Raw genomic sequence first — 249052 nt, forward strand, 5'->3', positions numbered from 1 at the left:
CATTCAAAGAACACTCCCTGTACTCTATCAATCAGGGTTCAGTTAGAAGACTGAAACACACAAGTAATTTGAATAAAGACAATTTAACATAAAGAATTATCAACTAGACACAGAGGGTAAACCAGAAGAGATAAAGAGAACCTTAAAAATGTCATTCGGCTGACAGTACCCAATAAGGAACAATTTGGAAAAAGGGGCCCTCTCCCTAAAGCTAAAACTCAAACATCATTAGAGAGGGTGTAGCTGCAGCCCAGACGATGGCAGAGATGTTTGCTGTGTTATCCTGGGCGGGAGCTGGTCCATAGCTGGTGGGTTGAAGTTGGCAAACAGGTCACTTCCCACAAGAGTGCCAATAGACTGAGGCTGGCAAGTAGGAAACCGTGGGCCATGATTGCTGAACAGGAAACTGCCTGCCTGGGTGCCAGCAAAACTAGCTGGACAGTGAGCACCACTGCGTGTTCTGCATGCACGTCACTGGCAGCTGCTCCCTCCATAAGGAGAACAAGAGAGGACACACACCAGCTCCTGAAGGCTGTTTCCTGCAATGTCCCTCCAGTGCCCTCTACTGGCAAAGCTTGCTGTGTGCCAGCTGGCAAAGGAAGCATGTTTACAGGGTCCAACTCCAGTATCACAAAACAAGTCAGACACAATGTATTCCAAGCAGAACAGCAGTAAACTGATAGCTGTCACAGGCTCTATAAAAAGGCTGATTCCTGTTCTTGGACAAAATGAGTAAAATACGAGCCTGGGAAATCTCTTTAATAATAGAATGCAAGGAAGCATTCAAAAACAAAATGGTGTCATATCCAAGGGATGAAAGAGCAGACTTGAGGGGGACTTCCAAAATAGCCAAAACTGAAGTAATTTAAGAATACAAAGAATAATGGCAATAATGGATTATAACAAATTGAACTTTTTTCAATTTCATTAGTACTTAGTGATACTATAAGAGAAGAGAGAGCATAAAAGCAAGATCTTCTTTACAAATGAATGCCAGTTAACAATAAATGTAGAAGGAATGAAAAAATTAGAAAATCATTTTGGAACCCACAGTGTGATATTGATTCAGGAAATGATAACTGACGAATGTTAAAATCATTGCACAAAAGGTTATTGGGAATAAGACTATCATCTGTGTTCAGAACACCCCCCCACACACTCACACAAATTACTAATTCTGATGAAAGAAGACACTTTTAACTAGGGAGGTTTGGTAGTCACCATCTTCATCCAGTAATCAAACTTAGCTTCACTAAAGGGACTAGTAGATATGTTCCTCCTAATATGATGCAATAAGAAGGATGTAACATTGCCTATGAAATGTTTTTGTAAAAAAAAGTTAAACAGAATCAAAGAGAAAAACAAATCTAGAATTTGAGCTACTATATGAGACAACTGGCCTGAACTTCCCAAAAATTAGGGTTGCCAGATAAAATATAGGACACTCAGTTAAATTTGAATTTCAGATTAACAAGAAATCTTTTAGTATAGCATGGGCATATTATACTAAAAGATGATTCATTGTTTACCTGATATTCAAATTAACTAAGCATCCTTCCTGTATTTTTATTTTCTAAATCAGTCAATCCTACAAAAGAAGTAAGTGTAATGAAAGAAAATTTGTAATCTATTTTAGATTAAAAGCCTAAATAGGCATAACCGAGAGCAAAACATAAACTTTGATTGGCTGGCTCCTGGTTTGAAAAAAAAACAAATTACAGACAATTATGGTAATTTGAATATACATAGTATGTTAGATGATATTATGGAATTATTGTTAATTTTCTTATATTTGTATATTATACCACAATAAATCTAGAAGGGAAAAAACGCAACTGTAAATAGATACAGTTCCTCTATTCAGATTCATATAATGGTAAAAAAAATAATAATAAATTCTACAGCACCTTTTGTTTCTCTCTGTTTTATGCATTTCCCATACACAGAGATTTAAATTTTTAAAGAATTGCATTACTGTAAAAAAATGGGATTAGAAAGCAAATTGCGGGCCAGCCCGGTGGCTCAGGTGATCAAGTGGTTGGAGCACCGTGCCCCTAATGCAGAGGTCACTGGTTCGATTCCCATATGGGCCAGTGAGCTGCACCCTCTACAGCTAAGATTGTGAACAACAGCTCTCTCTGGAGCTGGGCTGCTGTGAGCAGCCAGAGGTTGGCTTAAGCTGCCATGGGCTTCCATGGGCTGCTGAGTGCTGCTGTGGGCTGCTGTGTGCTGCCACATGCTACCGTGTGCAGCGTGAGTGGCAGGCAGCCAGTGTGAGTAGCCAGCAGTCGGCGAGAGCTGCCATGAGCTGCTGTGAGCGGCTGACCAACAATTGGTAACTGACTGCCTCAGCCGGGGAAGGGGTCGGGGGGAGTGCAAGGCTCATAATACCACAAGCATGGGCCAGGGAGCTGTGTCCTACACAACTAGACTGAGAAACAAAGGCTTGAACGGGAGTTGGGCAGGGGGAGGCAGAGGCAGAAGAAAGGGAGGGAAAAAAGCCAATAGCATGCATTGAAACAAAGGGTTTATTCTATATTGTTAAAGTCCAATAAATATAACTATTATGAAACATTAAGCACCAAATAACAGAGCAATAAAATGTTACATAACAAAAACTGTTACAAACACAATAAATAATTGATGAAAAAATAATAGTAGGAAAACCTAGTTGACCTTGGGTATGCTGATGACTTTTTAGATATAACACCAAAGGTATGATCCATGAAAGAAAGAATTTATAAACTGGGCTTCATTAAAATGAAAAACTACTTTGCAAAAGACAATGTCAAGAGGATGAGAAGACAAGCTACAGACTAGCAGAAAACAATTTCAAGACACATCTGATAAAACATTGTTATACAAAATATACAAGGAACTCTTAAAATTAACCATAAGAAAATTAACAATTCAATTCAAAAGTGGGCCAAAGACTTTAACATACACCTTACCAAAGAATAGGTAGAGATGGCAAATAAGCATATGAAAGATACTCCATGTCATATGTCTTCAAGGAAATGCAAATTAAAACAACAATGAGACACCACTACACGCTTATTAGAATGGCCAAAATCTCGAACACTGACAACATCAAATGCTGGCAAGGATGTGGAGAAACAACTCTTGTTATTTATTGCTGGTGGGAATGCAAAATGGTACAGCCAATTAAGAAGACATTTGGCTGGTTTCTTACAAAACTAAACGTACTCTTACCATATGATTCAGCAATTACACTCCTTGGTTTTTACCTAAAGGAGTTGGAAACTTATGTCCACATAAAAACCTGCACATGGAAGTTTATAGCAGCTTTATTCATAATTGCCAAAACTCAGCAGTAACCAAGATGTCCTGCAGTAGGTAAATGGATAACTAAATTGTGGTATATGCAGATAATAGAACATTATTTAGTACAAAAAGAAATGAGCTACCAAGGCATGAGAAGACATGTTTAAAACTTAAATGCACATTTCTAAATGAAAGAAGCCAATCTGAAAAGGCTGCATACTGTATGATTCCAACTGTACGACATTCTAGAAAAGGCAAAACAATAAAGACGGTAGAAAGATCAGTGATCCTCAGGGGTTAGGGTGATGGGAGGATGAATAGGCAGAACACAGAGTACTGTTAGGAAAGAGAAACTACTCTGTATATACTGTACTAAAGCTTATATGTCATTACACGTTTGTCCAAACCCTTTGAATATACAACACCAAGAGTAAACTCTAATGTAAATGTAGAGTTTGAGTGATAATGCTGTGTCAATGTAACAGATGATCTGATAGAGATGTTAGTGATGGAGGAAGCTATGCATGTGTCAGGGCAGGGGTGACATGGGAACTCAGGGCAGGGTTTATATGGGAACTCTCTGTACCTTCTTCTCAATTTTTTGTTGTGAACCTAAAACTGCTCTAAAATATAAAGTCTTTCAATGGGGGAGCTGACATAATAGTAGTGATAATTTTTAACATATCACTTGGGTTCACTTAGGAAATAGATGGCATACTCAACAGGCTAATTTGAGTAGCAGTTATACAGAACAGACCAGCTTTTATACTAGGCTAATTTGGCCTCACTAGTGAGGCATTACTCTTCTGAGTATTCTACTCAATGCCCCACATATCATAAGGTTTTTAATTTGAAAGTTGAGAACTTGAAAAATTCCCGACACTGTGAGAGCATCAGGAATTTTCCCACCTGCTCCTGTCTGGTAATCCTTTCCTCCACCTCAGGCAAGCTCCTCAAATGTACACTCTGAAGACTTGAGGGCATCTCTCTGGAGAGCTCTTTTTCTGTGCAGCTCTCTCCTCTCTGGTACTCTGTGAATTCTGTCCTCCTTAGCCTCCCCAAATCCTCAGCTTACTTGGTCTTCTCAGCTGAGGAGGACTGCACTGCCACAAGAAAGCCATCTCCAAAGAATTCCTGGGAAAACCATAGCCCTCACCTCGTATGTTTATCTTCCTTCAATAATTACTGTTTGTTATTGCCTGTTGTCCAATGTTTAAAAGCCATTCTTCATAAATGTTGACTGTTTTTTGTATTTGTTTAAGGTGGGTGGCTAAATCTGTCCCTGTTGCTCCATCAGGGCCAGAAACAGAGCTCCTTTAAAAATAATTTTTAAATTGACACATGCAATATACAGATGATGTATTATAGAATTGTACACCTGAAACCTATATAATCTTAACCAATGTAACCCCAATAAATTTAATAAGATAAAAAATAAAATAAAAAATATAAACCTCACTAAATTTCAATTTATGACAATTACTAACTCATATGATAGTATCAACAGACTCAGTACTGCAGCAGTTTGATAAAAATCACCGTGATATCGTGAGCCAACAAAAGTTTACAAGTAAAATATTTTCTCATTAATAATCAAAACATTGAAAAAAGATCAAATAAGATATATGACCATGGAGAAATGAAAAGGAAGCTGGAAGAATTCACCGGAGGAATTAAGAATTTAAAATAAATAATTAGGGAAATAAAAAGCCACCTTTGAAACTACAAAAACATGAAAGATACAGTAATGTGGCGGGCAGGATTTATAAAACTCCTATTAAAAACAAAATATAGAAAATGACAAAAGGAAAAATCATTAGAAAGAAGGTAATACAAAAATCAAACACAGTAGCTCCAGCATATGCATCATTGGTATTCCTGAATTAAGAGAACAAAACAAATGAAACAGACTATTTCAAAACTACATTAAAAAAAAAACTTTCCAAAAATAAATGAAAAATTGAATTTGCTAATTAAACCTGTACAATATTTTCCAGAAAAATAATTATTCAGAATGATCAACACAAAGTTGTATCTTGGAGCAGTATAGTCAAAAACTCAGTAGGCAGGTAACTTTGGGGCAGAAAAATCAAGTCATCTGCTAGGGCTGAGAGAAAAAGGGTGGGTTTAATCTGACTACTTCTCCATAGCAACATTTAATGACAGAGGAAGGTGGAGGAATTTTTCCAGAATCCTGAAAGAAAAAAAAAAAGATTAAGCCAAAAAAAATTAAGCCAAATGCCCAGCCCATTTGTTTTATGTTTATGGCAACAGAAAGCCATTCTCAACTTTGTTTGGATTCTGGGAATCATGAGGCATTAATGAGTCCTTCTCTAAAATTAAATAAATAAATAAATAATACAGATTTTAATAAAAAATCTATCCCAAAAAGATAGGATCAAAAGAAAGAACTCAGAGAAGAGGAATGCATGTTTTAAAAGTACTGGTAACGAGTATTAAATGCATTTAAATATATAAAATGAAATATTATGTTTAATATTTTAGAAAAAAAATGAAAGTTTATAGTCATTAACAATGTAAAAGTTATTATTAATTTTAAAACGTGTTTGTAGGTAGAGAGTATATATTTGCTAATATTCTCATCTTTCAGAAGAGCAGCCAAAAGCTACTGAAAAAACTGACAAGTAACAAAAAAATGCTGGCTTCATTTAAAAAATTGAAAGTTGATATTAAAATTTACATTTGTAAATGATTTCAAAATATCATTCAGACAAAAACCCAACATAGCTCACTAATGAATGCTCTCTGACAAACTGATGAGTAGCCCTTAAAGGGTCAGACTAAAGTGAGGACTGTGACTAGAAGAGTCATTAAATAAAATTAAACCATTAAACTTGACAAATGTAAAATATCCTATGTCTCCAGAGAGCAAGAATGTGAGGGAAGCTACTATAACCAAAGCAGGATAATTTTAGTAAAAGGTTAAATGCATAAGTCAAAGGAACAAAACAGAGCGTCCAGAAATAAACTCACACACATATGGTCAAATGATTTTCAACAATGGTACAAAGATGATTTAACAGAGAAAGGATAGTCTTTTCAACTAATGATGCTGGAACAATTGAATATCCATATGTAAATTTAAATTTAAAAAAACCTCGATCTGTACCTCACACCATATACAAAATTATCTCAATTATATGACTAAATGTAGCACCTGAAATTACAAAACTCCTAGAAGAAGACATAGGAAAAAATGTTCACGGCCTTGTGTGAAGCAAAGATTTCTGAAATATGATATCAAAAGCACAATTCACAAAAGAAAAAATATATAAATTGGGCTGTATCAAAATTATAAACTTCTGCTATTGAAAAATACTCAAGAGAATAAAAAGATTTTTAAAAGGTCCTTTGGAACATTATTTACAGCAAAAATTTCAAAGTTATAATTTAATGATATTAAACAAGAAAAGTAGGGTTCAGCATCCCCCCAAAATCTCTAATTCCTTAACCCTTTCAGAGTGGGACGTCAAGCCAGCCACCCTATATACCCTATTTAGCCTACTTAGGTCACACCAGGTGGCCCAATCATATAGCATCTTATGTATATTACTAACACAACTCTTAACAGTCTGTATGATCCACATCTACTCAAATCTATTTCAGTTGCAAGGGACAGAAATCCTAACCTAACATAAATTAATCAAAAAGGAAATGCTTTGGCTAAGGAAGTCCAGGGATAGATCTAACTTCAATTAGTGCTGGCTCAGGGGCTCAAGTGACATCATGGTCTTTCCTATCTCCTAGGACCCACCTAAGACACAATGAGTTGGAATCCCTAGGAGTTAGACTCCGACTCTCAACAACAACAAATCCTTCCCAGATGAGTGCCATATAGCGCTTATTGGGTAATTGCTTTACGTGTGTACAGCTTGTCTTTGCAAGCTGATTACAAGCTTCTTACAGACCAAGGGCGACTTCTTTTGCACACTAATCATATCTAAGATGGTACTAGATGGATAGTAAACACGTATTCTGTAAAGCCTGGTAGATCTGGGGATATTGTAAGCTTCATTCGTGTTGGCATCAAAAGGCTTTTGAAAAAATTTTTTTATATCCTTTTGGAAAATCTGGGCTAGTGAAAGTACAGTTGTATTCAAAGTTTTTGAATAACTACACCCAAATAGCATTAGTGAATAGATTTGAGTTGGTGAAGAGAAAAAGCCTCACACAGTATTCCAAAGAGTTGTGTTCTTGTCCCTACATGGTTCAAAATTACTTTGAACTGGGATAAAGATATAGATGATAAATATCATATCTACATCTGACAAAATTAAGATATGACAAATGATAAAAATATATTTCACAATGTTCTTGAATACCTTGGCCATCCAAACAGTACCACTAGTTCAATTTCAGTATTCTTCCAGTCTTCGCATTATGTGTATATGTTGTATATGTATTGTTGGATCCATTTTTCCTGAGCATCAATGTTTTGGCTGCCAGCTTGTCTAGACTTACATCCTTACAACTCCAAATCTAGTGAGAAGAAATCTTTTCTTTTCCAACAACTCAGGGAAAAAGTTCTGTCCTGATTTCCATTGAACAAAATTGGATTCCATGTCTGTTCTTAAATACCATTCACTGGGGGCAACTGGACATAATGCCCTGGTTTGCCAACCCTGAGTTCCACGCTCAGCCACATGAGGCACACATGGACTCAGAATGGGGGACAGTAATACCCCCAAGAACATGGATTAGAAAGGGGAATGGCTATTGAGCTGCTAAACAACAAACCAAATAAGCCAGGGTCTCTGCTCTCTAGGAGCTTACATTCTACTCAGGAAGACAACTATGTTAACAGACATTTTCAACATGAGCTGGTAGATGTTTGTGATAAAAGTTTACAAATTAGAGGGACAAGTAAATTTAAGCGGGGGCGAGGATCATGACTAAGGAAGTCCCGGAAGAAGACAATGCCTCAGTCTAGAAAGATTCATAAGTCTTTATGATGTATAGAAGAGGACTTGGGAGTGAGGTAAGGATGTTTCCAAGCATCCTTGACTTATAGGACTTGATCCCCTTGAAGGTAGGAATCATGTCTTATACTTGCCTTCCCAGAATCCAACCTAGCGTCTGGCATCAAGAGGACACTCTAAAAATGTTTGAAGAATTTAGTAATATTCCCTAGTTATGTCTTCAACAAAAAATTCTGTGGGAATTTTTAAGGTCAATATTTAACCTCATTGTTCAGAGAAGGAAACTGAGATAGAGAGGTTAGGTCATCCAAATCACGGTGCCAGCCAACAATGGTGCCTCATAGAGGCAGGGACATATCCAAACCAACGCCAGACATGAAGAAAAATATCACAAATCCTGGCCTTGCATTATTAGAGCAGTAGAGTGAGAAATAAAGTAAAAGTTTTAGTATGGTTAGCAGTTCTTATAAAGCCCCAAACACCAAATTTTCTTCTAATGATTTCAGATGTCAAGTGGTAATAATTTATTTTACAATGTCCTTGAATAAATAAGGACTGGGGGAAAAATTGAGAGGGAAACATGTTTGTTTGGGTGGGTTACTAAGCAACCCCACACATGCCAGAGACTTCTTTTGAAGGTGGAATCTGCAGAACTAGCAGGTTCTTCAGTTTGTGTCTACTTCATTGGTTTACCCTGGACAATAAAAGCAAAACAGGAAACAAACAGGCAGTGCTAATAATACAGAAGAGAGATGTGTGGAGAATGCTGTCTTAAATTAGACTGGATTGTTTTTAAAGTTGCCTTTTAAAATGGCTTTTCTGAGTGTCTACCATGGCACTGAGACTAAGAGGTGAGGTTTATAGGGCATATCCCCAGAAGAACCGACCATACAGACGAAATAAAACCAAATAGCATCCAGGCTTTGTTATCTACCCGACGGTATTTCAAGCCCTATAGATCACTGAAATCTGTAATATGGCAATAGGACTGCAGCAACCAAAGGAAGAAAAATATGAGTCTGTACATCTCACTTATGTAATAAGGGAAAGCTTCACATGAGAAAGAGGGTTTTAAGATGGGCATTAAAGGAAGGAGGGGGTACAGAGAGAAATTTATGGCCTCAAGGCCTGTTTGACGAAAAGCGAAGAGCTCTGAATGGGGAAAATAGGTCAAGGTAAAAGCACGAAAGAGAACATGAGTAAGCCAGAAAGAATGAATAGGTGGAGGGTTTATGAAGACTAAGATTGAAATTAGTAGTGAAACTTTGAACATAAGATTTAGAACAAAATAGACCAAATACTATCCAAGTCATATTACACAAATCGCTGTGGATTTTTTAAATCGCATTTCTTGCAATGGTTTGTGATTAAAATTTTGGGTCGGCACACATCTAATTCTGAATTATGTATGTGTGGACACATTTTCAATCAATCTGAATTCTTTTCAGAATTCTTTTCACATGCCTGTGCTCCAGACCCACCAGCCCTGCCTTTGAGAAACTCACAATTAAATGAAAGATGGACATTTAAAATAGATAAACTGCAGGATCGGTGATAGGTGGCCATGGTTACCTACATACAAGCTACATGTTATGAGCACACAGGGAACCAACAAAGGATGCTGCACTCGGATGTACAGGAAGGGAAATTGTGTTAGAAAAGTAGATGGGAAGTTGTCATGGGCTAAATTGTATCTCCATCAAGAATTCGTATGTTGAAGTCCTAACCCCCAGTATCTCAGAATAAGACTACATTTGGAGATACGGTTTTTAAAAAGAAATTAAGTTAAAATGAAGTCATTAGGATAGGCCCTAAATCAATCTGACTGGTATCTTTATATGAAGAGGAGATTACAACACTGACACACAAAGGAAAGATCACGTGAAGACAATGGAGGATAATCACCATGTACAAGCCAAAGAGAGAGGCCGCAGAGGAAACCAACCCTGCCAACACCTTGCTCTCAGACTTCCCGCTTCGAGAATTGTGAGAAAATAAGTTTCTGTTGTGTAAGCCACCCAGTATGTGCTTTTGTTATGGTAACCCTAGCAAACAAATACGGGAGCTGATTACGAAAATTTACTAAGCCAAATTATGGAAATTACATTTTATCCTTTAAGGTGTCAGAAGCCCCCAGAGGTGTCTAAGTCTCAAGGTGCCATGAGCAGCTTTGGTCCTAGAATATAGTTTAGAAACAATGGAGCCCCTGAAGTCGTGAATGGAGGTGGATTTGACAGATGCATTGTTTCAATGTGGAAGAAAACAAGACATAAGGTAAGGGCTCTATACTAAACCGTTGACAACGAGAACAAGAAAACAAAGGTCATATCAGAGATACATTTGTAGGGCAGAAGAGGAGGATGAGAAGAGATGAGGATATCATGAAGTGTAGCTGGGAAGTGAGGACAGCGATGCCTCAAATCTCAGCTGGGGATACAGGAGGTGAAGCAGGTTTAACAGAGGAGGGGAAAAGGAACTTTAGTTGCTGATCGGTTAAGTTTGAGACAATTGCAGAGCATGGAGCTGGATGAGCTTGGTGGAGTAAGAACAAAGTTCTGGACCAGGGGGCTGATGTAAGATTCTGTTTCTCAAACGCCAGTGCTGGTCCCTGCAGAAGGGTAGTGGTGGTGGTGGTGGGGGGGGGGGGGGCTTGGGGATGAGCTCACGCTGAGAGCATCCGCGATCTGAGACCTTGGGGTCTCACAGTGTGTGGAGTGAGGAGTCAACCAAAGATTGAAGAAACCATCCAAAACGCAGAATCAGGGAGAGGAGAGCCACCAAAAGCCAAGGAAGTCAGCATTAGTAGTTTGTTGGCAGTTTTCAAAACAGGGAAGATAGATTTCTTTGCCCCTGCTGCAGACCAACTCAGGCTACATTTCTCTCTCTCTCTCTCTCTCTCTCTCTCTCTCTCTCTCTCTCTCTCTCTCTCTCTCTCTCTCTCTCTCTCTCTCTCTCTCTCTCTCTCTCGGCATATCGGTACATCGAGGCAGAAGTGGCTGGCGGTTAACGTGCACCCAGCAATACCTCAGGGTCGCGCAGGCAATGACAGCTGCAATAGCCCTTTCCCGCAGGCGGGCTGGCGGGCGAGCCGGCGGGTCAGCGACTGTGTCCCCGCCCGAGCCCTTTCACCCGAATGGAATGTGGGCGCGCGCCCTGGACTCCGGCTCCACTTGGAACGCGGGCCCGGACGCCGCTAGCCCAACGCGCGGGCCGCGGGGGCGGCTTCCTCTCGCCTCCCCCAGAAGCGCGCCGCGGCCGCTGGGCGAGGCGAGGCGAGGCGAGGCGAGGGGGAGGCGGGCCGAGGGGGCGGGCGAGGGACGCGGGGCTGCGGGGAGATCGGGGGCGGGGAGCAGCAGGCGGCGGGCTGGGAAGAAAAGAACATGGCTCCTGCGGCAGGCGGCGCCGAGCGCGGCGCGGGGCGAAGGCACACCGGCCGCCAGTGACCGCGATGGTCCACTCGAGCCGCGTGCAGCCGCAGCAGCTCGGGGACGCGAAGCAGCCGCCCGCGCCCCGAGCGGCGGGCCCGAGCCGGCTGATGGCGGGCGGCCTCCGCGAGCAGACGGGCCTGGAGATCGAGATGGAGCGCATCAGGCAGGCGGCCGCTCGGGACCCCCCGGCCGGAGCCTCGGCCTCCCCGTCTCCTCCGCACTCGTCGTGCTCGCGGCAGGCCTGGAGCCGCGACAACCCAGGCTTCGAGGCCGAGGAGGAAGAGGAGGACGAGGAGGTGGAAGGGGAAGAAGGGGGAATGGTGGTGGAGATGGACGTGGAGTGGCGCCCGGGCAGCCGGAGATCGGCCGCCTCCTCAGCAGTGAGCTCCGCGGGCGCGCGGGGCCGGGGGCTGGGGGGCTACCACGGCGCCGGTCATCCAAGCGGGAGGCGGCGCCGGCGAGAGGACCAGGGCCCGCCGAGCCCCAGCCCTGCGGGCGGCGGGGACCCGCTGCATCGCCACCTCCCTCTGGACGGGCAGCCGCCGCGAGTGGCCTGGGCCGAGAGGCTGGTTCGCGGGCTGCGAGGTAAGCGCGAGACCGGCACCGGCTGATGCTCAAACCAGAACTGCGGGCACCGGCCAGAGCCATCGCTCGCTGCGGGCGGCTTTCCGGGGCTCCACCTTGCATCCCCCTTGCGTCCCCGCCTCCCTTGGAAGCGCATTCCCCACCTCTGCTCATTCTGCTCTATTTCCGGTACCCAGCGCCCAATTTCACTGCGCCCTTGTTGGTGCAAATTTATTGGATACCTCCTTCTTCTAGAAGAAGAAAAGTCAGCATATTTTTACTTCTGGAAATAAGTGAAAGCCGTATTAAAGTGATAGGGTATATCTGGGGATTTTTTTTTATTGTAGGAGAAAAAAATAAATATTATGGTACAACTAATAGTGGTTACACTGTATATTTGCTAGTTTTACTAAACCAAAATGAAAATTCTGTATTAGGACCCGTGGTCTTCCACAGGTCTCGATCCCTCATTGCCCCTCATCCCGTTCTCTAAAGGGTAACAGTACCCTTTATCCAAGTTGTGGGAAGACTTGGGTTGTGGGTTGTCATTGATGTTGTTTTGGTGATGTGTGTGGTTGTTTCTGGGATGAGGTGCTGTTGAGAACCTCGAATAGAATAAAATCTTTGAAAACAGTTATTTGGCCATTTCTAATTCTAGGCATTTTCCTAAAACAGTTGCAAAGAAAGGTTACATTGTTTTAAAAACTTGAAAGTATGTTTTTAAATAACAAAATTAATGTTCTTTGAAATTCCAACAAAACAGTGAAGTCACCAGATACCAGCTGTGTGTAAATGTGTCAGAGTTCAGTGTACCCGACTCTCCAAAGGCAAGAAAGGAATTTTCAAATTTGCCAGTGTCTATGAAAAGGACACAAATTTTCCAAGAGCAGATGGGGATCCTGTTTCTGCAAAATTTTGTCAGAGGCATACTTGGAAAAGAGTTGCATTTGCCCTTACCATCCATATTATTTTAATCTCTACTTTTAAGTGTTTCCATTCTCAGTTCTTTTGAAAACTTCCCTTCCCTTCTCTTCCTGTCAGTTTTGAAAATCTTGCACAAAAAACGACCCAGGTGTTTTTATAATAACCACGTGATTAAGATCAAGTAAGGCCTACACCCAAGTCCCAGTTCTATCACATTGGCTCTGTGACCTTGAGCAAATTGCTTAACCTCCCTGATTCCCAATTTTTACATTTTTTTTAAGGGTTAATCATAATACTGAACTCTTGACTTTGGAGAATTAAATGAGATGAGATGTGTAAAATGTATATAACAACTCTCTCCTATGTTGTTGGTACTTCATAAATATAAATTAAATCATAAAGTCTAAAAGTATACATTTTGGTACTTCTTTTACATAAGTGCTTATGCTAGTTAATTTGATTCAGAGCATGGTGGGGAAACAAAAGATCCTTTTTGAATAACCTGTGTGAGTAGATTAGATATATACTTTTTAAGGTTCAAAACTGTATTCAAACAAATTATATACAGTTGACTCTTGAATAACCTGGAGTTTAGGGGCACTGACTTTGCCATATAATTCCAGTTGGCCATCCACATATGCAGGTTCCCAACTGCAGAGTTGACCCTTGAACAACGGCTTTGAACTGCCACAGGTCAGTTGAAAAAATTAACCATATAAATGCACCTGTGCAGTTCAAACCCATATTGTTCAATGGTCGACTGTATTATTTTACATTGTTTTAAATGTGCTTTATGAAATGTTCTCTAAAGTAAGAGAAGTTTCTAAATTAATAAGTCATAGTAAGTCATGATCCTTTTAACTTAATTTAACTATTTGATAACACATTTAACCTTTGAATAAACTCAATAATGGAATATATGAAACAAAATAACATTTTTAAAAGAGTATATATACCAGTTTATTTCTTTTAAATAAAGATTTCAGGAAATTTACAATGAATATTAAAACTTAAAGTCATACTTTATCAATGGTCTGATTAGGAGAGCAGACTCAGGAAAATATTAATTATAGAAAATTTTGCAATAACTTCCATTGTATTACTTTCTTTTATGAAGAAATATAATTGACATCATTGTCACTTGTTAAATAAGTGACAGTTGTTAAACACTTAGCACCTACTGTGAAAATAGCACTGTGCTAGGTGCTACAAAAAGAAATAAACTGAAATAGCACAACACCATTTTCCTATAGACAGACTCCCAGAAAAGTGAAATAAACAACCATGAATGAGTTGTGATTTTTTTTTTCCCTCTTGGGATACCAATGACAGAAATCTTACATGCATTGTATACCGTGTTTCCCCGAAAATAAGACCGGGTCTTACATTAATTTTTCCTCCAAAAGATGCATTAGGGCTTATGTTCAGGGGATGTCATCCTGAAAAATCATGCTAGGGCTTATTTTCAGGTTAGGTCTTATTTTCGGGGAAATATGGTAAGTAGTGCCCTTGGATCAGATCAGAAATTAGCTTGCAATTTCTAAAGTTAGGGGAGATTACTCAAATTTGGAGTGGTCAGGAGCTTCCCTGGAGGTCTCCTGCCTTTGTGACTTTATACAACTCACTCAAACTTCCTGGACCTCAGATTCTCATTTATAAAATGGAAGAGTTGAACCACCCAGGTCCCTTCTAGCTTCAACATACTCTTGTGTTACTGTTACATGAACCCAAGATGAATAGCAAATGGTCATTTTTGCTCCTTGAAGAGTAGATCTATCTTCTTAGCAGAAGTAAGGTAGTAAAGAAGAAATGTTTTGAGGCCTAGTTGTGGGAAGCATTGGGTCTAACCAACGAGTTAAGAATTTATTCCTCACTATTAGGAAGCGGTTGAAAGTTTTTGAGCAGGAGCAGAACATGCTGAGAGGCGATATGATGAGTCAGGCAGTGTGCTGTGCCGGAGAACTTGCAGAGGGAGACAGGGAGGTAGGAGGCATCCAGGGAAGAGGTAATGAAGGCCTGGACCAAAGGAAATGAAGAAGCGCTGAAAGGCTTTCCCAAACTTAAAGATATCCCCAATAATCTTGTTTAATTTTTTTTCTTACCAAACTCTTTTTAGAGCAAAGAGAAAATCTGATACTCTACATGAGTTATCAAATTTTCGGAATTTCCATAGTTGAGTGTGTCTTGTGGATCTAGCAACTTGTTAAAGTCATTTCCTGTTATTTTAGACATATATGCTTGTTTTGTTTTCGTGGGTTTTTTCCCTGTAGAAATCATAAAGTACTAGCTGTACTGGTCTGGGTGGGCGAAGCTGCTATAACAAATAGATACTTCATCACGGTCCATTTCCAGAACTTTTTCATCATCCCAAACAGAAACTCTACCCATTAAATAATAACTCCCTATTCCTGCTCCTCCCAACCCCTGATTCCCTCTATTCTGTTATCTGTCTCTATGAATTTCCCTATTCTAGGTACCTCGCTGTTAGTAAAATCATAACAGTATTTGTCCTTCTGTGTCTGGCTTATTTCACTTAGCATAATGCTTTCAAGGTTTATCCATGTTGTAACATGTATCCAAACTTCATTCCTTTTGATAACTGAATGATATTCTATTATATGTATATACCACATTTTGTTTATCCATTCATCAGTTGATGAATACTTCAGTTGTTTTTACCTTTTGGCTATTGCAACATTCCTTTTATTTTAACCCAAACCTTGCTCCATCACTTCGTTCTTTTCCCTTTTTGTTTAAACTGTAATTTTGGACAAATGACATTTTGTATTTTCATTGCTATGGGGATTTTTTTTTGAGGGAGAGTTGCTACTCTGGGGTTTGTGATAAGGTTATACAAGTAACAGAATTTGTGCAGTCAACAAACATTTATGGAGAGTCTCCTTTGTGGTAGGTAGTAGGTATAAAGAGATAAATAATGCAAGTTCCCAACTCTCAAGGAGCTCAGTTTAGTAGGGGAAACAGGTGTTAGTAAAAAAATTGCAAAGCCTGGTCCCAGGTATGGGAGAAACCCAAAGAGGAGAGGACCATTTCTTCCTGGGGGAGGCCAGACGTAGTGAAACTTGAGTTATGTTTCAAGAAGAAGGGTGAGGATTGGAGGAGGGAAAAGGAGCAGAAGTTAAGACCAAGTCTGTAGCTCATTGATACTTTTTCCTATAGACAGAGCCAGTGGAGGCTTCACGCAAGGGGCTGATAGGATCACATGTCAATCTGAAGATAATCCTGGCAAGAATGTAGAGAATGGGGTGAGGTGGGTATCACTGGCTGCTGAGAGAGAGGTCAGGAGAGATCTGCCCGAGAAAGAGGGGTGATAAAGGGTGCCACAAGGGCACATGACGTGGGATGGAGGGAAACTAGGTTAAAAATACAGAAACTATCACAATTGTGGACCAACTCCCTGTGAGGGTTAAGAAAAGTGCTTATTCTAGGATGAAACCAATGTTTCTGGCTTGATATCAGTAACTCAATCAGGGCAAATAGGTTTCTAGAGAAAGAAAATGAAAAATCCGTTTCAGGTATGTGAGTGTGAGCTGTCTGTGGAATATGCAGGTGGAACTGGCAGTTAGCTGTGGCATATACTGATCTGCACCTCAGGAGAGGGCTGAGAACTTGAGATTCGGGAGTCAAATCATATAAGGTAGCAAATGTCTACGCTTTAGAAAATGGACCAACAGTCGTAAAAAGTCACTTGCCTTTCTAAAGGTGTCCTTGCAATTCAAATGGATGTCAGGAAGAATTGTTACTTGTCTTTCTAAACAAGCCCCACACGTGTCTGAGCACAAAAACAGGATTCTTTTATGTATGCAATGAGCATTTGGTCAGGTTATTCACAGCAAACTCAAAGTCCATATGGATTTGGGTCTCTATGCCCTTCTGACATCTACGCTTTAGATTTGGACCTGTTTCTGAAGCTACAGACTGGCCTTTTCCAACCCCTTTATGTGCTTTATACATAATATTTCTAATTCCCAGAGCAACCCCACAAAGAGGTACTCTTCTCCCATTTTCAGATGAGGAAATGTAGGCTCATGATGGTGGGGAAGGTCTCATCCCATAAGGGGCTGAGCTCTCACTTGAACACAACTCTGACGCCAAGTCCCTGCATTATACTTTGTCACAATCGGTAAGTCACGGGGGTTTAGTGTATTTTAGATGGGGCAGGGTACATATGAGGCAAAAGATCCACACTGAATCTTTTTACCATGGAACTGAAATATTTACAGATGAAATGATACGATAGCTGGGATCCATTTCAAAATGATTGGGAGGGATGGGTGAGGATTTAGATGAATCAGGGTTGGTGTTGAGTTGATAATTGTTGAAGATGAGCGAGAGATAAATAGGAATTCATTATATCATTCTCTTTCTGTGATTTTTTAAAAATATATATTGCACAATAAAAAGGTTTTAGAAGCATTTGGATAAAATAGTTACAAAGATGGCATTTTTTTCAAAGTCAGTTATTTATATTTGGGACATCTTTTGTGTTTGGGATTATTCATCTCCGAGATCCCCTATGTTCATATTAATAAGTAACACCGCACGGGGGAATAGACACTGTTTAGATGATATGCTCCAACTTTGGGTGCTGGCATTTACTAAGCTTTCTTAAACGCGAAGGAAGCTGGATATTGTCCAGTATCCCCCTCATATCATGTTCTCCCTAACAGCTGGAGACACCTTATATACTGAACGTCCGTGCCTGGAATGTTGGGAAGGTACTCCCTCCACATGTGGGACAACTGTGGGAAAAGACAACAGTTGATCTTGAAGAAGGCTGCCATTTTGGACGTGAACTCTATCCGTAACCATTCTTGTTCTATCAGTTCTGCTAAACATGGAAAGTAGGTAGCTACAGGACATCTGTTTTTTCCATTTGTGGATGCAGCCATTTCTCACCCATCAGAATGTAAAGAGGTCCCTGTACCCTGAGACAGACCCAACATACAGACCCAGTTGGGAAATCGGATGAAATTTTTAAAGCACTAAATGTTTGAGGAGGTAGATAAAGTAATTTATAGCAAGTAAAATAAGGGGACTTGTTTCTTTTCATTTGAAATGTCTTATTCAAAAGCTAGAATTAAATTGCCATAGACCATTGCAAGTTTAGCTTGAATAAAATTTTGAAAAGAACTTGGTTTTTCTATTTATAGGTCAAGTGGTACCATTTGTAAATATTAAGAACCATGACTGTTCCTTAGTGCATAATTGTTTATAAACCACGGGAAAGAGTGAAGTCACTGACTGAGGCAAGGCAACAATCTTTCCTGATGGGAAAGAGACTAGCAATCTCTACTGATGTGTATATTTTAGGCCTGGCCTCTGAAAGAAATATATTCAAAGAAATGGTGTGTTTGTGTGCAGAGCTACTGAGCCTAATATTTGGCTGCCGCTGTGTTATTCTGAGTTGTAATTTTCCATGTCATCTAAATTTGTAATAATTCTTTAATATGATGGAGTTTCAGTGAACAAACATTCTGCTTGCTGCATTTCTTCGGAGTGAGTAATTCCCTGACAACTACCAGATCTTGGCAGAAGCAAACCTGGTCATAAGTTATGCTCCACTTTCAGTGTGGTGAAACCTATGATGCGTAACACAGTCTCTTTGAACTCAGATACTGATTTTCCTAAAGGAAATTTGGGAGAAAAAAGAAAAGGAAATGAAATAGCCAAACTTAGGAGTCGAACTAATGTATTATTATAAGACTTAAGAATACATAAACACTAGTGATGAAGTCATTTCTTCATCGTGAAAAGCCATATACCATTTTTCCCTGGTCTCTGTGTGGCTTACGTGGTTCTGTGAGTTTCACTGATTGAAGGGGTTAAAGTCTGTGGAGTAAGTGAGGCAACATGCAGGGACCAGGTTGACTGCCATTAATAGCAGACCTAATCTAACTAAAAGGGTTGAGAAGTTTGTCTTTTTTGGAACACATTAAGGCTCTTCTTCCAAGTAACCAGCAATGTAACTTGACCACACTGTTCATTAATGGGGGTTTGGACGGCCACCACGTCTGTCTACGAGTCCAAAACTGTGGTAACTCTCTCCAGCAAGCTCGTGGAGGGTTATGTCATCTTTGCTCAACTGGACCAACACTTTTTCCATCTGCGAAAATATAGAACATGATTGCTGATTTTACCCTTTCTCCAAAGAGAGCAGTCGGATGAGTTGTTGCATTTAATTTAAAGATGAGATGTTAACTGGCACTGTAAAAATCTGCTAAGCTGTGTGTGTTTAGTGTAGTCAGTCAGCACTGAGTGTCGTAAAGGACAAAGATGGGCACAGAGCAGAGCTTTTACACCACTGTGTGAGAAGCTTGATAGATGTTCCCACAGGGAAATGATGTTCCCACCGGGACTTCTTTTCATCAGGGGCGCCCTAAAAGGTATTTGCAATGTATTTTCAGCATGTACTAAGTTTAGTTAATAGGATAATTACCAGGTTGCATCCTCCCCCATATAGGAAGAGCTGTTGTGTATACACAGTTATTTAATTTTCTCTTTCAGACTGCCGTCATTTCCTGTTCTCTTTCTAAGTGTTTACTAAGGTACTCCTTCTAAAACAATTTCCCGATTACATTCAGAGCATGCTAGAAAAAATATAGGAATCTCCCTTAAGGGCTATACTATTTATTTTATATGTTTTCCCTTTGCCATTCACAAGATTTTTAAAAATAAAATGACGTCTTTTTTATTATTATTTTAAAGGTCTCTGGGGAACAAGACTCATGGAGGAAAGCAACACTAACCGAGAGAAATACCTTAAAAGTGTCTTACGGGAACTGGCCACATACCTCCTTTTTCTCATAGTCTTGTGCATCTGTAAGTAAAACATTTCCTTCTATTAAAGGAAAAGTTTTGAAATTATTTGACTTGTCAAAATCATAACTAAAAGGAATTGTTTATGCACCAGAAGGGTTAATTCAGAAGTTCTCTTCTCTGTTTTCAGTTCCAATTTAGAATTTGGCAAAGCTCTCTTCTCTTGTACACATTAATTAAAATTCACCATTATCTGATTAGCCAGTTCATTGTCATTTGTGATCATGTTCATTCTGAGATGCATGTGGCAACCTGCCATATACCAAGAAACTAAGTAAAAGAATATATGTATTAGATTTCTTAACAATAATTACTCCTACTGTGCCACTATTGTTACATCATGTAATGTAAAGTCCATATAAGAATTATTTTCAGCAGAATGACTTTCCAAGTTTAACTTTCAGGAAATACAAATAATGTCAGCTAATATTGCACGCACGCGCGCGCACGCACACACACACACACACACACACAAAGTGTGCTAAAAAATGTATATATATTTTAAGAAAGGAAAAAACTGTATTAAAATTACGCTGATGGTAACCACTTTGAGCACTCTTATAATTGCAAAAATCAAATATGACTTGTATTCATTTTTGGTTATCAGTATATATTGAGTATTACAATTTTAATACAGTTTTTTCCTTTCTTAAAATGTGTATATATGTATTTTGGGCACCCTCTCTGTATGTGTGTGTATATATATATATATATTATATGTACTTAAAAGTTTCCTTCTTTTGGATTTGGATGTGTTATGTGGATGCCTTCGTTCTTCAATAATCACCAGATTTTTGCTCTCTAGGAAACTTATTGTAGACTCATCTCTTTCTTTTTCTTCCTTTCTTTCAATAAGGCCGTGCATCCTTTGGACAGGGAAGCCTTAGCTAGAAACAAGTCTTAGAAGCCATTTGCCTCAAAGTCCAGAAAACCCCAGGCAATGGATTTAACCTCTGAATCAAAGGGTGTTGGATGATGCCATTCTGTCGTGTCCCCTCTAAAGCCCTTTATAAGAATATACAAGGAAGCAGGTTTGAGACCACCAGGACCTCTTACCACACTGCTTTGGGAAAGGAATTCATTCTTATGTTGTACACGTAGACATGCTTAAAGATTCACACCAACCTTGGAAAGCATCCCCTTCTTTGTATATGAAGAGAAACAAAATTTAACCAATACTTTAATAATGCCATTTTTATTACATTAAAATTGACCACCTTGAATTTAATTGACTAAGTGCTAACAGCTTCCTAAAAAACAATTTTTATTTACTAGATTTATTTTTTAAAAAATTAAGAGATTTGAACATAAGAGTGTAAAGAAACATTTAAGTGTCAATATTTGTAATATTAAGAAATTGGCTCTTGATTTATTTAATATCCCTGCACTGGTTTTTACTAATACTAGTAAGCTCTTAGCGAGCTTTAGCAGGGCATGACTTCTTTTCACATTTTCTGAGAATTTGCCTATCCCATTGAGAACTTAAGGAAAAAAAAGTTATTTAAGCCAGAAAGTATATCTGTATGAATAACATCCACATTCCTGGTTTTTTTCACTAATTTTCTGAAATTCTTTATCTGTTTAGAAAGGAATGTCTCATTACATTTTAAAACATCTAAGACAGAAATGCTGAGAAGCTAGAAGTGATCTGTTCGTTACATTCAAAGTTATTAAGCAAGAGATACGATATTTTTAACTTTTATATTCTAAGCTGTTAGACCTTAGAATACTGAAGTTGAGTTTGCTTCCTGCATAGAAATGGTACTTAAATATTTAACTACAGTGGCCTTGAATTAACAAGTTGATTAGAAGTATTATTAAATTTTTTCGAGCATGACACATACATACATACATGTTTCTTATGCAAATATAAGTCCTCCTATAAGTAAGTCTAGAATTTTAGTCCCCAAAACTGCCTGAGCATGAGAATCACCAAGAGAACTTTTTAAAAAAATTACAGTTTGCCCAGATATACTAAATCAGAGCCTTCCATATGTGACCCAGGGAAGTAGGTTTTCAGACACACTGACGAGTTTTGGAACCAGGCCAGATCAATAAACTGAAAAGCTAGAGTTTTGGGGAAACATACCTTAAGTCATATAACTAATTGGTATTTTCTTGTTTATTTTAGAATTTTTATGCTTTTTGTTCTTTTTCACACTAATCACATTTTTTTCTTATATCAGTAGCTACATATTTCACATAGCAAAGTTTTGTTTTATAGAATATTGTAGAATCTCTGGTTAAGAAGGGATCGTAGTAGTCGTGATCAAACCTCCACTGAATGCTACAATTCCCCCTACAACGTCCTTGTCAAATGGTCAGTCATCCTGCCTCCGATTGAGCAAGAGTTCCAGGGTAAGGGACTTACTTTTTTGAAATAGTTCATTACCTTTTTCCATGGCTATGTTGGACAGTTCTTCCTTATATGAAGCCAAAGTCTATTCCCATTTAACTTCCTCTCTTAGTACCACTCTCCAAGTCTACTTATACCAAGTATCTTTTTCACATCTCTTCAATTTAACCCATCAGAAGTTTGGAGATAGACATCAAATCTCCCCTAAGTCTCTTCTAGGTTAAACCTTTCCAGTTCCTTTAACTGCTGGTCATGTGATTGGAGACAGACTTTTGAGTAACCCACATTATAGAAACTCCCTCCGGCACATGTTCTGTTGATCAGAGTCCCTTTGAAAGCACTACAGGAGCCTCACCATGAAAGAGTGGGGCTATGAGTATCTTCATCCTGATACTCTACTGTGGTTCATACATCCTGCCATCACTTGATTCTTTGTATAATTCATATGATTCCTTAGTCTCTTGACCGAAAACAATAAAGCACTGTGTCCTGCAGCTTGAGCACCTTCTCCTGCAACAAAGTGGAAGGCTTCTCTGTCAGCTGTGTTAAATTTTATCACGTTAGGATCTGCTCATCACTCCAATCTGCTGAAATTGTCTTAAATCTAGATTCATTCATCTCATGTATCAGCTTCACAGGATGAGCAGTGTTGATATCTCCCTGTTTTTATCCTGGTAAATTAACAAATCAGAGGAGATTGGTCCGAGAACATCAGTCCATTAGTCAAAGCTCTGTGGGTAGAGTTCACGAATTATTATCATCTAGCTCAGACTGTTCATGAAGTAGTATAATAAGAAAGACTTTTTCAAATGCCTGTCTGAATAAATGCACCATGTCTGTCAGCTATTGACCAAGTTAAAAAGGAAGTGAGGATAAGCAGGCCTGATTTACTCCTAGCAAAGCCTTACTGGCTCCTAGTGCTTGAATCCTTTCCCTATTGCTCAAAAATCATCTTTTTAATTACTAGCTTTAAAATCTTGCCAGCAATATCAATATCAAATGACCAGTAATATCATACCCATTACTCTGTGAGTAAATGAGGTTCTTGATATGGTTCTGGAAAGCAGCTTGACATGGTAAGAAAAATACAGATTTTTTTTTTTTTTTTATCACAGAGATCTGGGTTCAAATCCCAACTCTACTACTTACACACTAGGTGAGCTTGAACAAGTTATTTAACCTTTTTAAGCCTTTGTTTTTTGGTCTGTAGAATACTTATTTTGTGAAGATTACGAATAATACATGAAAAGATCCTAGGATGCTATCTGTCGTACAATAGTAGTAAGAGCAAAAATCTTCCCAAGATTGTTAATAATGGCTGAATTATCTCATCAGGGGGTTCTAAGAACTATAGGTACTAATTAGGCATTCATTTGGAGCAACTAAGTGCCCCTCAAGAGCTTATTTTCTGTCTTACCAGTGTTACTTCTAGCTCCTATGTCTTTAAAATCAGTCTACTTAAGCAAGAAGACAGAAAAACATGGGACCTAAGTAATCCCACTTTCTCTGTAATTTAGGATTTATTTTTACTTGAATTTTAAGGTGGCTGTGAATTCACCATCAAAGTACTTACTTATATTATGGGTTGCTGTTGTAAATAGTAATGGTATTTCTATGTGTGAGTTAGATGCTGAAGTTAAAGAAAGGAATAAATAGTATAATAGATCTTTGAAAAAGGCAAAGGAAGGTCTTTGGGGAAGTAACTGTTAAAGACTGACTATGGCTGGAAAGGTCTTTGTCCTTTTCAATAAACTGAACAACAACAAAAAAAAAACTACAATGACAAGAATATATATTCAAGTACAAATATTACTTTTCTCCACATGCATAGCTTTTTCTCCTTTATGTAGTCTTAATAACATATATATATATATTACATATCCTTCTCTTTTGTTTTAAAAGAAAAAGTGTACTAGCTCAATACAGGCATTTGCAAAAGCACTTGTGTCAACAACTTCTGTCCATTAAAGATTTCATTCACAACTTGTTAATTACAGTTTTCTTTGAATTTTAACCAAAACTGGATTAAAATACCAGGGGTGCCAAAAAAATGTATACACGTGGAAATTTTGGTCAACGTTGCTCAAGCAGTAGTTAGCCGTAATCAGAAGTGTCTGGACGCTGATGGTAGCCACTTTGAGCACCTCTTATAATTGCAGAAGTCAAATGTGACTTGTATTCATCTTTTGTTATTGGTATATATTGAGTATTACAATTTTTATATAGTTTTCCTTACTTGAAGTGTGTGTACATTTTTGGGTACCCTCTGTATTTGGGGGTTTTAATAACTTTAATTCACCTCTCTTGCTTATTCTGCAGTCTCACTTCTGCCTCCTGGAAGGCCCTCACCAAGGTCACCATGGACTTCTTAATTGCCAAATTTCATGGTCTCTCCTCAGCCTTTTCTCTGGTATTGGGTCCCATGGCATTTAGCCTTCTAGAAACTTCCTTCTGCGAGTCCTTCTCTTCCTGTGTTCCTTCTTGTTCTGTTCACTTTTTTAGCTTTCTTCTTTTTGGAGTATGTTTAGACAGTGATCTTTTCCACAGCTTCCACTGGTCCTTGTATGCTGGTGACTCCCAAGTCCCTCTAGACCTCTCATGAACTACACACCTTTTGCCAACTTTTACTGGACATCTCCAGTGGTGTATCTCACAGACATTTCATCCTTAACATTCCTCAAGCTGAACGCATCCTTCTGCCCATCCAAACTAGCTTCACTCGTGTTCTCTACCTGGATTAACGTTAACGTCACCCACTTGAATGCTTCACCCAAAACCTGGGCATCATCCCTCACTCTTCTTAGCTGATCATTCCACCTAATTCTTCTTCTTATGAAAGAAGAAGAATATCTGTCTTCTTTCGTATATTGCCATTGTCCCTATTTTAACCTTTATCATCCCTATCCTGCATTGTTGTTCATTTATTCATTCGTCAATTCAGTAAATTAATTAAAAACAGATATAGGCCCTGTCCTTAAATGTGGTAAGTGATATGAAAGAAGACAATTGGGGAAGAGGATTCCCCTAAGGGAGCGCCTTTTTGAAGGCTGAAGCAAGATGGGGAGCCAGTCTGATGAAGAGAGAACTGCATGAATGAAGGTTCTGACACAGGAAAGTACTCAAAACATTCTGGAAGCTGAGTAAAGGCAGTTATTGGAGAGAGTGCCATGAGATGAGGATGGGAAGGTGGTCAGGAGCCCGACCCTGCAGATCTGGAATGCTTTGGTAAGGGGGAAGCTAGGATTTTAAGTGGAGGAGTGACAAGATTTATTTAAATTTAAAAAAAAATTTTAATAGTTCTCTTTTTTTTAATCATTTAATTTTTTTGACATACAATATTATTTTATATTAATTTCAGGTGTACAGCATAATAGTTAGACATTTATATAATTTAAAAAGTGATCCCCCTCCTTAGTCTTGTACCCACCTGGCACTATACACAGTTATTACCATATTATTGACTATATTCCCTATGCTTTAATTTACATCCCCGTGACTATTTTGTAACTACCAAGTTGTACTTTTTTTTGTGATGGATATATGAAAGAAAGTTTGGGGAATATAATCAATAATGTTGTAAAGATTTTTGTAGGGTGTGAGATGGGCGCTTGTCTTATTAGGGAGACCACTTCATGGGCGGTGTAGATGCTTGACCACTGACTCCGCTGTATACCTGAAGCCGAAGTTGAATATTGCAAGTCAACTGTAATTAAATACATATACAGTCACGGGATATGGAGTACAGCATAGGGAATAGAGTCAAGAGAATTGTAACAGCTGTATGTGATGTCAGAGGGGTAGTATATTGGGGAATGAGGATTATCACTTTGTGAGGAGTGTAAATGTCTAACTATTACATTGTTTTATACACCTGAAACTAATAAAAAAAAAGGTTTATTTAAATTTTAAGGAGATGAGTCAGAATGCCATTGGACCACAGATTGGATGAGATCCAATATCTGGACTTTTAGGACTCCCAGACACTACTTCCAGACTGCTGTCTCTGAAGCCAGACTAAACCAGGTCACACTTCCATTTAATATGCTATTATGACCTCACTTCAAGATAAAGTTTTAAATCTTTACATAACAGAGTAGCATTTCACTACACGGTCTCTGCTTACTTCTTCAGACCTACCATTCCCTGTGAACATCTGGTACTTCAACCATGGCAAACCACCTGTGAGTCCCAAAAAGCCTTCGGCCCTATGCTTCGGCCCTCTCCCTGTTGGTCTGTTTAATTCTTCCTCATCCTTCAAGACCCGCTCAAAAGCCAGATCCACGGAGAAGCCTTTATCAACTAGCCCTTCCTCCAGGCTGTGCTGCTGTTCTGGGTCCACCTCTGTCAGGGCACACCTCACAGCGGATTATCAGACTAGTTCATGCATCTGTTTCCCTCAGCGCGGGGACGGAGAAAGAGATGCTGTCAGACACATCTCAGAAATGGCACATAGATGTTCTCTCTAAATGTTGAGGTGGCCCATTTCCCTTCTCTGTTGTACACTAGCACGTCTCACTCACTACCACACAACTTTCCCTAATACAACAACTAAAATAGTTGAAGCCTAATCATTCCTCGATTTCTGTGTAGCACTTTGCATTTACATACAACACTTTTAGTTGGTAGAGTTCCTTCAAATACCTGTTCCTATTTTATCTACACTGTGTATAACACAGAGCTAGCAAAGAAGTGGGGTTTCCTGTTGAAGATGATGGCTCCACACTGTGGTAGATGGCCTGGAATCCTGCGACCAAGGCCCCTTGGTTCTACTGGCTTTATCATTGGTACATTTACATTTGTGTGATAGTTTTGATTTCGTCTTTGGCCCAAGAGTTAGTAAGAGAAAAGAATTTTTAATTTCTAAATGGCTGGGTTTTATCTGGATATTTGTATTTTCTTGTTAGATTAATTTTCTGCATTTATGGTTTAAAAACTATTGCCTGGTTGGTATCTGGGGTTTTGTGAGGGGTTTTTTGTTTGTTGGGGGAATTTTTGTTTGGGTTTTTTTGCTTACAGCAAGAGATATTTATTGTCTCAAAGTTCTACAGGTTAGAAATCCAAACTCAAGGTGCCTGCAGGGCCCTGCTCTCTCTGAGACCTGTAGGAGAATCCTTCTGTGCTTCTTCGTAGCGTGTGGTAGTTTGCTGGCAATCTTTGGCATCCTTGATATATAGCTGCATCTCTCTAATCCTCCGTCTTCACGGCCATTCTCCCTGTGTCTCTTTCTTCACATGGCCATCTCCTTATAAGGACATCTACTTGTTCATTTTTAACTTTAGAGATTTACTGGTGTCCCCTTTGTGGCCTCATATATTACTAATTTTCATAAATTTTCCATGGATATTTGAAAAAGAATGTGAGTGATCTCTTTTGGTACAGCATAAAATTTGATGTATATATGAGCCGTGATCAAAAAATACAGTGAATGTTTAAATTTTTAAAAACATTATTACAGTAAAAGACATATTGCCTCAAAACACTCTCTGTGACTTCGAACACTTATCCTATCATTCTTGCCACTTTCTGAAGCAGTTCTGGAAGTCTTCTTTCTTATCTTTCGTTGTGCTGTCATGGCTGCCTTGATGTCCTGAATCGATTCAAAACATTTACCTTTCATGGTCATTTTGACTTTGGAGAAGAGCCAGAAGTCAAATGGTGCCAGATCCGGTGAATAAGGTGGATGAGGACACGCTGTAATGTTTTTATTTGACAGAAATTGCCATATCAGAAGTGATGTGTGACACAGAACCTTTCTGTTGTGATCACAAAATACGGTGAATGCTGCTGCCGAGTGCCATCCAACTGAAAGGCAGGGATCTTCAACAATACGGGAAGTACATATTGAACCTTAGTAACAGTGAGTGACAAATTTCAATTTGTTCGGTGCAGTCAGTCAGGTGTGAGCTACAGTTGAGAGAAGGTGTGTTTTAAAGTGTGCCGTAAATCATCTTCCATCATGACAACGTTCCATGTCATACATCGCTTCTGGTCCGGCAATTTCTGTCAAACAAAAATACTACAGTGTGTCCTCATCTACCTTATTCACTGGATCTGGCACTCTGTGACTTCTCGCTCTTCTCCAACATCAAAATGATTCAGGACACTGAGGCAGCCGTGATAGTGCAACTGAAGACACTCACAAAAGAAGATGTCCAGAACTGCTTCAGAAAGTGGCAAGAACGATAGGATAAGTGTGTTCAAAGCAAGGGAGAGTATTTTGAGGGGGATTAACGGAATGTGTCTTTTACTGTAATAATTTTTTTTTTATTGTTCGATCACACCTTGTACATTAAGTCGCATATTCAATTAAAATCCATAGTATCCCTAGAAAATTTTTATCTACTTTGTCAAAGATTGAGAGAATATAAATTTAAGTTTCCAACTACAATTGTGGTTCTGGTAATTCTCCTTACATCACTAGGATATTGCTTTATACATCTTGATGTTGTTATTCAATGCATAAGAGTTCATTGTAGTTAAGTCATTGTATATGGCGTTATCAATTAAAATAACCTTTTTGTTTAACTCATACTCACTTTATAATCTCCTTTGTCAGATGATTAACATATTTTTCAAAATATTTTAACCCTAACATATATAGCATATATTTCTCATTCTTTTATTTTTAGCTTCATTTTGAGTGGGTCTCATAAAAATTTTAGAGTGCAGTTTTAATTAATTAATTTATTTTTATTATTTTTTATATTATTCAAGCTGAAATTTATTTTAGTGTACTTATCCACATTTTTAACCAATATTTAAGACTTTATCATCTAGTAAGTTTAACCTCTTCACATTTCATGCTTTTGTCAGATTTGTCACCTTTTTGTTTCCTCTCTTATGCTTTTCTGTTATTTTCCATTATTTTTATTTTGTTACATTGGAAAATTTTTCTTTGTTTTTTATTCTAACAATTTGGAGTTCATTCAGTACAATTTCCTTTATTTATTTTTAGTATTTGAACTTATATTTTTCATGACATTAAGAATAATGTAGTGTCCGTTGCCTATTTTGAAATTAAGACACAACTTTGGTTATTTTATATGCTGATTAGTTGATGATGCTGTGGTAATATTTTTATTCTGGCTTATTTTATGGAAAATGGAAATTGGGAGTTAAGACAAAGATTAAATAGCATTTAAAGAGTGAATGCTACCTTCCAAGTGGCCTGTTTCCATCAGGGACTGAAAGGAGAAATGACATCACAGTCTTATATATTTCTATTGTATTTAACATTATGCAATAGGTTTTCACACACTTTTCTCCAGTTGAACTACACAAAAGCCCTAGATGTTATTATTCCCATTTTCTAGATAATGAAACTGAAGCCCAGGAAAGTTAAGTAGTTGTCTGAGATCCCAATAGGCTGAGACCCCTAGCACAGAGGCACACTTTCAAGATGAAGCAAAGTGGAAACTCAAACCCAAATCATTCTGAGTCTAAATCCAGGGGTCTTTTAGCTACAGCTTAGATAGACTCAAGGTGCAATTGACTTCTTGAATGTGTGGAGATACCACTCAAAAATATCCCACAGATCAGCCCAAGGCCTGGCACAAGGGAGGACTGAGTTAATGTTTGCTGATAAAATGAAGGTGTTAGTATAATCAATCATCCTTCAAAGCTAGATGGCTTTGTTTCTCTGGATGTCCAGCAGGTGGCACTACATAATCAAGGGGATCTGTCACTTCCCTTTTAGGGAAGCCATTAAATTCCATACAGGTCCTGAGAATTTCAAAAGCAAAACCAAAATTGAAAATATAGGAAAATAAAGGAAGATATATTTTTTAATCGTTGGCTAAAATTTACATACATACATAACGACCATATTTATATATCAAAAAATTTAAATAATTTGTCAAAATTCCTTCTTAGCAACAACAAAAAACCCCACAGGTGAAAATTCCAGAATGATCTATACTAATCAAGCCAACATAAATTCTAATGTCAAGTTAATGAAAAAACTAAACTTCGTCATTTAGTCAACCTTGGGGAGCATCGTATGGGTTTTGTTCCCTTGACTGACTCTGATCCATAAGAAGGCCTTTGTAGAGTACACTTGTCCCTCCATCTGTGGGGCTGGATAGGTGGTGCTCTCCCTGGGCACTCTGTGAGCTCCTCTTCTTGAGGGCAGAGATTACATCCTGCTCATCTTCACGTCCAACACCTTGTTTCATAAATGTGAGTGGACTAAAAGTCTAAACCCTTAGCTGCTCCGGTAGTTTTCAGAGATGGCAGGTGATGTAACACTTGAAGAAGAGTGTTCTTGTCTAAATTAGCGGGTCGTAGGATGACAGGTAAGGAAGCCTAACTGAGGCAACTAGAAACTATTCTTCTCCCTCGAGATACAGCATTACACACCCTGTGTGGATTATGTGTTTTTATTGCTCCATTGACTGCTCGAGAGAGACTCTTAGACACACTTGTGTTTAGATCACTATTATCCTTTCTTTTAATAAGCTTAATTTTCTATGATGTTCAGGTGGAGAAGGGGAACTATATGACGGAGAGACTTTACTAAATAGCATTTAATCCCCCCAAATCATTTAATACAAGGTTTTAAAATGCATTTTATGATGCCTGAGATTACTATAGAATCAGCTACGTATTAGTCACCTGCTAGGTTTTTGAGAACTGTGGTCAAAAGAAGTATAAAAGGTGCTTCCCCTAGAAGCTTTTTGTCAGCTAATTATAGGAATGCTAGCGCATTACATTGTAGTCAATGGAGTCCAGCATACGATTGTACTCATTAAAGTGCACTTTTAATAGGTATGTTATAGCAATCTGATTAAGGAGGAAGAACCACCATTACTGGACATTTAAGTGTCAGCCACTGTATTATACAATTTTTGTTATTTTTATTTAAGCAGAAAAAATATCCTATGGGATAGCTTATTATCTCCATCTTATAGATGAATAAACTAGAACTTAGAAAGTTTAAGCAACTTGCATAGGTCACATTGCAAGTAGGAGGCATGACCAAGATTCAAACCCTGATCTCCTGTGACCTACTATTATAAATTCTCTTCCCACTCCCTCCAGGACTATTTAGAATGGACTGGTATAATCAGCAAGTCTTCATGGCAGAGATGGAGCTTGAGTTTAGAGGAGTTCATGAAAGATTTGATAGGTGGGAGACAGATGTGTCTGCATCTGTCAGCATCCTGGAGGGAAAGAGATGGAAAACTCAAAGTGCTAATTAAAGAAAATTTAATGAAGGGACTATTTACAGAGGATGTCAGGGTTATGGACACCAACAAAGAGAAGTGCAGCACTCAGGAAAGGTGATCACCTCCAGGCTGTAGGGGCAAAGGGAGAGAATAGCAAGGCATGAACCCAGTGTGGCTGGAGGAGAAAAGATTCCCCCAGCAGCTGTGGTCAAGGTTAGAGATTTCCCTGCCGACCTGCATCCAGGCAGTGAAGGAATGGAGTGTAGCGTGGAGGGAATAAACCCAACCCCTCTCTCCTGGTGCCCCTACCTCTCCTGTTCAGCTGCCTGTTGGCGAGGGACCCCATGTGATACAATCTATAGAGATCAACCTCAGGGCCCAGATCAGGGCAAGAAGAATGGAGAATTGATCTGGGAACAAACGGAGAATGGCCTGCCCATGTCATTGTAGAGACAATAAGCAGCACGTGCACAGTTGTAGGCTGAGGAGCTCGGCATGGCCTTTGTTGGCGCCTGCGCAGACCGGCCTCGCCAGTGCAGAGGGTCTGATCTGAAGGCAGTGGATGAAGTTGAAGAGGCATGCTAGAAGTCCTAAATGTCAAGTGAAGGTGCCTGATTCTAATCCGATACTCAGTAGTAAGCTAATTTTGTTTTAAGCCTATGTTATTTCTTTTATTAAGCCAGAGAGCTAGGGAGATACCCTAGAAGCATGAGAAAGGGAAGGAAGGTGAGGGTGAGAGCAGACTGAATGTGGATGTCTGCCCGTCTGCTGGAATGTGGGAGTGAGTGTGCAGGTTCCCTCACAGAGTTCCTTTGGCTCTCTCTGTTCCAGTGACCTATGGGATGATGAGCTCCAGTGTGTACTGCTACACTCGCATAATGTCACAACTCTTCCTAGACACCCCGGTGTCCAAAACGGAGAAAACTAACTTTAAAACTCTTTCTTCAATGGAAGACTTCTGGAAGGTATTTGCACATGACTTTGAAAGTACCTCTTTATCACGGAAAATTGTTCATTTGGCTTCATATGCTCAATTTGATAGTATCTGCAGGGCCTGCTATGCGCTTAACACTGTGTAAGACGTGAAAGCTATGGCGAGTTGTTAGAAGTATGTATGTGCTTTGCACCATGCTGAGTGTTTCATACCCTACTTTATTTAATCCCCATAGCAACCATACAAGATAAGTATAATACTAATATTCCCCATGTTGTAAATGAAGAAACCGAGATTCAGAGTGCCAGGGAGTAAGAAAAAATGACTTTATTCTAGTCTGCAAACACTTCTTCACCTAGATTATAATTCATGCAGTCATTCAACTCAATAAATATCTATTGAGTATCTCCTAGGATGTAAGGCCCATAGACAAAATTTGGTTATTTTGTCTTGCTTTGCTTTTTGCTTTTTGTCTTTATTGATTGTGGCAGGTATCCTAGAACAATGCTTAATACAAGACAAATACATTCTTTCAAAGATCTCTATCTAAAATCAACCCAGCCCCTTTCCAAATTGCCACAAATTCCAACATGGTAGCGGAAAGTAAGCAGTGAATGATACAATAGGAAAAATATTAAACTGCTCTGGATGACATGATGCTCAGAATCTATGAAAATTGGGAGGGAACTTGGAAAGGAAATGATTATTTCTTCCTTAGGAAATACTTTCTTAAATTCTTATAAAACCCTGGCAGTCAGTGCTGTTGATTTTAAAGATAGAGGAAACCAATCACAGGAACCTGTTCATTCTAATGAGTAAAAATATTTGACATCCAAAACCACACTTGCATAATATGAATATTTCCCTCCCTCAATGGGGCAAATCAGTCCATCGGTATTGATCATCTGATAAGACACTGAGAATGGCTAAATCTGTCTTCCCTATAGGCAAACTAACAAGAGACTTCTCACATACACACAATTCCATGATAATAAGTGCCAAGCTCTAAAAGCAGGGATGGGTGGGGTTGGTGAGTTCACCATATGGCAGAATAGTCCAAACAATTAAAAGATTCATCAGATAGCAGACTGGTAATCAAAACTATAGTCTTTTCCTTTCCAAATAAGTTTAGAATCATGATTATTAATTATTAACTATTTTAATAAGGGAAAATGAAGTTGATCATGGCTATGGGTTTATGCAAACAACCCTCCCCACCCCCTCCTTCAGTCCTAGAGCATAAATCAGAGTTTCCATTTAATAAGCATCCACTCTGTGCCTATTGTTCTGTGGAACCATACAGAGAAGATTAGCATGGCCCCTACACAAGGATGAAACGAAATTCATGAAGCATTCTACCTTTTTTAAAAGAAATACCCTGTTTATTCATTTGAAATATCACATGCAACTTTTAAAAATTAAAATTATTTCAGCATTTCAATAGCATCTTATCAGTTTGGTGGCAAACGAAACACTGCCAAAGACAAATGTTTTGAAAAGCATTTACAAAAATAAATTGCACAAAGTCCTATCTTGAATCTTTAAAAGTAAATTAATATTCAAAATATTTGTATACCAACTCCCAAATTTAGTTTTACATAGAAAATTTTGATTTACATATTTATTCTGTAACATATAAGACATCTGTATATATTTTATCCAACGTAACTGCATAGGCATTAGTTCCAAATCTAAGAAGATTGAAAAAAATACTACTTTATGTAGTTTTTATGTATTTGAGGACTGTTGTGCAGTATACATAAAACTTCAGAAAACTGGTCAGCACCATTGTTTTATCTTTTTCTGAAAATACAACATACACGGTACACAAAAAAAGTCTTAACCCAATAAAACTTAAATAATTTTTAAGTTAAACCATTTGTAACACTTAAGTGCCTTGCAGATATCTCCTTTATAAAGTCTGCTCAGTAAAACAGTCTAAATGTTAAATATTAACTATAACCAAAATGGGTCTCACAGGAATCAAGTGAGAATGGCTAGCAGTCATAATAAAAGGCAGATCCCAACTAAAGCCAGTAGAAAATGCTGCTGTAAGGAAAATTATAATCATAAAATGGAATGGTTTCATGAGTTTGCCACCCTGGATAATCTCCTTTCATAATCATCAGTGGAATAAAAACATAAGCTTCTAAAAGATTTAGAGCATGTTAGTGTTCACTTTTCAGCAAAACTCAAAACAAAACCTGAGAACATCAAAAGATTGGATTTCTTGATTTCCGTTGATACTGTGAAGTGAAAACTGCAGAATGATCCCAGTGGGTTGAGCCTAGTTGAGATGTGAGACCTCTATGTGATTGTTTAGATCCACTCCATCCCTTTACAAATTGATGTAGTAACCATGCAAAAGATGGACCTTACAGGTGCGGGAACCCAGGCTCAAAGGAGGATCCTGCTCCAGGCTTTGCAACTAGCCAATGATGGTGTACGATCCAACTTAAATCTCTCTGACAGCAAAAGCCACCCTTGTTACTCTACTGTGTTCAGAGTGCTACCCTGTTGGCCATGCAAACATTCCAGTCAAGAGCAAGGCAGCCACTGAGTTTGGAGCTTTTCAGAAATGTTTCCTTTGCTTTTAGTTCACAGAAGGCGCCTTATTGGATGGGCTGTACTGGAAGACACAGCCCAACAACAGAACTGAGACTGACAACCGAAGCTTCATCTACTATGAGAACCTCCTGTTAGGAGTACCACGGATACGGCAACTCAAAGTCAGAAATGGATCCTGTTCCATCCCCCAGGACTTACGAGATGAGATTAAAGAGTGCTATGATGTCTACTCTGTCAGTAGTGAAGACAGAGCTCCATTTGGTCCGAGAAATGGAACCGCGTAAGTGTCTGTGGCTCATAGCCACGTGTCCTGGTCTCTCACTGACATTCATTCATTCATTCTCTGACTCCTTCACCAAGGACAAGTAGCCTTAAGTGAGTCTTCAATACTTATATTTAAGGCCATGGCCAAACTGACCTTTGGTTTCTCAAATTTTCCCTACCTTTTACCCCCTTTTAGATTCTGTTATACATACGTATTTTTCAAAAGGCTAAATCATTGACCATATGGTCCACAAGAAAGAAGCTACATGGTCCTTCAGATGTTTCTTTTAAGATGCCTGGATACTATTTTTGTAGATCTAGTAATATCATTCACTAGGTTATTACTGGGAAGTTTTCTGGGAAATTATTTTATTATTAGCTCTTACAAATTTTTGAAGAGTGCAAATTTTTGTTCAGAGTGCAATAATTTAAAGTGTCTAATAAGCTTGTGAGGCAGTTTTTCTGTCTGGTTTAAAGCCCATCCTTCTTAAATGTGTGTTTATGATTTTGAGTATGTATTTAGAATGTGCACATTTACAGGGTTTTTGTGTGTGTGTGTTCTTTGGTAACCATACTTAAAACATCTCATGTATTAAGGGAGTACAGTCAGCCTTTTTAGAATTAGTGTAGTTATTATGAAGAAATGAGAAGAACTCTCAGGCTATCCCAAGGTGGACCTTTTGGGGTCACTGCCCCAGGTGAGTCGCTGTGGTGAAAATTGTCTTCTAAGCTTTACTGAGTTAATTCTGTCAGTTCATCTAGATCCTGGAGACTGAGACCTCCAGCATCTAGATTTGTTCGTATACAGGGGGATAAACACCTTTTCCTTGATCAGATTCTTTGTCTGTCATCTAGTATACACCTTATTTAGTTCCAGGGTCCATAGAAATTTAGTAAGAAAAACAGAAAATTTAGAGTAAAGGGACTAAATAATCTCAAAAGACTTTTTTTTCAGGTTATCGTAGTGATTTTCCTTTTTGATGATCGTTTTCTAATTCCTGCCAAGCATAAGCATGCCCTTAAACTGTGGCACCTTGTCCAATATCTTACTTTATCTCATATCATAAATATGAGAAATTTATGCAGCCACTACTCCATGCCAGACACTACTTAAGAAGTGATTTCATGCATTATCTCATCTACTCATCACAAAACAACTCTGAAATAGGTATCATCTCCACTTTATAGTTGAAAAACAGAGACTCACTTACCCAAAGCGCCAAAGAGTTCCTGACTCTATCCTAAATGGAACTAAGCTGGGATTTAGCCAGCCTGACTCCCAAACCGTGTTTTCTTCTTCCATATTAATTGTGTTATTAAGATTAATCCATATTAATCTTGCTATCCTGAGCTCCCCATCAGTATTCCAGCATGAGAGGAGGGACACTATTTTGTTCACTGCTGTATTCTCAAAGCCTTGAACAGTGCCTGGTCTGTAAAGATGCTCAGTAAATACCTGTTGGATGAATGGATGAATAAGTGATTTCCACTACAGGATGGACTACTGAAGCAGTTCTTTCTTGTGTGTCTCTAAGCCAACCTTGAATCCTACCATATTCTCAAGTTACTCCCATTTCTCCTTCCCTTCAACTCCAGACTTCTTGAAAGAATAGTCTTCACTTGACACCTACATTTCCTTACCATTCGTTCACCCCTTAACACTTAAGCCCTTACTTTGACATCTGTCTTGGAAGCTCCCAGTGACCTCTGGTTAGCAAACCCACTGAACAATTCTCAATCTTCACCCTATTCAATCTCTTTGAAGAATGTGGTAGTGTTGATACTCATTATTTTGACTTCTGTGAGTGACACTGAACTTGGGTTCTGAATTCTGTAACCTCTTTCTTTTCTCACCTCTCCTCTCTTACTCCCGGGTTCCATATTCGGATCTTTGTCTTTTCTTTCTTTATACTCTTTACCTTGACATGCAGATAAGCTTCCACTCTCATCTCTATTTAATGATTCGTCATCTCTTCAACAAATATACTGAGTATGTACATGTGCCAGGTATGTTCCAAATGAGGTCTGTCTTTTCTTGCAAATACCCTTGGTGCTAGCTGAGGTAACACAGCAGCAGGAAACAAAGCAGAATCAAATCCCCTATCTTCACAAAGCTTACATTCTAGTGACAGACGACAAATATTCTGCCTGTATGGCCCACCAGCTCTTATAATTCAGTATGCCACAAATTGAACTCATCACTTTCTTATTAGATTTGCTCTTCCTCCTATTTGATGGCACCACCCTATTCACATTACCCCAAACGAGTCATTTTTGGGATGTCCCTTCTCCCTTGCCACCAACTTCCAAATCAGTTGCCAAGTTCTGTTGACAATCACTGCAGTGGCTGCACTCTCAGTCCTTCCTTCTCCTTCCCACCATCTCTGCTACAGTTCAGTCCTCATCAGCTCTTGGTTATTGCAGGGACTGCTCACTGAGCTGTGTCAGGGTTCCCAAGACCACTCCCAGGTTCAAATTCACTAGAAGGATTCACAGCACTCAGCATATACTCGTATTTGTGGCTAAGGTTTATTGCAGTGAAAGGATATAAAACAAAAGCATGAAAGGTGCAGGCACATGGGTCAAAGGCCAGAAAAACACAGCGCAGGCTTCCAAAAACTCCCAGTGACCTCACACAGGATGTGCTTAATTCTTCCAGTGACAATTTGTAACAACATGTGTGAAATGTCTCTCAGAGAAGCTCATTAGAGACTAGTGCCCAAGGTGTTTCCTGGGTGCTGGTCACGTAGGCACCCTCTGCCTGGCACGTACAAAATCCCAGACTCCCAGAAGGAAAGCATGTATTCAGCGTAAGCCACAGCTTAGGCACAGGGAAGCACTCTTGCCAGTCAGGAATGGTTTATATCAGTGTAGGTCACTGATTAGCCATCAAGTTCCAGATGGCAGCCAAGGTCCAACTTTGCAAGCGTGCCTACCTAAGGAAAGGTCATCTCAGACCTGTTGTGTTATCTCTTTTCTGCTTGTGAGCCCTCTGTTCCTTACCACTACAGTCTTTCCCACTCCCTCCAGAGTAACCCTGCTCTGTGCCTCTCAGAAACCTTCCCTTCTGAGACTCCATGCTACCCTTCATAGGCTGACCACAGTCTACATTTCGACCTTCTGTTTTTCATCATATGGAAGCCAAACTGAACTACTAGCTGAGAGCTTTTTACTTCTCTGGCCCTGCTGGCTCAAGCTTGGCAATGCCTTGCCCACCCCCCTGTGCAAGTCCAAACGCTACTTACCTTTCACAGCCCAGGTCTGCTACAGCTTCTTCCCAAAGCCTTGTCTGATCCACCTTTTCTATCTCTGGACCTCTAAGCAAGTATAGCTTTCTTCTGATCTGCTTGAGCAATTTCTCTATACTTCTCTTTTGATTCTCATCATCTACTACCTTGTATTTTAATTGTTTCATTACAACTTTTCTCTCACTACTTATTACAAATTTGGTTGGTTGGGAAAGGATCCTGGTTCATCTTTATATCTCCATTAATGCCAAAGAAGCATCTGGTTCTTAAGTGAGCCTATGTAAATATTTGTGGATTAAATTCCCAAATGCTGTGTGGAACCATATTTAGTTCAGTTGCCAAAAGTGTCACTCAAAGAACTTGTCCTTCATTTGGCTGCAGTTTTCTTTGGGGGCCTAGAGTCATCTAGGCCTTGAGTACAGTTACCCAAGGAAGGCAGCCATATAGACTAAGGGCGAATACAGGGCTCTGGAGACAGTTCTGATCTAGGTTCCTGACTCAAAAGCTTTGAGACTAAATTGACCTCAGTAAGCCTCAGGGCCCTCACTCCTAAAGTGGGGATAACAACTTTATGAGAATTAAATGAGGAAACACTTACGAAGCACCATGCACATGATCCAGCTTGATAAGACTTCCATTTATTACCGGTTCTCACCAAGAACTGTTTTTGTAGTTGCCACGAGTCTTGCACTGATTTTCACCTGTTTGTTTTGTTTTCATTTTGTGTTTTAATCAGTTGGATCTACACAAGCGAGAAGGACTTGAATGGAAGTAGTCACTGGGGAATGATTGCCACTTATAGCGGAGCTGGCTATTACCTGGATTTGTCAAGAAGAAGAGAGGAAACGGCCTCTCAGATTGCTAGCCTCAAGAAGAATGTCTGGCTGGACCGAGGAACCAGGGCCATTTTTATTGACTTCTCAGTGTACAACGCCAACATTAACCTTTTCTGTGTGATCAGGTGTGTACCGAGGGCACGGAGCCCTCCTATTCTGTGTATTTGTGTGTACATCCTAGTCTGTTGATAGACCAGAAAACTTGTCTGCAGTTGGCTAACTGAGAGTGCCAAGGATCAGGGCTGATAGCAAGGAGGGGCAAAAACTGGAGGGTTATTGGCGTACGGGCATTTGGGAAAGGGAGTTAGGATCCTTGAATATTACGAGTTGGGAAGAAGAACCTAAAGCCGACCAGGTTCATCCCTAAAGCACTGTTTGGCTAACAATGGTCCTCACCCATTCTAAGGATGGTCAGTGCTACATGCTCCATTGCCAAGGCCCCCACCCATCAAATTTTGACTCATTTCCCTGAGTTTACCAGTCTCAGATGTTGCCCTTGCTACTAGAAAACAAGCACAGCAGTCAGGGGCTATTTCTGTGTTCAGTAGGAAACTTAGGTACCGCTTGTGCTCAAGATTCACCAAAGACATATCAAGTTCCTTCTATAGATCCTGTCACATTGCACTCATGACCATTCAGCTGACAGTGAGGAAACAGGCAAAGATCCGACTAGTTTGTCTGGCACCTCTTGTTCACTCATTCATTCATTCATCAAACATTTATTAGACACTTAAAATATGTCAGGCACTGTTCTAGGTTCTTGACCCATTAGTGAACATAATAAAGATCCTTACCCTTGCAGAGCTTGCATTCAATCAGGACAAGATAGATAATAAAAAAATAAACAAAAGAAACAAATTAATTAAATATTATAATATGTTAGAAGGTAATACATGCTATAAAAAAAGAAAAAGTAAAACAAAGCAAGGAGGGTCCGAATTTCACCCACTTTAATCCTCCTGGTGAACATGTCCCCAACACCCAAACATCGCCAGCATGAATTACTTGCATGTATGTTTACCCACCAAATAAGAAGGATAAATTCTCATAATATCCTTATTTTGTGATCATATTTGAAGCTAAACTCAACTCTGTTTTGCATGGCCAGTTTGGATTTTCCTGGTCCTTATATTTAACAACTTTTGCAGAAAATATTAATAATATCACATTAAAACAATAGTTATTACTAGAAATGAATGGAAATCTACTGCAGTTATTATTGAACTTTTCCTGATGATTCCAGCGAGGAGAAAAAGGATAGAAACAGGCAGGCAAGCTTGACTGACTGAAGGAAATATCTATTTATAGAAGGTTTTGAGTATGTCTCCCACTTCCTCCTACTTTAAGAGTGACTATTATCAAGGCAATTACTTCATTTCTCTGCAGTGTTGTCTAAATTTCTGCAAGGGGTTGACAGATGCAGGGTCAGAATGCGCTGCAGAGAGATGACTTGGCACAGAGGCTGCTTCCTGCCCTCGTGAGTTTGTAGTGAGGTTGTCACAAGGCTTTGTTTCAATATTGCCCTCCTTAGATTTTGGTTTCTACCCATTCTCTCCAGTACATAAAAATAGGAAAGAAAAAACAGGAGACTGACAGTGAAGAGGAAGCAAAAATTGTCACATTTCTTTGACCAATTCTAATTTTCCATAGTCCATGCCTGTATTTGATGATTGCTCATGCATGAGTCCTAAATACTCAAGGTCTTGTGTGGCTAGTGATCCTGTAATGGGAGAGTTGGTTATGCCTAGTAGCTGACTAACGGTCTTCAAATTAAGAAGCTGAAGGTTCTAGTTCAATAGGGAGTCTGTAGCATTAAGTGAATCATTTAACTTTCTCAGTATGTCACCTACAAAATGGCAATTTGGCCAAAAAATGTTCTCACCTCAATTATTGTAAAGTACTAAAGATCAGTGCCATCAGTATGAATGCAAAAAATATATATATATGATTTATTTAGGGCCTATTAAGTCTGAGGCACTGGGAAGGGTAGCAAAAAGTACCAACCCCCCAGGGCAAGCTATCTGATGCTAATTTTGTGTTACCAAATGAATGAATGAGAAACTCAGCCCCTATCCTTACTACAAAATATACAATTCTCAAACAGATCGTTCATGTTTTGAATGCATGACTTATATTTTTTATGTTCTTCATTGCCTAGTAGAATGACTGCATTTAATAGAAGTCCTAGAAAGGCTTGCTTATTGATTACCTGCTACACTACAAAATAAACAAACAAACAAAATTTAAATACCAGGGAAGTAAAGGAGAAAGTGAACAGGAATAATCTGTTTGGTCCAGGAGACCTTGGGAAGTCTTGTTCCTTTTGTGACACAAAATTCTGTAAGAATAGAGTCACTAGCTTTGATAAAAGTATTTTGCCATTAGTTTGAGGTGACATGTGGTTGCAGTTTTATTACCTTGTAATGTAGAGACAGAATAGATGGATGTCCTTTCCTGGATGCATCCATGTGTTGTTGTTGTTGTTGATGTCATTGTTGTTACTGTTTTAATTGTTCTCATTCTAATGCAGGTTATTGGTTGAATTCCCAGCAACAGGCGGTGTGATTCCATCTTGGCAATTTCAGCCTGTAAAGCTGATCCGATATGTCACAACTTTTGATTTCTTCCTGGCTGCCTGTGAGATTATCTTTTGTTTCTTTATCCTTTACTATGTGGTGGAAGAGATACTGGAAATTCGCATTCACAAGCTACACTATTTCAGGAGTTTCTGGAATTGTCTGGATGTTGTGATCATTGTGGTAGGTTCAAGAACACCACCAAACTACCTACTTTGTTATAAAAACACGTTAGAGTCTGTCTCCTCAGCATTTTGAGCCTTGATATGCCTGAAGGAGAATCTAAAACTTCTCCTCCATTACATCAACTTCAGTTACTATGTTTTCTCATTTTGCACAAGTAACTGTTCTGAATATGGAAGTGGAGAGGCATTTAGAGTAAACTCTCAGCCAAAAATAACAGTAATTCATATTTGCCCTTGGCATGCCATACGAGATGTGGGGAGAAAACAGTGTTGTTTTGTTTATTCTGTTTTTTGATTATTTTATATTGCGGTAGGGCTTATTTTATATTACGAGTACCCTGAAAAATCATGCTAGGGCTTATTTTCCGTTAGGTCGTATTTTCAGGGAAACATCATAGCAATAATAGTGGCTAACACTTTAGCAGCATGTCTGTGCTAGGCACAGTTCCAAGTGCTTTTCATATACAGAAGTTTGTGTAATCCTCACAATAACCCTCTTAACCACTCTGTCACTGCCTCACGAGTCATGTACACGTGTACTTCAGAAAGAGCTTTCACTTAAAGTAAAAATTCCCACGGAACACAGTGTGGAACCTGTCTGACCCTGTTGCAGTTAGAAGTGCATCCCTTCTTTCACGATGGTCGTGTAACATCACGCAGTTCCTGTAGGTAAAGTCTTGAACCCCAAATTCTCAATGTATTAATAACGAACAGAGTTACAGAAGAATTTTAGTAACTAAGGAGGCTGGATAGGTGAAGATACTGAAAAGTTTTCAAAATATTTGTGTGCTGTGTGATGGCAGAGTGCAGTCCATATACACTGAAAATTATTCTAGAAAACAATTATTATTTGTAACTCTAAGGATGCAAAACCTGCTGTTTTGATTTATATGGATATATTTATATTTGGATCAATGAGGATAATGGTAAAAAGGTAAGTGCAATACGCGGATTAGTAACAGTCTTCTTTTTAACTAAATTACTTCAATATCAACAAAAAGCTAGTCAATGGTATTCAGCTTTTTAAATTAAGAACACCTGTCAGTGAAAACTTTGACAACACACCCTAATGTGTTGTATTTATTTACAAAGTGTGTGTGTTTGTTTGTATACTGGTATAACAGGTACATTTGAAAAAATATACACAACATAGAATTTTAAAGATGGGGATAAAAATAAGTAGAAATAGAATTCCAATGCTCTCTTATCACCTGCCTAGAAGTTTTAATATTTTCTTCCCAGACCCCAGTGTATTGCTTTGTACCCACTTTGGAGGCCACTGGGAAAAAAACAGTTGATATGGAAATTAAGGATAGTTTCTTTGACTCAGGAACCACAGAATTTTGCAAGTATTTATTTGAAAACTTGCTTCGCTGTGCTAGTGTTCTTATTTTTCTTAATGCTTAGTACTGCCAAGACAACAATTCAAACAGTGTGCTTTTAAAAAGAACAAGGAAGAGTCTACTGAAATCTCACTTCTCCTTCTAAACCTTTCCTGACCTAACTGACATCAGAGAAAGCTTTCTGCTCATCCCCAAAAGGTGCCCTATGCTCTACTAGACATTAAAACCTTTGAAAAAAGCCAAAAGTTTTTTGTTTTATCTGGCCCAAATTTTCTCAAGTCCTCCTGAAACTTGAAAAGAAATGGTGTCCTGACTATAAATATAACATATTGGAAACACTTTGAAATTATTTCCTCTATTTTCCTTTTTTAAAAAAACACTCTGAAGTCTACAGGTTTACTTCAATCAACCATTTGTCCTAAGAATAGTCTTTTAAATGCTAGCAGAATTACTGAAAGAAGGAGACTATTAAGGGTCTAAATTCAAATAATTTTGTTGAATCATAGGTTTCACAGGGTGAAAATGATTAATTCATTTATCGAACAGATATTTTCTGAGCACTTACAATGTGTCTGGTACTGTTCTAGGCATTAGGGCTATAAGAATGAACAAAGCATCCAAACCCCTACCCTTGTGAGGCTTATGTTATAGTAAGGAAAGAATGTTCTTTTATAGACAGGGGAGAGAATCCCTAAGAAAACCCAGGCGTGACATAACAACCTAAATGCTCTCAAAATCTCTTTATGTCTTTTCTCTCTATCCCTTTTTGAAAGGGAAAGTTTTGAGGAAATTTAATGTATTAATATGATATTGTATAAGTGACCATATATTCCATATTTTTATAAACATTGGTCCTGTGCAGAGTGAAAAAAACTGGAATGGAGAATAAATTGTACCTAGTGCGCATTGGGTAGGATTATTGTTGGATTCAATCAGTCAGCACTTCCCTCAGCTTCTTCTTCACCCCTGTCAACTAAGTCCATAGAGAAAAGCATTTTCAGTGTATTCCAGAGAGTTCAAAGACAATATTCCTCCAACCAGCACAGAAAAACAATATTGGCTCTAGACATCTTTTATAGAGAAGGAAAAGGAAAATGGTGTGAGGTTGGCTTTTTTAGCTGTGATTGGCAGCCAGGTGGGTCTTTGATATGATAATCACCTGGGGCCATGATCTGAATGGCTTCTCAAGAAGGGCTAATGAAGTGCCTTTTACTATCATCCATGAGAAGAGAGAAAGAATGGGCAACAATGGTCACAGCACTTGTCACAGCCCACCTGACATGGATTCAGATCGCATGTGAGAGCAAGGTTGTAATGGTTAACCCCTAGCACTTTCCACATACAGATGTTAATCCAGTGGTGGCAAATGCAAGTATAGGGCCAAGTGTCCCATCAGATATGCTTTTAGATCCCAGAACCAAAGCAGATGTGAAAAGTTATATGGTCATAGTACAAGGGATATAGTCAATAATATTGTAATAACTACGTATGGTGTCAGATGGGTGCTAGATTTATCGGGGTGATAGATGGGAGGGGAGTTGGCGGACAGGGTGAAAAAGGTGAAGGGATTAAGAAGTACAAATTGGTAGTTACAAAATAGTCATGGGGATGTAAAGTAAAGCGCAGGGAATATAGTCGATAATATGGTAGGTAATAGCTATGTATAGCGCCAGGTGGGTACTAGATAAGTCAGGGGGATCACTTCTTAAATTATACAAATGTCTAACCAGTATGCTGTACACCTGAAATTAATATAAAATAATACTGAATGTTAACTGTAATTGAAATTTTTTTAAAGGGGAGGGGAACGGAAAGGGGAATAAGAGGTTCAAATCACCAGGTATGAAACAAGTCTGGAGATACAATGTACAGCGTGGGGAATATAGTCAATAATATTGTGATAACATAGTACAGTGTCAGATGGTTGCTTAATCATAGTGGACTTAATCATGGTGATCACTTCTTTAGGTATATAAGTGTTGAACAACTATGGTGTACCCCTGAACTCATATACAATAGTACCTCAGCTTTCAAACATCTCCGTTGACGAACATTTCGATTTATGAACGCTGTAAATTTTATAGATCTATGGTAAAATTCATGCTAAATTTGCAGCTTTGGGGGTTTATTTTAAAGGTCTGGAATGGATTAATCCATTTTGCATTACTTTCTATGGGGAAACCGAGCCTCGGTTTCCGAACGTTTCAGAACTCGAACAGTCTTCCGGAACAGATTACGTTTGAAAACTGAAATGCCACTGTAATATTGTAATGTTAGCTATATTTTTAATAAAAATCTTTTAAAAAGGAAGGAAGGAAAGAAGAAGGAAGGAAGGAAGGAAGGAAGGAAGGAAGGAAGGAAGGAAGGAAGGAAGGAAGGAAGAAAGGAAGAAAAGTTATGTGGTCATGAGTTAAGGGACAGAAACAAGCAAGAGGGAAACCATTGGCCCCTGTGTTTTTACTACAAGACTTCTCAAGCCCTCTCTGCCCATCATTCCCTCCATCTTTAAGACCACGCTCGTTCCTTCCTCTTAAGAGCACTTCTTTTAATATGTTTTGTTTCACCCTTCACCTTAAGTTACTTAGGAGCTAGTTACTTACTAGGTTTTTTGTATTATTTATCTTTATGAGTTTATCTGATCTTGAACCAGAGTATTCGTTTCCTGAGGACAGAGTTTGTGCATTTTACTTTGTTGGTTCCTCTTGGCCTCTAGCACAGTGCTATGTACACAAACATGCACTGTGTAGTTGCTATGTACACAAACATGCACTGTGTAGTTGTTGAATGACGAAAGAATGGATGGCAGGAAATTGAAAAAAAATAGATAAATGAAAAGAGAAAGCAAGATGAGGTAGAGAAAGTAGTAGGGTGAGAAGTGATTTAAAGGGTGGGAGAAAAAACAGAACGCATTCCTGTTTGAGTTTGATTTTGAAACATAGTGACATCTCTTGTGTGTGCATGTGTGTGTCCATGCACACGCGTGCACACATACACTCATTGGATTTCTCTTCCTAACTAAGGAAGTGCAAGCAATATATGTTTTACTTGTTTTTCAGCAGTGCTCAACACTTTCCATTTGTATGAGTAACTTTTATGAATGCCATTGGGTAAATAGAATGTTGAGTCCTAGTATTAAAACAATGGTGAAGAAAAACTAGTCATTTTAGGTTAAGTTATATATCTCTAAAACACTGTAATAATATATAAATCTTGTTTTCCAGCTATCAGTGGTAGCTATAGGAATTAACATACACAGAACATCAAATGTGGATGTGCTACTACATTTCCTGGAAGATCAAAATACTTTCCCCAACTTTGAGCATCTGGCATATTGGCAAATACAGTTCAACAATATAGCTGCTGTCATAGTATTTTTTGTCTGGATTAAGGTAATTTATAAATTTCATATTCTGGATTTTTAACAGTACGTTTCCCTTCTTTTTATTAACACAAATCGTACAAAATGTTGGAAGAATTTGATTTTATGGCCAAATTCAAGTAGCCAGCCAAATCTGCTCCATATTTCACAAGTAAACTAGCTCCCTGCTGCTTGCACTCCTGCAAGACCTATGCCTATCTTTAGTTTAACAAATTCAGTACAGTAAGAAGCCTCTTATGTCAGCTGGGCCTGGAATCCCAGGCTGCTCTAACACAGGGAAAGGTCTGAGTATCACCTGATTGGGGTGGCCAGGGGGAGGAAAAGAAACTAAGTGAAATAGGAGGAAAGGCCGGGGAGAAGGAACATTGGAAATGTTCTCTAGAAGGATTGCCTCTTTTCCAAGTAGAGGTCATAGGGAAGATCTACCTAGAAGTGAGGTTGGGACAGGCACCTCTTCCAAGTAGTTCCTTAACCACTCATTTCCTTTTTTTCCCAAGACATAATGTGCATTTCCATATATGTGAAAAGTTAGGTCATTTCATATACAATGAGCCTTCATTCTGGAGAGGCAGGAAATTTCAGTAATTTGGAGGCAGCTGCCAGCCTGTCGTTAGTCAAGTTCTATGATTATACCATCCAGACAGTAGCTACTAGCCACAAGTGTCTATTTAAATATAAATTTAATTAAAATTATATACAAGTAAACATTCAGTTTCTCAGTCACTCTAGCCCCATTTTAAGTGCACAATGTCTGTGTGTGGCCAGTAGCTACTATATTGGACAGTGGAAATATAGAGCACTCCCATTATCACACAAGGGTCTATTGAACAGCACTGTTCTAAAAGATACTTACCAACAGTTATTTATTTTCCTGAATTGGTATTCACATCTGGAAGGCCTAAGATTTATCAGACCTCATCCTGTATCTCTCATGCTATTTATTCAGTCACATGCTTGTTCAGGAGAAACCATTACTAGTGTACCAAACCTTCATCCTAAAATAGTAATCAAAATCTCATAATAGGAATTGTATTAAGTAATGTGATTACAACAACCCTGAAAAAATTTTGGTGTGGCCAGAAACAGTTTATAAGAAGGCTTTCAGTAAAATTCTACAGGTTTCCTTTCAATGTGTGCCTCAGGCTGGGTGGTTTATTTAGTGTTTCAACTTGTGAATATTTTGCCCCCAAAACTTAAAGAACCTTTACGTTCGTTAAGGCAGGGTCATGACTTGACTTCTTCGTATCTCCCAGTGTTCTCCCACCAAGGCTTCTAGCTAGAAATGTGCAGGTTGTCGTGCCCTGTGGGCTGTGAACTGCCCAACCTGGGTGGCCATCTTCAGTGCCCTGTCTACAAAAATGCTCACTCAGCATGGCTTTGCAGTCAGTCAGACAGAGTTGGGGTCAAATCCTCACTCCGAGCCCCAGCTGACTCCTGAAACCGAATACCAATATTCTGGTCACTGCAAAGGCTCGAGGCAGTCTACGTAAGGCTTCTCCCACAGCGCCTGGCACATAATTGATGCACAATAAATGAAAGTTAATAATATGCAATAAGTATTTCCTGGAGTTTCTTTTTTTTAACTAGTTTTCGTTTGTGGGGGGGGGTTTCTCTTTTAATCTTTCTTAAGGGAAATATATCACTAGTCATTTTAATTATAATTAAATGTGTTTTCACTGTATTTTATCCATCATGTAAATGTAAGCAGCATGAGGACAGGAGCTTTGTTTTGTTCACTGCTATGTTCCCAACTCCAAAAATGTGTCTAACTCATGGCAGGCACTCAACACATGTTTTTTGAATGTGAAAATAAAAGTTTCTAGATTTGAAAAAAAGTAAGTCATTTTTCTCCTCTTTTTAAAATTTTTGTAAAATATACATAACATAAAATATATCATTTTAACCATTTTTAAGTACAATTCAGTGGCATTAAGTACATTCACAATGTCATGCAAGTATGCATTTCCAGAACTTTCTCATCATCCCAGCTGAAACGCTGTGTCTATTAAACACCAGCTCTCCACTTCCCCTTCCCCCAGCCCCTGGTAACTGCTATTCTACTTTCGGTCTCTATGAAGTTCCCTATTTTAGGTAACTTATACGTGTAAGTGGAAATATTTGTTGTATTTCACTTAGTATAATATTTTCAGGGTTCATCCATGTTGTAGCATGTATCAAAACTTCATTCCTTTGTAAGGCTGAATAATATTCCACTGTATGTGTATACCACATTTTATGTACCCATTCATCTGTTGATATCTTCCCTGTTTTTTACAGCTCTTCAAATTCATCAATTTTAACAGGACCATGAGTCAGCTCTCCACAACCATGTCGCGGTGTGCCAAAGATCTGTTTGGCTTTGCAATTATGTTCTTCATTATTTTCTTGGCATATGCTCAATTGGCATACCTTGTCTTTGGCACTCAGGTTGATGATTTTAGTACTTTCCAAGAGTGTATGTAAGTATACATGAAATTAGAAGAAAAATTTAATCAGAAAGGTCATTGCCTTCTCAATGATAAAGAAATCTTCACGGTTGATAGTTAACCACCAAATGTTTAAAAGTAGTTATTTAAAATTGAGAATTAAGTCTTTCCCAGAATACTAACCCACCCATGCAAAGATGACCGCACATTCTGAAATGCTGATGCTTAAGACAACAACAGCCCTAAAGTAGTAAGACACCGTAGATCAGTCGTGGTAAAACAACACGCTTCCAAAGAGCACGGTCTTCTTCGCATCAAATGCAAATGGTAGCTTTTTAGAGATCATTTGCCTATATTTTTATTCCTATTCACTATTGTTGCAATGTTTTAAACTTCAAGTTATTTTCTAAGAAAAATATTCTAATATTCTCAGAGAAACTCAAACCAGTACAGGAATTTTCAGGAATTAAAGTACAGGAATTAAAGGTCTGGAATGCATTAATCCATTTTGCATTACTTTCTATGGGGAAACCGTGCCTCGGTTTTCACACTCAACACTTTTTTTGAAAAAGAGTCTTTTTTGAGAACTTTTTTTGAAAGTTCTCAACTATGGTATTAAAAACAGGAAACGTAGCCAGTATCAGATTTCCATGCCATTTGCCAAGGACTTAGGAAAAGAGGTGACCATGATAATGGAAGTTAATAGGGCTTTGTGCATGGGTATTCCTAATTAATGTTGCTGTTTGATAAAATCAGGAATGAAAATGATTTTGCTAATTAAGATCCAGCATGGGCAATACGCGGCAACTCTTGACTCTACTGTGAGTGCATGTGAGATCCTTGAAACACAATTTTGTCTGTCTTTCAAAAATCTTTTTTTTAAAGAGATTTTAAGTTCAGACCCATGATGACCATTGTGAAGGCTCAGAGCTACCATATTTTACACAGATTACATATTAAATTCTTTTAGCCTATCGTTTTATAAGTCATCCAATAATTATTATTATATTTTCTTCTCAACCAAATGGAAATAACATATTTAAGCATGAAAGCATATTATTTTTTCTTCTAGAAGGCTTCAATTGCTCATAGAAGTAGCAAGAGTTTTCCAAAGGGATTCACAATTTTCTATTATTCGGCAGCTATCTACACTGAAAAAAAAATCTGAAAGTGTGAAATCACCTTTTCAAAAAATGTTTCATCAATGCTGGACATTCTTTGTTTTTGTATTGTGGTGTTGTGTTGTGTTTTGTTTTGTTTTTATAGCTTCACTCAATTCCGTATCATTTTGGGTGATATCAACTTCGCAGAGATTGAGGAAGCTAATCGAGTTTTGGGACCAATTTATTTCACTACGTTTGTGTTCTTTATGTTCTTCATTCTTTTGGTATGTACTCTTTTATTTAGAGCGAGGTGATTTAAATTTCATAAATCACCAACTTTTCTTTTCTCTACATTCTGTTCCCTATCATTTTTTAAAAGACCCCGGAAGTAGAAAAATGTAGATATTAGAAATCATATTTTATTTTACTTCTCATTGATTTACATTTTTACAGTCTTCACCAAATATCTTTTCCATGGACTTTCATTTATCCATATATATGTAAATATATATGTCTATTTATTGCAAAACAAAAATAGATCAAGTGCAAACTTATAGTTGCCTAAAATAATGCTTTGCCTAAAAAGTAGAATATGCTTACATGCTTTTTTAATACACACATCAGCACTTCCATGGTCACTTTCCTAGCATGACTTTGCATTTCTTTCTTTCTTCTTCTCTGTTTAAAAAAGAGGAACTGACAAAGCAAGATAGATCCAGGGTATCAAGAGTAATACTTGAGTGAATTATTACTGTCAAGGTTAATATATTATGTTTTCACTTCCTCATATTTAGCACATCTAGAGACTGCCTGCAAATAATATTTATATTTTAAATCTAAAACTAAATCTAACAATGACTGGAAATTTCTTGAAAAATTATTTTCAAAAATATTTTTTTATTCTCTTGCTCTGGTACAAATTAATGTTTGTTTTTGTAATATTTGACCTTCAGTTATGATTTTTTACAGGCATTTTTTCTTCATCTTAACGTTTATACATTTGTCTACTCTACTAAAAAATAATTAAATTAAGTTAGCTTAACCTAAGCAGTGCCTATTGTTTCATTTAAATACTAACACTTAAGATTTCCTTACATCAACCATCATCTTAAGAAAACAAAACTGTTTCCATTTTCAATAAGTTTTATAAAGATTCTTTGTATAAGATTCAGTATTTTAGTATAATATCTCCAGAGTGGGTCCAGGTATTTAGTTGTGAAGTATATAGTATTTACTGAGTGAAAATTAGATGTACTTTAATAGGCCTAAAAGAGTCAGGAATATCTTGCAAGTCATTTGTATCTTGCTGTTCCCATGTATCATGATTACTTTTAAACTTAAGCCTCTTAAGTTTCTTCTTCCTATCATATATTAAGGACAAAAGAAAAATAGAGGAAGAAGTAAGCATTTGTTACTCTCTAACATTGGGAGTACTTTGGATTCTGTAGCGTCTGAATCCCTGAATCTCTACTAAGAAAACAAAACCAGAAATTGAGAGTTCTGAAACAACCCTTTAGTTGACTTCAGGCCACCAAAGTTTCATATGTATGTCAGTCAGCCGAGAGAGGGACATAATTGTGGCAATTGGAAATGCTAAAATGTGAACTTATTTGAATGGTGTCCTCTAGTAGGTAGCACCTTCTAAATTATTCAGTCATTATGTTAGATCAATCACTAGAACATGGAAAGAAGCTCTTAGTTTTTGTCTTTACACTAAAATAATTTTTTGTACTACCGCACAAAAAGGAATTGCTCTCCCTGAACCTCCCAGAGAGAAAGGGGAGGCTACTATCAGTTCAAACCTTTCTTTTACGGATATGACAAGCCAACTGTAGGGTTTGCCACCCTTCTGAGATGACTGCCAAGTGTTAATTTATTGCACCCACTTAATAAGAAGCCACAGTGGTGTGAGGTGGCCCAGCTGAGGCACAAAGCAAAAGGCCCATCATCAACAGGGAAAGACCACTGATGGCAGATGTTCATCCTACAATTAACGGAGAGAAGGAAAGTAAACTTCCTCTCCCCATACCTTCAAGAGCCTTTCTCAGCCACTTTTTGTTTTTTGAAATCTCTTCAGAGGATGCACACTTTAATACATTTCAACTAAGATATTTGCAGGCATTAGGTAACAGGTGTTTGGAAACAAAAATAAAACAGATGCCTGGGTTGGAAAGGAGAAGGTGGGAGATGTTACTCTGACTGTAGCTGTCTGCCCTTGGAAATGAGCATTAAGCCAGGAACTGTGTATTCTATATTCTATTCTCATATCTGCTGCAGAATCTTAAATATTTCTCCTTAATTCATAGCAATTCAATAGCCCAGCAAGATAATAGATCTATCATTTGTTCATTCATCAATCATTCAATAGATACTTATTGAGCCACTGTATTCCAGGCAATGTGCTAGATACAGGGAATGCAGAGTAAGGAAAATAGAGACCAATTCTGCCCTTATGAAGATTCTATGAACTTGCAGGGAAAACAGATATAATCAGATACACAGCTTTATATTTACAAATCATAGTGCTAAAAAGGAAAGCCAAAGGAAGAGCATGTTAAAGAAGGACCTGATCAACTGGGTACAGTGTTTCCAGAAAATCTTTTAGAAACAGGTGTTGGAAATATAAACCATTGTATTGGGGAAGGAAAAAGTCAGGAAAATGAACTGACCACTACTGAATAATATTGGCTATAAATTATGTAGCATTTACCACACATTAGACCTGTCTTCAAGCACTTTAGATAGATTATGTCAGTCATTCTTACAACAAATCTGTGTGTGGGGCGGGGGGAAGATACTATTATTTCTTACATTTTATAAATGCAAAAACAAATAAATACATTTTTAAATGAAGATTAGAAAATTTAAACAATTTAGTCATGGCAGTGCCAAGACTGAAACCCAAGTTTGCTTGACTCCAAAGTGTATGTCTGGTCGACTAAGCTTTTCTTGACTATCTTCCTGCTCAGCCTACCATATTCCTATTTGCAAAGATCATTTTAACTCTTAAAAATTTGTTCTGTAAACCTCACATATTATATAAAGTATTTGGAATAAGCATAGAATTCCATTTGTCTGTTGAAATTTGAAGAGTTGTTTAGAGTTCTACACTCCAAATAATTTATGTCAAATGAAAAGTGCAGAGAACGTAGATAAGCAAAAATAATAAATAATCCATTCATAGTTAAATGCATTAATATTTTGTTGTATTTCATTATTGTCTCTTTTTGCAAAATATATTACAATATGTGGTTTTGTAAGTAAGAAAATATGTTGCATTTTCCTTTGGTATAACTTCATTGAAAAAATAATTTTCCCAAACAATATGGTAGCAAAACTATTGATTTATGACTTCTTAAGATATCAAATTGTAAAAAAAGAAAAAAGGAACAAAAAAGGCGTGTGTCAAAGATTAGACTGATGTTTACAAAATATATTTAGGTTTCTTCTTTAACCTCAACTTTCCTTTGATTTACAAACAGAATATGTTTTTGGCCATCATCAATGATACTTACTCTGAAGTTAAATCTGACTTGGCCCAGCAGAAAGCTGAAATGGAACTCTCAGATCTTATCAGAAAGGTATGACAAGCCCTAATTCTCAGAATTGTTTTGAACATAAAATGAGCATTGTTTCAGACAGATTTCCAAATCAACATTAATTGATTGTCATTGTTTAAAATAAAGAGTAGGTTGCTATATTGTAGGAATAATCTAAGTCTTTTTAGAGAGATGGATCTACAGCTAGCTGAACTCCTTTAATGCCCTGGATTAAATTCTCAATAAACTCTTTGGATTCTTGGAGCTGAGCTGCTAGTTTCTGAGCTGCTGGTTTCATCCCCTTTATTTATTTTGGCACCTTTTCTAGCTGGCTCTCATTTGCACATCTAAAGTTCAGAATAAACTAGAAGGGAAAAATATAAAGACATTTCCACCTTTTCTATTTCAATTACAGTTTAAAAAAAAAAAGGAAAAGAAAAGAAAAAGTTTCTGCAACAAATACTTTGTAGTTCACCCTTTATCCTTAACTTTCCAGGGAAGTTTTAACATAGTCAAAGGCAAACGTCCATGGAGTAAGGACACAGCCTAAGGGACTGAGAACTTTCACTTATGCACCTTCTCAGGATATGTTTATGTTTAATGTTAAATGGAAGGGCAAGACTGGGAAGTTGGGCAGCTTTGCTCTTCTCAATGTGACTTTATTTGGTTTAAAATACAAAACTTAAGCAACAACAAATATCTACATCTAAAGCACACAGCTTGTTTTCTAACGTCATTTTCTAAGATATAGTGGCTCCTTTTCTGTTAGTTCAAACCAAAGGACTATGTTGTCGGTGAATACTGTTGTAATAGAGAACTTGCACTTCTTAAAACAAAGTCCTTTGAATGGGACCTAAGATTTACATTATCCTGAATTTTGCATAACAGTTGATTACATTGCAGCAAATCTTCAGGGTGTACGCAAGCGGTCCTCACTTTGCACTTTTGTTCTGATAGGCACACATTTCAGTTAAATCATACCAGCCTCTCAATACAGTTCGAACTTCAATTATCACAGTGCGTTGACTGTGAATAACAGTATAAAGTACAAACTTCACTTTCAGTTACCACAGTTTATTAACTGAGTGATAAAGTTCAAACTTCCTTACAAATCGTGACCAAAGTAACAGATGTGCGTCATAATCGGTGACCTATAATGTCACTTCTTGCAAAGTCTCAGATTGTCACTGAGGATCTGCTATTCAGTTCACGCACAAAACATGTAGTTGTGCTACTTCCTTGTATCCCAGTGATAAACCAAGTGACATTTTACAAAAAGGAATTGGAAGGGAGAATGGACGAGCAACGATGAAAGTATAGCAAAGAAAAAAGAATCACAACACTGGAAGTGAAAATCAAAACAAACATATTGGATTTATAGAAGAAAGAAGTAGCTGGCCACGGGAACATCCCTGCCAACCATTCGAGAGATCTAGATATACAGCTAACACAACAATAAGGCAAATTTATCAGTATGAATGAGACGATTGTGACAGAATGGATGAAGATGTCTCAGAGGAAATGACACTGGCAAAAAATTTCACGTGAAATAGGAATTCTTGGCAATATTTCACAACACTAAAAGTACAAAGAATAACATTTTGGGAGCTGGCCCATATTAAGAAAGGATTATGATTATGGTAACTCACCAAGACATAGGAAAGATGCTCACTCCCTACCATAAGTTACACAAGACTAAGGCAAGCAGTGTTCAAAGTACTCTGGATAAGTTTTCTTGTTTTGGATTTGTTTGTTTTTACCCCTTAGGGAAAAGAGCGGTACTACTTATCTTGCCAAGGAGATAATGAATGGATCCAGTAATTTCTGAGTTTACCTCAGGAAGGCTTAACTATCCATTAACCACATTCTTGAATTCAGGCTAGAACATCACATATTTCAGATTTTATGCTAAATCATGGGCTTGGTCCCAGTGCAAATTTAAGCAGTGAGTGGGTTGAGACGAGCTTCATATGCTACTGTCTTGGCCCCAAGCTCACAAATCATTAGACAAACTGGGATCCTCTTCACTAGAGAAAATCACTATCATTTGCTAATAACAATAATAATAGCTAATACTTTTGCATCCTTATAATGAAAACTGTGGGGTAAGAACAGACTTTCCTCAAGGTTCTTCTGGCTAGCCTAACAATCAAATAGACATGAGACAGGTTAGCAAGAGAAAATAACCAAATTTATTACATACATATGTATGAGAACCTCACATACATAAGAGAGTCAGAGACTCCACATGCACGAGAGGTTCAGAGACAGAGAACTTGTTATATAAGGCATCCTGAACTAGGGATGAGGTAAGGTGCCTTGGAGGCTTCAAAAGGTCATTGCAGGACGATAAGAAGAGCAGACCTTTAGTAAATAGAAGTTTGCCTTGCCTGGTGAAAACTAAGAAGTAAGCAATTGTGAACTGTCTGTTACACCAGTATTTTATTTAGAGTGATATATTTATGAACACATATTAATTTCTAGGTATATATGTTATTTCCTCACAGCACAAAATTTTTTAATGTGGCATAAGACATGTTTACTAATAGACCCAAACATCTTTAGTTCCTCTATTATAAAAAGCAAAAAGTTGATATACATATGTTCAGTAATTAATGTTTCATTATTTTGTCTTATTTGGACATTCTGTGACTATCCATCGTTTAATTTAACTCGCAAAACATTGAAATTTCAAGTTACCGAAGAGATTTAGGAAACCCTTTTTAACAATATAATTGTTGCTAAAGTGTTCACCTAAAAAGAAACCTTTGATCCTACTTACATTTATTTAATTTACTTGCTCCTAAAAATAAAGTTTATAGATTACTTATGAAAATATCATCATACCAAGTTACTTTTCTTGCTGACAAATTTTGCAACAGAGAACTCGTTTGACTAATAAACCCAGGTAGAGTAAAAGTATTATTTAATGCTGAGTATTCTAAAGATATGCCTATTTAACCAAACCAAACTCAAACCAGCTTTAATGTCAAATATTTTTCCAGATTATGTGATTCTAAAAAGTTTGGGGATTAGTTTCTGTTATATTTTTGAGAATTCTCATATAAGTGCTTATTCGTTTAAGCCAACTTAACAGAGCTTCTTTTTTTAATAAATTAACAATACCATCCAGAGGTAGAAAATACTAGACTTCTTGGGGGGATCACTGCATAAATTATATAAATGCCTAACCTCTGTGCTGTACACCTGAAACTAATGTAAAACAATATTGAATGTCAATTATAATGAAATATAAATTGGGATGTAAAGTACAGCATGGGGAATATAGACAGTGGTCTTGTAATAGCTATGTATGGTGTCAGATGGGTAGTAGACTTGTTGTGGTTATCACTCTGAGGGGTGTAAATGTCTAATCATTAATCATTATGTTGCTTTGTACACCTGAAATTAATAATAAATAAAAAAAACAGCACACATAAACATACAAACATACATGAACAGAAATCTCCTAGCCTTCATTTTAAAATTACTGCCATAGGATGGATAAGATAATATAAAAGAACAGTTGGATCCAAACTCTGTTTCTGGCAGAAAAAATTAAGGTTACCTGTATAGATGGCTAAAGCTTTTTCTTACTAATTATTTGTGGAAAAAGCACTTAAGATTTGTATTTGTCCTTTGCAAGGGAGTCTTGGAGCCATAGAGGCAGTTTGTGCTTTCCAAAACACCTCAGTGTCCCTTTTTTTCTTTCAGTCTTAAGAATTGTGGATGATAAAGATAGCTGGGCTTTTAACTGCTTCTAGAGCTACATTTTTGGTTTCATAAAAATTTGTAAGATGAGAACAGCTGCTCTAAAAATCTGGGCTGTAACTTGTGGCATCATAAATTGACCTACCTGTCTAACTACATAATCTCTAATTTGCCTCCTTCCCCTTGGGTATAAAGTTTTATTTTATCTGAGGGAGAGAGTTCAAAAGAAAAAAAAAAAAATTCCTGTCAGGCTCTGTCATTAGTTTCAATTTGGCCAAATTTCTCATCAAAAAGTTATTAAATCCTTTGAAATATCTTGTCAGGTTTCCGCTGGGACAAACAGTAAATATTTCCGGCATTATTAAATAATTCCATAGACCCAAGAGGGTGCAAAAAGGTTACTACCTTCTAGAGTCTTTTCCTCTGACAGCCAAAAGAAAGAACTGACAGCCCTCAGGTACCAGCTCCCCAGTGAGACACAATGTCTCTCCCATAATACACTGAGGTAAAAGAGATGCAATCAATTAAAGCTGACATAACTTTTTTAAACATAAAGGCTGTTCAAACATTCCAATTTTCATAATCTTACCAACCTTTACATTTCTATGTTCTTTTAATCTAATTGTAGCTTGAGTCAGGGCTTCACCAACGGATTTTGGTACCACAGTTCATGGAGTGGTGGAAATTTCTTTTTTCTATCTCCTGACCATTTTATCCACTCTTGAGTAAAAAGGCTTTGGGTTCCCAGCAAGAGGTTATTCCAGGGCACCTGTTATCAATCTTTAACTTGATTTAACCAGCTTGACTGTTGCCCCAAGTGACTGATTGCTGGTCAGATTTTTCATTGTATTTGTTTCCCTACAGTCTTTTAAGTGTCTCCACACAGGGGTAAATAGAGCAGACTTATTTGTGGGGAGTAACAGAAGGTCAATTTGGCCCATTCAGCCTTTGGTGGTGCTGTACTAAAACCTTTGTTTTAACCCCTTGAATATCTGTTTTATTTATTCCACTTTTTTTCTTTCTAATTAGCACATTCCTTATAATAGCCATTGGAATTTTAGATTATAATTTCGTTAAGGGATGACAGCAATGTGGTAGGACTCTATCCATAAATGGAGTTGAGCCCACGTTTCTGTCTGGCCACATTTTGGAGCTTCCAACCTGACAGTTATCAAGCTGAGTTCTTAAGACATAAAATTTTAGGTTGTCTTTTAGTAAGATTTTGCCACTCTTTTTCTTCCATTTTTCTTTTTTAGGTACAGAACTATTGTACTTCCGATATATATATATATATATATTTTTTTTTACAGTATCTGTAAATGTCTGAAGATAAATAGGAAGGGGTCTGTCTGAGTAGACTTCGATTTTTGTTTTAATTCCTGTCCTTCCATCATATTAAGGGAATCTTAATGACTAGCTTTTATAACAATATGAGAGCTAAGAAAAAAATTTCTTTCTTTTCGATTTTGAAGTTTTTCCAATTAAAAGGATCCATTTTCTGGCCTTGACATTAGGATCTATAGTGACTCAAACCAATACTACGGATGTAGGAGGCATCCTCAGAGGAGACTGCAAAAGATGCAAGAATGTTTATTCCCAGAGTTAGCCTAAGAAATGTGGGGTGGGTTCTGTCTTTAAACAGCTGTTCCAGAACACAGGGAATCGCATGCTTTCCCCATTTGAACAGAGTAAGGTTTAAGATTCCCTAAGCTCGGATCCACAGCCTATTTGGCTGCCCACCATTTACTACATAAGCATCCTCCACCTGGTGGAGATAATAGACCATCTCTAGGAGGAACCAGGTAGACACAGAAAATTCCGTAGAGAACTAGTCATGGCCGGATAGACAGCAAGATGGACCTTAGCAAGTGCAGGCCAGAGAGAAAATATTCTCACTGGTCATAAGGCCCAGCTCTCAGGACATACAACATGAAGAAAGGAGAAAAACCAGACAGAGACAGAGACAAACAAAACCTATGAGTACTCATATCAAGGAAATGAGTCGCTAGCCCAAGAAACTAGTTTCACAAACATTTTCTCCTGCCAATCTAAATTTAGAAGAGAGGAAAAGACTCTCACTACCTTCGCTTCCACCGGACCCTGCAGACAGAGATCTGGGGGTGTGCTGCCTTGGTAAGCACCTTACCTTCTGCCAGCATGTGTCAAATGCCCCAGGATATCCTCATCTGCAGCAGCCTCGTGGGGAAGCACGGGGTTCCAGCAGTGAGTTTACCCTACTCCTTGCATCAGCTGTGGGCAAGGAACAGACTTTCCTCTACCTTCAAAGTCCTTCTGGCTGCTCTAATCATCATAGACATGAGACAGAATAGCAAGAGAAAAATAACCAAATTTAATACATACACATATATGTATGGGAACCCCACATACATGAGCAAGTCAGAGATGACACATGCACGAGAGGTTTGGAGATAGAAAGGGAACGTGCGGATATAAGACATCCTGAGCTAAGGATGAGGTAAGGTGCCTTAAGGGCTTGAAAGGGTCATTGCAACATGATAAGAACAGATGCTTAGTAAATGAAAGTTTGTCCTGCCCTATAGATAGGTCAAAAGAGGTTATCTCTTATAATCTCTTATTATGGCAAGGCCCCTAATTCAACTTATTCTAGGTAATTTAGGGAAGGGCAAAGTTTCTCTTGAACCTGAGGCTAAAGGTGTCTTCAGATCAAAACAATCTGCATACCACGGAGGCATATCTTGGAGTGACTCATTACGAATCCCCATACCACAATGCTAAATACGTTACGTGTATATTATCTCATTTCTTTCTGATGACAGCCATGTGAATTGATTGCTGTTATGCACACTCTAAGTATGATGTAACTGAGGCATGAAGGTAAGCATGTCCAAGGTCACATACGGTGCCCACTGGGCTGATCCATAGCACATGGCTGGGCCAGGACTTGGACCCAGGTCTATCTGGCTACAAGTTCATGCCTTTAGCACATTCAAAAGACTTTACATATGGCAAAAGGAACTTGTTTTATTTGGATAGGAAAGTAGGAAGGCAATTCTAGTGCCTTCTCCTTTCAATAACTTAATATGAACTGCTCAAAGTGAGTAATTGAGATGCCGCTAAGCATAGGTGATTCAGTATTTTGGATCCCAGAGTGCTGTTATAGAAATAAGTCTCAGTGTAAATCATACTTTTCTTCTAAGATATATAATGTGAAATATTCAGGGTGGTTGGCTCTTTTCTTTGCTGTTTGGAAAGCGTAAAATTTCCATTTGTGTTATTTATAACATCTCTGACTTTGAAGTGCTCACCTCTTATCTTGATAGCCACTGGCCTGGCTGCCAAAATATTTGGTAAAAGTGGTTTGGGGGAATACCCACTCACCATGTTTGGTTTGGGGGAATATTCACCATCATAGTCTATTGAGCTGCCACGTAGCCCCAAAGTCTCATAAAAATTGCACCGTATCATCTCAAAAGAATCTTGCAGTCAGAAAGGTGGCCCCTTTGGGAGGTGTCATTGAAATCCCAACATTTAGGTCCAATTGGTAGAGGGGGTTGCATGATGTTGTGATTTAGAAGGTCTTAGGATAAGTTTACGATAAAACTTAGGAAAAGTTTTTACAAAGAAATAAAATACTTTAATTTTCAATGTTTCTAATGTTTTAAATTTGAATGTTCTAAATATTCATTTTACTATTTTTTTTAAAGTTTCCCTATGACTTTATAACCAACACAAAGGGAGTTTTTAATGTTTGACAAACAGTTTTAAAGGTCATGGAGCAATCATAATTTTTCCTGTTGATTATTAACATCACTTTGTACAGTTTGAGCCTGCACTTTTATAGTCCTACACTAAAATGCAAAGCAAGGTCAGCCTGTAGTTTATTAATGAAAAATCCACATTCACAATTTACTTAATTTTTTTACATGCTTAACATATATAAAGAAATTACTATGAGATAATATAAAAAATAAACAACCTATGACTCAGATTTCTCAGTATTAAGAACTGTTGCACATTCGAACATATTCTGAGGCAGACAGATATGAAACATATAGTGATTTTCATTTCTATAACCTAAACTTGAGTTCATATATGAGCAAAAGGCCCTTAGTTCTTGACTTACTGAAAGTCTTTGACTCTTTTCCTATAACTCTTCCACAAGAGTTTTGTGGAAAAATCAGGATGCTTTCGTTATTCATGCATTCAACACGTACTTGATGAGTGGCCAACTTATGTCAAGCACTCTTCTGGTTACTGGGTTTACAGTAGTTACTACTGTAAATGGAAGGTAAAGCAAATGCAAAAGGAAACTACACTAAACCAAGTATTTTCTTTTCAACAGGGCTACCATAAAGCTTTGGTCAAGCTAAAACTAAAAAAAAATACTGTGGATGACATTTCTGAGAGTCTGCGGCAAGGGGGAGGCAAGTTAAACTTTGATGAACTTCGCCAAGATCTCAAAGGGTGAGAATTACGTTTTCTGAGGACCTGGGATGTTGCTTATGCAAAGATAAATTGTTGGAAATAAGGATAATTCTGGCCCAAGTACTCATTGAGACACTTTTTATTTTTAGAGGTGGGTGCCTTTCTGGAACATATTGTAAGAGGAAGACTGTCCCTGATTCAGCAATTTCTCCTTTCCTCTTGCATTTTGTTGTCTCTGGGTTGGACCACGTACGTGAATGAGTTCATGTATAACCTCTCAATAATTTCAGGAAGGGCCATACTGATGCAGAAATTGAGGCAATATTCACAAAGTATGACCAAGATGGAGACCAAGAACTGACTGAACATGAACATCAGCAGATGAGAGATGACTTGGAAAAAGAGAGGGTAGGTCTAGTTTAAGAGAATATGATTTGATTCAAATCATTCAGAATATGATTTGAAATAGAAAGATATTTCAAACTCCATGCTAAGTAGTGGGTGAGCCTCTCTCTTCTCTCTGTCTCTCCCCACCCCCCACCTCATCTCTCTTTCTCTCTCTCTATCAATTTATGTATTAGTACCCTGCTTATTCTAACAAGGATATGTAACACAATAATATATAAAAATGCAGTTGGTTAGCATAAATGTAAAAAAACAAAATAAAGAATGAAGCAAAACAAAGCAAAAGTGAAATGTAAAACTAGACTGAATGAAGTGGAAAATGCATTCCATAAAAACACACATGCTCATTGAAATTGGGCTACAAATTTGGCCCTAAGCTTTCTAGTAACCAACTTGAAAAGAGAAACCTGAGTAGTTACATACTTCATAATATCCATGAGAGTGAGAAAAAAAGATTTCTCAAGAGATATAAAATTAGTTGATCTTTATATTAACATTTAAAATAAAACAGCTGTCTTCCATTTGAATAATTATTATGAAACTTAAAAGTAAACTTACATGGGCTTTTATAGTCAGAAAAAAATAATAAAAAGCTTAATTCATTACCTTACTGGTAATTAAAATCACTTTTGAAAATTTGCCAGTCCATGAAATTGAAAAGTATGGGAATCACAGTCAGGTGTTAACCACAAAGAAACCTGAAGTAAAGGGCACTCACCCATTTTTCATTGGCCCAAGCCCTCAGTGAAACGTCTGTGGGGTCCAGGTGGTCCTGCTCAATGACCCCATTTTCTTCAGGAGGACCTGGACTTGGATCACAGCTCTTTACCTCGTCCCATGAGCAGCCGAAGTTTCCCACGAAGCCTGGATGACTCTGAGGAAGAGGATGATGAAGACAGTGGGCATAGCTCCAGAAGGAGGGGAAGCATCTCCAGTGGAGTTTCTTATGAAGAGTTTCAAGTGTAAGTATAAAGGAATTGCAATACACAACTTTGCTCTTACCCACTTCCTTTGTCCTGTTATTGTCAAATGTATTATGATATTTCAGTATGTTATAGGCCTAACAATACCTTTATGTACATATTGTGTTGTAAAAGTTCCTCTTTAAATCAGTTAAGAGAATAAAGGAAAAGAAATATGCATCAATGCTGCCTTTCATAGTTACGTAATTCCCTGTACCAGCGCTCTTTGTTTTTCCGTGTGCTTTTAATTACAGTACTGTCTGGGATCAGTTGCTTTCAGACTGAAGAACTTCCTTTAGCATCTCTTCTAAAGCAGGCCTGCTTGCATGAATTCTCTCCGTTTTCCTTGATCTAGGGATATTTTTATTTTACTTTCATTTCCTTCTGGCTTCCATTGTTTCTGATGAGAAGCCAGCTGTTAATTTTACTGAGTTTCCCTTGTATGTGACAAGTCATTTTTCTCTTGCTGCTTTCAAGATGTTTTCTTTGTCTTTAACCTTTCAGTATCTTTACTATGATATGTCTGAGTGTGGATCTCTTTGCAGTTATCCTACTTGATGTTCACTAAGCTTCTTGGATGTGTGATATTTTCATCAAATTTAGTAAGTTTTCAATCATACGTCTTCAAATATTTTTCTGTTCCTTCCTTTCTTTCCTTTCCTTCTGGGACTCCCAGTATGTGTATGTCGGGGTACATAGTGTTATCCCATATTTCTCTTAGGCTCTGTTCATTTTTCTTCATTCTTTTTTGACTCTGTTCTTCAAATTGCATAGTTTCTATCGATCCATCTCAAGTTCACCAATTTATTCTTCTGCCTGCTCAAATCTATTGTTGAGACTCTCTAGTGAATTTTTCATTTCACGTATTGTACTTTTCAACTCCAGAATTTCTATTTGGTCCTTTTTAATAATTTCTGTCTCTGTATTGATATTCTTTATTTGATGAGACAATGACATCATACCATCCTTTATTTATTTAAGCATGATTTCCTTTACTTTTTTGACTATATTTATATCAGCTACTTTGAACTTTTCATCTACAAGTCTGTCTGAGCCCTCTCAAAGATAGTTTCTGTTAACTGCTTTTTACCACTTGTATATAGATTACATATTCCTCTTTCTTTTTCATAATTTTTTATTGAAAACTGAAGGTGTTAAATAACATATTACAGCAATTCTAAATAGTAATTTCCCTTCCCCCCAGGGTGTGTTTTTGTTGTTGTTTGTGTGTTTGTTCCTTAGTGAAGTCTGTTTCCTCCACATGCTGAAGCCTCTGATGTGTCCCTTGTCAGAGGGCACAGCCACGACCATGCATACAGTCATCCTGGGAAGACAGTGGCTTTAGCCAACTCTCGTTGTCTTCCCTGATCTCCATTATCTTCGGTTCCACTAATTGTTGGCTGATTGGTCTTTTGTTTTCAGTAATGCGTTGGGATATAAATTGCTCTACAGTCCCATCCAATTAAATGCAGGCCCCTTTGAGGGGTAGTTTTTGAGACCAGTCTTTAGGTCTCTTCTTAGCTGTCTCCTGGTTCTCTCTGGTAAACTAGCTGGTAAGCAAGTTAACCTGTTGATCTTATGAAGACTGGTCTACTGTTAATGGCCCATCACCATTGTTTTCAAGAGCACTCTTAGGCTTGAATTTCCCCAGGCTTTGTTCCAAATAAAACCAATACACTTGGGGGAAGCTTTGAAGCTCTCTGTTTTATAACCTGACTCTACAGAGGCAAAACCTCTATGCCACTGCTCCAGAGCTAGGGGCAAGGAGAGCAGCCCATCTCTCTCAAAGTAACAGCCTGCTTCCAAAATAAGGCATTGGGCTGGAATGGTAGCCTGTGGTCTTCTCAGCCTGTCTCTCCTGGCATGGAAACTCCACCCTACTGTTGGAAGTTGAATAGGGGAAGACAGCCTCATCTTCAGCCACTCTTGCCCAGATTAGAGCCTCTGCCACATGGATTTGAGCTAGAGACGTAGGGATGAGAAATGCTGGCAGCCTGGCCCTCCCTGGGAGATACTGTAGCCCTCCATTGGAGCTGAGGGGCCGGGGAGCCCTGTGTCCTTTGCCCCACACACCAGAGTGGTACTTTGGTCGTACTGAGCTGGGGGCAGGAGAGAGGGAGCAGATTGTGGCTCAAATGTCACAGACTCTCACTCGTCTTACTAAAATTTAGTGGATTTTATTAAATAAATGCTTCTTTATTTGCTCTATGCCCTTAAGAAAATTTCCAGAAACTAAAACAATTTTAAAAAAATAATATTGAACAGTTACGGTTCTTTCACTGGGAGAGGGCCTACAAAGCCCGTTCCAGAAGTTATCTTCTATTATATTTTTAAAGTATTTATATAACATTTTGCTTATTCAAAATAATGGGATCATAAGTGAACATACTGATTTCTAACTGCTTTATTTGCTTACTATATTGTCAACGTCACTCTACTTCATTAAGTATTCTGTTGCAATATAATTTCTGGTGTTGGCTCAGAATTCCATTGTATACATGAACAACAACATATTTAAACAGTCTTGTATTAATTATTTAATGTGGTCATTTTTCATTGTCATATTCTTAATAAGTAAAACTCTCTTGACTATCCTGGTAGCCAAAAATCACACATATGCTTAATTATTTACTTTAGAAATTTTTCAGAAAAAAAGACTATCTGAATAGAAGGTAGGCATACATTTTAAAGACGTCTGATACCATGTTGACTTGCAGAGGCTTTCTTTCAGTTAGCACTCCCACCAACAATGTATAAGAGTTTATCTCTAAAGTTTGAGACTACAAGGAAAATGTTTCAGATGATCATATTGTTTAAGAAAAAATCTTAGTTCCATTTGAAAAGCCAACTGGACTGAAAAGACAACAATGCAAGGTGGCTTTGTCCCTCCCCACTGTGGTTTCCTACAGCCTCGTGAGAAGAGTGGACCGAATGGAGCACTCCATCGGCAGCATTGTGTCCAAGATAGATGCTGTCATAGTGAAGCTGGAGATCATGGAGCGGGCCAAACTGAAGAGAAGGGAGGTGCTGGGAAGGCTGCTGGACGGGGTAGCCGAGGTAAGTGGTCGTCTGCAACACAAATACTCCGATTCTATCAAATATCAAGGTTGTCATATTTTGTAAGCCTTAATCTGAGAGGTTTCTCTGTCTCCATAGCTGTAGATCAAGTCATAGTCTAAAGATGTTACTTTCTTCATACTCTACACGCCTACCTTCACTGGATGGTAGAATTAAGCAAAAACATTTCCTCTAGTAATTGGGAATTGCTGTTATGTGCTGTAAATCTCCAGCCTTACCTAATTACAAGCTGATTATTTGGCCCCTAAATTGCCTCAATTTCTAAGTTCAAGAATATGCATCAATCTACCCTTAACATTCTGATTTCTTTTTTGTTTATTAGGATGAAAGGCTAGGTCATGACAGTGAAATCCACCGGGAACAGATGGAACGGCTAGTGCGGGAAGAGTTGGAGCGCTGGGAATGCGATGATGCAGCTTCCCAAATAAGTCATGGTTTAGGCACACCCGTGGGACTAAATGGTCAGCCTCGCCCCAGAAGCTCCCGCCCTTCTTCCTCTCAATCCACGGAAGGAATAGAAGGCGGAGGTGGAACCGGCAGTTCCAATATCCACGTGTAGGATGTTTGCTAGTATAATAAATGTGTTCCTAATAGATGAGAAGGCGGCTGTCCTGAGTTTCCATAGCAAGGACACGACAGTAAGTCCTCACTTAACATTGCTGATAGGTTCTTGGAACTGTGGTGAACCGCGTATAACGAAACCAATGTTACCATAGGCTAATTGACATAAGTAAGAGTTTAGTTCCTACAGCATCAAAGCTATCACTAAACGATGTTATTCCAAGCCCTGCTTATTTATATGCCCTCACCACCATATAATGCTGGTCTTTGTGACTAATTGTTAATTCTTCTGCACTTTAATTTATTTTAGATAAATTTTTCCCATGGATCAAAGAAGATTTTTTACTTTTTCTCATACAAGAAATTAGTTGTAAATATTGAGTACAGAAGCAAAATCTTTGTAAAGTATTCAGAGTGGTATACCCACTTGCTACCATGACTGAGTCTTCTCAGTTTACAATGAAGTTGCCTTTTAAAGCTAGAAGAGAACTGTCAAAAGGCTTCTGAGTTTTATTTTCAATCACAAAAATCAGTATTGTCATTTTTGCCCAGTGTGTGAAGGGAAAGTAGGGGCATTCCTTCCCACTCAGGCTGAGGTCATGGGCTTACTACATAGCTTTCTTTTTTAAAAGGAGCCTTTTATTTCAACTACCTTCCTGGGGTAAACTTTTCTAAAAGATGAGCTAGAAAAGAACTCCAAACAGTAGAATGGGTACGTAGTCATTATGCTAAATTTCGTATGAATGGTTAAGGTAAATGTTGAATACCATGCTTTTTTGTTATTTTATCGTATCTAACATCTGTTGGAATAACTGTTTCACTTAATTTTTACACTATTTTTGCTCTCATTTGAAATGAGCTGCATGAAATCACCAAAGACCAGTTATGGGTTAAAATGTTCTATCTAATCATAACAGGAGAATTGGAAGGAGCCGTATCACTAAGTTGGAATTTTTCTCATAATTGGTTTAGTATAAAGATTTATTCATATATTCTCTTTCCCATATGACTCAACTTATTTGCAAGTAACTGTAATGTTGTAACTAATCTAGGATGGACAACTTAACTAAAACTTTTTAGTATGCACTGAAAGTTTTCGCTCAGCAAATTTGTTCATTTTAAATAAAATGTTAAATGTGTTCCAAATTCATATAAAAATATTGTAAAACTAAAATTTGAGTTTTGTACTGTTTAAAGAATACACATCTCAAATACTCTTAGTTCTGCATTTCAAAACTAGAATTTCTATTCTAAATGAGCTCAATTTAATGAAAAGGAGTTTTTGATATTGAAAGTTCATCCATTATCAGAAACTACCGTGTTTCCCCAAAAATAAGACCTAACCGGAAAATAAGCTCTAGCGTGATTTTTCAGGATGACATACCCTGAACATAAGCTCTAATAAGTTTTTTGGAGCAAACCTTAATATAAGACCCGGTCTTATTTGGGGGGAAACACAGTATCAGCCAAATTTTGAGTTTGTAGCAATTTTTGTTGTTGTTGTCATTAGGAGAGGGTCTCAGCAAATTTATGGGGAAAAAATCCGTTTCTCAGTAAAAAATAAAAGTCTTATTTTTCGAAAGTTTTGAATAAGATGACCTGAGAGCTAATGGGACAAGCAAGAGAGCTTGCAGTGCTGGTGAATAACTCATTTGGAAAACAATAGAAGAGGAGCCTGTTTTTAAATGCTATGTTTTAATGCACATGTGCTTCATTTAATTGGTAGAACATGTCAATCAATTCTTCAATGAAAACATGAGCAAACAAACCTTTCTAAGTTGGCTTCTACAGAAATGATAAACACTGGGTTTCTTTAACAGTTATTTCCCATGGCTTCATCTCCATCTTTATTTGCAGTATGCTGCAAAAGTCCTTTATTACTAGGTACTAACATTTGCATTCCAGGGATAGTGAGTGTATGTATTTATGTATGTGTACCATGTTGTTACATGTAAACAAACTTCAATTTGAAGTGCAGCCATTATGTGGTATCCATGTGTGTTGACCACGTGCCATATATCAATTATGGTCACTAGAAAGTCTTTTATGATACTTATTGTTATACTTTTTTTTATTTCACCTGTAAAATTTTGCAAAATTCTTTCTTTTTACCCATAAGTTGCCTATTTTTGTTTTCGTTAGTCATGGAAAATTCCCTCCTTATCCTTCCCCTGTCATCTTCCCCTCTATATTAATATTATTAAGATGTTACATATGCAGGTTTCTCTCAACAATTGAGAATTTCATTAATGTGTAATACTGAGCACTTTACTTCTTAATAAAGACTTGACATAAAAGTGGATGTAAGAGTTGTCTGTTTCCTAAGTAGAAGCAATTAGATAATTTGCCTTGTATCATGAGTCTAATAGTAAAGGCTGAAACTTTCAATAGTCATCTTCTCTTTTTATGTCCCAAAACAGCATGATTGACACGTTACTTCTTCTGCAGTATGTATCTCTAGTAAGTTATTCTGATGATTGTGTAGTATTTCCTAGAGTGAAACCATCACATTTTACTTATGTATTCCTATAGTGAGTGGTTGGCTTGAATTGTTCTGCTATTCCAAATTTTTGTAAGTAATTCCCTTGTTGACTTTTCATGAGTTCCTCCGTGAGTACATAACAGGAGTCAGAGTGCTGAGTCCCAGGTACACGCGTATACATATTTAATTTTACCCAGAGCTGTCAGGTTGCCCTCCAGAATGACTGCACCAATCTACAGTCCCACTACGTGCATGAGAGTACCACTTTTATCCAACCCTCACCAGCACTGGTACCATCCAGTTACCTAATCTCTGTTAATGGAATGGTTTTAAAGTGAGGTCTCATTTTATTTTGCATTTCTCTGATTCCTAATAAGGTGAATCATCCCCTCATACAGTTGATCAACATTTGGGTTTCCATTTTTGTAAATTGTCTATTAAACCCCTGAAAATCTTATACACTGATCAATGGGAATCCAGTATGTTTTTCTTCATTGCTTATTTTTCCACTGGGTCAAGGTCTTTTTTGTTGATTTGCAAAATTTCCTGAGTTTAAGTACCAATTCCTTATCAGTTGCGGACTCTGTTAATATCTCTTATCTAACTGATAACTTTGTCAAGGTTTCCTTAGTTTTTTTTTAATATAGTAAAATCAATCAATTTCTTCTTTTTCCTATGTTATGTTTGGGGGTGTTACAGAGTCCTTTGTAAGGTCACAAACTTTTATTTATTAAACTTAACAGTTTTAATATATCTTAAGAGTAACTTCAGAATTTCAAATGTATAAAAGAAGCTACATAATTGTCATTCTCAGGAGCATTTGAGATCTTGCTTTCCAGCAATTGTCAATTTAGGCACAAACAGGCCCTTATAAAAATTAAAAAAAAAAAAGAAGTAGCTTCACATAAGGTCCATAGGTATTTTTCTCTATATAATGAGCCAGTTTTATCAATATGCTATTAAATAAATTTTTCCCTTACTAGTTCATGGAGTCACTAATATATTTCAGGTTTATGTATATATGTGTCTGTTTTTGAACTCTTTGGCCTTTTACACCAATTTGTGAGTGTTCCTATAGTATAATAATTTTTATTATTATGACTTTGTAGTATGTCTTCCTATGTGGTAAGTTCTTTATATGTGCTCTCCTCTTTGCCCTTTCTCTTTTTTTTGTAAAATTTACTAAGCTATTTTTGTGAACCTTTATTTTTCCATATAAATGTGTTAAAATAAGTTTGATGGGTTCCTAGGGAGGGGTGGAGAAAAATTCCCCCTGAAATTTAATTGGAATTGTATTGAATTTATTGATTAGTTTGGGTAAAACTGACATCTTCACAATATTAGAAACATAACTCTCCATTTATCCAGAACTTCCTTAATGTCCTTTAAGTGTTCCTTAAAATTGCTTAAAGATCTTATATATTTTTTAATATGGTTTTATTGCTATGAACGAAATTTTGTCTTCCATTATATTTTCCAGTTGATTATTGCTGATATAAAGGACCATTACTAATTTCTTATAAATTAATCACATATCACACTTGAACTCCCTTGCTAGCTCTAATAGATTCTGTATTGATTCTTTGGGTTTTCCATGTAGAAGACCAGCTCACTTGTAAAAGGAGGGATAGTGTTAGAGAGTAGCAGTGATAGTAGACATGCTTTCCTTGTTTGGTCTTAATGAAGTGTGTTTTAGTTTATGTTCCTCTAAAAGAAAAGCCAAAGGCTTGAGTTCAGGTAGTTTATTTGGGAGGTGATGCTAGGAAACTGGGGTAGAAAACAGAGAGTGAGCCGGGAAGGGAGAGAAGGCCAATATACAGGGCTGTGATTGAAGTTGCCCCTGTAGACAGCAGGAGCTCAGTTCCATCTGAGTACACTACGGAATACCTCCCATAATTCCCTGTCTGAAGAACATGAAGCTGGAGCAGCTGGCCACCGGCCCCAATCCCTACTTGTTGAGGGGAACCTAGGGGTGTTAACACCTGCCCTTTCTGGCTGTGCTTGCCCTTAGGTTGAGCAGGTTCAGCTTTGGAGAAGGACTCACAGCAGAAAAGTGAACAGATTTTGTTGCAGGCTTGGGGTAGGGTGCTGTCAACATGATCTGAGATCACATGGAACTGTTCACATAGCTGCAATGGAAATCAGAGGTGCAGAGGCTATGTGACTCAGAGCACCGACAGCACCTACCTCCGCCACCCCTTCACCACTCAGATCCACTCATGCCCACATTAAGTCCACTCCGGACTTTTTGAGGGAGGCCAGATATGATCTCTAAAAAATACAATACAGGAGGGTTAGTGGAACAAGCTAGTCCCCATTGCTGTTGCTTGTCACAAGGCCACAATTTTTTCTTGTCTCTCTCCTCTCTCCCAGCTTTTCTAGAGTTCCCTCATTGTTGGCCAGGTGTGCATTGATCCACACTTTTGCTGAGGGCTCAAAGTCCTCGCTTCCCTTATCCTTTTTCAGGCTGTGGTTGTTGGGATTGCCTATTTACTGTAAACATTGAGCATGGAAACCCAGTTAGCTCTGTTCATTTGTTATGTAACAGTAAAGCTAGCCTTTCCTAACAAAGATAACCAATGTGACAATTGCTTTCTTTGCCTGCTGTTCAACCAGTGTGGGGATCTCAAAGTGAAAAAGTGGCAGACAGTTTCAGGTTGAGTAGAACCCTACTGTATTCCCAGGTGAAAGTATTCCTCCACTCTTGAGTATTCAAGAGTTCTAATCCAGCCAGAGCCTAAAGCTGCAGAAACAGGAAGCACAGATTCTGCAAATGGATTAGTAGGAATGATACTGAGAGGTCAGTATCACTTGTTGGGAACAGGCACTCTTTGTTTAATGCAGGCGTCTACACTTTACACAAAGGGCCAGATAGTAAATATTTTAGGCTTTATGAACCATACCGGCCTCTGTCACAACTACTTTACCATCATAGTGCAAAAATAGCCATAGACAATACAAATATAAATGAGTATTGCTGGGTCCCAATAAAATTTTGGTTACAAAAACAGGCAGTGAGCAGGATTTGACCTGCAGGTCAAATAGTTTACCAACCCCTGATTTAATGCATATTACACATCCTAGAGGATGGCATTCCAGTCACTCTGTGTCATCCATGAATTAGCACTAGCATGATGTTAATAACCAGTGGGATGTCCTGTAGGATGTAAGAGGAATAGCCAAAATTTACTAAGTGTATCCTATAAGCCAGGTACGTCTAGGCACTTTACGTGCATTACATTATTTAATCTTACACCTCTCCAGAGGTAAATACTACTAGAATCCCTATTTTATGGATAAGAAAGATACAGACTAAGCTAAGTAAGTTAATCAAGTTCACAAACCTGATGAATGGAAGATGATGAAGAGGGTAATGGGGGGAATTTGCCTGAGTAACTATAGCGATAAAAAGGCCCTGTATTCTTCACAGCTCCTGGAATGCTTCTTTTCAGTACAACTCCCTAGTTTCTAGTGATGCCCACTGTTCCCATCCTGGCTCCTGCACATTTGCAAAAGTGACCCATTGGAGGTGATTTGTCAAGTTACCCTGGTAATTCTGCAGTACATCCCACATCTTATCAAGGAAATAATCTGTGACCTTGGGCTGGTCAGTCTCTGAAATTCAAGGTACCTCATCTGCAAAATGAAAAAGCTAGAAGAGCTTGAGGTTTCTCAAACAGTATACTGCCAAGCCCTTAATTACTGAGATGATGCCTCAGGTTTTGCTCCTTTGCAAAGAAAGGAAGCCAGGGAGGCCGGATGGCTCAGTTGATTAGAGCGCGAGCTCTGAACAACAAGGTTTCCAGATTCCCACATGGGCCAGTGAGCTGCGCCCTCCACTACTAGACTGAAGACAACAAGCTGCCGCTGAGCTTCCAGAGGGACAGCTGGATGGCTCAGTTGGTTAGAGTGCGAGCTCTCAACAAGATTGCCACATGGGATGGTGGGCTGTGCCCCCTGCAACTAAAGATTGAAAACGGCGACTGGACTTGGAGCTGAGCTGAGCTGTGCCCTCCACAACTAGACTGAAGGCCAACAACTTGGAGCTGATGGGCCCTAGAAAACACACTGTCCCCCAATATTCCCCAATAAAATTTATACAAAAGAAAGAAAGGAGGCCAAACTGAGGGGCCATATCCTCACTTGGATCAGAGCAGCACAACTTTCAACTGTCATTTATCAGAGACCCAGATAACACTGTTCTATGGTTTACCAAGTGAAAGAAGGATTCTGCAGGTTTAAAAAAAAATAAATAAAAAACGGTTTGAGAGAGATCCAAGATGTCTGAGTAAATAACCACTGTGCCTGCATTGTTCCATGAACATCATTAAAATTACAACTAAATTACAGAACAATCAACCTGGAGAACCATCTGAAATCTAGCCTAACAGAACTCTTCCGACCAAAAATTTAAAGAAGCCACGGCGAGACTGGTAGGAGGGGTGGAGACGCGGAATGGGCCCTAAACATCCCTGTGGCAGTTGAGAATCAAGAGGGATATCTCAGCCGCAGAGGTTCCCCACCCCCCCCGCCCCGAGGAGGGAGCGACCTCAGCCCCCTACACCAGGCTCCCCAGCCTGGAGTACTGATGCCAGGAAAAAGAGCCCCCGCAACATGTGGCTGTGAAAAACAGTGTGGATTTGGCCATCTGGGTGATATGGAAGGCTGCGGGAAACCCAGCCATCTTCTTAAACAGCCCGCGCACAGACTCACTGGCTTGCAGGCACTCACCTTGGGCTCCAGCGGAGGGAGGGTGACTTGGGAGGTGTCGGAGAAATGTGGCATGGCAGACTGAGTTATGTGGCTTTTGTGGGAGGACTGGAGGACAGTTGGCATTTTCCCGACTGTGTGAGATCCCCCTCCTTTGCAGCAGACAGGTCGATGACGTCTTTCCTGTGCTGAGCCCATCCCCACCACGGCCAAATCTGAATCTGATTGGACGGTGAGTTCTGCTGCTGATTCTGGGACCCCACCCCACCCAACTCCCTCAATGCCAGAGGCACTTTCTCAGAGAGCGGCCAATCACATTGCACTCTTTCTTGGAAAACTATCGGAGTGCATGTGCCCCAGGTGAGTGGTGACAGGCCTCAGTGTGCTCTGAGACTTTTGCTGAGTCACTCCAGGCCCAGCACTGTCACCAAATCAGAATCTACATTAACTTGGTGACCACAACTCTTCCCACTCTAGTGACTCCCTGAGACCCTGCCTCACCCAATTCGTGTACCACCCGAGGCTTTATCAGCAGCTGAACCTTACAGGAGCTGGAAGGTGGCAGCAGGCCTTGGAGTATCCTGGCTTTTTGTGGAGTTACCCAGACCTGGTACTTGTGGCAGCCATCCTCAGTTTGTAGCATAACCTCTCCCATGCACCTCCAGGTTTATAACCACAGATTGCTTTGTAACTCCTACCAAATTGTTCCCAGCCAGTCACAACCAGTGGGTGTCCTGTGCCTCCATTGGAGCCCCTCCCAAGAGGCTTCAAAACCAACATTCTTGGAACTTGGCTTCAGAGCACAGCAGAGCACCACCCAGTTAGCCCCAGAGGCAGCAAACCAAAAAGGCGGTCTCAACAGGCACCAAAGCCCACTAAGGTGAATCTGACTCAGTGGGCTAAGCCTCCATCACAACAGCCCATAAGCTGTAGATGTGGCCAAACACCACAGACAGACTGAGGATCAATCCCATCAACTGACATGCCCATAGTAATCAAGGCTCAACTATAACAAAAGGGCACACACAACCCACATAAGGGATACCCCTGGACACCCAGAGCAAGTGACCAGGGAGACTATGCGAGGACCGCACACCACAACTACTACATAAGGCCACCCGGCCAAGACTGGGAGACATAGCAAATCTACTTAATACATAGAAACAAACCCAGAGAGGCAGCCAAAATGAGGAAACAAAGAAATACATCCCAACTCAAAGGAGAAAACTCCAGAAAAAGAAATAAACGAAATGGAAGCCAGCAACCTACAAGATACAGAGTTCAAAATAATGGTTATAAGGATGCACAAGGAACTTAGTGACAAATTCAACAAAGAGATAGCAAGCATAAAAAAGGACATAGAAACTATAAGAAAGAACAAGTCAGAGGAGAAGTGTACAGTAACTGAAATGAAGAATACATTAGAAGGAATCACCAACAGACTGGATGAAGCAGAGGACCAAAACAGAGATTTGAAAGACAAGGTAGCAGAAAACACCCAATCAGAACTGCAAAAAGGAAAAAGAATCCAAAATAAGAGGCCTCTGGGACAATATCAAACGCAACACCATTTGCATCATAGTGGTTGCAGAAGGAAAAGAGAGCAAGGGATTGAGAACCTATTTGAAGAAGTAATAACTGAAAACTTTCCTAACCTGGGGAAGGAAATAGACAATACAAGTCAAGGAAGCTCAGAGTCCTAACCAAGATAAACCCAAACAGGCCCACTCCCAAGACACATTATAATTAAAATGGCAAAGATTAAAGACAAAGAGAGAATTCTAAAAGCAGCAAGAGAAAGGCAACTATTAACATATAAGGGAGCTCCCGTAAGATTATCAGCTAGCTGATTTCTCAGAAACTTTGCAGGCCAGGAGGGAGTGGCACAAAATATTCAATGTGATAAAAATCAAGGACCTACAACCAAGATTATTCTACTCAGCAAGGCGATCATTTAAAATCAAAGGACGGATAAAGAGATTCCCAAACAACAAAAAGCTAAAGGAGTTCATCACCACCAAACCAGTTATTACAAGGAATGTTAGAGGGATCCTTTAAGGTGGACACACACACACAAAAGATCATAATTAATTTATGAATAATAAAATGGCAATAGCTGAATATCAACAATTACTTTCAATGTAAATGGATTGAATGCTCTAATCAAAAGACATAGGAGAGCTGAATGGATAACAAAACAAAACCCTTAAATCTATGCTGCCTACAGGAAAATCACTTCAGATTGAATGACACACACAGACAAAAAAGGGAAATGAAAGAAAGAAAAAGCTGGGGTAGCAAAACTTTTACCAGACAAAATAGACTTTGAAACAAAGGCTATAAGAGATGAAGAAAGACCTAATAATCCCACTTCTGGGTTTTTAATCTGAAGAAATCAAAACGCTACTTCGAGGGGATGTGTGCCTCCATATATTCATTGCAGCATTGTTTACAATGGCCAAGATGTGGAGGCAGCCTGGGTGCCCGTGGATAAATGAATGGATAAAGAGAAGGTGGTACATATATGCAATGGAATATTGCTCGGCCATGGAAGGGAATGGGTTCTTGCCATCTGTGGGGGCATGGATGGACCTGGAGGGTATTGTGCTGAGTGAAGTATGTCAGACAGAGAAAGACGGATGTAATGTGATTTCGCTTATATGTGGAATCTAAAAAACAAAATAAACAACAAAACAAACTCATAGATACAAAAAACATTTTGATGGTTGCAAAATGGGAGGGGGGTAGGAGGGTGGGTGAAAAAAGAGGAAGGAATTAAGAAGTACAAAGTGGTTGTTACAAAGTAGTTATGGGAATGTAGGGTTTAGCATAAGAATTACAGTCAATAATATTTTAATAGCTATCTATGGTGTCAGATGGGTACTAGATTTGTTGGAGTGATAGATGGCAGGGGGTTGGGGGCAGGGTAAAAAAGGTGAAGGGAGTAAGAAGTACAAATTAGTAGTTACAAAACAGTCATAGGGATATAAAGTAAAGCATAGGAAATATAGTCAATAATATGGCAATAACTATGTATAGTGCCAGGTGGGAACTAGACTAGTCAGGGGGATCATTTCTGAAATTATATAAATATCTACTATGCTGTACACCTGAAATTAATATAATATTGAATGTCGACTGTAATTGAAAAATTAAAAAGGGGGAGGGGAATTGAAGGGGAATAAGAGGTCCAAATTTCCAGGTATAAATCAAATAAGTTATGGGGATATATAGCATAGAGAATATAGTCAATAATATTGTGATAGTGTGATACAGTGTCAGATGGATGCTGGACTTATCATGGTGATCACTTCTTTAGGTATATAAATATTGAATAACTATGGTGTATACCTGAGACTAATTTAATACTGTATGTCAGCTATATTTTAATGAAAATCATATTAAATAAGTAAAATACTCGTCAATCAAAAAAAGCAATATTAGCAGCATAACTATATAATTAATTTATCAAAAAGGACACTAAAAATAAGTAAAAGACATATAAGAAATGGGTTGTAATATCAATATGCAATATGAATATGTTTTTTACCATGAGTATCAGTCAAAAATATTCACCCTACTGCTCTCAAGCCAATGACCTGCTATAATCCTACTGCTACATTGAAAAGAAAACTTCCTTTGACAGAGTGTACCAAGAGATATGATAAAACACTACAGTTCTGCAACAGGGCCTGCAAAATAAAACAGAAAGCACAGAATTTCTATAAAGTTAGTGCCACCAGTAGGACCCATAGCCCAAGACAGTGATTCTCACAGACTTCAGGGACAATCATAGTTATTGCATGTTTTCAGCTTGTCACCAAAGGCCTGGCTGTTCTCCTAAAGGACAGGGCCATATGGAGAGCTTAGCATCAGCTCCTGCCGCTGACAACTCAGGCATCAGTAATTGCTACCAGAAGATCAGCAGCGGTGAGAGCCCACCATGAGCACCCTCCGTCCCTGCTACCTTGACTAGTCTGTTCTGGGGCCCACTGAGCAAGCACTGGAGTGTTCTAAAGATGTCTTATAAATATAAATAATGCTATGTTTCAAATATATGTAAATGGTATTGAAGTTAATAAAATTCAAAGCTAAAGACCATGAAGAATGGCTTCAAAGATGAGGAAACAGATGAACAAGTCAGCTCCCTTTTTGACAACTCTCTCAACCTATCCACTTTTCCTTCCTTTTCTTATTATGTCATTCAGTGTGCCAAGGAGCCTTCCATACCAAGTTTTCTTGCATTCTTCTTTGAAAGTCCGACGACAACTACTGCAGGAGTAAAAATAATAGCTAACATTTGTGTATCCTGATGTTTCTTTTATTTTAAACCAAAGTAATTAATTTATCCTCTCCAATATAGATTAGTTCTTCTGACATACAAGAAAAACAAAATTCAAAAGAATATAGACATATTCTGAAGTGAATTTCTATAATATTATTCTTTCTATTTTATAGGACTTACGCTTTTACGAATACTTATTGTTTTTAAAATGGTTAACATAAAAACATTTAAGATGGTAAATTTTATGTGTGTGTTTCTTACCATAGTAATTAAAACAGAATTATATAAAAAAGGTAACTGTAATACAAAGGGAGGATAAGTATAATAAGATATATTTAATTCTTATTAGTTTTAAAATGGGTAGTGTTAATATTTTTGGCTTTTTTATTTCTTAAGTATATATATTTTTATGAGTTTGTTTCTGTTTTGTTTTCTTATTTTGTTCTTATTTTATTTCTAAAGTAAATTTAGTGTATGAAGTATAGATATATGTTTATCTCTGTGTATATCTACATATGTATATATACAGAATTCTCTGTTAATATGTTTGTTTCCTGTGTGAGGAATAGCATATACAGAGAACTGTGAGTAAGACAGGGTTATGTTGAAAGAAGGAACTATACCAACAACAGGAAAAACTGATTAACCCTGATGGTTATATAATAAACAGGTAAAAAGAAAATGTGATACTGTGTTACAAGATGATGTATTAATTACATGTCATCAAAAACTAAAGAAAAATGTTCCTTAAAATTCAAAGAGAAAATGGAACGCTATGTTCCTAGAATGATGTAGCAACAATATGGCAGGGCACCTGCTGATGCTAAATGATATTCCAACATGACCAGTCACGGGGTCTACATGCTGGTGATCCTCAGTTAACTTAATTCATGTAATACTGAAAAATATTAACTTTTAAAAATGGGATTAAATGCAATGTGATCACCTGAACTGGATCCTAGCAGAGTAAAAGAGTATTAGTGGAAAAGTGGTGACATATGAATAAAGAACAGTTTAATTAACAGTAATGTTAATTTCTTAGTTCAATGTTAACTTTTTAGTTTTCACATGTAACATCATATATAAACTGTTAACATTAAGAGAAGCTGGGCAAAGGCTACATGGGAACATTCTGCACTATCTTTGTAACTTTTCTGTAAATCAAAAATTATTCCAAAATTAACAGTTTATGAAAAGGGGGAGGGGGAATATCATTAAGGTTGTACCTACCCACACAGGAACACAACACTGAGCTGCAGTGATGTTCTGATGACAGCACAGAGGGGAGTATACACGCTTCATTTCAAAATAACCCAGAGAGACATGGGGAAGTAATGACTAGGACAGGGGCACGAGAGAGGCTTCCACACGCTGGTAATTCCTTTCTCATCACCTGCATGGATGTGATCCTTTTATGATAAAGGGACTGTACTTTTTATTACATTAATGCTCAATAAAAAAGAAGTTGAAAAATACTTATTTATTAGTATAAAAGTTAGAATAATGCCAAAATAAATGAGATGTACATGTGGGGAAGAAAAGAACTTATACAGGGCCAGTCAGAGCAGTCATTATAAGTAAAATACTCAGAGCTGGGAAAGAACTTGGAAATTACCAACTCCTGGCATAAAGTTCTTTATGTTGGTGACCTGGAGATACGGATGCAGCTGGGCTCGCAGGCCCAGACATCTGCATTTGAGCCAAGTTCCCAGGTGATCTGATGCATACCCAGATCCTACCACTGAACTACCCCAGGAAGGGTAAGTCGCCAGGTTGCTGTCTCTCTACACCTGCAGTCCAAAGGCCCAGCCAGGACCCCTGGGATATTCTAATTCCACAACAGATAAATCTCAGTAAGACCTACTCACCTTACACGGCTGATCAAAGCCTTTTCTATCATAATGGCTTTTCTACATTATAAGTAACACTGAGATTTTCCAACATAGTTTTGATTTCATACTTTTACTACAGCATCGATACATTTGTTATTTTCTTATTAAAGAATGGCACTTTATACTTCATACAATATTAAAGCTAGAGGGCACCTAACCCACCTAATTCATTTTAAAGATGAGGAAATTCATATCAGAATATTAGTAACTTGTCACGAGATTCTAGATTCAGTTCTTCTTTAAGTCAATAAAGTAAACTACACTTCGCCTTTGTGGTTACTGTCTGACTAGATGAACTTATCAGCAGTACAGAATATCACACAGGTTTATGACTTAGGTAATTTAAGATGTAATTCAGTTCATGTGATTTCTATGAAAGTTTCTGTTGAAAATAATTCTGGCTGCAGAACAGTATGATGGTAAGTGAAAGAAAAAAAATACTCCATTAAATTCTTAAATCAAGGTGCTCCATTTTAATATGTAGATAAGTTATGTAAATTAGACAGAATTTAAGAAAATTTTTTAAGAAATAACAACTTTAGGTAGGCAATTGTAAGGAAGATTACAATCATGCACGCCAAGGCCACGTGATTCTTCCACAGGCCCCAAGGTGAGAGGTCGATGCCCTGGATTATCAAGTATTCTTCGCCGGTACAGCTGAAATGCAACAGAAACAGAACATGACTTCATTCTCACCATCTGTCCGATTTCACTCAATATATTCATTGTTCCTTCGTTAAAGAAGCCTATAGGTTATCAAGCCTTAAATAACGATCCCTTCATATAAAATAGGTAACAACGGATGCTTACAATTCTCCTAGGTATTATGCTAAGCAACCTGCACATAACGCTTCAGTTAATTCCTAAAACAACTCAATGGGGTAAATATTATACACATTCAAGACATAAAGAGACTAAGGTTTAAGGAACTTAGTCAGACTCACAGACTCACACTTTGAAGTAGGTTGCCTCTCCTGATTCATTTGTTTCCAAATCTATGATGCTGCTCTCTTCAAAGGGCAGAAACATTTACCAAGTAATTTTTCACTTACTCCTGATGGGGAAAACCTCAGCTTTAACACGTCTGGAGGGACATCTAGGGCCCTCACAAAAATGATCAATGCCCTGTAGGGAACTCATTACCCACAAACCACCCGTACAAAAGAAGGCAGGCTAAGAATTCCAAACTAGGAGGAGAGACGAGGAAGGGCTTCCTGCCACAGTTGTACTTGCTCAGCTCTTGCACCAAGAGTGGAATGAGCATCTCAGAGGCTCAGCGACAAGACCTCACCAGCAGGCCCCGTAATCAGGTGTAGGCCTTGTAGCCGGAGGAGAGCAGGATGCAGTACCCTGCCACAGGTGAGACAAGCACCTGGTACTAAAAATACAGACACAGTTATTACCTGGTACCATTTTTGTATGACTCTTGGCATTTACTAGTTCCAAAACAAATGTCATACGCAAATAAAAAGAGCACGACTGGGCAGACTACTTCTCTTTATAGAGGTTTTTTGGCAATACACTGACCCTAGAACAACGTCGGGGGAGTTAGGGGCACTCACACACCCCACAGATGAAAATCCACTTATCACTCTTGTCTCTCCCTTAAATTTAACTACTAATACCCTACTTTTGATTAGAAGCCTGACCCATAACATAAACAGTCGATTGACAGATATTTTGTTGGTTATCTATATTATGTATTGTAGGAATACTGCAATAAAGTAAGGTAGAGAAAATGTTATTAAGAAAATCATAAGGAAGAGAAAATATATTTACAGTATTTATTGAAAAATATCTGCATATAAGTGAGCCCCTGCAGTTCTAACGCATGTTGTTTAAGGATCAACTACTTCGAAACAGCATTTGTGCTATTATTCAAAATTATTTCTGTTCTATTGGAATGATCATGAGATTTAGAATACCAGCATTCTCTTTTCTCTCATTAATTAATGTATCAGAATCGAACCATTAACAATTACTGAAAAGGAAAGTGTTATTTAATTTTTAAAACAACATTCTCTAATTTTATTAAACATCCATTTGTTTTGACATTTCTGTTTTATTAACATTACACGGAAAAATGAGACTTCCTTCTCAGCTTACTGAAATATGTGTTTCTTTCTCTAGAGGAGACATCCTTTGACAGGTAGTATTCCAAGTCAGTTTAAAAATAAAAAATAAAAAACACTGCAGAGTTTGATTTCATTATGTCTCATAAACGGAGGAGGAAGGGGCACGTGCCACGACTGTGGCAGGAAAACGTTCACTCCTTTCCGCTTCTGCTGCCCTTTTAGCTCTTACTACTGACCATGGGTTGGGCTCCCAGGAAGCCATTAGTTTGTGGATCCACACACTTCACATAAGCCATACAGTGCAGATACTGCAAGGCCTTGCTAAAACACCAACGCAGCTCATTTCAAACTCAAATGTTCTGAAAATCAAAACTCACACCCACAATCAAAACAGCAAAAGGAACATTTAAATACAAACAACACATAAGAACCATTTCTCCAACATAAATACAATCTGACTGTAGTAGAATACCTACAAATTGTACAGCACTTTCACATGCATTAATAAACAACTGGCTTTACAGATAAGAAAACTTAGGCTCACAGCAGTCACAGACCTGAAGGGACTCACACTAGCTCTGAGCCCCGTGGCCTTTCTACATCACACCACACAGTAAGCAAACCCATTATGGCACTGAGTGTAAACTTACATGGCAAAGCTACAGGTATTGTTTGCTGTTACATTGAGTCCCGGGCAGAAGTTCTGTCCCAAAAATTCATTATGCCGCAAAGCCTATAACACAACGGGGAGTGGGGCAAGGTAAATAGTTTTAAAAGACTTTGCAAAAAATTATCACAATCCCATCCTGCTACTTTCACCTTTATTGTTATTTCTTAAAACAAACCAAACTTCATATGCACAGTCTTCGTCACACCAAAGCAACTAAAATGAGTTATCCTGGCAAACAAGAGGCCTTGGGGTGGATTTTGGCTTCTAACACAAAGGAAATAAAGTATGTGGCCAAGAGGGTAAACCTCTGGCTGTAATCCTTGAACTTCTTCGTTTTTCTCTCCCCAATGTTATAACACCATGAACACTACAATTAAGATGATATAATGATACTCAGTAACTATTCTTAATTTATGGTAACACATTTTATATCGCTAGTCTCTGTTTTAATCAAAACCACTTATAATTCTTTGGAGCTGATTACCTTTCGAAAGCAAATAGTGGCTGTATATATTATATGGTCTTGGTTTTTCTTCTAAATTCCCTTTCAATATACGCGTAAAATATGAATAGTAGTCTCCCATTGTCTCAACTATTTCCAATTGCACTTAAAAGCAAACCCATCTTTTTTTACATCAAGTGGTCAGTCTTTCTCCTTCACTACGAGTTATCTCGCCACCCTTCACCTCAAACAGCAGGGTGACTGGGGAAAACTCGGGTTATCATTAAGGTGACCTAAGGCTTAATAGAAGACTCTCCTTCATTGGTCCCCAAATGGATTTCCTGGGAGACCTCCAAGTCCTTGTCTAGGGACATGAGATGGTCAGGCTTTATTTTGGTTGTTCCTTGCTTGGGAACAATGAACCAGCCATGGTAATAGAAGAGGAAAACTTACCGTATAGCCGTATCGAGGAATGCTGAAGTACTGAAGCCATGACAGCCAAGGCACTATGGTTGTGAGATTGACCAACAGCCCGGAAAAGATCTACAAAGAGCAAATATGAAGAATCAGGACTGGTGGAGTGATTTCATGAAGAATTCTAGAGAATACCCTCTTTAGGTCCCATACAACCTTGTAAACATTACTGCTGGGGCCAAGTCTTTCTGGAAATTCTGTCCACTCATCTAAAGACTCAGCATATGCTCTTTGCATGGGTATTTCTCTCTATAGCTGAGGCTGTTTATGGTTTTAAAGGAATGACAATATATCTGTGTTTCCTTTAATTACAAGATCCTTGTGACGGCTTTACTTTCTCTGTGACTGCACACAATGGAAGGTCCATAAGTACTGCCTGTTCTAATGATACGACCACTGTATGTTCCCACCAACAGACATAATGAACATATCCTGAGCTCCTCATGTCCCTCTCTACCTCATAACACAGCAAGTTTTGTTATTTACAGGGTTTGCATTCTATCTCCCGATGACTTTAGGGATAATTTGGGGTTCAGAATGCATGCCTGAAGTAACCCATATCCTAGACAGGTACACAGTATAATGTGGTGAAGTATAGCATAAAATATGGTAACTACCTTCATTTAAAGCAAAAAAAGCAGTATTGCAATGGAGACCCCAGGAAGGACCACGCCAACAACAGACGGGTACATAAGAAGAGGTTCATATAAAACTTTTCCTCACTGGCACTGCCATGGGGGATGGGCATAACAATGACAATGTTGCTGGTGTCACTACATACGTTTTAACTTCTAACCAAGTGTTTAACATCTTGCAATAAAATATGGTTTTAAAAGTTTTATACATAAAGCATTAAAGTCATAGTCAAAGGCTCTAACATATCAAACGAAACATTTTTATATTATCGAAGGACATATTCTTTATTGGATGCCATTTTAGGAAATATGTACAAGGATTATCATGTTCTCAATAATATTTATATTGGTAGTTTTCAATAGCAATTGTTTGTGCTAATTACAAACTTTTAAAGATATCTACTCCTACTCTAGCAGAAAGGACTTGGGTAGTAAGTAAATAGGCTAATCATTCCTGTTTACTCCATGTAGGAGGGGAAATGTGACAACTGGTTCCTTTCACCTGTTCATTCATCTATGTTTCTGCAAAATTTAGGAGCATGTAAGCTTAGGATTAAGTAATTATTAAAGAAAATACCCAGATATATTGATATAAGAGAATGTCAAGAACCCAGAAAGGAGGGGACTTAGTACTATGTGGACTTTGGAATTTTCAGTATTTTTCAAACACTCCTTTTCAAAATATAGGAGGGTACTCAAGATAGACGACCCATACTACATACTGTTTCATTTCTCATGGAGCTTAGCTTTTCCCTTGGAAAGTATTTGATCCACCCAAACCATTTCAGTTGTTCGTTAAATAAGACAACAGTTCACTAACACCACCATAAAATTTAGGCAATTAACCTGTTGTTTTTATAAGGGAATCTTCCAATAAAAATTTTCTGGGTTTTGCAGTTCCCATTTATCAAGGTTTCACTATATGTCACCAAGAAGCATGATTTAAAATCTCATTTGTAACAACATGTTAACTAAAGTTATAGTAACTATATTGGAACAGAGCAAAAACGGCTGGGTAAGAGTCGAGAAAAAGCTGGTACATTCCCTAATATGAGCTATGCTTTAATATATGGCTTCCTTAAAGCTAAGGGTCCCATTTACAGAATACTCCAAGCAGGTTTTCCATGAAGGGCAAATTACCGGGAAGGAACAAGAGGCAATAAAATAATTACTTCTCAGAGAAGCACAGTTTCTACTCACCATCATAAACACAAAAGTGATGGTCATGAGCAGTGTTGCTACGGATACCACACTCTGACCTGCTGCTATGGCCAGTGCCATAGAACTGGCCGTAAATGCCACCATCATGAGAGTAAACATCATGATGAAGAAGGACTCCACCACTGGTTTCAATCCTTAGGAAGACAGAAGGGGTTAATCCAACTGCTTAGGTCACTGTGTACCTCGTTTTTTTTTTGTTGTGCAAATAATACTCTATTTTGAGAAACTGAGCAGAATGAAAAAATTCATCCTCTATCAAACCATCCTGGGTCACTAATTTCATTGATTTCCCCCCACTCTCATATAATTGCATAAAATGATCATGCAATTTTCTATTTTATACTTACTGCATTAGCACTTTGCCATGTAACACCTATGCTTCTTTATGTGGAACTATTAACAATTTCTGAGTGCCTGAGATGGAGATCTGGAGGCAGCACACCTGGCTAGAATTCTACCGGCTTCTCTTCAGAGAAGGAGAATTGTCAGGAGCACACGCTTTTCACCCAGACATCACCACATTATTCAGTGTTTGCTGTAACTGTGTTGGTGAAGAAACTGGGAAGGCGAGGATTACATGAGCTCCCAGTAGTTTCACTACCCGAGGGAGAACCTCAGAACCCAAGACGCTGAGACAAAGTACCACAGAGCTTGGGGTTGAGGGAGCCGTGAAATCGTTTCACAAAAATGCTTTATAAACTATAATGGGCTACAATTATGTGTCAGACAATCTGAAGAGTTTGGAACAGCCATAAGACCACCAGTCAGGAGTCTGAGGATCTAGATACTATGGCTAATTCTTTATGACACACCTCTCATTTGTAAAATGAAAGTTTAAACTATATCACTGAATCTTCTCTTATAGAACTTTGATACAAATACATGTATTTCTGTATTTGTATCAGTGTGTGAATCCGGAAATATATGGAAATTCTGAGGCGGTGAGTGTGGGGTGAAGTCTAAACACAATGCACAAATGAATCTGTCTACATTTATCAAACAACTACTTTATTGAACTACTATGCTCCAAAAGTTGCTACCTTTCACTACCTTTACACATATACACACACATACAGACATATATACATAAGGATATAGATAGGTAATAAATATCCCAGCTCCAGCTCCCCTCTCATAGTCTCAAATACTTTCATGAATTCTTTTCATGTCTGTAAATGACACGTACTGCCTCTCAGTAAAATACAGTTCTATCAATAGGTTTAAGAGTTAGGCTGGGAAAAGTCATGACAAAAATGTCCTCGAGACCAAATTTCAGAGTGTGCACAATAGATAGATGCCTCCTTATCTCATGACTTGGTTTATACTTTTGCGAACCAAAAACATGCTTGTGAAAAGAAATTAGCTTCCCCTCACATTGGAGACTAAACACACATACTTTCTTATTGCTTACCTAACAAGAAGTATGTGATACAAGTAAATATAATACTTGGTAACATCCTCATGGGCAGTAAATCAGATAATAGTTTTCCAAAGAAATAAGATGACACTCTGTAGTATCCACTGATATATTCATGTCTAAAACACAAAAATTCAGACCATACACCGCACATTAGTTTAAGAAGGCGCAGACCAGATGATGAAAACACTTGCTGTACAGATTTCTGTGGCCACCAGGGGTCTAACAGACACCTTCTCACATCCTGCAGGTTTACCCACCCCTGTCACCCAGTCAGCATCAGGCACCATCTCAGGTGCCCTCCCCTGGGACATCGTCCCACCAAGCTCTGTGCAACGACCCCTCTTCTCCCTCCTAATAGCATCCACTTTGCCCTTGGGGACCCCCACTCCAGGTAAACAGGTTCTGCATCTGCTCCCTCTTCCGACACTGGCTCACATGAGAAAGAACACGTCAGCCGCTGAGCCCAGTGGTCAGAGAGGGTTTTCTTTCTCCCCATTCTGATTGTGAAGCAGGTGGCACTGCTATTCTCCACACCCCCAAGTGCCGCTTCCGTTCACTAATCCCTGGTTACCCCTTCCATGTCATGAAGAAAAAGAAATGATCATGCTTGACAATCCTATGTCCCTGTCAGCTATCAAATCCTATTTTCTTCCCTCTGAAGTCCTAGATCCCCCTCTTCCCATGATTCCAAAGTCTTCCATCAATATCTTCACTCTTTCCTCAAGCATATAAATATGGGGAAGTGTCTTCCAAATTTGAAAAACACAACAAAGAAAATAGCCTGAACTTTATTTCAAGGCTTCCTTCTGGCTCTTTCCATTCTCCCTTCCATTGAGGGCTAAGCTTGCCCTATATTCTTTGTCACCTTTACCCACCCACCTTCAATTGTATGTTCGACACAATACTTTCTCTTTACCAAGGCCCCTCAAACTTTTCCTCTGAAGGTCATCATGACTTTGTATTTGCTAAAAACAAAAGATCCTCTGCAGCCTCTTTATTTCCTGCTTTCTCTGCATCATTTGCACTTGCTGGCTATGCCCTAATCTTGAACCTCCTTTTTCCTTTGGTCTCAGGCCCCACATGCTCCTGCTTTTCCTTCCAGTCTCTGGCTGCTTTTTCTCAATTAACACTAGTCATCCCCAGGAAGCAATCTTGGCTCTGAAATTGGATGTGACCAGTTTGACCAACAGTCCCGACACTGGACAGCCCCCTTTCAGAACAGAGACATACTCACGTAAAGAGCTTCTTCTCGACCACAAAGAGCTCCACAGCTGAAATACTGCTGAAACACTGGTTGGTTGTCAAGAAGAAGAGCACCCCAGCTCTGTGATGAGAGAAAGGGAATGAAAACACTGCATGAATTAAACATCCCTGCATCAATTTCCTACCTGCGATACTCTATCCTCAAATGATGTAACGTTAAACAACTATTCTGGTTAAAACAGAGAGGGAAGTGTGAGTCCTTTCAGGTCTCGCACCATCCCTGTGTCTCCTCACGGTGCCCTAGGGACTCTATATAGCATAGTTTGAAATTCAGGGTCCTGGGTTACCATGGATTAAACTGTGGTCTCCCAAAAACCCTATGTGGAAGCCCTAACCCTCAACGTGATGATACCATGTTTCCCCGAAAATAAGACCTAGCCAGACAATCAGCTCTAATGCGTCTTTTGGAACAAAAATTAATATAAAATCCAGTCTTAATTTACTATAATATAAGACCGGGTATAATATGATATAATATAATATATAATATAATACTAGAATAGAATAGAATAGAATACCGAGTCTTATATTAATTTTTGCTCCAAAAGACGCATTAGAGCTAATTGTCCGGCTAGGACTTATTTAACATGGTAGCTAGAGGTGGCATCTTTGGAAGGTGATGAAGTTTAGATGAAGTCATGAGGGTGGGGTCCTCATGAAGGGATTAGCACCCTTAGAAGGAAAGGGAGAGACCTCAGAGCTCTGTCTGCATCACTGAGGACACAGCAGGAGAAGCACCAAGCCAGCAGAGGGCAAATATCAGAACCCAACCATGCTGGCACCCAGATCTCCAGAAGGGTAAGAAGTGACTTCTGTTATTTAAGCTACCCTGCCTGGGGTTCTCGTTATGGCACCCAAGCTAAGGATTACATAGGTGTTAAAAGTACTATCACTTTGAGTTTTAACTAACAAAAACACTGACTACCAGTCCTAATGTATGAACAAAAAATAAGCCAAATAAAGCATGCAAAGGTTAAAAAGCTCTATTAACCACTTTTTCAAAGTTGAGTAAAGACACTAAGACATGAGAAGGCAAAATGAAAGACAGTGAAGGGAAACCCCCGTCAATACCTTACTACATGCTTTTACCACATAATCATCAGCAAAACCTTGACAACCCATCACCAACATTATTTCCAACATGCTCAAAAAGAAACCAAATCATGCTTATGAAGGGAAAATGAATTTGTACATGTGTAAGAAAAGAATGACTATTAATGCTTCTCTCTCGGTAAAATAATTAAGGTTTAAAAAGGAAAGCACAGTTTATTGACACTTTGATGGAAATATAAATTTTATGAAAGCATGACACAGCCCTGAAACAGTGTTTGGAATACCTTCATAACCAAACACTTTAACATTGAGGATGTGAGTTGAAACAAAGAAAGATGAAGTGAACATTATTTAAATGATACAAAATTAAGACAGTGTTCTAAAAAAATGTAAACTCAAGTGTACAACCCCCAAAACAAAGGGCCAAAAGACACTCAGTAATTGTTTTTAACACCAAAATTATAATAATGAATAACTTAGGTAACAAGCTATCTTAAAAATAAATATTTATACAATAATGGATAAGTGGAAAAGGCAGGCAGAGTGTACATGCAGCTATTCAAGTTTACAGAAACACCAAAAAGAGCCTAATTTCAAAGCAAAAGCTAATTTCAGAAACATAGGACATATCTACATTCAGTTCAATTTGTTAAGTCTTTCATCTAACACTACAATAATGTTCATAATGATTCTGAACTAGTAGATAGTGGAATTACTTCTAATTCATAAGGTAAGTTATTTTATAGAAAGTATAGTTTTTATTGTTAAAATCTTTAATGTATTCGATTTAAGGTGGTAATCCCTGTCCATAATATCTAATTATGGATCCAAATATATATTTTAAATAACTTTTCTCTCTTTTCTACTTTATTTATTTTGACATTCAATATTATTTTATATTAATTTCAGTTGTACAGCATAGTGGTTAGACATTTGTATACTTGAAGAAATAAGCCGCTGACTAGTCTAGTACCCACCTGGCACTATGCATAGTTATTACCATATTATCAACTATATTCTTTATGCTTTAGTTTACATCCCCATGACTATTTTGTAACTATCAGTTTGTATTTCTTAATCCCTTCAACCTTTTTACCCTGTCCCCCAAACCCCCTCCCATCTATCACCCCAATAAATCTAGTACCCATCTGACACCATACATAGTTATTACAATGTTATTGACTATATTTTTTCTGCTATAACTACTGTGTCACAACCAATATTTACTTTTTAATCCCTTACCATTTTATATTCACTCCCAACCCTCCCTCCCATCTGGCAACCATCAAAATGTTCTCTGTATCTATGAGTTTGTTTTGTTTTGTTCTTTAGATTCCAGATATAAGTGAAATCACATTGCATCTGTCTTTCTCTGTCTGACATACTCCACTCAGTACAGTACCTTCCAGATCCATCCATGCTGCCACAAATGGCAAGAACCCACTCGCATCCATGAATGAGCAATATTCCATTGTATATATGTACCACCTCCTCTTTATGCATTCATCCATCGATGGACCCCCAGGATACCTCCACACCTTAGCCATTGCAAACAATGCTGCAATGAACATATGGCTGCATTTGTCCCCTCAGTGTAGCATTTGGGGTTTCTTTGGATAAATACCCAGAAGTGGGATTACTGGGTTCTTCCTTGTCTCTTGTTATAGCCTTTGTTTTAAAGTTTGTTTTGTCTGGTATAAGTTGTCCTTTCCCGATTTTCATGAAATATCTTTTTCCCATCCCTTTACTTTCACTTTGTGTGTGCCTTTTTATCTGAAGTGATTCTCTAACAAGCAGCATGTGTATGGGTCTTGTTTTCTTATCTATTCAGCCACCCTATTTTATGATTGGAGCACTTAATCCATTTACACTGAAAGTCATTCTTGATAGATATGTACTTATTCCCATTTTATTATTCATATATATATATATATATATATATATATATATATATATATATATATATATATATTTGGTCTTAAAAAAGTCCCTCTAAGATTCCTTATAAAAGCGGTTTGGTGCTGATGAACTCCTTTAGCTTTTTCTTGTCTGGGAAGTTCTTTATCTGTTCTTCAATTCTAAATGATAGCTTTGCTGGGTAGAGTAATACTTATTGTAGGTTAAATACCTTTTCTCTTAATACACATTAAGTTGTTTAGCTATCACCACAACCCCGTGAAATAACCATTAGATCCAAGAAGCTTAGAGTCTACACATGATTAGAACCCAGCTTGTCAGTTGTACAGGTTAGAGAAAGAGCAGAATGAGCATCTCCCTGGGGATAATTCATTCCCAAAGAAGAGAAGAAAACCATTGTCCTCATGAGCAATTTCAAATTATGAAAAATTGGTAGCAACTTAAATCAAAATACAAATTAAAATACATCCAATGCCCTATTTCTCCAGAAAACATTGGAAGAGACAGCTAATGCTCTTTTTTCTTTCTCTGAATTCTTCTATCATGACCTTTAATGGCTACATTTCCAGGTCCTCTTTAAACTTTCAATATTTTGTTCCAAATGCTTCCCACTGGACAACACAAAAGGTCCACGGGCTCTAGATCCTGTGATAAGTATTCTGCACTAGGTGAAAATATGGCATCTACCAAGGTACAAACCACCAATTAATAGCAGGTTTGGAAACAGAGAAGAACACAGCCACCAAGGTAGGTAAAGAGAAAAATGATGACCTAACTCTATAAAGGAGCTGCCATAAAAATCTCATTGTAGAGGAACACTGTCTGATTCCATTCAGGAAATATTTGTTTTACCTGAGTGAGGATTTTATGCTTTTACTTTCTTTCATAAACAATCACCCTTTTCTAGACATCAAAATAGATTCCATTGAAGCCACTGCAAGTTTCCTCAATAGTAAAATGGGGATAATACTATCCACCTCTCGGGCAGGAGGGTAACCTGAGGCCATGGGTGTAAAGCAGGGAGCACAGTGCTGGCACAGAGCAGCTCTAAATACACAAAGCCAAGGAGAACTCCGCGGTCTGCCAACTTGCTGAGCACCTATATTCACAGCATACCTGAGCCCATTACAAAGTCTCATCATGCAACAATAGTTCTAAGGGCACATTAAGACTGAAACTGGGGAAGGAAACTGACGTGTTAACCATATATCAGCCAAACACAAAAAAGCCTAATATCAAAGTAAATACAAATTTCAAAACTGAAAGCTGATTTTAAAAACACGTGACATGGCAACAATTCAGCTCAATTTGTTAAGTTTCTCATCTAAGAGTACAATAATGTTCATAATGTTTCAGAACTAACAGACAGTGAAATTCCTTCTAAATTAGAAGAATTTATTTTATAACACTAACCAGTTTTTGTTAATTTAACGTATTCTAATTCTTTTCAACGTGGTAATCCATATTACTATTAGAAAGAAACTGAGTCTGATCCACGTCCCCGTGTCAAATAAATCAAAAAACAGAAAGGAAATTAACTCACAGGCAACAAAAGAAAAAATTAATGAACTAGGAGAAAATGTAAAACTTTTATGTATCAAAGGACACTATCAACAGAGTAAAACAACCTATAGAACGGCAGACGATATCTAAATTTATATCTAATAAGGGGTTAATATCCAGTATATGTAATGAACTTTTACAGCTCAACAACAACAAAAAATCCAATTAAAAATGGGCAAACAACTTCAATAGACATTTCTCCAAAGAAGACATACAAAAGACCAATAACCACATGAAAAGATGCTCAGCATCACTAATCAGTTGGGAAATCAAAACCTCAATGAGAAAATACCACTTCACAATAATTCGGATGTCTATTATAAAGCAAGAAAAAAAAGATAATAACAAGTACTGACCAATTGGAAAGAAACCAAACCCTGATACACTGCTGAGAATTGCAAAATAGCTGTAGAAGACAGGAAGGAGGTTCTCCAAAAAAAAAAAATAAATAAATGAAATTACGAAATGATCCAGTAACTCCATTCTGGGTAGACACCCACAAGAATTTAAAGCAGAGACTCAAACAGATAGTTATCTATAGATCCATGTTCCTATCAGCATTAATTACAACAGCCAAAAAGGTAGAAACAACCCATATCCATGGATAAACAAAATGTGATATATCCTTAAAATGAAATACTATTCAGACTTAGAAAGGAAAAAATTCTGACATGTGCTACACCATGGATGAACCTTGAAGATACTATGCTAAGGGAAATAAGCCAGTCACCCAAGGACAAATACTGTATGACTCCTTATTGGAGATTCCTAGAGGAGTCAAAATCAGAGAACGAAGGTATAATGCTGGTTTCCAGGAAATGAGGAAAGGAAAATGAACAGTTTTTGTTTAATGGGTACACAGATTTATTTTGGGAAAATGAAAAAAAAAAAAAAGTTCTGGAGTTGGATGGTTGCAAAACAATCTAAATGTAATTAATGACACTTAACAGTACACTTAAAACTGGTTACGAGGTTAAATTCTATGTTCTGTATATTTTATCACTATATATGTATATAGGAAAATTAACTTTTCCATTAAGCCTTCAACTCACTGACTTATCCTACTCCTCAATTTCTGCAGTACTTATCTGAAATTCAAATTCTTAATAGTTTCTTATAACCTTGAAAAAAGTAATAAGACTTTCTAAAAGTCAATATCTAAATTTACTTACCTATTCTGGATTCCCGTAGGGTCATGTTTAAGATCATAGAAAATGGCACCTATAATCAGTCCCAGGAAGATTGTTACAATTATCTTTCCCAAAAGAAAAAAAAAAAGGAAGAGTTTCAATTAAAAGTAAAAACAACTCACTACTTATTATTATAATATATACAGCTTTAATCAAATCACTCCAGTAAGATAGAAAATTTAAATGGCTTGGCAAAGGTCCTTTAGGGTCAATATGAAACAGTGTGTATTACTAGACAGCTGTCTAAATTAAAATAAAAAATAACTTCTCTGTGTGTTGGGGGCCTGTCAGGAGAACAAAGTAAACTACCGGAAAAGCTACGATTCCTCCCAGTGCTTCCGTGGCACTGGCAGTTCAGGGTCCAGTTCAGGCTACGGGTACTTGAAACACCACACAGAGTAGGAGAACAGTGCAAGCGATAACAGAGTATTTCGGGAATAAAATCAACTTGAAGTGACAGTCATTTCTGGCCTGACCTCTCAAATTTTCTGGTAGTGAACATGCATAGTTTTATATTTCAAGAGGTCGAGTAAAAACAGGATATCTTTACTCTTAACATTAAAACTAAATAAAAATTTTCAAGCACACATAAAATATCTAACAATGGAATTTTGCACAATAAGAAAGTAGGGGTGAGCTGGGGATGACTGCCTATCCTCCTAGGGAGAGTCCACCTTGCATGGAAAAGTCACTGCATTGTCACTGTCACCAAAGCATTCAGTCAGCTTTCCCTGAGGGCTCCCAAGTGCTTCCATGACCCAGTCTCCTGTCACTTCTCCAGCAACTTCAGCCTGTAGGGCCCACAGCCCACAGTCTAGAACTAAGCCACCAATTCTTTGCCACACTGACCTACCGTCACTTACTCAGTGTGTTGGATGAGTGCTAAGAAAATTGAGTAAACATCACTTATTTTCAAGATTGTTAAAATGTCTCTGAAGGACACTTCTACCATGAAAGGGTTAAGGATTATAAAATGATATAATTTATTTAAGGAAATTTTAAAGTAAATAAAATATCTAACCTTGTATCTTGGAAACTTCAAAGTTAAAAAACAAATCAGGACTGCAAGTACAATGATATCAAGACTTGAAGTAACTTGTCAAGCATACTTTTGGCATGAAGCAAACCAAATTGAAATTGAAAAAAGGATCGTGATCTGTGAAGGCTAGTTTTTGAAGACCAGAGTCTGGAAAGAATATGATTTGAGACGGCCTTAAAAATACCCTTGCTAATAAAACAGAAAAATTTTTGAAAAAAAATCTATTGCCCTGATATATTTTAATTACCCTCAGAGAACACTGTACATCATGTCAACAGATCAAGGTTCCAAAACAAATTAGGATGACTCCATCAACATATAAGGATGCTCATGTATACACATCTATACTTTCACACAGTATAACTAAGAGTATCGAGATTTTTTTAAACTGAACACTCCACATGCTTTGTTTGTTATGCATTTGAACTTGATATCTTCTACTAACAGATGATCAGTATTACCATTAGGATGTTTCCTACAGGTTGCAAAGTTCTAAAAGTATTTTCAAAGTCAGCTTTCAAACATAGTGACAAAACGGTTAATCCCACAATATTGTCATACTTTTACAAGGTGCATCTATGTTATTCTTTCTTTCATTAAGAGAAAACAAACAGATAAAGTAAATGCTGCACAACAGAGCAGAGAAAGACACCCTGTGTGTGTATCTCGCCTCTGTTTTGAACAGGGGGGAAAAAAAGGAAAGAAAAGAATTCCCTACATATACGATTCTTTGTTCAAATGTGTTTACCAACATTTCTCAAGGTGAGTTCTGAGGGATGTTTAAGGCTGTCCCTAAAAAATTTTCCATTCAAATGTTTAATAAGAGATAAGACAATGTTTCCAAATTGGTAAGATTAGAAATCCCTTGTAACAATAAGTGAACATTAAATCTTCTTATACAGATAATCTATTCATTCCAATATCTTCCAAATACTTTTGGTTAAATGCATTCTCAGAAGCACAGTCTGATTCACATAGATGACTAGTTCAAAACCAAGTAAGTCTCTAAGACAACAGATACAAGATTTATGAGCCGGAAACCATAAAACATTTTCATAGCTACATGTTCAAACACCTAGAGAAGCAAATGACATACTTGCAAAATTAAAAACCCAAACCAGGGGTCAGTAAGCTATAGCACACACACCAAATAAGGTCCGTTGGCTATTTTTGTTCAGTCTATGAGACAGGAATGATTTTTTTAATGATTGAACAAGAAAGGGAAGAATATTTCTTGCCACATGAAATTTATATGAAATTCAATTTCAGTGTCAATGAATAGTTTAATTGGAGCACAGCCATGTTCATTTGTTTATGCATCATATCATCTATAGCAGCCATTAAAATGGACAAGATTACTACAGGAGACAAAGATCACATGGACTGCAAAGCCTAAAATACTCACTACCTGCCCCTTTACAAAAATAACTGGCAAACTCCTGCCCTAAGCTAATATACCACTATTCAAAAATCTGAACAAGGGCTGCTCCAGTTAAGCAGCTGCTCAGGGACATGCAAGGTTCTATCCCTACTGTATGAGATCACCACTGCTCTGAACATTTTGGAATTCCTTTTGTGGAACTGAGTTCACTGAGGAGGCAAGGGGGCTGAACAGGCAACCTGGAGACACTAGGCCTGGGGTTTGCAGCTGAAGGAACTCGAGCACCAAAAGATGCAGAATCGTGGTGTATTAGAAATATTTCCACATTCTAATCACACCCTGCTCAGAACTACCATATACTTAGACAGGACGCTCATAAATCACTTGGAGACAAGAGAAATTTATTTTCCAAGTAAAAAATTCTAATGCATGAATTACACTGAAGAATCAACTTCGTTACAACATCTCACTCTTGACCAATGGGAAACCAGGTTGACATGATTCACTAGACTTGATTCCAAATAACATCAAGTCTACTCTAAAAGAACAAAAATTTACCCTTGATTGATAGTACACAAAAGTGCTCAGGTTCTGACACAAAAGTCAAATAACAAGTCCCAAAAATGTTTGGAGCAATTAGCAGTACATCTCAAAGAGGGATCTAGGCTCTAGGTATTAATACTTCAAAAGCAACAGTACTGAACTTTGAAAATTATGGTGCACGTGGTAAGAAGTCAGTAATAGAGCCAACTTCCTGTCATCTTTTGGTAGTCAACAGACTCAATGATTGATAATAAAATTAACAACCCCAAAAATAACTGGCTAAATTGATTTCCTTAGAAACGATGGACCAATAAAATGGAAATACTAGGTTTTGTATGGCAGAAGGCTTCAAAATTACAGAAAATCCATACGGTGCATTAAACAACTACCATTAACAGAGTCAGCAAAAAGAGTAAAAGAACATTATTTCATCTTAATGAAGAGAAAGTTAATCAGAGAGTGAATGACAGCCTTATTTAATGGAAGTGAAGTTTGCTTACTACCTTTCTGTCAGTTGCACACTGTTTTAGGCATCTACTGCTGTCTGAAGACTAGAACCCCAAAATGAGGAAGGTCTATTATAAGGAACAGCATTTGCTCACAGGCTCTTCCCTCAGATATGGACCAGCCACTCCTCCACTCAGGTGCATTCACTGACATCTAGGTGAAGTCTTCTGTGACCACCTTTGCATTTGATTGAAAATGCAAACCAAACCATTTTACCTGTCTCCCTCCCCGAACTGTTTTCTTTTCTCTTTTTTCTCTCTTCCTTTCTCCACTTCTCTGTTTAAACTTTCCCATAGACCCTTTTATCTTCTGTCACACTAGATACTTTATTTCTGTATGAATTTATCAGCTGTCCTTCCTCATAAGAAAATGTGCTCCAGGAGAGCAGAGACTTTACTTTTATCCATTGTGTTCACTGCTATGTACAAGCTCCCGAATGTAGCACATGATCAAGAAACTTGTTGAATAAATCAGGAAATAAACGTGTACAGCTACCAGAAAAACCCAACTGGGACTAAACATTTGTTTACATCACTATTTTTGAAAACAAAAATTCTCTACAAAAATTATCCACTACAGCTTGTCTAAATCAACATAGCAATTCTGAATTAAGTAGTCAAAAAAAAAAACACTAAAAAAAGTGTTCTATAAGTAAAAATTTTATTGTGTTTTATTCGTTCCATTGACTGTTTTGATATCCCAAATGGAATGGGGTAAGATAGTATAATCCTAAAATACATTGTATCAAACTCTAACGTTGCTACATGAGCATTTCAGAGCATAATTAGAAGAATCTGTAAGATTACCTCAGCTATAGAAGCCTGGGGATTACCCAGTAAGTTTTTGAACGAACGCTTGGCAATCCATTTGAGTTGATGACAGAAGGAGGTGGCATAGGTGAGCTCCTTGAAGACTACACTCTTCTTTTTCTGAACCCCTGAGAATTGATCTAACTCAGCTTTTGTGTCTCTGAAGAAGGCGGAGTTGACATAAAACTCAGCCAATTTTTCTATGAGTGGCTTCTCTCTCTTGGACGGCTCTTCAGTCTCCTTGGCTTTGAAATAAAAGTGAATAGAGGAAAACATTAACAAAATAACTGATTTAGTACATTTTTATGTAACCCCGTTCTTAGATTCTGCTCTAACTCCTTAATTCTAAAGCTTGAGTATAAAAAATTCTTAGGTAAGTTATTGCCTTACACATTAGAAAAATATAGTTAATTGGCCTGACTACTTCCATAAACTTATGGATATAGCAAACCCCTGACCTTTTCCTAACTATAATATTTGTACCCTGATTCTTCTAAAATAAACTTCTTACCACAGCGAGTTTTCATTATTCATATAAAAACCTCATCTTTGCTTTCCACTATATGCAAAATGTATAAACTGCCATGTTTCTTATTTCAAAACACTACATAAACAATGAACATGTTTTTCTAATGGAAATTCCCCTTAGAACTGACACTATCAGATAAATGCTCATTTATAAATTACATCAAAAATACTTATCACACTCATGGACAATAACACCTGTGTTGGCTGGTGCTACAGACTGAATGTTTGTGTCCTCCCCAACAATTCATATACTGCAACCCAATCCCCAGAGTGATGATATTTGAAGGAGGGGCCTTTGAGGGATGATGACATCATCAGGGTGGAGCCCTCCTGAATGGGGTTAGTGCCCTTAGAAGTGGCCTCAGGGAGCTCCCTCTCTGCTTCCACCATGGGAAGAGGCAACAAGAAGATGGTCGCCCACCTATAACCAGGAAGCGAGGCCTCAACAGACACCGAATCTGCTGGCGCCGTGATCCTGGATTTCCCAGCCTCCATAACTTGAGAAATAAATGTTTGTTGTGTAAGTCACCTAGTCTATAGTATTCTTGTTACTGCAGCCTGAACACACTAAGACAACTGACACGAGAGGGCAGTGTTAATAATGTAAATTCCCAAAGCTACATTTTAATGAGCTACCACACTGCTAGTCTTCAGGAAAATCAGGTGATAATCTGTGACTCTGGACAGATTCACATACCTTCACCACCTTCATCCTCTCTGTTTGATATCACAGCAGAGGAGTCTCCATTAATGACATCCAGGAAAAAGTCTGCAGGATTATTATAGGACTCACAGTGGTGACCTACAAAAGAAGGCTATTTCACTACATGAGAAAAACAATATACATGCTGAAAAAGAAAAGAAAGCTGCACGTAGGACTAATGGTCCTTAAGCAGGGCAATGAGTGAAGCCAGAGGAGGCACAGCAGGACTGTGTTTGTGAAGAGCCAGGGCGTGCTCCGCTTGAGTTCACCAAGGGCCTGCCAGAATGCCAGCACCCACTGTAGTAGGGTGCTTCTCCATCGACTAAATTCAGGTCCAAATTATCTTCTACTATGCAGCTGGAATTCAAATACAGAGAACAAATCGCCAGAGCAGGAATCTCAAGAGGACGTGAGCAGCACCGCCCACCTGAAGGATTACGTTCACTTCTTCAGCCAGAGCTTCTGAACTCATCTTGGCCTACTGTCTGACTCTTACAGTCACCTCCCATATACTCATCAGTCACATATAAATGCTTGATTATTTTAAATGATAGGGATTCAACAATAACAATTTTTAAAAGATAGATAAAAATTATTCACAGTTATAGGTGGGTTCATGCAGCATCACCTATAACATCCAAATATCTCTAAAATGAAGCAGATTGCATGAGCCATAAAAAATATTCCACCTTATCATCTGAAATAGAACCAGACTGACCAGAACTGTCAGAAATGTTGGCTCATCAAAGTCAGGCTCAGGAGTAGCCATTCTATTGACTGGTAAGTCACTCATACCCACTCCAATCTAATTTACTAGAAAAGCAAGCAGCATCTCCATGACCCCTCAGAAAGTCAGACCAACATCCCATGGAAGGAAAATAATGATTAAACCTGATCTGTCAGAGTCAAGAACACAAATGATTTGGGGGTACTGTAAGGCCTTTCCAAAAATGTTCAACTGACAGATAACTGGCTATGAGGCCAGTATATTTATTGAACTGTTAGGAAAATGTCACCAGAACTGGCAAGCAGAACACATATAGGCCCAGTAGAAACGGTCCTACACACACACAGAGTATGCACGCATACTCAAATAGGACAAGAAAGAGGCCTAAATTACAAGCCAGTGCTGCAAAATGAAGAAAACTTCCAGCACCAAACTGACCAAAGATGTTCTGCAGTGGGGAACCCATACTATGTCTACCCAACGACCAAACAGCACTCGCATCCTTCTCTGCTCTCTCTCAGGATTCTATTGAGGAAGGATCTCCCTGCAGGAAAAAGGCAACCATACCAGCTGATGCAAAGTACCCCAGGGCCTCCTGAGCAGGCCCGTGGAACATTACTCTTCCTGAGGCCAACAAGGTGAGGCTATCAAACAGCTTGAAGATGGAATAACGAGGCTGATGAATGGAGAAGATGATGGTTCTTCCCTGTTTAGACATCCTAGTTGAAAGTGAGAAAATAATGAGTCATTAAACATCTGAAACGTGCACTTCTTAGCAGCGAAATTGATTCTAGCCCTTAGATCATTTATTTCTAGTTCAACTTCATTTTCTCTTACTAACTTCCCATCTCCTATTATCTCTCTGGGAGTTAGGGGACATAAATCCAATGTTCTTATGAAATATGAAGATTTCTGAAAGTGTGTCCCATGAACGGTCTAGAATCTAGAACATGAATGAAAACTGTAGATTCTTGGACAGTCTTCCCAGACCTACTGGGTCTTGGGAATCCATATTTTTAACAAGCACCCAGATAAGTTGTCAGTACACTCACATTTGAGAACTTATTATGGACTAAATATTAAAACAATCATTGATGCTCCAGTCTCATGGATCATTTAAGTCGTCCAGTCCTATAGGAATTGGTATTCATTCTTCAGTCCTAACACTACAATTAACATTGCTGAGTACTTACTATGTTTTTGCTAAATATAGGTACCCACATCTGAATTTTCACAATATTGTTATGAGGCAGTTATGAGACAATACTGACAGTAACAACAGTGTCATTACCTGCATTTTACAGACAAGCCTAAAGGTTAAGTAACTGGCCCTGTGTGTTACAGTTGGTAAGGAGCGGGGCTGTGGTTCAATGGACCATAGCCAAAACATGCTAAACTACATTTACATGGGATTTGCTATTTATGGGTAGAAGTAACAAAGGCTAAAACTACTATTCAAAAACTGTTATAATTAAATATATTTTATGAGAAGAATCACTTCAATTTAAGCATTTTCTAAGCACATACCATATGTTGGCAATGCGTACACATTTGTTCTGCCTCAAAGACAATCAGGCCAGTAAATCAGTAATTTGAATATAATGTGGAATAGAAATACCTGAGATTCCCTTGTAAGCAAAACAGGAGAGTATAACCAGTCTGAAGATGATATGAGAATATTAAAGGGGTTAACAGGAATAAGTCAAGAAGAAATAAAAAGGGTAGTCAAGGCAAAGAAACATAGAGAAGAACAAAGTGTGTGATGACACAGTCTATTCAAGAAGCTACAAGTATTTCAGTATCATTGCAGAATTAGCTTGGGGAGATGAGGAGGCTAGCTAATGAAAGAGTCTGCATCAAAAAACAAGCATGTGATGAATCCCTTTACTCAGAAGGTGGAACTTCAGTCAGTAGACAAAAAGGAGTTGAAAAAGAACCGGAAGTAGGTAAGTGGATTGGTGTGAGAGCCTTGCTACTGAGGACCAATGGCATCACTATCAGTATCTCCTACTAGAAATGGAGACTCTTGGGCTCCACTTCAGAGCTGTACGCCGACTCTGCATTTTAAGAAGACCCAAGGAGATTAGTGTACGCAGTGAAGCTGGAGAGAGATTGGGTTAGAGCTCTAGGCATAAACAAAGATGCTTATGGGATAACCTGCCAAAACATAGTGAAAATATTTACAGTACTCTTATCAATTCATGATCCATTAATGAACACTGTTGACATAATTGCAGATGATAAAAATAACATGGATGTATTCTCTAACTGAACTTGAACCCAAGACCCATTACTTGAGATGGTCAATGTATATGTATAATTGACATCTCAAACTGAAGATTTTGAAAATCTTAGAAATCTTCCCATCTTCACATTTTTTCTCATCCTAGCAGAAAGACTTGCTTACAAGTGCACGGCAATCAGAAAAAGCAAGGTAATAATCGGGTGGGAATGCTATAGGTAGACTGTGTCTGGCAGCATTTCAAAATTGTGGCTGGGGAAGGGGAAGTTCCTAGGGATGATGGGCAGAAGAAATGGCCAGAAGGGTTGGTTATACCAAACAATTAAGTTAGTTGCTGTGCAAGTAAGTAAATATATTGAGATAATAGGAGCCAAGTTTTCACCATCTGAAAAGTCACTTATAAACATGAAAAGGTGCAGACAAAAAGAACACTCAGTTGTTAGACTAAAATTGAAAATATTACCTTGTGGAATTTTAAATATATATACATAACAACAGATACAATAATAGTTTCAGATGTATGTTTATGTGTCTTTTTATTGAAACTGCATGTATACACACTATATGTTCAATACATATTTCCTAATAAGGAACTTCTATGTTTCAAATGTAGAAATATATTTCTATATTCTATATACACACAGCCACACACATACATGTGTATTTCCTGTCTCTGTCTGCTAAGTGGGCTAGAAGAAATGACACGCCAGTAGTAGGGAGCACTATATAATCAGACCTTGCTTTCTAATTCTTAACTATACCAGAAGGGACTAGGGCTCCGTAGAGAAACATCTGGCACAGGAAAAGTATAAGATGAGCCTGGAACCTCTTATTAACCAAAACGTAAAGAAATACTTGAAGAAAAATCAGAGACATGTCAAACGGACATGTGTCAGATTCAAAGGGCTTCCACTGGCCAAATCAGGGTTAATTTGGTCATAATAATAAATAAGAACAATACATGAGGAAAGAATGATGGAAATACAAAATCACCACCTGGTAACCATCAGACTAGTAGGTGACACAGGCAGGAGTTTTAGTATATCCTAAAACTGCTCGGTAGATCATTGAAAAGGAACAGGACATTGGCATAATACTTGATTACATCCTCTGACAAAATGCTAGTCAATTACAAAGAAAAAAAGTAGTTATTTCACAGCAGAGAAACCCAGCAGACATCCACATGACCGGGTAAAAGATAACATCACCCATGGTGGGAGAAGACAAAACCATGCAGCCCTTGATGTTATACACCAAGAACACAGCATCATTTCTGTGGTATCCCTGCCAAGAATTCGTGGCCTGATCTAATCATGAGAAAACTTATTGGATGGGGTCGGCTGAGGGCCACCCTATGAAATGTAATCTTGAAGACAGGTGAGGACATGAGAGGCAAGGAAAGAATGTGAACTGCTCAGGCTTAGAAAAGTGTATCCATGGAGAGGATCATGAGACAGAAAGGAAAAAGGGACTGGGACAGCTGCTGAAGTCTAAGTGGAGTCTATGGATTGGATGGCGGCAATGGTATCAATGTGACTTCCTCACTGGAAGGTAAAGAAGGTGATAATGTAAAAGGAGTGTGCTGATAATTTGGAGTTACCCTCCAGAGGATTTGGGGGGATGGGGATAAGCTGAGTTCCACACTAAAACACACATATTATCATTATTAGCAATAGCAACCACAGCCACTATCGTTTATTGAGCTTCTAATGTGTACCAACCCTGTAAAAACAAATGAACAAACAAACAAAACTACCCATATAGGTGTGGCAGGGAGGGACAGAGGGAAAGTGAAAAGAGTTAAATGCTAAGAGTTGGGGAACCAACGTAAGAGGATATGGGATTTTTTCAACAATTCTTCTATTTTTTCCTATAAAATTGAAACTTTAAAAAAATTAATGTAAAAAAAAATGTCAACGAGTTAAATTTTTAAATTTCTATTATTAACATGATCCTCCCAGAGTCTTTCTTGACAAAAGGAAATGACATTCCTTTTACTCCATTCTTCCATTTTTCAGGTCCCAAATCTTAGAATCCATGCTCTCAATACTCACAACCTATGTGCAATTCATGAGATAATCCCATTGGTCCTATCTTCAAAATAGATCCAGAATCCACCCACTTCTTACCACATCACCACTACCATCTTAGACAAAGCCAAAAATCATCTCAACTGATTTAACACAACCGCCTACTGACTGGTTTCCCTGCACTCACCTTTGCCCAATTACACAGTCTGTTCTCTAGGTGGTTGCCATTCCTTCCTTCTAAAACTCTCTGAAAGCTCCCAAGTCACATAGGTACAGGAAAAGCCAGTGTTCTTATTGTGGCCTACAGTTATCTGCCACCCACTGAATTCCATCTTCTGTCTTATTCTAACTGCTAAGGGCTGAATTGTATCCCCTCCCCCACTTCATATGTTGAATTCTTAAGAAATAGCACCTCAGAATATGACTGTAGTTGGAGGTAGAATCTTTATAGAGGTAAATAATGCTAAAGAAGGTCATATGAGTGAGCCTTAAATCCAGTAAGAAGTAGTGTTCTTATAAGAGGAGGCGATCAGGACACAGAGAAACAGAAAGAGGGTGAAATGAAGACAGAGAGCGAAGACAGCTACCTATAAGCCAAGGAGAGAGGCCTCAGAAGAAATCATCCTGAAGACACTTTAATCTTAAACTTCTGGCCTCCAAAACTGTGAAAAAATTAACTTCTATTATTTAAGCCACCCAGTCTGTGTACCATGTTATGGCAGCCCGAGCAAACTAATACACTAACACACCCCCACTCCCTTTTGGTCAGTGGGTTCCAGTCCCCCTGGCTTCTTGATGTTACAGACACATTAGTCATGGTCTGCCTGAGGACCACTGTCCACTGCCTCCAACTAGAACCCTCTCCCCCCAGACTCCCAGGTCTTGCTCACAGCTCAATGGCACATCATTGAGGACTTTCCTGACCATCCTGCTGTGCAGTACAGGACCCCGACTCCCTCCACAGCAGTCTTCCCTACACTCTTACCTTGCTCCATTTTCTTGAAACACTTACATTTGTTAGTTGACTGCTCGCCTCCAAGAAAAACGGTAGAAATGTTTGTCTGCTGTGCTCATTGGTAAATCTTCTGCATCAAGAATCATGTCTGGTACACAGCAGGTGATCATATATTGCATGAATGTAAGAATAATGTTTCCATAGCATTTACCTCTTCAGGAGCAAAAGGACAGCATTCGCTGTGCTTGAGTCTAAGCCGGTTGTGGGCTCATCCAGGAACAAGATGGATGGATCTGTAATAAGCTCCATTCCAATACTAGTCCTTTTCCTTTCTCCTCCAGACACCCCGCGGGTAAACTGAGTTCCAACCTAAAACACAATTATCATCAATATTAACAATAACAACCTCAGCCAGTCATTTGTTGAGCTCCTAACATGTGCTAAACCTGTAAGAGGCACGTTATCTCATATCCTCATTTATTCTGAACAGCAAATAAACGAGTATCTGAGAGGTAGGTTTCTCCTTAATTAGACATGTAAAGTGAGGCTCAGGTCAGAGCTGGTACATGGCTAAGCCTGATATGAACCATGTTTGAAATCGTTCTATATGTTCCTTATCACATCAAAAGTTTAGCTTTAAGATGGAAGTTAGAACTGAAAGATGTAGCCCTTACATAGTGAAATCGCAGTCCGAAAACGGAGATAAAGATAGGACAGGAAAAGGTGAAAGCATCTATAATTTATTAGTCTTCTAACACCCACCACTTTTTACCCCACTAAAAAGAAAAAGTCCTCAAGTGGAGTTACAAGATTGGGGGGTGGCAACTAAGGAAGTGTACTTTCTACCACCCACTTTAGCACCCCTTAAATCACCATAAGCTTCCAAAACTGACCCCGTTTATAACCTAACTCACCGCAGAATTCCCGACTCATTCTTTCAGACAAATTCTGAAGGCAGAATATTCTACAGGGCAACTGGCTCAGTCTTTTCAAACACTCAATGGCCCTGTATGTGGTTGGGAGAACAGGAAGGTTTGGGGAAAGGCAGGAGATAGGCAACAATTCTTACACTAAGAGTCTTCATGAGGGAATATTCAAATGGTACTCGTGCCATTGATTTGATCCAATCACAACTGAGCTATACAAGACATTTAAAGACAACTGGAGAAATGTGAGTGAATATCAGCTCTATATAGCTGATATTAAATATTATTAATTTTGTTAGCTGACAATGGTAATGTAGTAACATAGCCAAATATCTTATCTAAAAGTGCATAACAAGTATTCAGGAGTGAAATATGATATTTATAACTTTGCTTAAATTACTTCAGAAAGAAAAATCTGAGGCCATTATTGAAAAAGATGTTAACAACTGAGAAATCAAGGTGAAAGTTATTAGTACTCATACCATTATATTAATTATGCTATAATCATACCAAAACTGTAGTAATGAGAAGATTCTCTCTATATTTTGTTACATTTAAAATTTCATATAAACATTCTTAATGTATTGTTTCAATCAATTACATAAATAAATTCTAAGAAGTCAACAACTGTCTTTAGCTTATATTCCTTGGAAATCCGTGCAAGGAACTCAGGACAATGACTGCCTGAAGCTAAGAAGAGAAAGCACCTTACTGGAATGACAAAATCAAATAAACAGAGCCCCAGCAAAGGAAACCGAATCACTTATGAAACAAAAATATATGGTACATAGTAGAATCTCAGAGGTATTCTATCAAACAAACTACAGCAAAATATACTTTATATAAAAGACTGTCAGAAAGTATAGTATGACGCAGCAGCCAGAAGAATACCCCCAGTCTTCATTCCCTCTAAGTAAAGGATATCATAGGGGATTAAACTGGAGCCATCAGAATCTAAAAAGCTCATCTTCACCCAGAGCTTCAGATGTCTTCCCAGCAAATCGTCCATACCTAGTCATCAACTGTGAACTCTACTCACTCATCTCATTTCCTCTTCCTGATACTGCAGAACCCATATAAGGAGTTCTTCTTGTCTCTCTTGCCCACAACTTTTACCTATAAAACCTAAGGGAGCCCAGCACATGCCAGTAATATTGGCAGAAGGGAGAGAGGGACGAAGAGATGGATGCAAGACAAAGTGCCAAAAGAAACTCTATAGAAAAACAACTCTGGCACTATACAAATTAGTAATAAGCCCCAATTTTTATGAAATAATTTTCGAAGCCAAATTATAGCAAAGTGAAACACACAGAGGAAGAACCCACGGAGTCATGTCATTCATAAATTCCAGAAATATGCCTCGAAAGCAACAAAGCCCCCTGGAGGAAGAGAGGAAGACTAGCTAAAAGGGGTAGGAGATAACAGGAAGAAGAAAGTTAGTGTACAGACACTGAATGTGACAGGACCTAAACAATTCGTGTGGGGGACGATCACGAGGTATAATCACATGGAAGGGACATCTGTTCTTTGCAAAGAACACTTTTACAAACTGGACCACATGCCATATTTCATTTCCAGGATTCAATCATTTTTTGATGTTTTTCTGGTTAATTCCCACCTCCATATTACGTAGTCACTTTTCTCACCTTAAGGCAGGCAGCCACTTTTGACCACACACATTACAGAAAACATGTGACTAAGAGTTACACTATCCACACCGCGGAGGTCCTATTGCCTGGAGATGATACCATCAGGTTTTTCCACGTTACCTTGGAATCTGCCACTTTAGCCAGACCTAACTCTTGAATGACCTTGTTTATCCGTTCGTTCTTTTCATGATTTGTCATAGTTGTTGGGAGCCGAAGAGCTGCTGAGAACTGCAAATTTTCTCTCACTGTCAGAGTTCCCATCACAACATCATCCTTAAGGCAAAAGGGCATTTTAACAAGACATATCAGGTCTTTTCTAGTACCATCACTCTTTAGTATATGTAACTTAATCCACAAAAATAATTACCCCGGGGAGAGTTATAGATAATGATGAACTAGCAATTATACAAATCTCAATAACTCCATATACAGAGAACTGCAAAGCCTGATGGAATTAATTCTTATTTCGTATCTGTACACCCAAATAGAACACACATAATTATGATTACTACTAGCAGACATTTCCAGACTGCTTTATACAAGGATTTGCCAACATATCTTTCTAAACTACGGTAAGGAGAGAGCTAAATACAAGGAAAACAGTAAAACAGTGTATCTTCTGGAAATATGGTACTAGAAGTGACATCATGGGCCTTATGAGAGTCATATTCCATCAGGAGAACTAACATCATTGTCCTTAGAATAGTCCTATTCCAGATTCTCCCTGCATGTTCAGGTAACAGTACTCTATGTCTTACAGGAGATTATCAAAAGCTGGTGCAAAGAGAGATGGCTCTATGCCCATGCCACGTCATCAATAGGAAGCAAACTGAACTATCAGCCACGGCACTTGCCCACATAGTAACAGGACAAATCTAACATGAAAATCCATGAATACTTACTTGTACCACATAACCTGAGGTACATTTGAAATTGGCAGGTTGAGGTGCTCCATTTATCAAAACGTCTCCAGATAGGCCCTGTGGATCTTTCCTTGCAGCTAAGACATCTAATAGCCTATGAAAGAAAACACATGATTTTATTCCCCCTCCACCTCGGACTATATCTCTCAGCTACTCTGTTACAATAAAGCCCAAGAACATAAAGCAGGGCACTGCTGGCTGATCCAACATAGACCTCCCACACTGCCCTCCAGGCTGTCTGACCCTGGGGGAGCCAACACAGGCAATGTGCCCCTTTACCTGAGACTCAGCCTTCACTTTTGTCTTTTGCTCCATCTCCCCACTTTCTATTTTATCCCCTCCCTTTTCCACCTCATTAGCTCAAATGCCAATCACTTTATCACCTCCTGTTAGTCAAATTTCCCACTCCTAGGACAGAACCACAGCTAGCATGACTGCATGGGATCCATAGCACCTAGAACCAGACTAGACACGTAGTGATGCTCAACAAAGACCTGCTCTCCTAAAAGTGATCTTTCAATGCACACTAACACTGCAGAGAAAAAGCTTACTGGTGCTCGTTATACTCACGAAGATTTGCCTCCACCTGTGGGTCCCAGAATGGCGTTGAGGCCAGGTCTCATGATCCCACTGCAAATGCCGAAACAGACCAATATACTGGGTGACTTTAAATCCGGTTCTACTAATTTACAGTCTGCATTTAGTACATTCAACTAAAGTTTATGAAAATAACAGAAAATAAGCACAAACCAACTTTTCTTTCTTTTTTCTTCCTTTTTTTTTTTTTTTTTAGGGCACAGCTCACAGTGGCCCATGTGGGGATCGAACCGGCAACCTTGTTGTTAAGAGCAGCATGCTCTAACCAACTGAGCTAACCGGACATCCCAACAAACCAACTTTTAAAGGAAAAGAAATCAAATGGTCAATTAATAGAAGTCTAGTCTACAAAGAATGTCATCACCAGTTGGGACTTACGAAAAAAATGGCTCAGTTCCCTAAGTACCTAGTAGACACTCAAAATTTGCTGAACAAAGAAGTCTGTACGTTTTTATAAATCATGATTGCTTATAGGAAAACCAAGTGCTTTCAATGAAAACAAATGTCAAGAAGAACGAAAAAATGTATGGAAATTAGGCATAGCCACACTGGAAAGAAAACCTAAGTTACATTCCCTCCTATTAGATCATGTTCAAATAACACATCAGTCATTTCCATTAGACTTTACCTTCCCTTCTTAGCACGAAGGTGATGGAAGTGCTGGGTGGGGGTGCAGCAACCTCCAGCACCCACGAAACAGGCTGTAAAGAGAGATGGAAGAGAGGAGACAGCTGGACGGTGGGGAGATTGCTTCTACAAAGGAACAAAAAAATTGACTGAGCAAATCAGTCAGTATACTAAGAATAATAGGGGCCAGGTTTTTCACTTTCTGAGAAGATGTTTTATAAAGATAGGAATATGGAAATAACCCTGGGGCATTAGACAGGAATTGGGTGTCATGGGTTTTAATCTATGTGCATGAACAAATATAAACAGGTTTAGATGCATGCATACTTAAACATATACATATGTTCCCTGGGTCTGCCCCCTGAAAAGGCCTGGAAACTATGACATTCCAGTAGCAGTGAACATTCCAAACACCTAGGTCATGGCTATAAATACAAAACTCCACAAAAAGGAACATCAGCTCATTTCAGGTCTGAGGCAGGCTAAGTACACAGTGAGCCTGGAACTTCTTGCAGTGCCAACAAAATACTCAATGAATGAGAGAATATGTCAAAAAAAAAAAAATGAGTTCAAAACACAGAACGTACCTTGAAAGGTTTCCCACTGACCAAATAGGGAACAACACGATTATCGAGATAAATAATGGTAACGCATTACTATTAAATGCTACTGAATAAAATGCAAATCCATGAGCCCATACTGATATAAATAAATGAATGAAGAGATGACAGATGAAGCTTTTTCTTTTTAGTAGAATGCAAACTAACCCATACAGAAGAATAGGATGAAAACAGAAAATCACCCTCTGAACTATCATCGTGACAGTTATTGCTGATTCAGGCAGGAGTCATCAATGGCGGCTGAAGTGGGTGCGTTCAGGTTTAATGAGGAATAGGGTTTGGGAATAATGTCAGGGTATCTCCCCTCATAATAGTTATTAATTACAAAGTGGAAAGTGGTGACCTTGTGGTGAAGGCTGGCAGACACCAACGTGACCAGGTGATCAAGGTTAACATCACCTGGGGCAGAACAGGGAAATCCCAGGTTGGATGAGACTGAGGAGACAGCATGTGGTGGTCAGTCAGCTACGTGAGGGGCATGGTTGACCAGCGGCCCCGTAGGACACACCACTGCACCCATCATGAGGCGTTGCTGCCCCTGGGCTGCTCCTAGACAATGACCGAGTGGTTCTATAGAAGAGATCCCTTATTTCTGAAAAATATACGGTGGAGGAGTTAGGGATAATAGAGCACCATATGGCCAGCTTGCTCTCAAATGGTTCAGAAAAATCCTAAAGACAGTGGGCATGTAAAGAGACAAAATGACTAGCAAGTGCAGTATGGTGTTTACAGGTGGGAAATCTAGGTAAACGAGTTATTTCTGCAAGGCTTAAGTTTGAAATCATTTCAAAATAAACTATAAATTTTTCAAAACTCCAAGTAGAAAATTAATTTTCAAAAAAAAGGAAGAAAGAAAGAAAGAAAGAAAGAAAGAAAGAAAGAAAGAAAGAAAGAAAGAAAGAAAGAAAGAAAGAAAATGAATTTCCCTGAAGATTACAGGATATCCACACATCTACTGGAATGGACTATTTTTTCCACAGACCTTCAGCATTGGTGAGAAAAAGGCTCAAATTTGAGTATGGAGACAAACTAAGCGTAACAGAAAGGTTTGTCATAAGGTAGCAAAATCGCACCGTTTTGAATTCTCATAGTCAGATTTTGTTTTATCTTCTTCCCCCCAAAGAGGACATCAAGTTCTAGTTATTTAGTTCTAAAAATGACATTACAGAATGTCCAAAGGCAAAATAAAAATCAAGATCCTCATCAGCTGTTTTTGGAATATTTTACTATTTTGATTGCTTGTGGAGTGATCAAACACAAGTCAAAACTAAGAGAAATGAGAGCCACCTTTCTCCCATCTGAGAAATGCTATTTTATTTAGTAGAAGACAGCAGATATGAGAAAATTTAGAAATGCTGCATGGAATAAAAGGAATAACTTTTCTGATGGATGCCTAAACCAGAAATATCAGTAAGCAAGAAAACTGTAGTGTCCTACCAGATTTATCAGGCCGATAACTTCTTAAGGTATAAAAATGTCTAATCACTATGCTGTACACCTAAAATTAATATAATATTCTATGTCACCTATAATTGAAAATTTAAAAATATTTAATAAAAGAAAAAAAGTTTGTACAGTTTTTATGAACCAAAAAATGTAGGTAAAGATGGACTCAAATATTGCTGGAAAGATTACCATTGCACCATAAAAGCATTAAGAAGCCTTGATCAGATGACAATTTTATTATATCAGGTTACTAATCTACTAGCTTTAAAACATAAGTAAGATAAATATATACTCGCACACTATGCATTTTTAACCTATTCAACCTGCACATAGTCAAACCATTTGTCACCTTCCACTTAGCACAAAATCTGAAGTGACCCAACACTTTATTCATTGTTATGTTCCACAAAAATCTTGTCCCCTTTCAAAAAGGTCAGTCAGTTCTAACTAGGCATGTAGCAAAAGATAAAAGCTTTGTGTCTATCATTTCTCTCCTTGTTTTCCTAGTCAGGGTTTCTTAACCAACACAAGAAAGCAACAAGGAAGTAGGTATGACAGAAGGTGTTGCTGCATGAGCAAAGGTCTATCTAATCCTACACAGCCCCTGACCTCCCCACCACCCAATCAATCTCAGATCCCCATAGTTTCCTCTCCACCCACATCCAAAAAGTTTCTCCCCTATTTTTTTATTTCCTAGCCTTCTGGGAGCACTTGCCTGCTAGTAGCAGATAAAACCACAATCCCATAGAATGCATCAAGCAAACACCTGATTCTATTTGGTTGATGCAAAAGTAACTGTGGTTTAAAAAGTTAAAAAAATTAATTGAAAAAAAAACGCAATTACTTTTGCACCAACCTAATGCAATATATAGATTTTCAGCCATACCTTATAACCACTCTTCCAATCTCAGAGAGCTCGAAAAAGTTGCTTGTTTTTTGCATGAATAATTATTTCCCCTATTAAAAAAACAAATTAACAAAACAAAACACATAGGCTATGCTATCCGAGCAAACCCAGATGCATTCCCCACTACAGAGAGGAAGAATCAGGCTCAATTCTCTAGAAATCAGAAAAACACGAACAATCTTAATGGCTATCATCTGTGAAAGAAGACAGATATGTGGTACCAACTAAGTTCTATTCTCATCCCCCCCACCCCACACACACCATGCTACTGCCCACTCCACCACCACTAAATGAATTCATTGCTTGAGGACGAGAATGAAAATCATAGTTTGTATTGAATTGGATCCTAAATTCTCCATTACTCTGGACTTCAACTGCGTACTTAAGCTAAGCTAGAGATGTCATATACGGTATTTAAGTAATTTCTGTCTACCTGTATAATGGGGGAAAGTATTAGGTAAATTGTTATAGATTATAAATGACTATATAAACAGGCTACTTATTTGAAACAAATCTATTTGAAAATCATAGTACTTTCACAATATATTGTCATTTCAACATCATGACTCTTGCTTCTAGAACATAAAGGACATAAAGTGCATTAAGAACCTAATGTGTCTGGCTCATAAAGTACAGTGATAGATCCTTTATTTCACAGATTAGAAAACTAAAGCTCACAGATTAAAGTTATATCCATGATCAAGAAATCGTAAGTCATACAGCCAGGATCTCTGTCCATGAAACCACCAAGCTTACCGAGGAAAATTAAATGACACATTAATTATTTGGTTTCTCAAATTATTTGGATTCTCAAATTATTTGGTTATGCACACGGTATAACATTAAAAATAGTCTGACAATTCTTTTAAATATTAAACATATACCTAATATATGATTCAAACGTTTCACTCCCAGTTGAGCCAAATGAAAGTATGCATCTATGTATCTGTACAGACATGTATACAAATGTCCATAGCACCTTACTTGTAACAGGCAAAACCTGTGCAGTTCACTGTATGTCAACAAAGCGATTTACATAAAAATACATGCACGTACTTGACATTCATTAGTATTTCTTTCTCAGTTGTTTTTCGAGCAAGTAGAAAGCCACTCTTCACTTTTACTCGATAGCAGACATTATGAAAACTTAACACAACTCCTTTAGTAAATGACTTCAGGTCGTTGGACGGCATCCCGGAGAGGCCATTAGTGTTTCTTTGTGACATTGGGATAAAAACCTGGTCATTACTGGAAGACATCCTGAGAGTTTCTGCGTTTCTGCAGAGGGAAAAGCAACAGTAAGTTGATAGCCTAGATAAATGAGATTATAAACACTAGGTAACAGTACCCTTAAAATAAGTCCATTTTGGTACAAACTTCCAGTTATAAAATAAGTCCTGGGGATGTTATGTTCATCACAGTAAGTATAGTTAATAGTGTATTACATATTTAAAAGTTGCTGAGAGTAGATCTTAAAATTTCTCATTATGGTAAGAGAAAAGCTAGTAACTATGGTGATGGAATTTAACTAGACTTATTGTGGTGATCATTTCACAATATATACAAATATTGAATCACTATGTTTACACCTGAAACTAATGTTACAAGTCAATTGTGTCTCAAAAAATAATGAAAAGAACAGAAATCCAAATTTTAAAAAAAGAATGTAAAATACCTGATTAATCAATTTTACATTGACTACATGTTAACTAAAAATATTTTTGATATGTTGTGCTCAATAAGATATATTAACATTTTTAAAACTCCATTTTAAACTGCATTATAATAAATAACTCCATTTCCAATGGACAGTCCACATCACTGTGTTAAGAACAACCTTGGAACCCATATTTGGGAGGCAGACACAATTCTCAACACATAAACTTCAATTAGGTGTCAATGAAATATCTAATGTAAATAGGGAGAGTTTGAAAATTATTTAAAACTCACAAAGCAGGAGAAACCTAAGTGGAAGTTATAAATCTGGCGAGCGTGAAAAGCATATTATACTACAATCCAAGATCAGAGACAGATTACATGGTCACCATCACCCCGTTTTTGGTTTTGGCTATTTTTTTATTTTTGGTTTTATGACATAGTTATTACAAAAAAGAGCTTAGCTAGGTTGTCAGGAACAAGAGAAATTTCTCTGAATGTATAGCTCCAGGCTTATATCACTGATAATTATGCTCCTTCAATCAGCTAAGAAGATAAACTCCAAAATTATTTGGGATGACACAATCATTTCCTTAATGGGCAAGCATATTTAAATCCAGGAAGATTTAGAATTAAGTATAAAAATAACCAGAAATTCAGATCAATAGTTAAGCAGTTAAAGAATTTGAAACAAAAACTGAGTATTAAATTTATAAAGAAAGTTTAAAGGTTTCATTAAGGCAGTAACAAAAAGCCCCTTTAAAAGATTTTATTAGAGTAGGAAATTAGGCAGAAGGAGAATTCAGTAGCTTGTGAATAGATTTGAAATGTGAAACTTCGGGAAATGTAGTTTTGTTGTGTGTGCTTTTTGTTTTGGTTTGGGATTTTTGGGTTTTTATTTATTTATTTATTTATTTATTTATTGGAAACCTAGTTTTAATTTTTAAAAATCAAAGTAATCTGTGAAGAACTTTTTCTCTGGCTATGATAGAGCAGCTGTTCCAAACCAATCACCCTCCTAAGAATAACTATAAAAGTAGATAAAATATAAGAAGCAATAGTTTGAAGAGTTCTGTCTGATGAGACCAGCAAAAGCAGCCAGGACTTAAGGAACCAAAATCCTGGAAAGGAGGAAACAGCAGAGAGGGAAACCCAGCATTCTGTGCCCTTCCCAATCCAGGCAAATTGCACACACAGGGGGCAAAACTCAGAAAGAACACAGGTAGAAAGAAGCTGCTAGAGGCTAAAAACAGCTGAGGAAATAATTCAGCAGTCTGGTAGGGCTAGGGAGAGAAAATTTGAAGTGGCAAGACTACCAAAGAAGAGGGGCCCTAGAATCCCAGAAGGGGCTTTTGAGATCCCTGAAGGGCTATGCCCTGGCAATATGGGCAAACCAGAAACAGACCAGCCTCTACTGAATCAGAGTGATCTGCTCATACTTTATTTGTCAACTAGGAGTTAAATCCACTGTCAAAAAAATATATATAATCATCCAAATTTTCAATCAACATTACCAGGAGTTTCAGAAAATAGGACCTAATGTTCCAAAAACAAGAAAAGAGAAATAGACCCACAGGTAATACAGACGGAAGTCATCAGACATTGATGTTAAAATAACTGCATAATATACTATTTAAGAAAAGAAATGAAAAGGTAAACTATTAACAAAGAATCAGAATCTACATATTTTCTAAAAAGCAATAGATGAGTTTAACAGCAGTTTAGATACTGATACTCAAAGAGAATTAGTTAGTAGTAGACTAGTATGTAGAAAACATCCAGGTTGAAGCATGGATGAAAACTATCACTTGGAAAATAAGAAATCCAGACTGAAAACAATGAAAACTACGTTTAAAAAGCCTAAGAAACATATGGGACACGATAAAAAAGGTACTGTCATACACATGTAACTGAAGATTAAAAGTGGAGAAAACAATGGAGCAGAATCAATATTTGAAGAAATACTGGCCAAGCATTTTCCAAAACTGATGCCACAGAATGAAAAAGTTCTAGGAACCCCAAAGCAGAATAAATACAGGAAAACCCCACCTATGTTCAAAGGCTCAGCTCCAATGTGGTAAGTTTTAGATGTTTGAGACATCCAAGGGAGGTATAGCTTTGGTTAAAAACTGAGTAGACTCTCATGGATGACCAACGACCACACCCTCTTGGGGTCTTCATTATACAATACTTTGTTGCTCCTTAATTTTTTTAAAAAATGCTACAAACCCACATTTAATTGAGCATCCAAGTGTGAACTGTTTTCCAACAGGCATCGATGGATTTACACTGTCACATACAATTCTGAAGGTTAATATCTTGTTCGCTTCAGGCAATTTCAAAATCCATATAGACCTTTGTCCTTTACCTTCCCAGCTCCCTGAGCTTCTCTCCTCTAATGATCTTGCCCTCCCCACTATCACAGCCATGCAGGCTCCCACTTGACACTGTAAATAAAGACCTTTTCTCACCCACCTACCCTTCCTTTCTATACCATCTTTCATCCATCTCCTATCTTTCCAACCTACTCCCTCTATTTATCAGAGGCCAACTCTCCTAGGCCTCCTTCTGTTGCTACCTAAGGTTAACTTTCTACTTATGCATTGCTTCTCTTTCCTTCTTGCCTACTCAAGGATGTCTCTCCAATAATTGCAACCACCTCTCACTTTTTCTCCCCTGCATCAATTTTTTCCTTTTCTACTGATTATAAATATTCTGTAATTCTTCTCCCTAGTCCCTCTTTCCTCCCCCTATTATGTATGATGTTATAAGCCCCAAAGGTATGACCCCTTCGAGTCATAATTTTTTCTTAAAAAAAAAAAAAAGTCCTACAGCTACTGTCTAGTGCCCTCCAATTTGTCTCCCGCAAATTCACTCTGAACCCACTCCAGTCAGGTTTCACCCCACCCCACACTCATATCAAAGATACTCTTGACAAAATTAGGCAACTAACAAAGTGATGTATCCAATGAACAATTTTTTTATCAAAATATAATTCACAAACTATAAAATCCACCCTCTTAAAGTGTGAACAATTAAATGGTTTTAATATATTAATGACCATTTCTTCGTCCTCTCTGAGGCAAACTACCAGCAACACTGACAAGAGTTGAAAATCCCCTCCTAGAAATGCTTCATTCACTTTGATTAAGGACACAAGATCAGGAAGCTCTGCTTGGAACATGTGCTTTTTAGACATCCAAGCAGAGATGAAGCACAGGTTTGGATGTTCTCAGTTCATAGGAGGAGGTCCTAGAGACACCCATGGATTGTGTTAAGGCCCTGAAACTGGACAAGGTCAGAAGGGGAGTGACTGTTGAATACGCCACTGTGGCCGAACAGTTATATTCAGCTGGTCATCTGACTTCCTGAAATCACTTATCTGTCTATAAGCAGACCGGGCCATAAATTTTTGTTTCTTCTGGGAGGTCTTTTTCTTCTGTGCAACCTCCTCTTCTGGTTTAGGAACAATCTGCTCTTTTTCAGTGAGGACCATCTCAATGTCCTCATCCGAAACATCTCAAGTGTTTCATCCGCCCATGAGCTCTGTAAATTCTGCGCTGCATCTTGGGAGCTTTGTCCACCTGGATGTGTAATGACCACAGAGTCTACATCTAAAACCTTTAAGTTCAGCATTACTCTCTGCATTTTTAAGCATGTACAGTAAAAATTCTACACTCTTTTTGGGTCACCAACCCTGTGTTGAACCCCACTATTCACAATAGAATACAACTGAATTCTATTGGAATTCATGGAAACAACTGAAATGCCCATCAGTTGATGACTGGATCAAGAAATTGTGGTACATTTATACAATGGGGTATTACTTGGCCATAAAGAAGAACGAAATCTTACCATTTGCAACAATATGGATGGACCCAGAGAACATTATGCTAAGTGAAATAAGTCAGACAGAGAAAGACCAATACCATCTCACTTATATGTGGAATCTAAAGAATAGAATAAATGAATAAACTAATCAGAAACAGTCTCAGAGACATACAGGAAAGACTGAGGGTTGATAGATGGGAGGGGGTGGGGGTAAGGGGGAAGGTGAGGGGATTAGAAAGCACAATTGGTAACCACAAGATTGCCACAGGGATATGAACGACAGTTTGGGGAATATAATCAATAATATTGTAAAGAATTTGTAGGGTATCCAACAGACACTTGTCTTATTAGGGAGACCACTTCATGGACAGTGTAGATGCCTGATCACTGCGCTGTACACCTGAAGCTGAACAATAATGAATGTCAACTATAACTATATATATATAACTATATATATATATATATATATAGTTATGTACACATATATACATGTCACAGGAAATGGAGTACAGCATAAAGAATAGAGACAGTGGAAACGTAACGGCTGTATGCGACATCAGAGGGATAGTAGATTGGGGGAGGGTGGTTATCACTTTGTGAAGGGTATAAATGTCTAACTATTACATTCTTTTGTACACCTGAAACTAATAATAATAAAAAAAAGTTAAGTTGGTGCAAAATTCAAGTTTTTCTCTTTCTACTAAATAAGATAAAAAGTTTGTTAGAATATTGATCTACTGATATTATGAGAAAGTTTTCTGCCTGAAAAGCAAAGATTATATGTGTCATCAAAATAATTTTCTATGTTTTATATTGTCTCAATCAGGTCACTGGTTATTCAAAAAAACTAAATCTAAAAATTAAGCTTTGCTAATAGTTTGTAAATTTCTGTATTTTAGAACTGCTAGAGTTCATGTGCCTTCCTCAGTATCAGCTACAGGCCAATATAAGGAAGCTTAGCCTGATGTTTTCCCCAAACTGGCAGGGAATTCTAATGGTTCTAGCCCACTGTTACATCCCTGATAAAGAGATTCAGATCCTAAAGAAGGACAGGAATTTGTTTAAGTATTGCTAACAACCCAGACAGGAAAACAAGGAATAAAGGAACAGTGAGACTGGAGGATGAGACCAGAGACAGGCCAGATTTTTGGCCACAGTTATAGACAACCCAGGGCTGAGGCCACTTCAAGTCACCCCAATGCCCCAGCAAAGGAAATGCCACATAAAGGATCCTGCTTTGGATATGGAAGCCCAGACCACTGGAATAAAAAGTGTCCTAATCCTCCAAAGCAGCCATGCCCCTGTGCAAACAAAGGGGCAGTGAGGGAGGGATTGCCCCCTGTTCTGGAGGGAACAGGGACCAACTCCTTCCCACAAATGGCTGTGATTGACTAAAGGGCCTAAAGTTCCCAGCAGCTCCCAAGGTATACTCATCACAGGGGTGAAACTCCAGGTGACCCTGACGTGGCAGGTAAGCCTTGTAATTTCCTAATTGACATAGAAGCCATTTATTCTGTCTCAACTGCTCACTTTGGACCTTTTACCTCTGAAAACTGCTCAGTTGTTAAAAATAAAGAAAGCTCCCAGATTTGGAGTCATTTTACTCACCCTGTTCCTTATCACTGGTCTATACCTTAGAGGAAATGTAAAATAAACAAATTAAACTTAAAAAGAAAACTTAAATTCTGGAAAAGTTTCATCAAAAGACCTCGAAGCCCTGGTTCTAACTGCTGCCCGTTGCTTTAAATTCTAACCTCAATTCTATTATATCCTATGTTGTTAGCTTGGGAAAGTTTCAGCAGGCACTTAGGAAATATGGAGAACCGGCACCTCCCCCAGGCCCACCCCTCTACACACTGTAGCCCTGGAAAGCCAGGGGTCTCTAACAAACCAGTTTCTGCCTACAAAAAAGAAACACTTTGCAATTTTTCCAAGCCCCCCAGTGGTTGCTGGGCTTCAGAGAGTCAGTGGCTGGGTCCACTCCCTCGAGTTAAACTTATTTCATTTAAGTCTCCACAGGTCTCCCCCAGAAAGAAGACTGTCACTCCTGTTCCTGTGAGACAATTGAAGACCTTAAGCTCTTCAAACAAAACTGCTGGTGCTGCTCATTATTGCTTTATATTTTTTCTCTGAGGGACTAGGTCTTATCTTGCCTTCCAAGTACTTGCATAGACACCTATACCTTCGTCTACTTGGCTCCAGAGATCAACATAGCCCCCAATAACCAGTCCCTAACCATTCCTTTGAAAAACCACTGAAAAGGGGGAGGGGGCTATGCTTATACTTAGAAGAAGACTGTTGTTTCTATGTTAATCAGCCTGACAGAGATGCTGCCCCAAAATTAAAACACACAGCTTCCAGGATCCGCCAACAATTAAGTGAATCTTGAAGATCTTGGTCCAAGATTTGGAGTTGGGCATCCTGGCTTCTTCCCCTTGCGGGGACATTGCTAACGATCATTTTAACCCTTGTTTTTAAACCCTGCGTCTGAATTTTTTAACAAAATTTATTTCTTCCCGCCTATAAGCCATCAATCTTCCAAATAACACTTCAACAGGGCTATGGGCCAGTTTCAGCGGTTGAAGCTAATCCAAAAATCTTATTCTTACATATAGACCAAATAAAATGGGAATTTCGTAGTTCACCAACAGTCTCATAGATATCAGGGGAGAATGATACTCCAAAACAATAGTCAATCAGGAAATCTTTAAATTTCCTTGTGCAAGTTGTGTTAGGTAATAGAACTCTCTTTACTATACCCTAGATAGATAGACAAGTAGGTAGGGTTTACCCTGTTGTTAATACTTTTTTTTGAACTTGGAAAAAAACACTTCCTATGAGGTGTTTTGTTTTGTTTTTCTAATTTTATTGGGGAATATTGGGGAACAGTGTGCTTCCCCAGGGCCCTTCAGCTCCAAGTCGTTGTCCTTCAATCTAGTTGTGGAGGGCACAGCTCAGTTCCAAGTCCAGTCGTCATTTTCAATCTTTAGTTGCAGGCGGCACAGACCACCATCCCATGCAGGAATTGAAGGCAGTTCCTTGTCTTCAATCTAGTTGTGGAGGGCGCAGCTCACTGGCCCATGTGGGAAACGAACTGGTGACCTCAGCGTTAGGAGCACGGCGCCCCAACTACCTGAGCCACCAGGCCGCCCCCCACCCCGGATTTAAACAGTGGTATACTACTAACTTTCAATGCTACAATTCTTTCAATATTTTATCTCTATAAATGAGCTAACTATGTAGCTCAAAAATTAGATATCCACTTTCTAAAAGTCTCCCACTGAGGTAGAATACTCTCTTCAAAAAACTATGGGGTGGGGGAAATATCATGAGAAGGGGAGGTGACTGCTAATGGATAATTAAAGGAGACAATGATGAAAAAGTGATGGTCGCACAAACTGTACACTTTAAATGGTGATTTGTGTCACCTGTGAATTATATAGCATGAAGCTGTTAAAAAAAAATACCTACGAGGCCAAAGACATCTAGACACTATCAATTATTGATTCACATCCTAGAGTAAATTGGGAACTGATTTTTTTAAAGGAGTCACGTTAGTTTCCTGCAGACCTGTATATCTTATATGCTATATGCTAAAATGGCTTCTATACTAAATGGCCATCTAGGTTCATTAGTTTTTACTAAAAGATCTCAACCCTAACCTATAACTCAAGTAAGCAACACAGAATAAAACTTCCCACTTGATATAATCTTCAACTCTTGCCAAACTTCTATTAAAATTCTTGACAGATAGAAATAGAGAGTGTTTGAAGAACATGAGGTTCACTGATCCCACTAGAAAATCTAGATTTATCCCCAGAAAAGGCCCAAGCTGTTAAACAACAGCATGTATGTGACCACAGGGTCTTAGCAACCAACACGTGTTTTTCATAACACTTACAGTAAGGAAAGTTACAACTACAGCAAGCAGTCCTAGGAAACGCACCATTGTACGTACTATCTATCAGATGGGCACAAGGGATGCTCTCCCACTGCCATGGTTCAGTCTCCTCTACATCTTTCTGTAACACAAGACACTTCCCTCAGAAGTAAATGCCAGGAAAAGCTTCTCTAGGGAGCTAGTATGTTTCTCCCCTTTATCCTCATTGAACTGTGTAATTCATAGTTCCCTTTTTATTATGGCCAGAGGATGCAACTTCAATTTGCATAGGGTCCTCTGGTCGGTCCATGTTCATTCTAATGTGCTCCCACACAGTAACTCTACTCAGGGTTGCACCTTACTTTCAATTAGTAATACTTACGCTTGCCTCAACTGCTTCATGGATGCTTAATAAAATTAATGCAGAAATAGATTCTGGATACAAGTGTATTTTAAGACCATCTTGATGCAAAAGAATGTGTTCCCTAGGAGAGCTCTTGCTGAATGCTGAAGGGACCCAAAGTTTGCTACCCTGAGCAGCGTTTTTGGGATATTGATTTTTAAGCTGTTTCTTAAGAAAGACTCAGAAAGAACTTTGACCCTTCACCTTAACTACCTGAGAGACTGGGATAGAAAAAACCTGCTTCAGGAAGGAGGTCTTAGGATGCTAGCCTCAGCCTAATTTGAATTGAATATGGTAAATAAGAGGGCTTCAGCAGGGGCCTGTTAGCTAGATACCCAGTGTCCCAGAGTTTCTGAGTAGCCTAGCAAGGATTTCCTACCAAGTGTGTTCTGCTTCTCAACTACCTGTAAATCCCCCATTCTCACTCCTGAAATCTAAGACCCGATCCCCACCCCTTCTCCTTTGTCCCAAAATGTCATAAACCCAATGCTGCCTCACTGTCTTTGGATTTTCATGCTTATGTGAATTCCCATGCACATGTATTAAAATTTTGATTTTTCTCCTGTTAATCTGTCTCTATTAATGTATTAGCCCAGCTAGAAGAACTTAGAAGGTGGAAAGAAAAGTATTATTATTTTTTTTTATCCCCACAATGCCCAGGGTCTGGAGCAAAGATGGTCAATAAACATTTGTTACTATGAACGTATGTTTTTTTTGATAGTGCAGTGAGCCTCAATATTTCCACCATAAGGCAATAAAATAAAACTACACAACATTGCAAGTATATTCTTTAACTGTTTGCTAGGTTTGCAATCTAACCTTTTATGGTCTTCTATTATTCTGTGTTTTTCTAACTTCTCTAATAATCTTTAAACTATCCACAGAAAAATTACAAAAGGGAGCTCTAGAACTCTTCAGCAAACCATCCAAAGTTGTGGACAAACTTTATGTCCTGAGGATAAGAAAAAGAATAACTATATTGGTTAATCTCTTTTAAAGTATTAATATTGATGTTGACAAACTTTTCTCCCACCTTGTAGTAACTTCCATGCTCACTAGGTTTTTATTCATCCAGTATCAACTCTAGTTTCATTCATTTGGAGAAAAGCTAGAGTTTGACCAAAGGGCCCTTAACACACCAGCACACACAGAAACAGTTGCACCAAAGCATCGTTTTCTTAAAAAGCACTCTGCATTTTCAGTTTGCATTTCATATGCACTTTCCAGTGAAACTGGGAGGGAACAATTAAAACCTAATCATCTCAGTTAAACAGTTCTCTACTTTCTACCAAATGTACACGAAATACCCAACGACTTTTCAAGCCACACACATATTCCAAAGGGCATTTACTCACTCAGCTCTTCAAGGGCTGATCTCAGGGTCCGTGCGCGGAGAGGCAGAGCACTGATAATCATTTACATAAACGCTGAGATGAGTCCGCCGGACCTTCCGAACGTTCCCTAAGCAGCTCCTACTTCACAATGACATCAAGCATCTGTACTGTGCTTTCTAAATCGTGCAGCTTTTCCAGAATCTTCCCGGTTCCTTTCCAGGCTGCCTCTTTCCTGCTTAACCTGCCTGCTTAACCACCGATTTAAGACTCAGCGGGCGAGCGGCAAAGCAGAGCTCGAGGACCGTCACCCACAGTCCCGCGGGCAGCCCTCCTCGTGAGCCCAACTCTTACACGCGCGGCTCACAGCCTGGGAAGGCGTCGTCCCGGGGTCGGTCGTGGTCGCGGTCAGGAGCGGCGGACTGCGACCCCGGCGGCCAGGAGGCGAGCGCAGGCAGCGCGGATGCGGGCTTCACATCCGACACCTGCGGCTGCGGGCGGGGAGAGCGCAGGGCGAAGTCCCCACCCACGTGCCCGGCTCTCTCGGGATCCTTGCTGGTCAGAGGGCGAAAGGCGCGGCGCCTCCTGCCTGCTGCGTGTATCGTCAGGGCGGAGCCCACGACCCTTGTAGCACTGGTACCAAGTTCCGCACTGCATCTGGCAGCCACCTGCCCACTGGCAGGGAAACGAAGATGACTATCCCCGAGCACACAAGAACAGTCCCCAAACTTCTTCTCCAGGGCTATTCCGAAATGGACAGTTTGCTATTAGCCATGGTAATCACAGGACGCTACCCCTGCTGATCAATATCCCGTCTGTCCTTGATGGATTTGGTCACTAACGGTGCTCTGCACCCGGGGACGCTGACGCCTTGGTTTTTTCAGTTTAGAACGTTGCCCACCGAGAGCAAGTAGGCAGTCTTCTATTGACTGAGCTTCCCAGAAATTAGGTTCCCGCGCCTCATGGCCAATAAAATCGGGAACTAAATCGACAGGGAAGGAAGGGTGGAAAGAAAACTATTTGAATGAAAATATTACAGGAAACAGTTAATAGTATTTTTCCACACTCCTGTACTAAACAGTTCTTTGCAAGACACTGATCATGTAGAAAGCCTGGAAAGTGATTGTCCTGATTGAGGAAAAGGGTTGGTTATCAGGCTTTATGAGTGTGTCTGGCTATGCCAAAATTCACCAGCTTCATCTCCTCTCAGAAATTTGTACTTGTATCTATCTAGTTTCTGGTTTTCATTTACAAACAAAAATATCATTAGTTAAATTATTTTAAGCAACACTAGGAATTACTCTTAATTCTTCACCCCATACAAGAAAGTGTTAGCCAAGAGGCCTAGATAAGAAAATTAATTACACTTACTTTTTAAAAATTAATTTCAGGTGCACAAAACAACGCAATGATTAGACATTTACACCCCTCACAAAGTGATAATCCCCCAATTATACCACCCCTGACATCGTAGGTAGCTATTACAATACCATTGACTGCATTCCCTATGCTGTGCTGTACATTCCATGACTATATAAATATATTTAATTATAGTTGACATTCAGTATTATATTAGTTCCAGGTGTACAGCGCAGTGGTTAGGCATTGACATAACCTATGAAGTGATCCCCCCAATAAGTCCAGTACCCATCTGACACCCTACATTATCTTACATTATTGATTATATTCCCATACTGTATTTCACATCTCCATGACTATTTTGAGTACAAATAGTACGCAAAAAAAAAGTACAAAACAATTTGTACTTTCTAATCCCTTCACCTTCTCCCCCACCCCCAACCTGCCTCTCACCTAGCAACCATCAGTTTTTTCTCTGTATCTATGAGTCTATTTCTGTTTTGTTTGTTCATTTATTCTGTTCTTTAGATGCAACATATAAGTTGCTTACACGTAATTTTTTTAGAATATTAAAAATGCTATTCTGTATATTTTTAAAGGACTTAAAAGTATATGTCTATGATGCACCCAAACACTTGGGTGAAATTGTTTTTGTGCATTAAATTTCTGAGTCAGTTTAAAGGACCTTAAAAACCCGTATAAAAATACATTTGTCATTTTAAACCAACATTGGAAAAAATTCTTCAGAGCTGGCTCTTAATAACTGCAAACTTGAAAAACACTCTAAAGAATAAAACTTTATTGATATAAGTAAAGATGAAAATTTTTCCACCAAATTCTGAAGACAGTTCCAAGAGGGGACTTATAAAAATGAAGAAAACACACATGAAATTGGTAAAAAGCACATTAAAAAAAAAAAAACCAGGATATTAAGTTGTCTATAGCATTCTGCAACTATGTAAAACAAAAAAACCCAATAACTTATACTTTGAAAAATAGCTGGCAATACAAGAAAATGTTTGTTTTTTGGGTAGTAACATTATAGTTCTCTTTTTTCTTCTATTTAGTGTAATTTTCCAAATTTGATACGATATACTGCAGATACACAATAGTTTACATAGGAAATTGAATTTTGTTTAAAGGTAAAATTAATTGATAAAATGCCAGTGTTTGTTTTTAGTCAGGAAAATATACATACAAAGACACATAACAATACGGAGTTATGTTCTCATCCAAAATAGGGCTAAAACCACTAAAATAAACAAAAAACTTTCTGCCTTGTTTTTGGTCTAATTTTAAAAATATTTTCATTTGTGATTTTTTTCATATTGATAGGTCAGTGAATTTGCTAACTAAAGTTATATTAGATCTTAACCTCACCCTAATACTCTCTCAAGTTGATCACTGCCATCAAATCCTGTTTGACAAATTCAGATTAAAGCCAGAATTACATAAATGGATTGCACTGTAAAGGAAAAAGTCATTTTAACTTACAAGTTAGCACTATATTTGGGGCTAAATATTTTCAAATGGCCTGTTGTGTCTTAGTGTTTTGGTATTTTGGTTGTCTCTTTTAGTGTTTTAGAATACTACAGAGGGGGAAACCTAAATGTGACCTTCCTAATCTTACAGATGAGTCACCTAGTCCAGAGGACACCAATTTGCACAAGTGCAAAAGTTACAAGGATTAATGGGTGACTCAGCTTTTCTCAGACCACAGCCCTCTGCCCTCTGCCTCATGACATCTGTATTATTTTATCTAAAAAGAGTAACTGCCCAGTATTTGTACAGCCCAGTATTGAAACTCTCACTGAATGTGTTCTCAATCTGGCTCTTTTTCTTTTCCACTTAATTAGACTTTTTTTCTCTCTTATTGCATATCAAACAAGAAAAAAAATCGCCTATAACACTTCAGCCACATAACATCTGCTTTTAGTCTTTTTCTATGCATTCATATATTCTTAAAAAACAAAAGTGGGCTTATGAGTGTATACAAAGCACGGAGATGAACGGTATCATCTAGAATCAGATAGTCTGTGTCTGAATCCTGGCTCTCCCACAGCCTGGAGATTTGAACTTGAACTACTTACTTAGTCTTTAGATGGTCATTGGTAATCAAGGGAGACAATCTCCCTGGTAGTTACAGAGATTAAATGAGATAATGTCTGTGTAAAGCACTGAACAGAGTCATTATCTCTGTCTGGTTAGCACTCAGCAAATCATAGCTATTATTATGTAAACTGCACTATTGGTTCCCTGTCATTCAATACCTTGCTACAGCTTTATACTTAATGCTGCAGTTTTCAATGGTTTGTGATGTATCATAAGAAATTTAACCAATCTTCCTATTATTCACGAAACATCCTTGAAGCTATGTCATTGCACACACCCAGATAAATTCCATAAATGCTGGAGCAAAAGGTTATGCCATTGAAAAATTAATACATGTATCCAAATTTTCCACAAAAGTTTGTGCCAAATTCAGTCTCTCAACAATTTAGAAGGTTTCTTGTTCTCCTAAACTCTCACAAAAACTGGATAGAATATTAAGTTTAATTTTTTAGAATTTGACTTACGACAAATGGCTTATCAGTGTCTTAACTTATATTTCTTTGACTTAGTGAGTGAAAATAAACTTTTATATTGTTTTATGATTACTGGTTTATTTTTAAAATTTCTCTGTAAGCTCTTTCCCCATTTCTTTCTATTAGTTTTCTAGATGGCAGAACGAGTAAACAGAAGACCCTGGATCTCTGATATTATTGATCTGCTGGACTATCTCTAAGTTGCTGAAGTCACTGTCACCTTTTATGTACCTTGCATTCAAACCATAGAATTATCAAAATTAGCATTTCTTTACAATCCTAATTGAAAGCTTTGGAGCCATCTAGAGTCCACACCCTTGACGCACACATTGGAGATCTAAAATGGCATTAGCAGGGGTATGTAGTGGCCATGTGCTTTTGCAGGTAGTGTTGTGACATAAACAGACAAATAGGGAAGATGTCCTCCAGTGAAGGGAGCAGACAGGCTCATTCATGAAATCACTTGAGCCTCGCTTCTGAAAACTTGAAAAATAACTGGGAGATGTGGTGGGGTTTGGGGTGGGATGGAGGTGGTAATATCCTTTATAATAATCACACCAGTGAGGGGCTTGCTTGTGCAGTTTTCACACAAGTATCAGTGTGTGATAGAATGTCAGCATAACTCACAAGCAAAGGATACAAATTTGTTTAATATTGATAAAGGATATGGCTTATTATATTGAAGAGCAACCTAAGCACTCTTCTCATTAAAGGAACAAACTTCCTGGACCTGTAACTCCATGAACAGGTGTCCTAATAACAAAGTTCCCACAGGGACCTATGACAGGCTCTCTTCACCGAACTTACAGCATTTTTAATACCCTCTGTTAGATTAAAATATGTATACATATATATATACATATATATATATATATACACATACATATGTGTGTGTGTATATATATATATATATATTTTTTTTTTCCTTTAACTTCCATGGCTGAAAGTGTTTTTGTAAATAATGTTTCATTGAGCCAAAAATGGTAGCCTAAACGACCTGTCTTGGAGTCTAAACTGCCAGCAGCATCGCTCAGTGGAAAAGAACAGCATGTACACCCTCCCAGTTCCTGCTGGAACTTCAAATTAATTTCCAGTGGCTATTTCTGCAGATTATTTTAGCCAGGCACCGTTGAACTGCAGGAGCCTCCCCTTGTTTACACGTGGGCTTCCAGGACCGTTGTCCCAGCCAATCTACAGGAGTGGACATTTCTTTATGCAGACTCTGGGCCTATCCCAGAGCTGGCCCCACTTCACCTTCTCCACCCCTTGTCTATAGCTCATGCAAATTATTTCAGGCTACCCCTTTCTTCACCCTTCCCCCACTTGATGTATTAAAACATTTGCAAAACTCTGGGGCAGGGGACATGCTGTCTTTCCCACCTAGCCATGTTGCTGGTGGTTTAGTCTCCATGCCCCAGGACTGGTCTTTTTGCTAGCATTTTTGGCTCAGTAAGGCCTTGCTTATAAAAAGGCTTTCAGCTACGAAAGTTAAAAATTTTGTGCTTAACATTCGGCCCCTAATGTGGGCAAAGCTTTGGAGAAGCAGAGAGAGGTGCTGCTCTCTCGAATCCGAGCATGACGTCCACAGAACCCCCGTGAGGCTCATCGGACTCTGGGTGCCATCTCTTTCTGCCCCTCCAAAGCCTTGGATCTTGGGAACCCTCACTCTGTAATAGAAGCATATGTTTTTATTGCGACAGGGTGGTGTATTCTTTCAGGAAAGTTTCCATAGGTGCAGCTCAAAAAGTCATGAGGGTTTGTTCCTTCATGTCGGTACCAGGTCAGTACAGCGAATGTGAAGGAGAGACTCACTGGTTCTTCATCTGACTTGTGATTTTTTTCAGAGGACACCCTCAGTTTTCACGTACCTGTATTTCTTTTTTTGTCTTTGTCTGAGAGAATTGGACATGTAGTGACATCTGGTGGCCATTCCATGTAATTAATTTGGGGTTTTGTTCCAAGTCAAAGCCATTAGCTTAGCTTTGGCAATTCTATAAGGGTCAGCTTTCCAAAGTGAAGATAATAGAATAGGCAGTGACCCACTGGGGAGGAGCACTCACAAAGCAGCATTCTACTGACCAGACACTATTTCTCAGACTTGATTGGTTGAAAGCAATTTAAATTATAGGAAATCAAAACTCCATAACTTACCCTGCCTCTTCCCCAAAACACTAGGTTGTTGCTCTGAGAGAAAATATGGGACTGACTTGTGCATTTTTTTTAATCTAAATGCATTAACCTTAATAAAAAATGACAAGTTAGAATGAGAATCTTTTTATCTTCTAAATTTAGATTAGCAGGAGAAAAAATTTGTGAAGCTAGTTTCTTGGGCCTACCGTGTTTCCCTGAAAATAAGACCTAGCTGGACCATCAGCTCTAATGCACCTTTTGGGAAAACATTAATATAAGATGCAGTCTTCTATTATATCATATAAGACCCGGTATCATATTATATTATATTATATTATATTATGTTATATTATATTATATTATATTATACCATATTAAAATAAGGCCTGGTCTTACATTAATTTTGCTCCAGAAGATACTTTAGAGCTGATTTCCCAATAAGGTGGAAATTTTAAAAATATTATCAAGATATAAGATTATGAAAATTGGTATATTTGAACAGGATTTAATAATTGATCAGAAATTTGGCCAAATTGGAAGTTGATTTTTCAGTCTAAAAGGAATATTTTAAAAGTTTCATCAGGTCTTCCTGCTGAGTAATCAGAAATACAAACCCAATCCACAGCTGCCTGAGGCTGGGAAACCAAAGGAAAAAATTGAGAAAGCGGCACTTTTAAAACACAAGCAGGGCTGGCCTGTGGCTCAGGCGGATGGAGCTCCATGCTCCTAACTCCAAAGGCTGCTGGTTCGATTCCCACAGGGGCCAGTGGGCTCTTAACCACAAGGTTGCCAATTCCATTCCTCAACTCCTGCAAGGGATGGTGGGCAGCGCCCCCTGCAACTAAGTTTGAACACAGCACCTTGAGCTGAGCTGCTGCTGAGCTCCTGGATGGCTCAGTTGGTTGGAGCCCATCCTCTCAACCACCAGATTGCAGGTTTGACTCCCAAAATGGATGGTGGGCTGCTCCCCCTGCAACTAGCAATGGCAACTGGACCTGAAGCTGAGCTGTGCCCTCCACAACTAAGATTGAAGGACAACAACTTGACTTAGAAAAAAGTCCTGGAGATACACACTGTCCAGCCTCCTTAAAATTGTCAAGGGCAAATAAAAAGTTTTGTGTCTTCTTGCCTTTCTCCTACACAGCGGGGTTCAGCACTGGACTGCAGATCCAGCATGATTCTAGGTCTCTGCAAAAAACCACGAGGACCATTTGGATAGGCCTGAGTATCTCATGGCCTTCTTTTGGCACAGGGAAGCAAAGGTCCAAATTCCCAGGTGGAAGCCTGCACCGTGAATGCAGAAAACAAGACTGTCAGGGTTGGATACAATGGAATGGCAGCCAAATGGGTACAGCGATGACCACTTGCCTTGCAGGAGGACAGCAGAGAGAAAGCCGGATGCCAAGTACCCTTATGTGTGCCATGCCTAGCTGAATGCCATCAGGAACAAAACTCGGTCAACGTGAAAGGCTCTACTACTATGTATGTGGCCTTGTTCCAACGTAATGAATGTGCTAAGCTCGCCATCCAGGCAGGTATCAGGAAGTTATTTTCATGTCCGATAAATACCATGATGGTGAGGAGACAACAGCTGCAAGGCTCATGTTTGTATGGCTGGGGTGACCTTTAGGAAATTCACACGAAACTGCAGCAAGATTGTCACTGACTTTGATTCAGTTAACAGCAGCGAGTCAGAAGCTTCAGTGAGTTACAGCTCATGAAACCTCTAAAAGACTGGAACCATCTTCTCCTCAGGAGCTGCTGATGCCTTTCATCTTGAAGTTACAGGTAACTTCTTAGAGCCAGTTCAGCAAAAGCAGACATCTGAAAAATATAAAGCTTCAAATCGCCCTGACTCTCCCTCCTGTCACGTGGCATCTGCATCTGTTTAAGCTATTGATTTAGGGCTTAAGATAAAGGAGCCTGTAGAGGGCCTGCCACAAAGGGCTGAAGTGGGGTGCCTTCCCCTTTTGTGTCCCTGTTCACTGTGATGCTGGTGGCTCTGCAGAAGGGCATCAGCATGTCTTTGTCATGCAGTGCGTCTCACAGCTGCTCCTCCTGCTACATGTGCTGGAAGGGCTAATAAATGATTGTGTTCTTAGCGGGATGAACAGAACATCTAGCCCAAATGAAGCAAAACATGTAGTGCCCTTGGGGAAAAAAAATCTAGGACCCACATGACAGTGGCATTAAAATATGTGCTTTAGAGATTTAAGGAAACTCCCACCCACCCACCCAAAAACACTTAGACAGGATGGCGCATCTGTCCTGACGGTCGATGAGCACGACTGAGCTCTGGATACTCTCTGCTTCTGCCGTTCTGCTTCCCACTGGACAGTGCGGCACATTGTCCCTCTGGAAGAGGGCATCTCTGTTGTTTTTGCCTCTTATTTTTCTTTTGGTCACAAGGAGGTCTTACACTGGTTTACCTGAATAGTGAGTTGCTCCCAGAGGGGGCAGCCTGGCTCCTCCTGTCGTCCCTGAGGCCACGCTGTGCTGTGGTGGTGGGGATTGTGTGGATGCGAGGGTGGGTCAGGCACCACTTCTGCCACCTGGAAACATGTTGTCACTCCTCCACGTGCCAACTCCGTTTATCTCCAAGGCCACTCCACAACCGGGAGTAAATTAATTCCTATCCTCTACGTGAAATGTGAGGAAATTCAGCCCGTCTCAAGGCGGTTTATTCCAGATCTATTGGTGACGGGAGCTCATTTGTGCTCCTGGCCACATGTCTTCCTTCACTGACACAAATCGCATCTTCCTAATCACTGTGACTTAGGGACTATGTGGCTGTGCACCTTTAATCTCATTTCATTTTTAATAAACATGCCCGGTACTTTTGTTGACAAAATGGTTTCCTTATTCTAAAGATAATTACTGTTTTCAAGTGCTCTTATATATTTATGAATTTTTATTTTGCCTCTGAGGTTTTGTATTCCATAATCTGGGACATTTTGTAATTTGGCTGCTTACCATTATTAAATTCTAAAAGAAAAAAATCTGTCTTCTCTAGAATTATTAGTAATTCTGTTTATGTTCTGATCTTGTTGTAATCTGTTTGTTTGTATGTTTTATATGTGGTATAGAGAGTTTTTCTACCTCCAGAAGGTATTGTTAATTTTAATATTTAATTGGCTTATATAAATGAAGAAATATAATAGGAACTAACCCATTATTTTCCAGATCTAGTAAATATTTATATTAAAATGAGATAGGGCAGAACACCCGGGGGACAGGAAACAAAACATCAGCCAAAGACAAAAACCAATAAACCAGGATTGGGCACAAACAGGCCAGAACTGACCAAGACCAAGATGGTGACCTCCAAGTAACCTCCAGCCTCATTATACCTCATTAAAATATATTTCCATACTATATAACACACCCACCATCGCCATGACACTCCAGAATAGATCATATAAGCACAAAAACAGGGTATATCACCGATTCTCAGAAAAGCCCACCCATTTTCTGAAATTAATAGAATATTCCTCCCTTTCATTTCCCTGTAAAATCCCTACCAAAACAAAAATTACTGCCATACCTCAAATCGAGGTTGTCTCTCCCTCAGAGGCAACCTCTGCTCTGCCTATGGAGTAGGTCTCTAACCAATAAACTACTTTCGCTTTGCTATCTGGCTTGTTCTGAAATTCTTTCCTGCACATAGCCAAGAACCCTCTTTCCTGTAGCAAAAGCTAGTTTTAGTTTGAATAGACATGTCTTTTAAGGTTATTAACTTTAAATATAATATTTTGTTCTACCTGGGTTTATAAAAATAAGTTCATGTTATCTCTGTTACAAAATTTGTTAATGGCTTGGACAATAATTGACTTTAAAATCTCATACTGTTATTAAGAGCTAATAAATTAAATAGATAAAAGATTCTCGATAACACTTTTTAGTAATAATTATGTTGTATGATATATATGTATATATAGCATACATATTATATATACACACACTCATATACACACACAGACACTTAAACATAGTTTCCCAAAATCTTTTCATAACTTGAAACTTTAGAGTTTTATTAAGTTACATAATAAAAATTATTAAATATCAAAAGTAAGTTTACCTACTTTTGGCTTCCTATTACAGAGAAATGAAAAGATAAATATGGATCTGTTAATGAATAAACTTTTAAAAATGTTTAGCATAAAAATGGCTAGGATGGTAACTTTATATGTGTTTTTTACTATAATTTTTAAAATAGGCATATGAAAAGCTAATTGTAATACAAAGGAGTATAAGTATCACAGGATACATTTAAATTCTTATTAATTTTAAAAGTAGGTGTTGTTAATATTTATGGCTGTTTTGCTTAAGTATATTTTGTATATGAATGATAGCCATGTGGGTGTGTATATATGTGTATATATATATATATATATATATATATATATATATATATATCCCCTGTGGATTATATTCCTGTGTGAGGAAGAATATATACAGAGAACTGTGAGTAAGACAGGGTTATGGAAAAAGAAGGAACTGTACCAAGAAAAGGAAAAATTGATTGACCCTTCTGATTATATAATAATCAGGTAATGAGAGGATGTGATATGTCTTACAAGATGATGTATTCATCAAATGCTATAAAAAGAAAAAAATGTTACTTCAGATTCAAAGAGAAAATGGAACGTTATGTCCCTAGAATGATGTAGCAACAATATGGCAGGGCACCTGCTGATGCTAAATGATATTCCGACATGACCAGTCACAGGGGGTCTACACGCTGGTGATCCTCAGTTAACTTAATTCATGCAACACTGAAAAATGGTAACTTTTAAAAATGACATTAAATGCAATGTGATCACCTGAACTGGATCTTGGCACAGTAAAAGAGTATTAGTGGGAAAATGGTAACATATGAATAAAGTGTGCAGTTGAATCAACAATAATGTACCAATGTTAATTTCTTAGTTTTGACATATAACATGGTATATAAAAGGTTAACATTAAGAGAAGATGGGCAAAGGGTACATGGGAACATTCTGCACTATCTTTGTAACTTTTCTGTAAATCTAAAATTACTCCAAAATTAACAGTTTATGAAAAGAGGGACGGGGAATATCATTAAGGTTGTACCTACCCACACAGGAACACAACAATGAGCTGCAGTGATGTTCTGATGACAGCACAGAGGGGAGTATATACGCTTCACTTCAAAATAACCCAGAGAGACATGGGGAAGCAGTGACTAGGACAGGGGCACGAGAGAGGCTTCCACACACTGGTAATTCCTTTCTCATCACCTGCATGGATGTGATCCTTTTATGATAAAGGGAGTGTACTTTTTATTACATTAATGCTCAATAAAAAAGAAGTTGAAAAATACTTATTTATTAGTATAAAAGTTAGAATAATGCCAAAATAAATGAGATGTACATGTGGGGAAGAAAAGAACCTATATAGGGCCAGTCAGAGCAGTCATTATAAGTAAAATACGCAGAGCTGGGAAAGAACTTGGAAATTACCAACTCCTGGCATAAAGTTCTTTATGTTGGTGCCCTGGAGATACGGATGCAGCTGGGCTCGCAGGCCCAGACATCTGCATTTGAGCCAAGTTCCCAGGTGATCTGATGCACACCCAGATCCAACCACTGAACTACCCCAGGAAGGGTAAGTCGCCAGGTTGCCTGCTCTCTACATCTGCAGTCCAAAGGCCCAGCCAGGACCCCTGGGATATTCTAATTCCACAACAGATAAATCTCAGTAAGACCTACTCACCTTACACGGCTGATCAAAGCTTTTTCTAACAGAATGGCTTTACTACATTATAAATAAAACTGAGTTTTCCAACATAGTTTAGATTTCATACTTTTACTACAGCATCGATACATTTGTTATTTACTTATTAAATAACGTCACTTTATAAATTCATGCAATATTGAAGCTAGAGGGCACCTAACCCACCAATTTCTTTTAAAGATGAGGAAACTCATACCAGAGATATTAGTAACTTGTCACGAGTTTCTGGAATTCTTCTTTAGTCAATAAAGTAAACTACACTTCTCCCTGTGGTTACTGTCTGACTAGATGAACTTATAAACAGTACAGAATATCACTAGTTTATGACTTGGGTTATTTCAAGTACAATTCAGTTCATGTGATTTCTGTGAAAGTTTCTGTTGAAAATTATTCTGGCTGCACAACAGTATGATGGCAAATGAAAAGACAACAAAATACTTCATTGAATACTTAAATCAAAGTGTTCCACTTTAATGTGTAGACAAATTATGTAAATCAGAGAGGAATTCAGGAAAATTTCTTAAGAAATAACAACTTTAGGTAGGCAATTGTAAGGAAGATAACAGTCATGCACGCCAAGGCCACGTGATTCTTCCACAGGCCCCAAGGTGAGAGGTCGATGCCCTGGTTTATCAAGTATTCCTCGCCGGTACAGCTGAAATGCAACAGAAACAGAACATGACTTCATTCTCACCATCTGTCCGATTTCACTCAACATATTCATTGTTCCTTCGTTAAAGAAGCCTATAGGTTATCAAGCCTTAAATAACTATCCCTTCATATAAAATAGGTAACAACGAATGCTTACAATCCTCCTAGGTATTATGCTAAGCAACCTGCACATAACGCTTCAGTTAATTCCTAAAACAATTCAATGGGGTAAATATTATACACATTCAAGACATAAAGAGACTAAGGTTTAAGGAACTTAGTCAGACTCACAGACTCACACTTTGAAGTAGGTTGCCTCTCCTGATTCATTTGTTTCCAAATCTATGATGCTGCTCTCTTCAAAGGGCAGAAACATTTACCAAGTAATTTTTCACTTACTCCTGATGGGGAAAACCTCAGCTTTAACACGTGACATCTAGCGGTCTCACAAAAATTATCAATGCCCTGTAGGGAACTCATTACCCACAAACCACCCGTACAAAAGAAGGCAGGCTAAGAATTCCAACTAGGAGGAGAGGCGAGGAAGGGCTTCCTGCCACAGTTGTACTTGCTCAGCTCTTGCACCAAGAGTGGAATGAGCATTTCTGAGGCTCAGCGACAACACCTTGCCCGCAGGCCCTGCAATCAGGTGTAGGCCTTGTAGCCGGAGGAGAGCAGGATGCAGTACCCTGCCACAGGTGAGACAAGCACCTGGTACTAAAAATACAGACACAGCTATTACCTGGTACCATTTTTGTATGACTCTTAGAATTTACTAGTTCCAAAACAAATATCATACCCAGATCAAAAGAGCGTGAGTGGGCAGAATAAAGAAAACTTCTCTTCATACAGGTTTCTGGAAATACACTGACCCTTGAACAACACAGGGTCAGGGGGTTAGAGAACTGACGCTCCCCACAGACAAAAATTCAATTATAACTTTTGACTCCCCATTAAATTTAACTCTAATGGCATATTGCTGACTGGAAGCCCTACCCATAATATAAACAGTTGATTGACACATATTTTGTAGGTTATCTGTATTATATACTGTATTCCTACAATGAAGTAATCTAGAGAAAATGTAATTTAAAAAATCGTAAGGAAGAAAAAATACATTTACAATATTTACAGAAAAAGAAACCACACGTAAGTGAGCCCCTGCATTCTAATGCATGTGTTCAAGGATCAACTACTTCAAAACAGCATTTGTGATATTATTAAAAATTATTTCTGTTCTACTGGAATAGTTATGAGATTTAGAATACCAACATTCTCTTTTCTCTCATTAATTAACCAAAATCAAACCATTAACAACAATCATTGAAAAGGAAAGTGTTACTTAATTTTTAAAACAACTTCTAAGTTTATTAAAATTGACATTTCGTTACTTGACATTTGTTTTACTGACATTACACAAAGAAATGGGATTCCTTCTCAGCTTATTGAAATATGTGTTTCTCCGTCTGTAGGATACCTCCTTCAATAGGTAGTATTCCAAGTCAGTTTAAAAATAAAAACAAAAACTGTACAGAGTTTGATTTCATGATGTCTCATAAACAGAGGAGGAAGAGGCACGTGCCAGGACTGTGGCAGGAAAAGGTTCACTCCTTTCCGCTTCTGCTGCCCTTTTAGCTCTTACTACTGACCATGGGTTGGGCTCCCAGGAAGCCATTAGTTTGTGGATCCACACACTTCACATAAGCCATACAGTGCAGATACTGCAAGGCCTTGCTAAAACACCAAAGTAGCTCATTTCAAACTCAAATGTTCTGAAAATCAAAACTCACACCCACAATCAAAACAGCAAAAGGAACATTTAAAGGTTCCAATACAAACAACACATAAGAACCATTTCTCCAACATAAATACAATCTGACTGTAGTAGAATACCTACAAATTGTACAGCACTTTCACATGCATTAATAAACAACTCGCTTTACAGATAAGAAAACTTAGGCTCAGGGAAGTCACAGACCTGAAGGGACTCACACCAGCTCTGAGCCCAGTGGCCTTTCTGCATCACACCACACAGTAAGCAAACCCATTATGGTACTGAGTGTAAACTTACATGGCAAAGCTACAGGTATTGTTTGCTGTTACATTGAGTCCTGGGCAGAAGTTCTGTCCCAAAAATTCATTATGCTGCACAGCCTGAAACACAAGGAGGAGCAGGGAAAGGCAAGTATTTCTAAATTTCAAAAGGTTTCCAAAAAATTATCACAATCCCATCCTCCTAGTTTAACTTTATTGTTATTTCTAAAAACAAACCAAATATCACATGCACAGTTTTTGTCACACCAAAGCAACTACAATAAATTTTCCTGACAATCAAGAGGTCTAACGATGGGATTCTGGCTCTCATACAAAGGAAATAAAGTATTTGGCCAAGAGGGAGATTTTTGACTATATTACCCCCAGAATTCCTTCCTATCTATCTCCCCAGTGTTATAACCCCATAAACACTATAATTAAAATGATACGGTGGTACTCAATGACTATTCTTAATTCACAGTAGCATCTTTCGTACATTCTTGTTTGTTTTAATCAAAAGCAATTTTAATTCTAGGGAGTCAGAAACTCAATTATATTACATCAATACATACAGTTTTCTTTGGAGCTGATTATCTTTCTAAAGCAAATAGTGGCTATATATATGGTCTTAAATTCTCTTTCAATAATATAAAATATGAATTTTAGGCTCCCATTGTCTCATCTATTTCCCATTGCACTGAAAAGCAACTACATTTTTTTTTTTTTTTTACATCAAGTGGTAAATCTTTCTACTTCACTATGAGTTATCTCGACACTCTTCACCTCAAACAGCATGGTGACTGGGGAAAAAACTCGGGTGATCATCAAGGTGACCTAAGGCTTAATAGAAGGCTCTCCTTCATTGGTCCCCAAATGGATTTCCTGGGAGACTTCCAAGTCCTTGTCTGGGGACATGAGATGGTCAGGCTTTATTTTGTTTGTTCCTAGCTTGGGAACAATGAACCAGCCATGGTAACAGATGAGGAAAACTTACCGCATAGCCGTATTGAGGAATGCTGAAGTACTGAAGCCATGACAGCCAAGGCACTATGGTTCTGAGATTGACCAACAGCCCGGCAAATAACTACAAAGAGCAAATATGACGAGTCAGGACTGGTGGAGTGGTTTCATGACAAATTCTAGAGAATATCCTCTTTAAGTCCCATACAACCTTGTAAACATTACTGCTGGGCCAAGTCTTTCTGGAAATTCTCTCCACTCATCTAAAGACTCAGCATATCCTCTTTGCATGGGTATTCCTCTCTATAGCTGAGGCTGTTTATGGTTTTAAAGGAATGACAATATATCTGTGTTTCCTTTAATTACAAGATCCTTGTGACGGCTTTACTTTCTCTGTGACTGCACACAATGGAAGGTCCATAAGTACTGCCTGTTCTAATGATACGACCACTGTATGTTCCCACCAACAGACATAATGAACATATCCTGAGCTCCTCATGCCCCTCTCTACCTCATAACACAGTAAGTTTGTTATTTACAGGGTTTGCATTCTATCTCCCGATGACTTTAAGAATAATTTGGGGTTCAGAATGCATGCCTGAAGTAACCCATATCCTAGACAGGTACACAGTATAATGTGGTGAAGTATAGCATAAAATATGGTAAATACCTTCATTTAAAGCAACAAAAAGCAGTATTGCAATGGAGATCCCAGGAAGGACCGCTCCAGCAACAGACGGGTACATAAAAAGAGGATCATACAAAACTTCTCTTCACTGGCACTGCCATGGGGGATGGGCATAACAATGACAATGTTGCTGGTGTCACTACATACGTTTTAACTTGTGTTTAATATATAACATCTCCCAGTAAAATACAGTTTTATGAGGGGCTTTAAAAGTTCTCTATATAAACCATTAAACATTAATAAATCAAAGCCTCAAATATATCAAACAAAAAACATTTTTCTCGATAAATGTATCGAAGGACATTTATTTATTGGATGACATTTTAGGAAATAAGGAAGGTTTATCACTTCCTCAGTAAAGTTTAGATTAGTTGTTTCCAATGGCAAGAGTTTGTGCTTATTACCAAGTTTTAAAGATATCTACTCCTTTCTAGCAGAAAGGACTTGGGTAGTAAGTAAATAGATTAAGCATTCTTGTTTACTTCATGTAGGAGGGGAAATGTGACAACTGGTTCCCTTCACCTGCTTATTTATCTATGTGTGTGTAAAACTTAGATGCATGTAAGGTTAGGATTAATAACTTTTAAAAAAGGTATGCAGAAATATATTGATGTAAGAGAATGCCAAGAACTCAGAAAGAATGGGAACTAGTACTGTGTGAACTTTGAATTTTTCAATACTTTTTTAGTACTTTTCAAAACACAGGAGGGACCAAAGTCAGGCAATTAAGGTGTCATTTTCATGAAGAAGTCTTCGAATGAAAATTTTTCTGGTTTTTTAAGTTCCCATTTATCAAGGTTTCACTATATGTCACCAAGAAGTCTCTTTTAAAATCTCATTTGCAACAAAAGGTTAACTAAAGTTGTTAACTAACAGTAGCGAAAAAGGCTGGGTAAGATGAAAAAAAAGCTGGTACATTCCCTAATATGAGCTACACTTTAATATATGGCTTCCTCAAAACTAAGAGTCCCATTTACAGAATCCTCCAAGCAGGTTTTCCGTAACAGGTAAATTTGCAGGAAGGGAATGAGGGGCAATAATTACTTCTCACAGAAGAAGCTTCTACTCACCATCATAAACACAAACGTGATGTTCATGAGAAATGTTGCTAGGGATACCACACTCTGACCTGCTGCTATGGCCAGTGACATAGAACTGGCCGCATAAGCCACCATCAAGAGAGTAAACATCGTGATGAAGAAAGAGTCCACGACTAGCTTCAATCCTTAGGAAGACAGAAAGGGTTAATCCAACTGCCTAGGTCACTGTGTATCTCGAATTGTTTATTGTGCAAATAACATTCTATTTTGAGAAACTGATAGCGGAATGAAAAAAATTCATCCCCTATCAAACCATCCTGGGTCACTAATTTCATTGATCTCCCCCCACCCCATATAATTGCATAAAATGATCACGCAATTTTCTATTTTATACTTACTGCATTAGCACTTTGCCATGTAACACCTATGCTTCTTTATGTGGAATTATTAACAATTTCTGAGTGCCTGAGATGGAGATCTGGAGGCAGCACACCTGGCCAGAATTCTACCGGCTTCTCTTCAGAGAAGGAGAATTGTCAGGGGCACACGCTTTTCACCCAGACATCACCACATTATTCAGTGTTTGCTGTAACTGTGTTGGTGAAGAAACTGGGAAGACGAGGATTACGTGAGCTCCCAGTAGTTTCACTACCCGAGGGACAATCTCAGAACCCAAGACGCTGAGACAAAGTACCACAGAGCTTGGGATTGAGGAAGCCGTGAAATTGTTTCACAAAAATGCTTTATAAACTATAATGGGCTACAATTACGGGTCACACAACCTGAAGAGTTCGGAACTGCCTTAAGACCATGAGTCAGGAGTCTGAGGATCCTGGTTCTACGCTACTTCTGTATGATACACCTTTTATCTGTAAAATGGAAGTTTAAGCTCAAGCAGAGCATTTTCTCCAAAAGCTCTATCAAAAATATACATGGAAACATATGGAAATTCTGAGGCAGTGAGCCTGGGTGAAGCCTAAATACAATGCACAAACGAATCTGTCTACATTTATCAAACAAGAGCTTTATTGAACCCAATATGCTCCAAAGTTTGTATTTTTCACTATCTTAATATATACAGAGGGTGTCAAAAAACATATACACATGTTAAGAAAGGAAAAAACTGTATTAAAATTGTAATACTGAATGTATACCAATAACAAAACATGAATACAAGTCATGTGTATATATTTTTTGGGATACCCAGCATATATGCTTGTGTAAAGAAGTTATATATATTCTTGTGAAAAGAAAGTATCTTCCCCTCACATTGGAGACTAAACACACATACTTTCTGTCATATTGCTTACCTAAGAAGAAGTATGTTATACACGTAAATATAATAGTTGTTAACATCCTCATGGGCAGTAAATCAGATAACAGTTTTCCAAAGAAATAAGATGACACTCTGTAGTAACCACTGATATATTCATGTCTAAAAAACAAAAATTCAGACCATACACCGCACATTAGTTTAAGAAGGCACAGACCAGATGATGAAAACACTTGCTGCACAGATTTCTGTGGCCACCAGGGGTCTAACAGATACCTTCTCACATCCTGCAGGTTTACCCACCCCTGTCACCCAAGTCAGCATCAGGCACCATCTCAGGTGCCCTCCCCTGGGACATCGTCCCACCAAGCTCTGTGCAACGACCCCTCTTCTCCCTCCTAATGGCATCCACTTTGCCCTTGGGGACCCCCACTCCAGGTAAACAGGTTCTGCATCTGCTCCCTCTTCCGACACTGGCTCACGTGAAGAAGAGCACGTCAGCCGCTGATCCCAGTGGTCAGAGAGGGTTTTCTTTCTCCCCACTTCTGATTGTGAAGAAGGTGGCACTGCTATTCTCCACACCCCCAAGTGCCGTTTCCGTTCACTAATCCCTGGTTACCCCTTCCATTTCATGATGAAAAATAAAATGGCACTCCTCCCATCAAGGATTGTGCCTGACAACTGTACGTCCCGGTCAGCTATGAAATCCTATTTTCTTCCCTCTGAAGTCCTAGATCCCCCTCTGTCCCACAAACTCTACCTGTCATTCCAATCTCTTCCACCAATATCTTCATTCTTTCTCTCTCTAATGATTGCTTTCTTCAAGCATATAAAAATAGGGAAGTGTCTTCCAAATTTGAAAAACACAACAAAACAGCCTGCACTTTATTTCAAGGCTGTCTTCAGGCTCTTTCCATTTCCCTTCCATTGAGGGCTAAGCTTGCCCTATATTCTTTGTCACCTTTACCCACCCATCTTCAATTGACTGTTCAACCCACTACTTTCTCTCTACCAAGCCCCTCAAACTTTTCCACTGAAGGTCATCATGACTTTGTATTTACTAAAAACAAAAGATCCTTTGCAGCCTCTTTATTTCCTGCTTTCTCTGCATCATTTGCACTTGCTGGCTATGCCCTAATCTTGAAACTCCTTTTTCCTTTGGTCTCAGTCCCCACGTGCTCATGCTTTTCCTTCCAGTCTCTGGCTGCTTTTTCTCAATTAACATTAGTCATCCCCAGGAAGTAATCTGGGGTCTAAAATTGGATGTGACCAGTTTGACCAACAGTCCCGACACTGGACAGCCGCCTTCCCAGAACAGAGACATACTCACATAAAGAGCTTCTTCTCGACCACAAAGAGCTCCACAGCTGAAACACTGCTGAAACACTGGTTATCTAGCAGAAAGAAGAGCACCCCAGCTCTGTAATGAGAGACAGGGAACTAAAGCATTGCATCGATTAAACGTTTTTAATCAATTTCCTACCTGCGAAACTCTTTCTTCAAATGATACAACGTTAAACAACTATTCTGGTTAAAACAGAGAGGGAAGTGTGAGCCCATTAGGTCTCTCACCATCCCTGTGTCTCCAGAGTGGTGCCCCTGGGACTCCATGTAGCACAGTTTGAAATTCAGGCTCCTGGGTTACCATGGATTGAACTGTGTCTCCTAAAACCCCTATGTGGAAGCCTTAACCCTCAGTGTGACGGTAGTTAGACATCTTTGGAAGGTGATTAGGTTTAGATGAAGTCATGAGGGTGGGGTCCTCATGAAGGGATTAGCACCCTTAGAAGGAAAGGGAGAGACCTCAGAGCTCTGTCTGCATCACTGAGGACACAGCAGGAGGGGCACCAAGCCAGCAGAGGGCCAACATCAGAGCCCGACCATGCTGGCACCCAGATCTCCAGAAGGGTAAGAAGTTCCTTCTGTTGTTTAAGCTACCCCGCCTGGGGTTCTCATTATGGAACCCAAGCTGAGGATTACATAGGTGTTAAGAGTACTATCACTTTGAATTTTAACTAACAAAAACACTGACTATCAGTCCTAATGTATGAACAGAAAAACAGCCAAATAAAGCATGCAAAGGTTAAAAAGCTCTATTAACCACTTTTTCAAAGTTGAGTAAAGATGGAACTAAGATATGAGGAGGCAAAATGAAAAACAGTGGAGGCAAATCTCCATCGATACTGTACTACATACTTTGACAATACAATCATCAGCAAAACCTACACAACACATCGCCAACGTGGTTTCCAACGTGCTCAAAAAGAAAGTAAATCATGCTTATGAAGGAAAAATTAATTTGTGCATGTGTAAGAAAAGAATGACTATTAATGCTTCTCTCTCAGGGAAATAATTAAGGTTTATAAAGGAAAGCACAATTTATCAACACATTGATGGAAATATAAATTTTATATAAAGCATGCTAACATCCCTGAAATGGTGTTGGGATCCCTTCATAACCAAATGACTTACGTGACATTGAGGATTTAAATTGAGCTAAAAGAGATTAAGTGACACATCATTTATATGGCACAAAAATAAGAGAGCACGTAAAAAAATTCAAACCCAAGTGAACAGCCCCCAAAACAGTGTCCATAGACACTAGGTAAGTTTTTATAGCACCAAAATTATAATAATAATAATAAAGAATAGAACTCAGACAACAGGCTGTTGTAAAAGTCAATGTTTATACAATAATAAATAAATGGAATATAGCCAGACACAGTACACAAGCAGCTATGCAACTTTCTAGACACATGAAAAAGCCTAGTCTCAAAGGAAAAGCTAATTTCAGAAATAGGACACGTGGCAACATTCAGCTCAATTTGTTAAGTTTTTCATGTAACAGTACAATAATATTCATAATGATTCAGACTATCAGACAGTGAAATTCCTCCTAAATTATAAGAATTTATTTTATAACACTAAACAGTTTTTGTTAAAGAAATTAATATATTCTAATTATTTTCAAGGTGGTAATCCATGATACTATGGAGTCCTATTCACCTCCCCACGTCAAACAAAGCAAAAAATAGAAAGAAAATTAACTCACAGTCAACAACAACAAAAAAAGTAACTGGACTGCGAGAAAATGTAAAACTTTTATGTATCCAGGAACACTGTCAATAGAGTGAAACAACAGTCCACAGAATGGCAGAAAATATTTGCAAATTTATTTCTGATGAGGGATTAATATCCTGTATAATCTTATATACTAAACTCTTATAGCTCAACAGTAAACAAAACAAAACCCAACTGAAAAATAGGCAAAGGACTTGAATACATATTTCTCCAAAGAAGATATAGAAATGGCCAGTAAGCACATGAAATGATGCTCAGCATCACTAATCAGTAGAGAAATGCAAATCAAAACCACAACGAGATACCACTTCACAACAATTAGGGTGCCTATTACAAAGTCAAAAATAAAATAAAATAATAAGTGTTCACCAGATTGGGAAGAAATTGAACGCTTATACACTGCTGAAAGAAATGGAAACACAGGATGGTGGTTCTTCATAAAATAATAAATGGAATTATGAAATGATCCAGTAACTCCATTTCTGGGTATATACCCAAAAGAATTTAAAGCAGAGACTGAAACAGATATTGATTTGTGTTCCCATGTTCATAGCAGCATTATTCATAATAGCCAAAAGGTAGAAACAACCCAAGTGTCCATGGATAGGTAAATGGATCAACAAAATGTCATGCATCTATACACTGGAGTACTATTCAACCTTTAAAAGTAAGAAATTCTGACACACGCTACAACATGGATGAACCTTACAGATGTTATGCTTAGGGAAATAAGCCAGTAACCAAAGGACAAGTACTTTATTACTCTACTTATATGAGGTACTGAGACGAGTCAAACTCAGAGAAAGTCTAATAACGGTTGCCAGGGAATAGGGAAAGAGGTAATGGGGATTTTTGTTTAATGTGTACATAGATTTATTTCGGTAAAATGGAAAAAAAAAAGTTCTGGAGATGAATGGTGGTGATGCTTACACAACAATGTGAACGTGATGAATGCTACTTAACAGTACACTAAAAACAGGTAACCAGGATAAATTTTGTGTGGTATTTATGGTATTTTACCACCATACACACACACACACACACACACACACACACACACACACACACTATAATTAACAGTCCCATTAAGCTTTCAATTCACTGACTTATCCTCCTCCGAAATTCATCCCATACTTCTATGAAATTCAAACTCTTAATGGGTTAGCATTACCTTGAAAAAAGCAACAGCATTTTCTCAAAATCAAAATTCAAATTTACTTACCTATTCTGGATTCCCATAGAGTCATTTTTAAGATCATAGAAAATGGCACCTATAATCAGTCCCAGGAAGATTGTTACAATTATCTTTCCAAAAGAAAAAAAAAGGGGAGGAAGAGTTTCAATTAAAAGAAAAAGCACACTATTTATTATTATAATATAATATATGTGGCGATAATCAAATCTCTCAATTGAGATAGAAAATTAAATAGCTTGGCCAGAGTGCTTGGGAAAATGTAAAACTGTGTATATTACTAGACTGCTGTCTAAATTAAAATAAAAAATAACTTCTCTGTGTGTTGGGGGCCTGTCAGGAGAACAAAGTAGACTACCGGAAAAGCTACAATTCCTCCCAGTGCTTCCATGGCACCGGCAGTTCAGGATCCAGTTCAGGCTACGGGTACTTGGAATGTCACACAGAGTAGAACAGTGCAAGCGACAACAGAGTCATTTCGGGAATAAAATCAACTTGAAGTGGCAGTCATTTCTGGCCTGACCTCTCAAATTTTCTGGTAGTGAACATGCATAGTTTTATATTTCAAGAGGTCGAGTAAAAACAGGATACCTTTACACTTAACATAAAACTAAATAAAAATTTTCAAGCACACATAAAATAGCTAACAATGGAATTTTGCACAATAAGAAATTAGGGGTGAGCTGGGGATGACTGCCTATCCTCCTAGGGAGAGTCCACCTTGCATGGAAAAGTCACTGCATTGTCACTGTCACCAAAGCATTCAGTCAGCTTTCCCTGAGGGCTCCCAAGTGCTTCCATGACCCAGTCTCCTGTCACTTCTCCAGCAACTTCAGCCTGTAGGGCCCACGGCCCACAGTCTAGAACTAAGCCGCCAATTCTTTGCCACGCTGACCTACCGTCACTTACTCAGTGTGTTGGATGAGTGCTAAGAAAACTGAGTAAACATCACTTATTTTCAAGATTGATAAAATTGTCTCTGAAAGACACTTCTATAAGCAAAGGCTAAGAATTACATTCTGATATAATTTGTCTAAGGAACTTCTACCTATTGTAGTTTTAAATTGTATTAAATACAAAAATGTAAGAAAGAGTAATCAATAGAAAATAAAATATTCAACCTTGTACTTGGAATCTTCAAATTTCAAAGAGAAAAACAAAAATCTCAGGACTATAACAGTGCAACGGTATCAAGACTTGAAGTCATTTGTCAAGCAAGCTTTTGGCATGAAGCAAATCAAATCAAAATTGAAAAAAGGATCACGATCTGTGAGAGCTACTTTGTGAAGACCAGAGTTTGGAAAGAATATGATTTGAAACAACCTTAAAAATTGCCTTGCTAAGACAGAAAACTTTTTGAAAAAAATCTATTGCCCTGGCATATTTTAATTACCCTCAGGGAACACTGTACATCATGTCAACAGATCAAGATTCCAAAACAAATTAGGATGATTCCATCAACATACAAGCATGCTCTATATAAGTCTATACTTTTACACAGTATAACTTTAAGAATATTGAGACTTTTTAAACTGGACACTCCACCTGCTTTGTTTCTTTTGCATTCGAACTTGATATCTTCTACTAACAGATGACCAGGATTACCATTAGGATGTTTCCTATAGGTTGCAAAGTTCTAAAAGTATTTTCAGTCAGCTTTCAAAATGACTAATCCCACAATACTTTCATGCTTTTACAAGGTACATTTTTATTTCCATTTGCATTAAGGAAAAGAAAATAAAGAGATAAAGTAAACACAGCACAATGGAGCAAAGACTCCTTGTCTGTGTATCTGGCCTCTATCTTCAACAGGAAGAAAAAAAAGGAATTCTCTAAATCTGTGATTCTATCTTTATTCAAATTTATTTACCAATATTTCTCAAGGTGAGTTCTGAGATACTTTTATGGCTGTCACAAAAATATTAATGATAGTCAAAATGTTTAATATGCTAACAATATAGATGAATCTCAAAAAGATAATATTTTCCAACTTGATTTTATCAGGAAACACTTGATACGTTAAATGTACATTAAATCTTTTTACACAGATAATCCATTCATTCTAAGATCTTCCAAATACATTCCATTAAATGCATTATCAGTAGCAAAGTCTAAATCACGTAAATGACTAGTTCAAACCTAAGTAAAGCTCTAAGACAACAGATACAAGATTTATCAGCCGGAATCCATAAAACGTTTTAATAGCTACACCTTCAAACACTTAGAGAAGAAAATGACATACATGGAAAATTAAAAACCCAAACCAGGGGTCAATGAGATATAGCAAAAAGCCAAATAGGGTTCACCATGTATTTCTGTTCAGTCCAAGAGATAACAACTGTTTTTGCATTTTTAAAAGGTTGAAAAAAAGGGGGAAGAATATTTCTTGCCACATGAAATTTATGTGAAATTCAATTTCACTGTCCATGAATAGTTCAATTGGAGCACAACCATGTCCATTTGTTTATGTATCGTATCACCTGTGGCTGCTGTCTCACTACAATGGACGAGATTACTACATGAGACAAAGACCACATGACCTGCAAAGCCTAAAATAATCACTACCTGCCCTTTACAAAAATAACTGGCAAACTCCAGCCCTAAGCTAATATACCACTATTCAAAAACCTGAACAAGAGCTGCTTCACTTAAGCAGCTGCTCAGGGACATGCAAGGTTCTATCCCTATTGTATGAGATCACCACTGCTCTGAACATTTTGGAATTCCTTTTGTGGAACTGAGTTCACTGAGGAGGCAAGGGGGCTGAACAGGCAACCTGGAGACACTAGGCCTGGGGTTTGCAGCTGAAGGAACTCGAGCACCAAAAGATGCAGACTCGTGGTGTATTAGAAATATTTCCACTCTAATCAGGCCTTGCTCAGAACTACAATATATGTAACTTGGACAGGACACTCATAAACCACTTGGAGGCATGAGAAATTTATTTTCGAAGTGAAAAAGTCTAATGCATGAATCACACTGAAGAATCAACTCCGTTACATCATCTCACTGTTGACCAATGGGAAACCAGGTTGACATAATTCACAGACTTGTTTACAAATAACATCAAATCTACTCTAAAAAAAACAAAGATTTACCCTTGATTAATAGTACACAAAAGTGCTCGTGTTCCGACAGAAATGTCAAATAACAAGTCCCAAAATTGTTGGGATCTTAGCAGTACATCTCAAAGAGTAACCTAGGCTCTGGGTATTAAAACTTAGAAAGCAACAGTACTGAACTTTGAAAATTATGGTGCACGTGGTAAGAAGTCAGTAATACAGCCAACTTCATGCCATCTTTTGGTAGTCAACAGAAATTCAATAATTGGTAATAAAATTAATAACTCGAAAAATAACTGGCTGAATTGATTTCCTTAGAAATGTGACCAATGAACTGAAAATACTAGGTTTTGTATGACAGAGGGCTTCACAATAACAGAAAATCCATACAGAGGAATAAACAACTATCAACAGACCAGCCAAATGATGAAAAGAACATTATTTCATCTTAATGAAGAGAAAGTTAATCTGACAGTGAATGACAGCCTTATTTAATGGAAGTCAAGTTGGCTTACTACCTTTCTGTCAGTTGCACACTGTTTTAGGCATCTACTGCTGTCTGAAGACTAGAATCCCAAAATGAGGAAGGTCTATTATAAGGAACAGTATTTGCACACAGGCTCTTCCCTCAGATATGGACTAGCCCCTCCTCCATTCAGGTGCATTCACTGACATCTAGGTGAAGTCTTCCATGACCACCTGACTTAAAATGCAAACCACCCCTTTTTCCCCCTCTCCTTTCCTTCTCTCTCTATTTCTCTTCCTTCCTCCACTTCTCTGTTTAAACTTACCTACAGTACTTTTACCTTCTGCCATGCTACATATTTTATTTCTGCATGAATTTACAAGCTGTCCCTCTTGATAAGAAAATGTGCTCCAGAAGAGCAGGGATTTTCAGTTTTACCCATTGTGTTCACTGGATGTACAAGCTCCCAAATGCAGCACTTGATCAAGAATAAATAAATCTTGTTGAATAAATCAGAAAATAAATGTATGCAGCCACCAGAAAAACCCAAATGGGACTAAACAATTCCTTTACTCCACAATTTTTGAAAACAAATTTTCTCTACAGTGATGATCTATTAAAGATCATCCAAATCAACATAAATTCTGAATTGCGTGGTCCAAAAATCACTTGTAAAAAATTTCCTATATGTGAAACTTTCTTTATGTTTTATTTGTTCCATTGACTGTTTTGATATCCCAAATGGAATGGGCTGAAAATGTCAGTAGAAGATAGTAATATCCTAACATATATGGTGTCAAAATCTAACATTGCTACATGAACATTTCAGAGCATAATTAGAAGAATCTGTAACATTACCTCAGCTATAGAAGCCTGGGGATTACCCAGTAAGTTTTTGAACGAACGCTTGGCAATCCATTTGAGTTGATGAAAAAAGGAGGTGGCATAGGTGAGCTCCTTGAAGACTACACTCTTCTTCTTTTTCTGAACCCCTGAAAGTTGATCTAATTCTGCTTTTGTTTCTCTGAAGAAGGTGGAGTTGACATAAAACTCAGCTACTTTTTCTATGAGTGGCTTCTCTCTCTTGGACGACTCTTCAGTCTCCTTGGCTTTGGAAGAAAAGTGGATAAAGGAAAGCATTAACAAAATAGCTGATTTAGTCCATTTTTCTGTAACCTGTTTCATAGATACTTCCCTAACATCTAAATTCTAAAGCTTGACTGTGAATCATTATTAGATCTGTTATTGTTTGACACATTAGAAATATATAGTTAAATGAACTGACAACTTCCATAAACTTACTGATACAGCAAACCCACTCACCATTTCCTAAATATAATATCTGCACCTTGATTCTTTCAAAATAAACTTAATAGGAAGTTGGAATTCTTCACATAAAAATGTCATCCTTGCTTTCTACTATGTGCAAATGCACAAATTACCACGTTTCTTATTTCAAAACACCACATAAACAATGTCATATGTTTTAATGGAAACTCCCCTTAGACACTATCAGATAGATGTTATATTATAAATTAAATAAAAAACACAACACTCATGGCCAACAAAAACTTTTTGACTGGTGCTATAGACTGAATGTTTGTGTCCCCCAAATTTTCATATACTGAAACCCAGTCCCCAATGTGATGGTATTTAAAGGCGGGAGCAAATACATCATGAGCATGGAGCCCTCCTGAATGGGGTTAGTGTTCTTAGAAGTGGCCCCAGGGAGCTCCCTCCCTGCTTCCACCATGGGAGGAGGCAAAAGAAGATGGTCATCCACCTATGAACCAGGGCCTCAACAGACACTGAATATGCTGGCACCTGATGGACTACCCAGCTTCCAGAATTGAAAAATAAATGTGTCTTGTATATGTCACCTAGTCTATAGTATTCTTGTTACAACAGCCTCTACGTACTAAGACGATTGGCATCTGAGGGCAGCTTTAGTAATATAAATTCACAAAGGTACATTTCAATGAGCTACCACACTGCTAGGCTTCAGTCAATTCAACTAGGTGATAATCTGTGACTCTGGACCAATTCGCATACCTTCACCATCTTCATCCTCTCTGTTTGATATCACAGCAGAGGAGTCTCCATTAATGACATCCAGGAAGAAGTCTGCAGGGTTATTATAGGGCTCACAGTGGTGACCTACAAAAGAAGGCAATTCAGGTACACAAAATTCATGGCCTTGGAAAATAATGACTCACTCGCATGGGGTGAGGGAGGTGAGGCTGGGGTACAGAATCTAACAACTTCTCCCTCGTTTTCTTTCTCTCTTCTCCCCTTACTAAGTTACCCCTTCTTTTTACATATTCAATCACACAATAGTTCAATAATTCTCCATCTCCTGGCAAAATCCTCCTCCAAACCAGCCTGGGACTCCCACAAAGCCTTACCCATCGTAATTCATGAGACCTGAAATACCTGTCAATATGCTCTGGTTCTTACCATTACTTCTTCAAAAATCTAAATATAGGCCCGAGGGGGAAAAATATATGGGTTGAAAAAGAAAACAGAAAGAAAGCTGCATCTAGCACTAATGCTCCTCAAAGCAAGGAAACAACAAAAGCCAGAGGAGGCGCAGCAGGTCTGTGTTAAGGAGGAACCCAGGGCGTGCTCAGTTGTCAAGGCTCCTCTACAGACTTCGAGAATGCCAGTACCTACTATTGCAATGGTTCCTTCTCCATCTACTAAATTCAGATCCAAATTTAATATGCAGCTGGAATTGCAATGTAGAGAACAAATCACCAGAGCAGCATTGTGAAGAGGACGTGAGCAACACCGCACACTTGAAGTCTTACCTTGACTTCTAGAGCCAGATCATCTGAACTCATCTTGGTCTATAGTCTAATTCTTAGAATCACCTCCCCTATACTCACCAGTCACACATGTGTTTGATTGTATTAAATGATAGGGATTCAACAAAAGCAAATTTTGAAAGACAGCTAAAGACTATTTACAATTATAGTTGGGGTCATGAAAATCATCTATAATCATATCCAAATATCTCTAAAATGAAGCAGACTGAATGAGCCATAAAAAAATTACATTTCTCTATCTGAAATAGAACCAGACTGACCAGAACTGTCAGAAATGTTGGCCCATCAAAGTCAGGCTCAGGAGTAGCCATTCTATTGACTGGTAAGTCACTCATACCCACTCCAATCTAATTTACTAGAAAAGCAAGCAGCATTTCCATGACCCCTCATGAAGTCAGACCAACATTCCATGTAAGGAAAAATAGTGATTACACCTGATCTGTCAGAGTCAAGAACACAAATGATTTGGGGGTACTGTAAGGCCTTTCCAAAAATGTTCAACTGACAGATAACTGGCTGTGAGGCCAGTATATTTATTGAACTGTTAGGAAAAGGTCACCAGAACCGGCAAGCAGAACACATAGAGGCCCAGTAGAAACAGTCCTACACACACACAGAGTATGCACGCATACTCAAATAGGACAAGAAAGAGGCCTGAATAACAAGCTAGTGCTGCAAAATGAAGAAAACTTCCAGCACCAAAGTGACCAAAGATGTTCTGCAGTGGTGGAACCCATACTATGTCTACCCAATGACCAAACAGCACTCACGTCCTTCTCTGCTCTCTCTCAGGATTCTATTGAGGAAGGATCTCCCTGCAGGAAAAAGGCAACCATACCAGCTGATGCAAAGTACGCCAGGGCCTCCTGAGCAGGCCCGTGGAACATTACTCTTCCTGAGGCCAACAAGGTGAGGCTATCAAACAGCTTGAAGATGGAATAACGAGGCTGATGAATGGAGAAGATGATGGTTCTTCCCTGTTTAGACATCCTAGTTGAAAGTGAGAAAATAACGAGTCATTAAACATATGAAACGTGCATCTCTTAGCAGCAAAATTGATTCCAGCCTTTAGATCATTTATTTCTAGTTCAACTTCATTTTCTCTTACTAACTTCCCATCTCCTGTTATCTCTCTGAGAGTTAGGGGACATAAATCCAATGTTCTTATGAAATATGAAGGTTTCTTGAAGTGTCCTATGAACAGTCTATAACATCAACTAGACCATGAATTAAAACTGCAGATTCCTGAACAGTCTTCCCAGACCTACTGGGTCTTGGGAATCCATATTTTCAATAAGCACCCAGGTAACTTGTAAGTACACTCACATTTGAGAACTTATTATGGACTAAATATTAAAACAGTCATTGATGCTCCAGTCTTATGGATCATTTAAGTCTTCCAGTCCAATAGGAACTGGTATTCATTCTTCAGTCCTAACACTACAATTAACATTGCTGAGTACTTACTATGTGTTTGCTAAATATAGGTACCCACATCTGAATTGTCACAATATTGTTATGAGGTAGTTATGAGACAATACTGACAGTACCAACAGAATTATTATCTGTATTTTACAGACAAGCCTAAAGGTTAGTAACTGGCCCAGTGTGTCACAGTTGGCAAGGAGCGGGGCTGGGGTTCAATAGACCGTAGCCAAAACATTGCTAAACTACATTTACACAGGATTTGCTACTTATGGATAGAAGTAACAAAGGCCAAAAGCACTATTCAAAAACTGTTATTAAATATATTTTATGAGAAGAATCACTTCAATTGAAGCATATTCTAAGCACCTACTATAAATATGTGTTAGCAATGTGTACACGTTTGTTCTGCCTCAAAGAGGATCAGGCCAGTAAATCAATCATTTCAGTACACTGTGGAATAGAAATAGCTGGGGGTTCCTTATAAGCAAAATAGAAGATTATAACCTCTGAAGATGATAGAAGATAAAGGGCCCGATAGGACTAAGTCAAGAAGAAATATAAATAGTCAAGGTGAAGAAACGTGGGGAAGAAAGAGTGCGATACCAAGGTCAATTCAGGATAATACAAGCAGTTCAGTGTCATTGCAGAGTTGGGTTAGGGGGGTGGGGAGGAGAGAAGCTAATGAAAGAGTCTGCGTCAAAAACCAAGCATGTGATGAATCCCTTTACTCAGAAGGTGGAACGTTAGTCAGTAGACAACAAGGAGCTGCAAAAGGACCGGAAGCAGGGAAGTGGATTGGTGTGAGAGCCTTGCTACGGAGGACCAATGGCATCAGTATCAGTATCTCCGACTAGATATGGAGACTCTTCTCCACCTCAGAGCTGTAGGCAGACTCTGCATTTTGAACAAGACCCCAGGAGATTAGTGCACACAGTGAAGCTGGAGAGAGATTGGGTTAGAGCTCTAGGCATAAGCAAAGATGCTTTTGTGCGAACTAGTCTAAAACATCATGATAATATTTACTGTTATCTTATCAATTCATCATTCGCTATGAACACTGTTAACATAGCTGCAGATGATAAAAACACCACGGATGTATTCTCTAACTGAACTTGAACACCAGACCCATTACTTGGCATCGTCACGTCTGTGTACCATGGATGTAAAACTAAAGATGTTGAAAATCTTAGAAATCTTCCCATCTTCACATTTCCTGTGATCCAAGCAAAAAGACTTGCTTACCAGTGCACAGGAATCACAGAAAACAAGGTAATAATAGGTAGGAAATGCCATATGAAGTCTATGTCTGGGGGCAGCCGAATGGATCAGTTAGTTAGAGCACGAGGTCTTAACAACAGGGTTGCCGGTTCAATTCCCACATGGGCTGGTGAGCTGCGCCCTTCACAACTAGATTGAAGATGACGAGCTTCCACTGAGCTTCTGGAGTAGTGGCCAGATGGCTCACTTGGTTCGAGTGCAAGCTCTTAACAACAAGGTTGAAGGTTCAATTCCCACGTGGGATGGTGGGCTGTGTCCCCTGCAATTAAGAATAATGTTCCCCTAGCATTTACCTCTTCAGGAGCAAAAGGACAGCATTTGCTGAGCTTGAGTCTAAGCCAGTTGTGGGTTCATCCAGGAACAAGATGGATGGATCTGTAATAAGCTCCATTCCAATACTAGTCCTTTTTCTTTCTCCCCCAGATACCCCACGGGTAAATTGAGTTCCAACCTAAAATACAATTATCGTCAATATTAACAATAACAACCACAGCTAGTCATTTGTTGAGCTCCTAACATTTGCCAAACCTGGAAGAGGCACGTTATCTCATATCCTCATTTGTTCTGAACAGCAAATAAATTAGTATCTGGGAGGTAGGTTTCTCCTTAATTAAACAGGTAAAATGAGGCTCAGGTCAGAGCTTGTATGTGGCTAAGCCTGATATGAAACCATGTTTCAAATCGTTCTATATGTCCCTTATCATATCAAATGTTTAGCTTTAAGATGGAAGTTAGAACTGAAAGATGTAGCCCTTACATAGTGAAATCACAGTCTGACAATGGAGATTAAGCACAGGACAGTAAAAAGTGAAAACATCTATAATTTATTAGGTCTTCTAATACCCGCCACTTTCTACCCTCCTAAAAAAAAAAGTCCTCAAGTGGAGTTACAAGATTGGGGGGTGGCAACTAAGGAAGTGTACTTTCTACCACCCACATTAGCACCCCTTAAATCACCATAAGCTTCCAAAACTGACCCCGTTTATAACCTAACTCACCACAGAATTCCCGACTCATTCTTTCAGACAAATTCTGAAGGCAGAATATTCTACAGGGCAACTGGCTCAGTCTTTTCAAACACTCAATGGCCCTGTATGCGGTTGGGAGAACAGGAAGGTTTGGGGAAAGGCAGGAGATAGGCAACAATTCTTACACTAAGAGTCTTCATGAGGGAATATTCAAATGGTACTCAGGCCATTGATTTGATCCAATCACAACTGAGCTATACAAGACATTTAAAGACAACTGGAGAAATGTGAGTGAATATCAGCTCTATATAGCTGATATTAAATATTATTAATTTTGTTAGCTGACAATGGTAATGCAGTAACATAGCCAAATATATATTTTTTAAATGCATAACAAGTATTCAGGGGTGAAATATGATATTTATAACTTTGCTTAAATTACTTCAGAAAGAAAAACCTGAAGCCATTATTGAAAAAGATGTTAACAACTGAGAAATCAAGGTGAAAGTTATTAGTAACCATACCATTATATTAATTATACTATCATCATGTCAAAAATGTAGTAATGAGATGATTCTCTCCATATTTCTGTTACATTTAGAATTTCATAAAAAGTAAACATTCTTAATGTATTCAATCAATTACATAAATAAATTCTAAGAAGTCAACAACCGTCTTCAGCTTATATTCCTTAGAAATCCTTGCAAGGAACTCAGGGCAATGACTGCCTAAAGGTAAAAAATGGAAAGCACCTTACTGGAATGACAAAATCAAATAAACAGAGACCCAGCAAAGGAAACCCAATCACTCATGAAACAAAAATAAGTGGTACATGGTAGTAGCTCAGAGGTGTTCTACCAAACAAAATATAGCAAAGTATACTTTATAGAAAAGACTGTCAGAAAGTGTACTATGATGCAGCAGCCAGAAGAATACCCCAGTCTTCATTCCCCCTAAGGGATATCACAGGGAATTAAATGGGAGCCATCAGAATCTAAAAAGCTCATCTTCACCCAGAGCTTCAGATGTCTTCCCAGCAAATTCTCCATACATATCCATCAACTGTAAACTTCACTCACTCGTCTCATTTCCTGATACTGCACAACACACATAAGGAGTTCTTCTTGTCTCTCTTGCCAATAACTGTTACCTATAAAACCTAAGAGAGCCCAGCACATGCCAGTAATATTGGCAGAAGGGAGAGAGGGAGGAAGAGATGGATGCGAGACAAAGTGCCAAAAGAAACTCTATAGAAAAACAACATCAGTGCTACACAAATTAGTAATAAGCCCCAATTTGAATGAAATAATTTTGGAAGCCAAATTATAGCAAAGTGAAACACATAGAGCAAGAACCCATGGAGTTTTGTCATTTATAAATTCCAGAAATATGCCTCCAAAACAACAAAGTCCCCTGGAGGAAGAGAGGAAGAATAGCTAAAAGCGGAAGGAGAAAGCAGAAAGAAAAAAATTAGTGTACAGATACCGAATGGGACAGGACCTAAACAATTTGTGTGGGGGATGATCACGAGCTATAATCACATGGAAGAGACACGTTTTCTTTGCAAAGAACATTTTTACATACTGGACGACATGCTGTACTTCATTTCCAGGATTCAATCATTTTTTGATGTTTTTCTGGTTAATTCCCACCTCCATATTATGTAGTCACTTTTCTCACCCTAAGGCAGGCAGCCACTTTTGACCACACACATTATAGAAAACATGTGACTAAGAGTTACACTATCCACACCGCGGAGGTCCTATTGCCTGGAGATGATACCATCAGGTTTTTCCACGTTACCTTGGAATCTGCCACTTTAGCCAGACCTAACTCTTGAATGACCTTGTTTATCCGTTCATTCTTTTCATGATTTGTCATAGTTGTTGGGAGCCGAAGAGCTGCTGAGAACTGCAAATTTTCTCTCACTGTCAGAGTTCCCATCACAACATCATCCTTAAGGCAAAAGGGCATTTTAACAAGACATATCAGGTGTTTTCTGGTACCATCACTCTGTAGTATATGTAACTTAATCCACAATAACAACATACTCAAGGGAGAGTTACAGATAATGATCAACTAGCAATTACACAAATCACAGTAACTCCATATACAGAGAGCAGCCACCTAATGGAATAATTCTCACTCCCTATCTGAACCCCTCAACAGAACACTGGTAATTATGATTATCTACTACTAGCAGATATTTCCAGACTGCTTTATACAAGGATTTGCCAAAATACCTTTCTAAGCTAGGGGAAGGAGAAAGGTAAAGATAGGGGGAAAAGTAAAACAGTGTATCTTTTGGAAATATATCCTTACAAGAGTCCTATTTTAGATTCTCCCTGCAGGTTCAATTAATACTGCTCCATGTCTTACGGGAGATTATCAAAAGCTGGCGCAAAGAAAGATGGGTTTACGCCCATACCATGTCATCAATGGGAAGCAAACTGAACTATCAGCCATGGCACTTGCCCACATAGAAACAGGACAAATCTAAAATGCAAATCCACGCATACTTACTTGTACCACATAACCTGAGGTACATTTGAAATTAGCAGGTCGAGGTGCTCCATTTATCAAAACGTCTCCAGATAATCCCTGTGGATCTTTCCTTGCAGCTAAGACATCTAACAGCCTATAAAAAGAAATGCGTAATTTTTTTTTTCCCTCCATTCAGGCTAGATCTCTGAGCTACACTGAATCCAAATTCTGCTCAATTTAGAAAGTTAACTGATCAAAAAATTCTATGGTTTCACTATAATTATCTGTTATTTTAAATTCTCACTTTCCTTTTTTTTTTTTTTTTTTTGACTCTATGCTACAATAAAGCCCAAGAACATAAAGCAAGGCACTGCTGGCTGATCCAGTGTAGACCTCCCACACTGCCCTCCAGACTGTCTGACCTTGGGGGAGACAACACAGGCAATGTATGCCTTTACCTGAGACTCAAGCCTTCACTTTTGCCTTTGGCTCCATCTCCCCACCCTTTTGCACCCCATTACCTCAAATCACAGCTGGCAGCTATATGCCAATCACTTTATCACCTCCTGTTAGTAAAGTTGACCTAATAAGACTTCCTACTCCTAGGACAGAACCACAGCTAGCATGACTGCATGAGATCCATAGCACCTAGAACCAGACTAGACACGTAGTGATGCTCAACAAACACCTGCTCTCCTAAAAGTGATCTTTCCACGCACACTAACACTGCAGAGAAAAAGCTTACTGATGCTCGTTATACTCACGAAGATTTGCCTCCACCTGTGGGTCCCAGAATGGCGTTGAGGCCAGGTCTCATGATCCCACTGCAAATGCCAAAACAGACTGATTTATTGGTTCACTTTAAATCCGGTTCTACTAATTTACATCATGTTTAATATACACAATGAAAGTTGATGAAATTAGACAGAAAACAAGCACAACCAAACTTTTAAAGGAAGAAGAAACTGAACAGTCAATTAAAAGAAGTCTAGTCTACAAAATATGTCATCACTAGTCAGGTCTGATAAGAAAAATGGCTACATTTCCTGAGCACCTAGTAGACATTCAAAATTTGTTTTAACAAAAAGGAGTCTGTACATTTTTATAATTGATAATTACTTATAGGAAAACCAAATGTTTTCAGTAAAAACAAATGTCAAGAAGTAGGAGAAAACTTAGATACATAATAGGTATTGACTAACGGAAAGAATTCTTAGTTACATTCCCTACTTATTATGTCATTTTCAAATAATACATCATTCATTTCCATCAGGCTTTGCCTTCCCTTCTTAGTGCAAAGGTGATGGAAGTGCTGGGTGGGGGTGCAGCAACCTCCGGCACCCACGAAACAGGCTGCAAAGAGAGCTGGGAGGAAGAGAGGAGACAGCTGAGGGTGGGGAGATTGCTTATATTAAGGAATAAGAAAATGGACTGAGCTAGTCAGTAGCTACCATGTATGCCTGAAAATAAGACCTAGCCAGACCATCAGCTCTAATGCGTCTTTTGGAGCAAAAATTAATATAAGACCTGGTCTTATTTTCATGGAAACATGGTATACTAAAAATTATGAGAGCCAGGTTTTACTTCCTGAGATGTTTTTCAAACATGGAAATAACCGTGGGGCATTAGATAGGAGTTGGAGGTCAGGGGTTTTAATCTATATGCACAAACAGATATAAAAAGGTTTACATGCATGTATATGTAACTACATACCTATGTTCCCTAGGTCTGCCCACTGAAAAGGCCTGGAAGCTATGACATCCCAGTAGCAATGAACATTACAAACACCTAGGTCATGGCTATAAATACAAAACTCCACAAAAAGGAACATCAGCTCATTTCAGGTCTGAGGCAGGCTAAGTACACAGTGAGCCTGGAACTTCTTGCAGTGCCAACAAAACACTCAATGAATGAGAGAATATGTCAAAAAAAAAATGAGTTCAAAACAACAAAACCCAGAACCTACCTTGAAGGGTTTCCCACTGACCAAATAGGAAACAATACGATTATCGAGATAAATAATGATAATGCATTACTATTAAATGCTACTGAATAAAATGGGAATCCATGAGCCCATACTGATATAAATAAATGAATGAAAAGATGACGTATGAAGCTTTTTCTTTTTAGTAGAATGCAAACTAACCCATACAGAAGAGTAGGATGAAAACAGAAAATCACCCTCTGGAACTATCATCGTGACAGTTATTGCTGATTCAGGCAGGAGTCATCAATGGCGGCTGAAGCGGGTGCGTTCAGGTTTAATGAGGAATAGGGTTTGGGAATAATGTCAGGTATCTCCCCTCATAATAGTTATTAATTACAAAGTGGAAAGTGGTGACCTTGTGGTGAAGGCTGGCAGACACCAACGTGACCAGGTGATCAAGGTTAACATCACCTGGGGCAGAACAGGGAAATCCCAGGTTGGATGAGACTGAGGAGACAGCATGTGGTGGTCAGTCAGCTACGTGAGGGGCATGGTTGACCAGCGGCCCCGTAGGACACACCACTGCACCCATCATGAGGCGTTGCTGCCCCTGGGCTGCTCCTAGACAATGACCGAGTGGTTCTATAGAAGAGATCCCTTATTTCTGAAAAATATACGGTGGAGGAGTTAGGGATAATAGAGCACCATATGGCCAGCTGGCTCTCAAATGGTTCAGAAAAATCCTAAAGACAGTGGGCATGTAAAGAGACAAAATGACTAGCGATGCAGTGAGGTGTTAAAAGGTGAGGAATCTGGATAAAGGGGTTATATTCTTTCTCGGTATAAGTTTGAAATACTTTGAAATTAAATTATAAATTTTTAAAATCTATTGCTGTAAAGCATATCACTGAATCATAAAGATGCTATGAAGCCTTGAGCAGATGACACTTTTAGTGTACTAGGATACTAACATACTAGCTTTAAAACATAATCAAGATAAATGTATACTCACACACTATGCATTTTAAACCTATTCACCATGCACATAGTCAAACCATTTGTCACCTTCCACTTAGCACAAAATCTGAAGTGACCAACACTTTATTCATTGTTATGTTCCACAAAAATCTTGTCCCCTTTCAAAAAGGTCAGTCAGTTCTAACTAGGCATGTAGCAAAAGATAAAAGCTTTGTGTCTATCATTTCTCTCCTTGTTTTCCTAGTCAGGGTTTCTTAACCAACACAAGAAAGGAACGAGGAAGTAGGTGTGACAGAAGGTGTTGCTGCATGAGCAAAGGTCTATCTAATCCTACACAGCCCCTGACCTCCCCACCACCCAATCAATCTCAGATCCCCATAGTTTCCTCTCCACCCACATCCAAAAAGTTTCTCCCCTATTTTTTCATTTCCTAGCCTTCTGGGAGAAGTCACCTGACAGTAACAGATAAAACCACAACCCCATAGAATGCATCAAGCAAACTGAGAAACATCTGATTCTATACAGGTTTGCAGCCAGACCTCGCCAAAACGCTCTCATAAACACGCCTCCAGTCTCAGAGAGCCAGAAAAGGTGCTTGTTTTGTGTACGAATAATTATTTCCCCTATCGAACAAACAAATAAACAAAACAAAACACAAAGGCCATGTTGTTCAAGCAAACCTACATGCAGTCCCCACTCCACAGAGAGGAAGAATCAGGCTCAGTTCTCTAGAAACCAGAAAAACATGAACAATCCTAACGGTTATCATCTGTGAAAGAGGAGAGCTGTGGGACCAACTGGGTTCTAGTCTCACTCCCTTACCCAAACCTCTGCCCACTCCACCACCATGTGAGGAATTTGTTGCTGGAGGAAGAGAATGAACATCAGAGTTTGTATGGATTTGGATCCTAAATTCCCCATCACGTTAGACTTCAACTGCGTACCTTAAGCTAAGCTAGAGTTGTCACATATTTAAGTAGTTTCTGTCTATCTGTATAATGGAGGAAAGCATTGCGTAAATTGTTATAGATTATAAACAACTATATATGTAATCAGGCCACTGATTTACAAGTCTATTCAAAAACCCTAGTATTTTCATAATATATTCTCATTTCAACCACATAGCTCTTGCTTCTAGAACATTAAGGACCTAAAGAGCGTTAAGAACCTAATGTGTCTGGCACATAAAGTACATTGACAGATCTTTTATTTCACAGATTAGGAAACTAAAGTCAGAGATTAAAATTATGTCCCCACATTCAAGAAGTGGAAAGTCACATAACCAGGCTTCTTTCCACTAAACCACTTGGCATACCCAGGAAAAACTAAATGACACATTGCTTACTTGGTTTCTCAAACAAAAGTAGATTCACGTGGTACAACCTCTTTAAAAACAGTTTGACAATTCTTTTAAAAATTATACATGTACCTAACATATATTTCAAACGTTTCATTCCCAGTTGAGCCAAAAGAAATGAAAGAATGTGTCTATGTATCTGTACAGACATGTACACAAATGTCCATAGCACCTTACTTGTAACAGGCAAAACCTGTGCAGTTCACTGTATGTTAACAAACCGATTTAAATAAAAATTCATGCACATACTTGATATTCGTTAGTATTTCTTTCTCAAGTATTTTTCGACCAAGTAGAAAGCCACTCTTCACTTTTACTTTATAGTAGATGTTATGAAAACTTAACACAGCTCCTTTAGTAAATGACTTCGGGTCATTGGACGGCATCCCGGTGAGGCCATTGGTGTTTCTTTGTGACACTGGGATAAAAACTTGGTCATTACTGGAAGACATCTGGAGAGTTTCCGCGTTTCTGCAGAGGAAAAGCAAAAGTGAGTTGATAGCCCAAATAAATGAGATTGTAAACACTAGGTAACAGAACACTTAAAACCAGTCCTTTTGGGTACAAACTTCCAGTTATAAAATACATTAAGTCCTGGATATGCAATGTACAGCATGTTAACTATAGTTAACACTGTACTATATATTTAAAAGTTGCTAAAAGTTGATCTTAACAGTTCTCATCATAAGAACAGAAAAACTAGTAACTGTGGTATGGGGACAGAGTCCCAGAGAGCAGTTTCCAGGCTTTCAGCCTCACGTGGAAACGTGCTGGCTCGGATAGTAGACAGCCATCAGCTATGACTGGTTGGCCATCAGCTGTAACCAGTGAGCCAATTAGCCACTGATATAACTGCCATGATTTCATTGGTTGGTTGGTTAGTTGGTTGGCAGGCAGAGAAGTGGACGGCGGATTGCAGATCGTGTGGATGCTACTTCTGTGTCTCTCCCTGCCGCCAGAGAGAATATAGCAGTGTGACTCCCCTATCAATGACCCCGTTGGTGTTTCTTTTTGGCCTCACCATATCCTGTGTTCTTATGTGGGGAGCCGGACCAGAGACCCCACATGACACCCCACATGACAAATGGTGCAGTGTGCAGGGTGTGGTGCTGGCTAAAACTCTCCGAAGTATGGTGGAGCAGTTTGTGCGTATGAACACTCAGCTTCAGGAGGCCGGCGAGGAGCAGTGCCGGGAACGGGAGTTCTGGTCTGCCTGGGAGACTCGAGCCTCCAGATGGCACAACTCCCTCTTGGCCATAGAAGGCGTCGCCTTCCTTTTGGTAACCTGCTGCTGCTGTAGGCTCCGAGGGTTGTAGACGTCTTGCACTGAGGCCTCCACCCAATCGGACACCTGGCATGGTGAGCAGGATTCCGGCCAGGTAGGAATGGTGTCTGACTCTGGGCAGGAGGACAGGTGGCCCCCACACAGTGTATGGTACCCGATAGACACTGTTCTCAGGAGCTGGACCCCCGAGGAGGGATGGGAGGACATGGATGGCTCTCCAGCCAGCCTGGAGAGGGCCCTGCAGGTTCTAGCTGAGCGGTTGCCAGAGGAGGCGAAGGGTACAGCCAGCCATGTGGGCTGGATGTTCCTCACTGCGTTGTGTCGTAGCCTGGGAGACACACTTAATGAAATAGCTCAGGTGTAGGACCAGCAGCCCCAGAGGGAGGCATTGGAAGCTTGGGTCTGCCTTTTAGAGTATGAGCCCTACAGAAACTCTGAAGCAGAGGAGTATGATGCGAGTGGAGACAATGTAGCTCCCAATCCTGAAGCCCGGCCTATTATGAAGCAAAAGGTAAAGCATGAACAACCTTTGGGCCCCGGGGTTGTTGCTGCTGATAACCCAGCTGTGACTGAGTTCACAACCTACACCCGTTACACTCCCACTGAGTTGCAGGAGCTGGGGAGGCAGTGCCGACAGCGCCCTGGAGAGCCAGTCTCGGCTTTGCTACTACACTTATGGGATGAGAGGGGAGACAGCATTCTCTGCTCCCTACGCAAAATGGAAAAGCTAGCCTTCATGATGTGATTGGGCATCCGTCTCTGCGACAAAGGTTACAGAACTGCCATAGGTTGGCCCAAGACCAGGGCAACCACATTCTAATGGAGTGGGTCACTGCTGCAGTACGCACACTATAGGGAGAGGCTGGCGAACTGCCAGACTCTGAGTCAATGGCAGTCATATACGGAACTTACTCAAATCATCCGTGAAATGGGTATGAGACATGCTATGTTCAACCCTAATATGCGGGGGCTGGATGATGAGCTTTTTACAGCCAGCATGAGAGATCTGGTTTTGGATACTGCACCTGCAAGTGCTTTTGGATCCTTGGTTGCCATTCTTACACCCTATGTGGGGCGGATTACCACCGCCATGGCCACCCTGGGGGATGTGAAAAGACGGCGGCAAAGTAAGTTAAGACAGGAGGTCCGAGAAGTCGAGACCTGGAAGCCCAAAAGTAAGGAGGCAAGGTCGCGGGCCTCAGAGAGTAACACACATGCAGATGTGGCGTGATCTCGTGGCAGCAGGGGTTGATCGGGAAAAAATAGACTGCCAACTCAATGCACTCTTGTTGGAACTTTGAAAACAGCTGCGTCTGGAACAGCAATTCCAGCGAAGCCTAAAGAAGAAGTCTGGGAAAGCACAACATGTGTCCCTCCAGGACTTCATGCGGCTGCTTGAAGCCGATTCCTTTCAGCTTGATTAGGGGTGGGGCCAACGTACCCGGTCAGAGGGGAAGAACAGGGACCGGAGGCCCCACGTGAAACTGTCCATACATTGGTCCCCTTCTAATGTGCAGAGGGTTTTGGCCCTAGTGGACACTGGTGCAGACTGCAGTCTTGTTTATGAGAACCCAGAACTCTTCCCCGGACCAGCAATCTGCATTGATGGCTATGGGGGAAAGACTGTGACTGTGAAAGCCATTTCCTTACCACTGGGTATAGGAAGGCTTCCCCCTCGTACCTACAAGGTGTATGTCTCCCCCAATCCAGAATATATTCTAGGAGTGGACGTGTTACAGATGTCGGTAGGAGAGTTCCGTCTCCAGATCCGCGTGGTGAAAGCCGTGACGTGTGGGCATGCTCACCACTCTCCTCAAGTGTTTCCACAACCCAGGCGCGTGGGGACAGTGCGACAGTACCACCTGCCAGGAGGACAGGAGGAGACTGGTCGTACAATTTTGGAGCTGGAGAAGGCACATATTGTGAGGCCAACGCACAGTACCTTTAACTCCCCAATATAGCCTGTCAAGAAGCCAGATGGGACCTGGCGAATGACTATAGACTATAGGGAGTTAAATAAGGTGACATCCCCCTTGCACGCTGCAGTACCTCCAATACACGATTTGATGGATCGTCTGACTGTCCGCCTGGGAACGTGTCACTATGTAGTGGACTTGGCCAATGCTTTTTTCTCCATTGACATTGCACCCAAGTGTCAAGAGCTGTTTGCTTTTACTTGGGATGGGCGGCAGTGGACTTTTCAAGTCCTTCCGCAAGGATACTTGCACAGCCGCACTGTCTGCCACGGGCTCGTAGCCCAGGACTTGGCACAGTGGGATAACCTGTGGCCTTGTTTCATTGTATCGATGATATTTTACTAACATCTGATTCTCTTTCAGATTTAGAGCAAGCAGTTCTCTCTTCTCCGCCACCTGAAGTCAAGTGGCTGGGTGGTGAATGAGGAAAAGGTCCAAGGCCCTGGCTTATCCATCAAGTTTTTAGTTGGTTGGGTAAGACAAAGGTCATACCTGAGGTGATTACTGACAAAATATAAGTCTTTCTCCGACCAACCAAGGTCTGCCAACTGCAGATGTATTTGGGTCTGCTAGGGTATTGGCGGGCATTTGTACCCCATTCAGCACAAATAGAAAGGCGTTTGTATAACATGATAAAAAAGGGGGCCTCATAGGATTGGACAGAGGCAAGGCTTTGTTGCCACAAAACGGGCAATGCAGCAGGCACACTGCAAATAGTAGACCCTGGTCACCCGATTGAACTTGATGTTCACGTGAGCCAAGAAGGGTTCGGTTGGGGACTCTGGCAACGGCAGGAGCGTCTCCGGTCACCAGTGTGATTTTGGTCCCATTTGTGCAAAGTAGCGGAAGTCTGCTACTCTCTAATAAACAGCTGGCTGCTCTGTATGCAGCCCTAGTGGCCACAGAGGCCATCACAGGGATGCACGGATATTGGTTCGAACAACCTATCCTGTCCAGGGGTGGGTTCGTACATGGACTCAGGGACCCAAAATGGGGATGGTACAGACCACCACCCTCGCCAAATGGGGTGCCTACTTGGAGAAATGTAGCACCCTTAGTTCAAGCCCTTTGAGCACAGAGCTACAACAGGTCCTGGGGCCTGTGGAGCTTGTAGTCCAGGCTGAGCCAAGCGCTCAGCCTAGAGGGGAGGACTTGGAGCCCTCGCCCTACAGAGAAGGACAGCCCCCAGTACCTGAGGATGCCTGGTATACTGATGGTTCTAGCCAAGGAGCTGCAGCCGTTTGGACGGCTATGGGTGTGCAGCCCAAAAGAGACATCATTTCGTTTGATACTGGGACGGGCCAGAGTAGCCAGTGGGCTGAGCTACGGGCTGTGTGGATGATAATCAGCCACGAGCCTGGGCCCCTAGTTATTTGTACTGACAGCTGGACAGTGTTCTGGGGCCTAACGCTGTGGCCCCCTAGGTGGAAACACCAAAACTGGTTGGTAGAACACCATCCACTGTGGGGTCAAGCCATGTGGCAGGACCTCTGGGACCTACGGCAGAGAAAGGAGGTGACCCTAATGCATGTCACAGGTCACTCCCCTTTAGTGTCCCCAGGTAATGATGAAGCAGATGCCCCAACACGGGTCTGACGGTTAGAACGGGCCCCTGCCACTGATGTGGCCCATTGGCTGCATAGGAAATTGCAGCACTCTGGAAGCCGAACCATATGGCAGGTGAGCAGATGCTGAGGTCTGCCTTTGAAATGGCAGGAGGTAGCAGATGCCTGCTATGACTGTGTCGTCTGTGCCCAGGACAGCCCCCAATGGCGGAGGCTCCCCTGGGAGACACAGCAGATTACGCGAGGGAGGGTGCCCCTCACTCGCTGGCAAGTGGATTACATTGGACCCCTACCTAAGGCCCACAATGCAATGGATGCGTTCACAGCAGGGGACACTGCTACGCGGTTGATGTTTGCTTGGTCGTGTCCGGCTGTGAATCAGCAGCATACAGTGGTCGCTCTTACACGACTCTGTGCCCTTTATAGGTGCCCCCAAGTCATTGAAAGTGACAGGGGTACCCATTTTACAGGTCAAGAAGTGCAGCGCTGGGCTGCCAGGATGGACATACAATGGTTGTTTCATATCCCGTACAATCCACAAGCAGCTGGCATGATTGAACACTACAACAGCCTTTTGAAGCAAGGCCTCTGGGTGTCAAAACACTCTCCCACAATGCACTACTGGGCCTCACTTCTATGGGACGTCTTGAGAATCCTGAATGAGAGACCACGGAAGGGATGGCCCGCACCAGTAGAAGCTTTGCTACATCTAACGGCTGCTCCCATTCAGTTACAGGTTGCCACAAGTGAGACTCTCTTAAAGCCAGGCTACAGCAGAAATGGAAACATTTTGCTGCCAGCACCCACATGCTTGAAAGCAGGGGAATGGCAGCAATGGACTTGACCCTGGCAGGTCAAAAGCCCCCATTATTGGTGGTTGGGCCTGATAGCCCTGTGGGGGGCTGGTTTGACCCATGATTTGCAAGTGACACCAGGGGTAGTGGCCGAGTGGCCACTTCAAGTGACTATGGTATATGGGGGTCCCAACGCTGGGACGATTTTGCGGGGAACCTATGTGCTCTTGCTGGGCCTATTATGGGGTCCCCTGTTCGATGTTCAAAGTACACAAGGGATCACAAGCACTGCCATAAAATCTGGTACCACAATCTGGGAAAGGTGCCAGTAGCAGTGACCCTCCTTTCCCAGGACAAAAAGCTGGCATGTATCCTCCCAGATGGAAGGGATTTGTCATTGTTGGTTCCTAAGACTGCTATTTCTTTCCACCTGTAGGTTCCTATAGGCTAATACGGCACAGGGCCCCTCGTGGAAGATGCTTGTCATGTAGATTGTCAGGCAAGACCCTGAAGGGGTGAGTGTGGGGCAGAGTCCCAGAGAGCAGTTTCCAGGCTCTCAGCCTCATGTGGAAAGGTGCTGGCTCAGTTATTAGATGGCCATCAATTGTGGCTGGGTGGCCATCAGCTTTTACCGGTTAGCCATTAGCCACTAATATAACTGCTGTGGCTACGCTAGGGGGTTGGTTGGCAGAGAAGCAGACACAGTTGCGGATCATGTGGAGCCTGCTTCCTGTATCTCCAACCCAGCCGCCAGCAAGACTATCGTGGTATAAACCCCTTATCCATGGCTCTGAGGGTGTTCCTTTTTGGCCTCGCCATATCCTGGGTTCTTGAGTGGGGAACGGGACCAGAGACCTCGCATGACACTATTAAACTACTCTTTCACCACTTTAAATAATAATAATAATAATAATAATAATAATAATGTAAAAACCTCATTCTCATTTTTATTGATCACGTTTTGGATATAGTAGATTCAATAAGATATATTATTAACAATTTAAAAAACCACCCACTTTAAACTGCACTACAATAAATAACTCCATTTGCAAGGAACAGCCCATATCCCTGGGATAAGAACAACTTTGAAACCCATATTCGGGAGGCAGACAAAATTCTAAATATACAACTCCAATTAGATGTCAATTAAATATCTAATAAGTAAATAGGGAGAGTTTGAAAATTCCTCAAAATTCATGAAGCAGGAAACAGACATGTAGGAGTTAAATTTGGCTAACCTGAAAGCATAGTATGTGACATGACTCAAGATCAGGGACAGACTACGTGACCACCATCACCCCGTTTTTGGTTTTCATTATTTCTGTTTTAATTTTTCAGTTTATGACACAATTATTACAAATATGGGCTTATTAGCCACACAATCAGGGACAGGAGACATATCTCTGAATGTATCGCTCGAGCCTCATATCACTGGTTGTTATGCTTCTTCAATCAGCTAAGAAGATAAACTCCAAAATTATTTGAGATGACACGATCATTTCCTTAACAGAAGGACATATTTAAATTCCAGGAAGATTTAGAATTAAGTATAAAAATGATTCAGAAAATCAAATCAGTAGTTAAGCAGTTAAACAATTTAAAACACAATTGAGTATTAAGGTTACCAGAGGGGAAGGAAAGCAGGGGTGAGGGATAGGTAGAAAACGGTAAAGGAGGTCAAATATGTGGGAATGGAATAAGTCTTGACTTTGGGTGGTGAACATACACTGCAATGTATCAATGATGTATTATAGAATTGTACACTTGAAACATATATAATCTTATTAACCAATGTCATCCTAATAAATTTAATAAAACTTAAAAAAAATAGCTGAGTATTAAATTTATAAATGAAGTTTAAAATGTTTCATGAAGGCGGTTACAAAAAGCCCCTTTAAAAGATTTAAATACAGTAGGAATTAAGGTGAATGTAACAGCTTGTGAATAGGTTTGAAATGTGAAACTTCAAGAAATCTAGCTTTAATTTTTAAAATCAAAGTAATCTATGAAGAACTTTCTCTCTGTCTATGATGGAGCAGCTGTTCCAAACCAATCACCCTCCTAAGAACAACTACAACAGTAAACAAAATATAAGAAGCAACAGTTTAAAGAGTTCTCTTTGATGAGCGCAACAAAAGCAGCCAGGACTTAAGGAGCCAAAATCCTGAAAGGAGGAAACAACACAGGGAAACCCAGCATTCTGTGCCCTTTTCTATACAGTAAAATTGCACACACAGGGCAAAACTCAGAAAGAACACAGGTAGAAAGAAGCTGCTAGAGGATAAAAACAGCTGAGGAAATATTTCAGCAGTCTCTCAGGGCTAGGGAGACAAAATTTGAAGTTGCAAGCCTACCAAAGAGGAGGGACCCTAGAAACCCAAGCTTCTGAGATCCCAGAAGGTCTATGCCCTGGTAATATGGGCAACCCAGGAATAGACCAGCCTCTACTGAATCAGAGTGATCCACTTAAACTTTATTTGTCAACTAGGAGTTAAATCCACTCTCAAAAAAATGTATAATCAAATTTTCAATCAACATTACCAGGTGTTTCAGAAAATATGACCTAATGTTCCAAAAACAAGAAAAGAGAAATAGACCCACAGGTAATACACACTGGAGTCATCAGATTTTGACTGCTTGATGTACTATTTAAGAAAGGAAATGAAAAGATAACTATTACCAAAGGACCAAAATCTATATTTTAAGAAAAAGAGTAGATGAGTTTAAACAGCAGTTTAGAGGCAGATTAGTAGTAGACTGGTATGTAGAAAACATCCAGATTGAAGCATGGTTGAAAATATCACTATGGAAAAGAAAAAGAAATTCCAGACTGAAAGGGATGAAGTCTACTTTTCAAAAAATCTAAGAAACACATGGAATGTGATGTAAAAGGTCTGGCATTCATGTAACTGAAGACCTAAAAAGGACGTATGGGGTAAAGAGCAAAATCAATATTTGAAAAAATACTAGCCAAGCATTATCCAAAACTGATGAAGGTATCATGCCACGTACAGAAGAAGTGTTAGGAACACCAAAGCAGGTTAAATACAAGAAAACCACACCTGGCCATATCATAGTAAACTGCCAAAAACAAAAGTAATCTCTGAGTAATTATTTCTGTACCCAAAAACACACTATTGAATGTTGGAAACTGGAAAGTAGGAAACTACTTAAGGATTATTACCCCGGAAATTATAGGTAAATAGCTTGCTTTTAATCTGGCCACACAATGAATGGTAGAAGTGCTCTATTCTCTTAAAAACCCTATTCTCTTATAGCAGTTGCAGAGAAGGCACAAGTAATCCCTGGACCTTACATCCTGACTTTACAAACTTCTTAAGCCATCGTGTGAGGTCAAAATATGCCAGTTCCAAAATCTACACTGGCTTCTCCTGCTGCCATGTCCATTTGATGCTCAGCCACTGTGGACTCACAACACTCATTATGAGAATCCATTAACATCCTGCATGAAATGTAAACAGGCCATTGACTCAAGATGGAAATTCGTAAGAGATTTTTGGGAGATTTTATGCTAATGAAAGGCACCAACTGGAACACAAGTGCCCCGGAAAAGTCATCCATGCCCATACAAGACACAGGCCTCAAACTTATAGTAAATACAACACACTTTTAGAAGTGGCTGCAAACAAAGAGCCTGCCTTCATGGTATAGGATTTGGTGTGTAATTCACATGGCTGCTTGGTTCCTCACTAGGACCCTAACAATCTCCCTCAGACACAGCAGGGTCTCTGCAATTCACAAGTTATGCATCAAACAACCAGATGGGTACAACCAAGGCACACCGTCCAGCTGAAGCGCTTTCTACCAACAAACAAACTGAAAATGTCTAACACCAACATGGAACAAAGCGTAACTCTAAGCTGAAAGGCAAAAATACATAATAATAATTACAAAATACAGGAATACAACACCCCAGCCCCATATTAGCCCCCAAGTCCTGCACCTCTAATTAATACAGCAATACTGGTCACACATAGATGGTCACTAAAAGCAACTGCTCCACGTAAACTTGAATCTTTCCCTATGGGCAGAAGCTTTCTGGGCAGATGTGTTGTGCTCTTCTCTGTACATGAAATAACCTAACTCACATAACAAAAATCAGCTTCCCACCTTTTTGGCGCTTCCCTGCTTCCAGGGGACCTGCTGGTCCTACTTGGCTTTTTACCACCTTCCGTGTCCTACACCCACGATAAAGACTTCAAGTCCTTACATAAGAGAGGCATCCCCATGCTTCCCAACTCACCTGAACCAGCCTGCTCTGTTACCTGGCCTGATTATATCCCTTAGGCAGGTGGGAAAGGCCTTCAAACAGGATCAAAGGTCTTGCAGTTAATGATATTCTTTTTCCCTTACCAGCTGTGCTTTTCTGGTGGTCTACCTATGTCACCTTTCCTCCTCTCTTGTTGCCTTCCAACTAGTGATGCCACATTTTTTACTTTTTGACAGTTTGAACAGTTTTCTTCAATAGATGCTGCTATACTCGTATGTTATAAGAATGATAACCTGAATTTAAAATGCCATTTGCCTCTATTGTACTTTTTACCATACTCTCAATATGACAATCTATTGTAAATGGAGTGCATTATACCATGAAAAGTGCACACAGGTAAGAAAAGTACCCAGGTCGATTCTAAAGTCCTCAGCCAGACACCTGCCCACAGTGGAACTATTACACAGGCTGGTAGAAGCCCAGGCCTTCCTCTTACATGGTTTTCCGAGTGATGAAACTAGGAAATGGACAGTTGTATGCCCTCTGCCTCTAAGCCAAAAGGACCTGCTGTGTAAGCACACGTGACCTTCAACTGAGGCTAAGACAACGAGATTACAATCCTGACAAAGAGATAGGGTTCTCAGGTGATTGCTATAAACATGATGGCACAAAAATACAAGGAGGATACTATTAAATATTGTTAGGGAAAAAATGCCAAAATCTAAAATCTAACTTCCATAAATTAACCCTTGCATTTAAAAGTCCTGTATCAGGTCTTCCAGACAGAAAATCAATATGGAACAACGGCCTTAAATGATACATTACACCAGTTGGATTTAATCGATATTTTAGAGCATTTCACCATAAACTGCAGGATACACTTTCTTCTCAAGCGCACGTGGAACATTTTCCAAGACAGACCACATGTTAGGCCACAAAACAAGTCTTGATAAAGTCAAGAAAATTGAAACCATACCTATTGTCTTCTCTGACCACAGTGCTATGAAATTAGAAATCAACTATAGGAAAAAAACTGAAAGACACACAGATACATGGAGGCTGAATAACATCTTATTAAATAATGAATGGGTCAACAATGAGATCAAGGAAGAAATCAAAAGATATCTCGAGACAAATGAAAATGAAAACACGATGACCCAAAATCTATGGGATGCAGTGAAAGCAGTCCTAAGAAGGAAATTTATAGCAATGCAGGCCTACCTAAAGAAACAAGAAAATTCACTAATCACACTTTATCCTTACACTTAAGGGATATGGAAAAAGAACAGCAAACTGAGCACCAAGGGAGTACAAGGAAGGATATAATAAAATCAGAGTGGAAATAAATAAAATAGAGACCAAAAAAAACAATACAAAAGATCAATGACTGCAAGAGCTGGTTTTTAGAGAAGATAAACAAAACCGACACACCTTTAGCCAGACCATTAAAAAAAAGAGAGAGAGGACCCAAATTAATAAAATCAGAAATGAAAGAGGACAGTGACAACAGACACCACAGAAATACAAAAATTTTAAGCAATTACTATGAGCAACTATATGCCAACAAATTAGACAATCTGGAAGAAATGGACAATTTTCTAGAAGTACACAACCTTCCAAGGCTAACTCAAGAAGAAACGGAAAATCTGAATAGACTGATTACTACCAGGGAAATTGAATCAGTAATCAACAAGCTCCCAAAAACCAAAAGCCCTGGACCAGATGTCTTTACAGGTGAATTTTACAAAACATTCAAAAAAGAATTATCACCTATTCTCCTCAAATGATTCCAAAAAATCCAGACCCCAAACACTTTTTATGAGGCCACTATCACCCTGATCCAAAAATCAGACAAAGACATTACAAAAAAAGAAAACTACAGGCCGATATCCCTAATGAACATAGATGTAAAAATCCTCAACAAAATATTAGCGAACAGAATTCAACAATACATTAAAAAGATCATACACCATGATCAAGTGGGATTCATTCCTGGTATGCAAAGGTGGTTCAACATCCACAAATCAATTGATGTGATACACCATATTAACAAAATGAAAAATAAAAACCATATGATCATATCAATAGATGCAGAAAAAGCATTTGACAGAATCCAGCACCCATTTATGATAAAAACCCTTAAGAAAATGGGAATAGAGGAACCGTATCTCAACATAATAAAGGCCAGATATGATAAACCCACAGCTAACATCATACTCAATAGGGAAAAGCTAAATCCATTCCCCTTAAGATCAGGAGCAAGGCAAGTTTGCCCATTTTCTCCACTTCTATTCAACACAGTTCTGGAAGTTCTAGCTACAGCAATCAGACAAGAAAGAAAAATAAAAGGCACCCAAATTGGTAAGGAGGAAGTAAAATTCTCATTATATGCAGATGACATGATACTATATATAGAGAACCCTAAAGACTCCACCAAAAAGCTATTAGAACTGATAAATGAATTTAGTAAAGTAGCAGGATACAAAATTAATATTCAGAAATCAGTTGCATTTGCATATACCAATAATAAAATATCAGAAGTACAAATTAAGAAATCAATCCCATTTACAATTGCTTCAAAGACTATAAAATACCTGGGAATAAATTTAACCAAAGAAGTAAAGGATCTGTACTCAGAAAATTATATGACACTGAAGAGAGAAATTAAAGACAAATAGATGGAAACACATACCATGCTCATGGATAGGAAGAATTAATATCGTTAAAATGTCCATACTGTCTAAGGCAATATACAGATTCAACATAATTCCTATCAAACTACCAAGGACATTTTTCACAGAAATAGAACATATAATCCTAAAATTTATATGGAACCATAAAAGACCCCAGATAGCCTCGGCAATCTTGAGAAATAAGAACAAAGTGGGAGGCATAACAATACCTGACATCAAATTATACTACAAGGCTACAGTAATCAAAATAGCATGGTACTGGCATAAAAACAGACACATAGATCGACGGAACAGAATAGAGAGCCCAGAAATAAATCCATGCCTATCTGGTCATTTAATCTATGACAACGGAAGCAAGAATTTACGGTGGGGTAAAGACAGTCTATTCAATAAATGGTGCTGGGGGGGCTGGCCCGGTGGCTCAGGTAGTTGGAGCTCCATGCTCCTAACTCCGAAGGCTGCCGGTTCGATTCCCACATGGGCCAGTGGGCTCTCAACCACAAGGTTGCTGGTTCAACTCCTTGAGTCCTGCAAGGGATGGTGGGCTCTGGCCCCTGCAACTAAGATTGAACACAGCACCTTGAGCTGAGCTGCCACTGAGCTCCCAGATGGCTCAGTTGGTTGGAGTGCGTCCTCTCAACCACAAGGTTGCCAGTTTGACTCCTGCAAGGGATGGTGGGCTGCGCCCCCTGCAACTAGCAACAGCAACTGGACCTGGAGCTGAGCTGCGCCCTCTACAACTAAGGCTGAAAGGACAACAACTTGAAGCTGAACAGCACCCTCCACAACTAAGATTGAAAGGACAACAACTTGACTTGGAAAAAAGTCCTGGAAGTACACGCTGTTCCCCAATAAAAAAAAAAAAAAAAAAAAAAAAAAAAAAGAAGCTGGACCACCGCCTTACACCATATACAAGAATAAATTCAAAGTGGATTAAAGACTTTAATGTGAGATCTGAACCATAAAACTCCTAGAAGAAAATATAAGAAGAAACTTTACAGACATTACCTGGAGTAAGATTTTTACTGATATATCCCCTTGGGCAAGAGAAGTAAGAGAAAAAACAAACGTGTGGGATTACATCAAACTAAAAAGTTTTTTCACAGCAAAGGAAACCATCAATAAAACAAAAAGGTATCCTACTGAATGGGAGAAGATATTTGCCAATGATATATCCGATAAGGGGATAATATCTAAAATTTATAAAAAGAACTCACTCAAGTCAACTCCAAAAACACAAACAACCCAATTAAAAACTGGGCAGAGGACATAAAGAGACATTTTTCTAAAAAGGACATACAGATGGCAAACAGACATATGAAAAAATGCTCAACCTCATTAATCATTAGAGAAATGCAAATAAAAACCACAATGAGATACCACCTCACCCCAGTCAAAATGGCTATCATCAATAAATCAACAAACAACAAGTGCTGGCGCGGATGTGGAGAAAAGGGAACCCTTGTGCATTGTTGGTGGGATTGCAGATTGGTGCAGCCACTATGGAAAACAGTATGGAGGTATCTCAAAAATCTGAAAATGGAACTACCCTATGATCCAGTAATTCCACTCCTAGGTATCTATCCGGAGAAATCCAAAACTCTAATTCAAAAATCTTTATGCACTCCTATGTTTATTGCAGCACTATACACAATAGCCAAGACATGGAAACAACAGAAATGCCCATCGGTAGATGACTGGATTAAGAAACTGTGGTACATTTATACAATGGAGTATTACGCAACCATAAAGAAGAAAGAAATCTCACCATTTGCATCAATATGGATGGACCTAGAGAACATTATGTTAAGTGAAATAAGTCAGACAGAGAAAGACAAACACCACATGGTCCCACTCATATGTGGAATCTAAAGAAAAGAATAAATGAATGAACTAATCAGAAACAGTCTCAGAGACATAGAGGAAAACTGAGGGTTGCTAGATGGAAGGGGGAGGTGGGGGTAAGGGGGTAGGTGAGGGGATTAGAAAGCACAATCGGTAACCACAAGATGGCCACGGGGATATGAAAGTTAATTTGGGGAGTGTAATCAATAATGTTGTAAAGATTTTGTAAGGTATCAAATGGACACTTGTTTTAGTAGGGAGACCACCTCAGGGATGATGTAGATGCCTGATCACTGCACTGTACTCCTGAAGCTGAAGCTGAACAATAATGAATGTCAACTATAATTTTATATATATACAGTTACAAGAAGTGGAGTACAGCATTAGGAATAGAGACAGTGGAAATGTAATGGCTGCATGCGATATCAGAGGGATAGTAGATGGGGGAAGGGAGTAATCACTGTGTGAAGGATACAAATGATAAATATCTAACAAATATCTAACAAATTATAAATATCTAACAAAAAAAATAGGGCCGCCCGGTGGCTCAAGCAGTTCAAGTGCTGTGCTCCTAATGCCAAAGGACGCCAGATGGATTCTCACATGGGCCAGTGACCTGCACCCTCCACAACTAGAATGAAGTCAATGAGCTGAAGCTCAGCTCCCAGGTGGCCAGATGGCTCAGTTGGTTGGAGCGTGGGCTCTCAACCACAGGGTTGCCGGTTCGACTCCCACAAGGGAAGGTGGGCTGCGCCCCCTGCAACTAACAACGGTAATTGGACCTGGAGCTGAGCTGCGCCATTCACAAGTAAGATTGAAATGACAACAACTTGACTTGGAAAAGTCCTGGAAGTACATATTGTTCCCCAATAAAGGCCTATTCCCCATCTCCAATTAAAAAAAAAAAAGAAGAGAAGAGAGAAAGAATAAATATCATCTATAGTTCTGTGGTCACTTGCAGAAATAAAAACAATAATAAACATACATATACAATTGCAAACAAAAAAAAAATAAAAAGTCTTATATCAATTACTGGGTTTTCACGTTGCCTCTGATTTGACAGATCCGCCCTGAAGTGTCCAGGGTGGACAATGTATTCAAGTGCAAAGACTGCTCAGTAATGGAGAGTTGGAGTCAGACCACTGACGTCTTCAGGCCAACTGAGCAATCTGAGTGTGGCACTCTCGGCCCCCACAACACTGCAGCATGGTGATCTGGGGACCGTGGTACTGAGGACGAGGTCAGTCACACAGAGGAAGAGATTCCATCATAGGTGTGTACAGTCAGCGAGAAGACCCATTTAGGTTCATTAGTTTTTACTAAAAGATCTCAACCCTAACCTACAACCCAAGTAAGCAACACAGAATAAAACTTCCTGCTTGATATAATCATCAACTGTTGCCAAACTTCTATTAAAATTCTTGGCAGATAGAAATAGTGTTTGAAGAACAAGAGGTTCACCTATCCCACTAGAAAATCTAGATTTAACCCCAAAGGAGGCCCAAGCCATTAAACAGCAGCATGTGTGTGACCACAGGGTTTTAGCAAACAACGCATTTTTCATAACACTTACAGTAAGGAAAGTTACAACTACAGCAAGCAGTCCTAGGAAACGCACTATTGTACTTACTATCAGATGGGCACAAGGATGCTCTCCCACTGCCATGGTTCAGTCTCCTCTACATCCTTCTGTAACACAAGACATTTCCCTCAGAAGTAAATGCCAGGAAAAGCTTCTCTAAGGAAGCTGGTATGTTTTCTCCCTTTATCCTCATTGAACTGTGTAATTCATAGTTCCCTTTTTATTATGGCCAGAGGATGCAACTTCAATTTGTACAGAGTTCTCTGGTCGGTCCATGTTCATTCTAATGTGCTCCCACACAATAACTCTACTCTGGGTGGCACTTTATTTTCCATTAGTAATACTTATGTTCACCTCAACTGCTTCATGGATGCTTAATAAAACTAATGCAGAAACAGATTCTGGGTGTAAGTGTATTTTAATACCACTGTGATACAAAAGAATGTGTCCCCTAAGGGAGTTCTTGCTGAATGCTGAAGGCAACTACACTGAAGCTGCCTTTTTGGGATACTGATTTTAAGCTGTTTCTTAAGAAAGACTCAGAAAGATCTTTGACCCTTCACCTTAACTACCCCAAAGATTGGGATAGAAAAAAACCTGCTTCAGGAAGGAGGTCTTAGGATGCTAGCCTCAGTCTAATTTGAATTGAATATGGTAAATAAGAGGGCTTCAGCAGGGCCTGTTAGCTAGATACCCAGTGTCCCAGAGTTTCTGAGTAGCCTAGCAAGGATTTCCTACCAAGTGTGTTCTGCTCCTCAACTACCTGTAAATCCCCCATTCTCACTCCTGAAATCTAAGACCCTGTCCCCACCCCTTCTCCTTTGTCCGAAATTGTCATAAACCCAATGCTGCCTCACTGTCTTTGGATTTTAATGCTTATGTGAATTCCCCATGCACATGTATTAAAATTTTTATTTTCTCCTGTGAACATATTAGCCTCTCTATTAACATATTAGCCAGGCTAGAAGAACTTAGAAGGTGGGAGGAAAAGTATTAATTTTTTTTTAGCCCCCACAATGCCCAGGGTGTGGAGCAAAGATGGCCAATAAACATTTGTTACTATGAATGTATGTTTTTTTTCTGATAGTGCAATGAGCCTCAATATTTCCACCATTAAGCAAGAAAATAAAACTAGGCAACATTGCAAGTATATTCTTTAACTGTTTGCTAGATTTACAATCTAACCTTTTGGTCTTCTATTTTACTGTGTTGTTCTAACTTCTCTAATAATTAAGTTATCCACAGAAAAATTACCAAAGGGAGCTCAAGAACTCTTCAGCAAACCATCCAAAGTTGTGGACAAACTTTATGTCCTGACAATAAGAAAAAGAATAAATACAGTGGTTAATCCCTTTTAAAGTATTAATACTATTGTGGGACAGAGCCACGAGTGCAGTTTCCAACTCTGGGCCTCAAGTTGAAAGGTGCTGGCTCAGGTAGTAAATGGCCATCAATTGTGATTGGATGGCCATCAGCTGTGGCTAGTTGGCCGTCAGCTGTAACCAGTGAGCCATTGGCCACTAATGTAACTGCTATGGCTACGCTAGCAGAAAAATGGGGGGCTAGCAAGAAGATGGTGGCTGAGCTAGCAAGCGCGATTGCAGTTAGCACGGCAGATTACGGATCCTGTGGCTCCTGTGTCTCCAACCCAGCCACCAGCAAGAATATAGTGATATGACTCCCCTACGTATGGCTCCGTGGGTGTTCCTTTTTGGCCTCACCATATCCTGCGTTCTTATGTGGGGAACGGGATCAGAGACCTCGCATACCACCCCGCATGACACTAATGTTAACAAACTTTTCTCCCACCTTGTAGTAACTTCCATGCTCACTAAGTTTTCATTCATCCGGTATCAACTCTAATTTCACACATTTGGAGAAAAGCTATAGTTTGACCAAAGGGCCCTTAACACACACTAGCACACACAGAAACAGTTGCACCAAAGCATCGTTTTCTTAAAAAGCAGTCTGCATTTTCAGTTTGCATTTCATATTCACTTTCAAATGAAACCGGGAGGCACTAATTAAACCCTAGTCATCTCAACTGAACAGTTTTCTATATTCTACCAAATGTACACGCAATAACCACCCATCTTTCAAGCGACACACATCTCAAATAGCATTTACTCACTTGGCAATCCAAGGGCTGATCTCAGGGTCCGTGCGCTGAGAGGCAGAGCACTAATAATCATTTATATAAACGCTGAGATGAGTCCTCCAGACCTTCCGAACGTTCCCTAAGCAGCTCCTACTTGACAATGACATCAAGCATCTGACTGTGCTTTCTAAATCGTGCAGCTTTTCCAAAATCTTCCCGGTTCCTTCCTGTGTCTCCCCAATCTCTGTTGGACCGACCCGGACTCCTTCTCCCCTCCTGGGCTCAAAGGACTGGGTGCTTAACCACCCACTTAAGACTCAGCGGGCGCGCGGCAAAGCAGAGCTCGAGGGCGACCTTCGCTGACCGTCACCCACAGTCCCGCGGGCAGCCCTCCTCGTGAGCCCAACTCTTACACGCGCGGCTCACAGCCTGGGAAGGCGTCGTCCCGGGGTCGGTCGTGGTCGCGGTCAGGAGCGGCGGACTGCGAGCCCCGGCGGCCAGGAGGCGAGCGCAGGCAGCGCGGATGCGGGCTTCACATCCGACAGCTGCGGCTGCGGGCGGGGAGAGCGCAGGGCGAAGTCCCCACCCACGTGCCCGGCTCTCTCGGGATCCTTGCTGGTCAGAGGGCGAAAGGCGCGGCGCCTCCTGCCTGCTGCGTGTATCGTCAGGGCGGAGCCCACGACCCTTGTAGCACTGGTACCAAGTTCCGCACGGCATCTGGCAGCCACCTGCCCACTGGCAGGGAAACGAAGATGACTATCCCCGAGCACACAAGAACAGTCCCAAAACTTCTTCTCCAGGGCTATTCCGAAATGGACAGTTTGCTATTAGCCATGGTAATCACAGGACGCTACCCCTGCTGATCAATATCCCGTCTGTCCTTGATGGATTTGGTCACTAACGGTGTCCTGCACCGGGGGACCGCTGACGCCTTGGTTTTTTTCAGTTTAGAACGTTGCCCACCGAGAGCAAGTAGGCAGTCTTCTATTGACTGAGCTTCCCAGAAATTAGGTTCCCGCGCCTCATGGCCAATAAAATCAGGAACTAAATCGACAGGGAAGGAAGGGTGGAAAGAAAACTATTTGAATGAAAATATTACAGGAAACAGTTAATAGTATTTTTCCACACTCCTGTACTAAACACTTCTTTGCAAGACACTGATCATGTAGAAAGCCTGGAAAGTGTCCTGATTGAGGAAAAGGGTTGGTTATCAGGCTTTATGAGTGTGTCTGGCTATGCCAAAATTCACCAGCTTCATCTCCTCTCAGAAATTAGTACTTGCATCTATCTAGTTTCTGGTTTTTATTTACACAAAAATCATACCATCACTTAAGTTGTTTTAAGCAATACTAGGAATTACTGTTCATTCTTCACCCCATACAATAAAGTGTTTGCCAAAAGGCCTAGATAAGAAAATTAATTACGTGTAATTTTTAAAAATTAATTTCAGGTGCACAAAACAACGCAATGATTAGACATTTACACCCCTCACAAAGTGATAATCCCCCAATTATACCACCCCTGACATCGTAGGTAGCTATTACAATACCATTGACTGCATTCCCTATGCTGTGCTGTACATTCCATGACTATATAAATATATTTAATTATAGTTGACATTCAGTATTATATTAGTTCCAGGTGTACAGCACAGTGGTTAGGCATTGACATAACCTATGAAGTGATCCCCCCCAATAAGTCCAGTACCATCTGACACCCTACATTATCTTACATTATTGATTATATTCCCATACTGTATTTCACATCTCCATGACTATTTTGAGTACAAATAGTACGCAAAAAAAAAAGTACAAAACAATTTGTACTTTCTAATCCCTTCACCTTCTCCCCCCACCCCCAACCTGCCTCTCACCTAGCAACCATCAGTTTTTTCTCTGTATCTATGAGTCTATTTCTGTTTTGTTTGTTCATTTATTCTGTTCTTTAGATGCAAATATAAGTTGCTTACACGTAATTTTTTAGAATATTAAAAATGCTATTCTGTATATTTTTGAAGGATTTAAAAGTATATGTCTATGATGCACCCAAACACTTGGGTTAAATTGTTTTTGTGCATTAAATTTCTGAGTCAGTTTAAAGGACCTTAAAACCCGTATAAAAATGCATTTGTCATTTTAAACCAACGTTGGAAAAAATTCTTCAGAGCTGGCTCTAATAACTGCAACTGAAAAACACTCTAAGAATAAAACTTTATGGATATAATTAAAGATGAAAAATTTTCACCAAACTCTGAAGACAGTCCAAGAGGGGACTTATAAAAATGAAGAAAACACACATGAAATTGGTAAAAGGCACATTTTAAAAAAAACCCAGGATATTAAGTTGTCTATAGCATTCTGCAACTATGTAAAACAAACAAAAAAAAAAACCGATAACTTATACTTTGAAAAATAGCTGGCAATACAAGAAAATGTTTGTTTTTTGGGTAGTAACATTATAGTTCTCTTTTTTCTTCTATTTAGTGTAATTTTCCAAATTTGATACGATATACTGCAGGTATACAATTTTTTACATTAGAAACATGAATTTTGTTTAAAGGTAAAATTAATTGATAAAATGCCAGCGTTTGTTTTTAGTCAGTAAAATGTACTTACAAAGACACATAAAAATACAGAGTCATATTCTCATCGAAAATAGGGCTAAAACACTAAAATAAACAAAATCTTTCTGCCTTATTTTTGGTTCTAATACAAAAAAATTTTCCATTTGTGATTTTTCTCATATGGATAGGTCGGTGTATTTGCTAACTTAACCTCACCCTAATACTGTCTCAAGCTGACCATTGCCATCAAATCCTGTTTGACAAATTCAAAATTAAGGCCAGAATACATAAATGGATTGCACTGTAAAGGAAAGAGTCATTGTAACTTACAAGCTAGCACTTTATTTGGGGCTAATTATTTCAAATGGCCTGTTGTGTCTTAGTGTTTTGGTATTTTGGTTGTCTCTTTTAGTGGTTTTAGAATACTACAGAGGGGGAACCTAAATGTGACCTTCCTAATCTTACATATGAGTCACCTAGTCCAGAGGATATCAATTTGCAAAAGTGCAAAAGTTACAAGGATTAATGGGTGACTCAAGCTTTTCTCAGACCACAGCCCTCTGCCCTCTGCCTCATGACATCTGTATTATTTTATCTAAAAAGAGTAACTACCCAGTATTTATACAGCCCAGTATTGAAACTCTCACTGCATGTGTTCTCAATCTGGCACTTTTTCTTTTCCATTTAATTAAACTTTTTTTCTCTCTTATCTCATATCAAACAAGAAAAAAATCGTCTGTAATCCATCAGGCACATACCATCTGCTTTTAGTCTTTTCTATGCATACATATTTTCTTAAAACCAAAAGTGAGCTTACGAGTGTATACAAAGCACGGAGATGAAGGGTATCATCTAGAATCAGATAGTCTGTGTCTGAATCCTGGCTCTCCCACAGCCTGCAGATCTGAACTTGAACTGGTTACTTAGTCTTTAAGTGGTTATTGGTAACCAGAGAAAACAATCTCCCAAGGTAGTTACAGAGATTAAATGAGATAATGTCTTCGTAAAGCATGGAACAGAGTCATTATCTCTGTCTGGTTAGCACTCAGCAAATCATAGCTATTATTATGTAAACTGTTCTGTTGGTTCCCTGTCATTCAATACCTTGCTACAACTTCATACTTAATGCTGTAGTTTTCGATGGTTTGTGATGTACCATAATAAATTTAACCAATTATTCACGAAACACCCTTGCAGCTATGTCATTGCACACACCCAGATAAATTCCAGAAAGGGAATTGCTGAAGCAAAAGGTTATGCCATTGAAAAATTATAATACATGTATCCAAATTTTCCACAAAAAGTTTGTGCCAAATTCAGTCTCTCGACAATTTAAAGGTTCTTGTTCTCCTAAACTCTCACAAAAACGTTTAATTTTTTAGAATTTGACAGATAACAAATGGCTTATCAGTTGTTTTAACTTATATTTCTTTGACTTAGTGAGTGAAAATAAACTTTTATAATGCTTTATGATTGCTGGTTTATTTTTTAAATTTTCTCTGTAAGCTCTTTCCCATTTCTTTCTATTAGTTTTGTAGATGGCAGAACGAGTAAACAGAAGACCCTGCATCTCTGATATTATTGATGTGCTGGACTATCTCTAAATTGCTGAAATCACTGTCATGTTTTATGTACCTTGCAATCAAACCTCAGAATATCAAAATTAGCATTTCTTTACAATCCTAACTGAAAGCTTTAGAGCCATCTAGAGTCCACACCCTGACACACACACTGAGATCTAAAATGGCATTAGCAGGGATGAGTTGTGGCCATGTGCTTTTGCAGGCAGTGTCATGACATAAAGAGACAAACAGGGAAGATGTCCTCCAGTGAAGGGAACAGACAGGCTCATTCATGAAATCACTTGAGCCTCCTTCTGAAAACTTCAAAAATAACTGAGAGATTTGGTGGGGGCTGGGCAGGATGGAGGGTGGTAATATCCTTCATAAAAATCACACCAGTGAGGGGCTTGCTTGTGCAGTTTTCACAAGAGTTATCAGTGCGTGATGGAATGTCAGCAGAAGTCACAAGGATACAAATTTATTTAATGTCGATAAAGGATATGGTTATTATACAGATGGGCAAACTAAGCACTCTTCTCATTAAAGAAACAAACCTCCTGGGCCTGTAACTCCATGAATCAGGTACCTAATAACAAAGCTCCCACAGGGACCTATGACAAGCTCTCTTCACCGAACTTACAGCATTTTTAATTACCCTCTGTTAGATATAATACACACACACACACACACACACACACACACACACACACACATACATATATATGTTTTTTTTTCTTTAACTTCCATGGCTGAAAGTGTTTTTGTAAATAATGTTTCATTGAGCCAAAAATGGTAGCCTAAACGACCTGTCTTGGATCATGGAGTCTAAACCGCCAGCAGCATCGCTAGGTGGAAAAGACAGCATGTACACCCTCCCAGTTCCTACTGGAACTTCAAATTAATTTCCAGTGGCTATTTCTGCCAGATTATTTTAGCCAGGCACCGTTGAACTGCAGGAGCCTCCCCTTGTTTACACGTGGGCTTCCAGGACCATTGTCCCAGCCAATCTACAGGAGTGGACATTTCTTTATGCAGACTCTGGGCCTATCCCAGAGCTGGCCCCACTTCACCTCTCCACCCCTTGTCTATAGCTCATGCAAATTCTTTCAGGCTACCCCTTTCTTCACCCTCCTCCCACTTGATGTATTAAAACATTTGCAAAACTCTGGGCAGGGGACATGCTGTCTTTCCCACCTAGCCATGTTGCTGGTGGTTTAGTCTCCATGCCCCAGGACTGGTCTTTTTGCTAGCATTTTTGGCTCAGTAAGGCCTTGCTTATAAAAAGGCTTTCAGCCACGGAAGGTAATAATTTTTTGCTTAACATTTGGCCCCTAATGTGGGGCAAAGCTTTGGAGAAGCAGAGAGGTATGCTGCTCTCTCGAATCTGAGCATGATGTCCACAGAACCCCCCTGAAGCTCATCGGATTCTGGGTGCCATCTCTTTCTGCCCCTCCAAAGCCTTGGATCTTGGGGAATCCTCACTCTGTGATAGAAGCATATGGTTTTATTGCGACAGGGTGGTGTATTCTTTCAGGAAAGTTTCCATAGGTGCAGCTCAAAAAGTCATGAGGGTTTGTTCCTTCATGTCGGTACCAGGTCAGTACAGCGAATGTGAAGGAGAGACTCACTGGTTCTTCATCTGACTTGTGATTTTTTTCAGGGGATACCCTCAGTTTTCACGTACCTGTATTTCTTTTTTGTCTTTGTCTGAGAGAATTGGACATGTAGTGACATCTGGTGGCCATTCCATGTAATTAATTTGGGGTTTTGTTCCAAGTCAAAGCCATTAGCTTAGCTTTGGCAATTCTATAAGGGTCAGCTTTCCAAAGTGAAGATAATAGAATAGGCAGTGACCCACTGGGGAGGAGCACTCACAAAGCAGCATTCTACTGACCAGACACTATTTCTCAGACTTGATTGGTTGAAAGCAATTTAAATTATAGGAAATCAAAACTCCATAACTTACCCTGCCTCTTCCCCAAAACACTAGGTTGTTGCTCTGAGAGAAAATATGGGACTGACTTGTGCATTTTTTTTAATCTAAATGCATTAACCTTAATAAAAAATGACAAGTTAGAATGAGAATCTTTTTATCTTCTAAATTTAGATTAGCAGGAGAAAAAATTTGTGAAGCTAGTTTCTTGGGCCTACCGTGTTTCCCTGAAAATAAGACCTAGCTGGACCATCAGCTCTAATGCACCTTTTGGGAAAACATTAATATAAGATGCAGTCTTCTATTATATCATATAAGACCCGGTATCATATTATATTATATTATTATATTATATTATATTATATTATATTATATTATATTATATTATACCATATTAAAATAAGGCCTGGTCTTACATTAATTTTGCTCCAGAAGATACTTTAGAGCTGATTTCCCAATAAGGTGGAAATTTTAAAAATATTATCAAGATATAAGATTATGAAAATTGGTATATTTGAACAGGATTTAATAATTGATCAGAAATTTGGCCAAATTGGAAGTTGATTTTTCAGTCTAAAAGGAATATTTTAAAAGTTTCATCAGGTCTTCCTGCTGAGTAATCAGAAATACAAACCCAATCCACAGCTGCCTGAGGCTGGGAAACCAAAGGAAAAAATTGAAAAAGCGGCACTTTTAAAACACAAGCAGGGCTGGCCTGTGGCTCAGGTGGATGGAGCTCCATGCTCCTAACTCCAAAGGCTGCTGGTTCGATTCCCACAGGGGCCAGTGGGCTCTTAACCACAAGGTTGCCAATTCCATTCCTCAACTCCTGCAAGGGATGGTGGGCAGCGCCCCCTGCAACTAAGTTTGAACACAGCACCTTGAGCTGAGCTGCTGCTGAGCTCCTGGATGGCTCAGTTGGTTGGAGCCCATCCTCTCAACCACCAGATTGCAGGTTTGACTCCCAAAATGGATGGTGGGCTGCTCCCCCTGCAACTAGCAATGGCAACTGGACCTGGAGCTGAGCTGTGCCCTCCACAACTAAGATTGAAGGACAACAACTTGACTTAGAAAAAGTCCTGGAGGTACACACTGTTTCCCAATAAACTCATGTTCCCCTTCCCCAATAAAAATCTTTAGGAAAAAAAAAAAACACAAGCAGCTGAGGTCTGCTAAATCTGACCTCCCTTTTGTCCAGCCTCCTTAAAATTGTCAAGGGCAAATAAAAAGTTTTGTGTCTTCTTGCCTTTCTCCTACACAGCGGGGATCAGCACTGGACTGCAGATCCAGCATGATTCTAGGTCTCTGCAAAAACCACGAGGACCATTTGGATAGGCCTGAGTATCTCATGGCCTTCTTTTGGCACAGAGAAGCAAAGGTCCAAATTCCCAGGTGGAAGCCTGCACCGTGAATGCAGAAAAACAAGGCTGTCAGGGTTGGATACAATGGAATGGCAGCCAAATGGGTACAGCGATGACCACTTGCCTTGCAGGAGGACAGCAGAGAGAAAGCTGGATGCCAAGTACCCTTATGTGTGCCATGCCTAGCTGAATGCCATCAGGAACAAAACTCGGTCAACGTGAAAGGCTCTACTACTATGTATGTGGCCTTGTTCCAACGTAATGAATGTGCTAAGCTCGCCATCCAGGCAGGTATCAGGAAGTTATTTTCATGTCCGATAAATACCATGATGGTGAGGAGACAACAGCTGCAAGGCTCATGTTTGTATGGCTGGGGTGACCTTTAGGAAATTCACACGAAACTGCAGCAAGATTGTCACTGACTTTGATTCAGTTAACAGCAGCGAGTCAGAAGCTTCAGTGAGTTACAGCTCATGAAATCTCTAAAAGACTGGAACCATCTTCTCCTCAGGAGCTGCTGATGCCTTTCATCTTGAAGTTACAGGTAACTTCTTAGAGCCAGTTCAGCAAAAGCAGACATCTGAAAAATATAAAGCTTCAAATCGCCCTGATTCTCCCTCCTGTCACGTGGCATCTGCATCTGTTTAAGCTATTGATTTAGGGCTTAAGATAAAGGAGCCTGTAGAGGGCCTGCCACAAAGGGCTGAAGTGGGGTGCCTTCCCCTTTTGTGTCCCTGTTCACTGGGATGCTGGTGGCTCTGCAGAAGGGCATCACATGTCTTTGTCACGCAGTGCGTCTCACAGCTGCTCCTCCTGCTGCATGTGCTGGAAGGGCTAATAAATGAGTGTGTTCCTACGGGATGAACAGAACATCTGGCCCAAATGAAGCAAAACTTGTAGTGCCCTTGGGGAAAAAAAATCTAGGACCCACATGACAGTGGCATTAAAGTATGTGCTTTAGAGATTTAAGGAAACTCCCACCCACCCAAAAACACCTAGACAGGATGGCGCATCTGTCCTGACGGTCGATGAGCACGACTGAGCTCTGGATACTCTCTGCTTCTGCCGTCCTGCTTCCCACTGGACAGTGTGGCACGTTGTCCCTCTGGGAGAGGGCATCTCTGTTGTTTTTGCCTCTTATTTTTCTTTTGGTCACAAGGAGGTCTTACACTGGTTTATCTGAATAGTGAGTTGCTCCCAGAGGGGGCAGCCTGGCTCCTCCTGTCGTCCCTGAGGCCACGCTGTGCTGTGGTGGTGGGGATTGTGTGGATGCGAGGGTGGGTCAGGCACCACTTCTGCCACCTGGAAACATGTTGTCACTCCTCCACGTGCCAACTCCATTTATCTCCAAGGCCACTCCACAACCGGGGAGTAAATTAATTCCTATCCTCTACGTGAAATGTGAGGAAATTCAGCCCGTCTCAAGGCGGTTTATTCCAGATCTATTGGTGACGGGAGCTCATTTGTGCTCCTGGCCACATGTCTTCCTTCACTGACACAAATCGCACCTTCCTAATCACTGTGACTTAGGGACTATGTGGCTGTGCACCTTTAATCTCATTTCATTTTAATAACCATGCCTGTTACCTTTGTTGACAAAATGGTTTCTTTATCCTAAAGATAATTACTGTTTTAAAGTGCTCTTAAATTTTTATGAAATTTTACTTTCTCTCTGAGGTTTTGCATTTCATATTCTGGCGCATTTTGTAATTTGGCTGCTTATCAGTTATTAAAATCTAAAAGAAAAAAATCTTCTCTACAATTATTAGTAATTCTGTTTATGTTTTGATCTTGTTGTAATCTGTTTTATTTGTTTGTATGTTTTATGTCTGTTATAGAGGCTTTTTTTTACCTCTGAAGATATTGTTAATTTTAATACTTAATTGGCTTATATAAATGAAGAAATATAATAGAAACTAACCTATTATTTTCCAGATTTAGCAAATATTTAATATTAAAGTGAGATAGGATAGGGCAGGACACCCGGGGGCCAGGGGACAGGAAACAAAATACCAGCCAAGGACAAAAACCAATGAACCAGGATGGGGTACAAAGAGGCCAGAACTGACCAAGACCAAGATGGTGACCTCCAAGTAACCTCCAGCCTCATTATACCCTCATTAAAATACATTTCTATACTATATAACACACCCACCATCGCCATGACACTCTGGAATAGACCATAGAAACACAAAAAGAGGGTATATCACCGATGTCAGAAAAGCCCATCCATTTCCTGAAATTAATAGACGATTCCTCCCCTTCATTTCCAGTAAACTACCTACCAAAACAAAAATTACTGCCACACCTCAAATCGAGGTTGTCTCTCCCTCAGAGGCAACCTCTGCTCTGCCTATGGAGTAGGTCTCTAACCAATAAACTACTTTCGCTTTGCTATCTGGCTTGTTCTGAAATTCTTTCCGACACATAGCCAAGAACCCTCTTTCCTGTAGCAAAAGCTAGTTTAAGTTTGGTTTGAATAGACATGTCTTTTAAAGTTATTAACTTTAAATACAATATTTTGTTCTAACTGGGTTTATGAAAATAAGTTCATGTTTTCTCTGTTACAAAATTTGTCAATAGCTTGGACAATAATTGACTTTAAAATCTTATACTGTTATTAAGAGCTAATAAATTAAATAAATAAAAGATTCTCGATAACACTTTTTAGTAATAATTATGTTGTATGATATGTATGTATATATAACATACATATTATATATATATACAGACACACAGACACTTAAACATAGTTTCCCAAAATCTTTTGGTAACTTGAAACTTTAGAGTTTTATTCAGTTAAATAATAAAAATCATTAAATATCAAAAGTAAGTTTACCTACTATTGTCTTCCTATTACAGAGAAATGAAAAGATAAATTTGGATTTGTTAATGAATACGTCTTGTACTTTTTTTTTTTTAATGTTTCCCAAAAAAATGCAAAAGTAATTGCGGTTTTTGCAATTATTATTATTATTTTTTTAAAGTTTATTGGGGTGACCATTATTAGTAAAGTTACATAGATTTCAGGTGTACAATTCTGTATTACATTATCTATAAATCCCATTGTGTGTTCACCACCCAGTCATTTCTTCCATCACCATATATTTGATCCCCTTTACTCTCATCTACCACCCTTGTCCCTCCTTACCCTCTAGTAACCACTAACCTATTGTCTGTGTCTATGAGTCTTTGTTTCTCATTTGTTTGTCTTGTTCTTTTGTTGTTTTTGGTTTATATACCACATATCAGTGAAATCATATGGTTCTCTGCTTTTTCTGTCTGACTTATTTCGCTTCCCATTATAATCTCAAGATCCATCCATGTTGTCACAAATGGTCCTATTTCATCTTTTCTTACCACCGAATACTATTCCATTGTGTATATATACCACAACTTCTATATTCATTCATCTATCGAAGGACATTTTGGTTGTTTCCATGTCTTTGCCACCGTAAATAAAGCTGCAATGAACGTTGGAGCACACGTGTCTTCATGTATAAATGTTTTCAGATTTTTTGGGTAGATACCCAAGAGAGGAATTGCTGGGTCATATGGTAATTCTATTCGTAATTTTTTGAGGAACCTCCACACTGCCTTCCATAGTGGCTGCACCAGTCTGCATTCCCACCAACAGTGTATGAGGGTTCCTTTTTCTCCACAGCCTCTCCAACACTTGTTACTATTTGTCTTGTTGATGATAACCATTCTAACTGGGGTGAGGTGATATCTCATTGTGGTTTTTATTTGCATTTCTCTGATGATTAGTGATGTTGAGCATTTTTTCATATGTCTATTTGCCATTTGTATGTCCTCTTTGGAGAAATGCCTCTTCAGATCCTCTGCCCATTTTTCAATTGGGTTGTTTTTTTGTTGTTGAGTTGCATGAGTTCTTTGTATATTTTGGATATTAGCCCCTTATCGGAGCCACTGTTTGCAAAAATCTTCTACCATTCAGTTGGTTGCCTCTTTATTTTGTCGATGGTTTCTTTTACTGTGCAGAAGCTTTGAAGTTTGATATAGTCCCATTCATTTATTTTAGCTTTTACTTCCCTTGCCTTTGGAGTCAAATTCATTAAATGCTCTTTGAACCCAAGGTCCTTAAGTTCAGTACCTGTTTTCTTCAATGCAGTTTATTGTTTCAGGTCTTATGCTTAAGTCTTTGATCCATTTGAATTAATTTTGGTACATGGTGACAGATAGTCCGGTTTCATTCTTTTGCACGAAGCTTTCCAATTCTCCCAGCACCATTTATTGAAGAGGCTGTCTTTTCTCCATTGTATGGTTTTTGCTTCTTTGTCAAAAATTATCTGTCCATATTTATGTGATTTTATTTCTGGGTTCTCAATTCTATGCCATTGGTCTATGAGTTTGTTTTTCTGCCAATACCATGCTGTTTTGATTATTATTGCCCTGTAGTACAAGCTAAAGTCAGGAGTGTGATACCTCCAGCATTGTTCTTTTTTCTTAAGATTGCTTTGGCTATTCGGGGTCTTTTGTGGTTCCAAACAAATCTGGTGATTTTTTGTTCTATTTCTTTAAAAAATGCCATTTGGATTTTGATGGGGATTGCATTAAGTCTGTATATTTTGTGATTATTTTTAATAAACCACAATTACTTTTGTACCAACCTAATAATATTGAATCACAACTGTAATTGTACCAAAAAAATTGACATTCTGAAGTAAAATTATATAAAATATTATCCTTCTTACTATATAACACTTAAGCTTTTACTTATAGTTTTAAAAATGTTTAGCATAAAAATGACTAAGATGGTAAATTTTATGTGTGCTTTTTACTATAATAATTTTTTAAATAGTCATATGAAAAGATAATTGTAATACAAGGGAGTATGACAGGATACATTTAAATTTTTATTAATTATAAAAGTAGGTACTGTTAATATTTATGGCTGTTTTGCTTAAATATATTTTGTATATGAATTAGAGCCATATGTGTTTGTGTGTGTATACATATATATGTATATATATATATGTATAGATGTGTGTATATACACACATGTGTGTGTGTGTATATATATATATATATATATATATATATATTTCCTGCAGAATATATTCCTGTGTGAGGAAGAGTATATACAGAGAACTGTAAGACAGGGTTATGGAAAAAGAAGGAACTGTACCAAGAACAGGAAAAACTGATTGACCCTGATGGTTATATAATAATCAGGTCAAGAGAGGATGTGATATGTCTTACAAGATGATGTATTCATCAAATGCTATAAAAAGAAAAAAATGTTACTTCAGATTCAAAGAGAAAATGGAACGCTATGTCCCTAGAATGATGTAGCAACAATATGGCAGGGCACCTGCTGATGCTAAATGATATTCCAACATGACCAGTCACGGGGTCTACACGCTGGTGATCCTCAGTTAACTTAACTCATGTAATACTGAAAAATACTAACTTTTCAAAATGGGATTACGTGCAATATAATCTCCTGAAGTGGATCCTGGCACAGAAAAAGAGTATTAGTGGGAAAGTGGTGACATGAATAAAGTGCTCAGTTTAATCAACAGTAATATACCAATGTTATTTCTTAGTTTTGACGTATAACATGTATACAAAATGTTAATATTAAGAGAAGCTGGGCAAAGCGTACATGGGAACATTCTACACTACCTTGTAACTTTTCTGTAAATCTAAAATTATTCCAAAATTAACACTTTATGAAAAGGGGGAGGGGGAATATCATTAAGGTTGTACCTACCCACACAGGAACACAACACTGAGCTGCAGTGATGTTCTGATGACAGCACAGAGGGGAGTATACACGCTTCATTTCAAAATAACCCAGAGAGACATGGGGAAGTAGTGACTAGGACAGGGGCACGAGAGAGGCTTCCACACACTGGTAATTCCTTTCTCATCACCTGCATGGATGTGATCCTTTTATGATAAAGGGACTGTACTTTTTATTACATTACCGCTCAATAAAAAAGAAGTTAAAAAATACTTACTTATTAGTACTAAAAGTTAGAGTAATGCCAAAATAAATGAGATGTACTTGTGGGGAAGAAAAGAACCTATATAGGGCCAGTCAGAGCAGTCATTATAAGTAAAATACTCAGAGCTGGGAAAGAACTTGGAAATTACCAACTCCTGGCATAAAGTTCTTTATGTTGGTGCCCTGGAGATACGGATGCAGCTGGGCTCGCAGGCCCAGACATCTGCATTTGAGCCAAGTTCCCAGGTGATCTGATGCACACCCAGATCCTACCACTGAACTACCCCAGGAAGGGTAAGTCGCCAGGTTGCCGTCTCTCTACACCTGCAGTCCAAAGGCCCAGCCAGGACCCCTGGGATATTCTAATTTCACAACAGATAAATCTCAGTAAGACCTACTCACCTTACATGGCTAATCAAAGCTTTTTCTAACAGAATGGCTTTACTACATTATAAATAACACTGAGTTTTCCAACATAGTTTAGATTTCATACTTCTGCTACCGTATCAATACATTTGTTATTTACTTATTAAATTATGGCACTTTATAAATTCATGCAATATTGAAGTTAGAGGGCACCTAACCCACCTATTTCTTTTAAAGATGAGGAAACTCATACCAGAGATATTAGTAACTTGTCACGAGTTTCTAGAATTCTTCTTTAGTCAATAAAGTAAACTACACTTCTCCCTTGTGGTTACTGTCCGACTAGATGAACTTATAAACAGTACAGAATATCACTAGTTTATGACTTGGGTTATTTCAAGTACAATTCAGTTCATGTGATTTCTGTGAAAGTTTCTGTTGAAAATTATTCTGGCTGCACAACAGTATGATGGCAAATGAAAAGACAATAAAATATTTCATTGAATACTAAATTAAATCAAAGTGTTCCACTTTAATGTGTAGAAAAATTATGTAAATCAGAGAGGAATTTAGGAAAATTTCTTAAGAAATAACAACTTTAGGTAGGCAATTGTAAGGAAGATAACAGTCATGCACGCCAAGGCCACGTGATTCTTCCACATGCCCCAAGGTGAGAGGTCGATGCCCTGGTTTATCAAGTATTCCTCGCCGGTACAGCTGAAATGCAACAGAAACAGAATATGACTTCATTCTCACCATCTGTCCAATTTCACTCAATATATTCATTGTTCCTTCGTTAAAGAAGCCTATAGGTTATCAAGCCTTAAATAACTATTCCTTCATATAAAATACGCAACAATGAGCACTTACAATTATGCTAGATATTATGCTAAGAAACCTGCACATAACGCTTCAGTTAATTCCTAATATAATCCAATGGGGTAGATATTATACACATTCAAGACATAAAGAGACTAAGGTTTAAGGAACTTAGTCAGACTCACAGACTCACACTTTGAACTAAGTTGCCTCTCCTGATTCATTTGTTTCCAAATCTATGATGCTGCTCTCTTCAAAGGGCAGAAACATTTACCAAGTAATTTTTCACTTACTCCTGATGGGGAAAACCTCAGCTTTAACACGTGACATCTAGCGGTCTCACAAAAATGATCAATGCCCTGTAGGGAACTCATTACCCACAAACCACCCGTACAAAAGAAGGCAGGCTAAGAATTCCAACTAGGAGGAGAGGCGAGGAAGGGCTTCCTGCCACAGCTGTACTTGCTCAGCTCTTACACCAACAGTGGAATGAGCATCTCAGAGGCTCAGGGACAAGAGCTCACCAGCAGGCCCCGTAATCAGGTGTAGGCCTTGTAGCTGGAGGAGAGCAGGATGCAGTACCCTGCCACAGGTGAGACAAGCACCTGGTACTAAAAATATCTGGTACAGTAGCAAAATTACCTGGTACCATTTTTGTATGACTGTTGGAATTTACTAGTTCCAAATAAATATCATACCCAGATCAATAGAGTTGAGTGGGCAGAATAAAGAAAACTTCTCTTCATACAGGTTTCTGGCAATACACTGACCCTTGAACTACATGGGAAGGGAAGATTAGAGAACTGACGCTCCCCACAGACAAAAATTCACTTATAACTTTTGACTCCCCATTAAATTTAACTCTAATGGCATATTGAAAGCCCTACTCACAACATAAATAGTTGCTTGACACATATTTTGTAGGTTATCTGTATTATATACTGTATTCCTACAATGAAGTAAGCTAGAGAAAATGTAATTTAAAAAATCATAAGGAAGAAAAAATATATTTACACTATTTATGGAAAAAGAAACCCCATGTAAGTGAGCCCCTGCAGTTCTAACGCATGTTGTTCAAGGATCAACTACTTCAAAATAGCATTTGTGCTATTATTCAAAATTATTTCTGTTCTACTTGAATGGTCATGAGATTCAGAATACCAGAATTCTCTTTTCCCATTAATTACAGTATCAAAACCAAAGCATTAACAACAATCATTGAAAAGGAAAGTGTTATTTAATTTTTAAAACAACTTCTAAGTTTATTAAAATTGACATTTCGTTACTTGACATTTGTTTTACTGACATTACACAAAAAAATGGGATTCCTTCTCTTCTTATTGAAATATGTGTTTCTCCCTCTATAGGATATCTCTTTCGACAGGTAGTATTCCAAGTCAGTTTAAAAATAAAAATAAAAAAAACACTGCAGAGTTTGATTTCATTATGTCTCATAAACGGAGGAGGAAGGGGCACGTGCCACGACTGTGGCAGGAAAAGGTTCACTCCTTTCCGCTTCTGCTGCCCTTTTAGCTCTTACTACTGACCATGGGTTGGGTTCCCAGGAAGCCATTAGTTTGTGGATCCACACACTTCACATAAGCCATACAGTGCAGATACTGCAAGGCCTTGCTAAAACACCAACGCAGCTCATTTCAAACTCAGATATTCTGAAAATCAAAACTCACACCCACAATCAAAACAGTAAAAGGAAATTTTACAGGGTCCAAAACAAACAACACATAAGAACAATTTCTCCAGCATAAATACAATTTGACCGTAGTAGAATACCTACAAATTGTACAGCACTTTCACATGCATTAATAAACAACTCCCTTTACAGATAAGGAAATTTAGGCTCAGAGAAGTCACAGACCTGAAGGGACTCACACCAGCTCTGAGCCCAGTGGCCTTTCTATATCACACCAAACAGTAAGCAAACCCATATGACACTGAGTGCAAACTTACATGGCAAAGCTACAGGTATTGTTTGCTGTTACATTGAGTCCTGGGCAGAAGTTCTGTCCCAACAATTCATTATGCTGCAAAGCCTGAAACACAAGGGGGAGTGGGGAAAGGCAAATATTTTTAAAGTTTAAAAAGTTTAAAAAATTATCACAATCCCATCCTCCTAGTTTAACTTTACTGTTATTTCTAAAAACAAACCAAATATCACATGCACAGTTTTTGTCACACCAAGGCAACTACAATGAGTTTTCCTGACAATCAAGAGGTCTAACGATGGGATTTTGGCTTCTCATACAAAGGAAATAAAGTATTTGGTCAAGAGGGGAGACCTCAGGCTTTGTTACCCCAGAGCTCCTTCCTCCTTTTTGTCCCAATGTTATAACCCCATAAACATTATAATTAAAATGATACGGTGGTACTCAATGACCACTGTTAATTCACAGTAACATCTTTCATATCATTCTTGTTTGCTTTAATCAAAAGGACATAATTCTAGGGAGTCAGAAACTCAATTATATTACTTCAATGCATACAGTTTTCTTTGGAGCTGATTACCTTTCTTAAGCAAATAGTGGCTATATATATTATATAGTTTTAAATTCTCTTTCAATAATATAGAATATGAATTCTAGGCTCCCATTGTCTCATCTATTTCCTATTGCACTGAAAACCAACTGCATTTTTTTTTTTTAACAACAAGTGGTCAATCTTTCTCCTTCACTATGACATATCTCCCCACCCTTCACCTCAAACAGCAGGGTGAGTGGGGAAAACTCAGGTGATCATCAAGGTGACCTAAGGCTTAATAGAAAACTCTCCTTCATTGGTCCCCAAATGGATTTCCTGGGAGACCTCCAAAGCCCATGTCTGGGGACATGAGATGGTCAGGCTTTATTTTGTTTGTTCCAAATTGGGAATAATGTACCACCCATGTTAATAGACGAGGAAAACTTACTGCATAGCCGTATCGAGGAATGCTGAAGTACTGAAGCCATGACAGCCACGGCACAACGGTTCTGAGATTGACCAACAGCCCGGAAAAGATCTACAAAGAGCAAATATGAAGAATCAGCACTGGTGGAGTGATTTCATGAAGAATTCTAGAGAATACCCTCTTTAGGTCCCGTACAACCTTGTAAACATTACTGCTAGGGCCAAGTCTTTCTGGAAATTCTGTCCACTCATCTAAAGACTCAGCATATCCTCTTTGCATGGGTATTCCTCTCTATAGCTGAGGCTGTTTATGGTTTTAAAGGAATGACAATATATCTGTGTTTCCTTTAATTACAAGATCCTTGTGACGGCTTTACTTTCTCTGTGACTGCACACAATGGAAGGTCCATAAGTACTGCCTGTTCTAATGATACGACCACTGTATGTTCCCACCAACAGACATAATGAACATATCCTGAGCTCCTCATGCCCCTCTCTACCTCATAACACAGTAAGTTTTGTTATTTACAGGGTTTGCATTCTATCTCCCGATGACGTTAGGGATAATTTGGGGTTCAGAATGCATGCCTGAAGTAACCCATAGCCTAGACAGGTACACAGTATAATGTGGTGAAGTAAAGCACAAAATATGGTAAATACCTTCATTTAAAGCAACAAAAAGCAGTATTGCAATGGAGACCCCAGGAAGGACCGCTCCAGCAACAGACGGGTACATAAGAGGTACATACAAAACTTCTCTTCACTGGCACTGCCATGGGGGATGGGCATAACAATGACAATGTTGCTGGTGTCACTACATACGTTTTAACTTGTGTTTAATATATAACATCTCCCAGTAAAATACAGTTTTATGAGGGGCTTTAAAAGTTCTTTATATAAACCATTAAATAATAATAAATCAAAGCCCCAAATATATCAAACAAAAAATATTTTTCTATATCAAAGGACATTTTATTTATTGGATGACATTTTACTAAATATACCAAGGTTTATCACTTTCTCAATAATGTTTAGATGGGTAGTTTTCAATAGCAATAGTTTGTGCTAATTACAAACTTTTAAAGATACTTACTCCTACTCTAGCAGAAAGGACTTGGGTAATAAGAAAAGAGTCTAAACATTCCTGTTTACTTCATGTAGGAGGGGAAATGGGACAACTGGTTCCCTTCACCTGCTCTTTTATCTATGGGCATGTAAAATTTAAACACATGTAAGGTTAAGATTAATAACTTAAAAAAAGGTATGCAGAGATATACCAATAAGAGAATGTCAGGAACTCAGAAATAAGAGAACCTCGTATTGTGTGAACTTTCATTTTTTCAGTATTTTTTAGTACATTTCAAAACAAAGGAGTTACCAAAGTCAGGCAATTAAGCTGTCATTTCCATGAAGAAGTCTTCCAATGAAAACTTTTCTGGTTTTTTAAGTTCCTATTTATCAACGTTTCACTATATGTCACCAAGAAGTCTCTTTTAAAATCTCATATGAAACATGTTAACTAAAGTTGTTAACCAGCAGTAGCAAAAAAGGCTGGGTAAGATGAAAAAAAAGCTGGTACATTCCCTAATATGAGCTATATTTTAATATATGGCTTCCTTAAAGCTAAGAGTCCCATTTACAGAATCCTCCAAGCAGGTTTTCCGTAACAGGTAAATTTGCAGGAAGGGAATGAGGGGCAATAATTATTTCTCACAGAAGCAGCTTCTACTCACCATCATAAACACAAACGTGATGTTCATGAGAAGTGTTGCTACAGATACCACACTCTGACCTGCTGCTATGGCCAGTGCCATAGAACTGGCCGAATGAGCCACCATCATGAGAGTAAACATCATGATGAAGAAGGACTCCACCACTGGTTTCAATCCTTAGGAAGACAGAAGGGGTTAATCCAACTGCTTAGGTCACTGTGTACCTCGTTTTTTTTGTTGTGCAAATAATACTCTATTTTGAGAAACTGAGCAGAATGAAAAAATTCATCCTCTATCAAACCATCCTGGGTCACTAATTTCATTGATTTCCCCCCACTCTCATGTAATTGCATAAAATGATCATGCAATTTTCTATTTTATACTTACTGCATTAGCACTTTGCCATGTAACACCTATGCTTCTTTATGTGGCACTATTAACAATTTCTGAGTGCCTGAGATGGAGATCTGGAGGCAGCACACCTGGCCAGAATTCTACCGGCTTCTCTTCAGAGAAGGAGAATTGTCAGGGGCACACGCTTTTCACCCAGACATCACCACATTATTCAGTGTTTGCTGTAACTGTGTTGGTGAAGAAACTGGGAAGACGAGGATTACGTGAGCTCCCAGTAGTTTCACTACCCGAGGGAGAACCTCAGAACCCAAGACGCTGAGACAAAGTACCACAGAGCTTGGGGTTGAGGATGGCGTGAAATTACATTTCATAAAAATGCTTTATAAACTATAATGGGCTACAATTATGTGTCAGACAATCTGAAGAGTTTGGAACAGCCATAAGACCACAAGTCAGGAGTCTGAGGATCCTGGTTCTACGCTACTTCTGTATGATACACCTTTTATCTGTAAAATGGAAGTTTAAGCTCAAGCAGAGCATTTTCTCCAAAAGCTCTATCAAAAATATACATGGAAACATATGGAAATTCTGAGGCAGTGAGCCTGGGTGAAGCCTAAATACAATGCACAAACGAATCTGTCTACATTTATCAAACAAGAGCTTTATTGAACCCAATATGCTCCAAAGTTGCTATCGTTCACTATCTTAATATATACAAAGGGCACCAAAAAAATATGCAGATTTTAATAAAGGAAAAAACTGTATTAAAATTGTAATACTCAATATATACCAATAACAAAAGATGAATACACGTCATGTGTATACATTTTTTGGAACACCCAGTATATAAGCTTTTGAAAAGAAGTTATATATTCTTGTGAAAAGAAATTGTCTTCCCCTCACATTGGAGACTAAACACACATACTTTCTGTCATATTGCTTACCTAAGAAGAAGTATGTTATACACGTAAATATAATAGTTGTTAACATCCTCATGGGCAGTAAATCAGATAACAGTTTTCCAAAGAAATAAGATGACACTCTGTAGTAACCACTGATATATTCATGTCTAAAAAACAAAAATTCAGACCATACACCACACATTAGTTTAAGAAGGCGCAGACCAGATGATGAAAATACTGCTGTACAGATTTCTGTGGCCACCAGGAGTCTAACAGACACCTTCTCACATCCTGCAGGTTTACCCACCCATGTCACCCAGTCAGCATCAGGCACCATCTCAGGTGCCCTCCCCTGGGCCATCGTCCCACCAAGCTCTGTGCAACGACCCCTCTTCTCCCTCCGAATGGCATCCACTTTGCCCTTGGGGACCCCCACTCCAGGTAAACAGGTTCTGCATCTGCTCCCTCTTCGGACACTGGCTCACGTGAAGAAGAGCACGTCAGCCGCTGATCCCAGTGGTCAGAGAGGGTTTTCTTTCTCCCCACTTCTGATTGTGAAAAAGGTGGCACTGCTATTCTCCACACCCCCAAGTGCCGCTTCCGTTCACTAATCCCTGGTTACCCCTTCCATGTCATGATGAAAAATAAAACGGCGCTCCTCCCATCAATGATCGTGCCTGACAACTGTACGTCCCTCTCAGCATCAACTGTTATTTTCTTCCCTCTGAAGTCCTAGATCCCCCTGTTCCCATAATTCCAAACTATTCCACCAGAATCATCATTCTTTCCTCAAGCATATAAATATGGGGAACTGTCTTCCAAATTTGAAAACCACACATACAAAACAGCCTGCACTTTATTTCAAGGCTGCCTTCTGGCTCTTTCCATTCTCCCTTCTACTGAGGGCTAAGCTTGCTCTATATTCTTTGTTACCTTTACCCACCCACCTTCAACTGACTCTTCGACCCACTACTTTCTCTCTACCAAGCCCCTCAAACTTTTCCTCTGAAGGTCATCATGACTTTGTATTTGCTAAAAACAAAAGATCCTCTGCAGCCTCTTTATTTCCTGCTTTCTCTGCATCATTTGCACTTGCTGGCTATGCCCTAATCTTGAACCTCCTTTTTCCTTTGGTCTCAGGCCCCACATGCTCCTGCTTTTCCTTCCAGTCTCTGGCTGCTTTTTCTCAATTAACACTAGTCATCCCCAGGAAGCAATCTGGTGTGTGAAATTGGATGTGAACAGTTTGACCAACAGTCCAGACACTGCACAGTCCCCCTCCTGAACAGAGACATACTCACATAAAGAGCTTCTTCTCGACCACAAAGAGCTCCACAGATGTCATACTGCTGAAACACTGGTTATTTGTCAGAAAGAAGAACACGCCAGCTCTGTAATGAGACAGAGTTCTAAAGTACTGCAGCGATTAAACATTTTTAGAGTAATTTCCTACCTGTGAAACTCTTCAAATGGTATAATGTTAAGTAACTATTCTGGTTAAAACAGAGAGGGAAGTGTGAGCCCATTGGGTTTCTCACCATCCCTGTGTCTCCAGAGTGGTTCCCCTGGGACTCCATGTAGCACAGTTTGAAATTCAGGGTCCTGGGTTACCATGGATTGAACTGTGTCTCCTAAAACCCCTATGCGGAAGCCATAACCCTCAGTGTGATGGTAGTTAGGCATCTTTGGAAGGTGATTAGGTTTAGATGAAGTCATGAGGGTGGGGTCCTCATGAAGGGATTAGCACCCTTAGAAGGAAAGGGAGAGACCTCAGAGCTCTGTCTGCATCACTGAGGACACAGCAGGAGGGGCACCAAGCCAGCAGAAGGCCAACATCAGAGCCCGACCATGCTGGCACCCAGATCTCCAGAAGGGTAAGAAGTGACTTCTGTTATTTAAGCTACCCCGCCTGGGGTTCTCGTTATGGAGCCCAAGCTGAGGATTACATAGGTGTTAACAGTACTATCACTTTGAATTTTAACTAACAAAAACACTATCAGTCCTAATGTATGAACAGAAAACAGCCAAATAAAGCCTGCAAAGGTTAAAAAGCTCTATTAACCACTTTTTCAAAGTTGAGTAAAGATGGAACTAAGATATGAGGAGGCAAAATGAAAGACAGTGGAGGCAAATCTCCATCGATACTGTACTACATACTTTGACAATACAATCATCAGCAAAACCTACACAACACATTGTCAACGTGGTTTCCAACGCGCTCAAAAAGAAAGCAGATCATGCTTATAAAGGAAAAATTAATTTGTGCATGTGTAAGAAAAGAATAACTATTAATGCTTCTCTCTCAGTAAAATAAGTCAGGTTTATAAAGGAAAGCACTATTTATCAACACATTAATGGAAATATAAATTTTATACAAAGCATGCTAACATCCCTGAAATGGTGTTGGGATCCCTTCATAACCAAACAACTTACTTGACACTGAGGATTTAAGTTGAGCTAAAAGAGATTAAGTGACACATCCATTTATATGGCACAAAAATAAGAGCATGTAAAAAAATGCAAACCCAAGTAAACAGTCCCCAAAACAAAATGTCCATAGATACTGGGTAAGTTTTATTAACACCAGAGTTTTAATAATAGTAATAAAGAATAGAACTTAAGCAACAGGCTGTTGTAAAAGTCAATGTTTATACAATAAATAAATGGAATATAGCCAGACACAGTACACAAACAGCTATGCAACTTTCTAGACACACGAAAAAGCCTAGTCTCAAAGGAAAAGCTAATTTCAGAAATAGGCTACACGGCAACATTCAGCTCAATTTGTTAAGTTTTTCATGTAACAGTATAATAATGTTCATAATGATACAGGCTATCAGACAGTGAAATTCCTCCTAAATTATAAGAATTTATTTTATAATATTAAACAGTTTTTGTTAAAGAATTTAATGTATCCTAATTATTTTCAAGGTGGGAATCCATGATACTATGAAGTCCTATTCACCTCCCCACGTCAAACAAAGCAAAAAATAGAAAGAAAATTAACTCACAGGCAACAACAAAAAAAGTAACTGGACTGCGAGAAAATGTAAAACTTTTATGTATCCAAGAACACTGTCAACAGAGTGAAACAACAGTCCACAGAATGGCAGAAAATATTTGCAAATTTATTTCTGATAAGGGATTAATATCCTGTACACTCTTATATAAAGAACTCTTATAGCTCAACAGAAAAAAAAAAACAAAAAAATCGACAAAGGACTTGAACACATATTTCTCCAAAGAAGATATACAAATGGCCAATAAGCACATGAAATGATTCTCAGCATCACTAATCAGTAGAGAAATGCAAATCAAAACCACAACGAGATACCACTTCACAACAATTAGGGTGCCTATTACAAAGTCAAAAATAAAATAAAATAATAAGTGTTCACCAGGTTGGGAAGAAATTGAACGCTTATACACTGCTGAAAGAAATGGAAACACAGGATGGTGGTTCTTCATAAAATAATAAATGGAATTATGAAATGATCCAGTAACTCCATTTCTGGGTATATACCCAAAAGAATTTAAAGCAGAGACTGAAACAGATATTGATTTGTGTTCCCATGTTCATAGCAGCATTATTCATAATAGCCAAAAGGTAGAAACAACCCAAGTGTCCATGGATAGGTAAATGGATCAACAAAGTGTCATGCATCTATACACTGGAGTACTATTCAACCTTTAAAAGTAAGAAATTCTGACACACGCTACAACATGGATGAACCTTACAGATGTTATGCTTAGGGAAATAAGCCAGTAACCAAAGGACAAGTACTTTATTACTCTACTTATATGAGGTACTGAGACGAGTCAAACTCAGAGAAAGTCTACTAACGGTTGCCAGGGAATAGGGAAAGAGGTAATGGGGATTTTTGTTTAATGTGTACATAGATTTATTTTGGTAAAATGAAGAAAAAAATAAGTTGAGATGAATGGTGGTGATGCTTACACAACAATGTGAACGTGATGAATGCTACTTAACAGTACACTAAAAACAGGTAACCAGGATAAATTTTGTGTTCTGTATATTTTACCACCATACACACGTACATACACACACACACACACACACACACACACACACACACACACTATAATTAACAGTCCCATTAAGCTTTCAATTCACTGACTTATCCTCCTCCGAAATTCATCCCATACTTCTATGAAATTCAAACTCTTAATGGGTTAGCATTACCTTGAAAAAAGCAACAGCACTTTCTCAAAATCAAAATTCAAATTTACTTACCTATTCTGGATTCCCATAGGATCACTTTTAAGATCATAGAAAATGGCACCTATGATCAGTCCCAGGAAGATTGTTACAATTATCTTTTCCAAAAGAAAAAAAAAAGGGGAGGAAGAGTTTCAATTAAAAGAAAAAACACACTATTTATTAATATAATAAAATATATATCGCAATAATCAAATCTTTCAATTGAGATAGAAAATTAAATAGCTTGGCCAGAGTGCTTGGGAAAATGTAAAACTGTGTATATTACTAGACTGCTGTCTAAATTAAAATAAAAAATAACTTCTCTGTGTGTTGGGGGCCTGTCAGGAGAACAAAGTAGACTACCGGAAAAGCTACGATTCCTCCCAGTGCTTCCGTGGCACCGGCAGTTCAGGATCCAGTTCAGGCTACGGGTACTTGGAATGTCACACAGAGTAGCAGAACAGTGCAAGCGATAACAGAGTATTTCGGGAATAAAATCAACTTGAAGTGACAGTCATTTCTGGCCTGACCTCTCAAATTTTCTGGTAGTGAACATGCATAGTTTTATATTTCAAGAGGTCGAGTAAAAACAGGATACCTTTACACTTAACATAAAACTAAATAAAAATTTTCAAGCACACATAAAATAGCTAACAATGGAATTTTGCACAATAAGAAATTAGGGGTGAGCTGGAGATGCCTGCCTATCTTCCTAGGGAGAGTCCACCTTGCATGGAAAAGTCACTGCATTCTCACTGTCACCAAAGCATTCAGTCAGCTTTCCCTGGGGGCTCCCGAGTGCTTCCATGACCCAGTCTCCTGTCACTTCTCCAGCAACTTCAGCCTGTAGGACCCACGGCCCACAGTCTAGAACTAAGCCGCCAATTCTTTGCCATGCTGACCTACCGTCACTTACTCAGTGTGTTGGATGAGTGCTAAGATAACTGAGTAAACATCATTTATTTTCAAGATTGATAAAATTGTCTCTGAAAGACACTTCTATAAGCAAAGGCTAAGAATTACATTCTGATATAATTTGTCTAAGGAACTTCTACCTATTGTAGTTTTAAATTGTATTAAATACAAAAATGTAAGAAAGAATAATCAATAGAAAATAAAATATCCAACCTTGTACTTGGAATCTTCAAATTTCAAAGAGAAAAACAAAAATCTCAGGACTACAACAGTACAATGGTATCAAGACTTGAAGTCACTTGTCAAGCAAGCTTTTGGCATGAAGCAAATCAAATCGAAATTGAAAAAAGGATCACGATCTGTGAGAGCTACTTTGTGAAGACCAGAGTCTGGAAAGAATATGATTTGAAACAACCTTAGAAATTGCCTTGCTAAGACAGAAAACTTTTTGAAAAAAATCTATTGCCCTGGCATATTTTAATTACCCTCAGGGAACACTGTACATCATGTCAACAGATCAAATTCCAAAACAAATTAGGATGATTCCATCAACATACAAGCATGCTCTATATAAGTCTATACTTTTACACAGTATAACTTTAAGAATATTGAGACTTTTTAAACTGGACACTCCACATGCTTTGTTTCTTTTGCATTCGAACTTGATATCTTCTACTAACAGATGACCAGGATTACCATTAGGATGTTTCCTACAGGTTGCAAAGTTATAAAAGTATTTTCAGTCAGCTTTCAAACATATTGACAAAATGACTAGTCCCACAATACTGTCATGCTTTTACAAGGTGCATCTTTATTTCCTTTTGCATTAAGGAAAGCAAAGAGACAAAGTAAACACTGCACAATGTACCAAAGACTCCTTGTCTGTGTATCTGGACTCTATCTTCAACAGTAAGAAAAGGAAAAAAAGAAATTCTCTAAATGTGTGATTCTATCATTACTCAAATTTATTTATCAATATTTCTCAAGGTGAGTTCTGAGAGATTTTTATGGCTGTCACAAAAATATTAATGATAGTCAAAATGTTTAATATGCTAATAGTATAGATAAATCTAGAAGAGATAATGTTTTCCAACTTGATTTGATCAGGAAACCCTTGATACTTTAAATGTACATTAAATCTTTTTACACAGATAATCCATTCATTCCAAGATCTTCCAAATACATTTCAATAAATGCGTTAGCAGTAGCAAAGTCTAAATCATGTAAATGACTAGTTCAAACCTAAGTAAAGCTAAGACAACAGATACAAGATTTATTAGCCGGAAGCCATAAAACATTTTAATACCTACACCTTTAAACACTTAGAGAAGCAAATCACATACATGAAAAATTAAAAATCCAAACCAGAAGTCAGTAACCTACAGCACAAAGTCAAACAGGGTCCACCGTGTGTTTCTATTCAGTCCAGGAGATAACAACTGTTTTTACAATTTTAAATGGTTGAAAAAAAGGGGGAATATTTCTTGCCACATGAAATTTATGTGAAATTCAATTTCACTGTCCATGAATAGTTTAGTTGGAGCACAACCATGTCCATTTGTTTATGTATCGTATCATCTGTGGCTGCTGTCTCACTACAATGGACGAGATTACTACATGAGTCAAAGACCACATGACCTGCAAAGCCTAAAATAATCACTACCTGCCCTTTACAAAAATAACTGGCAAACTCCAGCCCTAAGCTAATATACCACTATTCAAAAATCTGAACAAGAGCTGCTCCAGTTAAGCAGCTGCTCAGGGACATGCAAGGTTCTATCCCTACTGTATGAGATCACCACTGCTCTGAACATTTTGGAATTACTTTTGTGGAACTGAGTTCACTGAGGAGGCAAAGGGGCTGAACAGGCAACCTGGAGACACTAGGCCTGGGGTTTGCAGCTGAAGGAACTCGAGCACCAAAAGATGCAGAATCGTGGTGTATTAGAAATATTTCCACTCTAATCAGGCCTTGCTCAGAACTACAATATATGTGACTTGGACAGGACATTTATAAGCCACATTGAGAGGCAAGATAAATTTATTTTCGAAGTGAAAAAATCTAATGCATGAATCACACTGAAGAATCAACTCCGTTACATCATCTCACTGTTGACCAATGGGAAACCAGGTTGACATAATTCACAGACTTGTTTACAAATAACATCAAATCTACTCTAAAAGAACAATAATTTACCCTTGATTGATAGTACACAAAAGTGCTCACGTTCCAACAGAAATGTCAAATAACAAGTCCCAAAAATGTTTGGAACAATTAGCAGTACATCTCAAGGAGGGCTGTAGGCTCTAGGTATTAATACTTAGAAAGCAACAGTACTGAACTTTGAAAATTATGGTGCACGTGGTAAGAAGTCAGTAATACGGCCAACTTCATGCCATCTTTTGGTAGTCAACAGAAATTCAATGATTGATAAAAAAATTAACAACCCGAAAAATAACTGGCTGAATTGATTTCCTTAGAAATGTGACCAATGAACTGAAAATACTAGGTTTTATATGACAGAGGGCTTCACAATAACAGAAAATCCATACAGAGGAATAAACAACTATCAACAGACCAGCCAAATGATGAAAAGAACATTATTTCATCTTAATGAAGAGAAAGTTAATCTGACAGTGAATGACAGCCTTATTTAACAGAAGTCAAGTTGGCTTACTACCTTTCTGTCAGTTGCACACTGTTTTAGGCATCTACTGCTGTCTGAAGACTAGAACCCCAAAATGAGGAAGGTCAATTATAAGGAACAGCATTTGCTCACAGGCTCTTCCCTCAGATATGGACCAGCCCCTCCTCCATTCAGGTGCATTCACTGACATCTAGGTGAAGTCTTCCTGGACCACCTGACTTAAAATGCAAACCACCCCTTCCTCCCCCTCCTTTCCTTGTCTCTCTATCTCTCTTCCTTCCTCCACTTCTCTGTTTCAACTTTCCCATAGCCCATTTTACCTTCTGCCACACTTCATACTTTATTTCTGTATGAATTGATCTGCTGTCTCTCCTCATAAAAAAATGTGCTCCAGAAAAGCAGGGATATTCAGTTTTACCCATTGGGTTCACTGGATGTACAAGCTCCCAAATGCAGCACTTGATCAAGAAACTTGTTGAATAAATCAGGAAATAAATGTATGCAGCCACCAGAAAAACCCTAATGGGACTAAACAATTCCTTTACTACACAATTTCTGAAAACAAATTTTCTCTACAGTGATGATCTATTAAAGATTATCTAAATCAACATAAATTCTGAATTACATAGTCCAAAAATCACTTGTAAAAAGTTTCCTATATGCAAAACTTTTATTATGTTTTATTCGTTCCATTGACTGTTTTGATATCCCAAATGGAATGGGCTGAAAATGTCCGTAGAAGATAGTAATATCCTAACATATATGGTGTCAGAATCTAACGTTGCTACATGAGCATTTCAGAGCATAATTAGAAGAATCTGTAAGATTACCTCAGCTATAGAAGCCTGGGGATTACCCAGTAAGTTTTTGAACGAACGCTTGGCAATCCATTTGAGTTGATGACAGAAGGAGGTGGCATAGGTGAGCTCCTTGAAGACTACACTCTTCTTCTTTTTCTGAACCCCTGAGAGTTGATCTAACTCAGCTTTTGTGTCTCTGAAGAAAGTGGAGTTGACATAAAACTCAGCCAATTTTTCTATGAGTGGCTTATCTCTCTTGGACGGCTCTTCAGTCTCCTTGGCTTTGGAATAAAAATGGATAGAGGAAAACATTAACAAAATAACTTATTTAGTCCATTTTTCTGTAACCCGTTTCATAGATGCTTCCCTAACATCTTAATTCTAAAGCTTGACTATAAATCATTATTAGACCTGTTCTTGTATTACACATTAGAAATATATAGTTAAATGACCTGACTATATCCATAAACTTCCTGATACAGCAAACCACTCACCATTTCCTAAATACAATATCTGCACCCTGATTCTTTTAAAATAAATGTACCATAGGAAATTGTAATTCTTCATATAAAAATGTCATGCTTGCTCTCTACTATGTGCAAATGCATAAATTACCATGTTTCTTACTTCAAAACACTACATAAACAATAGTCATATACTTTAATGGAAACTCCACTTAGACACTATCAGATAAACGCTCATTTATAAATTACACCAAAAACACAGCATTCATGAACACCTCTGTTGACTGGTGCTGCAGACTGAGCCTTTGTATCCCCCCAAAATTGATATACTGCAACCCAATCCCCAGCGTAATGGTATGTTAAGGTGGGGCCTCTGAGGAATGATGACATCATCAGGGTAGAGCCCTCCCAAATGGGGTTAGGGCCCTTAGAAGTGGCCCCAGGGAGCTCCCTCCCTGCTTCCACCATGGGAAGAGGCAACAAGAAGGTGGTCGCCCACCTATGAACCAGAAAGTGGGGCCTCAACAGACACTGAATATGCTGGCACCTGATCTTGGACTTCCCAGCCTCCAGAATTGAAAAATAAATGTTTGTTGTATATATCACCTAGTCTATAGTATTCTTGTTACAACAGCCTCCATGTACTAAGACAACTGGCATCTGAGGGCAGCTTTAGTAATATAAATTCACAAAGGTACATTTCAATGAGCTACCACACTGCTAGGCTTCAGTCCATTTAACTAGGTGATAATCTGTGACTCTGGACCAATTCGCGTACCTTCACCATCTTCATCCTCTCTGTTTGATATCACAGCAGAGGAGTCTCCATTAATGACATCCAGGAAGAAATCTGCAGGGTTATTATAGGGCTCACAGTGGTGACCTACAAAAGAAGGCAATTCAGGTACACAAAATTCATGGCCTTGGAAAATAATGACTCACTCGCATGGGGTGAAGGAGGTGAGGCTGGGGTACAGAATCTAACAACTTCTCCCTCGTTTTCTTTCTCTCTTCTCCCCTTACTAAGTTACCCCTTCCTTTTACATATTCAATCACACAATAGTTCAATAATTCTCCCTCTCCTGGCAAAATCATCCTCCAAACCAGCCTGGGACGCCCACAAAGCCTTACCCATCGTAATTCATGAGACCTGAAATACCTGTCAATATGCTCTGGTTCTTACCATTACTTCTTCAAAAATCTAAATATAGGCCCAAGGGGGAAAATATATGGGTTGAAAAAGAAAACAGAAAGAAAGCTGCATCTAGCACTAATGCTCCTCAAAGCAAGGAAACAACAAAAGCCAGAGGAGGCGCAGCAGGTCTGTGTTAGGGAGGAACCCAGGGCGTGCTCAGTTGTCAGGGCTCCTCTACAGACTTCGAGAATGCCAGTACCTACTATTGCAATGGTTCCTTCTCCATCTACTAAATTCAGATCCAAATTTAATATGCAGCTGGAATTGCAATGTAGACAACAAACCACCAGAGCAGCATTGTCAAGAGGACGTGAGCAACACCACACACTTGAAGTCTTACCTTGACTTCTTGAGCCAGATCATCTGAACTCATCTTGGTCTATAGTCTAATTCTTAGAATCACCTCCCCTATACTCACCAGTCACATGTGTGTTTGATTGTCTTAAATGATAGGGATTCAACAAAAGCAAATTTTGAAAGACAGCTAAAGACTATTTACAATTATAGTTGAGGTCATGAAAATCATCTATAATAATATCCAAATATCTCTAAAATTAAGCAGATTGCATGAGCCATAAAAAAAATACATTTCTCTATCTGAAATAGAACGAGACTGACCAGAACTGTCAGAAATGTTGGCCCATCAAAGTCAGGCTCAGGAGTAGCCATTCTATTGACTGGTAAGTCACTCATACCCACTCCAATCTAATTTACTAGAAAAGCAAGCAGCATTTCCATGACCCCTCATGAAGTCAGACCAACATCCCATGTAAGGAAAAATAGTGATTACACCTGATCTGTCAGAGTCAAGAACACAAATGATTTGGGGGTACTGTAAGGCCTTTCCAAAAATGTTCAACTGACAGATAACTGGCTGTGAGGCCAGTATATTTATTGAACTGTTAGGAAAAGGTCACCAGAACTGGCAAGCAGAACACATAGAGGCCCAGTAGAAACAGTCCTACACACACACAGAGTATAAACGCATACTCAAATAGGACAAGAAAGAGGCCTGAATAACAAGCTAGTGCTGCAAAATGAAGAAAACTTCCAGCACCAAAGTGACCAAAGATGTTCTGCAGTGGTGGAACCCATACTATGTCTACCCAACGACCAAACAGCACTCGTGTCCTTCTCTGCTCTCTCTCAGGATTCTATTGAGGAAGGATCTCCCTGCAGGAAAAAGGCAACCATACCAGCTGATGCAAAGTACCCCAGGGCCTCCTGAGCAGGCCCGTGGAATATCACTCTTCCTGAGGCCAACAAGGTGAGGCTGTCAAACAGCTTGAAGATGGAATAACGAGGCTGATGAATGGAGAAGATGATGGTTCTTCCCTGTTTAGACATCCTAGTTGAAAGTGAAAAAAATAATGAGTCATTAAACATCTGAAATGTGCACCTCTTAGAAGCAAAATTTATTCCAACCTTTACATCATTTATTCCTAGTTCAACTTGATTTTCTCTTACTAACTTCCCATCTCCTGTTATCTCTCTGAGAGTTAGGGGACATAAATCCAATGTTCTTATGAAATATGAAGGTTTTTTGAAGTGTCCCATGAACAGTCTAATATCAACTAGAACATGAAATAAAAATGCTCAGTGTCATTGCAGAGTTGGGTTAGGGGGGTGGGGAGGAGAGAAGCTAATGAAAGAGTCTGCGTCAAAAACCAAGCATGTGATGAATCCCTTTACTCAGAAGGTGGAACGTTAGTCAGTAGACAACAAGGAGCTGCAAAAGGACCGGAAGCAGGGAAGTGGATTGGTGTGAGAGCCTTGCTACTGAGGACCAATGGCATCAGTATCAGTGTCTCCGACTAGAAATGGAGACTCTTCTCCACCTCAGAGCTGTACGCCGACTCTGCATTTTGAACAAGACCCCAGGAGATTATTGCACACAGTGAAGCTGGAGAGAGATTGGGTTAGAGCTCTAGGCATAAGCAAAGATGCTTTTGTGCGAACTAGTCTAAAACATCATGATAATATTTACTGTTATCTTATCAATTCATCAAACACTGTTAACATAGCTGCAGATGATAAAAACACCATGGATGTATTCTCTAACTGAACTTGAACACCAGACCCATTACTTGGCATCGTCACGTATGTGTATGATGGATGTCAAACTAAAGATGTTGAAAATCCTAGAAATCTTCCCATCTTCACATTTCCTGTGATCCAAGCAGAAAGACTTGCTTACAAGTGCACAGGAATCACAGAAAACAAGGTAATAATAGGTAGGAAATGCCATATGAAGACTATGTCTGGGGGCAGCCGAATGGATCAGTTAGTTAGAGCACGAGGTCTTAACAACAGGGTTGCCGGTTCAATTCCCACATGGGCTGATGAGCTGCGCCCTTCACAACTAGATTGAAGACGACGAGCTTCCACTGAGCTTCTGGAGTAGTGGCCGGATGGCTCACTTGGTTCCAGTGCAAGCTCTTAACAAGGTTGAAGTTTCAATTCCCACATGGGATGGTGGGTTGTGCCCCCTGCAACTAAGATTGAAAATGGTGACAGGACTTTGAGCTGAGCTGTGCCCTCCACAACTAGATTGAAGGACAACAACTGATGGTTCCTGGAAAAACACACGGTTGCCCCATATTCCCCAATAAAATTATAAAAAGAAAAAAGGAATTATATAAAAAAAAAATTTATTGTAAAAAAAGATATCAACAACTTAAGTTTTATAATTTCTCCTATTAACCTGATCCTTTCAGAGTCTTCTTATTGAAAAAAGGAAATGCCATTGCTTTCACTACATCCCTCCATTATTCAAGTCCCAAATCTTAGAAGTCATGCTCTCAATACTCACACCCTAAATAGATCCAGAATCCACACACTTCTTACAATGTCACCATTACCATCCTAGTCAAAGCCACAATCATCTCAAATGATTTACCAAAAACAGCCTACTCACTGGTTTCCTTGCACTCACTTTTGCCCAATTATATAGTATATTCTCTATATGGCTGCCACTCTCGGTTCTAAAAGCATCTCAGATCACCTAGGGACAGTAAAAGCCAGAATTCATAGAATAGCCTACAAAAGTCTATATAATCTGCCACCCACTCAATTTCATCTCATGTTCTGTTCTAACTGTGAAGAATGAATTGTATTCCACCCCACTCCCAAACTCATGTGTGGAATTCTTAAGCCCCAGCACCTCAGAATGTGACTGTATTTGGAGATAGAATCTTTAAAGAGGTAAATAACACTCTTGAAGGTCATATGAGGGAGCCTAATTCCAATACGAACTAGTGTTATAACACAAGATCAGGACACAGACAAACCGAAGGAGGGTGAAATGAAGACACAAGGAGAAGACAGCTACCTACAAGCCAAGGAGAGAGGCCTCAGAAGAAATAATCCTGACGACACACTGCTGTCCTCCAAAACTGTGAAAAAATTAATTTCTATTGTTTAAACCACCCAGTCTGTGTACCATGTTATGGCAGCCCAAGCAAACTAAGACACTAACAACCTCCACTCCCTTTCGGTCACTGGGTTCCAGTCCCTCTGGCTTCTTGATGTTACAGACATATTAGTCATGGTCTGCCTGAGGACCACTGTCCACTCCCCAACTAGAACGCTCTCCCCCCAGACCTCCAGGTCTTGCTCACAGCTTAATGGCACATCATTGAGGACTTCCCTGATCATCCTGCTGTGCAGTACAGGACCCCGACTCCCACCACAGCAGTCTTCCCTACATTCTTACTCTACTTCATTTTTCTTGAAACACATTTATTAGTTGACTGTTCCCCTCCAAAAAAAAGGAAGAAATGTTTGTCTGCTGTGCTCCTTACTAAATCTTCTGCACCAGGAATCATGCCTGGTACACAGCAGGTGATCAGATATTGCATGAATGTAAGAATAATGTTCCCATAGCATTTACCTCTTCAGGAGCAAAAGGACAGCATTTGCTGAGCTTGAGTCTAAGCCGGTTGTGGGCTCATCCAGGAACAAGATGGATGGATCTGTAATAAGCTCCATTCCAATACTTGTCCTTTTCCTTTCTCCTCCAGATACCCCGCGGGTAAACTGAGTTCCAACCTAAAACACAAATATAATCATTATTAACAATAACTTGCATAGCCAATATTGTTTGTTGAGCTCCTAATACCAGGGTTGCCAAAAAAACGTATACACATGAGTTGTATTCATCTTTTGTTATCAGTATATATTGAGTATTACAATTGTAATACAGTTTTTTCCTTTCTTAAAATGTGTATATATTTTTGTTGCATATTCTGTATGTGCCAACCCCGTAAGAGGCACTTTATCTCATACCCTCATTTATTCTGAACAGCAAATAAATGAATATCTGGGAGGTAGATTTCTCTTTTATTAGACGAGTAAACTGAGATCAGAACTGGTACATGGCTAAGCCTGATATGAACCATGTTTCAAATCGTTCTATATGTTCCTTATCGCATTAAATGTTTAAAGATGGAAGTTAGAACTGAAAGATGTGGCCCTGACATACTGAAATCATAGTCCTAAAATGGAAAGAAACATAGGACAGGAAAAGGTGAAAGCATCTACAGTTTATTAGTCTTCTTATACCCCTTACTTTCTAACCCACTAAAAAAAAAAAGAGAATAACGGAAAAGTCCTCAAGTGGAGTCACAAGAGCTGGGGGTTGGCAACCAAGGAAGTGCACTTTCTACTCTCTACATTAGCACCCCTTAAATCACCATAAACTTCCCAAATTCTCTTTTTCTACCCTATCTCATTACAGAAATCCTGACTCATTCTTTCAGACAAATTCAGAAAGCAGAATATTTTACAGGGTGACTGGCTCAGTCTTTTCAAACACTCAATGTCCTTCTATGCAGCTGAGGGGAGCAGGAAGATTTTAGGGAGGCAGGAGGTAGGCATCAATTCTTATAATAAGAGTCTTCAAGAGATAATAATCAAATGGTACTCGTGCCATTGATTTGATCAAATAACAATTGAGCTATAAAAGTCATGTAAGCACAATTGGAGAAATGCGAATGAATATGAGCTCTATATAGCTGCTATTAAATATTATTAATTTTGTTAGTTGGTAATAGTAGTATGGTAATGCAGGCACATATCTTTATTTTTTTTAATGCGTAAGAAGTATTCAGGGGTGAAATATGATATTTACTTTTCTCAAATTACTTCAGAAAGAAAAACCTGAAGCCATTATTGAATAAGGTTTAACAACAGGGAAATCAAGGTGAATATTTTTAGTAATCGTTCCTTTATATTAATTATACAATCATATCAATACTATCCTAATGACAATATTCTCTCTACATATCTGTTACATTTAAAATTCCATAAAAAGTAAACTTTTATATATTATTTCAATCAATTACATAAATGAATTCTAAGAAGTCAACATGTCTTCAGCTTATATTTCTTGGAAATCCATGCAAGGAACTCATGGCAAAGACTGCCTAAATGTGAAGAGTGGAAAGTACCTTACTGGAAAGACAAAATCAAATAACCAGAGCCCTAGCAAAGGAAAACTCAATCACTCGTGAAATGAAAATAAATAGTATATGGTAGTATCTCAGAGTTATTCTACCGAAAAAAAATAGAGCAAAATACATTTTACATAAAACACTGTCAAAAATATCGCATGAAGCAGCAGCCAGAATACCCCCAGTCTTCATTCACTCTAATTAAGGGATATCACAGGGTATTAAATGGGAGCCATCAGAATCTAAACAGCTCATCTTCACCCAGCACTTCAGATGTCGTCCCAGCAATCGTCCATATCTATTCATCAACTGTATAGTTCATTCATTCGTCTCATTTCCTCTTCCTGATCCTGCACAACCCACATAAGGAATTCTTCTTGTCTCTCTTGCCCATAACTGTTACCTATAAAACCTAAGAGAGCTCAGCACATGCCAGTAATATTGGCAGAAGGGAGAGAGGAACAGAGGGAGGGACGGATGCGAGACAAAGTGCCAAAAGAAACCCTATAGAAAAACAAATCAGTACTACAAAAGTTAGAAATACGCCCTAATTTGTTTTTCTGTTTGTTTGTTTGAATGTTTTTAATTTAAGTTTATTGGGGTGACAATGGTTAGTAAACTTACATAGGTTTCAGGTGTACAATTCTGTATTACATCATCTACATCTATATATCACATTCTGTGTTCACTGCCCAGAGTCAGTTCTCCCATCACCATATATTTGATTCCCTTTATCCTCTTCTACCACCCCCTTCCCTCTTACCCTCTGGTAACCACTAAACTATTGTCTGTGTCTAGGAGTTTTTGTTTCTTTATTTGTTTGTCTTGTTCCTTTGTTCTTTTCTTTTATACCCCACATATCAGTGAAACCATATGGTTCTTGACTTTTTTCTGTCTGACTTACTTCATTTAGCATAATAATCTCAAATTCTATCCACGTTTTCACAGATAGCACAAATGTGACACTGGAGAAATTCGCCCTAATTTCAATGAAAAGTTTGGAAGCCAAATTACAGCAAAGTGAAACACACAGAGCAAGAACCATGGATTTTTGTCATTTATAAATTCCAGGAATACGTCTCCAAAGCAACAAAACAAAGTCCCCTGGAGAAAGAGAGGAGAATAGCTAAAAGGGGAAGGAGAAAACAGAAAGAAGTTAGTTTACATATACTAAATGTGATAGGACCTAAACAATTTGTGTGGGGGACGATGAAGAGCTATAATCACATGGAAGAGACCCCTGTTCTTTGCAAAGAACACTTTTACATACTAGACCATACTGCCATACTTATTTCCAAGATTCAGTCATTTTTTTTTTTTTTCAGTTTTTTCCTGGCTAATTCCTACTAGGTTGGTGCAAAAAAATTACTTTTTTGTTGTTGTTGTTGGGGAAGGGGAACAGGACTTTACGGGGGAACAGTGTGTACTTCTCAGACTTTTTCACAGTCAGGTTGTTGTCCTTTCAATCTTCGTTGTGGAAGGTGCAGCTCAGCTCCAGGTCCAGTTGCCGTTGTTAGTTGCAGGGAATCGAACTGGCAACCTTGTGGTTGAGAAGACATGCTCCAACTGACTGAGCTATCCGGGAGCTCAGCAGCAGCTCAGCTCAGCTCAAGGTACTGTGTTCAATCTTAGTTGCAGGGGGCAGAACCCAGCATCCCTGCGGGAGTTGAAGAATGGAACCGGCAACCTTGTGGTTGAGAGCCCACTGGCCCATGTGGGAATCGAACCGACAGCCTTCAGCGTTCGGAGCACGGAGCTCCAACCGCCTGAGCCACCAGGCCAGCCCCTAAACCAAATTACTTTTGCACCAACCTAATACCTTCATATTATGCAACGAGTCACTTTTCTCACCCTATGGAAAGAAGCTACTTATGAACACACAATATAGAAAACATGTGACTAAGAGTTACACTATCCACACAGGGGAGGTCATATTGCCTGGAGATGATACCATCAGGTTTTTCCACGTTACCTTGGAATCTGCCACTTTAGCCAGACCTAACTCTTGAATGACCTTGTTTATTCGTTCATTCTTTTCATGATTTGTCATAGTTGTTGGGAGCCGAAGAGCTGCTGAGAACTGCAAGTTTTCTCTCACTGTCAGAGTTCCCATCACAACATCATCCTTAAGGCAAAAGGGCATTTTAACACGACATATCAGGTCTTTTCTGGTACCATCACTCTTTAGTATATGTAACTTAATCCACAGTAATAACATACCCCAAGGAGAGTTCTAGCTAATGATGAACTTGCAATTATACAAATCACAGTAACTCCCATATACAAAGAGATGCAAAGCCTGATGGAATAATTCTCACTCCCTATCTGTCCCCCCAAACAGAACACAGGTAATTATGATTACTACTAGCAGACATTTCCAGACTGCTTTATACAAGGATTTGCCAACATATCTTTCTAAGCTAGGGGAAGGAGAAAGGTAAAGGTAGGGGGAAAAGTAAAACAGTGTATCTTTTGGAAATACGGCAACTAGAATTGACATCATTGTCCTTACAAGAGTCATATACCATCAGGAGAACTAATATCACTAATATTACAAGAGTCCCATTCTAGATTCTCCCTGCATGTTCAGGTAACACTACTCTATGTCTTACGGGAGATTATAAAAAGCTGGCGCAAAGAAAGAAGGTTTTACGTCCATGTCACATCATCAATGGGAAGCAAACTGAACTATCAGCCATGGCACTTGCCCACATAGAAACAGGACAAATCTAAAATGCAAATCCACGCATACTTACCTGTACCACATAACCTGAGGTACATTTGAAATTGGCAGGTCGAGGTGCTCCATTTATCAAAACGTCTCCAGATAGGCCCTGTGGATCTTTCCTTGCAGATAAGACATCTAACAGCCTATAAAAGGAAACACATGGTTTTTCTTCTCCTCCACCTTGGACTATCTCTCTCAGATACTCTGAATCCAAATTCTGCTCAAGTTACAAAGTTAACTGATCAAGAAATTCTACGGTTTAACTAAAATTATATACTGGGGTGCCAAAAAACTGTATACAACTGGACACTTTGGTCAGCTTTGCTCAATCCGTAGTTTGCTGTACTCAGAAGTATCTTGATGCTGATGGCAACCACTTTGAGCACCTCTTGTAATTGCAGAAGTCAAAGTGACTTGTATTCATCTTTTTTTATTGATATATGTTATTACAATTTTAATACAGTTTTTTTCCTTTCTTAAAATGTGTATACATTTTTTTGGCAGTGTGTGTTTGTCTGTGTGTGTGTGTGTGTGTGTGTGTGTGTAAAATTCTCACCCTCCTTTTTTTTGACTCTATGCTACAATAAAGCCCAAGAACATAAAGCAGGGCACTGCTGGCTGATCCAGCGTAGACCTCCCACACTGCCCTCCAGCTGTCTGACCCTGGGGGAGCCAACACCGGCAATGTGCGCTTTTACCTGAGACTCAAGCCTTCACTTTTGCCTTTGGCTCCATCTCCCCACTTTTAATTTTATCCCCTCCTTTTTCCATCTCATTAGCTCAAATGCCAATCACTTTATCACCTCCTGTTAGTCAAGTTTCCCACTCCTAGGACAGAACCACAGCTCGCATGACTGCATGGGATCCATAGCACCTAGAACCAGACTAGACACGTAGTGATGCTCAACAAACACCTGCTCTCCTAAAAGTGATCTTTCCACGCACACTAACACTGCAGACAAAAGCTTACTGATGCTCGTTATACTCACGAAGATTTGCCTCCACCTGTGGGTCCCAGAATGGCGTTGAGGCCAGATCTCATGATCCCACTGTAAACGCAGAAACAGACCGATATACTGGGTCACTTTAAAACTGGTTCTATTAATTTGCATCGCATTTAACATACACAATGAAAGCTGATGAAATCAAACAGAAAACAAGCACAACCGAACTTTTAAAGGAAGAAGAAACCGAACAGTCAATTAAAAGAAGTCTAGTCTACAAAATATGTCATCACTAGTCAGGACCTACAAGAAAAATGGCTCCATTCCCTAAGCACCCAGTAGACATTCAAAATTTGTTTTAACAAAAAGGAGTCTGTACATTTTTATACATGATAATTACTTATGTGAAAACCAAATGTTTTCAGTAAAAACAAATGTCAAGAAGTAGGAAAAAACTTACGGATACATAATAGGTACAGACTAACTGGAAAGAATTCTTAGTTACATTCCCTACTTATTACATCATGTTCAAGTAATACATCAGTCATTTCCATCAGACTTTGCCTTCCCTTCTTAGTGCAAAGGTGATGGAAGTGCTGGGTGGGGGTGCAGCAACCTCCGGCACCCACGAAACAGGCTGCAAAGAGAGCTGGGAGGAAGAGAGGAGACAGCTGAGGGTGGCGAGTTTGCTTATATTAAGGAATAAGAAAATGGACTGAGCTAGTCAGTAGCTTCCATGTTTCCTCGAAAATAAGACCTAGGCAGACCATCAGCTCTAATTCATCTTTTGGAACAAAGATTAATATAAGACCCGGTCTTATTTTAATATTCTATAAGACCGGGTCTTATATAATACGTTATATGACTGGGTTTTATATTAAGTTTGCTCCAAAAGGCACATTAGACCGGATGGTCCGGCTAGATCTTATTGTCAGAGAAACAAGTTATACGAAGAATTATGAGAGTCAGGTTTTACTTTCTGAGAAGACGTTTTTCAAATATGGAAATAACCGTGGGGCATTAGATAGGAGTTGGAGGTCAGGGGTTTTAATCTATATGCACAAACAGATATAAAAAGGTTTACATGCATGTATATGTAACTACATACCTATGTTCCCTAGGTCTGCCCACTGAAAAGGCCTGGAAGCTATGACATCCCAGTAGCAATGAACATTACAAACACCTAGGTCATGGCTATAAATACAAAACTCCAATACAAATACAAAAAAGAACATTGGCTCATTTCAGATCTGAGGCACAGTAAGTACACAGTAAGCCTGGAACTTCTTGCAGTGTCATCAAAATACTCAACGAATCAGAGAATATGTCAAAAAAAAAAAAATGAGTTCAAAACAACAAAACACAGAACATACCTTGAAAGGTTTCCCACTGACCAAATAGGGAACAATAGGATTATTGAGATAAACAGTGGTAACGCATTACTATTAAATGCTACTGAATAAAATGGGAATCCATGAGCCCATACTGATATAAATAAATGAATGAAAAGATGACGTATGAAGCTTTTTCTTTTTAGTAGAATGCAAACTAACCCATACAGAAGAGTAGGATGAAAACAGAAAATCACCCTCTGAACTATCATCGTGACAGTTATTGCTGATTCAGGCAGGAGTCATCAATGGCGGCTGAAGTGGGTGCGTTCAGGTTTAATGAGGAATAGGGTTTGGGAATAATGTCAGGTATCTCCCCTCATAATAGTTATTAATTACAAAGTGGAAAGTGGTGACCTTGTGGTGAAGGCTGGCAGACACCAACGTGACCAGGTGATCAAGGTTAACATCACCTGGGGCAGAACAGGGAAATCCCAGGTTGGATGAGACTGAGGAGACAGCATGTGGTGGTCAGTCAGCTACGTGAGGGGCATGGTTGACCAGCGGCCCCGTAGGACACACCACTGCATCCATCATGAGGCGTTGCTGCCCCTGGGCTGCTCCTAGACAATGACCGAGTGGTTCTATAGGAGAGGGTCCTTATTTCTGAAAAATATACAGTGGAGGAGTTAGGGATAATAGAGCACCATATGGCCAGCTGGCTCTCAAATGGTTCAGAAAAATCCTAAAGACAGTGGGCATGTAAAGAGACAAAATGACTAGCAATGCAGTGAGGTGTTAAAAGGTAAGGAATCTGGATAAAGGGGTTATATTCTTTCTCGGTTTAAGGATAAAAGGGTTATATTCTTTCTCGGTATAAGTTTGAAATACTTTGAAATTAAATTATAAATTTTTAAAATCTATTGCTGTAAAGCATATCACTGAATCATAAAGATGCTATGAAGCCTTGAGCAGATGACACTTTTAGTGTACTAGGATACTAACATACTAGCTTTAAAACATAATCAAGATAAATGTATACTCACACACTATGCATTTTAAACCTATTCATCATTCACATAGTCAAACCATTTGTCACCTTCCACTTAGCACAAAATCTGAAGTGACCAACACTTTATTCATTGTTATGTTCCACAAAAATCTTGTCACCTTTCAAAAAGGTCAGTCAGTTCTAACTAGGCATGTAGCAAAAGATAAAAGCTTTGTGTCTATCATTTCTCTCCTTGTTTTCCTAGTCAGGGTTTCTTAACCAACACAAGAAAGGAACGAGGAAGTAGGTGTGACAGAAGGTGTTGCTGCATGAGCAAAGGTCTATCTAATCCTACACAGCCCCTGACCTCCCCACCACCCAATCAATCTCAGATCCCCATAGTTTCCTCCCCACCCACATCCAAAAAGTTTCTCCCCTATTTTTTCATTTCCTAGCCTTCTGGGAGAAGTCACCTGACAGTAACAGATAAAACCACAACCCCATAGAATGCATCAAGCAAACTGAGAAACATCTGATTCTATACAGGTTTGCAGCCAGACCTCGCCAAAACGCTCTCATAAACACGCCTCCAGTCTCAGAGAGCCAGAAAAGGTGCTTGTTTTGTGTATGAATAATTATTTCCCCTATCGAACAAACAAATAAACAAAACAAAACACAAAGGCCATGTTGTTCAAGCAAACCTACATGCAGTCCCCACTCCACAGAGAGGAAGAATCAGGCTCAGTTCTCTAGAAACCAGAAAAACATGAACAATCCTAACGGTTATCATCTGTGAAAGAGGAGAGCTGTGGGACCAACTGGGTTCTAGTCTCACTCCCTTACCCAAACCTCTGCCCACTCCACCACCATGTGAGGAATTTGTTGCTGGAGGAAGAGAATGAACATCAGAGTTTGTATGGATTTGGATCCTAAATTCCCCATCACGTTAGACTTCAACTGCGTACCTTAAGCTAAGCTAGAGTTGTCACATATTTAAGTAGTTTCTGTCTATCTGTATAATGGAGGAAAGCATTGCGTAAATTGTTATAGATTATAAACAACTATATATGTAATCAGGCCACTCATTTACTACAAGTCTATTCAAAAACCCTAGTATTTTCATAATATAGTCTCATTTCAACCACATAGCTCTTGCTTCTAGAACATTAAGGACCTAAAGAGCATTAAGAACCTAATGTGTCTGGCACATAAAGTACATTGACAGATCTTTTATTTCACAGATTAGGAAACTAAAGTCAGAGACTAAAATTATGTCCCCACATTCAAGAAGTGGAAAGACACATAGCCACTAAACCACTTGGCATACCCAAGAAAAACTAAATGACACATTGCTTACTTGGTTTCTCAAACAAAAGTAGATTCACGTGGTACGACCACTTTAAAAACAGTTTGGCAATTCTTTTAAAAATTAAACATATACCTAACACATAATTCAAACGTTTCACTCCCAGTTGAGCCAAAAGAAATGAAAGTATGTGTCTATGTATCTGTACAGACATGTACACAAATGTCCATAGCACCTTACTTGTAACAGGCAAAACCTTTGCAGTTCACTGTATGTTAACAAAGCGATTTAAATAAAAATTCATGCACATACTTGATATTCGTTAGTATTTCTTTCTCAACTGGTTTTCGACCAAGTAGAAAGCCACTCTTCACTTTTACACGATAGCAGATGTTATGAAAACTTAACACAGTTCCTTCAGTAAATGACTTCAGGTGTTTGGAGGTCATCCTGGAGAGGCCACTGGTGTTTCTTTGTGACATTGGGATAAAAACTTGGTCCTTATTGGAAGACATCTGGAGAGTTTCTGCAGAGAAAAAGCAACAGTAAGTTGATAGTCCAGACAAATGAGATTGTAAACACTAGGTAACAGAACACTTAAAATAAGTCCATTTTTGTACAAAGTTCCAGTTATAAAATACGTTAAGTCCTGGGGATGCAATGTACAGCATGTTAACTATAGTTAACAACAGTGTATTATATATTTAAAAGTTGCTAAAAGTAGATCTTAACAGTTCTCATAATGAGAAGAGAAAAACCAGTAACTGTGGTGATAGATGTTAACTAGACTTATCGTAATGATCATTTAAAACATATACAAATACTGAATCACTATATTGTACACCTGAATCTAATGTTGTATGTCAATTATATCTCAATTAAAAACAGTAAAAAGGAGCGATCTAAATTTTTTAAAACATAATGTAAAATACCTCAGTAGTAATTTTTATTGATCACGTTTAAGTAAAAATATTTTGGATATACTAGATTCAATAAGATATATTATTAACATTTTAAAAAACCACCCACTTTAAACTGCACTACAATAAATAACTCCATTTGCAAGGAACAGCCCATATCCCTGGGATAAGAACAACTTTGAAACCCGTATTAGGGAGGCAGACAAAATTCTAAATATACAACTCCAATTAGATGTCAATTAAATATCTAATAAGTAAATAGGGAGAGTTTGAAAATTCCTCAAAACTCTTGAAGCAGGAAACAGACATGTAGGAGTTAAACTTGGCTAACCTGAAAGCATAGTATGTGACATGACTCAAAATCAGGGACAGACTACGTGACCACCATCACCCCGTTTTTGGTTTTCATTATTTCTGTTTTAATTTTTCAGTTTATGACACAATTATTACAAATATGGGCTTATTAGCCACACAATCAGGGACAGGAGACATATCTCTGAATGTATCGCTCGAGCCTCGTATCACTGGTTGTTATGCTTCTTCAATCAGCTAAGAAGATAAACTCCAAAATTATTTGAGATGACACGATCATTTCCTTAACAGAAGGACATATTTAAATTCCAGGAAGATTTAGAAGTAAGTATAAAAATGATTCAGAAAATCAAATCAGTAGTTAAGCAATTAAACAATTTAAAACACAATTGAGTATTAAGGTTACCAGAGGGGAAGGAAAGCAGGGGTGAGGGATAGGTAGAAAACGGTAAAGGAGGTCAAATATGTGGGAATGGAATAAGTCTTGACTTTGGGTGGTGAACATACACTGCAATGTATCAATGATGTATTATAGAATTATACACTTGAAACATATATAATCTTATTAACCTGTATCACCCTAATAAATTTAATAATTTTTTTTAATTTTAGCTGAGTATTAAATTAATAAATGAAGTTTACAATATTTCATTAAGGCAGTTACAAAAAGCACCATTAAAAGATTTAAATACAGTAGGAATTAAGGTGAATGTAACAGCTTGTGAATAAGTATGAAATGTGAAACTTCAAGAAATCTAGTTTTAATTTTTAAAAATCAAAGTAATCTATGAAGAACTTTCTCTCTGGCTATGATGGAGCAGCTGTTCCAAACCAATCACCCTCCTAAAAACAACTACAATAGTAGACAAAATATAAGAAGCAACAGTTTGAAGAGTTCTCTCTGATGAGACCAACAAAAGCAGCCAGGACTTAAGGAACCAAAATCCTGGAAAGGAGGAAACAGCAGAGAAGGAAACCCAGCATTCTGTGCCCTTCCCAATCCAGGCAAATTGCACACACAGGGGGCAAAACTCAGAAGAACACAGGTAGAAAGAAGCTGCTAGAGGATAAAAACAGCTGAGGAAATATTTCAGCAGTCTCTCAGGGCTGGAGAGAAAATTTGAAGTTGTAAGCCTACCAAAGAGGAGGGGCCCTAGAAACCCAAGCTCCTGAGATCCCAGAAGGTCTATGCCCTGGCAATATGGGCAACCCAGAAACAGACCAGCCTCTACTGAATCAGAGTGATCCACTCATACTCTATTTGTTCACTAGGAGTTAAATCCACACTCAAAAAAATATATAATCATCCAAATTTTCAATCAACATTACCAGGTGTTTCAGAAAATAGGACCTAATGTTCCAAAAACAAGAAAAGAGAAATAGACCCACATGTGACATAAACTGTGGAGTCATCAGACATTGACTGCTTGATATACTATTTAAGAAAGGAAATGACAAGATAAACTATTACCAAAGAACCAAAATCTATATTTTAAAAAAAAGTAGATAAGTTTAAACAGCAGTTTAGAAGCAGATTAGTAGTAGATGGTATGTAGAAAACATCCAGATTGAAGCATGGATAAAAATATCACTATGGAAAAGAAAAAGAAATTCCAGACTGAAAAGGATGATTTCTACTTTTCAAAAAATCTAAGAAACACATAGGATGTGATGTAAAAGGTCTGGCATTCATGTAACTGAAGACCTAAAAATGGGTGGGGGGAAAGGAGCAGAATTAGTATTTGAAAAAATACTAGCCAGGCATTATCCAAAACTGATGAAGGTATCATGCCACATACAGAAGTTTTAGGAACACCAGAGCAGGCTAAGTACAAGAAAACCACACCTGGCCATATCATAGCAAACAGCCAAAAAACCACAGCAATCGCTGAATAATTGTTTCTGTACCCAAAAACACTCTATTCAATGTTGGAAACTGGAAAAGTAGGAAACTACTTAAAGATTATTACCCCAGAATTTAAAGGTAAATAGCTTGCTTTTAATCTGGCCACACAATGAATGGTAGAAGTGGTTTATTCTCTTAAAACCCTATTCTCTTACAGCATCACAGAGAGGGCTCAAGTAATCCCTGGACCTTACATCCTGACTTTATAAACTTCTTAAGTCATCGCATGAAGTCAAAATATGCCAGTTCCAAAATCAACGTTCGCTTCTCCTGCTGCCATGTCCATTTGATGCTCAGCCACTTTGCACTCACAACACTCATTATGAGAATCCAATAACATCCTGCATGAAATGTAAACAGGCCATTGACTCAAGATGGAAATTGGTTAGAGATTTTTGGGAGATTTTCTGCTTATGAAAGGCACCCACTGGAACTCAAGTGCCCCAGAAACGTCCTCCATGCCCATACAAGACACAGGCCTCAAACTTATAGTAAATACAACACACTTTTAGAAGTGGCTGCATACAAAGAGTCTGCCTTCACGGGGACAGGATTTGGTGTGTAATTCACATGGCTGCTTGGTTCCTCACTAGGACCCCAACAATCTCCCTCAGACACAGCAGGGTCTCTGCAATTCACGAGTTACGCATCAAATGACCAGATGGGTACAACCGAGGCACACCGTCCAGCTGAAGCGCATTCTACCAACAAACAAACTGAAAATGTCTAACACCAACATGGTCACACATAGATGAGTAACTCTAAGCTGAAAGACAAAAACACATAATAATAATTACAAAATACAGGGAACACAACACCCCAGCCCCATATTAGCCCCCAAGTCCTGGACCTCTAATTAATACAGCAATACTGGTCACACATAGATGAGTCACTAAAAGCAACTGCTCCACGTAAACTTGAATCTTTCCCTATGGGCAGAAGCTTTCAGAGCAGATGTGTTGCTCTCTTCTTTGTACATGAAATAACCTAACTCACATAACAAAAATCAGTTTCCCACCTTGCTGCCGCTTCCCTGCTTCCAGGGCATCTGCTGGTCCTACTTGGCTTTTTTCCACCTTCTGTGTCCTACACCCATAATAAAGACTTCACGTCCTTACATAAGAGAGGCATCCCCATGCTTCCCAACTCACCTGAACAACCTGCTCTGTTACCTGGCCTGATTATATCCCGTAGGCAGCTGGGAAAGGCCTCCAAACAGGATCCAGGGGCTTGCAGTTAATGAGATTTTTTGCCCTTTTCCTGGCTGTGCCTTTTCTGGTGGTCTACCTATGTCACCTTTCCTCTCCGCTTGTTACTTTCTAACTAGTGAGGCCACATTTTTTTACTTTTTGACAGTTTGAACAGTTTTCTTCCATAGATGCTGCTTCCATAGAACAGTTTTCTTTCATATCTGTTAAAAAATGATAACCTGCATTTAAAATGCCATTTTCCTCCATAGTACTTTTTACCATATTCTCAATATGACAATCTGTTGTAAATGGAGTGCATTATACCACGAAAAGTGCACACGGGTAAGAAAAGTACCCAGGTCAATTCTAAAGTCCTCAGCCAGACAGCTGCCCACAGTGGAACTATTACACAGGCTGGTAGAAGCCTAGGCCTTCCTCTTACATGGTTTTCCGAGTGATGAAACTAGGAAATGGACAGTTGCATGCCCTCCGCCTCTAAGCCAAAAGGACCTGCTGTGTAAGCACACGTGACCTTCAACTGAGGCTAAGACAACGAGATTACAATCCTGACAAGGAGATAGGGTTCTCAGGTGATTGCTATAAACATGATGGCACAAAAATACAAGGAGGATACTACTAAATACTGCCGGGGAAAAAATGTCAAAATCTAACTTCCATAAATTAATCCTTGTGTTTAAAAAGTCCTGTATCAATTACTGGCTTTTCACGTTGCCTCTGATTTGACAGATCCGCCCTGAAGCGTCCAGGGTGGACACTGTATTCAAGTCCAAAGACTGCTCAGTAATGGAGAGTTGGAGTCAGACCACTGACGTCTTCAGGCCAACGGAGCAATCTGAGTGTGGGACTCTCGGCCCCCACAACACTGCAGCATGGTGATCTGGGGACCGTGGTACTGAGGACGAGGTCAGTCACACAGAGGAAGAGACCCCATCATAGAAGGTTTGCACAGTCAGCGAGAAGACCCTGAGGCCTTTTCAGCAGGAAACTCCCATGATACTATTATAATTATGTTTTCAGAAGACCACTCTGGCTTTGTGTGCCAAGTGTGGAAGCCAGGACCAGTCAGAAGGCTGTTACGGAAAACAGACATGATTGGACAAGGATGGGCTTAGGTAATGGCAGAGGGGATGTCGGAAGGTCAAGATCTCAGCTCCCACCTGGTAAGTTTTAGATGTCTCTAGACTCCTGGATGACAAACCATCACATTTCTTGGGATCTTTATGATGCAATAATGTATTGCTCTTCAGTTTTTAAATAAATGCTATAGACTCACCACATTCACTGGAGCATCCAAGTGTGAACTGTTTTCAAAGGGCATGGATGGATTTACATTCACAGACAATTTTGAAGTTTAGAATCTTGGTGGTTGCAAATAATTTCAAATCCATATAAACCTTTGTCCTTGGTGTCCGCACTCGAATGATCTTGCCCTCCCCACTATCACAGCCATGCAGGCTCCCACTTGGCACTGTAAATAAAGACCTTCTCTTCTCACCCACCTACCCTTCCTTTCTTTCCCATCTTTCATCCATCTCCTATCTTTCCAGCCCACTCCCTCTATTTATCAGAGGCCAACTCTCCTAGGCCTCCTTCTGTTACTACCTAAGAGGGACACCCTCAGCCTATGTACTGCTTTATCTTTTAATTAAATTATTGAGGTGACATTGGTGAATAAAATTATATACGTTTCAAGTATACAATTCTGTAATACATCATCTATATACTGCATTGTGTGTTCACCACCCGAAGTCAAATCTTCCGTCACCATATATTTAACCCCTTTACCCTCTTCTACCACACACCCCCCTCCCTTACCTTTTGGAAACCATTGCACTGTTGTCTGTATCTATGAGTTTTTGCTTGTTTGCCTTGTTTGTTGCTTTCAGCTTTAAATCACATATGAGGGAAATCATACGGTTATCAACTTTTTATATCTAATTTCACTTAACATGATTATGTCACGATCCATTCATGTTGTCACAAATGGCAGTATTTCATCTTTTCTTATGGATGAATAATATTCCATTGTATATATATATATATATATATATATATATATATATATATACATTGTCCTTATCCAATTATCTATCCAAGGATACTTCAGTTGTTTTCATGTCTTGATCACTATGAATAATGCTGCAATAAACATAGGGGACCATGTATATTTACAAATAAATGTTTTGAAATTTTTTTGGGTCAGTGCCCAGAAGAGGGATTGCTGGGTTGTATGGTAATTCTATTCTTAATTTTTTGAGGAACCTCCATACTGTTTTCCACAGTGGCTGCACCAATTTACATTGCCACCAGCAGTATGTGAGGGTTCCTTTCCACAGCCTCCCCAACACTTATTATCTGTCTTGTTGATAATGGCCATCCCAACAGGTGTGAGATGGTATCTCATTGTGGTTTTGATTTGCATTTCTCTAACTCCTAGTGAAGTTGAGCATCTTTTCATGTATCTTTTGGCCCTTTGCATGTCTTCTTAGGAGAAGAGTTTCGTCATGTTCTCTGCCCATTTTACAATTGGATTGTTTGTTTTTGTTGTTGTTGAGTTATATTAGTATTTATATATTTTGGATATTACCCCTTATGAGAGGTGTTGTTTGCAAATATCTTCTCCCATTCATTGGTGGGCACTCTATTTTGTTGATGGTTTCTTTTGCTGTGCAGAAGCTTTTTAATTTGATATAGTCCCATTCACTTGTTTTAGTATTTACTTCCCTTGCCTTTGAGGTCAAATTCATAAAATCCTCTCTAAAATCAAGGTCCATAAGTTTAGTACCTGTGTTTTCTTCTATGCAATTTATTGTTCCAGGTCATGCTTCTCATTCCTTCTTGCCCACTCAAGGACATCTCTCCAATAATTTCCACCAACTCTCACTTTTTCTCCCCTGCACAATTTTTCCTTCTCTATTTGTTATAAAAATTCTGTAATTCTTCTCTCTAATCCACCTCCTGTTCTCCTATTAAGATGGTATATAACCCTCGAAATTTAACTACCCCATTGAGCCATACTTTCTTAAAAAAGAAAAAATACTGGCTCTTATCCATGGCCCTCCAATTCCTCTCCCTCCCATTCCTTCTTGAACCCACTCCAATCAGGTTTCACCCCACCCCACATCAAAACTACTCTTGACAAAATTAGGTGACTGACAAAGTGACACATTTAATGACCAATTTTTTTATTAGAATAGAATTCAGAGATCATAAAAACCACTTTTAAATTGCAGACAATTAAATAGGTTTTGCTATATTAATGATTGATTCTTAGTCCTCCTCGGAGGCAAACTACCAGCAACACTGACAAGAGTTGAATATTCCCTCCTAGAAATAAATGCTTGATTCACTTTGATTTCAGGACATGATCAGGAAGCTCTGCTTGGAACATGTGTTTTTTAGACATTCAAGCAGAGATGAAGCACAGGTTTGGATGTTCTCCAGTTCACAGGAGAGGTCCTAGAGACACCCACAATTGTGTTAAGGCCCTGAAACTGGACACGGTCAGAAGGGGAGTGACTGTTGAATACGCCACTGTGGCAGAACAATTATATTCAGCTGAAGGCATCTGACTTTCTGAAATCACTTATCTGCCTAAAAGTAGAGCCTCCCAAAAGAACTTAATTGTCATAAAACACCCCAAAAGCAACCAGGAGTGATTGACGCTTGCCACCTGGGACAAAGAGAAGTCAGCACCATACCTCAACAGACATGTCGCAAAACTGTCGTATTTCTCATCTATTCTCCTAAGGGCTCATTTATCTATTTGAAACACCATTTCTTTTCCCATAAGTGCCCTTCTCCCTTTCCTCTTCTCTTATAAAGATGGTTTTAGGCCCCATATTCTAAGGCCCCTTTGAGCTACATTTTTTTGTGAACTCCCTTCCCACGTCATTAAACCTACGTTTTCTCTTGTTAATCTGTTTTTATCAATTTAATTTTGCAGTCCCCAATCATTAACCTAAGAGAGTAGAGAAAAAGTTTTCTCTCTCCTATACCAGAGCTAGAGAAAAAAAAAAAAACTCAAGGACTGGGCCCAGAGGCTATGATTAAATTTGTGAAGATTAGGAAGCACAGCAAGAGATAAGTTGGTAAAGTTTAAAAAGAACAACTCCCTTTATTTCCATAAATTATACAACAAATCACTTCATTTATAGATGATAATCTGGTTCCCGACATGCAAAAGTCTATAAATAAGGCCCAAGAAAGTGATTCTTTTATGAGTCGCAGTTCAACATAATTGGAGATCAGACTGGAAAGTACCTATGCTTCTTCTTCAACTACACTCAGGGGAAATAAAGTAACATTGTCCTCTAGACACTGTCAAAATTTACAACAGAGACCTTAACCAAGGCAGCAACCTGGAGGTCCTGGGGAGGAGGCGCTCTTGCACCTTAGGTCGGCCCCCAAGGCCCCACAGGAAGAACTCTGTGGTTACAGCAGAGCTCTTTGGTCCTAACAGCCCTTCCCTTCAACCTCTTCTTCCCCTCTAAACTAGAAATTCCTCCCTCTTTCTCTTCTTGTATGTGGCTCACCATGGCTGCATAGAACCGATTGCAATCCTTTACTTTTCCTGAATAAATCCTTTTCCTGTCAAAATACCTAGTTGACATTTTTACAGTTGACAGAACAAATGGAAACTCGGCACTTAAAATATAGTTAGTGATTTTGTAATGTTATTTAATTTCAATTCTCTTAAATTTAAGTACTAACATGTGGCTACTGGTTAACATATTGATCCAGACTATTTTTTTAAGTCTATTTCCACAATTCTGGGTTATTTTATAAATAACCAATTTTATAATCCCATAAAAGACACACAACCTTGTGTGAACAGCAACGTAAAGGAAACCACTTCAAAATGGAACTGGAGCTGCCATCCCAAAGGAACTACCTTACACGTTGGATTTCTCAAACCTTTGGAATACCAAAACTGTGAAAAATAACCTTTTGCACTGGGCCTAAACCTGCATTGTGGGGATGGAAAAGAAGAGGGTTCGATGGAAAGTAACCTCACAGGTTTATGTGAAGGTAAATTCCTAACTGGGCAGATCATGGTGGGTAGTCAAGCCCCAGGCTTATAACTTCTACAGTGGAAGGTTTTAAGCCAGCGCTGCCCATTGTTCTTGCGCATCTAGGTTAACACAGCATTGAAACAGAAGTGATACCCCTCCAACGGGGTATTCACCCTCAAGAGAGCAGAGAATCCTAACTATCCTGTAATCCCATCCCTGCCTTGCTCTCTCCAATCTTCCTTACATCTCCTTCTTAATTTCAAATACATAAAAGCTGCAAAACTGTTATTCTCCAGAGCATTTGAGACCTTGTTTCCTGGCATATTGGCATCAATTTGGCTCAAACAAACTCATAAAATTCTCTACAGGTTTGGACATTTCTTACGTCGACATCTGTATCCCAAACAACTGTATACAAAGCTAACAGGAAAGCGGGCATGAAAGCCTCCTTCGGGAAACTGCGCTGGTACCTTACTTACAGGGTTCTCAGAGCCTTATCAGGTCGGCCTGTGCATTTAGCTTACTCTGATTTTCACATCCGATGAATTAAAGGAGACAAGGAAATTAAACACCATAATTTACTAACAGGCAATTATGTATACTAGAAAAGACACTTTCAGGGCTCTTTACAACCTAGATAGAAAGAACCATATCAGTTACTCTTAACCTGTGTGCAGCAACAGAGAATTTCAACTTAATAATAACTACCAGGAAGTGAAGCAGACAGCATCCATTGTGGACGGCTAACCCAAGATTCTGGACCAGGCCTGTGTAATCTACACCTTCATTTTTCATTTTTTCCTTATTTCTGTCCCTTCCTATCTCACAATTAATATGAGAAATCAAGCACTCTATGTTGGTTATTGTTTCCTTTTCCCCCTTAATTTCTACCTGGAAAGATAACTCAGCATTGGATGTCATCTTTAACCCTACTTCACAGGTCAAAACACAACTGGTTGGATACATACTCGTAGTTATTAATCATAGGATAATATCAGGAACGGCTTCTGCATTCCCAGTGCAGGGTCAGATAAGAACACTAAATGCTCTCAGCACACTTTACACTCCGTACCACTATTCTGACACTTTCAATTGACCTACACTTTACTTCTGGACAACTTCAATAAAACAGATTCCTCCCATCCAAACTTATATGTTCTCTGGTTCCATGAAGAAATCGTCATCTGGAGAGATGATGTGACTTCATCCAAGGCAGAAAATGATGGAATGACAGAGTTTATTAGACGCAAGTTAGGTCTGAGCCTCTCTACTCCCTGTCAATTCATACATTCTGTCCTTGTCCCTTCATGCCTTCACAATGAGCTGCTGTATGAACATGTAAGGAAAATATGAAACAAATTACCAGGCTAGATTTTTTTAAAAAGTACAAAAGGTACGGTGAACTTTAATCACGTGCAATATGGCCTTTTTGGCCCAGCTGTGAGTAACCCTGTGAACTCTCAGCCTGCTGCTCTATAAATAGGAGACGAAAATGCCTCCCTGGAAGGCTTAGTATGAGCATAAAGTGAGAATGGATGTAAAAACTACCTGCACGTGGTAAGCACTCAGCCAACCCCCACAGCCCGCCTCCCCGGCTTAATGGCCACTTTCTTTTATTTTTCTGAGGATGCACTGAGCTTGTGTCACAGCATTCTAAACGAATACGGGCTGGTTAAGGAAAAGGGATAAGAAGGACGTTTTCCCCTTGGCTTTCTGAGAACTATGTTGTCCCTCCACTTTCCATCCCTTGTATAGAAAAAAGGGGGTTCTATGGAAAGTAACCTCAGAGGGTGACTTGATCATAAATTCCCAACTGCACAGGTCAGGTGGGTAGTCATGCCCCAGGCATACATCTTCTTCAGTGAAACCCTTTCCATTGTTCTTGTAAATCTACATTAACACACCTTTGAAACACCAGAAGTGATACTCTTCCAAGGGGTTATTAACCCCTTGAGAGCACAGAATGTTAACTATCCTGTCATCCAATCCCCACTTGCTGTCTCCAGTCGTTTTTAGGTCCCTTCCTAATTTCAAATGCAGAACAGAAGCTGCAAAACTCTTATTATCTGGATCATTTGAGATCTCGCTCCCTGACATGTGTGGTCAGACTGGCTCAAATAAACTCATAAAAATTCTCCAGGCTTGGACATTTCTTATGTCTACCTACACTCTTTTCTCCCTGATACCGGTGTCAGGGTGAGGCCAGGGTCAAGCTCGGCAAGACAGGAAGCAGAGAGAGAGGACACCTTGTGTGAGGGTATCCAAAGTTGGGGTACCTCTCAGGCAGGCTCAAGTTGCTTCAGAGGGAGATCCCACGGCTTGTTGCTTTCCGGAGACTTCCATCTTTACCCTTCCGAAAAACAAGAACTTTAATGCCAATGAAATGACAGCCACAGAACGCTACCTGGGCCTAAAAAAGACCTCAAAGTAATTGGGCTAGTGTTCAGTGTTGGAGCACAAGTCACCCCAAGATGTGCCTCTGTGGTACTCAGATTGTTTGGAGCTAAAGGCAACTTTAGCCTTAGGCTCAAGAGTATCTTCTGCCCCTCCTTTGACTACACAGAAGAACGTGAATTAGGGGCCTTGCCCATACATGAGATTATCAGAGATAACCTCTTTTGACCCATCTATGGGGAAGGTCAAACTTGTATTTACTAAACATCTGCTCTTCCTGCAATGACCCTTTGAAGCCCCCAGGGCACCTTACCTCATCCCTAGCTCAAATGTCTCCTATACCCATGTGCCATTTCTGTCTCTGAACCTCTCTGCATGTGGAGTTCCCATAAATATGTGTGTATTAAATTTGGTTCTTTTCTCCTGCTAACCTGTCTCATGTCTATTTGATTATGAGACCAGCCAAAATAACTTTGAGGGTAGAGGAAAGTTTCTTCCTCCCTCACATCAGAAAACTGCAAGAAACCCTGTTCAACTGGGTTTCTGACCTTGCTAAGATTTTTTTCTACCCTTCTTGTTCAAAACAAAAATTCTTCATTTAAATAAAGATGGGAGCATAAATTATGCTTTACTCACAACTATCCACCTCGGACTTAAACAACCAGTAGTAGTACACTACTAACTTTCAATGCTATACTTCTTTGAATATTTTCTCTCTATAAATAAGCTAACTATGTCGCTCAAGAATTAGATATCCACTTTCTAACAGTCCCGCACTGAGGTAGAATACTTGCTTCAAAAAACTGAGGTGGGGGAGATATCACGAGAAGGGGGGTGACTGCTAATGGCTTTTAAAGGGGTGAATGATGAAAATGTGATGGTTGCACAAACAGCACACTTTAAACGATGATTTGTATCATCTGCTTTTTACACAAAAGCTTTTGTTTAAAAAAAACAAAACAAACAAACAAAAAAACTATGAGCCCAAAGATATCTAGGCACTATATTATTGGGTCACATCCTGGAGTAAACTGGGAACTGATTTTCTTAAAGGAGACACTTCAGTTTCCTGTAGACCTATATATCTGACAACCTATAGAGGATGGCCATTTAGGTTCATTAGTTTTCACTGAAAGATCTCAACCCTAACCTACAACCCAAGTGAGCAACACAGAATAAACCTTCCCACTTGATATAATCTTTAACTGTTGCCAAATTCTATTAAAATTCTTGACAGAAATAAAGTGTTTGAAGAACATGAGGTTGACCTATCCCACTAGAAAATTTAGATTAATCCCTAAAGAAGGCCCAAGCCATTAAACAGCAGCATGTGTGTGACCACAGGGTCTTTGCAACCAACACGTGTTTTGCATAACACTTACAGTAAGGAAAGTTAGAACTACAGCAAGCAGTCCTAGGAAACCCACCATTGCACGTACTGTCTATCAGATGGGCACATGGGATGCTTTCCTCCTGCCACCGTTCAGTCTCCTCTACATCCTTCTTTAACTCATAAAAATTCTCCAGGCTTGGACATTTCTTATGTCTACCTACACTCTTTTCTCCCTGATACCGGTGTCAGGGTATTTCCCTCAGTAGTAAATGCCAGGAAAAGCTTCTCTAAGGAGCTGGTATATTTCTCCCCTTTATCCTCATTGAATTGTGTAATTCATAGTTCCCTTTTTATTATGGCCAGATGATGCAACTTCAATTTGCACAGAGTCCTCTGATCGGTCCATGTTTATTCTAATGTGCTCCCACAGTAATTCTACTCTGGGTGGCATTTTATTTTCCATTAGTAATACTTATGCTCACTCAACTGCTTCATGGATATTTAATAAAATTAATGCAGAAATAGATTCCGGGTGTAAGTGTATTTCAATACCATCTTGATGCAAAAGAATGTGTCCCCTAAGGGAGTGCTTGCTGAATGCTAACAGGAACCAAAGTTTGCCACCCTGATGCTGCCTTTTTGGGATATTGATTTTAAGCTGTTTCTTAAGAAAGACTCAGAAAGAACTTTGACCCTTCACCTTAACTACCTGAGAGACTGGGATAGAAAAAACCTGCTTCAGGAAGGAGATCTTAGGATGCTAGCCTCAGTCTAATTTGAATTAAATATGGTAAATAAGAGGGCTTCAGCAGGGGCCTGTTAGCTAGATACCCAGTGTCCCAGAGCTTCTGAGTAGCCTAGCAAGGATTTGCCTACCATGTGTGTTCTGCTCCTCAACTACCTGTAAATCCCCCATTCTCACTCCTGAAATCTAAGACCCTGTCCCCACCCCTTCTCCTTTGCCGAAATTGTCATAACCCCAATGCTGCCTCACTGTCTTTGGATTTTCATGCTTATGTGAATTCCCCATGCACATGTATTAAAATTTTGATTTTTCTCCTGTTAATCTCTCTATTAACGTATTAGCCCAGCTAGAAGAACTTAGAAGGTGGGAGGAAAAGTATTTTTTTTAGCCCCCACAATGCCCAGGGTCTAGAGCAAAGATGGCCAATAAACATTTGTTACTATGAATGTATGTTTTTTTCTGATAGTTCAATGAGCCTCAATAATTCCACCATTAGGCAAGAAAATAAAACTCGGCAACACTGCAAGTATACCCTTTATCTGTTTGCTAGATTTGCAATCTAACCTTTTGGTCTTCTATTTTTCTGTGTTGTTCTAACTTCTCTGATAATCTAGAATCTATCCACAGAAAAATTACAAAAGGGAGCTCAAGAACTCCTCAGCAAACCATCCAAAGTTGTGGACAAACTTTATGTCCTGAGTGTAAGAAAGAGAATAAATATATTGGTTAATGCCTTTTAAAGTACTCATATTAACAAACTTTTCTCCCACCTTGTAGTAACTTCCATGCTCACTAAGTTTTCATCCATCCAGTATCAACTCTAGTTTCACACATTTGGAGAAAAGCTAGTTTGACCAAAGGGCCCTTAACACACACTAGCACACACGGAAACAGCTGCACCAAAAGCATCGTTTTCTGAAAAAGCAGTCTGCATTTTCAGTTTGCATTTCATATTCACTTTCAAATGAAACTGGGAGGCACTAATTAAACCCTTATCATGTCAACTGAACAGTTTTCTATATTCTACCAAAAGTACACGCAATACCCACCGACCTTTCAAGCGACACACATCTCAAATAGCATTATTCACTCAGCAATCCAAGGGCTGATCTCAGGGTCCGTGCGCTGAGAGGCAGAGCACTGATAATCATTTACATAAACGCTGAGATGAGTCCTCCAGACCTTCCGAACATTCCCTAAGCAGCTCCTACTTCACAATGACATCAAGCATCTGACTGTGCTTTCTAAATCGTGCAGCTTTTCCAAAATCTTCCTGGTTCCTTTCCAGGCTGCCTCTTTCCTGCGTCTCCCCAATCTCAGTTGGACCCCCCAGGACTCCTTCTTCCCTCTCGTGCGCTCGGGACTCGGTCTGTAACCACGTACTCAGGTAACGGCCTGCGCGCGCGGAAAATCCCGGCCCAGGGGGGCGACCTTCTTGGACCGTCACCCACAACCGCGCGGGATGCCCTCCCTGCGAACCCAGCACTCACACGGCGGCGAACAGCCAGGGAAGGCGCGGGCCCGAGGGAACACTCACGGTCGGGAGCGACGGGCGGCGAGGAGGCGAGCGCAGGCAGTGCGGACTCCGCCTTCACAGCTCACACCTGGGTCTGCGGCGGGAGAGGGCAGAACCGCGGCCCCTCCCCACGCCGGGGCTCCGTGGGGGTCCGCGCGGGCCTCCGGGCGCAAGGCGTGGCGCCTCCTGCCTGGCTGGGATAATCGTCTGGGCGGAGCCCGCGCCCCTAGCAGCGCAGGTACCGAGTTCCGCACTGCACCTGGCCGCCCCCGGCCGCTGGCCCAGATCATGCACACGACTCCCCGAGCACGCAAGGGCAACCCCAAAACTCCCTTCTCCAGGGCTCTTCCGAAATGGACAATTTGCTATTAGCCATGGTAATCACAGGACGCTACCCCTGCTGATCAATATCTCGTCTGGCCTTGACGGATTTGGTCACTAACGCTGCCCTGTGCCCCTAAGCACCCGGGGACGCTGACGCCTTGGTTTTTTCAGTTTAGGAGGTTGCCCACCGAGAGCAAGTAGGCAGTCTTCTGTTGAATGAGCTTCGGAGAAATTAGGTTCCCGCGCCCCATGGCCAATAAAATCAGGAACTAAATCGACAGGGAAAGAAGGGTGGAAAGAAAACTATTTGAATGAAAATATTATGGAAACAGTTGAAAGTATTTTTTCCACGCTCCTGTAATAAATACTTCTTTGCACGACACTGATCATGTAGAAAAAATCCTGGAAAGTGGTTGTGCTGATTGAGGAAAAGGGTTGGTTGTCAGGCTTTGAGTGTGTATGGCTATGGGAAAATTCACCTGTTGCATCTACTCTCAGAAATTAGCACTGGCATCTAGTTTCTGGTTTTTCACTTACAAACAAAAATCATATCATCAGTCCAGCGGTCTTAAGCAACACTAGAAATTACTGTTAATTATTCACCCCATACAAGAAACTTTTAGCCAGGAGGCCTACATGAGAAAATAGATTACACACAATCTTTTTAGAATAGTAATACTACTGTGGAAGAGGAAGAAACTTTCCTCTAGCCGCAAAGTCTTTTGTCTAGTCTGATAATCAAATAGACATGAGACAGACTAGCAAGAGAAAATAAGCAAATTTAATAACACATACATGTGTGGGGACTCCACATACCTGAGGGAGAGACCCCCAGGCACCGAGGTTCAGGGATAGAAAGGGCGTATAGGTATATAAGACATTCTGAGCTAGTGACTAGGTAATGCACGTTGAGGGCTTCAAAGGGTCATTGCCAGAAGAGGAGATGTTTAGTAAATAGAAGTTTGCAGCTGCCATATAGGTGGGTCAAAAAGAGATTATGGTTGGTAATCTTATTATGGACAAGGCCCCTAATTCAAGTTCTTCTGGGTAGTCAGTGGAGTGGCATAAATGTCTCTGGAGCCTGAAAGTAAAATTGCCCTTAGCTCGAAACAGAACTTTTATAAGAGTTTGCGCCAAACTGACAACATAAATCATGGAGTAAGATCTAATATGCTTCTGAGAATGACAGTTTTGCAGGTTTTTGGGGTTTTTTATGCATTTGAAATTAAGGAGGAGAAGTAAGGAAGATTACATGAAGGCGAGAGTAAGCAAGGCAGGGATTGGATTACAGGATAGTTCAGTTTATTTGCTCTCAGAAGGAGTCTGAAAGGGTGTTTCAGGCTTTGGCAAAGGTGTGTTAACTTAGATGCACAAGAACAATGGACAGGGCTTGCTTAAGGCAAAAATAAACCTTTCACTAACAAATTATATACCTGGGGCATGACTACCCACCAGGACCTGCCCAGTTAGGAATTTATGATCAGATCACCCCGAGAGGTTACTTTGCATAGAAACCCCTTTTTTGGTCCACATTTATGACCAGTGAGAATATTTTCTCTCTGGCCTCTACCATCCAGAGGGTGCACTTGCCAAGGTGCACCTTGCACCTTGCTCTCTATCCGGCCGTGACAAGCTCTCTAAGGAGTTTTCTGTTTACCTGGGGTCCTCCCAGAAATGGTTTATTATCTCTGCTAGTTGGAGGATGCTTAGGCAAATGGCGGGCAGCCAAATCATGTGTAGGTCCAAGCTTAGGAAAATTTCAACTTTATTCTGCTCAGAGAGGGGAAGCATGTAACTCTCTGTGTTTGGGAACAGCTCTTTAAAGACAGGGTCCCCCATCTTTCTTAGGTTAACCGTAGGAGTAAAGTTTATCTTGCAAGGGTTGCATCTTTTTGCACTCTTTGGCAATGTTTCTTGCATCCACAGTATTGGTTTGAGTCACTGTTAAGATCTTACTTGTCAAGGCCAGACAATGGATTTTTTCAATTGGAAAAAAACTTGCAAATTGAAAAGAAAGAAATATTTTTCCTAGAGAGCTCTCATATTGTTATACTAGCTCGTCACTGAGATGCTCTTAATAAGATGGAAGGACAGAAATTAGGACAAAAATAAAAGTCCACTCAGAGCCCTTCCTATTTACCTTCAGACATTTGCAGATATTGTTAAAAATCAGGATATTGGAATTACAATTTTCCTGCACTTAAGAAGAAAAATGGGAAAAAAAATGGCAAAAATCTTACTAAAAGGCAACCTAAAATTTTATGTCCTAAGAACTGAGCTTGGTAACTGTCAAATTGGAAGCTCCAAAACATGGCCAGACAGAAACGTGGACTAAAACTTCATCACAGCTAGGATCCTACCCAAGTCCTGCCAGTCATCAGGGAAATTATAACCTAAGATTACAATAGTTATTGTGAAAAATCTTCCAATTAGAAAGAGAAAAAAAATGGGCTACATAAAATGGACATTGATGGTGTTAAAACAAAGGTTTTAGTACAGCACTACCAAAAGCTGAATGGGCCAAAATGACCCTCTGTTGGTCCCCCAACATTAAAAGGCACTCAATAAATCTGTTCTATTTACCCCAGTGTGGAAAAATTTAAAATCCTGGAAGGAAGGGATTACAATAAGCAACTTAACCAGCAGTCGCTTGGGTACAACAGTCAAGCTGGTTAAATCAAGTTAAAGATTGGCAACAGGGCCAGGGTCCCTTGCTTGACCCTCTGGGAACCCAAAGCCTTTTTACTCTAGAGTGGGTAAAATGGTCAGAGGATTATTGACAAAAATTCCAAAAGAAATTAAGAGAGCTTTATTCATATGATTCGCAAATCAGGGACTTCTCCTCCTTACACACTGCAGACATGGTCCACGGTGGGAGGAAGAGAACAGGGTTTTCAAAAGGTATAAGTTGCTGGGACCTGGTCATCAAAGTGATGGTTTTCTAGGGGAAACAAGACCAAAAATTTATATCATTAGTTCTCTGATTGGTAGGAGTAGTTGGACTTTCAATGGTCAGCTAGCCAGCTGATCAAGCAAGTGGGGTTGTGAGATGAGAACAATGGATAATATACAATTAAGCATTTATCAGCATCCTAGTTCTGGTTCAGGCTTATAGAACAAAAGCTTTTGGGTACTTATCAACAAAAATCAAACCGCACAGGGACTGTTCAAACCGCACAGAGAGACTGTTCGTTCTTCAGGCAGTTTCCAAGTCCAAGGACAGTCATGCTCTGCGAGCAGCCTCAGAATTCAAACTGCAAAAGTCGAACTGTTGGGCCACAAATTATGATTTTAAAGTTCTTACATGTCCTCAGAATAGAAAAATTTCAAGGACGCCCTTATGTGGGAATTCATGAATTGTAGTGCCAAAACCCACTGGTGAAGGCCTGAATCACGCTACAATTAGATTAAAAGAATATGGAAATGTAAGGCTTGATAAGATTATGAAAACTGGAATGTTTAGACAGGTTTTATGTTAAAAAAAAAAGTTATGTCAACTTTGATTGCATGTCTTTTACCTCATTGTATTGTGGAAATTGACATTGTGTTTCATTGGGGAGCTGGGATACGAAGGCTGTCAGTACTTTTAGCTGTCAGAGGGAAAGCCTCTAGAAGGTAGTAACATGGGATTGTGCCCTCTTGGGTCCAAGGGATTATTTAATAACCATCAGAAATATTTACTGTTTGTTCTAGCTGAGATCTGACAAGATGATTGAAAGGATTTAATAAACTTCTTATCAGAAATTTGGCCAAATTGGAAGCTAATAGCAGAGCCTGAATAAGAACTGTACCCAGAGGGAAAGATATATTCCAATAATGGGTGGATGGATTTGTCAGTCCTTTGCCACCATTTAGGTGGCAACCCCATTCTTAAGGTATTAAAAACAATGGTACTTGTTTTACATATAAAGTCTTTATAAGACTAGAGATATGGGTCCAGAAACAAATCAAAACCCACCAATTCTTTTTACTGTGCCCAAACTTTCCCTATTTATCTCAAAAGGCTTATGAATATTGGCTTTAGTAAACCAAAGTCTTTTTAGGACAACCTTGAATTTCTTTCCCTGTACCTTTGAGATATACGAGGTGTGATGAAACAATACAGTGAATGTTTAAATTTAAAAAAAAAAGTTTATTACAGTAAAAGATACATTGCCATTGATCCCCCTCAAAATTACTCCCACTCGCTTCGAACACACTTATCCCATCATTCTGGCCACTTTCTGAAGCAGTTCTGGAAGTCCTCTTTCATGCATGTTTTTCATTGTGCTGTTATGGCTGCCTCCATGTCCTGAATCATTTTCACTTTGGGGAAGAACCAGAAGTCTCTCGGTGCCAGATCCAGTGAATAAGATGGATGAAGACACATCATAATGTTTTTATTTGACAGAAATTGCCATATACCAGAAGCGATGTGTGACATGGAGCATTGTCATGATGGAGGATGATTTATGGCACACTTTAAAACATACCTTCTCTCAACCTTAGCTCACACCCTAACTGACTGCACAGAACAGGTTGAAACTTGTCTCACACTGTTATTAAGGTTCAACATGCGACTCCCTGTATTGAAGATCCCTGCCTTTCTGTTGGATGGCACTTGGCAGCAGCATTCACTGGTTGTTGATCACAACAGAAAAGCTCTGTGTCACACATCACTTCTGATACAGCACTTTCTGTCAAATTAAAATATTACAGTGTGTCCTCATCCACCTTATTCACTGGATCTGGCACTGTGTGACTTCTGGCTCTTCCCCAAAGTCAAAATGACCCTGAAAGGTAACCATTTTGAATCGATTTAGGACATCGAGGCAGCCACAATGGTGTAACTAAAAACACTCATGAAAGAGGACTTCCAGAACTGCTTCAAAAAGTGGCAAGATTGGCTTTGGAAGCCAAGAAAAGCCCATTGGGATAACAGCCTGGTACCTTGCGTACATAGTTCACAACAATCTTTCCAGGTAAGGAATGAAGGTTACTTACTGAGAGATGCAAAGAAAGAACCTCAGGATACATTAGGGACTTTGAGAAGACAGAAATTAATCCCAAATCTACAGGAATTGGAGGGCAAGTCTGATGGCAAGTATGTGGTTTGTCTTCTTAGCATCTGGAGGCCTTCTTAAGTTAAATCTGAAGATTCCTCTTGAAAGTTTCCAGCAAAGCAGATTTAAAGCAGCCTGTGTCGTTCATTACTATTCTTGCTGGGCTTAGACAAATAATCAGGCGTATTTTATTGAAACTAGTCTTAGTGTGCAAATAAATTAATTTGGCTACTATTGGTAAAACGGGGGATGATTTTAGAGAGAAAAATTGTTTCAATAGAAACTCTAATATACCGTTGTGAATATTAGATTCTAGTGCTGTTCATTGTCTTTTGAGTTTTTTTTTCCTACCTATAAACTTGACTGGATCCTGAATTCTACTTTTCTTAAGTATTTGGCTGCAACCCTCCAAATTAACACTTTCATTTTCCCACCCTTTGAGTTGGAATCATTGAGAACTAAAACTGCCCTTCTTCCAAGGCAATGCAAGATACGTTGGACAACTTGATGTAGACTTCAGTAAAATCACCACAACAGCTCATTTATGGACAACCTTCATGCCTGTTGCAGAAAGATCACCAGAGACATTCCAACTGCAGACCAGGACAATCTGTCAGATTGTAACTCCCTGCCCTCACTCCATCTGAAGGTGATTTAAGACAGACATCTAGAAATCTTGATTTCCTGTCTTCAGAATTCAGAAACTGGGATTATAGTCTGCTCAATCATTAACTTTTGTTTTTCTTTTGTTTCCATTGAGATGCCTCTTATTAAATATCTAATTGCTTGCACCACAGCCTTAACTGTAGAAGCCCACCGTAACTCGTTCTGAACCCCCACAAAAATATGTATCTATGATGCATATCATAGACACACCCTTGCAGCTATGTCATTGCACACACCCAGATAATCTCCAGAAGGGAAACTTCTGGGACAAGGTTGTGCCCATTAAAAAAATAATAATACATATACCCAATTTTTCCACAAAAAGTTTGTGCCAAATTCAGCCTCCCAACAACTTAAAAGATTGCTTGTCCTCCTAAATTCTCACAAATACTGGATACAATAAAAAGTTTAATTTTTTAAAATTTGATAGAAGACAAATAGCATATCAGTGTTTTACTTTATATTTCCTTGACTTAGGGAGTGAGAGTTACCTTTTTTAATGCTTAATGACCATTTGTGGTTAATTTGTCATTTTTCTATGTATATAAGGCCTTTTCGCATTACTTTCTACTAATTTTTTAGATGGCAGAACAAGTAAACAGAAAGAGCATGGATCTCCGATAATATTATTGATCTGCTAGACTATCTCTAAGTTGCTGAAGTCACTGTCACCTTTTATGTACCTTGCAATCAAACCACAGAATTATCAAAATTAGCATTTCTTTACAATCCTAATTGAAAGCTTTGGAGCCATCTAGAGTCCACAGCCTTGACACACACACTGGAGATCTAAAATGGCATTAGTGGCGTGAGTTGTGGCCATGTGCTTTTGCAGGCAGTGTCATGACATAAACAGACAAATAGGGAAGATGTCCTCCAGTGAAGGGAACAGACAGGCTCATTCATGAAATCACTTGAGCCTCGCTTCTGAAAACTTGAAAAATAACTGGGAGATTTGGTGGGGGTTGGGCAGGATGGAGGTGGTAATATCCTTTATAAAAATCACACCAGTGAGGGGCTTGCTTGTGCAGTTTTCACAAGAGTTATCAGTGCGTGATGGAATGTCAGCATAACTCACAGGCAAAGGATAAAAATTTATTTAATGTTGATAAAGTATATGGCTTATGTATAGACGGGCAAACTAAGCACTCTTCTCGTTAAAGGAACAAGCTTCATGGGCCTGACTCCATGAATTAGGTGCCCTAATATCAAAGCTCCCATCGGGACGTATGACAGGCTCTCTTCATCCAACTCACAGGATTTTTAAACAACAAAAAAAGTTAACTTCCATGGTTGAAAGTCTTTTTATAAGCAATGTCTTACTGAGCCAAAAATTCTAGCAAAAAGACCAGTCCTGGGGCATGGAGACTAAACCACCAGCAACATGGCTAGGTGGGATAGACAGCATGTCCCCTGCCCCAGAGTTTTGCAAATATCTTTACACATCAAGTAGAGAGGAGGGGGAAAATGGGGGTAGCCTGAAAGAATTTGCATGAGCTATAGACAAGGGGTGGAGAAGGTGAAGTGGGGCAGCTCTGGGATAGGCCCAGAGTCTGCATAAGGAAATATCCACTCCTGTAGATTGGCTGGGACAACGGTCCTGGAAGCCCACGTGTAAACAACAAGGGGAGGCTCCTGGAATTCAACAGTGCCCAGCTAAAATAATCTGCAGAAATAGCCACCTGGAAATTAATCCTAAATTCCAACAGGCAAAACAGGAATGTGAGCCGTCTTTTGTCAGCTGGTCAGCAGCCATTAACAGACCAACAGTCTGTCTCACTCTCCAGCAACTGTAATTTAATTTAGAACTTCTCAGAAGTTTCTCCTTGTCATTTCCCCCTTTTCGTCTAAATCTTTCCAAGAAAGCATAGCTGATGAATTCTACAAGATTCTAATTATGCTTAAATGGCCCTTTGATGTTCAGGGCATTGTCCCACATTGCTAGGAAGGCTTACTCCTAGAAGGTCTTGTCCCACAATGGAAGGAAGTCCAAGGATTACATCAGGTGTTGAAATGTCTTAGGGCAACAAGAGGGAGACAGAGAGACAGAG

General features: G+C 39.0%; 3 protein-coding genes and 3 pseudogenes across 8 annotated transcripts; 4 read left to right on the forward strand and 2 right to left on the reverse strand.

Moving 5' to 3' along the window:
- The first annotated feature begins 11605 nt into the window (after nt 1-11605).
- On the forward strand, nt 11606-69326 carry PKD2 (polycystin 2, transient receptor potential cation channel). Its single transcript, XM_033105513.1, has 15 exons — nt 11606-12238; nt 19868-19981; nt 32333-32466; nt 35033-35283; nt 39252-39476; nt 41882-42110; nt 46677-46844; nt 49112-49293; nt 50527-50647; nt 53846-53944; nt 61938-62059; nt 62311-62428; nt 63224-63387; nt 66297-66444; nt 66788-69326. Exons 1-15 carry the CDS (start codon nt 11674-11676, stop codon nt 67022-67024), a joined length of 2877 nt encoding a protein of 958 aa, XP_032961404.1. The 5' UTR covers nt 11606-11673; the 3' UTR covers nt 67025-69326.
- LOC117022701 (uncharacterized) lies at nt 33700-33800 on the forward strand (annotated as a pseudogene).
- An 11521-nt stretch (nt 69327-80847) lies between the features above and the next one.
- On the reverse strand, nt 80848-182790 carry ABCG2 (ATP binding cassette subfamily G member 2 (Junior blood group)). Of its 6 annotated transcripts, none has more exons than XM_033106630.1 (16): nt 182587-182790; nt 164354-164575; nt 160607-160666; nt 159882-159996; nt 159162-159314; nt 156684-156841; nt 154523-154674; nt 152909-153013; nt 151715-151965; nt 147359-147441; nt 144386-144475; nt 143093-143217; nt 141813-141967; nt 84036-84125; nt 83121-83203; nt 80848-81052 (listed from the first exon to the last, which is right to left on the reverse strand). In XM_033106630.1, exons 2-16 carry the CDS (start codon nt 164554-164556, stop codon nt 80905-80907), a joined length of 1971 nt encoding a protein of 656 aa, XP_032962521.1. In that variant the 5' UTR covers nt 164557-164575; nt 182587-182790; the 3' UTR covers nt 80848-80904. The 6 variants fall into 6 exon arrangements, with proteins under 6 accessions (XP_032962521.1, XP_032962520.1, XP_032962523.1 ...); XM_033106629.1 differs by having other exon boundaries at nt 182207-182790; XM_033106632.1 differs by lacking the exons at nt 141813-141967; nt 143093-143217; nt 144386-144475; ... (8 more) ...; nt 164354-164575; nt 182587-182790 and adding exons at nt 85892-86046; nt 87324-87448; nt 88567-88656; ... (8 more) ...; nt 114534-114755; nt 124603-124823.
- Nucleotides 128865-132373, forward strand: LOC117022572 (deoxycytidylate deaminase-like; annotated as a pseudogene).
- A 6732-nt stretch (nt 182791-189522) lies between the features above and the next one.
- LOC117022091 (deoxycytidylate deaminase-like) lies at nt 189523-190069 on the forward strand (annotated as a pseudogene).
- Nucleotides 190070-196469: 6400 nt separating this feature from the next.
- On the reverse strand, nt 196470-226140 carry LOC117022512 (broad substrate specificity ATP-binding cassette transporter ABCG2-like). The gene is made up of 15 exons (XM_033106636.1): nt 225930-226140; nt 222035-222094; nt 221074-221188; nt 220290-220442; nt 216757-216914; nt 214061-214212; nt 212448-212552; nt 211236-211486; nt 206876-206958; nt 203922-204011; nt 202663-202787; nt 201386-201540; nt 199675-199764; nt 198720-198802; nt 196470-196649 (listed from the first exon to the last, which is right to left on the reverse strand). Exons 1-15 carry the CDS (start codon nt 226130-226132, stop codon nt 196502-196504), a joined length of 1971 nt encoding a protein of 656 aa, XP_032962527.1. The 5' UTR covers nt 226133-226140; the 3' UTR covers nt 196470-196501.
- Between the last annotated feature and the right edge of the window lie 22912 nt (nt 226141-249052).

The sequence above is a fragment of the Rhinolophus ferrumequinum genome, chromosome 5 (genome assembly GCF_004115265.2).
Source record: "Rhinolophus ferrumequinum isolate MPI-CBG mRhiFer1 chromosome 5, mRhiFer1_v1.p, whole genome shotgun sequence".
NCBI classification, from domain to species: Eukaryota; Metazoa; Chordata; class Mammalia; order Chiroptera; family Rhinolophidae; genus Rhinolophus; species Rhinolophus ferrumequinum.

Bases quoted from the DNA above. Each gene is read 5' to 3' on its own strand.
- PKD2 (XM_033105513.1), top strand. From the start codon at position 11,674: ATGGTCCACTCGAGCCGCGTGCAGCCGCAGCAGCTCGGGGACGCGAAG. The intron at 32,467-35,032 runs GTATTTGCACAT...CTTTGCTTTTAG, and splicing joins CAATGGAAGACTTCTGGAAG to TTCACAGAAGGCGCCTTATT. The intron at 53,945-61,937 runs GTATGACAAGCC...TCTTTTCAACAG, and splicing joins TCTCAGATCTTATCAGAAAG to GGCTACCATAAAGCTTTGGT.
- ABCG2 (XM_033106630.1), bottom strand. From the start codon at position 164,556: ATGTCTTCCAGTAATGACCAAGTTTTTATCCCAGTGTCACAAAGAAAC. The intron at 147,442-151,714 runs GTAATGTTACAG...TCTTTTGGAAAG, and splicing joins CCCAGGCTTCTATAGCTGAG to ATAATTGTAACAATCTTCCT. The intron at 81,053-83,120 runs GTAAGTTTACAC...GTTGCATTTCAG, and splicing joins AATACCTGTAGCTTTGCCAT to CTGTACCGGCGAAGAATACT.
- LOC117022512 (XM_033106636.1), bottom strand. From the start codon at position 226,132: ATGTCTTCCAATAAGGACCAAGTTTTTATCCCAATGTCACAAAGAAAC. The intron at 212,553-214,060 runs GTATGGTTGCCT...CTTCTTTTGTAG, and splicing joins GGGGTACTTTGCATCAGCTG to GTCACCACTGTGAGCCCTAT. The intron at 199,765-201,385 runs GTGAGTAGAAGC...TGCTCTTTGTAG, and splicing joins TCACGTTTGTGTTTATGATG to ATCTTTTCCGGGCTGTTGGT.